Source organism: Lathamus discolor, chromosome 2 (genome assembly GCF_037157495.1).
Source record: "Lathamus discolor isolate bLatDis1 chromosome 2, bLatDis1.hap1, whole genome shotgun sequence".
NCBI classification, from domain to species: domain Eukaryota; kingdom Metazoa; phylum Chordata; class Aves; order Psittaciformes; family Psittacidae; genus Lathamus; species Lathamus discolor.
The window spans coordinates 22,684,452-22,972,809 of record NC_088885.1 but is presented as its reverse complement, the minus strand read 5'-3'; the positions used below and the strand labels follow the sequence as shown (position 1 = coordinate 22,972,809).

Sequence of the window (288,358 nt, the reverse complement as noted above, 5' to 3'; positions counted from 1 at the left end):
GCAGCATTTTCTCCAGCTGCTCACATCTGCATTTCAGGACAGTTCCAGGAAGCCCAGCTTTCCCCTTGGCCTTGGGTGGGCAGGCCATGGGTCCACTATGGGGCTGCCAGCAGCTGAACTGAAGGAAAAGTAATTTCATCTTAATGCTGTGGGTCTTCTTGAGTCTGGGGACAGGCATTTTTAATCTGGAGGGCTTATGGGGTGGGCAGGGGGGTACGATTTGCTTTCAAGCTGTGGCGGTTAACTTCTGAGGCTTTTCTTCCCCTGAGCCAGCCGAAGTGAGCTCAGGGACTGCTGCCGCCTATCCCTTAGCTGGTATCTGTGGGGAGAAGGAGGACGACATGGGAGATGGAGCCCAGGGATGCTTCCTCCCCGTTTGCCTGTGCAGAGGAGCCTCCCCAACACACCTGTGAGGGTGAGGAGGAGGCCAAAGGGCAGCTGATTCTGTTTGTTGGATTTCTGGCAGAGCATCTGCTTGGGAATGGAGGAGCATTTTGCTCTTGGATTCCTGCCCTGCTGCAGGGCAAGGATAAGCTGGGGGAAGCTGCAGGCAAAAGGCAGGCAGAGGGAAACAGGCTGGTACCACCTACTGACACTTTTGGTTTTGAGGATTTCACAGCCATAGCCTGTGCGCAGGCAGCTCATATGCTCTCACACAGGCTCAGACCTGATGGCCAGGGTAAAGAGGGCAGGCAGAGTGCCTGTTCTCACAAGGACATCTACACAGCAATACAGCCCGGGCCCTGGGTGATGCTTTCCTCTGCCCTGGTTATGGATGCCGTGGTCATTCTGGGAGGTTTCTTCTTTGGGTTTTGCTTTTCTCCTCAGCCCTGAGGCATCCATGCCTTTGTACCCTCCCTGCCCTCCTGCCTCACGAGGAGATTTGAGTAATGAGCAACTGGAGCAGCCACCATGCTCCCCCACGGGATGGAGTGCCCCAGAGACAGGAAGTGAAGCTGCTGAAAGATGCCAGTGCCTGGCCTCTCAGGGGACTGGCCAAAAAAAGGGAAAAGGTAAGAGTTAGGTCATACCTATGGCAAAGATAAGGACTTGACAAAGCTGCAGAAAACACATTTATCGGTTATACGTGGCCTGCCTACAAAGATACCAATCTCTCCCGGGGCTCTGAAGTCTGAATGTGAAAAAAACTTGACAAAGTAATTTCAGAGCTGGCTGTGGTTTTCCTAGTCAGGCACTACCATGGTCAGCCACCCAAGCCATCGCTCTGCAAACATGGTAGATTCCCAGAAGCATTTATTCTAAAAAGAAAAACGTAATTTCAAGCCTCCAATTTAAATATACAGGACTCCAGATGGGAGAAGTGTTAATTTGAATTTGCACATACAATATCACAGCCTGTAGCGGCTAAGAAGAAGGTAGGAAAATAAAACTTGGGGTTTTTTTCCTTGCAAGTCAATTGCATGATCAAGTTTAAAAAAATAAATGCTGCAGTCTAGCTACCATCACTGGAACCGCTTCTGAAAAACATCTGTAGCTGTAAATGGAATGTTTAGTAAGATCTATCCCTGTTTCATTGATAAGAAGGTATATTTGGTAGCCAAGCCAGGTTAAGTTAGCCAGACTTGACTTAAGACTATTTCTGTGCTTGTTCACTGGGATGTAACATAATCATTTTGTAATATTATGCATACTCAATTCCAGAGTGTCAGCACTGGTGGTATACCCCTCCTGACATTGCCAGTGCAAGAAGAGACACAGTAATAGCAGCTAAAGGACAGATACGTAGGTGCTCAGGTTTGGCACAGTAGCAGACTTTGGCCAGGCTGTGCTTTCTGAAGATGTCAGAGGCGAGTTGCTCCTGGCCCAGGCACCATCTGCTTTGCTTTTTCCTCCAGTGGAAGTTTAAAGTGTTGAGACTGTAAAAAGCTGTTGTATACCCTGTACTCCAGTACTGGCTGCAGGAAACCACTGTTAGATAAACCAGCACCCAGTAGCTCCCTGGATATGGAGTACTGAGAGCATAATGGGGCAGTTCTTGGGTACCAGTATCTGTGGGGTGATGTTAGGATCTGTTTCAGCATGCAGCCACCCTGGCTGTCCCTGTGCAGTGGGGACACGTGTAAGGTGCAGCTCATGGTGCAGCAGGATGCGTATCCAGAGCACTCCTAGGAAAGTGGGAAGTGGGTTTGAGACTGAGTAATGGGAAGGACCAATGCTGATGCAAGACTGCTCAAGTCAATAGCGAGGATGCCTTTACAACAGACTTGCCCACACTGAAAAATAAGAAACAGGAAAGGTGTAGCTGGGACACTGGGAGAGATGATCCCGAAGGCTGTGGAGGGACAGAGGCATTGTGAAGGGGCTTTGTGAGGAAACACGGGATCTAAACTTATGGGAAATATTTCAGCCCCAGTGAATCTCTGCCTACTTCATGGAAGTCACCACCAGGGAAGAGCTGTTCTCATTGCTATTGAGAAATATGATGGGGGAAACCTTGACATAATTTTTTGGTTTAGTCACTGGTTTATTTTCCTGTGAATGGCAGTAATTGTCCAGCCTGCAAAGTTGATGTAATTGTGAAACTTTTCTTGAGCTGTCACAGTTCAAATGCCTCTCTGTGTGCTTTAAAGCAGATTGCCTCAACAGCAGCTCGTCTACGACTAATACTTTTGCATAATCTTTTTTATAACAGCATTGCTTTAAGGATTTTTTTAGCGATTCTTGTTGCAAACATCACTTCCACCTCTCATTCTTTTATAACTGTTCCCAAGCCCTATAAAATCAGAATTTCTAAAACTGACAGGCTATGGTAAGTCAAGTATTGAATCAGAATTTAATAGACATTGCTGTGCCCCTCTCCTTAGGAGACTGTTCACCTCCGCCTTTCAGGGGTTCTCTATAGCCGGAGGTGGCCACATTTTCTAATTCACCTTTAAATATTTTCTATGGAAACTGCAACCTTTAAAAAAGAGTAACTGCTACTGGAGCTCCTGCAGTTTTATAGAAGATACTTCCTAGTTAAGTGCACCTTTCATCGTTGAGTTTTGGGGGTGTGTTACATGTATTAGTTGAAAACTACTGATGGTTTTTAAGATAGGCTTAGCATTAAGTCTTTCACATAGACCTGTCACTAAATGAATCAATAGACTGAGGCAAATTTCAGCTGAGTGGCACTATTTAGGGTCCACATCTCTGCAGAGAAATAAGAAGTCTCTGGCAGAGTCTCCTACTTATTTGGAAGGAGAGGAGGTGTAATCACAGAATCACAGAATCCCAAGGGTTGGAAGGGACCTAAAAAGATCATCTAGTCCAACCCCCCTGCAAGAGCAGGGTAACCTACAGTACATCACACAGGAACTTGTCCAGGCGGGCCTTGAATATCTGCAGTGTAGGAGACTCCACAACCCCCCTGGGCAACCTGTTCCAGTGCTCTGTCACTCTTACAGTAAAGAAGTTCTTCCTGATGTTAACGTGGAACCTCCTATGCTCCAGTTTACACCCATTGCCCCTTGTCCTATCACTGGATATCACTGAAAAAAGCCTAGCTCCATCATCCTGACACTTACCCTTTACATATTTGTAAACATTGATGAGGTTAAAAGACAACCTTGAGCCTTTGCTCACAGTCCGGCTACTGAAGTTTCAAGGCTGTGGTTTCAGTTAGGTGTGCTTTAGCAGTCATACGGGTTTGTGGAGTCACCTCCTTTCCCATGGGTTCTGTCCCATGTAGAACAGTGTATAACCCCTAAGACAGCCACGTGGGAATCTGGGCTACAGGTGTCGATTTTAAGAGCTGATTTAGGTTTCCGGCTGACAAGGAGATTCCACCAGTGGTTGGACCAGCCTAGCTGAACTGGTCACAGCTGGGATTAGGAGTGATGGAGAGGGTATGCCCCAAAGCAAAACCCTGTAAACCTGCAGTGGCCTGAACTGCTTTATGTTAACCAGCCATAGTAAATCATTAGCCTAAGTCTTAGCCATATCAGATACACCAGATTACACTTCGGCAAGAGAGACAGAAAGTGCAGTTAGACTTGGTCTGCCACTGCCTGTGACAGTTCTGAACTGGCAGACTGCATTTTATGCAAGTCAGTATGGAGGAAGGCAGGCAGCTGAGAGTTGGGTCAGGGAGGTGTAACTGCCTCTGTCCTGGGTGTTTATGATCAAATCTGTAGAGAAAACCAGTGCTGGCTGCTTTAACTCTTTAATAGCTGCTCTGCTTAGGGATGGGAGGGCTGATGGTGTTACTGTCCCTGCCCCTGCTGTATGCACTGTTGTGTTGTGGTCAGACCAGATGCCACACTGCCAGAGCTGAGAGTGCAGCACTTTCACAAAAATCATTGATGTCTGTATGCCTTAAAGTGCCACAGCTGGTCAGGAGCTGAAAGCGCATCAGGCCAAGGTCCAACGCATCTGGTTTTCAGATTTAGTACCAAACCAGAAGCGCTGTGGCCACAGGCCTCAGATTGCTGCTCAGTACTCCCACACCGAGCTCAGAAGTCTTCAAAACACAGAAACAGGTTGGCTGTGCAACAGCAGCCCTGGCTGGGTACTGGGTGCTGGGTACATCTCTGCTGGGTGTGTGGACCAGTTTGACAGAAATGTGACCACATGTCTGAGCCTAAACTGGGTCAGATGAGCACTGCTGGGTGCTCCAGCAGTGCATGTGCCCCAGCCCTGGGTGCTGCAGGCAGGCAAATAGCAAGCAGCACCCTGTCCAACCTGCCCTGGGGAGGGTTCAGCAGGGTGCCTGTGAAACCAGCGGAGGAAGTTTCTACCCCACAGCTCTGGTTTTGTTCTAGTAACGCTGCCTGTGGCCTCCATTGTGCTGAGGAAGCTGTTGGTAAGACCGCACACTGAACCTGTTCACTCAGTAAGCAGGGTTAAAAACACACTCTTTTGGGAGGGGGCAATTATCCATTAGAACTACCCCCAAGGTTGATTTACAGCTCAGTCTTCCAAATGTTCATACAGACTGACCTGAGCAGCAAAGACCTGAGCCGTAGGAGGGGGCAAGCAACCACCAGGGAACGGGAGGCTCCATGGTCTGGTTTTGTCGATAAAGACAGGCCCTTTCACCTCTTCTTGCAATAGTTGTTCTATACTTGGCAAGCTGCACTTGGGCCACGGGCCTTTCATGTGATGCAGGACCTTGCTTTTGTATGTACTTAGTCTTCTATGTCTGAGCTACATGCACCACTTTGACTCCTTCCTCCCATGGGTGAGGATTGTATCTGTTTTGCATATTGCATTCTCTCTGACACAGATTTCTCGCATGCAGGTGAAGAAGTTGAGAGGAAGACAAGGTAATGAATATGCTAAGCATGAAAAAGAGGTATATTGTTATGGTTACCTTACAGTGCATTTAAAGCAGACAACAATCAAATACGAATATTGCAGGACCAAAACACATCAGTTCTGCATCAAAATACATGAGAACAAGGATGTGCTGTTGTAGGATTTAAAGTTCTACTGAAAATACATGATTGTGGCTTAAAATCTTTACTGAAAATAAGTGGCTATGATCTGTAAATTGTTTAGGAAAAGAAGAAATTGTTTTCCATATTTTGAACATTTCTGCCTCATTGAGATTCCTTCTCTAGGATGCTGAGAAAGGTGTTACATGGTCAGATGAAAAGGCACAGGGAGGTGGAAATTTCAACATAAAACTGCAGGAAAGCTTAGACAAAGGTAGTGTTTAACGATTCTGTCAAGTCAGTAAGTAGAGGCATAGTCATAGGGGTTCATCCATTTGGTCAGCACGAGATTTTGCATTTATCGCTGCCCAGCCTTGAACATCAAATATGTGATTCTGTCCCCTTTTTTATTCATAGCTGCACCCCTGGGTTACAGTTCAGCTGGAATATTTTCCCAGTTCCAAGGGAAATGGTGGTAGAGGTTTATCTCAGTATGTACCCTTACAAATAATGAGAAGGCCACAACCAGAGGTACACTTGTTATTGTGCCCTTGTTCTGGCTCAAGGTTTTCCTGCTTCACCAAGACACAGGAGCAAGTGGCAGTGGAGCTCGGCTGCAAAGCAACCTTGGTGATGCAAAACAACCTGGGGGAGGTAAGGAAGAGTCAGGCTTGTAACTGGGCTGCTGTGGGAGATGGGCCGCAACCTGCAAAGCCAATGCAGCTTGGTACACTAATGCAGGCAAACAGGGCTAAGGAAAATGGCTGTGGAGTTAGGCGGAGGATGAGGACTGCTTCTGTTCACCTCAGAGCCTAAACTCCTTCACACAGCCACAAGCTTGCTGATTTGCTGTAGCTCTGGATGTCATCACTTTTTCTTTCATCTTTTCCCTAGTGTGCTGCATTTTCTGTTCTCTCAGCCTTTCAGGATTTGTGAAGGAAAAGAAAAGAAAGGCTGCTAAAAATAACCCCAAAGTGCAGCTTCCATTTTGAGCTTTCTTTGGTATCAGCGGCAGAGTGGTTCTCTTGTACAGCACAACGTGTCTCGCCAAGAAACCCAATTCCCCCTTGTAATGTGATTGATACATGTTTTAGAAATACTTTTCAATTCATTAAAATGAATTAATGCAATCTTTAAAATCACTTAAAAAGCAATTAAATCAAATGGAGACTACAAAATGTAGCAGCTTGGCCCTCTCTTCCTTTCAGCCTTTCAGAGGAGGGTAAGACACAGATTATTGCTTTCTGTTTTCTTTTTAATCTTTCCCCCAACACACTCCTGGTCTGTGAAGCCAAGTTTCTTCATGCATTTCATGACCAAATTCATTGTTTTTCTCCTAGATGATTCCTATCACATAAAAACTGATGGTAAAACTGCAGTTTAGCTGGAATTTTGCCTGAGTAGAAACTTAAAAAGAGTTTTGGCCACCCTGTGTTAGGAGAGAGCGTGTGGTTTTTGTATGGTGTCCACATGTACGTCATGCACATACATATATGTATTTGTATATATGAAAATCTGTGAAAGTGCATAATTTCTTGGCTCTCATGCTAACCTTTGTGCAAATGGGTGCTGGGATCTGGGTATTCAGTGTACTGAGCAGCACTTTTTAATGAAGAGGTGTTTTCTCCCTTGGAGCTGTCATTCTCTGCCACATCACCGACTCCTTCAGACAGAAAAATAATTGGCCGCTTTCTCCGAGCACAGAATCAGAGAGCCCCAGGGACAGGAGGAGTACTCAGTGAGCCAGGCCAGCACTCACAGTGGTGCCCACTAGTGTTCCCCAGACCTGTCCTGACCTCTGGGGCGTCACCCACCCCAAGGCATTTGAATCAGGTGTGGTAGATGGTGCCATGAAATGTGACAGGCAAGACCAAAACCCCAGAAGGAGAAAAGTGAAACAAATGGACAGTTATTTCCAGAGCTGTCCTGCTACCAGATGGAAATGAAAGCTTGCTTTGCTTGCTTTTTTTTTTTTTCCTGAAACCTGTGTAATTGCTGCCTGGAGGGATGGTTTTCCACATTTGCAGTAGGCTTTTTTATTGTTTTGCTTCAAAGGTGGACTTTTAGCAGCATTTATTCTACTCAGGATCTCCTAACATCCACCTGTCATCAAGTACTCCCCAGAGTATTGCTCTCATTCAGAAATAGGCAACGCAGTACAAATTCGTTCGTTAGGACCTCCCACCTACTACACCACATGTAGAAAAGTGAAATAAATGGTCAAGGCAGTCCTCAGTGGACACTGAGAGCCCTTGCCTGGCAGGAGCATGCCATTATCGTCTGCCAACCAAGTGTTCAAATGCAAATACCGCATCACTTACCCTCTTTTGCAAAGTGACTTACTCTGGGTTCAGCTCTGCCACTTGCAAATCACAGCCCACTGCCCTGACCACTCTTCTTATAATAGTGCAGGCCTATAATAATACAATCAGGCACATGATCCTGCAATGCCATGAACCTGCGATGTCCTCCTCCTTTTCCCAAGGGCTGGTGACTGAAGGAAGCACGACTCATGCCCTGCTCAGGCAGATGGCAACCAGGTGCTGGTTGCCATCTGCCCCATGCATGGAAGGTTCTTGCTCTCATAACTGCCTCAACCAAAAGAAAACCGTGTCCTTCACCTTGCTGTGACACCTCACTGGCTGGCCACCTATCTCCCACTCACTCTCAAGTGTCATTTAGGAGAAAAGGCTGGACAGTGAACTGGAGCAGCAGCAGCAGGAATTCCTCCCAGGAGTTAAGAAGGGGAATCCTGCAGGTCCCAGGCTGTCCCCTGCAACCAGACTGCTCCCAGGGGGCAAGGGTTTAGGAAGATGCCCATGGCATGAAGTGGCACAGCCCCAGGATCTCTATCATCATGCTGGGGCTCTGTATTTTACCTGCTCCATTCCACATCTGTCAAACCTTACCCCTTAGGATGTATATAAGGGAAATTGGAAGGTGGGATAGGGGCTGAATAAGGTGTAAACTAGGCAGAAACGTTGCCACAATAGTATTATGTTTACCAAGGCCTCACCACGTGTGGACATCAGGGTCTGACTGCCCACCCCAAGCCCCTTGCTACTTTTAATGGCTCATACTAAAGGCTGTTGTATTTTAATTTAGATCAACACCTAAAACAAAAGATCAGAAGACTTTTTTTTTTTTTTTCCACATCGTTTTCATATTCATTACATCCATTCCTTTCCTGCCCTGAAGTCCATAGCTGTGGACAACAGGCAAACCAGTAACTGCCTGAAATGCCAATGGGGGAGAAAGGAAAGAACACAGTCCAAAACCAGACGGAATATGCATTTGTGAGATGGCTTAAAGTTGTCTGTGACGTTGCTCATTTGTCTGTTCTCATCTATAAAACTCAAACTCTTCAAGCTAAAAGTTATCCCTCACTAATGTTCTAAGAATCAACACAACCACCTGTGCTGTTAAAAAACGGTGCTCATACTTCACTCACTGAAGTTAACTGGAGAAAAGTGGTGCACGGATCCTTTCACCTTGTCCTTGTGTCACAGAGAAGCAAATTGTGGCTGCAAAACAGCTATCGAGAAAACAATCGAGACGGGCAGGTCTGCAGGGCTGGTAGTAACGGGACAACTTCTTGCCCGAAGTGAGGGGCACCTCACCGGGGTGTCCACGGCTGTTTCCTCCTCAGCCAACGTTTTTCTCCTGGAAAGGGATTTTGATGGGGTTTGGGGTTTCTTTTTATGCCCCCTCCCGGGCTCTGCAGGTGCGGGCACCTTTGAAAGGGCCGCTCCTGCAAACGGGTTTCCGAGCCGGGATTCACGTGATAAGGTGAGTCCCCATCGCTCCGATTATTTTCTAACGACTCTGCTCGCCTTCGCCTTTGGTCTTGCTGCTGCCCAGATGGGTAATTTTGGAGCTATTTGCGTGCATAAACTTGTTTTGAAGGCGCGGAGGTCTGCGAGCTCGGGTACTTAAAATCGGTTAGTGGGGATTAACAACTGAATGGGAAGCCCTAAGCACCTCGACACGGGATCCCATGCGACACGGGGACTTCAAAGCGCCCGTCGTTAATCCGGCTGGATTGCCCGTCCCCGCCTCGCTCTGGGGCTGGAACTGGAATGGGGATGGAATTAAGGATGGAGCTGGGGATGGAGATGGAGCTAGGAATGGGATGCCCTCCAGCCCCCTGTCCCCGGCTGGGCACAGCGCAGCCAGCTGCTGGCAGCGCTGCTTCCAGCATGGATTTACTCGGAGGTCGGCGGTTTCTGCTGGCCGTCCCCGCGGCTGATGCGGAGGACGAGGGATGCCAAGCCTTTGGAAGATTTAACAGCGATGCTCGGAAAACGATTCAAAAAGCGGGGTCTGAGGCAGGGGCCGGTATCTCCCCCACCCGCAGCCTGCAACCGCCTGAGAGTTGGTGAGGCGCTGCTCGGGACACTGCTCCGCACCACCGACAGCTCCGTCCCGGCCCCGCAGCTGGAGAGGGGCCACGGGGAGCGGTGCGAGGCTGGATCTGGCCCCGCCGTAGGCCTCCTGGTCCCCCGCGGCTCCCTCTCAGCTGGGCTTTCTCCCGCCTGGTCCTTGCCCCAGCATAACCCTCCTTCCCCGGCTGGAAGGAAAGGTGCCGGCTCCATCCCGCCTCTGGGAAGCGGGGCGAGCAGACAGCAAACCCGAGCACTCCGAGAGAGGGGAAGCCTACAGCTGTGTTCTCACCTTCCCGGGGAGTACATATGTTGTCCCCGTTCTCCTTTCTGCTTATTTATACAGCAGACACGCCCGTCAGGGCATTTATTTAATATGTGTTTCCCTGTTAGGCCTTGCAGTTTGATTGCTGTCACAAATGGTATCAGGTGAAATTCCTCATCGTTTCTGCAATTTCACGGTAGCCCACTGCTAACTTCCAGCCCTTTGAGGTTTTTTCCCCTTTTCCCGCTGCAAGCCTTATACTGCACACACATAGAGCAGACAAAACCCCAGACCCTCCAAAAGCACTATTTCTCAGCTATTATGTTATCAGCAGGAACAGTTTCATAGCTCTGATATCATAAGCCCTAAGCAGCATGAAGTTTATCAGGGCCTTCGCATGATGAAATTGTACTTTTTAAAGTGTTAGAACAAAAAAAGCAGAACATCATTTTATGGGATTCAAGCTGCTAATTTTAATTGCTGTGATTTAAACAGTGCAGTTGAATCCAGGCTCTCTTGACAGTCATGTCCAATACAAAGCAGGGCAAGCAAGCCAAAATTATCTGTTTAAAACTGACAGATTTGTAACTACAAATAGGATCAAACTGACTGGATCTGTGGCCATCACACCCAAGTCATGGATCCTGTTATGTTCTCACATCTCTGTCAAATGACTGTCAGGCTGTCAATGAGCACGAAACTATAAGCAAGTAAGCGATATTGCCATAAAACCAGGAAAATAGTGCTAGGTGTCCCTCATTAAACTTAATCACAGGGTGAAAAAGCAAGCATATAAAAAGAGTTGTTTGGAGATCACTATGCATGAATAATCATAGAACCATAGAATCATTTGGTTGGAAAAGGCCTTTAAGATCATCAAGTCCAACTATTGACCTAACACTCTCAAGTCCACCACTAAAACATGTCCCTAAGTGCCACATCTACATACCTTTTTAATACCTCAGGGGATGGTGCCTCCAGCACTTCCCTAGGCAGCCTGGACAACCCTTTTGGTGAAGAAATGTTTCCTAATATCCAACCTAAACCTCCCCTGGTGCAACTTGAGGCCATTTCCTCTTGTCCTATCGCCTGTTACTTGGGAAAAGAGACCAGCCACCTCCTCTCTCCATCCTCCTTTCAGGCAGTTGTAGAGAGCAATAAGGTCTCCCCTGAGCTTTTTCTTCTCCAGGCTAAACCCGCCTGAGGTCCCTCAGCCGTTCCTCATCACACTTGTGCTCCAGGCCCTGCACCAGCTTCATTGTTCTCCTCTGGACCTGATCCAGCACCTCAATGTCTCTCTTGTAGTGAGGAGCCCAGAACTGAACACAGGATTCAAGGTGCTGCCTCACCAGTGCCCAATACAGGGGGATGATCCTTGCCCTGGTTCTGCTGGACGCACTATTGCTGATACAGACCATTGGCCTTCTTGGCTGCCTGGGCACAAGCTTGCTCATGTTCAGCTCTGTCAATAAGTACCCCCAGGTCTTTTTCCACATAGCAGCTTTCCAGCCACTCTTCCCCAAGCCTGGAGCATTGCATGGGGTTGTTGTGGCCAAAGTGCAGGACTTGGCTCTTTGCCCTGTTGAACTTCACACCATTGGCCACAGCCCATCCATTCAGCCTGCTCAGATCACTCTGCAGAGCCTCCTTATCCTTCAGCAGACCAGAACTTTTTCCCAACTTGGTGTTGAGGGTGCATTGGATCCCCTTGTCCAGATCACTGATGAAGGTATTAAACAGAACTGGTGCCGATACTGAGCCCTGGGGAACACCAGTTGTAACTGGACATCAACTGGGTTTAACTCCATCCACCACCACTCTTTGGTCACAGCCATCCAGCTAGCTTTACCCATGAAAGAGTACACCCATCCAAGCCATGAGCCATATTTCAAAATACGAAATGTTATTTATATTACATATATGTGTGAGTACTTATATACACATATGGTTGGGTTTGTGATCCTAATTCCAGTATCTTAATTTCCTTAAGTTTTGGACGTATGGAGGAAGGAAAGTTACCTGGAAGCTAAAGTCAACAATTTTCCCATCTTCCTTCTTTAAGTTTCCCAAATATTTGTCAAAATAACAAAGCTTCCACTTTACAAAACCTTACACTTTCTCAAACACACCTTTTCTCCTTTCTTTAGCCAATAGGGTACCATAGGCTCATTGACAAAAAGTCGTTGTGTGGTCTTACCTAGCAAAATTACCCATTGCCAAAAATTCATTCCTAGCACTGAATATGTTCATCCTTGTTTGTGCTTGTACTACTGTATTTTACTGATTAGGATCAGACCTTGAGTAGTTTTCAGTAACTGCTGCATTTCCTTTCAATTTAAAATCACAGCTAAAGGTAAAGATTTTGTAGGTGTTATTTTTCTTCCAAGGAGGAGAAAGGAAGAGCCCAATAATGGCTGCTTTGAATGCCACTTTAGTGTTAAATATTGGGTTTCTTCCAGCTCTTGATTGGCTGACTTGTGTCTGTCCTTTTTGTTTCATATACCTCAGCTAGAAAAGGTTATTCTTTACTTTCTTATTTTTGTAAATTGCAGCTATACTAACTACGGGGCTTCTACATACTTACATCCATTTTTTAATGTATATGGCTGTATGCTGCCTTCTTTAATTGGTTTTGCAAGCTAAGAAAGTGTTAGCTAGATTGAATTCATTACCAAATGGTAAAATTGCAGTTAATGTGGCACCTCCCCAGTTAATACTAAATATGATAGTTATTTGGTTCTGTAGGGCTGTTGACTTCTTCTATTTAAGTCCATATATACCTGCTTCAACAACAGCTGTCTCTATTTTTTTAACCCTTTTGGGTTAGAATTTGTACAACCTCAAAGTAGATTTTAAGCTGTACTTGTATCCAGGAGTGTATACATCTGCACCCTGAAACCCCACCTGGCGTAAACTGAAATGGACTGACAGTCTTTCCAGCTTTAGCAGACCTCCCTTTCATCAGAAAATAAAGAGCATTTTAAATTAATTCAGTCTCCTGACATCCCCACAGACTGTTGTCTGTGTTTGCCAGATGAAGCAACCTGAGCATTGGAAGAGTGTAGCTGGCTTCTTGGTAAAAACAACCCCTGAAGTTAAACAACAAGCTGAAACGCCAAGCCATGAACAGGCATATTAATACCTCCCTGATATTTCTGAGCATCAACAGCCATGAAAAGAAAGCGCTCACTATGATCGGCCTTATCTGAAACATCTCTGCTTTAGTGAATTAAAAAGTAACATTTATAAACTGGTGGAAGAGTGGAAGTCCCATGAATGCCAGGAAAAGTATCCTCCTTCATTTGCTGAGCCAGATACTCGGTGTGTAGTTGGGGGGGGGGGGGGGAAGGTTGGTGGGAGGAAGCCAGCCTGAACGACTGGAGAAATAGAAAACGTGCAAAATCCCAGCCCAAACTTGGCATAGAAGTGAAAGTCCCGGAGCCCTGTGGGAACCAGATGCTGGCAAAATGGAAGGGACATTCCGAAACTGGCAACTCGGTTTTAACCAAAACCAGACAAATGAAAAAATCACCTCACAGAAACTGAACATTACACTCAGAAATACCTGTCAATGCCGCCGTGGGGACAGCAGGACTTCAGGAGAAGGATACAGTGACAGAACAGCGTGGCAGATGATTCTGATAACCAAAAATGTTAAGGTGCCCATATAGAGCCAGTGGTGTGTGTTTAAATATCCATATTTACAATTCTATGATTCTATGATAAAGGACACGTATGACTATAAATGGTGATACATGTGATACATATGATTTCCATATACGTGTAGGTACAGGTCTACAACAGAATAGATTTTAGAGTTCCCAATTCCTTTTCCCCTCTCAGGCCGTAGTGAGCAGGGTACTTTAGTTGAGCAGGTTCAATCCCACAAGTCCAAGCTATCTGTCGAAGCAGGGGGGCTGTTTTCCAATATGCTGACTTCCGATGAAAGAGGAAAGGGCTGAATCCCAGCCCAAACGCAAAGGATGAAATACCTCAGTGCAGTGTGTCTCCACTGTAACTTGGGCTGCAGAAAATTAGCTCGTCTGGAGCAGCTTTCTTAGGGTCAGAGACGCTCCTAATTTAAATAAACCCCAGGAGAACATCTGAATAAAGCCCAACAAAACACGATAATCCGTAACCCTTCAAAGACCTACATTTTCTTTCAACATTCTTTCTGTGGTTTGGAGGTTACTTTAGGAGATTAATGAACCTAACGTGTTCCTTTCTGTTTCACCAGTCTCTGCTGTTTCTGCAGTGTTCTCTCTAAGAGAACATCTAAAGGGTTGTGGGACCCATATAGAAAGCTTCGGTCCCACACAGCCCTGAGACACCCCGCAGCTAGCTACGGCGAGGTTCCCTGGCCAGACCCAAGGAGGTCCAGGACAAGGAGCAAGGATGGAGCCAGCTTGCAGGAGGCAGGGGGAAGCAATCCCACCGTTGCCTCCCCGACCCTAAGGGAGGGGAGATTTGCTGGCTGCGGGAATGACAAGTATTGGGTCCCAAGAATTTGGCTGGTGGCTGCGGTGGTAACTTTAATTTGCGGGATTACAGCTCTTCCCGCACACACAGAGTCAATGAACAAGCTCCTGGGTTACACGCAGCTCTCCCAAGCCGTTGCACGGCCGCAGAAGCGCTGGAGGTCTTCGGAAAGCCTTTGGCCGACGGGACTCCCGACCGGGCAGTCCCGGCCTCCCCTTCCACCGCCGCCGGGGCCCGGGAGCAGCGGGGTGCAGGACAGGGACCGAGGCCAGGCGGCTGCTCGCCCGAGCCGAGTTGGAAATGACCCCGAACCGGGAGGGAGCTGGATGAATCATTCATTCGTTAGGGAGACCCTTAATTCAGCCTTTATTTCGAATCCGGAAGGAAAGTGCTCCCTTTTCCAGAGAGGCCACAGTTTCCCTGCTCCCCACCCAGAGACCCTTCAATCCGCAGGAAAACTAAGTGACAGCAAAAGCTTTTCTGCTTGTTAAACGCTAGGTTAGCAGAGTTTAGGGGGAAAATACCCCGCAGTAGCTTTGACCTAAGCGGCACCTGTCCTGCAGGAGTGTTTTAAATCATGGGACCCTTCCAGTGTATAAAATATCGTAAAATTAATTCTCTTAAACCCTACGCAGTACCTTTGTTATCTATCTATCTCTGCCGTAGCACAGGAAAGGCGAGCCCAAGGGAGCGAGCTGCCGGAGCGGGAGGGGGCGCGGATGGCAGGATGCTTCTCGTTTGGTTTTGCCCTGAAAGCAGGGCAGCCCGGCCGGGCTCCGCTGCCCTCCTTGCCCCTCGGTGAGTGGCAAACCCCTTGCCGAGAGCAGTCAGTGGAAAGAGCAGCAGCGCGCAGCGGCGGCTTCGCTTCGTGCCGGAGCGCCTGGCTTCTCCGACACATTTTGGTTGCCTTCCTTGGTCGGTCGAGATCAGCTCAAACACTGGGCCAAATGTTACCCCGAAGAGAATGGGTGTTTATGGCGGGCGGTGGTATTTCGATGCAGGCTGTGATCAGGTTCCCTCACGTGTGGCCGCATCCGGAGGTGGCCAGAGCGGGAGCCGGTTCCTCTGTCTCTCGGCTTCTATCGGGGGTAGGAACTGAGCCCCCCCAGACCCCTGAGCCGCCGGTGCCTGTCCCTTGCCTCTGCAGACACCCACCGCCACCGTGCCAGCACCCAACGTGCGCAAGAGCCGCGTCCCGCCCCGCTCCTCCTGAGCCGCGGCGCTGGCGGCCGCCGTCAAGTGTCGATTTCTGTCAGTTGCCCCGATGCGGCGGGAGCAAGCGGGGCCGGCAGCGGAGCTGCTCCAGCCCGCCCGGGCCGGGCTCGAGATTTAGCTGTGAGGAGGAGGCAGGTTTTTGCCGCGGTCTCTGCGAGAGGGGCCAGCGGCAAGCAGAGGCGAGGGGCTGCATCTGCAGCCGCAAATCATTCGGGAAGGCTCTGTCCCCTCCGCAAAATCGCACGGGCACCTACACCTTATCGAGCTCTGTCCCCTTACCCTCTGGGGCAAAAGGCTCCAGGTTACATTGCGCTGAGAGAAAGCGCCAAACAGATCTGGCCCTGAATTACAAATCTGCCTCCCTGGTGCGAGATGCCGAAAGGAAACGCGGGTTGTGAGAAACCGCCTGCCGAGTTCCTGAAAACCGAAAACGCGAACCCAGCCCGCAGCTTCCCACAAAAGTGTCCCCGATAAGGTGCAACGTGAACCCCCCACCATAACGATGATGCCCGGAAAGCGGAGAGAGGGGAATGCAGCTGTTGAGCGCAGCTAAGCCACAAGCCGAATCGTTTGAACGGCGAGGGGTGGCAGGAGCTAGTGCCACTCGCTCTGTCCCGGCACACCGCCGCCCTCCCTCCCTGTCGTATGCCGGTGCTGGCATCAGCTCTGCTCTCCATTTTCCCTTTCGCTCCCGTCCCTCTCTCCCAGTCTCGATCCTCCTTCCCCTCCGTGCCCCTCCGAGCGGCTGCGCGCCGGAGAGGACAGTGCCACCCCGGAGAGATGTCTTTTTTCGGGGGAAGGGATTTCGGTCCCTCCGCTGCGGCCACGGCGGGGTGTGCGGGCTGCTCCCCTCCCTCCGAGCTGCGCGGGGCAGGCCGGAGCCCCTCCGGTAGCCGGCCGCGGGTAGAGGGGCCGCAGAGGGAGGGCACACACAGAGTCACAGGTGACTTGTTCCAATTAGTAGCTGTCTAATTAAATTAGTGTCACGCAGCCCAGCCAATGGGCCGGCAGGGGTGGAGGGTGGCAAGGAGACAGCGCGGCGCAAGCCCCTCCCCGACGGCCCGAGAAGCCCGGCGTGCCGGTATAAATTGCCTCGGCGGAGCCCCGCCACGGTGTTGCGCGGCCGCGGGTCGGGGTTAGGGTTGGCGTCGGCACCGGACAATAGAGGGCTCTTTACAGGACTGCCCACTGAGGATGCAGCTGGGCGAGCCGCTGCTGGCGGCGGCAGCGGCGACCCTGCCGGGAGCTCCCTTCTACCCGCTGGAGGGCAGCGGGCGCGGCGGTGGGACCGGAGCCGGGACTGGGGCAGGCGGTGCGTCCCGCGGGCCTCCCCGGCCGGGCTCGCCACAACGGCTCGACATGGACAAGACGCCCAAGAAGTTCGGAGCTGCCCCCACCATGCTGGGTGAGGCGGATGCGGGCGAGCCGCCCTTCGCCGTTCCGAAGCCGGACGGCCGTAAGGCCACCCCCTGCGGGGAGGAGGAGCTGCCCCCTGCCGCCGCCGGCCCCCGCTATTCCATGGACAGTCTCAGCCCCGAGCGCTACTACCTGCAGTCTCCCGGGCCTGCCGGGGCCGAGCTAGGGGGGCCCTGCGCCCTCTTCCCCTACCCGCCTGCGGCGCAGCACGGCGCCGTTTACCAGCCGCCCGGAGGACCGCGCTACCCCTACGGCTCGGTATTGTCTCCGGGCGGTTTCGCAGGCACCGTCTGTCCTCCCGGTGGCCGGGCGCAATTCGGCGGTGGCAGCGGGTACCAGTACGGGCAGCCGGCGGCTGGCACACCGCTGTACGGGCCTTACCCCGCAGCGTCGGGGTCCTGCGGCGGCCTTGGGGCGCTGGGGGTGCCGGCCGCCGGCCCCGGACTGCGGGCGCAGGTTTTTCTCTGCAACCGCCCCCTTTGGCTCAAGTTCCACCGGCACCAGACGGAGATGATCATCACCAAGCAGGGCCGGTAAGTGCTCAGCGGATGGGTCGAAACGGGGGGGGATGGCTGGGGGTCTGTGATGGGGAGCGCTTGCCCGCTCCCCTGGGGAGAAGATGCCTACGGCCCGAGGATGCCCGGGGGTCGGTTGGGCTTTGTGCTGATCTCCTAGGTGCCGGTACGGCCGGGCACTCCGCCGCCGCCTGAAGCTGCACTCAAAGCTTGCGCCCCTTCCCCGGCCCACCTCACATGCTGTGTGCTTTTCCTTTCCAGGAGAATGTTTCCTTTCCTGAGCTTTAATATCACCGGCCTCAACCCCACGGCCCACTACAATGTCTTTGTTGAGGTGGTGTTGGCGGACCCCAACCACTGGCGTTTCCAGGGGGGCAAGTGGGTTACCTGCGGCAAAGCCGACAACAACATGCAAGGTAGGCGCTGTTTCCCCACGGGTGAGATTCACCAAAAGGGTTCCCGTTTCGCCCCCTTCTGTAGGGTCTTCCCCATCCCGATATTCTGCTGCGGGAAGAGTTGTGCTTTTCAAGGCTCCTTGCAGCGCCGTTTCCGTGCCGCTGTGGGTGCGGCTGTGCGGGAGAAGGGGCGTTGGGGGAACCGAGGTTCTACCGTCCAAGCGCTCAGAACAGCGGCTGTGCCCGGCCGGAGCTTTACGGGCTTGGCTTGTTTTCCCCAGGCAACAAGGTGTACGTGCACCCCGAGTCGCCCAACACCGGGGCTCACTGGATGAGACAGGAGATTTCTTTCGGGAAGCTGAAGCTAACGAACAACAAAGGTGCTAACAACAACAACGCACAGGTATATGGGCTGCAGGGGGAGACTGGCTGGAGGGGATCTTGGCAGCTCTTGGGGATCCCTGCCTTTCGGGGGTTTCACAGTATTTAATCGGGCTGCTAGATCGCTGCTCTTGTGACTTGTACCCTTCTGGAAATGGATTCTACATCTTGCTTTTTCTGCTTCTTAGGACAATTAGAATTATCAGAAATAGATGTGTGAATCTCTTTGGTTTTAGCCAATACATCTATCTCTGGAATTGCTCAAAAAGTGGGAGTGTTCTTGATGGTTCTTGATTGCCCTCATTCACAGATTTTAGCATATTAGTAACCTAGTTAAATGGGGCTAAAAGCTGTGAATAATCTCTTCCTGGTAACAGTTAAAATTACTCAATTACCAATTCAGAAGTTGTAGGAAGAAAATGTTAGCCTGTAAAATCTTAGACCTACTTTGTCTAAAGACCGTGTGTCTTCCGTGGTTCCTTTTAGATGATAGTACTGCAATCTCTACACAAGTACCAGCCTCGGCTTCACATTGTGGAAGTGACTGAAGATGGTGTTGAAGATGTGAATGATTCCTCAAAGACTCAAACATTTATTTTTCCTGAAACACAGTTCATAGCAGTTACAGCGTATCAAAACACTGATGTAAGCATGGATATATAAAATGACAATTAAGAATACATTTGTCTTGAATTCAACATCTTGTCTTACCTATATTCTGCTTTCACTTTTAGATTACCCAGCTCAAAATCGACCATAACCCCTTTGCAAAAGGCTTCAGAGACAACTATGACTCGTAAGTATATTTCTGTCTTCTCTTGCAGTTGCCTCTGCCTATAAGGCATGGTTCTGGCCCAAAATGCATGAGGAAGAGTTTTTCTTTAGATGCTACTAGAGTTAGGAGTAATAATACTACTTCGGGCAGCTTTGCTAGTTTATCTGTTCTTTTCAAAGACGTTAAATGTCTAAACCAATAGCCTGTTTGAATAGTTTCTATATTGTCCTGATGACCTGTCTTCTGGCAGGCTTCTGAATTTTGCAAGGAAACTTGGCCTGCAGATTGGCAGTAGTGTACTGTGTATCTTCATAGCTTTTCCAAATTGTTGGTAGTGGACTTGCCTGATGCTCACTTCCTAGCATCAAATGGCCTTTGGAAATCTGGTTCTGTACATCTACAAGTACTGTTTCTGGGAAGAAGCTGCTGCACCTCATTTAAAATGTGCTGGCTGGTGTATGCTTGTAGCAGTAATACTAGAAATCTTATATTGTCTAGGAAAACCAAACAACTCCTAAATTGGATAGCCAGTTTTTCATAAAAGGAACAGTCATCCAGATAAATGTAGTTGTAATAATTAACTTCCTTCTTGTGCTTGTTTTGCTGTCATACTGGAATCGTAAAGAACAATGCTCAGTGTTTCTCTTTTATGTTGTAGCATGTACACAGCTTCAGAAAATGACAGATTAACTCCATCTCCCACGGATTCTCCTAGATCCCACCAGATTGTCCCTGGTGCCCGATACAGTGTGCAACCATTCTTCCAAGAACAGTTTGTCAACAACCTGCCCCCAGCCAGGTTTTACAATGGTGAGAGAACGGTCCCTCAGGCAAATGGCTTGCTCTCCCCGCAGCAGAATGAAGAGGTGGCCAGCCCTCAGCGGTGGTTTGTTACACCCGTACAGCAGCCCAGTGCCAACAAGTTGGACATGAACTCCTATGAGACAGAGTATTCTTCTAGCAGCTTGCTCCCTTACAGCATTAAATCCCTTCCCCTTCAGACATCCCATGCTTTGGGATACTACCCTGACCCGACATTTCCATCCATGGCAGGCTGGGGGAGCAGGGGATCTTACCAGCGAAAAATGACAACAGGATTATCCTGGACCTCCAGAACAAGTCCTCCAGGCTTCTCTGAAGACCAGCTTTCCAAGGAGAAGGTAAAAGAAGAACTTGGCTCATCTTGGGTAGAGACTCCACCTTCCATAAAATCTCTAGATTCAAATGATTCTGGAGTCTACACTGGTGCTTGTAAGAGAAGACGACTCTCCCCTAGCACTTCCAGCAATGAAAATTCCCCGACTATGAAATGTGAGGACATTAATGCTGAGGACTATAACAAAGACACTTCAAAAGGCATGGGCTACTACACATTCTATACTAGTTCTTAAGGCATCCTTTTATTCCAGTTGGCCAAGTTATTCTGGGTTTTTTTTTTTTTTTTTGGGTTTTTTTAGTTGGGTTTTTTTTTCAGGGTGGCATTGGGTTTGTTTTTCTTTTGCATTACAATGGCAGAAAAGACTCTTGCCTTCCACCTTGAATTGTGTGCAATTCTAAAGAAGGTGCCAAAGCTTTTTGATTTATTGCAGGTAACAAAGTAGGGAAAGAGTTGACCTATGGTAGAATTCTTCCCCTGTTTTAGGAGAAATCACACGCAAAAGCTGTAAGCAGAGCCTAGATTTTCACAATGTGGTTTATTTATTGGAGACACTAAAGTGTACTGTTTGGCTCAGCTCAGAGGCCTGATCAAATCTACGCACTCCTGAGTGAGGAAATAGGGGGGTAGTGTTTCACATTTAATTTTCTTCCTTGCCTGTCCCTCTCATAAAAGGGGGCTGGATGGAGGGAACTGCACAAATGCTGTGTTCTGCTTTAGACTGAGCTGGCTTCTTTAATCCCTGTCTGCAGCACAGTTGGCTGAGCTGGAACTTAACTCAGCAAAGGCTTGCTTTGGCAGAAGGTGACCAAAATAAGGCTTGCTTGCCAGGCAGGATTTTAACTTGAAGGTCTTGTTGCTAATGATGGGGTTACAATGAAAGAATCTGACTTTTTCCTTAGTTTAGAACTTGCATTAGGAAAAAAGTCTCCATTTCCAAAGCCTAACCTTTATTGAGGTGGCCAAAAATAGTGTACAGTTGTTTTGTCTAGGTACACTGTAGAATATTGTGGAATAATGTATAAATAGTTGATCCATAGCTGTTTAGTCAGAAGAGCCTCCAGTGGTGCTTTGAAGTTCAAAATGCATTTTTTGGTTAATCAAACCTAGCTATGAAGTGTTGCAAAGAACATGGAGACTTCTATTTATGTGTCTGTAAAGTGACTTTTTCAGCTGCCTTGTACAAAACTGGAAGTGATGTAACTTAATCTACTCTTCATGCATATAATTTCAGCTGGTTTAAACTGATCCACTCTAGAGCACTGGCACACAAACTTCCCTCAACAAAGCGTCCTCGTGTTTTCCTTTTCTACGTATATAGTAGTAATTTTTAATAAATGTGGTTGGTGCCAGGGATAGCAGTGAGGGTGGCTGCCTGCCTCTTCTTTGCTTCTACTGGGTGTCCCAGCTGGGGGAAGGTGGGAGCATAGTGCCTGATTTGTCTAGAATCTAGCCATTCCTTGCAATGTTCCTCTTATTGGGGTCCGATCTAGTTCTGCTGTGTATACCCCTTAAGCTTTGAACTCCCAGGTTCATTTGAATTCCAACCGTGCCTCTTTTCCCTTGTCACCCCCGCTGCCCTGCTAGGCTGTGGGTGAGGTGTGAGCTCAACCCTCGCCCTAGGGAGCACCCTGTGAACTCTGCTCGCCTGCCGCAGCCGCAGCGGGGCCGGCCCCACCGTTTCCCGGAACCGGGTCAGAAATACCCTTGCCCGCTTATCTTGGGAGAAAGCCCCTCCCGGCAGCGCGATTCAATGCGGGCTCCCGCGGCAGCGGTACCTTTCGGGAGGATATGCAGGCAGTAATGGGATTAAACTGTTAGCGATACGCGGCTGCAAACAAAATAAACCAGGGGCTCAGACCGGGGCCCTCACGGGAGGAGATAACGCGATCAGGAGGTGCTGGAGCGGCCCCGGGAGGCTCTTCCCCCTCTCCGGGGCAGAGAGCCGTGGATTTCCGAGGAGCTTTAGATTCCTTCTTCACTTCTGGCTACGAGACTCGGGCTCTGCAAAGCGACACGAGCCTGTGTCCCGGCAGCTTTCCCACTGGCCCGAGAGTCACATCGATCGGCAGGCAGAAAGGGGTTCGCGATGATTTTTAAGTGACTATAGGGACGGGATATTTGTTTCCTATAATAGGATATCCCCTCCCTTTACAGCCCCCTGGCAAGGCAGGTGTCCTCTGTTTCCAGCCGCGGGCTGCGGTGGCATGCCGGCAGCAAACACTGATTACACAGCGCCTGGGAGCACAATTCCGCTGCGGTGTGTTATTAAAAGCTGTATATTTTTGCACCGCGCTGTTTAAAAAGGAACTTAATACTTGTGAAAAGTCCTCACACTGTTTAATAGAAACGTAAGTGCCTGGCTGGCCCCAATTAACACCTTGTGATTATAATGCATTCCTAAAATGGGGTGTCAGACGCCAAATTGTGAATCGAGGTATCTAATTAATCTTCGTAGGATGACACTGATAAACAACTCTATATTTAAATAAAGATCAAGGATCTGAATGCTTCTTTGTTTACATTAACGGAAGATAAAGTTAACTACCCTCGCACTTCGCTTCGTAATGCGATTTACCGACGCAAACAGCAGGCTCTGGGTGGAGAACCCCGCCTCCCCTCGGCGGGCTTTTTATCGCGGGTTTGGAGGGATAGGAGACCCAAAGGTGACTGTCCCTTCCTCCACAGCCCCGGCACCCTCTGGCGAGTGCCGGGAAACTGTGAGGCAACGCGCCCGCAGGCTTCATCCTGCCCTTTCAGTAGCTCTCGTAAGATGTGTGAGGCTTTGCCCAACAGCTGGACGGGGACGGCGGAAAAAAGGGGTCTACGAGAGAAAACACATACACAAACAAATAAAAATCGTTATTTACACCATTGTGGTGCTGTGCAGCGAGAGGTGAACTGTAAACGCGCCCGGTGAGGCTGCATAAACCAACTTTAAGGAAAATCCGGACCCCGCTTCGGCTTCACTCCGTGCGGGCAGAGGTGCTGCCGGGTCTGCCCACCCCGGGGCCTCCACTCCTCCCTTGCCCCACAGCGGGGCCCGTGAAACAGGGTGACACTGGTGTAAGGCTCCGAGGCCGTTCCGCGACTTAGCAGTTCTCGGGAGTATTTCCCCATTGAGCCGAGAAGCGGTTCGGTGCTCTGCGTGGAGAGCTCGTTTGGTTTTAATAATTGGGCGCCCGGCAGGGCAATGAAGGCAGCGGAGACGTGGGATTGAGACCATTCCTCACCAAAGACTAGGGGTCTGGGGCTGTTTTTCGTTAAAGAAGACGTGGCACCTCACCGCTTCTGCCGCCTGTCCTCTTTGCAGCGGCAAGTAGGGAGCAACCGTCTGAGAGGTTTCTTTTTCCCCCAACGAAACTTCGTCCCTCGCTGCTCGCCTCAGACTGTATCACCGGTGCTTCACACCTGGGCGGGAAAACGAAACGACCCCGAAACGCTGCTTCTTCCGACAGCATCACCCCAACCCCCGCAGGAGAAAGGGCTCCTTCCCCGGCGCGGCGGCCTCAGCGCTCCGGGGAGGAAGGAGCAGGTATTTTCCGAGTGTGTTTTCGAGTAACACTGACGGGGTTTTACTTTCGGTCCTAATTTTCTGCTACCACCTTCCTCAACGCCACCTTCTCGCTTGTTTCCACCTCCCATTTAGGGGAGCGCGGCGTTAACGGGGAGGACGGACGGGGGATGTTCCCTGTGAATGGTGATTTTTACAGCCCCCTTCAGCTACCACCCTACCCTCGGGGTCTCCTTGGTGCGGAACAGGCTCCCGATAGCTCCTGCGATACCGCTACACCTCAGAAATGCCTCTTCCCGCCGGGATTATTGGCTATGGGGCTGTGGGGCACTGCCTCTGGGAAGAAAATGGAGTGAGGGGGTTGAGACGAGGGAGATGAGGCGCTTCGGCACTTCCCTCACGCCCGTCCACCCCGTAGAATTGGGGTTTGCTGCCACCGGTGCATTATTTTTGTTGTTATTATTCTTCTTACTATTATTCGCACACTTTTTTGTACATACAAGCCCAATTCCCCATCCTCTTGAGGCATCCACAGCCCACTCCTCCCCTTCTAAAAATCTCCATATCCCTGTTCATAATAATCTGAGTATGGCTAATATAAATATTAATCTACTCCTTATTAGAAGGGTTTTAATGCTTGCTGGGTATCACAAATAAGTAATCCAAGGGAGAATGGCATTAGGCTGAAAGTGCAGAGTACAAAATATGATTTGAATAAAATGATAAGGTGGCATCTTATATTTCCTTTAGGGAGTACTATACTCCGAGCTGTCACAACCAATTGTGTAAATAGACGAGACTGAGGGATGTGATCCTAATCATATTGATGAAACATTCATATGAAAGACCGAACGCAACCAGAAGGGACTCACTAGGAATACAATTAAATCCTAATCTGGGGAGGAAGAATCCTCTGCAGGTTTTCCTCTAACCTGCCATCCTCTCCCCCATTTTCATTTGGAAGTCCTATAAAATGCAGGAGGGGAGGAAGAAATAAACGAGTGATGGAGTACTGGGTGGTTTGCCTGCTTGAAGAATGACATTAACACCGGGAGTGCTGGGTGAGAAGGAGGTAAATCTGCTTCCTGACCTTGCAGATAATAAAAAAGGGAGGCCTAACTTTGCTCACAGGAGTAACTACTTGCCTGCAGAGGGTTTCCACCTGTGGGTGGTGTTGATTAGGTACAGGAGACTTTGACCCTCAGCTCAGTTCCAGGCTTGTGAGCAAAATTTAGTCTTCTGTCTTCTGCGTGTCATTCAGTTTACATCTGCAACAGGGAGATGATTTCTTGCTGAGAATATTTATTAGCAAAGGGCTTCTTTTTCACCACCCCACTCCCCTAGCTACTGCTGGCTACTGTAGCTACTGCTACAATGAGACTGAACTTTTTTGACCATTGTCCCTCAAAAGATAGTCTGAGAAGACAGAGAGGACAAGGCACACATTGTGGTTCATATAACAGTACTAAAACCAGGCTGACTGCTTTCATTGCTTCTTGTTTTTGGGGAAGGCATCAAACAGGTGCATTTTCCTAATATGCCACCTTTTTGGCTTATACAATGACTAAAATGAATTCTAGCTAGGAATACTTGAATGAACATAATGATGTTTAAAGCTTGAAAGCAGCCTGTCTTTTTCATCCTGCCCCTGTTAAAAATTAGTCTTCCTTGCAGTGTTTAAGACCCAATAGCTTTTCCAAAGTAGCCAGTCATTTATCAGCAAGCTCAGGCAAGGAGCAATGTTAGTTCCTTCTGCCTGGAGTGTTTTCCATTGAAAGAAAGGTCCCAAAGACCTTTCAGTTCTCTTCAGTTCAGTTCTCTTTTAGTGGGGCATGATTCCTGTAAATGAGGAAAGGATGCATGGAGTGGGATCTGTACAGGAGCTCCATATAAGTCCATATTTTCCTCCACTGAAGTATGAGCTCTGCAGTTTTATGGTTTACAGAATGATTCTTATGGTTGAGGTAGGCACTATCAAAGTGGCAGCATCATTTTAGCTGTTTTGGGGATGAAAATTCATGTTAAGGTTCTTCTGTCATTGCAGTTCTGTTAATGATCCCTGGTTTGCTTACAGCATGGTTAGGTTTTCGTAGTGTAGACAGGGCACTAACTGTTAAACTTCATGCAACAGTTATAATCCTATTTGTCCATAAAGCAAGACAGTCTTCATAAATTGCTTGGTGTAGCTGCAAATTTCCTTGGAGGAAGAAAATGATTTTTCTTTGGGAACTAGCTGGTTTGTAATATATTAGCCCTTGCTTGCTCTTAGTGATAAATTCTCAATAGCAGCAACATTACTACTTTCTTCTCCTTACTTCCTATGCCAAGTAAGCACATAAGAACATGATATTCCTGCCCTAATGAAAGAATAATTTGGGCAAGGAGAGCTCTTAAACTGATGTTTCCGAGGACATGTTGACACAAAGACTTTTTCAGGAGCCATTCACAATTGCAGATAAATTTTATCCTCTTTCTTAATACAGGACAAAGCCTCACCTGCGTAGCCTAGTCTCCACTGATGCATCAAGTAGCTTATTTTCCAGTAGCTTTATGGTTTATGTCTCAAGATTATTGTTAATCCAGCTCTTTGTTACTTCTTTCAGCAAAGGCAGGATTCTGCTCTGCTGCCTTTGCATTGCAACTCATTTGCAGGATCATTTGAGGGGTAAGATTAGATTAATTTCTTGGGTTTGGGTGGAAATGCCTTTGATCCAGAAGTAAAAAATGGCAAAATCTGTGACATTTGATGGTTTTGATTTTAGTCACAGAGAGAGTTCATAAAGTTTATGCCAGCAATGATGTGAATAGCAGGTAAATCTGCGTTGTAAAGCTGTTTCAAACATGTGGTACATTTCTCTACCTGATCTGCTTAAATTATATGCAGTGCATAATAAACTTCTGGAAATGCCTGATGTCAGGATGTGCCAGTGAGTAAGGGTAGTGGTTTGGAAGTGGAAGATCAGATTATTTTTCAGTCGGATCAACTCACTAATTCAGTTCACTGTGCAGCAGCAGAAATGCTTGTGCTGGCACTGAGCTGAAAGAACAGAGCAGACTGTAGGAATGAAAGACTTGCATATTCTTGCCAAGGGTGATGGTGATTTCCTTCACGAATTTAAGCAGTAGTACTGGGTTCTCTGTCCCCCCTCAATAACTGTACATGACAGCTAATGCCTGGATGGTGAAGCTGGTACTCAAAGCTATGGCCAATTTAGTTACCGGTCTTCCAGAGCATTTAAGGAGTTTGGTATAAACGCTCTGGTGAGGGACTTTCTGATCTGGTAGAGAGACCACAGTATTTAGGTAGCTGTGGAAGTACAGTGAAGTGTAGATTTATAGCACTTCTCATACCCCACCACAGCTGTCCATGGGCATACTCTTGCTCCATAGTTTGTAGCTCCCTGCCTATGGTTAGGTCTAGTGCTTTCCTGATTTCAACCACGGGAATAGAAAGCCATTCCCATAGGTATTGGAAAACACAAGATCGCTGTTTTTGCCCTGCTACAAAAGGCTTAATTATTGCATAGTATAACAGAGCACATGTAATAGCCTGAATGTGGTTTCTGCTCCCAAAAATTGTGATTGTGATGTAAGTTCAGTTCTTATTTCTGACATTCCCATTACATGAGACTCCTTAGGGAGATGCAGTTCCCCTGGAAATGGCTTGAAATACTAGGAGTACCAAAGCACTTGCTTTGGTCATCAACTGCAGGAAGGATGCACATTTAGAGTCATTTAAAGGAACAAGGGATGTGTTTGACTTTAGTACAAGGCATAAGAAAGAAAGAAACAAAAAATATTGGGGTATTTCACAGGAGAGTTTAAAAAACAACCACCACAAACACTGATGGGATTGCTCTGAACTGTGAGGTGATGATTGATTTCTGTGGGTGCTTTCGATAAGTAGCTAAGGTAGCTGCCCATGTCTCTCCCTACTCTGAGTTGCACTGAGTCTCTGTAGGGACCCATGGAGAACACGAGAGGCAACGCTCTTTCGGTGTTTTCTCAACCTACCCAGGGACTGGAAATTTAAAAGAAAACACGGATCCCTTTTCCTGTTCGCTGGGTATTCTTCAAACCAGGAGTCACAACAGCAAACAAGGCAAATTGTGTTCCTCCACCCTGTTCACTTCAATCAGATTTGATTTGCATAATTTCCCACGCTGGTATTAATATTGTTATGCTGAGAAGTGCTAATGGCCGCCCATAATGTTTAAAGGTCACCGAAGCCTAGAGTGAAAACACTCTATAGAAAGACTTAAAGATTGGCCATAACCACACCTAAAAAAAATCCTGATGGAGGCTTAAATGGATTAACTGATTCTTTTGTCTTTAGCTGAAAACAGCTAACGTTTTCAATATCCTCTATTATAACAGCTGCAGACGTTAATAGCTAAGCCAAAGCATCTCAAGTCTTCTGGTATATCTTTATTGAAGAGGAAAGGTGAAGCTACCGGAGAGGGGGTTGATTTAGGGGTTCAGTACTGCTGAGAAAAGAGAAAGGTTCTTATCTATTCCACCTTAGTCTTTCGTTTTAACACTTGACTTGTGAGTTCAGTTCTTACCTTGTACCACTTGACTTGTGAATTCAGTTCTTACCTTGTACCATCTGTGGGGCTCACCAAACCCCTCTGTGAGATGGTTTCTTTCACAGACTTGGCAGAAAACGCATCCAGGAGAAAAGGATAGTTGCATTCTGCTGGGTTCACTAGTTCAGTCGGCTCAACTTAACACGCAACAGGAGTCGGAAACACAGTGCAAAAGAGAGGGCAGATTTACTTGCTCAGGATTGGTGGAGAAGGGAGTTGCAAACAACCCCTCAGGGACTGTAGGAAGAGAGGGCACGATTTGGCTTTTGGTGTAACCTTATGATGACTCAATTTGTGACATCGTGAATTGTGAAATTGCAGGTTTATCAAAGAGATAAAACTCTGTCCTTCAGATTAAACAGTGTTTCCCCAGGCTGGCTGGGATAAATGCTTCATCACTGCCTTTTTGTTCCCTTATGAGTGTCCAGAAAGGCCAAGGAAAGAGTCGCAAAGTCACTCACTGTGTCATGGCTTTAGGCAATGTGGGGTGATCAGGTAGGAAGAGGTGACTGAGAACACAGTAATGCAGATACCACTGGGGGTGTGTAACCTTTCTTGTGCAGACTGGTGATCTTGTCATATTCATTTATATTGTTCAGTAATTAACAAAGTATCAGCCTTTATTTGTGATATTAGAAGTGGTGTTATTGTTTAATCTCTGTTCTTGTTCACAATGTGAGAGGAGATCAGTATTCAAAAGTAAGAATGTAATCCACACTCACAGAATCACAGAATCACAGAATCCCAAGGGTTGGAAGGGACCTAAAAAGATCATCTAGTTAATCCTGCAATGAATAACGTGCCTTTTGGGGTAGGTTTGCTGGGGCTAATTTGGGAACAAGGAGATGATGCACATTAACACTTTCTGGCTCAGGTTCTGGAAGACTATTCCTTTTCAGTGAAGTAAGCTTGCTCAAGGAATCCACAGGAATGGGTTGTAATTGTGTCATTTGCTCAGGAAAGTGTAGAGTTGGGTATATTTCACTGACAGTAAATTACATTCAGTAAAGAACTTCGATGCCTCTGCTTTCTCCTCCAAATAAGAAGTAAACATTCATTCAATCAAAATATACCTTGTGAGAAAACCGCTCTTTTATCAATGGGAGGAAGCTACATTTGGAGAAGGCTAGAATTCAGTGTGTGAGCAACAGGTTGTGCTATGAAGAGTCATTTGAGAAACTAGAAGGTGACTATTATTGACTGGCTGATTGTAGCCAGTTTAAGTGGCTTGCAAAAATCTTCCTCTCCTTTTGAAAAGATGATCCTTGGGTTCAGGAAGTGACACACGGCTGCGGCTGTATCTGGATAGGTTTACAGCGACCTCTCACTATAGGTGTATCAGTAGCTACATGAGTATTCTACAAACATAGGTGAAAGTTGTATCTGTGTTACATTTCTGATGCATGCTCTGAAGATCTGTATGGATCAGGACAGACAGCAGTCAAGAAAAATGTTGCTCCTAAGAGTTTATAACCTCTTACAAAATTCAGCACTGAAACTGGGGCCAGAAACTCAGCTAAACCAGGCTAAACACGGAAGTTTCCAATGAGAACTTCAGTAAGACAATCACGAGCTAGAGGCAAAATTATACCATGTTTAAGTTCATTAGAGCCAGCAGAAGAGTTCTTGGAGAAAAGGGAAGGAAGCGCGCTGTCTTCATTGTAGTGCTTGCAGAAATGAGCAAAGCTTCAAAGTGTCTCATATATCTGAAGACAGGAGCTGAGACTAAGAGACTAAGCCCCCTTCTGTATATCTTTGATACACTTCCTTGCTATATTCGAACTTAGGAGTAAGGAGCTTACAGTTCATCCATGCTGGCCTTCAATCACGCTTGCTAGACTTCCTCCATGCAAGAATGGGCTGTCTTGTGCTTTAAAGAGGTTGTCCTTGAAGATCAGCTGGTTCTCACAGGCTTTCACTTTGCCTTCCACAGCAGTCTTCCATGACATTCTACCAAGAATATCCCTGAACAAGTAGAAGTCTGTTCTCCTGATGTGCCAGCTTGCAACTGTGCTGTTTGTCTTTCTCATTTCTCTCAGAATTTTAATCTCTATAGTCTTACGGCTACCCTTCACATCCCATACTTCTCCTTTGCAGGAAGCCCAGAATACTTGTCAGTCACGTGTATAAAGAACTTATCATCAAGAAGGACTAGAAATTTGGATTGCCTGTGCCCTCTCTGCACGTATCAGGGTGGTTCTTGTCCCCAATGAATACCAGCGGGAACTAGAGCTGGAGCTCCAGCTCATGGAGCTTCCTCTGGCTTTAAAACGAAGGCTTCTATTTCCCTGTCTTGATCAGGCGGTCAATAGCAGGCATTCAGCACAAAGTCACCCATGTTGGATTGTTCTCTGATGCTTACTCACAAGGTCTTGGCTGCCCCATCACTTGTTCCAAGCAAAGCAGTGTGTGTTGCAGCATAGATTAGATTTGCATAGATTGAAACCTCCCATATTCCTCACCTCCCCAGTCTGTTGTTTCTCAAGAGCCTGTATCCATCCATTGCAGCAATCCAGTCATCTGTGCTATCCCACTTTGATTTCTTAACCCCTCTGAGATGCCACCAAGCGATCCCTTTTTCCATGGTTGTTTTCAGACCCCACTTAATTTCTTTAGGTTCTTCTGGTATCTAGGGAGCTGCTTGTTGGAGCTGCTGCCTTCTCATTCTTCTTTTCCCCTCTCTGAGTGCCAACTCTTCTTTCAGCAGTATGTTTCTTGTTCCCATCTCCTTCATCTTCTCTCAGTGAGAGACTAAATGCACTTTAGAATCTCACTGCACTAATTGTGTTGTAGTTTAGGAGCTGGATACTCTAGCAGCCCTTGTGTCTATTAAACTATTCAGCTTTGTGCCTTCAGGGAAGCCTGCCTGAGGTGCCAGCCCTGAGCACCACACCACTTCAAGTTCCCATGCCGTGATGCTTGCTTTCTGAAGGCAGTGACAGATGGAACTGGTCTTCATATTGCTTGGAAGTGGGGTCTTGCATAGATAACCTCTAACCTGGGGTGCTGGTATTCCCAAGGATGCTTTTGCAGTCATGGTTGACTGGTGTGGGGGCTTAGTTGCGTCTGCTCAACAGCAGCCTGCACGAGGATTCATGCTGAATTGACAGGTTTGAAGTTGATGGGACACATCTAGCCGAAAAAGGAAGACCTGGCTCTGGTGGATGTACAAGAGAAAACTTGGAGGCCCGGACCAGTTTTGGATGGCACATGCATTATGAAGTACTCGGAGCAGAAAAGGGGTAGGAAGGTACAGTGTAAAGGCCTGAGCTGACTGAGGAAGGTCAGTTGCAGAGCAGCGTGAAGATGTGATCCCCTCAAACAAAGCCTGTGATAGCAGAAGTTTCACTGAAGCGCATCTATAGGAGCTGACTCAGTGGTTCCTCTGCTTTCCACTGTGTTTTCTATGTAATATTCTGATACTTTTGAACATTTCCAACCAAAATAAACAATGCTCTGTTCCTTTCTGGTGCAATCCTGAAAGTCCGTTGTGGTTTTCTGTGGATCAGACAAAATCATTGAGCTGCTGAGCTCTGAAGGTGGTCCATGCTTCTCTCATATCTGGTTCTGGTCATGTAGCTTCCCTGCCTGGGCTCCTGATGAAAATGTTTAACTTAAATCCCTAAAGCAGACTCTGGGTCTGAAAAAAAGAACTGACTGCAGCACAAATCAAGTGGTCAGCACTTCCCAGGGAAAAGCCCCTGAGCCATTTAAATGCCAAATCAGAGCTTTTCTGTTGTTTTTTCCACAAAACGAGGTTCAATTTTTGCAGCATGAAGCCCAGCACAGTCACGTCAGCGTGAAGGAGCTGCATATGGATTGTCTTTGTTAATGCAGGGTCTTGGTCCCTGTTACATATCATTTGTGTATGTTTGGTCAGAATTTGACTTCCCTTCAGTGTTTCAGCTGAAAGCTTCCAGACCCATCAAGAGCCACTTCGTCTGTACATGGTGTTTCTCACTGCTGAATAGGTTCTAGCTTGCTTCATGTTAAATTCTACTCTGTGACATGTTGATAATAAATTGTGCAGCTGTAGCTATTCCTGACTTGTAAGAATTATCATGTTGCTTAAAACAGGACATCCCTACGAGGAAGCTCTCCCCAGAGTGGCGGAAGGTTTCAGGTCACACACTAGGGAGATGTCTGGCATTTTTAAGCTTTAGCCTCAGTTTCCAGCTTCAATGCAAGAACTCCAACAGGATTTACAGACCTGTTTTCTGGACTTGTGACTCCAGTACTTCTGATTGCAAATGTAACACTTAAAACAAGCCACATTGGTTGCAGTAATGGTTATGGGCCATCTACCATATTCCTAAACGTGCAAAGGGTGTATAGCACCATCCCTGGAAGTGTTCAAAAGCCATGTAGATGAGGCCCTCAGTTATATGGTTTAGCGGTGGTCTTGGCAGTCCTGGGGTAATGGTTAGCCTTGATGATCTTAAGGGTCTTTTCAACCTAGCTGATTCTATGATTCTATATACATGAAGCATGATGACTTAGCATACAATCTTTCAGATGCAATCATCTGGTAAAGGCAAATGAAGGGGTGTGGGTAGGAGAAAGACACAGATACTCTGGAGACACAAGTAGGAAAATGTTTCCTGTAGAAGTAGGATACTGGCTGGAATTGGAGACTTTTTGAAGACTGGGTGCCTTCCAGATAGATAGAAGAGACACTGTCACAAAAGCCCAGGTATGGCAGTCTGTGCACTGAGTAGGACCTGCCACTATAAGGAGTCTCACTGAATCCTATTTATTCATGCATCCCTATTGAAGTTAATATGAGTAGAATATGTTGAATTTGGCCCTAGGTTAGTAACAAAATTGAGGTTCTTTAAAATGGATCTGAAGAGAGAGGTATGGTCCAATGCTGCACTGGCTTTGAGAGCTTGTTATTTTGAGGGGATTTAGTATTTTCTGTTTTGGCAGTTTGTTATTTTGTTTTAGGTGTGTGGGATGGTTGGGGGAAGAGCAACATGATTATTTTCCTTACAAATTTAATAAGAAAAGAATTAGCCTTGAAGAGGGGAAGAACAATCTGCTCCCTTAGATTTAAGATGCTACCTTATTTATCTAAAATATAGAGCTTTCATGTGTTATATTACATAGCAGCCCCCAAAAAAGATGCCTCTCTTTTGCCTGGGGTTAGCAGCTCCTGAGATTTCTGAAGTCGGGCTAGTACATTAACACCTTAGATTTAGGTAGTGCACGGCTACAAGCAAATGTCTTTGGATGATAGAAGCAAATCAGACACTGCTTTTGTATGTCACAAGGGATTATTCTATTTTAGTGCTATGCCCTTTGGCTTTACAAATGCACCTGTAGTGCTCCTGTGGTTAGTGCAAAGAATCGTGGTAGAATTAATTTACTATAGTTGTTTTGGCTCTTTAAATAGCAAATGTTAGAACTGGCTATACTCAAACAGGTTTTCAAACTTTACGTGTATTACTTGCAGCAGTTCATAGACAGGGAAGGCTTCTGTTCTTTAATGCTAACACTGAGTTCAGCAACGTACTTTTCCATTCACAAAAGGTGATTTTTGTGGAAACAGGAGGAATTCATGGCTGTGTCTGGGCATAGGAAGTTGGGAGATAAATTCATGTAAATCTAAAGATGAATCACCAGACACATGTTTCAGCTGTGCCTTTGTGAATCTGAACGAGTCTCATTTGATTTAATGTCATCTGCTGAGTTATTTTCATATTGAAATAACTGTCTCTGAGAGCTCATGGTGTTTATGTGGCACTGTCATCATATAGTAGCAAGCTATTAACTGACATTTTGGGAACAGAGAGACTGGTCTACTAAATACTGTGGCAAATAATTGTCACTTTGACTCTTTGGAGGAGATGGGGGCACTCAATGTCTGTAACATCAAGAGGATTTCTTAAAAAAAAAATTGTACCTATTTTTGAAAGTTTTGTGGTTGGGTTTTTTGATTGTTTGATTTTGACATGACATCAGGATGGTATAATGTGTCCTGATGTTGGGTGAAGTGTGCTGGAACACTCACTGTGCTTTTTGTAGTCCAACAGAAGACAAAAATACCCCATGAAAGTGAAGAGAACAGGAAAGAGAGAGGCTGTGACTTGTAGTAAGACTTGGTGGCTTTCTAATAATCTTGTCATTATAGAAAAGAAAGTTCAGCATATGAATATATTAGATGTTCTGAGACTTGGCAAATTTTAACCAATATCAGTTACTTAAGGTTTTTAGCTGCCTTTTTCATCTCAGTCTTCTAGGAGAAGTCTGCATAAAATAGCTTTACCTAAGCTAGGCTGTTGGGTTTGTGGTTTGGGTTTTGGGGTTTTTTATTGGTATAGGGCTTGGAAAGAGTGTGTCAGAAAGAAAAAGTGATATGAGATGTTAAAAGCAGGAAAATACTTGGAAGTTTGTGTTTCAGATATGTTAGCATTTAGATGAAGGTGGTAGGCAGGTAGGCTAGAGGCCTAGACTGGTTTGTTGGATCATCTCTCAGGATCAGTATGGTATAGTTCCTGTGTGCCAAGGTGAATCGTAGGAACATAGTGTTTATATGGCAAAAGTCCATCTGTCCAGTGTGTTGTCTCGAGAGCAGGCAGTAGCAGAATATAAGAATGTGTTACCAATTGAGAGCTTCTAGCAATCATCTTTAAGGATTTCCTGAGCTACTTCTGGACTGCCATGTTAAACACTTCCTTTATGTTGTTTAATCGTTCAAGTGAAACTCATTCTGCCTAGGAATCCCTTAAATTCTGTAGTTTGAAGTTGCAATGGTTTGATTGTAGATTTCCCCACTGGAAATCTCCACCTATGTTGTTGAGATTTATTGTTTTTACATCACTTCTATTCATCATCAGTGCCAAATTAAAAGCACTGCAAAAGTACAAGTAGGATTTGCTTATGCTCTTATTAGGGGTACCAAGAATAACCCCATCTGAGACTGATCTTAAATTTGACTTTCATCTTCAAATGATGAAGAAATAAATTTCTTTTTGCTAAATAGCCTTCATGTCCACCTAGTACTTGAATCAGAACATAAATATAATTGTACATGTCAGACTTCTCTTACTTTGTTTCTAGAGCTTCAAACTCAGGTACTTTGGGGTACTAAGCTAAAACACGAGTATTTCATCTTTTTGCTGTTTGTTATTCCTTAGTGTAATTGAAAATATTAAGTGGGAAGCCTAAAGTTAGGTAACTGACAGGTATCTTGTGTTGGGGTAGCCTGATATTTTTGACTATATTGTGCTTATTACTCATAACTGAATTAGTGGGAATTGTGAAAGCTCTGATCCTGAAGACAGGACATTCGTTTGGAAGCATAAACATGCTTGAAGATTTACAAGTGGACAGACACATTAAGAAGGTTTTATTAATACCTTTCCTCTCAAACTGCTATTACGTCCTTTCCAGTTGTCCTGTGAATATCCAGGAGGTTTGTTTGCCAGTATAATCTAAATATTTTTATTTTTACAAGCACAGGTTTTTACTTTCAACAGCATGAACTGGGATTTAGGTTTCCTAGAAGTTTATGGTTGTTTTCCTGGGCATGCAGGTAACCATACCTATAAAATCTTGTTCACGTTTGGAACGGGGATAAACTCTGCAAGGTATATTTTACCCCAGAGCAACCGCCTCTGTAAAGTGTATCAGTGCAACAAGCCAGCACATACTGCAGTGTTTGCTGCCGGCGTGCTTAAGAAAATAAGGACTCTTAACTTGTCGTTAAAAAGCTGTTTGTGTAGATGGAGAGGTTGCTGGGCTGGAGCACTCTACCGGGATGTGTGTGGCTACAGTGCCCTCTTGTGCGAGTGAGCGCTGGTGAACAGCGGCTGATGCAAAAGGTCTCTCCAAAAACTCATGACTGCCAGAGAAGGAAGGAAACTGAAGACAGACAAAAACCTCTTTCTGCTACGGCCTTTTGCAGTGTGTCTTACTCACCAGCAGTTGGTTGTTTCTGTGATATGATGCGAATGTAAGGACAGCCTTTAGGCTTTTACCATGTAAAATGTGCTTTGTATTCTGCTCGTATTTTGGCATTAGCTGGGAAATGAACTCTTACTGCTGCTGTTATGGTGATGCCTACAGGACCTGTCATGGAGAGGAGCTCCTGCTTCTGCTAGGTGCTGTCTCCACACTCAGAGGTAGCCTTTGCTGTGCTGTGAAACTTAAACTAAGTAACCAAACCTGATTATTCCTGCAAGACAAATAAAGACAGAAGTTTCCTCCTCTCCGCACTCCAAACTTGTCATCTGCACTTCATCTGCCTCTGAAATTAGAGATTGAATTAATGTGTCTTGATTGGAAAGAAGAAGAAAACTTCAAGTGAAGAAAGGGCACAGTGATCAAAACTAAGCGAGCAGGACAGACCCAGGAGGGTTTTGACACATTATCATTTGAAAATGGCAAAGCAAAAATCTGCTGTGACCACAGTGTTTCAAGATTACTGTAAGAAAAACACCTGCCGATGCAAATAAGTCTAACCATGGCACAGAAAATTCAGGGGATGTGTCCCACTCATTTGACCAAATGCTTTTTGATAATTCTAAAATTACAGCTACCCTTTTGAGGGTATAATTCATGACAAATCTGTAGGGAGTGTAAGTGACAGCAAAGTAAGAAAATTGTCCTTGTATTACCAAGACTTAAAGTATGTAAGCAGGAATGTCATTGCACTAAAAAAGGAAAAATCCAAACCTAGTTCCTCAATACAGGCCATTGAACTGTTATCCTGGGTTCAGCAGTAGCAGTCATTTTTCTCCTTCTTAGTAGCTGGTGCAGTGCTGTGTTTTGACTTTCAGCCTGGGAACAGCACTGATAACACCGATGTCTGTAGTCGCTTCTCAGTAATATTACTCTGACCAAGGACTTTCTGAGCCTCATGCTCTGCCAGGGAGGAGGGGAAGCCAGGAGGAAGCAGAGACAGGACACCTGACCCAAACTGACCAAAGAGGTATTCCATACCACAGCACATCATGCCCACTATATAAACTGGGGCAGTTACCCAGAAGGGCTAGATCACTGCTTGTTTGGGCTAGGTATCGGTCGGCGGGTGGTGAGCGGCTATATTCTCTTCCCTTGTTATTTCTCTTATCATTATTATCATTGGTGGTAGCAGCAGTGATTTGTGTTATACCTTAGTTACTGGGCTGTTCTTATCTCAACCCGTGGGAGTTACATTCTTCTGATTCTCCTCCCCATCCCTCCGGGAGCAGGGGGGAGAAAGGGGCTGGGAGTGAGCAAGCGGCTGCGTGGCTGAGTTGCTGACTGGGCTTAAACTATGACAACTGTATAAACCTAAAAAAAAGAAGGACTTTGCACAGCTTCTTCAAAGTGTAAGGTACTTTGACTTCAGTTGAAGTCAAAGGGTAGAAGGAGCACGCAGTATCTCTGCAGTCAGTGAAGAAGGAGATGTGCGGGGGTCTTTTTGTGCTGTTTTTTGGGGTTTGGGTGGATTTTGTTGTGGTTTGGTTTTGTTGGGTATTTTTGTTTGTTTGTTTGGTGTTTTTTTTTTTTTTTCTGTGCTGTTCTCTGCTCAACGTGTAAATTCAGAAACCCATTTTGGTCTCATTTTAGTCATTCTACTCTAAACATTTGCTTTTGTTGTAATGAACTGAGAATTCCACCCTAACTTGATTTGCTTGAGGATTCACAGAGGAGAAGACGGAGAGAGAAACAAAAATGAAGGGAGAGGTGGAATGATCAAACAAACAGAACTGAGCCAAACAGAAAAGAGCAGAGAAACAGGGAAGGAGGGGAAGGATGGTATGCTGACTGGAAAAGAGATGCAGTGTGCCAGAGGACCTGTATGAAAGTAAGTGGGAGCAGAATTTAGCTATTAAAATGCTGTCATCCTGCACCTGCCTTCCATGTCCCATCGCATATTGGCATGTCCCATCGCATTCTTCAGTCTGTCCTTACTGCTTCTTACTGGTCCTTATTTACCAGGCACTAGCCTTGCACCTGCACATACCATCACCAGCCCCTAAGCTAGGGCAATGTGAGATTCAGCTGGAGTTGTGGAAACACTGGATCTTCTCACATACTGAAGTAGACAATTCTTATGGGTTAGAGGTCTGTGGAAGAGAGGAAGTTAGTGTGCCAGAGAACTAGTTCATTCACTGATCTACTTTGGTTAAATAAAGATAGGCTTTGTTTACTGGCCAATCATTTACACAATTAACAATTACTTTAAATATCACAAGTTTGTCTTAAGTGAGCCTTTTTTTTTAAATCCAGGGATCATATTAATTAAACACCAGTGCTGCTGAGCAACACGAAAATGTAAAAACGTATTTATTAAGTTCCATACTTACTGAATTATATTTCTTCCACCTTAAGTATACTGCTTATAGAAACACTAGATACTGACCAAGCCTCTGCCTGCTGAGGGCTGTCCTGAAGACCAGGCTTACTTATTTGAGCAGTAGAAATGTGTAAGGTATGATGACTTAGCTCTGACACTCCTGGGATAGTGCTTAGACTGCAACACCTTCCCACAGAGTGCATCAGCAGGAGGTTTAACACTGCAATATATACTTTCATCTTTTTGCAGATGAATCAGGCACTTCCACATATTTCTTGCTGCAGGCCTTTCTTCCAGGCATGTGGTTGTAAATTTACTTATAAGGCTTTTTCAGACATGTAATCATTTCTGAGGTATTTGCCACTCAGCAGGTGAGCTTTTATATGCCTGAGAAGTTTTCAGATTTCAATATAAAATTGATGATCCTATATATATATAAAATGAACCTATATATAAAACTGATGAAAATAGATAAAGTACAGGTTCACCAGGGCCTACATAGACACAAGGATTCTCAGCTGCTGCTGAAATCAGGGCACAATAGAGTGCAGCAGCTGGAAGCCTTTGCTCTTCACAAAAGTAAAATCATCAGCCAGGTTGTCCATTTTGCTTCTCATGATGGATGCTGGCTCCAGTTGGAACGGGAATGAGCTCAGCAGGATCATGGAGCTCCTGCCCCACACAGAAGGAAAACACAGAGAATCTGTTGCTCCCAGAAAGTCAAAGGTTCCGTACTTTTACGTAGCTGCCAGGGATGCCTTGGACTAAGCTATCACCCAGATCACCTTGCAGCTCTGTGAGAATACAGCTTGTAAAGCAGTCAGCTCCAGAGGAGCCCTAGCAGGGAGTCAGTGGACACCTTTGCCTACAAAGAAGGCTCATTCCAGCTGATATAAAAACATGACTGAATAATGGCACAGCTGCAGGTACTGCTCAGGGGGGAGAACTAACAATCAATCCCCAGAAAGATGCAGAGTGAATATATGCACCCTGTGAAGCCTGCTAAAAGCATGTTCGATTGCCTTAGATCAATTGATGTTTCAAGTCCCACCTACCCCACTGGAGTACCATGTTGAGGCATCACATTTACGTGAAAGTTGTCTGAAAACATGGTTGAACACAGTTTTGAAGGTTCTGGGACACATGCAGTGATTGTGCCTACAGTCTTTCAATGAACCCTGTCTCTGCACCTGGCTACAATTATTTACTGGCATGAAGTCCACAAAGAAAGCAAAAGCTGTAACGTAAGTGGGCCTGGAGTTAGTAGCTTGGTACAAACATTTTTTTATATCATGCTGTTGATTTCTGTTGGCAACATGCCCAGATTACCCAAGGATAGTATCCAGAGAATTTTAGAATGAGCCACAAGTTAGCTCTAAACTGAGAGTGGGCGGCTGCTGGAAGAAGTAGGACTTTTCTTTTGCAATAAATGAATGGTACCTACAGACTTTACAAAATACTCAACATCTGCAGCTTTGCTTTATTTCGGTAGGTCAGGGAGCAAACACTGGTTGCTGTCATGTATTTGTACTAGATGGTCCTTTATTTGCAAGGAGACTGAGTTTTAATAAGATTAAACAAGGTTTAACAAGAGCCTATCTAACATATGTTGATCTTGGTGTATGTGAATACAGGATGAATACTGGAGCTGTTCAAATAGGTTTTGTTTTAAAGGCAAAAAATAAGTGAGAATAAGCAGAAGTGGAAGAACAAGGCAGCAATGGTCGATGTGACTTTCACAGGTTATGGAAGATGAAAATATTAGAGGAAGATGAATATTCCCAGAGGTGTGGTGCACATGTGCAGTTAGTAGGGAATTTCATGAGGAAAGAAAGATACAGACGTTTTTATCAGGTCAGTGCTTCCGGCAGGCTTTTGACTGCACCAGCATTTACCTTCTTGCATAGACTTGAGTCTATGCAGGACCAATAATGTTCTGTTGGTAGATGAGGTATTTGGACATTGTTCTGTAGCTCTATTCGGAGTTTGATAAATAAGCTCATTGGCATTCAAAGAAAGAGAACATGTAATGTAAAGAAGCACTGTTTGTGTACAAAATATACCGAAGGTATCTCTTGAAAAATTACACTGGGACTGTTTATTTACAATTTCTAGTACTTCCAGCAGAGGGCAGTTTTGTGTCACAAAACCCATTCTATTTGCTCCTTTTGTGAGAATCCGATGTGAAGTTCACCAGTTGTATTCAGTCCTACTCAGAAAAAAGTCTTCTTCTGTAGTAGTTTTCCTTGGAAATTACGTTACTCGTGTTTTTTTTGGTTTTTTTTTTTTTTTAACAAAATAAAAAAAACATGGGTGGAATCCTATTGGTAACCTTGAAGCTCCCTAAAAATCTAACCTCCAAACCCATTCCTCTTGTTTTCTACAGTTGCTGTGAAATTGTCGTTGGTTCATTTCTCCCAGTGCATTTCTTTCCTGTTTCTTTCATATTGGAATATCTAAGATGTTTTCAGCATTGGCTTCATGTGAAGGCATCCAAGTGATGCACTAACCGTTGCAGAGACATGAAAAGGTAGTAGGGTTCTTTTAAAACTGGGTAGCATGAAATACTGTTGTACCAGCAAAATGCAAATATAATTAAGGCCTGGAGGCTAAAAATGGTAAAAAATTTATAATCCTGGCATGCAAAACACTGAGGAAAAAAATCAGGTGGTTACATCATAGTAACAAGCCCCAGCAGGGTTAACCACATGCCCTGTTTGCGTAATTCTTCTCAATGCCATTTTGGTTTCAAAGTGACATGTTGTGGCAGTGCCAGAACAGGACGTTCTGAAGCAAAAGAGGCAAATGCTTTTCTAATTCATGTGTCATGCCCAGGAATCCTGTTCTCTCTGCTGCATGTGGTTCACCTTGTGTTGCTTCTGTGCGAATCAACAGAAGTTTGAACCCACCAGTGGATGCACCGCCTTTTGCTTCTGCTTCCTTAGTGTCCCATCACTGCTTATTTTGTTTTCCATATGGTTTTGAGCCTTGGATTTTACTTTTTTTTCAGCTGTCACTTTTCATCCTGTGCCCCTAAATGACATTGTGATGAAAACACACATACTTTGCAGGCATTTATACCCATTACCAGTGTTGATGTTCACTTTACTATCTGCTATTTAAATACACATTGATGCTCTTAAAAAAATTGCGTTGCTTTTCATGCACTACGCTTCAGATTTGTGCAATATTAAAAAGTATGGACTAACACAGTAGTACTGTACCCGTCATTACAATCTAATGTTCTGACAATCACTGTATGATATCACAAGTATAGTCTACTGCCAAAAAGCTGTGCACGGCTGCGTTACAAGCTTATATTCAAGTGTTATTCAGGATAGTGCCTCTTCCTCACCTTCAGGCTGGTTTTGTAGTTTCACATTGTCTGTTCTTAAGGGGATGGCAGGCAGCATTTTCCTTTGCATTTGGAAATGAGTTCTCACTCCCCTCAGTCTAAACATTATTACTAAGTTTACTGTCTGGATGATTTGGTAGTATCTAAAGAGAGACTGAACTTCATGAAGTCAGGAAGCATAGCCTCTCAGTTAACTGATGAAATGTTAACAGGACTCTTAACAGCCTCCAGCGTATAACTGGCGTGGCCAATATTGAACCCAGGTCTCCAGAGGTGGAAGAGTAGAAAAACTGGCCCTGGGGGCAGATACCTCTTCTAACTCCCATCACATTTCTAATAGTTACTAGGGCAGAATAATGTTTCCTGACCTTTGGGTTGTCCCATTACCACAACATAATCTAGTTGTGCAAGCTTTGTAAAGGTCACTGTAAAGATAAAAATATATCCTGCTGTGATCCGTACCCTCAATCTCAAAGGAAAAGAAATAACTTAATAAATGTAGTGACATTTGCACTATAGGGCACATTGCAAAGATCATGAACCATTATTCTACACTAGCAATAATGTCACCATTTGATTCTTGCCCAGTGGTTTCTATATGACATTTGTGCTCACAGGGAAATTCCTGTGAATATCAGTAACTTAAAATATATTGCCTCAAGGTCCTATCCCTCTCCCACTGAAGTCAATGGAAGCTTTGTCATTTGCTTACCAGTAACTGGGAATGGGACTGACCTAGCATTGCTCATTATTAATATTGAAATAGTTTATAGTGGGTTTGGTGTTGTGGTTTAGTGGTTGTTTTTTCCATTAAAAAGTATTTGTTCATTGCTCCCCTGATAAAACATGATTCTTAAAAGATTCTAACATGTCATGTTATGATATGCATGAGAATTGCCACAACTGTATTTGTAGAAGGCAGATTACATGACGTGTCTTTTTTTTTGGAGGGGGGAAGTAAATGCTAATACTCCTTGGTACTTGTGCAATGGTTTATGACTTGTGAGATAGATGTTACCTACTATTTCTTCATGACATTCTTGTGTGACAGGTAAATAGCTGTTTCCTTTATTTCTCAAAGAAATGGATTCATTCAGTATATTCTGACAGAGGTGACTGGAGTTGTATAACTGATTCTACAGAATTCTTAATAATAATGAAGGCCTGAGTTTCGCTGGGGTGGAAGTTCTGGGTTTGTCTGATAGACCCTGGTTCTTATGCTAGTTATTTGCAAATGCCATGGAGCTGATTATTTTTTGAGGTAAAGCATATCAGCTTTGATCAACGTCTATGACCTTATGACTGAACTTTTGAGAGGAGGAGCTGGAGGGTTTGTATACAACTGCAATCCATGCTTGCATTGGCCCTGCCTAGAAACGCAATTTAGCAATCGATGTTTAATGTACCTCTGATAATATTTGCAAGTCTGAGAAGGACTCCACCCCTCCTCGTGTGTTAAGGAGAAACTTGTCTGATGAAAAAGAAGCATGTGAAAGCTCAGGCAATGGCAGGATCACTTTATTCATTGTTTTGGAGAAGATGGTGCCTGCCTCCAGTCTGGCTCCACTGTGGAGGAGAAAAATGTTTTCTTCCTCAGTTGTATTTGGTATGTGGCTGTACCAGAGCAAACACCAGTTCTGAGGGAAGTGCATAAAGCTTCTATTTCTTAAGAGCTGTGGTGACTAAAATTGTCCCCAGCTGCAGGGGATCATTCATGTTTACAATCTGAGGGAGAAGGAAGCAGGTATCAGCCAGTGTGCCGCCTCCTGCTTTGTTCTGTACACGTGTGCTACCGTCACGTTTGTGATGGGGGAAGGTTCCCAGTGTAGTGGGTTGTGAAGGAAGAAGGGAGGCCCGTGTTGATCAGGTGCATCATAGGACTTTGTTGAATGTGGAAACTCAGTAGGTGGCACCTAGTGGCAAAAGAGCTGTAGCCCCCTTTGAGACTGTGATCTACTAAGCTCACTTCTGCTGTCATGCCAGCCTGGGTCTCTGTCTTGAACATGAAGTTTAACCCTGGCTTCAGACAACTATGAATGGGAATCACTCATGTGAGCCAATGTACCTGGTGCATGAGACTGAGAAAATTCATTTCTAAAGGAATAACATTTAAGGTGTGCTCCACAGAGCTGGGGGGAAAGACAGGGTCTGCTTCTAAGAGAGCTAGCAACTAAGCAGCTAGGTCTGATGCTATCCTTATTTTCCTTGCTCCTTGTCTGAGCCAGGAGAATAGATAGGCTTGCAAAGTCTGTGAGCAGATGAGTACAATTTTTCCTGTGGGTGGTAGTATTTAGAAAGTGTCCCGCCTTGCTGCTTTCAGATTGCTATCACCCTCCCCTGATGGGATTAGGAGCCTGGCTTCACAGGCATTGTCTGATCCAGCTGGCTTCCATAGGGATGAGGTGGGTAGTGGTGAGAAAACAGGATGGATGATGACTTTGTAGCTGTGCAAATAATCTTTGCTTGGGGGAGGGGAATAAGGGGAAGACATGGGGACAGAGTAAAAAGTTGTAATTCTTGCCCATAGCAAGAATTCCTTTAAACGCTTGAAGGAAACGATCAGGGAGCAGACATCAGTCATGCTGTTGTGACTCACGGTTATGCTTTCAGACATCATACCCCTCTAACCTCCTGCTGCCTGTAGCACTGCTGTCCCAGTTTATTTCTGTAGAAAGTTATCACAAGAATTTTCCTCTTAAAAAACACAATTAAATAATTAGTGTTGCAATACATGAAGTTTTGAAATGTGTTGGAATCACTGAGACAATTAACTCTGCTTTTTTAGGAAAATAAAAGGCAACAACACTAAAGTTATTACGACCTGGATGATTTGAAGTGCTCTCATGGGCCCTTTAGTTCTTTAAAGAGAGTCTGCCCTTGCCCCTACATGATCTTACACAGGATTCCTTCAAAGGGAGATAAAGTACAGTCTGATGGTACAATGAATGGTTAAGTGGTTTGCTCTTCTTTCTAGCTTTGGAAGAAAGACCTGCAGAGGAGAAACTGAGCATCAGTGGGATCCACCAAAGAGTAGGAATAGATGGAAGAGTGGTCTGTGAGGTACCAAGCTGTGTGTGTTTTCTTCTGAATCTGCTTGCTAACTTTGATGCTAGCATGCTGTTTGGGAGTACTGAGGGACAGGCAGCTGCTCCTTTCCAAGCTTCTTTTATACAGCAGAGCCTGGAGGTGAAAGGCTGGTATAACTTTGCAGTATCCTCATGAAAGTTGCTGTGGAGACTAATTCTGCTACAGGTACTTTAGAAAGCTTGACTTAGCATGTCTTCAGCAGCAGCCACAAATACTTTCAGTTCTGGATCCAGAGTTTTAAGGATCAGCTTAGTCAGCAAGAGAAACTCTGTCTTCTCATTTGATAGCCTTTAATTAGACATGCATACATATATAAATGCATAGATTATCTACTACCTCCTACTGCAAATGTCTCACTGAAATTAATGAGGTATTCAAAGAGTAAACTATGAGTAATAATGAATAAGGTTAATACTCAGCATGACTAATAGTGGTAAGAGGGAAGAGTCTTAATGACTTAGGCAAGGAGGGTCTGCTGGGAGCCAGCATCTGATTTGCACGAACAATTCCTTTTCAGAGCGGTGAAGCTGTTTCTCACTTAGTGCTAATCATCAAATTACAGTCCCCATTTTATCAAAGACTCATGATCTTTGTCTTCATGCCTTTCTTTTAGATGTGTAGCAGAAAATGAGTCATGCCCAGGCAGCTGGTCTTCTGATCCTTTTTCTGTTTGATTTTAGTGTAGTTTTTCAACAACTTTTTATTTAGAGATCATGTTTCAAAAAGCCTGTGACAAAGCTCTTCACAAGAGCCTTTTTTTGGTTTTTTTCATTTTAAATGGGAGAGAGTGTGAGATGAGGAACTGGTCAAGCAACAAGAAAAAAGCAGAGTGAGATCATGTTTAGAAACAGTTAACGGTTCCTGGTGCAGTGCCTTGGAGTCTATCTGAGGCTGAGCCATATTGTTATATATTGGTGTGTATGAAGGGTCTGGAAGAGTGGAAAAATGGATTTAAAATTAACAGAGAAAAGCAGCATTCATGAAAGTTATTAGAAGAACAAACTGAAATTGTGATATGGGGTGTTAGATGTCCAGCTCTCCATAGATGTTACTGAATTTTTGAAGTCACTAAACAATCTGGTGCATGTGTATTACTGTAGAGACACACAGTAGAATAAAATCTGCTGCCATTCTATCACTTCTTGCTATAATTGCAAGCTTCTGAGGGCAGACATGCAGTGTAAGCTACGTTGGGATGGGGAATGAGCAAATTAATATTCCTCTTCAAATAAAAAAATCATCTGAACTCCTTCAGAATGAATACTGAGGGGTGAATCTTTTTTGTCAGTCCCAAAACTCAAGCCAGTTCCTCTCTAGTTCTTATTTCCAGTTCTTGCCACTACCTTGCCATCTGTGGTAGCCTCTACTTTTCTCCCAACAGATTTTTCAGTAGTTTCATACTTCTAATACAAAAATCTGTGAAATGTTAACACCTTAATTTAGAGAGATCCTTGGTCAGGGTGGATTTAGGAAAATGAGGACAAGAGGTTTGGAAAAGAGGCGAGGCAAGGCTATACAATTCCAGAGTTCGTCCTAATGTATAATTTAGATTCTGCTATGCTACCCAGTTTAACAAGCTCCATGACTAGAATAATAAGTTCAACCAAATAGGTGTATCAGATCATTGAAAACCAGGTAGCTTCAAGCTGCCTTAATTGAAAATGTTGTCTCAGCAACTTGTGATGCAGGTCTGGACCAGAGTAATATGTAATAATCTAATGTATTAAATATCTTCTGTTGGCTAAGAAAAAATATATGGGTTAAGGTGTGAAAGGATTAGTTCCATCAGAGAATCTCTTTCAGATGCTATTAATGTGTAATTAAACCTCAGATCAGAGTAGTCTGTTATGGCCACATCAAAAGCTAGAGTCAACTTTCTCTCAGAAGTTGTTTTGCAATGTGAATAAATGCTCACCAGAGACTTATCTTGAAGTCACTCAATCAATTTTAATACTACTTTTATATCCTACCTGACTCCAAGTTTTCAGATGCTGTAGGCTAGTGTAAAATAAAATCTATGCTGCCTATCCTAGAGGAGAGTATTACTGTATATGTTCTTGAGAAGCTGGATCATAAGCAGCATCTAAGGAATGTAATTCTTAAAATAATACTTGTTTGTACTCTTCTCTTTACAGTGTTGGTCTAAAGACAATCAGGCCAAATCTCTTCAAATGCAGTTGTCAGCTGCCTGCTAGTCTGGTCACTGCAATATTGCCTGTTGTGGGCCAGAAGGTAAGAGTTTTAAGGTGATGTGGATACTGGGGTTCAGTTAGTTGTCACAGCATGCCTTTTGCATGAATTTGACCACCACAACTGCTCCTTTTCTGTTTGATGGATTAGATGAATAGGCTACTAAGATGTGTCCTTCACAGAGGAAGACTCAATAGGCTGCTTGTTGCATGATGCAATGAAGGTTAGGTGGAGGGGCATTGCAACACTGATGGATGGTTTTGGCTGATGGAACTTCTATTCCTGAGCATGCAAGAATGGAAACCCTTTTTCTAAGAGCTTACAGAAGGCATGCCAGAATAACAAGAATGTTCCTGTTATTTATGTGCAGATGGTATTGGGTCTCTGGTGTTGATTAAATAAGTAACATCTCACAAAGCCAGCAGTTCTATCAAGTGTTTGCAAATGTGAGCAAGATCAAGAGCTTTCAACAATGCATCAAAACTGAATCCAGATCTCTGGAATATAAACTTGATATAGAGTGTGAATTTTTATGTATCACACAGATTCACTATGAACACTCCAATCTCACTATTGGTATGGTGAATGCACTGTGACTTTGAAGAAGAGTATAGTTTACTTGTGGTAAGATGCAGTTTGGTGTTTCTTCTGGAATCTTCTCTGAGTTTTAAATCAAACCCTTAAACTGGGGAAAGCCTGTGTAAGTGGTTATTTATATACCATCTGCATGTCAGTCGGCAGCAAACTAAATTATCTTTTAAATGTTTGAATAAATTATGGGGGGAGTTGTTTGCTTTTTATCTTGTTTTGTTTACCTTGTTTTATCTTGATAAACTATTGAAATGGATTCAGGAATCTCCATTGCAAAAGAATAATGTGCAATTAACTTTTATATGTGACAGCTGTTAATTGCATCCTTCCCCCTCACAAAGGAGATCATTCTGTGTGGTGTAGCTTTGTTGGTATCTCCTAAGCTAGCTCTGTGTTGTATCCTCTAAATGAAGCAGAAGAGAGCAATACCTCAAAGAGAAGAGGTTCTCAATACCTTTGGAATTACTTATCCACTGTGTTGGAAACTATGAAGAAATCTTTCTTATTGTGTATCCTTCTTTGGCTATTATTTTGAAAGAAATAAGTTGCCACCAGCCAGTGAGAATCACCACTGAACTCTTCAATAAACAGCTGCTAGGAGTCTGACGTAGGAGTGACACAAAGACAAGAAGATGAAAAAATCCCCTCAAAGCGGGTGGGAAGAAAAGAGAGCTTTTAGGAAGTAGAATTTCTGGTTTTGCTTTTTGCAAGTACTTTATTGAAAAATTGACTTCATTTTTCCAGGAGGGAAGCTCTGCTAGAGAAGCGGTTATGGTGGACCATCCTGTCAAGGTATCTTGTTAGGGCCTGGACATGTGTTTCAGATTTGCTCTCATGTTATATTGGTGCTGATTATTATGCCAGTGGAGTTTTGCTGTTGACTTAATTGTGAACAAGCAATGTTCTAACTCCTTAATGCTTTACAAAACTCTATGTGATAGGTAAGATTTTCCAGTTGCTCTCTAGAGAATGTGCTTATCGTAAAAGACTGCCCATTGAATCCTGAGGCATTTATTTTCATTTTTATTTCACCAATAGAGTTAAATTAATGTTTTGCAGATTCAGTATTCTGTAATTCCAGTAGTCCACACAAGCATATAGAGTCTTAACAACTGGATAAATACATTCTGGACCATGTTTACCCACAACGGTTTTCTCATCATTACAGTGCTTGCACAACATTGTTACATGGCTTTCTTGCACTGACTGTCATCACAATCTTCAAACTAGAAAGAAAAATAAATCACTGCAAATAAATTTGAACAGTTGGCAGTGAAGAAGCTGGAATGTGCAAAATAACTCAAGCGAAGACTATTGAAGTGTTTGCTGACTGCCAGTTGTTCTTTGAAAATGGGCAGATTGGTTCAGGCAAACACATCAACCAGGATTAAAACTAGATGAGAACTGGAAATGAACCCACTTTAATTTGAGGCTCAACCATGTTTGGTGTTTGTCCATTTTCTTTTAAATTTTTCATTCACTTTCTTGCTTGCTGTCCATTTCTCTGTGTATTCTTATCAGTTTCTGAGTTCTTGTTTGAGACAAGCAGTGGAACTACCAAAATAATGTGGCAAGATGTAGTATTTCAAACATGAATTAGTTCAACCTAATCAGTTCACAGTATTCATCCCCACCTAACATGGTTATACGGGGATGGATCTGTGTGCTTGAGAGAGATGATGCGAGGGTGGCTACCTAACTATTAGTGCAAGAGAGAAAAAAGTCTTCAAAATGTGGCATAATAAGGTTAGGCTTTATGGATTTATTCTAAGCAGGGATTGATGGAGGACAGGCTCAGAGTTCAGGAGGTCAGATGTGTTAAGTCTTTGTTTGAGAATGTTTTTAAACAAACTGCTTGCCAAGTTACTTGCTTTGGCAATGGGGATGGCTTAAGTAGCTCCTGTTTTCAGTCTCTGTTCCTGTATTGGTTCCTTTTCCCACCCTACCCATGTGCCCTTACAAGTTGTGCTGCTACGGCTATGTGTGGGGCAGAGTTATGGGGAGGATCAGAAGACTGATCTGTCTGAAAAATTACCTGGCTGAAAATAGTTATGTGTCATTTGGTTCAGGTCCTGGTGTGTTTCACTGTGTTGCCCTGATGCAATTGTCCCAGCATTGGTAAGGGGTGGTGAAGGATCAGTGATAAGCAGACAATGACCATGTGGAAGTAAACTGCTGCTACCAAATTTCTGTGTTATAATAATCAGAAGGATGTGACCCCAAGGGAGGTGGTTGGCAGAAGTATATTGCAATAGGCTCCCTGTGTACAGTATGTGAATATTGTGAAGAAATGGGATTGTGTGTGTTTGCTAGACAGCTACCTATATGACGGGCATCTTGTCTCCTTGGCTCTGATTTCACTTCACAGGAGGAGGGAGGTCTGGAAGGGCCTCAAACTGGCATCCACTTGGCAAGGATAAAGGTATTACATGAGTGTTTGCTTTTGTGTTGTTCTTATCTTGGACCATTTGGAGCAGGAATGACTGCATTTGAATTCTGAATGGGCATGTGCTGAGATAAATACATGCAACACTGGCTGATAACTAAGCAGCAGATCTCTGGAGCAGAGACTTAAGATAGTTCCTGTGGTCTTTTTAAGGTAACATCTTTCTGGACATTGTGACTAAGAGAAATGCAAACAGTCATTAATTGTGGCTTGAGGGAAATACCTGTCTGAACTGCTCAGAATCATTCCATCGTTTACATTTTGATTTTAGGTAGAACTTTAAACTTCCAGAACACTTCTTTCACTAGGATTAGACTATTTTCCATATTTTGCTCTTCCCCCCTTCCCTCCCCCATAAGTCTCAAAAGGAAAACAAGCATATCTTCTTGTTTTCCTTTGGCCTTCCCTTCTTCATTAACATCTTCCTCTTCCCCTCTTTATTTCCCCCACATATTTCAAGAATGGGGATAGTTTAAACGGGGAATTTTAAGAACCTGGATGTATTTTCCAGGTGTGGTAACTTTGTGGTGTTCTGCTGGTGCACACATGTCATCCAGAACCACTATCTGCATTACAAATACATTTGTAGTCATTATGCCTCTGCAGGCCAGATGAGCCATAACCTTTTTGTTGTAGCATAAAACTGTTTCTGAAATCTTTGTACCAAAGTAATTAATAAAAGAGAGGGAAGAGATCACAGGGGGTGAAATTTTTTATTCCACTAAATTAACACCTGGATATATAGCAAGTTGGAGAAAGCTGCTCTTTCGTTCTGACTTCGTTGGTGCTGTAGGTACAGCATGAAAACTGTGCAACTGACTAATGGCTTTACTTGGGTGATTAATGCCTATTATCCACTTTACTTCAGAGTTTGATACTTGCTAAACTGATTTTAATACCTTGAAATATGCTGAAATCACCTCAATTTCTTGCAAAATTACTTCTTGTGAATAGGATGGTGCTTAAGGCAGGTTGGTACATGCAGTAGGTGATAGCATTAGGGAATGGGCCTATAAAGAAAACAAAACAAACCTTAAATCTATTGTACATTGAAGGCATAGCATGATTTTGGAGCTAGCAGCTTCCAGATACAGTGAAGTTGTGTCTTTTTTTCCCCCCTATACCTTGCATTGTCTGTTGGACAAAAACACTGTTCCAGTCAGTGGCCTTACCTGTAATTCATTATGGGCTCATGGGACATGCATGCAAGTGGAAAGCTATCAAATCCTAGTTAGATGCATAGCTCCTCTTCAAGCAAATAAGGAAGGAGATGCCTAAATGTATTGCGAATTAGTGTGTGCACATGGCCTGATGCTATCATGTATCAAGATTTGTGATGCTGTAGGGGTTTTGCAATTCCAAATGTGTTATATTGATGGTTATTTTATATCAATGTTAACGTTTGGCTGTTATGTTGTGCTCCTTCTGTAATACCGTACTTCTTCTTTCCCTGTCCCATCTGCCATGTTTCTCTTCTCAACCATGGTCTGTTACTTGCACAGCCTCTGTTCTCCAAGGAGGCCACATTCTTCTTCTCACTTGCCCTCTGCTCAACTTCATATGGCAACAGTTTCCTCTTTCTCTAGAGAAGCCTCAGAACAGAGTTGCTGTGCTCCCAGTGAGAGAAAGCGAGTTAGCTTTTGCCGGAGGGATCATTCCGCAAGAGATGTGAGGAGCGTTAGCATTACCTTTGCCTTATGATCCTCTGCTGGGAACATTTGCCAGCTTCTTACTCCTCTCAAGGGTCTTGAGGTTAGTGGTAGAAAGCAAAAGATCCCTGGCTGGTGTCCTATAGGACAGATCCTGCTTCTTAGCAGAGCTAACTGTCCCAGGGTACTGTTAATGTGACTATATTCCACTCTCTAAATTAATCTCAGAGCTAGCTCAGATTCAAAGTCCTTCTCAGTCATGCTGTGTATCTGTAACCCTAGAGCCTAGCTTTGCAGACCAGTAAAAGGTGCCTTTTGGAGAAAAGCTGCACTGTTTCCCTGTTACACATTGGTTGTTGAGGCACACAGACTGCCTTGTTCTGTCTCACTAGGGAAATCGATTGCTGAGCTGTGAATTGAACTAAATCTGAGCCTCAGCCTCTGCAAGAGTATCCTTCCTGACCTTGCAAAAGGGTCAGGAAGCATATAAGCAATAGGGACTTCATATAAGCAACAGGGACTTTGCTTCAGGTGTCTGACAGGCTCTTCTTTCAAGACTTGGCATGGGTGGCTTAAACACGTTAATTTACAAGTAAAGTTGAGGATAGGCACTGCTGGGAAAAGTCAAGTGGTGTGGGCAGCCTGTCCAGACAGTGCTGTGCAATCTCTCATTGCCCCTGGGGCTACAGGCTTGGGTTTCATTCTTTTTCCCATGCCTCTTCAGCCCCAGTACGTTGCCAACATGCGCTTGGTAACCTGGAGAACTACACTTTTTCCTCTCAGCAGAGGAAGGCAAAACCGCAGGCTAGGCTGCTCTGCTCTGGAGGCTTGTAACAGTGAAATGAATGATGTGAGTGTAATGGCTGCTGCTTGTCAGGAGCATGAGGGAGAAGTACAGGGAGGAATGCATGTGGCAAAGTGCCGTGTATGGCAGTGCTTCAGATGTGGACTGAATCAGCTATGTGTGTGCTCAGGTGCTTAACAACTGTATGAATGTGATGACCTTGAGTCCTGTGGTCTCTGCTAGTAGTCTGAAAGCCAAATACGGTTCAAGCAACTTGAGGAATATGTCTCTGCAAATTCTGGCATGTCTTGACCTTTCTTCTTGTGCCAAGCTGAGGCTCCAATCATCTACGTGATGCTCCCAGCACAAATTCACCCTTTTAACCTCTTAACACACCTTGTATATGTGCGTGCACATCCTCACGCTCTAAGGTGAAAGGGAGCCAGGGATGGCAAGCACTTTTGGAGACGATAAGTAGGTACAAGTTGGATGAATCTCTGCGTCTGAAGTTCAAGCAGGCAAATTGAGTAATTGCAGAAGGACGAATACTTTAATACTCCAGGGCGAGCTATGCAGGAAACTTCCTATAACCTGCAGGATAGAAGGTAAAATCAGCTCACGAAACTTTAGCAGGTTTCTAAATTTGTAACCAGGTAATTTATATGTCTTGGCCTTATTTCCAAGAGAGGGGGAATGGGAAGAAAAAAACTTGGGATAGCCCTAAAAATCTTAGTTTTGATTCTGACGTTAACTTGCTATAGTGTCAGCAAGCTTTTAGCTCTTTGGGTCACTCCCCACCTTCCTTTTCTCCTCCCCCCCCCCCCCCCCCCCCCTTTACTCTTCTGTTTCCCCCAATGAAAACTTGAGCCTGGCCCAGGCCTCTTGCAAGGATTATGGTTAGAATAACCCATACTGCCTCAAGTATTTTTGACCAAGGCTGTCTTGTTGAGAATCTAATCCATGTGGATGGAATGGTAACGTGAAATCCATTACTGGCTGTTTAAACCTGTGGGACATGAGGTTAGGCATGTTCTGTGAGAGCTCCACACCTTTAACCACCAGGTAACTGAGTCACGTCCTCATCTAATATGTAAGGACATTTTCATCTGTTTCTTGCAGTCCTGGATCAGGGCTAAAGCCTATGGTCTCTTGTCCCTGTTCCCACAGCCAACCCTGGCCCACAGCTCATGACTTGCTAGTCAGCTATTCACAGCATGGTCAATACCTAAAGGTTTGGTTGGCATAGGCATGTTGCTTTTTTCTCTTTTTAGCTGCATTACTCAGCTCACAAAAATATTACCTCAGTTGCAGTTACACCACAGAAACAGAGTCTAGGTGTCATTCTCTGCCCTCCCAGCCATACATTAAGTGTGTGTGTTTGTGGTAAGTAGCAGAGCAAAAAAGACATCATCTGAGTATCAAAACACCTGTGTTGGGAGGGCCGTTGAAGCGATGCTTATATCCCAGCGCTGTGTTCCTAATAACAAGTTTAGGTCATTTTGTAGTCTGAAGTCTTCCCTAGCTGGAAGACAAGTCAGAAGAGTTTCTAGCAGAGAACAAAGGAGTGTAGTATTGTACTAATAATCATAGCCTTGTGATGAATGTGAGCTCTGTGACTTGGACAGCTGTAGCTTACAGAAGCTGCCTGGGTGTTTGGAGTTGGCAAAGTGCTGTTCTTACATTTACTCATGAAAGAGTAAAAGCAATGAAGTTCTCTCTCAAGCCTGCCTGCTGCTGGCTGTGATAATTGCTGTCCCTTGAGTAGCAAAGGAGATGTAAAACAATTGGCCACAAATAATTTTTAAAAAGGCGACTTAGAACTAGATAATTTCCTTAGAAAATGTCCTTCTTATCTTATGGCTTTAGGAGTTCTATCAAATGGGCTATACAATGAAAAGCTTCCTAAAGACTTCCACAAAGGAGGCATTAGCCCAGTCCTGTTCATAAAACTATATGTCTGCTGAAAAGGTAGCAGAAGTCCATTCTGCAGTGAGCTCTCCCACAACAGGCAGGAGTTACTAAGCCTTTCAAAGGCAATAATGCTTTCAGGCTTTGGGCACCTCCTATCCCCACAAATGGCCCTATAGTTTGCTAGGGTACTTAGAAGAAAGTGTTTCAAATGGCCCATTTTCCTGAGCTAGCAGAGTGCTAACGGTTTCCCTGACAATTTGGCTGTAGTCATTTCTCCTGCCTTTTTTTTTTTTTCCATGAGAGTTTCCCAAGAATTGTTAATTTCAGCTAATTCCCTCCTGGGAATGTGGGAGTGAGACACTATGTTTGTTTTCCTGTGCTGAATTCTGCATGAATGGTTTTGCCCTGAACGCTTGATGCAGGGAAGGGAAATGTAGAAACAACCTATTAAACAAAGGAAGAAGGGAAATAAAAGGGAAGGAGAGGTGAATTAAAAGAGCTTTTAAAAGGTGGAGAACAATGAAAAGGATACCATTCACTTGCTATGAATAACTAACATTTTTCAATTATTTACCTTATTTACAATTGTGTGAATTATGATAGAAAATAGTACTTTAATTATTTGTTGAACTTGGCAGCAGGAAAAATATTAATGTCTTAGCATACAAATCAAGAACTTCTGAATCTATAGTGTAGGCCACATTTCAGGATGGTTGTTGTGAAGTGAATTCTCCATTTTTAATGGAAGGGATAAACTTTGCTGTATTTCTTGTCCACAGGAAATCCAGATGACCAACTCTGATAGCAGCTTACAAAAGAGCAGGTTAACTTTAGAATGTTTTTATGTCAGCTTAATGCATTTAGTGTTGGGATATATGGGAATTGTACCTTCCCAGCTGTATCCTTAAGGCTTTGTGCCTTACTACAACCAGTAGTTCTCCAGAGAGCGTGTCATGTAGTGCTGGAAAATGAACAAGAGTGCAGGCGCTATGTGTCATGAAATTGTCCTGACAAAAGTATGCCAGCTTTGCCTTGCCACCCAGAGGATATTTGTAAGCTAAGATGAAAGGTTCTGTAAAGCAACTGTCCATTTCAATTCTGGGTTCCCAAGAACAGCCTTATTGCACTTGCTGAGCATCACTTAGTTTTCAAAGTATTTCACTGAGGACTTTAGCATCAAGAAAGAGTTTCAGGTGAACTAAGCCCAGTTCATCATGGCCTTATTCATCACACAAACTCTGTCTGCTTTAGGGTTAAAGGAAGAGATTACAAATGTGCACAAGAAGAAGAGGATGGGAGGTAACCTAATCTCGGGATTCTTACTCCAGAGAAAACCTTCCGGTTTAGGAGCTAACTCTTCGTGCGGTTTTAGCCAGTAGAGGGAGATGTTACACATGCGTAAACCACATGCTCTGCATCACGTAGCTCTGCCCTCCTTAAAGGGGGCACCAGGGCCAGCCCAGCACACCTAAATGGAGGGATTCCTATTTCCCTCCTGTATCCCATAGCTGTTTTAGTATGTTTTCCAAAGCTGTTTTCTTCTAGAAGAAGCTGAAAGCTTGGCGCAGAAAATTATGTAAAATGAAATTGTTCTAAGCATACACTGAAAGAAGCAAGAGTTTATTCATTTATCCAAGCAAATAAGTGCTCAGGCATACTAGGTACTAGTGTATATACCATTTACAATGGCATATGAATGTTTTCAGGTGCCTGTTATATTGCTCTTAAGAGCTGTTCTGATAACACTGGAATTGGTATTATGAAGTAATGTTCAACAGTGGTAGCAATGAGCTGCAGGGAGTGCATGGAACAGGTAGCAAGTGTTATAATATTAGTGTTATACAATAGTGTCAGAGCTAGGCTTGTGATACTCTAGCAGTCTGCTTCTCCACACACACCCACTATCAGGGCACTTAGGATCGTAAAAGTTTTATTATCGTTTATTATGGGTTTTTTTTAATTGCAAGTAAATGCCATTAGCTGTTGCAATAGGAAAAAGGGAAGTGAGAACAGTGGAAAAACATTTTGGACCTAATAGTTCTCGGTTTTATAGTGGGATTGAGCTGAGGCAACATGGAAGGGGAGTTGGCATGGATGGTGGCTGCTTTCCGCTCAGATGCCTGTGTATATGGGGACACAAGGGTGTTGCTTAACATACACTGTTTGTGGAAGAAGGAGCTGCTCTCCATCATGACACTTCTTGGGAAATCTTGTATTTCTCCTTGGGTTGAGCAATGGGGTTCCGGGTCAGAGGGATGAGTTGGGTATTTGAGCTGATACAGTCACAGATTACACCTCTCTTCATGCTAAACAAGATTTCTTGGGAGGCAGGTGGGCAGGGCTGCTTCAGTGCATGTTACCTGTATTAGTTCACTTTTCGACAAGTTTGACAGGCCATCAAACCTCCATGGGAGCTGTGTTCGCTTCAAGCATGGCTGATGTAATGGCTGACTAGTTGAACTTCCTTTTCTTTGTTTATTGCAAGATTAGATTACTTTTATATTAAGAGACTGTAGACCCAAATGTCTTGTCTCTTTTATGACTACTTACAGAGTTCCTTTGGGATCATACTTTGAAACATAGATACTATTCAGTTGCAAACGTGTGTTTGATTTTGGCATGTTCCATTCATGCACAGCATCTCATAACCATCTTATCCAAAGGGGAAAAAAAAAAACCCTAAAAGGTCAGATACTGCCTCAGGCTTTACTTTAACAACGCCCTGCTATTGATGTGCCTGAATAAAGGCTGCAGGATATGACCTTGATATCTTCTACTTCAAATGTCTGTATTGAATGTATGAAGTGTTCTTTGTGTATAATTTATTCCTCTTTGCTATTTTAGAGCCTATGCTTTTGTTCTTTAGATTACTTTTGATTCAGATTTCATACTGTAACATTCTCATGGCAGGAAATGTCTGTATATGGAAATCTTGCAGCTAGATTTCAGTAATTCCCACACAGACTGTCAGTCCTATGCAGTCACTATGTATACTCTGTCCTCATGTTGGCAAGAGAATTCAATTGTGTTCCTACAATGGGATAGGATTTAAAGCTTTGAGTTGCTTTTGTTTCTGGTGGAAACGATGGCTTCTGGCCATTCGAGTGGAGAGTGACATGGCCTCTTACACAGGACTTTTACCCATGTTAGGGAACTGATCAAGCTTGATTTTTAAACAAAAGTTCCTACCTGATACAAAAGAGGCTTTAGGTCCTGATCTTTCCCCCTTCCTTCCCCCTCAGCAGCTCAAACTCTAATTTACACTTTTAAAGGACTTGCTGAACACTGAGAAAAATTTCAGGGCCACCGGAGAGATTCAATTGCTTTCTAACTATCTCCCTGCCTCTGTGGCAGACAACAACCAAACACTGATGCAAGCCAACCAACCTCTTACTATCATGATAGCACAGTTCCAATGGGGATTATTGCTTCTAGTATATATTATAAAATTCCAGGTCAGTAAGAGGTGAAGGTATTTGAGACAACTGGACTTTAGACCTTTCCAAAAGGGTCAATACTGTCTCACATCAGCCATGTTTAAAAGGAAAGCTATAAAGTTAGGTGAATTATCATCTTTTTGGCTGTGACATATTAGACTCCCTGCAATCAGTTCACTACTTTTTTCATGAAGTTCAAGATTATCATGACATTGTTATATTTCCAGCCCAATCTGCCCTTTTTCTTTATATCCTTTATCCACTGCTTACTGTTTACAGGCTTCTTTGGTCATATTTGCCCTGTGGAGTCACTGGAAAACTGGTCTAGACACTTTCAATTGTTTTTGCTCATGCTCTATGTCTGTGAAGAATAATCTAGTCTCATGTCCAAGTAGCACTTCTGTATTTTTTTCAAGTTTCACTTGAAAATTACTTCAAAGTCATAGGTTTTCATTCGGCAAAGCTGCCTGTAATCATCTCATCAGCTACAGATACCAGCAATGCCTCAAGAACTTTATTTATTTGCTTTTATTGTTTCTGATAGTTAGATATGTTTGTTTATGAGATTCTTGGAACAGTGATGACATCTGTTCTTATGACCCATGTAAAATTTGTGATAATCTATAAACAATGTATGAGAAAAAAACAACTCTGAAGTCAGCAGAGCAGAGATTTTCTCTGTTTACTACTTAAGGTCCAAGATAACCGCAGTCATTATGTGGAAGGACATAATGTGCTAAATTGTGGAGTTATCCAATTTAAACCAAAACAATCTATCATGTACTTTGACTACCTTGCCTGTATTTTCACCTTTAATGTTTCTTTGTTAGGGGTACTGCTTGCACAGATCCAGTTTTAGATACACTTGTTGTACTGACCCTTACCAGGGATGTCTAGATATGATAAACTATTCTACGTAATCCTAAAATATTATAAATGCATTGAGTTCTCTTTTTCCCAGAATTGTATTGTTTGGACTCTTGGCAACTAATGGAGACTGGATATAAATTAGCTAGAAAGTAGCCTAGTATATAGCATGTGCTAACAAACAAAACAACCCTCTCAACCTCAATTCTCAATGTTTCCAAAATGGTTTTACACAAAATAATCCCATTTCTTCTGGCCATGGCTAATGTCTATTGCTTACAGCTGTGGAGTATTTCATTGCCTCCCATTGTAAAATGGTAAAAGTGGGGACAAGTGACTTACCCTCTGCAGGTTATTAGCAGGACCAGGAGCAGAACTTGGGTGTGTCTGCTTTTCCCACTCTGATGCTTCCTTTAGACACAGATATTATTCCTAAAAGTTGCCGAATATTTATGTTTTAGAGTAATTTGGGAGACTGCATTTGACTTGGTCATAGAAAAACTATTTAGCAAGCGGGAATAATTGTCACTGTTTTTCATTAGTTGTCAGGGCACAGAGAGCACTAATAGCCATGCCCAACCTCCCCAAGGGGCTTCTCCCCACCCTGCCCAGCACCACATTACAGCCCAGCCTGGGGCTGCTCTAGTGATGCTGCAGCAGGTTCAGCCTCCAGCTTCCCATAGCCCTCCCCTGCCCAGCAATGAGCCTTATGGCACCTTGACACAAGTCATGGGGGGTCGATGCATTTTCAGGTCTGCTTCAGCATGACAATTCCTCTTCTCCAGCAGTGGTCAGTATGGGATGCTCTAGGGGAAGGCACAGTGTGCCTTTAATTAGTATGTGTAAGATAATAAAGGAGCCGCCTCTTTGTTGCAATGCAATCTCGAAATACTAAGCCTCAGAGCACATAGTTAGTTGTCCTTCCCCTTTGAAAATGTGGTTACTATAACTCTGCTTTATAAACCGGTAAACCCTAATTTGTAGCTTCAGTTACACTGACTATTAGGTTTGGCTGGAATGCTTATATTCTGTATAGCAGCTTCCTTATCAGCTCCAAATTTATCTTGCAGTTTGCTTCAGTGTTTTCTTGGCTCTTTAGTTATGAGGTAATGGAAGTTTCCACTTTACCTATTTAATTTTTTTATAAACCAACCAACATATTACCTACTTGAGTCACCTTGCCCCATTCGCCTTTCTCAGAAATCAACTTTAACAAGGGAGCCAAGATCCTGTCTAACCCAGATCTGTGAGACAAGGCAGTAAGATGTGAAAACATAGATCTAGCAAGGCAGGTGCCCAGTTCCCCTGTGTCAGTGGAATTACATGCTGAAATATCTCATATGAAGCGTGGCATTGAGCAAGCCGTTTCAATGTCTTCGGTCTTTAAAATCAGGCATAATACTCAGTGCTCCTGATGCTGTGCCACAGCTGGAAGCCTGTCTCCATCAGTCTGGGTTGCACTCTCACCTGGGATCTCTTGATAGAGAGCGGCTGCTTTGCTGCAGCTGAACTAGTTGTCAGCTCTTGGTTGAGCTGCAGTAACTGACCATGTCATGCAACTGCCTCATTTCAAAGAAATCGTGTTGGCTTAGACATGTGACAAACAGATTTTAGCAGTGTAATGCCCCATCTTTGCTTTCTTAAAGAAGAGTGTAAAGGCCCTAGGGTTAACATTTCCTAGCTTTTGTTTTAGTGCATTTAAAAGCAGTGAGCTTGACTTTTCTTTCTATGCACATTGCGGAATCATGTACATGCTGTTCAAGGATGTGGAATATGGCAAAATGCTGATCTACTGGGTGCTAGCAAAGGGAGCTTAAGAGCGTGAATGAAGATGATTCTTCAGGTAAAAGTGGGGCCTGGTAAAGTTAAACATTCCCACTGGTGATTTCAGGTGTGCTGTTACACACAAGCGCTAATAATGCCTTCTACTGAATTGCTCTGGTTCCCCTCTATTATTGTATACAAAAGTAAACGAGAATTAAATACCACACCTTCCTATTCTGGCAGATGGAGCTATTCTTCTGTTGTCTTTGATGTTAGCTCACTTTTCTGTTCTTTATATGGTTGTTTTCCAGTCTCCCTTTTCAGTCCTCCTTGCTTGTTTTTTAATTTGTCCTTTTTTATTTGTGTTTCCATGGGCCAGACACTCCAAGAGCTCAAGATAAACATTTGAGAGGATTGCTATATGGGCAAGGCAAACCTTCTGTGGCCAGGAAAAACATTTTAGTTGTATGGAACTATTGTGGCTGAAACCATAGAACTAGCAGTGATATTGTAGTGAAGGAATCACAAGGATAATACCCACTATTAGACATATTAATACAAGGAAATGTAAATGAGCTATCTTTGTTGGAAGGTTAACTCAGGTTCTTGCTAATGTGACACCTCTGCTCTGCACTGATGGACTACAGAGACTTTTTAACAGCTCGAGCACTTTGGACTGCCTTGTGTGGTCATTCTGGAGTTCCTGTATGTTATCCTAAGCTTTCTTGGCAATGCAGTCCCTGCTATTCTGTACTTGATATCCGTTTCAAAGTTGTTAGCTCAGGGGTGTTTTACACCTATCAAAGCCCTGCAGCTGCCTCTGCTTAGTAGAGCACTCAGTCTCATTCGCAGGGTCACAAGCCACTGCCATTAAAAACTGCTGTGTTGGGTAGCCTCTACCTCCTCCTCTCTCCTGCGCTGAGGGTTGCATTGATCTCAGCAGCTGAAACAAGTCTCCTTTCTGAGTTGGACCCATGCCTTGACACTGACTGAAAGTAAGCCACAGCCAGAAATCAAATATGTGCCATGCTGGAAATAGTTAATTCCAGCGAACTTGTGGTCTATGACAACCTTTACTTGTGTTCAGGCAAGCTCTCCAACAGTTGTTTTCAGATAAATTCAGCTCACTGCCGCTATATCAAGAATTGCAGGATGTAACCCACTTCCCTGCTGTTGGGTAGGGCATAGATGTGGCTGCTTCCACTTGCCTTGAGGCAGACTCTGTGATCTGTGGAGGAAAAACAAAGGAACTGCTTTTATATGCTTATCTCTATTCTTATGAAAAGACCAAATTCTGTTATCTGTGCATCTCAGTATTATTCCATGACTCCTATCTGCCCACTTGCTTAAATAGGCCCTTCAGTATCTTCTCTCTAATAAGCTCCCATCCATGAAAAAGTTAAAAGTCCAAATTGCTATAACACGGTCTTTGTTCAAAAGAAGCCTGCAATACAAATATGTCTGTTGTCCTATTACAGTATAATCTTAGCAAACAGTGCACTGACAGTATATAATAAGGATGTGTATAGGACTCTTCTTACTGGCTTTTTTGTTATATAAGAAGAGTGATGAATATTAAACCCAATTTTTAGTTCAGAATCACCCCTTGAACAAGTATTTACTGATCATCCTTTCTTAAAAGATATTTTTCTTTTCCAGACAACTTTGAAATAAAACACAGTGAGGACTTTCTAGCATTATTTTCATCAAAGTAAAAATCCAAACATGTTGAAGGCATCAGGAATTACTACTGGTAAAATCACTGGTGAGAATAATTCACCAGGTCTATGCTAACACCTCTGAATTTCTTCAGGTGGAAAAAGCAGAAGGAAAGGACCACCACATAGCTTAACGATAGCTTGTCCACACACAGGTCCTGTCTCTTTGGTGGAGGTGCTACCAATTTTACTGTGCCATTAAGGTTCAGAATGGTTGGCCCTTGTGGCCACAGCTTCTGACAGCAAAGCTGTATTTCAGCTTGTACAGCTCCTTCTAGCCCACCTGAGCAAAACAAGCTCTAAATGCAAAACTGAACTTCTTCTGCTGACGTCTGAGCAGAGTACGGCTACGCCAGGAGGGATTAATTGTAGTTACACATCATCTTGGATCGTTCCACCTTTGTGCCATTGCTTTGCAATCAGTTCTGCATCGGTGCACTGCTACTTCCAAAGGAGGAGACAGTGGCTGTGATGCACCTGAAACGCTGCGGTCGTCATCTCAGCCATGCCTGTCGTGTCCTGATGCCTTGCTGTACAGGATGGATAGTGAACCTGAGAAGAGCTTTTTGCCTCATGCTTTGTGCTCTGCTGTGCCCCCACCTTTTAGAACTGGTGTGGTAGAGGAGTACTGTGAGGGCTGCACATACCACTTCCTCTTATACAATGCAGAAGTATTAACCTAAAAGTAGTTGTTGGTATTATTTTCCCATGCCAAAGCCAAAGGTATTCTGCTGTAAAGCACTTTCCTGGTGGGGCTATTTCAGTTCCAATTGTTCCATAACAGTAAAACCTTTAGGTTGACTCTACAGGGGCTGGTATGTGAACAAGAATTTTGGAGCAAGGAAACTCCAGAGAGGAAAATGTACAAAATAACATATGGAGTCAAGAACACTTTCCTGTCATGTTTTCGTTAATGAATTAAGCCTTAGGATGTGAATTTCAGACCCACTTTACAACTTGATCCCTATGATTTCTAAACTTCTCTTTTTTATTTTCCCTCACTTTCTTTGAAAATGTCAGTTACGGGGTAGGCAGTGTGTGGAATGTTTAAAAGGAAATCTGCTAGGTTTCCAGAATGCAGAGTGTAGGTCTTTAAGTATCAGACTTGAAGTCTCTGGTTGGATATAGATATTGTGAATCACTGATGGAAACTCAGGCACAGAATTTGAATAATGTGCCTGGAATCACCGACCATATTTGTATCGGTCAGTGATAAATGACATAGAATCACAGAATCAGCTAGGTCGGAAAAGGCCCTCAAGATCAAGACCAGCTGTTCCCCCAGCACTGCTAAGTGTCACATCTCTTAAGTGTTAATCCTGTACTTTGGCCATGGAATCATCCAGTCTCCGTTCTAGTGATTAAACCCTAAAACAGTACAGCATACAGAATCCAGGCTTATTTTAAATCCTCTATAGACAATTTCTCTTTTGTGGTGTGGCTTAGGTACATTTTAGGATCCAGTGAATTGCATCATTCCCTAAAAAAAAAGTTTAAAACCATTAAGCAAACCAAAATCAGATCTGAATGACTTCTAACAGAGACAGAGAAGCGGAGAGGCATCGCATATGGGGCTGGCCTTCAAAGACTGTGGGCATATGCATTCATTTGGCTGGGAGTTTGGAAAATACCAGTGTGGTGTAAAAGCCCGTAAAAGCTTGTGGTTTTTTTCATTATTCTTGCCTTGTATGTTTTCACTGTCAATGAAAATACCGTTTCTGTGATTCAGTTTCTCTGAACTAAGTGAAAAGGCCACAAGTGCCAAATTTGAGGGTGCCTTTTATTGCCACCTTATATCCAGAAGCAGTATGAAGACTGTGTAGGTACTAGGGTAGGAACAGCAGTGCTTCTGACACAAGGGAGCATCTGCTTGCTAGGAAGACTTCACAGTGGGTGTTCACAGAAAGGAAAGTTTCAGGCTTGGGCAAATGGGACTGAGCAGACCTGATGGACTGAAACTTCTCTGTAGCACAGGAGACTTCTGGTTTCATCCTCTTTTTTTCTTATGCTCTGTGCTAAACCCCAAATCTGTGAGTGCTGATGCACATACTTAACTTTACTACTGTAAATAATTCCATTCAACTCAATAGGGTTATTCATAGTCAAGCTGAGCATGTGTGTTCAATGTCTGCAGGATCAGACACCACACAAGCTGGCTGCTGCACCATTTAGGGCTGGTAATTCCATCCCTCAGGCCCTGGTGTCCTTGTATGGAATGATTTCATTTTATACAGACTTTGCTTCGTTTTCCATGTGTCAGCCCTCAGTACATGTGCCATTAATACATACCAGTGCTGAATACTCTTGCCTTAGGTATTCCATGAAAAGAATGTAACTTGAAAGTGAATGCAAATTTAAAGTCAGTTCCTGCCCAGTCGGCTGTCCTGTTCAAAAGCATTCAGAATACTTTAATACTGAAAACAACAATTATGATTTATGGCAAAGAAAAGGCCTGCCTGCTTTATGTTCAGTTCTTTTCTTCCCTTTCCCTTTTCCCCTTTTCCCTGTTTCTTTTCACTGATTTGTAACATGTAAACTGCCAGAAACCACAGCAAAGGTTTGGGATGTGCAAATACGGTGAAAAGCAGCCCGCCTCCCAAGGAACTTGCAGTCAAGTAGCAAGTTGTGACAGCCTGAGAGAAGGCACATATTTGTCTGGATTTGGCCAAAAGGAATTGAATGAAAACACAACATGGAGAAGGGGAAGCTTTAGTAAGTGTCAGGTTAGGGGATTAAAGCTTGTGCTTTGCGTACGGGTTAGACATGAAGAAAAAATAGAGTGATAGAAAATGGGGTTGGAAGGGACCTGGGGCAGTTACTCATTGCTGTTCCAGTTGCTTTCAGCTGCAATCTTTGAGGGCTCACAGCTACCTCCAGTTTTGTCATTGCTTGCAGATGTAGTAAGTCTCTACCAGCTTCCAAATTACAGGTGCATATACTGACCAGCTGGGGCCTTAGAGCAGTGTTCTGCATAACACAGGTTGATACGGTTGGAAAATTTCTTATTGACAACTCATCATTCCGAATACATTTTTTTCATGTTGTTTTGCATCTGTCTTGTGATGTTGGCGTGACTTGCCATTGAGATTGTTGAATGAAACAGCATCAAAACCTTAACATAACATTAATGCCTCGTAAATGCGCTGGGTTTTAGGCTTGCCTTAAAGGACCTTGAACTGAAGTGACTAGTTACTAGCAAATCCGTGCTGATGAGTCCTTATCTTTGAGGTGCTTACTTAACAGTTGAAAGATTTGTTCTGTTGTCTTTCCAAAAACTGAAGTGTTAGGCTAAGTGCTCTGTCATTTCTAGGATCCTCTGTTCTCTGTTTTTACAGATAAACACTATACTCACCCTCTGCTGTTTATCAAAAGCCTCATCCTTACTTCACAACTTCTGAAAGATAATTGTGCAAGGTTCTGAAATAGCTGCAGGCAGATCCTAAAAATATTCTGGGGCAAACTTCACCAGGCGCAAGTCAAACCCGTAGTCTGTTCTCTTTCTTTCCTTGCTCAAATTACGTCTGCTTTGTTGGCTATATTCTGCCTAATCCCAAATGATTAAATGTGTCTGCTAAACAGATTAGTGGCCTGTAGTGTCACTGTAAAGGGCTTATCTTCCTGCTGAGTGTAGGTAGTAAATCAGTCAACAATATGCTGAACTGATAGACCAAGAAATTGTAGGAGATCTTAGAAGTCAAAACAAGTGGAGAATACCGAGTAGAGAAGAAGTAATAGTGGAAGAGTTTAAAGGTGGGGGATGTCATGAAGGAAGTGTTTTGCCAAGGTTATTCTGCCAGTGGAGCAAATCTACAGCTCTGAAGACCACAGAATGAATGATTACAGCATCTGTTGTAGCACATGGTTACACATTGATGTCTTTGAGCGCAGTGGTGTCTTACAGAGTTTATTTGCTCTGGAAAAAAAGATGGACACTTCAGTGTATCCTGGATGCAAGCATCTGTAGAGAAGGCTGTGTCACTAATACCTGTTATTGGCTTGAGAAACTGGGGCCAGTTCACAAGTGACAGACTGACTTCCATCTGTGCTTCTGACCAGCTCACGTATTTTGAAAGCAGTTAAGTTCTAGTTGTGTGACTTTTTAATATATCTTTGTGGAAATGTACTGGCTGTCACTTGGTCACTATGAAAGAGAATAAAACATGACAGTGTATATAATTACATATTGAATTGGTCTTATTCCATCTTCTTATTCTCTGATTTCCATGGAGGGAAGCATAAAACTCAGTGCTATAGGTCTTCTCCACAAATATTCTTACCTGAGTGAGAACCATTGAGAGACAAGATTTTGAAGGATCAGGTCTCCAACTCAAGACCGCTTATTTTTGAACATTTTGCTTAATTATACGAAGCCTTATTTATTCTTTTTTTCTCTTTGTCAAGATGAAGTACACAAAGTACTGTCTTTCTTTGCTCTTTGTCTCACTACAGAGGTTTAGTTACAGCTTAATTAAAATGTCTGTGTCTAACCCACTACCAAGAATATTTAAGCTGTTTTCTATGGTCAGTTCTTGTGAAAGAGGCTTGGAAAGCTAACACTTTTGAACAAAAACCTACTTTGACATCACCCTCTAGTTTCAGCTAACATGGATTATTTACAGTCTAGCTTTCTAGCAGTTAATTACAGTGCATGATCTTGTTACCAAGGATGATGAAACCGATTCATCTGCTAAACAAAGAGCTTTGTGGTATTTTTTCACTTGCTTTGTTCCAGCATTGCTTTATTCTGTCAGTGTGTAATTTGTTCTGATTTATTCCGTTATTAATTGCCTATGCAGGCTGCATTGTAATGGACACTTTAAATGATGGAGATCTAAAGTATTCTACACTGCACTTCTTCCCAAAGGATACCAAAGCTTAAGCATCACAGGTACTAAGTAATTTGCAAAGCAGATACAGCTTTGTTTTAACAATTGAAAAATCAGAAATGACTTTTTGACTGGAGTCATAAAGTTAATTAATGACTGGAGTAATTTTCTTGTCTATGCACACTTCCTGAACAGATGTAATTTCCATCCAACTGTAACGGTTTAGCAGTTGTTGGGTAGGGAGAGAGCATGTGGGTGAACTATCTAATCAAAACACTGACAAACACCAGATACTGGAAAAATTGAACAATGTATTTGTGACAAAGCAGGGGAAATAATATTTCTTAATTTTGCTACTAGTTGAACTATCTTGACTATATCCATTGTGGTTAAGTGGTGGACTTGGCAGTCTTGGGGGAACGGTTGGACTTGATGATCTTAAAGGTCTTTTCCAACCTGCTTGATTTGATTTGATTACTCTATGTCATTGTCAGCAGATGAAAGGGTAGTTGATCAAAACCAACATATTCTTCTCATGTATTATACAAAAAGCTTACAGTACTTAGGTGGTTGGTGTAGTCAGGTTTGCTGCAGAATTTGAGTTTAATAAAAGTTCTGTGCAGTTATTTTCATAGCACACTGAAATAACACATTTCTGTCGTAAACGAAATTAATGCATTTACCAATGAAGAGACAAAATTCCTGTTTGCAAGTGGTGTATTCATAAAGATTTTTCAAATCCATGACAATTAAATGCATTTTTAAAAGATAGAGTTCTTCAGACATACAAGAAAGTCGTCAGTATGGCAATCAGTCAAATGCTGTGCCATGTTCCTTCTGGTAACTTCGAAACTACTTTAAGGAAAGAACTAATAGGGTGAGCTGGATAAGGATAAGCTAACCTTATACATGTGAGTGTTGTGGAAAGTACTGCCCATATTCTTCAACCCTAACTGTTTTGGTACTGGCAAGAACTAGTAAGCAGTTTTCTGAGCCACTCTGCAGCTGATAGGCATGCAGGTGAAAGTCCACTGGGAGGCTAGAATCTGAGTGGATATGTTTGCTGCATGTATTCAAATGAGCTGTCTTGGCACAGCTCTAAGCAGAGCGTGTTTTCACCTGCTCTCACTTATTTTTAAAGCATCACTGGACTCAGCTCTTTATTTAGTTTTATTTTCCTGTGGGATCATAAATACATGATGTGGTGAAAGCATGATAAGTCTGCAGTGTGTGCTCCCAGCGCAGCTGTCTGCATAGGGGTTCTGCTTCAGTTATGCCAACCTGAGGCAGCTCTGTTTATGCCAATGATGACATTGTAGTAGGATTTTAATACAGAATTACATATTTTTTTTCTTTTGTAAAGGCAAGAAGGCATTTTAAGTGGGATGTAAAAACACTGGGCACTACCTGTGTGTGTGTTGGAGGGAGGAAGGGGTTTTGTAAGGCTTTTCAAATATGTTTAAAGGGAAAGACCAAACAATTCTTTCTGTAAGTAGGACTTAAATGTGAGAAAACTTTGCTGAGCATGGGTCGCAGTTCTGACTTTGTGCTCGTAAAAATCTGCACTGAAGGCGTTGGAGCTGCGCCGAAATAAGCAATTGCAGAATTTACATCAAATAATCCCCAGAGCCGTTTGTGCTGCTGTAAGCAGTTACAATTCATAACAGTAAATGAGCTAATATGTGTATGGGACATTCTTTTTGGGTAGTGTGAGATACGAAGACTGTCAGTCTAAGTCTCATTAATGGAACTTTCTACAGCAACACTGAAAAAAGTCTCATTTCCTCTTAGTGGAACTTAGGAAACTTACAGATAAGGAAATTCACTTATAGCTAAATAAAACATTTTGTTCTGGGTATCTGGATGATATTCTTGCAATTTCTTTACAGGCCTCAATCAAGGCACAAAGCTGACAATATTTGAAGGAATTTCTGTCATCCAAAATAGACCTGATAAGGCACCCTGCTACTGCAAAACTAGCCTTTTCTTGTTCTGGTCCAAGGAGCAGGAACAAGATTTTATTTGGATTGTCCTATCTCTAGTGAAATAATAACTTGCACACATGCCTTTTGAACTAATTAGGGATTTGATGCAACTTTTTGTAAACAGTGCTCCACGCAAAGATTACTGTATCTAATGTGAGATGTGATGTGTTTGATCAGAGAGTTTTCCTTCGGCAACACCTAACCACAAAGCTCACGGAAATGAAAGCAAGAATCAAAGCCTTTTATGGAAAGCCATCAGTCTTTCTCCTTTGCATCCTCTTTCCTTTTCTCTGAGTAATAGATTCTGTTCATTTATCATTGTAGTGACTCTTCATTCACTGATTCTTCAGCTGAAGACAGCATCACCACATAGCTTTTTTTCTAGAAATGTGTATTTGTCAATTGCTGCAAGTCCAAGCTTGCTATTAATCTTTTATTCTCCTTCATCAGAATAGTGTCATGTCCAACACTGAGTCTTCAGGAGGGTTAAGCTCATAAAAAGTGTTGTAGTTGTTTGCACTTACGAGATCCAAAATGTCTACTTAGCATATCCACCATGCATAGCACTTAGCGTCTGAAGTTACCTTACAAATCATACAATGTATTAAAAACAATGATACTGACAGTTAACCATGAGATAGGAGGAGGTATATCCAGGTACAAACATAACTACTTTCCAACTTAGCCAGTAGATAAACTTGAGTGACTACTTACAGGAAAAGAAATTCCACGGAAATGCTTTCATGGGCATAGAAATAAACAAAAAGAACTCCCTGGCTGGTTAGATTAATTTTTCACAAATAATATCCTTTGCAGAACAGCAGAAAGATAAAAACCCGGCTTGAAGTTTTGATAAGGAGTTATTAAATTACTTCTATTTCTACAAAGCTGTTCCAATAAGATAACATAAGAAGCAAACATCATATGCACCATAGTCAGTAAACAGAAGGTTGATTTCAACCTAGCAGCAGTGCTTTGTGTGACACAGGCTCAGGCTCTCAGCATGAAGCCATGTACTTTGGTACGACATTGAACAGTGAATGCAAATCAATCTCTGTTAGCAGAAGCAAAAAGAGAGGCTGTAGTGCTTAGGCTAATTCCAAAGAGATGAACTCAGGCCAACTGTTCGATTTCTTTATGCCTTTCATCAGTCTTAGGCAACAGGACTAAAACTAGGTCTGACACTAAAAGCTAGAGCAGTTAATGGCCTTGCCTGCTTGTTATGATTGTGCTCAGTCTTTGTGATATGTCATTGTTACAAGAGACTACAAACACAAAATATACAAGGTTCTGTGAAGAGCATCTTACCAGCATTCAAAACGCTCTTCTGTGGGACCCTTTTGCTGTGCTCCAGGTCTTACAGATGCTGTACTCAAGTTCAAGCTGCTATGTTTTTAATTGTAATAGTATTTTTTTAATTCCATCAGTTTACTAGCATTTAAAACCAGTGTGTCATTGCTCCTCAACTTTGCTACCTTTCTGTTAAAATGGAAATGGTGCAGCCTGAATTGTGTGTTTTTCTCACTTCTCAGTCAGGCTCTTGCTGTACTTTTGCCTAGTGTGTTTCTCACCAGAGCCCACTTTTGCTTTCCAATCTGCACATATAAACATGTCCTGCAGTGGGATCTAAGATGCAATAGAAGCCCACAGGCCTAAGGGATGAAGAATCCTTTTCCAGGCAGCAATACAGTTTTGAGCTGGAGATTTTGTGTGGCAAGGTGGGCTAAGAAATGGGCTTTGCAGAAAAGCGACAGCTCTGGTGTCCGGGTTCCTGGGTGGTAGAGCTCTAATGAGTGACTGAAGTTGCTGTTACCTGGAGACCAAAGTCACTGTGGGATAGTTGCCGGAGGGTTGTTCTTATCATGACCAGTCAGGTAGCAGCTGGCAATCCACTATCAAAGTATGTCCAAAGAGTAGTTAGTTTCTGCTGTCTTATTTTAGTAACACAGTCTAGACTTTGTTACCACAGCTCATGTTTGGGCCTGTTAACAAAGGTAATTTGGTTTGACCAAGATTTATAGTATGCATCTTGCTTGAGGATTGTAGGAAGAATAGAAGGAATGGCCTTTGATATGTCCTTACCTTATTAACTGAAAAAAACATGCTGAGTTGCCTCCTTTTCATCCTGCGAGCTTGGTGTTCTTGAGGAATGTCTGTATTTGAAATAGCATGCGAGTCAGTGAGACATCCTGTGTCAGCAGCATGCAGATGACATGCAGGGTTCTTCCATCAAAGCCAAAAAGTGTGGACTTTATTTGCTAGAACTGAGATGAAATTGGGCTCAAGGTCAGAGATGTGTCTGAAGACAGAGTGGAAATCCAGTGTCTGTGGGGTTTAGACAGTTAGGAAAAGCACAGTACCTCCTCTCTTTTATAGTAAAGCCTACTGGCTTGGGTCACTGATGCTCCTGAAGACACACCTGCAGCTGGAGTGGCTTTTCATTACAGAACCATATTTCCCTCTGCTGAGCCTCACAGTAGTCCATATATTTTCCTCTTTCAGACCAGACTATGGAAGTGCAGGCACAGTGAGCATGCATAATGGCTAGTTTATTTAGTAGTGTCCAACCCAGCAGAAACACAAATGCTCCTTACCTCTCAACTCTTTTTTTTTTTTTGCTACATGTCAGTAATGGCAATAGCAACATTGGAAATATTGCTACTGATACATTCATCACACAGTCTGGGAATGGCTGCTCTACTGGATCTAGGATATGTAATTTTTATCACCTTATGTCTTTAGATGAAATTTTTGTTCTGTATTTGTACAGTATCTAGCACAGACAGTCAGTACTTCAAAGAATACAGTCACATAAATAAGTCTCGCACATAGGCAAGGTAAGTAAACAAGAGGGATACTTTTGATATATGTTTATAGAAAGTTGTCACTGCAGGTCAGGGGAGCTTCAGCTAATTGTGAGAAGCTGCAAGAGGAAAGCACAAGGCTCTGATTTGAAAATCAGAGGGGACAGAAGAGACTGATGTGGTGGGTAAATTGGAGATGAGGATAAAGGTGTAGTATTGCAGCAACTATAGCTGAACTACTGGGGGCTGCTGTCATCCTCTCTCCTTCAACAGCTAAGGCAGCCAAAATTTAATCCCTTTTTGTAGGACTGGTTTTCAGCTGGCTCACCTCCCTGACAATTGCAGAAGCAACAGTGCTAGTACAAGAGAGGTAAATGGTAGTGTGCAGAGAACAGGACTGTAGCAGCCCAGATTCAGATTAAATCATACAGCTATGTTAGCCTTCTGACATGGGGTGAGAAATAATAGGTACAAGGGAAGGAGTCTTACTAGTTCTGAGTTGACTTCTCCCTACTGCCATGAGTTCTGCAAACAGCTAAAATAAGCTCCCTCTTGGGAACTAGGTTTGAACAGAGCATTTCAGGGGTAGGAGTAAGTTATGGAACATACATCCTTGTATGGAACAACGTGTAAAACTCAAAACGTGGTAGTAGCAATAAGCACTGGGATTGTAATTAGTCTCTGGCTAATGAAAGGGCAGTGAAATAATAATACACTTGAGGTATTTTGGGTGTAGTTTCTTGCAGGGGAAAATCATTTCCCTCTGTAGCCAGAGGGAATGTATGGTAGCCAGAAATGTCCAATTACTGTTGCTCCTGCTCTGAGACGTAATGGAATTTATCGTCTCTGTCACAAAGCTGTCATCTTTTAGTGAAACCATTTTTATTCACTCTGGGTCTTGTACAAAAATACTATTGGCTAAAGAATTCTATTTTAACTAAAAACTGATAAGAGGTAAAGCCAGATGAGCTCTTGAAAGCTAATAATCTGGCTCTAGAAGGAATTGTTTTCTAAATAACGTAAACCCTTGCAGCCTGTTCTTACTAGTACCGGAGTTCTTTGGGGAGTTATTATAAACTCTATTATAAACTCTAGTTGTCAGCAAAGTAAGCTTTCCTGCAGCCAACTATTAGAGTTAACCTCCAAGCTTTATTTTTATCCACAGTTTTCTTGGCAAATTATGAAGCTAATGTTTGGCATTTTATTTCCCTTTACAATCTTCTATCTTTGGTTTGTATTACACTTTGCAGAGCTTAGAGTTTATACAGGGTTTTGGGTTGGTGATTGTCCTGGATTCAGGACAAATTCTAATCAGTTTCTATATAACCTAGTTTAAAAACTTGAACAAAGAAAGCCATATCCTGAATTAGAAGATTTGTGCAGGGCTTTACTGAACTGATGTTAATGTTGAATGATCAGCTATTTTCAGTAGTGTTTTGGTTTTCTTTCAAATTAAACTGTAATGGAGAAGAAGGTGGAGAGCAAATCTCTTACTGAAATGCAGTAACAGTAACAAATATCTTGGAAGATCTGAGATTAGAGGCCAAACTAGGGGTCTAACATTGTCATTATTATGTATATTTTCTTTGAGAAATCAAATCTCAGAAACTTCATTTTTACAGACAATTTTGATATGCTAGATTTCTGGAATGTGCTTCTCTGTACCTACCATAGTAATCTTGTATTACATAGAGCAAAAAGTGTGTATACGGACTGCAAAACTGTATAACCTTATTGTACCTTGCAATTAGGGAACAAAAAGTATATAATAACTATGGGTTGTTATAAGTCGGAACTGAATGTGTAAACCTGGTTTCTGTACCTGCTGGTGCAAGTGGGTGTTTTAGTCACAGCTTAAGCAGGACTGATTAAAAAGGAAAATGCCAAGAGTGCTCCAAACCACACCATACAGCTGAAGATAAAAAGAATTGTCTCTGTATGTTTTTACTTTGACAGAACAATATAAATACAAGCTTAAGACAAATGCTGATGGGAAGATAAGGTGGAATTGACAGTGACTGTTGCCTTTAAAGTTCTGCAGGGTGGTGGCAGTTTTAAACCGGGAAGTCTCATATGGGTTTATTAAACAGACATCTAGTACTGGTTTAGATCCAGAAACTGGGAAGGAATGAAATAAGAACTATTTCTTGGCTACAAATGGCAGCTCCCATGAAAGGAAAAGGGGAGTCATGAAATGTCAGCAAATGTCTGAGGGTATGTCTAGATGGGACTATTTCTCACCAGAGTGATTAGCCCCAGCGGAATGCCATGCTAATGTGCCAACTTAGCTCTCAGTTCAGAATGGTTTCATGTTTGGTCAGCTTTTCTTCCTCTGTTTCTCCTTGCACACTTTTGAGATGATATACTGCTATCGCTTAGGCTGTACATGGACTGCTTGACATGGGTCCAGTCAAGCCAGGGCAGACAGAATTATTTACATAGGCTGCAAATCTTTATTAAGAAGGAGTTTTGCTCAGACTGTATCTTGTCCAGGGAAAAATGAAACAGCAGAGACTGTATTTGGCTTTTTCTAGCCCTTCTACATAGAGGACATGTTTTTCTGTTAGACATATTTAGTATGGGTCTTTTTATTCAAATTGTGTTGGGAAGAATGAAACAGCAGAGGGCATATTTGGCTTTTTCTACCCCTTCTACATCCAGATTTATGAATAAAGGAAAAAGAAAAAGTTCTAAACTCAAATAAAACAGAGAAACAGGCTGCAGGAGAGTTAAGTGCTGTACATGGGATCTTGAAAATGGTTTATGTTAGTTCTAACTGCGTCTTGCATTTAGATCACTGGTGGAAATCATCAAAGTCAACAAAGTCAAAATCAGCTTAATACCGCTTGCAGCAGTAGTATTGCTGTTGTCCTGTGATGCTTTATACTTGTGGCAACATTCTTCCTTTGGTGCCATAGGAATTTCCATTGTCCTGGAGATGGTAAAAATGTCTGTTTCAAAATCTTTCTGTATCCATTGATAAAATGCCTAAACCAGGATAGTGAACATTATATTTTTTTATTTTTATATTTTTTAAAGAAAAAATCTGAAAATTTATATCAAAACTAAAGGTGAACAGAAATTCTTTGCTACTCTTCACAAAGTACTAATGAGCCTGCTGATGCATCTCAGAGCTACTGCTTTTAATTAATACTACTACTAGGGAAATAATGCTCATACCACTTTGGATAGTCCTGTGGAAAAGTGAGCTCAATGTTCAGTGGTGGGCAAACTAACCAGCAGAATGTTAGAAATTATTAAGAAAGGACTAGTAAATAAAAAGGAGATACTGTCAGTGTACTGTCAGTACAGTTTCAATACTGTAGACAGCTGTGCCTCAGAGTACAGCAGAGCTGGAGACTGAGATAGGGGTTCAGTGATACAAGCTGACTTTTACACAAAGGAGGGACCATAGTGACCTGGTCTCTTTGGTCACCCCTGTCCTCAGGAAAAGACAGGCCCTTCCTCAGAGACATAAAATGACAGAGGTTTACAAAATCACATGTGACATGGGGGGAAATCAGCAAGAAACAGATACTGGCCATTTCTTGTAACTTAACTGGGAACTCTAACTCCTTCAGTTACAAGGTGGTTTAAATGCAAAAGGCAGTTGTTTGCTCAGTAAAAGTGTAAATTAATTCAAATGTATGTTGAGAAAGTCATGGCCAATTTGCCTATTGGCAGCTCTTGAACATGGTACTCTGGAGACAGCCTTCAGACTATGAGATCTTGTGCTGAGAACTGGGAGAATGTACTAGGGGAAAGATCATACTAAAACTGTTTTATTTATTTTTCTTTTATTGCTAAGCCTCTGCTGCAGGCCAGTGTCAGAAGCAGAATATGGAACATAAAGAACTATGCTTTGATGCAGTGCAGCAGTTTTTACCATTTTACATTTCTTCTAACAGGTACCCTGAACAACGAGCCCAAATGAGGTGGGTGTCCTTCATGACACCATCCCTAAGGGAGTAACACAGGGAGCCTTGCTCTGATTTGGTCTTTAGACTGGGAATACTTTAACAGATGCAACAGTCACCAAAGTAACTAAGAGTTCTATAACTGGGAGCTTGCTTGAAGTAAGAGTCATGAGTTAGGTTCAAGGTTTATGCCTATTTTCCTGATTTTTTACAGGTTTTACTATTTGAAATTTAAATTGTTACATGTGCATTAATAAAGAACCCACATTTTCTCAAATTTTCGAGTAGCCACTGTAACTCATGTGGCACACTTGCCAATCTAGTCAGTAATACACACATCTCCTTACAGATATAAAACATTCCAGGTTAGGTAGCCCAGTTTAAAACATGTCAGCAATTTTTTGTGTCTTGCAAGTACCTTTCACAAATGATCTATTCCCATATTCTGTTTCCATGTAATTTCTCTTTCCTTATTATTTAAGCTTAATTTTTCTAGATACTGATTCTACTTTAAGTTTTTAAAAAGCAAAAATATAACATATTGAACTACATTAACAGACGGAACGTTGCCAGAAAAAAATAGTTGGTAAATAGTATTAAATAAATAGCAATTGCAAATATTTCATAAATAATCTAATATCTGTTTTTACTAAAGTCACTTTGGATGAATTCCTGAGCAAATCTTTTGTTTTAAACTTTTTGCTACGGTAGGTGAGCTGCATGATCACAAAGAGAAAAATTTTATCTTTCAAGAAATCTAAATTCTATTATCAGACAGGAATTTGAGACTCTTAAACTATCTTGCACCTTTCAAGTAAACCATAGTAAAGACGTAGCATTGTGAAGAGTATAAAGAGCATTTTAGAAGCACAAATATAATGTGATCTATCCCACGGACTTGTAAAGCTGTGCAGAACAACGTTTTTGCAATAAGAAATAAACAAGAAATGAAAACTCATAGTACAATGGAATTTTGAAGGCATCTGCGTGAAAGCTGAATGTGTCAGTACAGCCAGATGATTTTTGAAGATGGGGAGACAAGATAAAATCTTACTTTTGCAAATTTTGCAGAGAAAGAAAATCCAATAATCTCTTTATCTTTTCTGTCTAAATTTTGATGCAGATAGGCTCCAACAATGTGTGTGTCTATATATATATACACATATATAAAAAAAGGACACTTCTGAGATAAAAAATTTTACTAAAACTGAAAATTGATGTGATCTGGCTACAGACATTTTAATCCTTTGCTGGACAAATGCAAGGGCATTACCAAACTTTTGCTGAACTTGTATATTTTTTTTTTTCCAGGTTGGCCTGTAACTTGACAGGCAAACTGTTTTGCAATAGCTGCTGAATTAAGGTGAACCTCTTACATGCAACTTCTCCATAACTGGAAATTCACTGCTTGTCTTATTCAGGGGACATAGCTATTTGTATCTTGCCAAAAACAACTTGGTGGCTCTCAATCACAAGGGAAAACTTAGCTTCCCAGCTGGCTGATGCGGTGTAACCTGGCCCTTCATCAAGTTACCAGAGAGCTGCAGAAACATGTGTTCCATTTGTTGACAGAACAATGGTCCTGGAGAGCATTTACTTACAATTCTGTACTTTCAAAAATATTGTAAGAACATAGGTCATATAGCACAGAAAGTGCAGGTAGCAGTTTCCATTTTCACTGTGATGGCCTAGGGCCATAACATCTAAATATACTGCCAGCTCACTCAGTAAATCCTCTAGGCTGGAGTACAGGCAATTCAGGAATTGAGACAGATCATGCTGTACCTTGCTTTCCTTACTTGGCCATTCTTATTTCTGGCTGCTTTCTTCTTACTCTAACCCTCATAGCTTCTTTGCCCAAAATTGCCTAACGGGTGGGATTTGTACCACTGTGATCTCCACATTGGAAATAGAGTAAGTCATCAGCAGAGAAAGCATGTGAGTGGAAAAGACCTGAATGACAAGAAGAAGAGTGTGCCTTCACAGTGGCTTAGGAAAATATCCAAAGGTGATCTGATTTTGGTTTTAGACTTTGAGATTTGTGACAAGTTGTCTTTGTTAAGAAAAATATTCAGAGGGAAAGTGATCTCTGGAATTGTGCTGTAACCGCTTTATCTCCTGAACAACGCAGATAAATTTGCCATCGATTCTTTTTCCTTTCAGTTAAGAATCTTAACGCAGTACATTGTTACAGTATTTATTTTTTAGAAGTCTCAGACAGGAGATCTGAACTTTCTAGAAGTCACATTTACATAAGGAACTTTGCCAACAGTCCCTCATGAGGAGGTTATAATGTCAGTAATTCTTAATCTGATTTTTGAGAACACATACAGCTCATTAGCTGTTGTCTTAAAGTTAATTACAACATAACAAAATGTGGGACATTAATTTTACTTGCAAATAGATGTTCCTTACATTCACGCTCCTTTATCAGTGACAGAAAACCAGAGATAGTGGGGATGATGATCTATGCAGTATTTCTCTTTAAGTGAGGGAGGAAGCAAAGTAGGCCACCCACTTCCTCTCTCAAAATATCATGAAGTTGTACCTAGTGAGACATGTAACCTCATTTGCATCAGCCCTTCGTCAACAAACGCATTTTCACTATCCTTCCCATGATCTGTTAGAACAACATTTAAATCTGTTCTCTCTCAGGAGGCCAGGCGTGAAAGAGTTGCCTCCTTGTCTTATTGGTGTACTCTTGACAACTCCAATCTTCTTGTTTAGTTCCCCCCTTTAAAGTAAAGGTTTCCTAACTCTTATGGAGAAAAAGGAAATACATGCTTGAACATGAAAATTGGAAAAGGCAATGTTTAAGAAATTTGTTAATATTTAATAAAACACTTAAGTTGCAATCTGTAATTAGATAATATTTTATTATAATTTGATTTATTACAGTGATTTATTTAAATATTAAATAAAAGGGCTACGACTCTGTTATGTCACTGTTTTCTGTCCCTAAGTACCTCACTTCTCAAGAGGTGAAACTTCTCAAGTATAGAAAATAAGTATCTGAAGTTAGATGTGCTTTTTGGCCATGTTGTTGGTCAGAAAGCAAAGACCGTCACAACAAATTGAAAACATAGTCCGTAGTAAAGATACCTCATTTGGAAAGCTAGTGATTGCACTAAATATAGTGTTTATTTCTGTGTGGGTGTGTTTGTTTGTTTTAGCTCAGATAGAATTAAGTAAATAAAAATTAAGCTACTGACAGCATGCTGAGTAAAGAATGGTCCTACTGATATGAAGTTAAACCACCCCTTTTATGTTTAAACTGATGATTGAAAGAAAGGAAAATTATGTTAATGCAGAAGATACTGCTCTGTTTTTAAAGGTATATTCACCAGATCCTGAACCTTGTGGTATGACATTGTGAAATAGAAATGCTAACTCTGAAGGCATTTTATATGTAGATAATTGGCATGCAGTTAATTGGGCGTTTTGGAACTGAGTCCAGAGGGTGTCCAAACTCATTTAGAAGTTAGCTGGCTTTTCATCATAACAGGTATGATTAAACTCCCTGAGGTGATGGAAGAGAAAATGTGTGGGAAGAATTATGATTATCTAAAGAGCCTTATGGGAAAAAAGATTTGGTGTCCAATATTGCACAATTTACCTCAGGTACCTGGAACCCAGGATATATGAATATCTTTGGTGTTTGTTATCTTCCTTCTGTGCATGTGAGAAATTTTACAGATGTTGACTAACCTTTAATAGTCCTTGGCTGTGGAACAGGTTAATGGTTAAACTCAGGACTTTAGGCTAAGTAGTGCTATAATAAAGGCTGCTAATTTTTTTAATTATGTAAAGGCCTGCATGGGTGAGGTTAAACATTGCACTGAGAGCCTATATGGTTAACAAGGAACAAGTGCAGCTGTGAAATGTGTGACCACAGGATTTGAAAGAACTTCTGTGAAGCTTCTCTTGGAACAGTCTTCTCCTACTGCAGGCATTTACACGCTAAAATCCTTAATGACTACTTCAAGGTCTATCTTAAACTAAGTAGTTTCTTGCTTTCTCAAGTTTGCCCTAGTCCTGTCTTAAAAGGGTTCCCTAGACCTTTATTCTTCTGGTGTTAAGAAACTTCTACCAGACTAAGTTGTGCCAGTGTTGTCTTTTAAGTTAAACAACTGTTCCTTTTTTTTCATCCTAGGGAAAAAAGTAAATATCATGTCTACCACGCAGCAGAAAATGTGAAGGCAGAATGTAAGGAAGGCCTCTTCTTGCAGTAAGCTGGCAATGGTGATGTTGAATTGGCACCCTGACCCAGTGAGCATTAAGCCATAGGCTTCACTCTGAGGATGGATTTCACTGCTTTTCTATACAGGGGGCTGAAATTTCTTGTGTTTTAGATATTGCACACAAGCTGGATGGGAGAAGAAGTACAAATTTGTGTAAAAAATCAGCTGCATATATGTATAGAAATTCAACTGAAAATTGTCTTTGAAGTCTGCTGCTGCTACTGTTGATTGCCCAGTTCCTTGTTCGTGGTACTGTATTTGGACAAGGTAGGTACTGTGTATAAGTAAAGCTGATACTAAAGGGGGATAAATAGCTATAGAGGGACACACTATTTTTGGTACATTTGGTAGTTTGTTAGAAACCTTTCATACTATCTGACCATGCTTACTAACATGGCCAGGTTCTGTACACTGAAGCTTGTAAATCTTTTCCTTCTGTCAGAGGTCTGTACTAATTTCACTATTGTGACATACCAGAAAATGAGTGACAGATTTTTCTGTTTTGTTTTTTTTTTTTTAAAGACAATGTAAACCACATTTCCTTAGACTAAAAACTCTTTCTGAACAGTGTAACAGCTGAAATACATACCTGTTTCAAAGGTGTATTTTTCTTTCTCTGAGCTAAAAAGGAACATAAAGACAATCAATATTCTAAAAGACAGAACTTAGGAGAGAATGAAGCAGAAATTATTTTATTTCCTAAGTAAACTGTCTTGACTTGCTATATTCCTTTCAAATTTACTTTACTCATCTGAACCTGTACTTATACAAGCTAGTGACTGTAGTGATCGTGACATCACTGTTTTGTTTACTCTGAAATCTCTTTTGAGGGCAATCACAACAGAGGTGGGTTTAGGAGAGGTATTGATTATGCCTCAACTTTGGAATCTGGTAATTTTGGTATGCCTGAAACATGCTGCACTTGTCCTCCAGTCTCCTTTTTTTCTTAGCTTCATATTATGAACTCCTGAGGCCTGTTATTATTTCTTCATAAGCATTTAAAAACCACTTAGAACAATAAATCTTCTGGAAAGAAACAAGAATAACTTTGACCTCTTACTGTATTCATATACAATAAAAATTTAGTCACAATTTTGTATTTAATACTACACCCACACATGTGGAGATGAGCAGTCAACACTTGCAAATTTTGGTCTAGGATGTGACAAAATTCAGGTTGCTATTGGTTTTGATTCGCCCTTGTTGTTCATGTGCTTCATGATATGGTCTCCATTAACGTAGTTGCTTCATTTAGGTTTGGTTTTGTTTTGTGCCTTTTTTTTTTTTTTTTTTTTAATGAGACCATTTTTACATTACAAAATGTGACAGCATTTCCTTAATGAACAGCTTCTCTGTGTTTTATCTTAGCTGTGCTGACTTAGGATGCATTTATTACTTTATTATTTACTCATCTGGGGGGAAATTATTATTTTTCTTTTCTGCTTTTTATTAGTATTAGGCTTTATATGTCCAGTTGTTTTATAAGCACTGACTTCCATGACACCTTTCACAAGTTTGTGAAGGGGTATTTATTCTTTTGCAGATGGCTAGCCAAACAGCATCAAGAGCTTCAACCAATCTTCAACCAATGGTATCTGATTCGGATACCTGCAACTGGCAATTTTTTTAAAGTGTTAAGTATTATATGACATTCATCTTCAAAATGCAACATCTTCTGGCGTTATTTGCTTTATTTTATGTCTTTGGTTTTTCTGTGGTCTGAACTTGGCAAACTGGTACTCAGAATGTAAAGAATACATGATGTAGTTGACCATGTAAGACAGAGGTTCATTTTTTGAACTGTGATGTAGAAAGTATGTTGGCAGGCATCCTGAGATTCTTTTAGTTGTTCTGCTATACTCTGACTCCTAGAAGAGGAATCTTCCCTTCCTAGACCCTTTTCTTTGTCTTTAAGAGCATTAGGCCAGAATACCTCTTTCTCCTTTTGCAGCTCTAGTTTGTGTGTTTCTTCCCCAACCCCTTCTTCCTCTGACCTCCCTTATAACATCCAGTACCTTTCTAATCCCCAAGAGATCAGCATCTTTCTCCCCAAATTTATTCCACTTCTTTGCTTGGTGCCAGTCTTCCCACCCTCCCAAGGTGTTTCTCTTGCCTTCTATACCTCTGATTGTTTGCACTAGCATTTGCGTCTCTTTCCCCTTACCCTTTAGTTTTTTTTACTCCTATCTAAATGCTATTTGTCCTACTGCAGCTATAGGAACTGGTTGCTTGCATATTGCACCCCTTTCCTTCTCACTCAGCTATTTAATTTCTTGAATTACTGTTTGCTTCTGCCAGCATCAGATGCTCTAATGAGAAAGAAGGGCCAGTCCCCTTATCTTCTTTCCCCCTCAGGTCCCCTCTCCTGCTCACTTTCAATTGATGCCTACTCAGCTTGAGTCTGTCCTAGCCATGGAAATGATATCTGCTTTCTCTGGGGAGAAAAGGTGACAAGGACTGTGGAATACTGACTCCTCGCATTTTCTTCTGTCACCATTCTCAGGGCTCTTCTTAGGGGCTCTACTGTTGCTCTCAAAATGATCTCCCCTTGTGAGTACATGCACCAGGTAAAGTTGTCTATGTTTTCATTAATGATGTTACGTTAGCCTGTAAGAACAGCCAGTATTAACAGACAAAAGGCTTGAGAAAGAGTCTACTTTGGTAGAGCTAATGCTTGTTGCAGTTATCCCATCAAACACCATCTTTTCATCCTGTTTGGGAGGTCTATGGTAACTTCCTGACAGAGGTCAATACTTGCCAGAGCAGCTGATGACTGAAGTGTGTTGGATGGAAGGCGCTTTCTCTCCCTTTGAGCTTCCTCCCTTTGAGCCCTGTAAAGTGCCTGATAGTTGGCAAGAAATTAAACAGCAGGTCAGTAAAGTGCAAAGCTGACACTGATTGCTCTGCCTTAATGAGACAGGCCATTTCCTAATCAGAGGTCTGTCTTATCTACCAATTTCTGCTTCTTCCATCCATGTCCAAGAATGTGGGAAGGGGTAGGGGGAGGAAAGGAAGGAAGAGGAGTGGAGGAAAAGCACCATAAAGCTTTTGTGGTACATTATCTTCTTAAAAATTGATGATTCACTTTTTCAGTGCCACATGAGCCCTATTCATCTCCTTTCATTTGTCATCTTGTGTGTCAGTGACAGTTGCACTTATGCTCCTATGCACGAAGCTGGCCTGCTTTCATGTCAGTAATGGCTTTCTGGAAAAGGTAGGTTTTGAACATTATGAAGTTCTGGTCAACTTGATGTGAACAGATGCATCACTTTCTTTTCACTCAGACAGCATGGCACGGGGAAGCTAACATGGCCTTTTCTGCTATACCTATACATACGGTGACCAGATGGAATGCAGTGAGCAAACAAGTTTTTCAGCTCGGCAAATGCCTGGGTGTTCACCTGCAGATATTGTTCTCAATACAGTGTGCCAAAGGAAGTATGATGAATGAACGCAGGGCCTACTGTGCCTTGATTTGTCTGTTAGGTATTATCTGGTGCCAGAGAAAAAAAGAGTGCTAGCGCATCTCATCAAGAGACCCCTCTTCAGAGATCAAGAGGATGATGCAGAAGGAACATCCTTTAAACCTGACTGACATTCACAGTCTGACAGTAGGTTCCTTTTTAATGGACTAAACATTCTTCTCACTCTGGCTGAGTTTTTAGAAACACTTTGCTGTCCTCTGAGTAATCTCACCAAATACTGTAGTTTACTGCACATTATGGGAAGTCCTTAGTTTAGATATTACTGTTTTCTGGGCTGAGTCTGCAGAGAATGAAGAAATTCTGTGCTTGTGAAGATGGATTGTGTTCAGGGTAGTATCAAAGGAGGACCTCTGTGATCTGCCATGCAAGACACCTACTTAGCATTAACTCTGTGGGAGCTGAAGTTACAATCCACTCCCATTATACCCATGCTGTCTAGTGCAAGATCATTTTCAGTGGTTTATCTGAGTTGAAACTCTGCCAGTGCTGTTCCTGGAACACGAAGGGACAGAACAGGTCACAGTTATACTACAGGGTGTACCAAGGTACTTTGTATCAAGGTAATTATTTTTGTGCAGGTGTAGCTTACATTACTAACATGCTCCTCAAAGCACAAGTTATAGTGACCTGCTGTAGCCCCATGCCAAGTCATTCATTTGAAAGCTTCCTCCAAGTTGTATGGGTCAGGAGTCCTGGCCTTGGGGACAGGATTGCATCTGTGCCCAGTGCCATCCGACAATGCACGCACCTGATGTTCTCTCCAGGACACTCTGCTCAGAGAAACAGTGAACTGTTTCCACCTGCAGATTGATCTGTCTCTCCAATAACTTTCCTGAAAGCAAGCATGGAGAAGAGGACCACTGGTCAACAACGAGCTCTCCTTGCCCTTGCTCAAAGGTTCAGAGCCTTTTGCTATCCTGTGGCCAGCCTCCAAAGCAAGGGGTTTTCTAACACCATGTAAGCCTCCTGCTGGCAGGCAGCAGGAAAGGCCTGGTTTGCCTCTGCAGCCAGGTTTACATTTTTTGTCTGCAGGCTCTGCAAAGCCTCCTTTTATAGTGTTCTTAGTCCAGCATAGTGTCTGCTGATGCACACATTCCTTTCATGTACTGCTTCTAAAGCTACTGATAGGAAAAGCAGCTCTCTTATCGCCATGTGAGCGGGCTTGCTTGAGAACCAGTCCAGTTCTTCTCCTCTTCCTCAATCTGTCTTGAGCGTGTTACATCTGTATCAGTCAGCCTGCTGTCCCTCTTGCACTGCACCTCCTGTATCCCAGTCTGATCCTGAAAGCTCTGCTCCTCTCAACTGACCTATCCAGAATTTGTGGCTTTCAGAAGACAAGCTGGGACTGGGCCTGCAGTGTAATAACTGCTATTTCTGACTTCCAAGCTATTCAGTGTTCCCATGCTGTACCTACCAAATAAGCACTAAGCTCAAAGCATTCCAAAAGTGGTCCACACTACTGGCTGTTGTGGAGCTATGTGGCATCTCTCTCTCACTGGTGCACGTCAGCTTGTTGAATTTATGGCGGTAGAACTTTGTTGACAACTCATCCAGAAGTCCTGCGCTGCCTTCAGGGGTGAAAAAAGGGTCCACAGCATACACCTTCCCCCCAGTCTGCAGCGGGTCTAGTTAGGGGGAGAAGCGCTGAGGTCCGGTATTAAGCATCTTACGCACGGGGAACCTGAAGAGACCATTCATCTGCTGTGCCCGTGGGTGCTCAGTCCCATCAGCACAAGGTGTTTTACAGCTGAATGTGTCTCAGGATGGTGTAATCTTCACAGAGGCAAACAAGGCAGATGTTATCTCCACTAGGCAAGTGGAAACAGCTGTTTCTGTCTAAAGAACTTCTACTGGAGTCAAGCTTTGCAGAGGCAGCCAGAAGCACAACCTTGACCCTACTCCTCCCCCCCCCCCCCCCCGCCTTTTGAATAAAGGATTGTTGGACTATTTACACAAGGGCAAATAATATTATTTTTGGAAATGACTGAATTATTCTTTACTTTTTTAAACTCTAAAACAAAATCAGCCCCAGGGAGGCACCTGGCATGGAAAATTTCAGCGTGCGTAGTCACAGCCTGGCACGGGAGAAAGCGGCGCTGTGCGAGGCGAGCGGCAAGCTGCCGTCCCCACCGGCAGCGCTACCGCTCCCCGCCTGGCAGCTCGCTGCTGTCCCGCACGGACGCCACCGGGCCCGGAGCCGCTCCGTGAGGGGAACTCTCGGAGCCCAGCCGGCGCGGCGCGGCGCGGCCCGTCACACGGCAGACGCGAGGCCACGCAGCCCGCCACGCGGCTCCGCGTGGGACAGCGCACCCCGCCGGACCGCGCCAGCGCCCCCCCTCCGCACCAGGGGTGGGCCGCGCCGGGAACTGTCTCTGCCATCTATTGGCTGGCGGCGCTGCCCATCGCGCACGGGGGGCGGGGGGGAGGCAGCCGGCGCGCCGAGTCGGTCTGGGCTCAGCCCCCCCGCCCCCCGGCGCTGAGGTAGAAGTCGTGGCCGCCCCGTCCTGAGGGAACCGGCGCCTCCCGCCTCCGCCAGCTGAGTACGGCTCCCGGCGCGCCGTCCGCCTCCCGTTCCGCGCCTCCCTCCCGGCCGATCTCGGCGGGGCCGCGATGGAAGAGGAGCGGGCGGGCGAGCAGATGAGACCGTTGCTCACCACGGTAACGCCGCGGGTGGGGAGCGCTGTGGTGTCTGGTAGCGGGGCGCACAAAAACCCGCCGCGGGGCAGCGCCGCTGGCGCCGTGCTTGGGGCCGCTCCGCTTCCCCTTTGTCGGGGTGCGGCGAGACCCTCCTCGGGCTCCCCGCCCGGCGGCGGCGGTGGCAGGACGCGGAAGCGCCGCTTGTACCTGAGCGCCGGGGGCTCCGTCGCCCCTCGCGCAGGTGTGCCCGCCTGCCGGGCTTGTGAGCTTGGCCGTGTACCCCCATACCCTCGTGGGGCGGTGGCGCGGATGGAGCCGGAGCCTTTGTTCCAGCGCTGGCTGCGGGCGCCGCGGGCTCGGCGACTGCGCCTACCCCGGCCCCCCCTTCCTTTGTGATGTCCCCGCTGGGCTTGTGCCGGCGGCGGTGGGCGGTGAGGCCGCTCCTGGCCTCGCCTTTCTCCCTGCCCCCGGCCCCGCTCGCTGACGAGTTCCTGGGCGAGGGAGAAGTGCGCACACATGGCAAGCGGCGAGCTTCCCCTCGGCCTCGTGGTCCGCGACCACGCAGCCCGGCCCGGTGGCGGATGCGGTTCCCCGGCGGGTTTCTAGCCTTGGTGGGGGGACATGGACAGAAGTACAGAGTTTGGGTTCATTTCCTTCTCTGGCCGGTGGCTCAGTAAAGCAGACATGTGTTGCCTTACTTCCTGTGCTACTGAAAAATACATGTGGCTCCACAGTTGTAATTTCCCCTCCCTTCAGATGACTCAAGGTCTGGATTTTGTTAATGAGCCTCTGAGCCTTTGCTCTGATATTCGCCCTCAGGGCCTTTTCCAGGAAGGTGTCATACAGCGACTTGTTTTCAGTGCCTGAAGAGGAGGGATGTGTGGTTTGTGACACAAAGAGTACTGTGATAGACAAATAACGCTGAAAACAAGTGAGTTTTCATCATCTTTCTGCTACTTTTCAAGGAGAGACTTGAGTCACAGTTGATAAAATTGGCAGTGTAATGAAGTGTTGGCTTCCTGTGACATCAGTGTGTTTAATGTGACTTTAGTGTGACTTTCCTTTGTTATAACAGGAGTGTTTGAACATAGGGGTTCATGAATTTTGCAGATTCCTTGGATTAGTACAATCCTTGTATGTTTGCTTTGAAAATTAACATATATGCTCGCCTCTGAAAGTTTTGTAGGTCTGTTCTAGGCTGATTCTTCACCTTCTTGTCCCTTTCCAGAGAAGCACATTCCCAGCTCGTGTTGGCTTTTTCAAGATTAGTTACTGGTAAGGGCAGACCGATAGGTTTAAGTCATGTTAAATCTACCCTGCCTCTCTGTAGGAGGTATCTCTTAGCAGGCAGGACAATACTTATATCTAGTAAGTATATCTAGGCTGTATGGGGCAAGTTGTAAAAGCTTTGAGCTTCAAGTGTGTGTGGTTGAAGTGAAAGATGCTGATGGTTACCCTGAGGTTAATCCGAATGACTTCATGAAGGTTAATGTCCCCTGAGCACATTAGCCAGGCCTGGCAGGAGTCATTTAGGTTCTTTTGTAACAGAAATTAACTAGTGGCTTTTGGGACAGATGCATGAGCTGCTATACTACTAAACAGTCATTTCTAGCCTAGGTGTTTTGAACAGAGGTGCTCAGTGGAGTGGTCCAATTTGGCTTCCTTGCAACAGTAACACCTAGTCACCTTGGTGGCAGTGTTTTCAGGAGGTAACTGCAGCCAAAACAAAGCTGAGATGGTTAGAAAAGTGAGAGAGCAGAAGGATTGGTAGGAACTAGAAAAAAGGAGTTTCTAGGGAAAACTCGAAGTAAATGGCTTGAAGAAAGGACAGAACATGCTGATTACATAGTATATAAAAGCTTAAAGAAAGGACAGGCAATTACATATATAGCAGTGCGGGATTTGTTGTGGTTTCTGTGTGCAAGAGGTATAATTTTATATACATGAGATACTTAATTCAAAATATTAGTATTTTTGACAATGCAGTTTAACTTAATTTTTTAATCCTGTGCTTCTTGTAGTACAAGCCATCTTCCTGCTAGCAGGGCTTGCTGGAACTGCTTACTTGTGCATGTTTTTTTCAGAAATAAAAATCTCAGTAAGATGGAAGAACTTTGTAGGAAGTGTATATTAAATCTGAAAAGTGCCGTGGTTTAAAAATACTGAAGTGTGATCAAACGAAGAACCCCATAACATTTCCTTTTCTTCCTTCCTCCAATATTGGTATATCGGGTGCTTCCGTGTTTATGTATTACTATATGTAGTATATTAGATATATGTAATAAGCAACCTCTGGTGCTTCTTTTGTGGAAGAGCACCTCTGTCAGTCAATTTCTCCCCCTCCTCCCCCGGTTTATTTAATCGAAAGTATAAACTTGCTTATTTTGTATTTTAGGTCTGGTCTTAAAGAAGAGAATCATCACGTGTTTAGGACATTGCTATTTTGAGGAGATTACTTGGTGGCAATGTATACATCAGAGTTGGAAGGGGGATGTGAAACAAACGGCTGATAAAGTTATTACAACCAGAGAGCAACCAATGATCAGAACACTTGGGATGAGCAGAAAACATAATACGAAAAAAGATACAACTGCATAAATCCATGTTTCTTTTATACCTTATATACTGTGAGCTGTTCTACACCTCAGCTTAGAAAAGATACCTTATTACTATTATTATTATTATTGGAAAAGGTTCACTGAAGGGCAACAAGATATGAATTAGTTCTTAGATGAGAAATAACTGAACAGGCTAGGACTTGTCAGTCTCGTAGAGATGATGGGACAGTGGTATAGTAAGGGTTTATAAAGCTCCTGTGGAGAGAGCAAGTGAAGATGGATAAGGAGACACATGGTCAAATCAGTTGGGCTCTAGGTTCAGAATGAAAGGGGGTGGTTCTTCACTTGGTGTATGGAATTCATACGTATACTTGCTGTACAATGTGTACACAAGTTTTTTGTTGATTGAAGGGGAGGTTGAACAAGCATTGGAGGATAGATACACTGAAGTTAGTAAATTATGAGCAGCAGCCTCAGTAAGTCTGAGTTGAAAATAGCTGGAGGTTGTGACTGAAGGAGGAGTTGTTTGCTTGTCTTTTTTTCCTTTTCCCTCAACAGCTACTTTCGGTCTTTCCTCTTTGCTTTAATATTAATGGAACATATTGGTATGTTGCTTTCTATACAGTGGTGAGTTTCACAGGTACAATGAAGGTATTAAAATGCTTGATACTGTGATACCAGTGATCTTGGTTCTAGCTTCTTGCTTTTGTTATTATGGTATTCACTACTGGATAGTTTTGTGGGTTTCTTTGCAACACCTGTAAGTAGCATTTAAGGGAATGTATATTGCAGTTCTGTCTCCAGATATTTTACAGGTAATATTTTCAAAATACTTTGTAATCCTAAAAAAAAAAAGGTAGATGAAAACTTTTTTCTTTAGTATTTGGTACTACTTCATGTATATTGTAAGATTCACAAGGCTGTAGACCATGCAGTATGGCTGACTATTGGATTTATGTTTCTTTGTGTATTCTTTTTCTTTCAATGAAATAAATCTAGGTTTATCACTAATCTATTGCAGATGATGACAGAACTGAAAGTAGCTTTTGTTCATGAAGGGCGTATTTCCAGGCTTCTGCTTCTGGCTTTCCTAATCAAAGCACTGAAGTGATGTAGTCTGCCACATCTCACTGAAGAAGGCATTAGTGTCCCTGTGCTTTTTCTGAAGTGGCTATGTGGTTGACTGCCACTTCTGTTTTTACAACAGCTGTGCAGGCACTTTATCAGATGGGTTTTATATTTCCCTGTTCAATAGTGGTTGTGTTTCAATGACAGCTTTGGGCTTCATTTGAAGACTCTTTCAGGTTCAGCCCATGTTACCAACACATTGTTGCCTCAATGTCTTCTGCCCGTTCCTTTATACTGATGCATCTTTTTATGCAACAGTGTAGTGTCTGGTACTCCAGCTTCGCAAATAGATAACAAGACCCGTGAAGGCTTGTAGGAGTATAAGGTAGCAAAAGTCAGAGCCACTTGAATTACAAAAATATAAAGAAATTGACGGGAAATATCCAAGTTATCAGAAGCTGCTGGTATTTACAACTTCAGTGGTTTAATAATCAGAACTACAAAGTGCTTTTTCTTTTTAAGAAAGTCTGACAGGCGTTTGGTGGCAGCTAGACTGTTACACATGGTTTCTGAATTAAGCTTTGGTCCAGTTACTGCATTTCAAATAGCTTAGTAACTTTGTCTAGCTAACTCTTAGGTGGTTATTGAAACAATTCCATTTAGAATAGGTTGTAAGTCTTGGTTTACCTTGGTGACACTTCATATATAAGAATGTAAGTAGCATCAGTACAAAGTTTTACAGAACTGACTGTTCATATCTTTCCACATATCTTGGATGATTTACTGTTTTGGAAATTAAATCGTGGAAAGTTTTCTTTTGTGTGGTTACTGGCCGTCTTACTTGACATGTAGCTTTTGTGATGGTAAGTCAGATGACAGGTCTCCGAGGAATATTATGCTGGTACATGTAAATTTTTCATATTAACATAGTAAGCTCGAACAGGTGTTTTCACTTTATGTCTGGACAAGGGTAGCTGAGGATATGTTTGTACTGCAAATTGAGGACTCTGCAGGAAACTGTCCTCCCCCACAAGAGCGTGGCATCTGGCTGAGCACATGCTCTCCACAATTTAAAGCGATATGGTTACACTGGTGACACTGCCCTAGCTAAATAGCCCTGATGAGAGAGACTTTTACTAGCTTGGCAGCCTTGCAGACTTGAGTCTATGACTTCTGAGAGACAAGCTGCTTTTCTGTATTGTGTTGTTTGGGTAGGGTGCGCACCTTCTACAACTTGCACCATGCAGTGGGCTGTGAGCAGTGTGGTCACCTCTTGGTTGAAGTACTATAAGCTGCTATTGAGTGTATATGCTGGCAGTCTTCTTGAGTTCTTAAAAACTTACCACGGCTGTCAAAAACTTGTGTTACCTGAGAACTTTTTATTAGTCTTCATTGCAGTAGTTTTATTTGCTGTCCAAAATAAGCAGTAGGGTATACTAAGTTGAATAGTCATTGCCTTGTATCCATGTGACTGATCTGCTTCTGTAGGGGAGGCATGGTGAAATATCACTGTGATTGTTGTTGGCTTTTGAATATTGATAACCTTTACACAAGGATATCTGTTACACAACATTTTTAGTGTACTAAGTAAATAGAACTGCTCTGTAAATAGTGATTGATAAAATAGAGTATAACTGCAATATACTTGAACTTAGCTAGAGAAGATCTCCAAAGAATACTGCTGTGCTTTTTGGTTGGCATATTCTGGAATAATAAAGTTTAGGGACATGTCAAATTTTTGGCTGAAATTCAGATAGCTGTCTAGTTAATGTTTTGAAATAGTGATACAAATAGTGAGATTCAGATGAGGTGTTTGTAAGTAAGCAGGTGGGGAAGAGCTCCATAAGCTGCTTAACCCTGTATATCTCTAAATGTCCAAATGCAAAAATGAGACTGATTCTTCTACTGATGATCTTGCAATGTTCTTAAATATGTATTTCTAAATTTACATTTTCACAGTTGGCAGTAAGTGAAAATACTACATTTTTTTTTAATTTGACTTTAGAAAGTCCTGGCATCTTGGAAGCTCCTTTTTGTGTTACTGAGAATAAACATCAGTTATGCAAGTATCTCAAATCTACCTTGCCAGCATATCTCAATGGTTGTTAGAAGGGATTATCCGTAAGAGTCTGTCTTAGTTTGTGCTTTGCACCCTCTGAGTTCCTTGTTTCAGTGGGAGTTAACTTTGCTGCAGCAGTGTGTCATGGCAAAGGAAAAGGTGTATTTTAACCAGTAGATGGAGCCGTTTTAGTTCCATAGCAGCACGCCTATTTACATAAGTTTTCAAAACTTTGTTCCTCGGAGTTTTTCAGTCATTTTGTCTTTAGAGTATGGCTAAGAGTTACAGTTTCTTTATCTGCAGGGAAGACTAAATGTTTTATTCTTCAACTAGCAGTGCCAGGATTGAACAGCGGGAAGGCTATTCCATTTCCACAAATGTGCAAAAAAGAGTGAATCCTTGTGCTTTAGGGGAATTGCAGTTATTCCTGTAAATTGTCCAATGTCAGGTGAGTCTGTACACCATGCGTTGCCTGACGTAACGTTTTGGAATCTGTAGTGTTGTATATGACAGTCTGGATGCTCCTGTGACTTCTGCCTGGGAAAGGCTCTAACTCAGATACTGGTTTTCCTCCTCCAGGGCCTTAAACTAAATTGACACAAAGCTATGTAATGGAATAGTTGTCCTATTTGGGTATACTTGCACAAGTTGTCTCATTTCAGCAATGCTAGAATGTTTCATAACCTTGAAACACCTCTGGCTTGTTAATTCTAGCAAGTCCTATTTTAGCAGAAGTATTTGCAATGTTGTACTTGTATCATCTTGTATCCTGCTTCAGCATCCACTTTTCTAAAAGGTAGATTTATGTTTTTCTTACAGTTTGACTGTTCCCCCCTGCGTTTATAGTTAGTAACATTCCTGATAGATCTTCCCTTTCCCCCACACTCTTTCAAGTTTTCGTCACTGAAAATTATTCTTGGTGAACGTTTCAACTTGAAGAGTAGGACCTTATTCAGATTTTTATTTTGAACTCTTTCAGTAGATGGTACTTTTTGAGGCATAGGTGTGCTGCCTTCTTTCCCAGATTGCTGCTGTGAGAGTCTATTGAAGTTTCTTGTGACTCATTTTTTACTGAGATATATCTATATGTATATGTGGATATATATATATTATTCTATTTTTATTTTGTGTCTACTTAATCTCTTTGGAAGTTTAAATTTCTACAAATGATATAGAATTGAGTACTAATGCTTTTCATAGACATAGTTTTGCTGGAAGGCATTTAGATTGTTTTGTTGGCAGTAAGGCCAAGTCAGTGTCCTGAAATACTAAAATATTTTTAAACTTAAAAACAGACTTGAAGTTGTTGTTTGTTTTTTTTTTTTTTTTTTTTTCAACTAAAAGAGAGTCTCCGGTATAAGTTTCCAGATCAGGCACCTGTTGTCAAACTGTTGCCTCTTTTTAACAGCTTCTGGAGTCTGTCTCCAAACAAAGTGGAGCTTCCTGTGAATGAGGGATGTGGGCGGAGGCTGCAGAGAGGAATTATAGGGCAGTGTCCTCCATTGTCCCACCACCTTATGTATGTTGGAATTCTGCCATTTGAACACCTACTCTAGTGTAGCCTTCTGCTACTGTTCTTTCTACAGTACAGCTATGCAACTGAGGATCTGTTAGCTGAGGGCTGCTTTTAGCTGGGGAGAACTGAGGATTCACATGAAGATTTGACTTCCGCACCTCCCACACCCCCCCGTAGTTATTATCTTCCACTATGGGAGAGTGTGTGTATTAAGAGTGTATATGTGGACAGCACATCTTGGAAAAGTTATGCTTTTATAAAATCAAAAATTAAGATATTTTAATTTATACCCCCTGCTCATAGTTGCACTAGGCTGATTCCTCTGCATTTTCCATGACTAGTGTCTAATAAATATATGCTGGCTGTGTCTTGCCTGGGATCTATTACAGGATGAAGAAAAAGACAGCAGAGTGATTGTAAATGCATAGGTTATGGCAAGGGTGATGGTATCTCTTATTCTTTGCTAGGAAAAGCTAAGAATTTGCTTCAACAGGAAGTGCCACTTCTGAACCCCATGACTGTTTCACTAGCAAAGTATAATCAGAACACTAGATAATCTCTAATCAGGCTGTCCTGTTTGTATGTATTTGTTACCAAAGAGCAGAAAGAGGTTAAAGCATACCTGTGTTCATAGAGGTGTTGTAACAGAATCTCATTTAGTGTCCATTTCTGGAAGTGATTGCTTCTCGGGGCAAAAATTCTGTTGCCATGTCAAGAGATTCAGGCTGCTGTGTTCTGGATCTCAGAAGTCATGCCAAGCAGAAGCATGCATGATTTCTTTTAGACAGCGTTATGAGTAAGCTAGTACAACCGGTAAGGTAAAATCATATTTATTACTAACTGATCAGACTTCAAGTTCACATTTAGAAGCTCTGATTCTTCAGATTTTACTTTTACATTTGTAAGAAAAGTGTGTGTACCAGATGCTAATGTACACAACGCCCTTTTGTACAAAGATCTATTTTCTATTTCTGTTGTATAACTTCAGTTTTGGAGGAAAAAAATAAAATATTTTCTTCTCTTTGTACTGCCCTCCACATCCATTGTTTGTTTCAACTACAGTGGAACTTTGGCTTATCTAAGTCCGCCCCTGCATGATTAGATAATGTCGGTATATTCCTCCCACTCCTGCTTCCACATTCCATGTACTCTATTTTGCATTTGAGCTCAGTCGCAGGTTCCCTTTTCTTTCATGCTGGTCTATTACCAGGCCTGCTTGAATTCCTGCATGCAGGAATAGTCCCTCTTGTGCTTTGAGGAGGCTGTACTTGAAGATCAGCCAGCTTTCACAAGCTTTTTCCTTCACCTCCATGGTCTTCCAGGAGATTCTACCAAGAAGATTCCTAAAAAAGCTGAAATCTGCTCTCCTGAAGTGCCGTGTCTTAGCTGTATGTACTTTGTCTTGCACTGTACACTGTACTATTTGTCTTTCTCACTTCTTTCTGGACTCTATACTCCATGATGTCATGGTTGCTGTGGTCAAGGCTGGTCTTGACTTCCACATCTCTGTCTGGGTCTTCCTTGTTTATGAGCAATAGGTTCAGCAGAGCATATGTTCCAAGCAGAGCAATATTGTAAACCAGTCCTTTGCACAGATTGAAACCCACACTCCTTAACTTTCCAGTCTGGCTTTTCTCAGGAGCTTGTACCCATCTTTTGCAGCACTCCAACCATGGGAGTTGTCTTGCTGTTACTCTGCAACTCCTGTGAGGCTGTAGCTCTGCAGCAGTGCATGGACTAAGTCCTCCTGTTGTGCTTGTGTGCAAGAGCTTGAGATGGGCCCCAGCCATGCCTCTTTCACAAGGGAAGTGCGGGAGCCTTCTGTCACATGTTCCCCATGTCTGAAGTGTGACAACCCTTCTCCACCATGCCTAGTTTAAAGTCTTTTAAGAAGTTTAATGTGCTCAGTGACAAAAGATACTCTTGCCATGCTTTGTTAGGTGGATCCTTGTTCCTGAAAGAGATTCCCATGGTCATAGCAATAAAGTCTCTGCTAATAACCACATATTTACCCTCTGGATGCATCTACCCTCAGCCTTTTGCTTCTAACTGGAGAGATGGAAATGCCACCTGGGCCTCTTTACCCTTGTTCATAGTGCTCAGTAGTCACTCTTGATTTGCTCAGTCATTGCTTTTTAGAAGTGTCACTGGTGTCCACGTGATTAAGCAAGAAAGTGGAATAGTTTGAGGACTTTATGAGCCTCAGTCTTCCCAAAACATTATTCAGAAAGCAGCAGACCTCCCAGGACCTTCTGTTTATCTTTCCTATTGTGCAGTGTGTTCATCCCCTCCTCACCTGGACACTCAGCCCTTCAGAGAAGGCCACTGTCAGTGGCACCAGGAAGGAGCTGCAGGTGCTTCTTGCAGCCCAGCCCCTGGATAGTGACATCGTACCTGTGCAGTTCTTGGACTTGAGATCTTTGATGTGTGAGGGACTGTTGTTTTGGCTGGTGTTGGAGACTTCACTCTGTAACATATAGCATAAGTTTGAACTGTGTTTTGGGGCCATTTGTAGCTTTGTTGTGTGAACAGTTGTGAGATCTGTTAGCTGCCCCTTTGGCTGAGCCCTGGGAGATGAGCAGTGCCCATTTATTTTTGTGTTGTTAAACTGTTAAACCTTACCACCTAGTTCTGTTTGCAGCACAGATTTAAAGCACACCGGTTGATGTGAACATTTTGTTCTGCTTGCGGTTGTTTCTGATAGACACATCATGTCAATATTATTTTAGCAACTCTGGTATTGTAAACTTGCTTGTAATGACTACTATTTCTGCAAGGCAGCTATTAGTTAATAAGAATTATTAATGTTTTTAGTTGGCTGATGCTGTTGTGTTGGCTGATGATGTTCCATAATTTCCTATCTTCTCAGCTAGGAGGGACCAAATGCAACAAATAGTGACGTTCATGTTTTACCAGATCATGTACATGTAACAATATACATCTCCTTCCCTTAGCTTGAAATACATAATGAGATATTAAACGTTGTTATGTAGGGGGGAGACAGTTCTGCTGTACTGGAGATGCTTCAGTTGAAAAGCCTGAATTTTCATCTTTTTCTCTCTGATATCTCTAAACGTAATTTTTTGCAGGTGGAAACACTGCTGCTTCAGTCTGTGTTGTAGAAATTACTTTCTTCACTTCTGTATCTTTTATAGAGGGGTTTTAACTGAAAAATGACACTGGTGCTTACTAGTGCTAGATAAAACTCAAGTATCTTCTTTTCTAGTTGCTTCCCAGAAAGAACACTTAACAGAAGGAATCCTTCTGTAGGTTCTCTGACTAAGTTGTGAAGTCAAAGGACTGACTGCAAATTCTTTAATTAGCATTCTAGTCAATAAGGTAAGATTGTTTAGACCACTGCTACATTTATTGCTTCTTTGTTTCTATTAAAAAAAACCCAAACAAAACAAGCAAGCTATTGAAAAGATTGTATTTAAACTGCAGTTTGTTTTGGGCTAGTGATTATTATTTTTTTTTCCCTTTGGGTGGTACAGCACTATTGTGAGGATATACTATTATGTAAGCACATGCATTTCTTTAACATGTCAAACATATTTCCAGGCAGACTCTGTGTACAAAAAAGGAAATAAGGAACTTCTTATTCAATAGCCACAGTTGGTGTTACTGTTGGAGTTAAATTCTTCATTTTGTATGGCTAGACCCTACCAGCCATGCATTTTAAAACTGTTTATATAAAAACAAAGAGCATCTGATAATTATTACAGCTTATTTGGGGAAGTGATAAAACCAAAGAGCAGCAGAGATCCTTTACTTTTTCAGCTTAGTTTTTATTAATATTGTTGTGCTTGCCTGCCATTGACAGATCTCAAAAAGGAAATTAAGGAGGCATACACTTGTGTAAGATTTGGTTGAATTTCACATAGATAATGATAGGATGGAGAGACATGGTCCAGCTTACAAATTAACTGTACAAACCCAGTTACTGGACAGTTAAAATTTTAGACTTTGAATACCAGGACATTTATTAAAGCTTTTCTGACTGATTTTTGTGGAAATCTTGGGGTTTTGAAAACTACTGATATACGCCAATCAGAAAAGGAATAACATCAACCAGGTGTTTTTTGTTTTTTGCATCAGTGTTGCCATCTGTTACCTGCCTTAACTGCTGATGCTGTATAAAATGCTTACAGTTACTTCAGAAACATAATTTTTAGAAACATAATAAGAACTTATTTTCAATGTGTTTTGTAATGTACTTAGCTACATTGATTTTGTTTGCTTTTACTGTAATGTGTGATTGTATGTGATTCTGTGTATGGTAAGGATATATAATCTTGGGTCTTGTTTTATACCCAGATGGTCTAGGAAGAGCTTCAGCTGAGAAAGTTTAGTTTATTGAGAAGTTGAGAATATTTTTCTTTAAAGTCAATAGAATGAACATTTCTTTTTAAACTAAGTAAAATCATAGCTTCAAGCCTTCAGAACAGTGGACGCAAAAAATGATTAAATATCTGATTCCCTAAGAAAGAACAAATAGGGGTAGGATGCTAGGTGGTTGTTTTTGTTGTTTTTTTATATTTTAATGGCACAGCTGTTCACAAATGATTTTGTTTGACGTGATTAAATGTACTTAAATTATGGTCTGTTTATAGACAAATTCCACTTGTTTAACTTGTATAGTGCAGATATACTTGGTACATAGCTAGCTCATGTATAGTTAAGGAAGAAGATGGCTATATTCTACTGAGTGAAGACATATAGTGTTAATCTGAGGCTTTTAATTCTTGAGCATGAGTAAGTTGCCTTTGCTGTAAAGACACAAATGAAGGGCAAAATATAAATAGAGAACTGGAGAAATTTGATATGCTAAAGGCCAAAGAATATACCTGCTACTTGCATTCTGTGCTTTGAGTGGATAGAACCTTTTGAAAAGACAGGCTAAGAAGAGCACTTAGTGCACTTTTCTCATTGGTGATGGGGCTGACTTAGTGTAACCGATTGGGTATTTGGGATTTTAGCCAATCCTAATACAGCAAATAACTTGGAAAATGCTGCTTTTTTAAGTAAGGTGACTAATTTCTCTGTGACATTCAGTGGTTTCTTGTATGACTGTATATTTACTCTGTTTGCATTTATGGTAGCCAAGGCTGTCTGTCTGACGATTATTAACTTCTGGATTCTGGAGGCAATGTAAAAGTGAGAATTTGCATGTTAAAACAGTAGTTCTCAAACCATGTGTACTTTTCCAGATCAGATTCCGTATGCTTCAATGTGTACAAGGGATGTGCGCTTAACTGCTAGAGAACATACATCAACTCTGTTGCCATGTTTCTTTAGGGAAGGGATAGGGGAGTAGGTCTACGCTTTAAAAACTGTATTGTGGATTAATGCATTCACAAATAATTAACTTCAGTTTCTTGACAAAAGGTTTGTTTTCTTTTGGCTATCTTTAGAAGAAATCTGTAGGGCTTGATGACCACTAGTTGGGTAATTGAGTTTCAAGCAGCTAAGGCTGTAGTCTTGTCTGTTGCTGTAAGTGGTAGCAGTATCTCCAAACAGAGGTTTCAGTTTGTTTTAGAGTCTGCAGAGGTGGCAAAAGGTGAGGAGAGACCTGGAGAGTGGCAGTGTAGGTACCAGGGGTGGGAATAATGCTGTGGAAGCTGTTACGAGTCTGAGGGGATTGCAGCTGGGCAAGGCAATGGAGCTGAGTACTTGTGGAAATGACAGGGTATCTGTATGCAAGCTTGTTTCTGGAAATGGAAGTGTACAACATGCTTGAGTTTCTACTTTAGTAAAGAATACATACCTTCAAGATGGCATATTGGCTTCTGTGTTGTGACTCGCATTACTGCTATTTCTTGCCAAGCTCACAGGATCAATTCTAAGTTTGTGGTGACACATGACACGACTGTAAACAGTTTAATGTATTATGGCGACATGATATGAAAAAGCTGTTTCTTGCTTCAGTTGCCTGATAGTATAAAACGGGCTCCTGGGCAAAGAAAGAAAATTTCCCTTCCTGTCTCTGAGAGTTACTGAAAAATAAATGCAAATGCCATGAATGGGTACAATATGCTGTACAATTTAATGATACCTTAATGGCTCTTTATTGGTTCATGGATTGTTCATTGGTATGTGTGTATTTATCTTTAAGATGTACTAAATTTTAATGGAAATAGGTATGGTCACAGAAAAGTAAAGAATAGGCACAATCTCAATTTTGAGAACTGGTCTCCTTTAAAGCTCTGTATCAAAATAATTTTGTGTTGTGCAAGTCAAATATTCCACTAACGGATCATTGATAAACATATTTTAATTCTTCCAGTTTTCCTGAAGTGAAGAATAGTATGGGAAAGAGGAGAATAATCTGTGAACTACTTTGAACTTCCTAATGCTTATATGAGAATCATTGGTAAGCTAATCAAGAAATTGGCTTGTGAGGAGTATTGCAAGGCAAAGGTGGTGTCCTGTAAACTCTGTTGCCAAGGTAATTCTTGAGAATACCATGGGAAATTCATGTGTTACAGCAAGCAACAGAAGTGAGTTTTACGTATGCCTTGGGAAGGCGGCTGTTCTCCCCCTTCCCCACCTTTTTTGTCTGTTTCCAACTTTGTCATAAAGGTATCCAGTGCTTTTCTTTTATCCTTAACAGGATAGCAGATGGTCTTGAAGGCATTGGGTTGTCATTGGGTGCCCTGTCCTATGTGGGCAGTGAGTCTATATTCCTGTGATGGTGAAGGATTCTCGTGGGAAGTCTCCTATAAAAAAAAATGTTTTGTGACTCTGAGAAATTGGCATGCTTTCTCCACATATCTGCAGAGATTTATAGCGGCTTGTGCTGTTGCATTGGAGAGAAGTTTCTTTCCATGGCTGTAGACAAGTGCCTTTCTGTTAAAGTGAGAAAGAGAGCATTTGCAACTCTACAATACTGCTGTGTTTCATATACTGCTTCGTATATAACTAAGCACCAAATTCCTTCCAAGTAGGATAATGTCACCTTTCCTTACGTTACTGTGCTAGTATCTCTTTGGCATGAATGGCTAAGGTCCAGGTAAAGCACATTCCTTGTTCCTTCTGATGAGTGCAATTTCAAATCATGGCTTCTCTTTAACAACTAGTCTAAGACCCACAACACCTTTTCCGGTGTACTAATTCTAGGCAGATAGTAATGAAAACTGAACCGTAAATGATGACCTGGATGTGACTGGTGTTTCTGAAGTCTGATTCTCCCTGCCTTGTGCTATAGAAAGGGCTGCTAAACCCATGAGGCCCCAAGAAACCAGCTTTATTAAAGTACCAGAAATCGAAGAATTTACAAAAATAATCCTGTTTTCTCTTTGATATACCTAGTGATTGTGTTTTGAGACAGTCCGCAGTAGCGATGTCGTCATTTTTCATCACCTGTGGACAAAAGTGTCAAAACAAGTTATATGCTTTGTATTCTATCTGATAATAAGGTCACTAATCCTATATCAATACAAGTCATAGAAAATCCAAACCAGAAAACTAACTCTATGTTGGAACTGAAACAAAAAGTGCAAATAAGTTCACACAGTGTTAAGGGAGCAAACCTCTTGCAGATGATGATGAAACTCTTTGTAGATGAGATAGCTGGTCTTTAAATGTTCTCAGCTGGTTGCTTTTGTTAACGTGTTAAACTTGCAAGCAAGCAGTTTGCCAGAAGTCTTACTAATGGGAATAATGGTTTACATCAAAGTTGTTCAGAGTCTAGATGTAATGAAACAGCCAGAATTACTTGCTTTAAACTGAATAATTGATGTGGTCCTGTCATGGTATTCTAAGATCCCACTTGAGCACAAGCAAGTCTTTTTGTCATAGAAAGTGCCACCCAGCCTACAGCTACAGCACAACAGACAAGTCTAGGATTGAGCACAGGGCAATTTGTCTTCTCTTGGAGCTGGGGCCTCAGTGAGGTTTCTGGTTTTAAATACTTTCTGTTTTTTTTTTTCTTTGAGTCTCTGTTACTACAGTAGGAAGCACCTGGAATGCAAGGCCTGCTCATGATGTGTTTGTAAAGATGTGGTTCCTTACTGTCAGGGTGGTATAGTTTGGGAGAGTTATGTTCATGGCTTCTTAGATCATATATTGTCCTGTTACGTATAGCAGCTTCTTCAGTGGCTTCTTAATTTAGAATAGGTAGAATTTTCCTCTGTAATGTCATGAATTTCCAATAAAAGCAACTTGAGCTGAAGTTTTTTGTGTGTTGTGTCTTTATTGCTTTTTGTTCATAAAATCATCATGAAGAGGGTAGTGTTTGCAAAATTTTGAGTCAATACTTCAGGATTAATGATAAATGTTAAGGATATTCCAACTCGGCAGTGCTGGCACTGATGTGGCTACATGAGAATCACAGTCATAGAATCATTCAGTTTGGAAAAGACCTTGAAGACTGAGTCCAACCATAAATGGTTTTGCTTTCTACTAATATGCATTATTAGATTGTGGTATTGGTAACATTAGTAAAAAAGATTTAAGTCAAGTTAGTTTGCCACACCTGGAAAATACATAGTTATCTATCTGAAAGATTTGGGGTTTTTTTTGGGGGGGGGGGGGGGGGGAGGAGAGTGAGGGAGGGGAGAGGAGAAAGCTTAGCTGTGGAATGTAATACTGCTTTAAAGTGTCAATAGGTACACAGAGCTATTAAGAAAAATATTGTTTAAAGAAAAGGGGTGAGTTTCAGGAAACCACTGAAATCTGTCTTCCACCACCCTCTTCCTTCATCTGTCTTCTTACAAAGAGATGGGCTTTCAATGCTACTAATGACATCTTTCAAACCTGCATGCCTGTCTTTGTCTCCTCATGCTACTTAATTCTTCTAGAGTTTTTACAAATGTGGGATTACCTTGCAAATTCAAAGCAAGACCCAGAGCAGAAGTGGATCCTGGTGACACAGTGGTTCCAGAAACTTGAGTTGTGGTATAACTGTGCAATGTGTTAATGATGACACTGTGAATGTGTGTAAGTAAGTGATGCATGTTTGGGAATGTAAGTTGCTGATAATGTTACATTGTTACCAAAACCACAGTTACATTATGGAATTAGTCAAAAGTGGAAACAAGCTTCAAATACATGGAATAAACTTCTCTTCAGGCTGCTTTCATTGTCGCATTTCCTAAACAGAAAGTGTATATGCATTGCAATCTTTTCAGCAACTTTTTGTTTAACATACTTCTGCAGCAGCTTGCTACTTGAGTATGCAGCTTTATAATTTTCTTCAGTAGAAAAGACTGAAAGAACCATAAGAATATAGAGAATGATGGTAGTACTCTGTAGTATTGTACAATAACCTCCTTTCTGAGGTCATCAAAATTTCATGTTTTTTTCCTGTTGTGGTGCGTGTAAGACTAAATTTAATGTGTTTAAGCATCATGAACTCAGTGGTCTGAAGAAAGTTATCTTCCCCTCATTATATCTGATTAACTTATCCATGGGTGCAAACTTGGGGTTAATAACAGCATCAGCAAATACAAGTGGTTTCTGAAGTGGATGGTTTTCAGGTTCCCCCTAGTATCCTGGTATGAATGCTGTAAGTCTAAACTGAGCAGTTCAGTCTCCCTTTAAAGGGAGAGCTTCCTTTTGGCACAGTTCCTCTGTCCCTGTGACAAAAGGATGTGTTACCCTTTCTTTGAGCCCCTCTCAATGCACAGGGGCCTCAGACAACAAAAATAGCTTTCAGTAGACAGTTGACCTGGTTATAAATATTTTAAAATGGCCATTTATCTCATTATGCCTGAATGATTTTGCTTTATATGTTTTTTCTTAAAGTAATGAGTCTGCTAGTGTTGATTTGATAACAATGGAAACTGATTTAAATTTTGAAGACAGATCTTTTGGAAACCTTGGTTTTTGGGAAATCTCTAAAAGGTTGTTAAAATCAGATACGTAATTATTGTTTCTAGTTAATTACATTTCAGTCAAAAGCTCTGAAACTGACATTAAGTTGGCCGAAAGCTATGATGTCATATTCCCCTAAATAGAATACTTCAGTAAAATTTCAACAAAAAAGTATAATTTTTTTTTACCGAAGTTGAGGGCCTTATCATATTTCAGATACAGTCTTGTTGGATAGTGTTAGCATGTAGTATAAGCCAGTTTGACTCTATTCTGTATTTAGGATGTTTTAACAGGGTGCTGTTTGACACTTTTCAAGCCTGGTTTACAGGTTGATTTATTTATTTTTTTTTTCTGTAGAGTCAGAAATGTGAGAATAACAGCAAATAATTTGGTGGACAGGTTAATTTCTTTGTGTGTGCCCTGACTTAATTGAAGTAACATTGGGGAAAAAGGGATGGATATGCTTAAAATATACATATGATCTAGGCAAATGAAAGTTTTAACATTAGAAACATGGGGAGTTTCCTAGAGGGACAAGTGCATTCAGGTTTCTCCTGTTTGAATATTTCTTTACATTTTGTTTTTATCTGTAGGTGGAAAAGTTTCAATATTACAGTTCTTGACTGTTGTGTCTGACGTATTTCATTTTTTCAAATTCTCTCTTGTATCAGCTTGAGGAAGAAAACAGTCTTTTGGGATCATGGACTGAGGAGAGCTTGGTTTGCTTGCTGAAAGCCTTCTAGTGAAAATGTTTTCCCCTCAGAAATAAAACAGTCAAGACTTTTAAATTTCCATTAATACATATGTAATTAAGATATCTCATTGCAGATATAATAACACATCCCCAGGGCTGTAAGCTGTAGTTGTTCCTATTTTATATGTCACAGTAAAAGCAAATATTGAATTCTGTGTAAATGGCTGTGTAACATTTGTTAGCATTAGAAAGACCTACTTACTCTGGAGACTCTGTTTCTAAATCACTGGAAATGTCATGCAGTTTTCTTCCCCTTACTGTCTACTTTCACTTGTCTGTTTGTAGAACACTCAATTGGCTGCCAGATGCAGTTGCCATTGATTAGATCAACTCCTGCATTTTTTTTTTCCCAGTATTTAAAGGTTCCCTACTAGTTAGAAAATCCTGAATTACAAATGATAACATGAAATTCTTGTAGCCATTGGATGTAGTATATTGAATTCATATTGCTGGAAGGTCTTCTGCTTAGGTCTCCAGTCTAGGTGATGTATTTTATATGTTTGTCTTAATGTTTAGTTTGCTGTGTATTTGAGTTAGTATTTTAGTTTTCTGTCTGTTAATGGGATCAGTTGTGTTAGTGAGGGCATCTCAAAGCTTTTGAATCTCCTTTCAAGTTCAGGCAGAGAATGCAGGAGTAGAGTTTTTATCTAGGGGCATGACTTGATGCTTTGAAGCCAGCTGGTGAAAATTGCTATACTTGCATCTCAAGGAGCATAGATCTGGTGTAATCTTACTCTGCAAGTTCAAATTTGCCTTACAAGGAAGTCATGGCAGCAGAATTTTTATGCAAGGCTAGATAGTTTTCTGTCTTCCAGAAGTCAATGTGAAAGGCAAAAGCCTGTCTAAATTCCTAGTTGTGCGTGCTCTAATTTCACTTAAAATCAGTCTTTCCTTGAGCTTGTACTTGTGCTGCTGGAAGGCAGTGTACAGCTTAAGCTGTGTGGAACTGTGATCTGACTGTGACTCTGTCCCTTCAGTGAGCCATCTGAAGGATCTTGGGCCGGCTCTTGGAAGTTTGAAGTTGACAGTTTTTTGTCTAGCAACATCTTCTCTCATAAAGGCTATTTCAGCCTTTAAAGATACTCTGTTTTGCTTCAGAATGGAAGAATTTCAGCAAGTAAGTACATGTCTTAAGATATGGCTTCACGCTGAGGCTGAGCTGGATTGAGTAGTTCCTGGTCTCTGAAGGGGCTGTGTCATTCTTCCTTTGTCTTGTCTCGTTTCCCATAAACTGATTCAACTTGTGAAGCTGGCAAAAAAAACCAACAAAGAAACCCCAAACAAACATCACAAAAACACCTGGTGAACCAAAACAAAACAATCATTTCAGAAAAGCAACCCTGAAAACTGAATTAAATGTTTATGATCAGCGAAACCTCAGATCTAATGTAAGGCAGGGATGTTATAATGTCTAGTCAAAGTATTGTGAGAAGAAAGGAAAGTGGCATGAGCATGGTAAGTCTCCATTCTCCAACCAGTTATACTCAAGCTGAGATTCAAATTGCAGTGGTTATGAGCATACTTGGAGTTTTACTTCCTTTTCTCTTTGCTTCCTGAGGATCTGCTGTCAGGGAAAGCAAGCTTTTCCTCCACTCGTACTTCAAATAATGTCATGACATACGAGATAAAATTATCTGCCCCGTATTATGCTGCTTCATATCTGGACTCATCAGCTGTTCACTTCTGTGCCATGTATTATTCTAGGAGATGAATGTTTAATATTTCTACAAGTGATTGTAGAGCATTTAAGTATGACCTTAGTTAGGTGGCCATAATAGTCTCGAAACAGCGTTGGTTTATAGTTCTTCTGAACGTGCAAGGTGATTTATCCTACTTTTGTAGGATAAAAAATTAGAATATCTCTCAAAAATGGTGCCAAAATGCCTAGAGATGAATTTGGGTAAAGGCAAGCAATAGAAATCTGTTGTAGAGCAGCTTTGAATTTAGAGAGCATCCTCGTTCTTTTGCCAAAAAACCTACCTCAAAACCCAACAGCAAAAAAACCTCCCCGCAAGTCCCCTAGCCTAGCTCAGTGCCTAGCTCAGTGCCATTTGCATGGTGACCTCATGTTTATGTGTGTTACAGTAAAATTCTTGGTAGTGTTCTGTTTGAATGCAGTGAATTTCTTCCATCTGTCTCTACTGAGGAATGTTTTTGAGTCCAGAAATAAGTACTCTAAAAATTTCACTTGGTCGATATGTCCAGATCGGGCATGCAGGGTAATTAATGAAGTAGCCTGTACAATAGAGTACATAGTAATCTTGCTGTTGATGACAAGTCAGATTATAAATGTCATTGGTATCCTCTCTGGAGGGTAAGTATGCAGCTCAGAATGATGTATAATTGTGTAACATCAGGAGGGCTCAAAGTAGAGATCTGCCTCATGCTTGCTGGCAGCGTCCCGGTGGCTTGTGACAGCTGTCCTGCGATGTGCTGAGAAACTTTGCTTACTTCTGGGGCAATACACCCAAAATTATTTGCACAGAACACATCTGTCTTTTGGGTTTTTTTTTTTTTCATCTTCCTCTTCCCCCTCCCTCTTGTTCTTCTTTTTTTTTTTTTTTTTTTTTTTTTTTCCTGGAAACACTCAGCTCCAATTGTATGTGCCGATACAAAGTGAGGCAAGCTGAAGTAGCCCATGCAGATGTACCTCTTGGGAACTAGCTGTTATGTGGAGATTGTATCTGTAAAACACTTGTAGGCAGTCAAACTCTTGATTTTTATGGATGCGTTTAATTCATTAAATGATGAACCACTGCCTATGTTGGTTTCTGTGTTCTTTCGCTAAGGGAATAACATCTGGCCACATCTGGAGTACTGTGTCCAGTTCTAGGCTCTTCACTACAAGAAAGACAAGGAGCTACTGGAGAGGGTCCAGCAGACAAGGATAATCACGGGTCTGAAGCATCTCTCTTATGAGGAGAGACTGCAGGAGCTGGGCCTGTTTGGTCTGGAGAAGAGCAGACTGAGAGGGGATCTCGTTAATGCATGTAAATATCTCAAAAGTGCGTGCCAGACTCTTCAGTGGTGCCCAGTGACAGGATGAGGAGCAATGGCCATAAACTAAAACAGAACAAGTTTCATCTCACCATGAGGAAGAAATTCTCTGCACTGATGGTGGTAGAGTACTGGAACAGACTGCCCAGGGAGACTGGGGAGTCTCCTTCTCTGGAGACATTCAACACCCACCTGGACACGTTCCTGTGTAACCTGCTCTGGGTGTCCCTGCCTTGGTAGAGGGGTTGGACTAAATGATCTCCAGCGTTCCCTTCTAAGCTTAATGATTCTGTGATCTCCTTAGAGGACTGGCTCATATTTGTGTGTAATAGAACACTTGTAGGAAGTGGCTCTTAATATGAGTTAGTAGGTTCCCATTTAAAAAGCTGAACAAAACCATCTGTAGTGGTATCTGTCATACTAACAGACAGCTTGTGATACAACTTGCTCTGGCATGCTCCCCTATAATATTGCTTCCCCTACTGACTCTCCTGTGACCTGGCTCCCTCCTCCCCTCTCCAAAATAAAGCCTCATTTAGCAGTGTTGTGTTACTATCTCATGGGTATTTCTTGGGTTTTATACTCTTTTCTGAAGTGAGGTGCTTCAAGTTTGATGGATGCTGTGCTTTCAGATACATGATGAAACATGGTAGTGAGTTGGATTGGATTTTTTTTTTCAGCTATAGTGTTAGAAAAGATCATCATGTTCATTTCGTATAATTTGTTCATATAAGGAAGGGTTAAGTTTAGATTATGGATGTTGCTCAAACACCCTCCTAACCCATCTCCCAGGATTTTAATTATCAGTACAAATCTCATGCTGGATCTACCAATTTACAGGGCTAAATGTGAGGTAATGTCAGTATGGCCTCTTTACAAGCAAACGAGTGCTCAGTTTCCTTCTGCTGTCTGGCTAGGTTTGATAGCTCTGGTCTTAAGCTCATGGTAAATCCTGTTGAGAGCATGGTTCTGCTCACTGCAGCCACTTAAGGAGAAATGTACTTGTGTTCTGCCATCTCAGAACAGCAGATTAAGCACAGCTCTGCCTGCTGGAGACTCTGCAGACCCTGCAGTAAGGCAGTTTACTGCCACTTCATGATGGACCTGGATTGTAATAGCACTCTCATTTGTGGCTTTAAAAATGTGTGCAGCTTGTTGGTGTCTTAAGGCTGGTGTTGCTGTAAGATGTGATGGGGGATATTTTCACAGATTGATCCAGAAACTAGTCATAACAAGTGCTGTGAAAACTACTCTTCTGATCTATTGTTAACATTTCTGAATTCCTCCCCATGGTTAACAGAGGTTTTGGTATTAGTTCAATTTAGTTGTTTTTGAGGGAATTTTTAATGGAAGCCTGTATTGCATACAAGGAAATCATGGACTCCATATTGCTTGTGTGAAAAAATTAAAAGTTCTGCGAAGAGCAAACAGCTCAGATGAAATCCTTCTTTTCTGTCTGGAGAATATATACATATATTTTGGACCTGTCTTTTGAACAAAGTGCTTTTATAACCAGAGGTAAGCTCAGAAAAGTGGAAGTGGAAGAGGTATAAAGGTGAAAATTAAGAAGGAACTATTGATGGAAAAAGTATATGTTTCATGAGAACTACTTATGTTTCTGTTTCTTCTTAACCCCCCCCCCCCCCCAAAATCCCTTATATGGTTGAAATACTGCTGCAGTACAAATAGTTTTGCTCTGAGTTCTCAGTGTTGTCACTGAACATGTTCAAGAATGTGATAATTTTGAATATATTTGCCTACAGTTTGTTTTAGAATAGTTGTGTAGCTAAGCATGTTGAGGCAGTTACGGTTTGAAGTTGTTGTGGTGTTCTCCATCTAATGCAAAGCTTTTGCCTGGTATTTATTCTTTAATTCTTGGGTAAGAGCAGGCACTTATCCACAAAGTATTTTGGTGTGGGACTTAAAAGACAAAAGCTTCCATCTGTTTGAAAAGCAACTTGTTTAGATTTTAGAATATCGGGTTTTATAGCTTGGCTTTACATGGGCGTGTTCTTTGCTTTCTAGCTTTTTTTCTTCAATGAATAAAGCTTCCATGCTTACGATGAAAAACCTGTGGGTTTTTTATTTGGTTAACTACAGACTAGAAAGAGGTTTCAGTAAACCGCTTCAGAGCGGTTTATTAAGTTTCTAAACCAAGTAAATATTCTTTCCAAAATGCACCAAAATAAAACAAGCAAGGGTGTGATTCTCAGCTTCCCCCTCCCACCCCCCATCCCCTCCAATACCAAAGGAATAGACAGCCCTTCTTCCCTTTAGAAGACTGGTGTGGCACCAGTCCAGCTTTGTTACTAGAGTCCTCGTCATCCAAGAAGTAGGAATGAAAGAATGAAAAAGATCAAGGAAGGCAGTGTCATGTCATGAAGGTTAAGTTATGCATAATGCCTTAAAGAGACAGCTTCTCTATGTGTTATTTGATGGGACAAGGAGATTAGGGTAAGTCAGTGATGAAGAGGGGAAGAGTGAAATGAAGCTCCAAATGTGATCTGCTAGAGCAGATGTTGTGTTGCATTTTTGTAAGGCTGGCTTAAGGAAAGAAAAAGTATAGCTACTCGTATCGTGCCTGAAACAGGGAGCCATCATACTCTGGAAGGAGACATGAAATGAATTTTAGCTAACAGCATGCCATTTTTTATCTCAACAGCAGGGGGGAAAGAGGATTTTTTAGGAAGCTCTGGTTTATTTTGCTAAACAAGAAGATATGGAAAACAATTGCTTTGGAATGAGTGTTCAGTGAAAGGTCAATAATACAGCTGTAAACCAACTTAGCAGATGTTTGACTTCTGGGTTGTTCTGTTCTGGGACCCAAAGTGCAAATGTGCTTTCATTTTGTAGTGCTAATGAAGTCTTGGATCAGAGCAAAAATTATAACCTTGGAGCTCTTCTTAGCTGCTGTTGATGCAGAAAGTGTGTGGAGCTCTGTTTCAGTCCTTTTTTGGTATTGTCAGAGCTGTAATTGAAAGCTTGCTGTCTTGCCCATTCTGCTTTTGCATGACCCTGAGGTAGCTGCAGTCTGTGCCCTGGGAGATGAGACTCACAAGGGAGCGATTGGCTGTGGGGCTGGGGAGCAGTTTCCTGGAGTACATCTGTGTCAAGCAGAGCGAGCTAAAGCAGTCATGTATGCGCAGTCTCTGATCTCCTGGGAGTTTCATTACAGAGTCTTGTACAAGGACATTCTCTGCTTCTGCACATCAGCATGGAAGAAGCTCATCCAGGGAAGAAAATGCAACCTGTACGTAAACAGCAGCTATATAACTTGATAATGGTTCGAATGTGCTTTTCTGCAAGTGGTATGTAGGAGCTGTGTCTCAGAATGGTGTGCTACCTTAGACTCACGGATTGTGAGAAGAAATCTTTGAAAGATTTGGGGGTAGAAATAATACTTGAAGTAGAGATTTCTGTATTAGGGAAGATATTTTCTGTGTTGCAAGAATTGCTTAATCATAGTAACTGGCTTAATTCAGAAAGGAAGTGTGCTTTTACAATTATGAGAGTATAATACTAGATTTGCAGCATGTTTCAATGTTTGCTGCTGTTATTGTGCTGCTGTTGTAGTTCGTTTGTTCTTTTCCTCTGATGTGTGTGTGGTTTTTTGTTGTCTGCCCTGCTTCCCCCCATTTTGAGTCATCTTGTCTTAATTTAAAGGTTATTAAATGTGGCTTTCAGTAATTCTGTGCAGGTATAGCAGGGAATTTTCTAGTAAAGATTCTTGAAATAGCATATTCATTGTTCCTTCTGACAAAAACGAAATTAACTTAATGAGCTATGTAACTGAGGTAAAATGATCACAGAGGTGGTGTTTTCTTCAAACGTCAGTGGCATAGCTACAAAACTATGGGGATTTCTATAGTGAAGGAGTGAACTCTGATGTCAGCATTACAAGCTATTGTTTAGCTCTTGTACGGAGTAGTCTTTATCACTGCTGTTTAACTGCAATGCAGTGTGTAAGACGGATTACTACTTTAGAGTTCCTTGGAAACTAAAATCTGTCGGATGGAATTTTCCTAAGCTGTAAAGCTCTGAAGACCTCTGGATTGGATTATATGAATTTTATAAGATGACCATTTAATTTTTCTATTATCTTGTGTGAACGTAAGAAGTAAGAGTTTCATTTAGACATGTTAAAATACATGTGAATGCAGTAGTCTTGCTTGTTAGAGTCTCTGTAATACAGTGATCACTTTTTGATTCTCATTGTGCTGTAGACACAGAACCCATTGGGCATGCCTAGAAGACTAGGCAAAAGTCCGAGATGACTAGTTATAAAGATTCCTCTACTGCTTTTTCTATCTGTAATTCTAGAAATCAAAGTGAATGGAGCTATGAATTTGTTGAATGAAATTTAGTCTGTGAGGCAGTGATAAAATGCAACTTTGTAAAATGACTACTATAATGTTAGATACGGAACTTGATCTCATGTTTCAGATTGGTGAGATTATTTGCTAAATTTATGGAGGTGGTAGATTTTCTGGCTTGCCAAACACTCAGATTGAATTCAAATAGGCTTCTAATTTTAAGCAAATATTCTCTTGCATTTTAGTAATGCCTTAATATAAATCAAGGTATCCCTTTTTCTCGTGACTGTTTTAATTCATTGTTTTTGGACAGATTTCTATAGTGTGCTATAGTTGACAGCCAGTCACTGTTGTGACCACTCTGTTGTTACTGTTTGTTTCCTCCTCCTGACTCTTTCTCCCAATTTAATTTTGTGTTCTGATTGACATAAGCACTTTGTGTTTACTGACCCAAGACTAGTGTCTGAGCTGTCTGGAACATGGGTTAACTTGCAGGTTATGGTGCTCACTGAGACAGTGGCCTGCTAGAACCACTGAAATAAAGTTATTTATAAATATTAGATATTCAACTGTGCAGTAAACAAAATGTGAATGTGTTTAGAACTGCTTTTTTCCCCAAACTCTGGTGTGGTGTTTTTTGTGTGTGTTTGTGTTTTTTCTTTCTTTTATTTTTAAAGTAGCACACATACATGTCTGTCTTCACTGTCCTCCACATACAATTTTGGAAAAGTAAAAGTAAAATAGAACTTCTGGACAGTCCAGTGGGAGTCTGTGTTGTCTGTTGGACATACTTGTCCAAACAAGGTTTGTATAGCATAGCTCTTCTGTTTTGTTTTTTTTTTTTGGGGGGGGGGGGGTTTAAGTCTTCTAGTCTTCTAGAAGCAGATTGGTCAGATGTATTTAGTAGGGTAAGTTGAGCAGTTAATTAGGGGATTATTAGGCTAGAAAAACTTCTGTAAGTATTCCAAGCCTCTTTGATTACAACTATGGTGTTGCTGAAGTCTAAGCATCAAACCTTCCTGTGAGGATCCGAGTATTGCTTTGATTAGGAGGAGTCTTCATTTACATGTGAGGATAGTTGTATAAATTAGTAATTGTATAACCACAGGAAGGGGGGGTTGTGGTATAGGGGGTTGTGGTATAGGGGGTGGTGACACCAAAACCTGTGAGCTGTACTACAGTGTGCTGCAGTGTGTGACCAATACCCACTACTATAATAGCAGGGGAAAAAGCTGCTGTTCCTGTGCAAATGACACCGTAGTAAATACAACCAAAGGGGAGCCCATCAGTATAGTATGCTTCCTATTTTAAACCTGGCAAGTGTTCTGGTTGTGAATTATTAATAATTTTCATCCATATATATATAGAGGCAAAGCTATCTAAAAATTGTATGCTGACAAAATGAGATGGGGCCCATTTATATTTGGTACATTTTCCCTTGGCTGTTAGGTTGATTGCTTGATTTAGAACTGATAGTGTTTCATCACTTTGGCAACTTACGAAGATACAGTATTGCTGTATAGACCAGTACTGTGCTCGAAGAATTTACTTCAAATGCATTTGTAGGATTGCTTGTGCAGTTCAGCTGAAGACTGTTCAATACCCTGAATAATCATAGAATCATAGAATGGTTTGTATTGGGAGGGACGTTGAAGATTGTGTAGTTCCAATACCATCACTTATTACTATTTGGAAAGAGCTGTGATTTTTTTTTTTTTTTTTTTTTTTTTTTTTTTTTTTTTTTTTTTTTGTATCCTGGCTGTCCTTCAAGGAGGCAGCTACTTGAGATGCCTGCCCTCTTGCCCACCATAGGCTCATCTTACCTCTGGTTTAAAAGCAGAATCAGTCTGACAGAGAGGTAAAACAGTATATTTAGAACTCACCAAGTGCTGCTGTTGGCCATTCCTGCAGGTGAACCACGTGAAAAAGCGTTTCCCAGTTTACTCACTCTTAACTAAGGGCACTGAGTGCTCTGTATGGATAGCAGTGGGGGACGTAGAGTGTAGACTTAGTGCTGAAAATTGCCAGAGGTAGAATGATAACCGTTGAACTCTGTATACAGTGTCACAGATGGCATTAATAAATACATTCATTTTCTGGTTTCTTATGACTTCCAGGGCTGCTGTGTCACTGGTAGACTTGCAGTCTTACAAACTTAGGGGATAACTCTGGTCTTGCCTGATTTTTAAAATATTTTTATTTTTTCCTTAGAGTATTGGTGCCTATTAGCTTGCAGTACTGAGAGATTGGAGAAGAGGCTGTGTGTGCATTCTGTAAATCAGGGATATATTGTTTCCTGCTACATGGGGTATTGTGTGTGCTTGGAATAGAAATGCAGGTTTCTGAAATAAACCTCTTGGGAAATGCTGTTGTGAAAATGAATCATGAATGATGCTACTGGTTCTTAATTAATCTGAACAATGTATTTCAGTAGCTGTGTGAGAATACAAATGGGTTTGTATCTCTTTATAAAAAAAGATTAGTTTTAAAATATTTGTAGATAAATATAAAACACTACCCCCTGTCCCCTTGTTTGGGTTTGGTTGGTTGTGGGTTTCTTTCTCCTCTCGCTTCCCCCCCCATCTACTTGAATAAATGCTGCAGTGGAGGTTCTTTGTAGCATGAAAGTAGTAATGTAATGTGGGTTTTTTGGGGGGATGGTGTTTTTTTGTTTGTTTGTGTGCTCTTCTGTGCTCTGCTTGTTTACTCCCATGAACACTAGGGCTATCTCTTCTGGTGCTGCAGGTAGTGCCCAACTCTGTTGGGGATGAATTTGGGACTGAGGGGATATAAATGTGGCATAGAAACACTGACTTAGCTAAATAATGGCTTTAAACGTTGAGTTCAGATTATTCTCAACATAATTACTGTATTCTACTCAGATTTCAGAGGTTTATGGTTCACTATATCAGGCATTTGTATGATCACTGTCTATCATTAGAATGAATTGATTGAGTTGCATTTCAAGTACCTTAAACATTTCTTGCTTTCAAGTTGTATCTCTTGGAAGTGTTTTTTCAGTAATGCATTTTGGCAGTGTGCCCATGTGAAGTCTGTCGTGTATGTGACTGCATAAGATTAGTTGGGTTGCATGGTGAGAAGAGCTTGTACAGATGACAGTGGAAAGTTCCCTTTAAATTTAATCTTCTCTGCGTCATATTTGTGCCAGTCCACTAGACGGTAACTAAGACATGGTGCTGAAGGTGTTCTTGCAAACTTGAATGCTTTCCTTAATGATGCATGCAATTTAGGATTGACCTTTTTCCTAACTACTACTTTAAAAAAACATACAACCATAATAGTGTCCCTGCCCATGGCGGGGGGGATTGGAACTAGATGATCTTAAGGTCCTTTCCAACCCTAACTATTCTATGATTCTAATATTTTAGGTACAGAAACTGTATTATGCTAAGTGAAGACAAATACTCAAAGGTAAATAAAGCATAAACAATTTCTGAATACTTATTTGTTTGCAATAAAAAGGGCATTACTCTTTTTCTCCTGGACTAAGACATTTGAAAATGGGAGGTAGCAAGAGCAAACTCTGATGGGATTCTGCTAGAGCAAAGAGTATTTGAAAGTCTTGTCTGGTCTGCAACAGTTGAAAATATGTTTCATTTTCATGCGGGGCAAAGTCAGAAGGCTGATAAGACATGCTGTAGTATATGTTGGTATCTCTGGCTGAATAGGAGGGTTTTACTGGAAGGTTGTTTCTACACTATGTTTGTTGAGTATCCACAATTATGGTGTTAGGAAAAAGTATACTTGGTGTATTTTAATGCAGTGTTCTAGGATGATGTTTTTATTTATTTATTTATTTTTTTATTTCCTTGAAGTACTCTGGATTTATTTTTATAAATTACTATCTCCTTGTGGAAAAGCAAACCAAAGTGAAGGTTTAATCTCTCCCTGGGGCACCTTGGTACCTGCTTGTGTTGTTTTTTTCCCTACTCCATTGTTCTGTCTCTTGACTGAAAAGTTACATGCATTCCAAGTTAATAATTTTAATTTGCCTCATCTTCTTCTGCTGCTTTTTGGGCATCTGTGGGATTATTGTACATCTAGTTTCACATGAAATGGATAGTAATCTGCAGAGGAGTGTTTGCTCTAGGATGAATTCATTCTCTCTGCCTACAAAAGGAAAGTTGATGAGTTTTAAACAATCCCATCTCTTTGTGTATGTAAAGATTCAGAAAGTAGAAGAGATAACTAGAGTGGGAGTGTGTTTTGATTCAGCAGCTTTGAATTCGACAGTGTTTTTTCTCTCACTTCTGTTCCTTAAAGTGGCATGGTAGTTCTGTAATTACTGGAAACCTATGCCCTACAGACTTTATTTTTAGCAAGGAAAAGGTTGTAGCTTGGAATTAGTTTTATAGAGCATTTGAAAATCTTAGTTTTTTGTGGGTTTTTTGTTGTTGTTGTTTTTTTGGTGGTATTTTTTTCTTTTTTTGGGGGGGGGGGTATGTCTAACTGGAGCCAGAAGTATCTTATGGTGGTATTAGCTATTGGCCTCACAAACAGCTGTGTTAAAATGATGCTTTGTACTTTTCTAAACAAAGGCTGAAAGGCTTTTCTTCATGTATGATATTTGTGGTTGCTAATGGTTTATTCTTGGAGAAGTCTTTGCATACATTGAGTACTTTGAGATAGTGATAGAACAGTTTGCAAGGGCATGCATACCTTTCTGTAATCTAATCTCAAAAGACATGTTACATTCACATGATGTGGGTTTGAAGGCTGCTTCTATATGTGTAAGGTTGGCAAAGTACCTCTGTTACTGAAGCAAAGGGTGATAAATATTAATAACATGGTATAAGGCATACAACAAGGAACAGTTTCAAGATGTAATTGAGAGATAAAAGTCTTTTCTTGCATGTGAACCCAGGACATGTGTGTGTCATTTTCTACCAGTATGTGGTAGTTTGTATAATCTGGGAAGAAACTTTGTTATTGCTTGAAGCCTGTGTTTGGAAAGCTTCCAGGTGTCCTAACAGGAGGTTGGGGAAGGTAAGTGCAGGATATTTCATCAGTCTGGCTGTAACATGTTTGTGGAAGAGGTTTTGATAGCAGTTTTTGTAATATTAAGAGGGTTTTATCCCTCATAAGACATTTAAAATGAAGATTTGTAATACTTCACCTATTTTCATTCCTTTTTTTTGAGTTTTCTGGGAACATGCAGGATCTGTGCGTATATCTCTTTCTGTGAACTGGAGTGTAGCACGGTCACATAACTTTCCACCTCATCTCAGTGTCACAGAAATAGAAAGTAGGTGAGTCCTCCTTGGTAGTGTTACGGCCTCACCAGCACAGTTAAATGTTTTGGTGAACTTATTTGGTGCTTCAGAAGATTGTTATCTGAGGCTTTTTAATAGTGCTCCTTGGAGACCTCTTTTAGTTTTTGCATTTATGCATGTAAAAAATATGTTCCCCAAGCTGTGCTGGAAAATCCATCTTCAGTAAAGATAAGAGCTAAGACTTACTTTGCAACTGTTTTTGATAATCATGCCAAAGATAGGGAAAGAAAGAGAGGATAGAGGCCAGATACATTATGAAGGCATCTTCTAGAGGGCTTTTTGGGGTGTAGGAGCCAGGAATGTACCCCCCTGCCCCCACCTTCCATCTTATTACTGTGACACTTCGAGAATTTCTGCCACTTCTTCATTAACAGATCAGTCATTTGTATTCATTGTATTCACCAATTTTGTTGTTCTTCAAATGGATTCATTAATTGTAACATTTTGGCAGATTTGCCCATCAGGTGTGGCTTTGGTTTAATCACCTGAATTATTTGATTGAAGCTGTCTGGAGTGTGCAGGAGTTCTAATTTTTCTAACATTCATGCAAGACTCCACTTCTGCTGTGTAACACCTTTCTTGAAAACACCATTCTTAGGGACACAGCTCAGAATCATCTTTTATTTAGAGGCTTATTTGGCTGTCTGCCACTGTTGTATCTTGCCTATTTACATAGTGCCGCTGCTTTTATTTTTTTTTTATGAGGTCTAACTGCTTTTATCTTTTTATTTTTTTTAAACTAATATTTTTTTCTTATGTGCCATTTTTCATCTTCATATTCTTTAGTAAACTTTCTTCAGTATTCAAACAAAGATAAGGATTTTCTTTGTATGTGCATGCAATACAGTATAATAAATGCCTACTTTACTAAGACCAATTTTTTTAACTTGTAGCTGTTACACACATGTTGTTTCTCATCCTTGTCACTTCCCTATGAGATGACCAACTTGTTCTATATATAAAGCATTGCACTATTGAATAATTCAAAGATCAAAGTTTAGGTGAATGTCAACACTGTTGGGGTTCCCAGTCCCTATAAGACTCCTGATTTAGGCTTTTCTTTTTAACTCACAAAAACCACTGTCACAGATCCTGTGTTGATCAATGTAAATGTACCAGTGGACTGCTGCCAGAAGTGGTGATCAAACAGGTTTATTTGTGGTGGATCCTAGCTGTCATGTGGCCACAAGAAAAGTCACTTTGGTGAACTGAGCTAATGGAAAACTGATTCATGCAGAAAGCAGGGACAGTATTCTTCAGCAGTGAGCCTGCCCTTAGACACAGTTAGATGTAAAGCATTACCTGTAGTGTAGGCAGTAGTTCTTTTGGAGAACCTCCAGCCTTCTGTCAGGAGGCTGTAATTTGTGAGCTGTTACAAGTGGACTGTATTCTAAAGAATGCAGACATTTGAAGAAAGGCAACTTCAATGCAGTTTCAATGTCAATTCTGAGATGAATTTATGAGATTACTATTGCTCAGTTATTTTAAGGTATATGTTTTTCAAGATTGAGCAAAAGACAGTGTTTAAAGGTCTGCTTTAGCAATGTGCTAAGTGTGATTAGAGGACTGTGCTTTTGTGTTATGAGTGGTATGGTTTCAGTAGTAATGGAATCGGAACAAATTATCTTGCAATTGCTGTTTTCTAACTTTGTGCATCAAAAATACAGTTTAATAGGTGTGTGGTTAACAGGTGTCTGTTGAAACCTGAGTGAAACAAATATTTTGATCTTCTTAAAACTCTTGGTGTAGGGGAGGCCCCCAAGTTAAGTTACACAACTCTTTTTTGCCACCCCTTTGTATAACCTTTGGTTTACCAAAGCTGCTTATTTGTGCTGGAAAATCTCACACCCTAATTGTCCCCTTGTTAACTTATGGAACTTTTAATTTGCTGGTTATTTTATTGGAGTAGATTCACTGCTGCTGAACATAAACCTAAAAGAATCACATTCTTGAAATGTATGTTCTGATCCATGATACAATATCATTAGCATTGCAAAAGGTAATTGCATGGTATCTATTGATTATTCTATTTTTCCTTCAATTCAGGGTAATGTTTTTTTCTGGAATTGCAGTAGCAATTTCTTTCTCAATTTCTAAGAGGTGAAAGCGTGTTGTTTTAGGAAACTTTTTGACAAACAGCTTCAGGACTGCAGAATATGTTTAGGTATTAAGAAAAAATTAGTTCTGTTTAGTTTTAACTTAAACTTGCATTTGTTTCTTCAGGGTCACGATGAAGAAGCTGTTGTGGATATGGGCAAAATCAGCTCTACTATCAATACAAACTTCGAGAAAGAAGAGCTAGAGAGTAAGTTTGTGACCGTTTTCTGTTTATTTTCCTTACCACTAAAAGGAATTGGAATTTTACAGCCAAGATGAGATTCTAGGAATAAATCACTGATGGGTCCTGTTTACAATATGCCCTGTTTCCCTGTTTTTGTCTCTGTGCATGTTAATAAATACTCACTGCTATTCAAATCTCACAAAAAAAAAAAAAAACCCAACAAAAAAACAACCACCAACCCCAAAACCCCTAAACTATTAAAAATGGATGAAACTTTCCAAGGAAAGCTTGCTTCTGAGATTGTAGGTTTGAAAAAATGATTGCTGTCAGTGAGTGATTTCCCAGCATGAACAATGTCAAGTTCTGCAGAATCAAAACTCAGGAAATTGGGGTCATAAGGGAGATGTTTATTTTGTTTTCTGCTAGTTAAGTATCATTGTGAGTGTGGTCACGCACTTTAAATACTAAGTGTCTGAGCCGCTAACAGTGCTTCTAGTTCTGTGGTAAACTATGCAGTCTGCAGTCAGCTAAAGCATTATGGAACCCTGTTAATCTTTGTTATCTTGACTCGGGATCCTGCATTTAGCAACAAAAATAGCATTAAGCTAGTTTCATATCACAAAATCCAAAATTAGATACTTCATGTAGGATACTGACTTGAAAAGGAAATAGATTGGGGTGAAGATTCATGGATGCCAGAGGAAAAAGCTACGGAGATCCGATATTAAAAATCTTGTTTATTCACCTTTCACATAGCATGTTCCGAAGCTTAATTAACATTTGCAAAATGCTAGGCAATTATCAGTAGATTCAGTATTTCCTGACACCCTACCACTTCCAAACACCGGAGGGCCATCATAGCACCAGTTTCTAGCTGAGAAAAGTTGATTTAGGTTGCTGTCACGTTTTCTTATTACAGCTTGTCGTGATTAAAGTTGTTTGTTGCTGTTGCAGTCATATTTTTGAATTGTTCCTTCAGCCTGTTACTGTTTTCTGTCTTTTACTGATACTTTTGTTTGTCTGACCATATGTACCATAAGCCTGGTTAAGTATCTTAAGCCAGCAGGTAATGTAACAGTCCTGACACAGGAAAATAATAAGAAAGATCTCAGCAGCTGAGCACCCCAAACCTATTTGCTACACAGATGGATGTGTACCAGTGCTGAGCAGAGGAAGGAAGTGTGAATATGAGCCTCAGCGGTACACTGGTGGAGCCTGCAGCAATACCAATTTAGATAGGGTTGAGCTGTGGTGAAACCACCGCTGTGTCTGTTTCTGCAGTTAAATCTTCAGTGCTTATTTAAGCTGTCTTCCTCCTTCATTTCCTTCTCTTGCTTTTGTCTGAGAGAGGATCCAGAAAAAGAATGTGTGTGGTATGCAGGGAGGCAGGGGTTAAGGGGAAGCATGCATTCAGCTTCAGTAGTGTGCCATGCAGCAGCATGAACAGCTGTAATACCTCAAATACCAAGAATGACATGGGAACTTGCAGCCAGATTGCTTCCCCAGGCTCTTCTGTAGCACGTTTGCAGGAGTGCTTCAGCTGGTACAACGCTGTACTTGCATGAGATCCTGGATAGGAAGGCAGAGGGTTCAGGCTGCTAGGGGCAGTTTAAACGTTTGTATTGCTGACTATGGCAAATACCTATCTTAAGGTGAAACTGAGACTAATGTTTCATGAACAATTGAATCAACAGCTGTTGAAAGGAGGAGATGAGGAGATCTTGCTGTCTTTACCTTGTTCTTAGCCATGCGGCCTTATGTTTCCTCTGGCCACCTCTCTTTGATGTGACCCAAACAGGGCTTATACAGAGGTTAAATAATTAATAAGTTATCTAACAAGAAAAATGTATTCCAGTAGGTTTATTGCATATCAGCTTCAGATAGGCACATATTTTTACACATAAGTGTGAATTATTTTTGATGATGACATATTTTTTTAGTATCTTATATATTTGTAAGAAGATTGTTCCTTTTTTTTTTTTTTTCCTCAATGGTAGAAAGGGGAAGGGAGGGACAGATGTATTTTGACCTTTTCAGTGGAAACTGTTCCAATGTAAGAACGAGAGGTCTTTCCTGTGCAGAAGAGAAAAGTATGTAAGTAGTTCTTTTTGACTCTTGGTTATCTTCACTGAGTTTCACCAGAAGAGGCTCTTTAGATTCAGGTTGTTCTAGAGGATAAATTCATGTGAATTTACAGCTGTTTGTTGATGAGATCATTATTTATAAGCTAATATGTTTAAAGTACATATGTGGGATTTGGGGGTTTTGTTTTAAATGCTGGTATTAAAGTCTTACAAGGGGACAACTGGAATTGTTGTCTGCAAGCAGTAAGAAACCTCCGGATAGTGTTAGTTTTCATTAGTAACTCGTGCATATTGTCTTGTAAGCTTAGGAGGACCCAGAGTTAAGCATTAGGTATTGTAAGTATGTTAAGACCCGAAGCTGTTTCAGTCCAGTCTTCCAGCTAGTTTTTCTCATGACTTGAGTTCGAGGAATTTGGAACCTTTCCAGAAGTGTGTGTTGCTTTATTTTCAAGGAGAGGCAGCTCAGTTATGATGAGAGGCATCCCTACCCATGGCAGGGGATTGGAACTAGATGATTTTAAGGTCCTGTCCAGCCCTAACCATTCTGTGATTCTGTGGGAAGCACCAAACCTTTAAGAACCGGAATGGACAGATGATACTTAACTGCTTTAAAGCCTGTACAAACTAATGTTAATTGGTTTGATGCTGTAGAAGGCATAATTTTGCTACTAATACTGTCGCAATTTTTTCTTGGTGTTGTTAGTATTTGGCTGTTTTCTGGATATTTTGTGATGAAATATTAATGGAAAGAGGGCCAGATGCTAAAGGGGAAAATGGGTTTTGGAGCCAGGGCGTCTCAAGTTCTGCATTCTATTTATGGTGGCTGGGAAAGTGTGATGCAGATTGGGAGCAACAGTGTTTTGGTTTGAAAGGTTAGGCGCAGGCTACTTATTTTGTAACTCTCTTCCTCTAAGAGAGACGGATGGAGATGGTAATCTGCAGCTGTGGGCAGACTGCCTGTATACTAAAGAAAGGTACTGCTCTTTACTGAAGCTCTAAGACCTTACTTTGAAATAACAAATGTCGGTTTACAGAAGGGCTAGAGAAGGCAATAACATCTTAAAATAACATTTTTAAGAGTACCTAATGTTCTTAACTTGATGCCAGACTCTGAGCTGCAATGAATGAGATTAATAACAAAGGCAGGAGTTGGAAGTAAGGCAAGAATATTAATGGCAGAAGTGTTTCATGCCATCTTATAAAGGGCATTTAGTGTTAAGAACCACGTTTGTGGAAAGCTTTCTTAAATCGGAGTTGATGTTTGGCTTTGTATTGCCATATTACCAGGATCTATTGTTTTAAATATGTAGCTAGTTTTCCACCTTGATTTGAGGATATGTTTACTAGATGCAGTTAAAAGTAAAAAGGTTATATTTTGTTACTCTTAGCAGACCAGTTACAGACATAGCAGAGATAAGGATTTTACACTTAACAAAAGTCTTGTTCCAGGAACAATCTGAGGTCAGTTTTCTGTGGCATAAATCCAAGAACCAGTTTTCAAGAACTAAGAGGATTTAATAGTAGCTACTTGACTCTCACACTATCCTGTTGCAGGTGTAAGTAGTGTTTACATTTCAAGTGACCCTATGATACCTTGATGGTTAGAGCCTTATATTTTCTTTAAGAAAACAGCAGTGCATTTCAATTAATCTTAGCTGATAAGGACAGGTAATTAATCTTGCATTTTTTTTTAACCTCTAAAAGTAGAAATTGTCTAAGTGGAAAACCTACTTTGCAAGTGTTCTGCAATCTAATGTGTTATGAGTAGTATGAAATTGTTTCAGTACTATGAAAGAGCTTTGGAGAACTAAGAAAACTTACATGTTGACTTCTGGTAGAATGTACTGCTAAGACTTTTGGTTTTGAGGTGTCAGATTTACTATTCTACCCTTTAAATGCATCTAAATTGCAACTGTTCAAAACCTCATGAATAGTTCCTGTAAATCTTGTAAGAAAACTGTGCAGGAGCAGGTGAACACAAGTAATGCAACAGGACACTGTAGCTGCTGGCACTTGAAGACTGCTTAGTGTTTATGTTTTTATGTTCTGTCATAGACTACTAATTTAGACAGGCAGTACAGAACAGGTTTCTTATTGTTATCAGACTATAGAATGAATATTTGAACCTCTAAGAAACCCCCTTAATGGTCTAGAAAAGAGCCATGTTTAGCAGAAAAAAGAGTATTGAAATGCTATTTCTTGCTAAGTTGTATTTTTTTTATGTGGTCAGAAAGTTGAAAAATATGATGTGCAGCTACTTCTGAAAGCAAAGATAATTTGGGGTGGTCATTAATGATTCTTGCAGACCACCTTTATCCAGTGAGTTGGAAAGATCATCTTGCCTGCTCCTTAGTTTGACTTGAACTGAGAGCAAGCAAAACCATATCTGTTAAGATACAGTAGTTAGGTATATGTTCACTTGCACTGATTGTGCTGGTAGCTGGTGCAGGATAAATTGTTTAGTCCTTATCATTCAGAAATAAATGCTACCTGTGGTCAGCCCTTCTCTAGAAGCCTCAAAAATAGAGGATGTTTTCCTTGTATGATTTGTAATGCAGTCTCGATTCAGTGTTTGGAATTAGGCTTGCACTGCTGCACCTTCATCACGTGTTGAAAATTTAGTTGTTTTTTGCTATGGGAATCCTGCATTAGACAGTTCACAGATGATTCCTTAGGACTTTGTATCCTATTAATTTAACACAGTTTTCACCAAATCATTAGGGTTGGAAGGGTCTTTTGGAGATCATCTAGTCCAACCCCCCAAACTCAATAGGGCATCCAGTGTCTAGACACAATTTTCAGTGTTGATGTGTTAAATGTTTTGGAGGCAGGGGGTTATTTCTGATTTCTAGAGCATTCTCTTTGGAAGTTGCTTCTGATTTTGCCCAACACAGTGCTTCGAAATTACTATAATTTTTGAAATTCTTATTTGCATGTTAAATTGCTTGCAAATCACTGGAAGGACATACTGTAAGCTCCTGTCAAGTGCAGCTTAATAGAAGTTACTTGAGGTAAGAGACTTTATAACATTTTTACATTATGAGACTTTCTGATGGTAGCCTACCAATAGCCGAGTATAAAAAGCATAGACTAGTGCACCCTGAAATTTGTATTCTTTAGCTAGATAAGAATTGTATAAGCTTTAAAATATTAGCAGTTTTGATACTACAGTTCTCCTCATCTTTGAGGGAAATTACTCCTTATTATTGAAACAGATCTTAATGAGTGTCCTTGAGACACTTGATTATTTCTTATTTGTGGAATAGTCCCAGCAGCTAAGAAGCCCTTCTGCATACCCCAGTTGATGAATGGCTGTTGACAGGAAGTTTTAGCATGCTAAAGAAGATGATAGCCAACTTCACAATCTTTATGACTGAGTTGGGACTGAGTAGTAGTATTCATACTGAAACTAAGTCAACATTTCTGTATCTATTGTAACTAATTATTTAGAATAACAATAGTATTACTACTTTTATTTTTGCTTTAAAGACATAGTGTATGTATGTTACATAAATCATTGTGGTGTGGTTTTCTGTTCTGCTCTAAGGAAAATATTCTCGGAGAAGAAAGCTTTTTTCCTAGCTTTTTTACCCCCTTTATTATTTTGAAATGTAATGTTTCTGTTCTGACATCGTCAGGAATCTTATAAAAAGATAGCTAACTGCAGTTTTATAACCTGAAACATACATAAAATTGTTAGTCAGGTAGTATGGTCATAAAACTGAATTTTTAATTGGAAGACCAAGATTATGTTAAAATAGCTTATATTCACTTTTACGACATTCATTTCTTAGAAAATAATTTTACTGTTTCCTAGATATTTTGTGTGAGAGAAGTTCATAAAATAAGCTGTTTATTTTGAAACACTTGATTTGTCTCGCACAAAGAGCTTTTGTATGAATATTAAATTGTACATTTGATTACAGTTGAATTGTGCTAATAAATTGCATTGAGATTATTTTTGTGTGTGCAAGTATTTTCTGTAATGTAATGGAAACTAATCCCAAGGCATGACATGATGAGAGATTTCAAACGCTTCCTACTAGGGTAACGTATCTGGGGATGTGAGTTAGAAGATATTTGGATAGCTGCTTCCAACCCCCCCCCCCCCCCCGCCATGGTCTTCAGGAACAGATTAGGATCTTCACAGATAATCAATTTATTTTTTTTTCCATGCTGGAATGAGATAGATAATGACATCAAATAAATAAAAACTTTATTATAAAATAAGTGATTTATCTTCAGGTTATTATTTGAAGATTTTTGAAAAAGTGGTAGTTATTGCCACTATGTTTTTGTCTTCAGCAGACTATTTGTAGCTTATGGAGAAGATGGAATTGGACTCTTTTTGGAGGTGCACAGTGAAAAGGCAAAAGGGCACCACACACAAAATAGAATATTAGAAGTGCTGCTTGGATATTAAGATATTTGTTTCATGTACTGTGTTGTTATATGTTGAAATAGGCTGCTCAGAGAGGCTAAAGAGTATCTGTCCTTACAGATACTTGGAGCTTCGCTGGTTGTCATCCTGAACCTGATCAAAAAGATGGCTTCAGCTTTGAAGTTGGCTATACTTTGAGCAAGATCAGGCCAGAAAGCCCACCTTCAGATGTCCCTTACAACTGTAGTTAATATATGATCTCTGCATTTCAAATTTCTAAGAAATAGGATTTGAGAATTCATGTACATATTGATTCTCTTTGCGCTCTTTTGTTAACATGGGAAAAATGGCCTTCTATGAAGCTTAAAAGGTGTCCAGCTAATAAAATGGTGGTTGGAAAAAAGAAAGTTGGGTGTGGAATTGTATTTAGAGAGTTGCCACATCACAGCAGTTTTCAGATACATGGTTTTGATCTCTCTCAGACTTTAAAAGTCTTCTATTACTGTTTTCTTAGGGGCCTTGGGGATAAATCAGGGATCTTAGAACATTTTCTATTCTGCCTTTTTTATAGGACTTGATATAAACCAACTTTTGGAGTAAGACCAACCATGTGATAGAGCATGCTCCTAGCATTAAAATTTGTTTCATACTGGTAAGGCCCTTAAGTAGTAAATACTCTTGGTGGATTTGAACAGCTAAGCTTGGATAAAGTCATGTTAGATTAAAATGAACAACTATCTTTTGAGATTTGTATTACTAAATTTAGTATCAGGCTGTTTACGAATTCTGTTGGTTATTGGTTTAAAGTAATTCTGTAACAAGCTTTGCTAGACAGTGGTATTGTGGTACAGATGTTCATGTGAATAAAGCTTTGAAGGTCATATAATTTCAAGCTTTTAGAAACTACATTCAAGTGAGAGGTTGTATTCTTTTTCAGAACACTGATGCTAGTAATATGAATTGCGGGCTTTTCAGAGTTAACTTTTTCTCCATTGCTTTTGTATTACTTGCCTTTCTGGCTTTCTGTGGCCAGGGTGAAGGGCTGTAAGGTGTAAGTTTTCTTGCCAAGCTCATTGGGAATGAGAGGGTGGGGAAAAAAAATCCTTGATTTTTTTGTTTCATTTTGATTTTTCCTTGTAAATTGTGTTTGTAAGTAAACATTATCTGTGCATCTGTGAACATTAATAAATGCCCTGTCTGAAAGATGAAACTTACGGGAACACAACGCCTACTCGATACAGCTGTCTTTATTCTTAGAGGGCTTTTCAGTACTTTGCTTTGTGTAATTAGAATTAAGGTTAAGCTTGTCCCAATTTTTATTATGCGGTTTTGCCCTGCCTTTCTTAGTTGCATATATCTGTAACATGTTTGTGGGTAATCGTGGTAGTATACTGAACAGCAGTAAGTTTGGATTTCATATGTAGTAGTGGAGATATGTGTTTATGCATGTCCATGGTGCCGAAAAAGAGGTCTTTTTCTTAGGGAACAGCTGATACCCTCATAAGCTGTTTGCAATAGCCAAACTTTTCTTGGTTAGTCTTGTGTACTGACACCCCCCATGCTTGCTCTGAGAAAGAAAACAAAAATAATAATTCAGTGGTTCTTTTTCATCATCAAGTTGTTTTCTTGAAGTTATTCTGATATTATTACATTGGATTGTGATGCATTTTACTTAATAACAGCTGAAAATCATCTTGTTTGTCAGCACTTTACATTAGACCTAAAATACAGTTGCAGGTGTAGCAGTCTGGTCACTTTGCATATACAGAAGTGATTGGGGGAAGGTATTCTTGGTTCACATTTGCTTGCAAGACAGTGTCTACCTGAGAAAATGGCTATTCACACATTCACTTCTGAGCAGCATGGGCACAGAAGGGTAGGATAACTTGTCTTTGTTCTGGGGTAGTGAGAAGGCGCTTACTTTCAAGTTTCCTTCTAGAGCTGAAAGTAATACCGAATGTTATGGACTGGCTGCCCAGGCTAAGTTGGAAGAGCCCACTGAGTTAAGTGTGCCTTGGAGTAGCTGGGAGACATCTGGGCGTAGTAATAGCTAGAGGCCAGTGCATTTTGGGTAGGAAAGCAATTTGCTATGGTCACAGGTTGTCTGAAAGCATATTTGTTCTGTTGCTTATTTCAGCTCTGGTTTCCGTACCTTTTTTCCTGTCCGTTTGCAACATACCTGTTCCTCTCAAAACTTTTCTACTTAAAATAATGTTCAGTCAGACTGCTGTTTTGCTAAAGGACATAAACTCCTTGTTTCCTTGTTCCACCTCTCTTCCATGCGGCATCATGGTTTTTGACTATGAAGATAATTACACAATTACAAGGGCTGATTTTTGCAATAACAGGATGAATTGCTTAAGGTGGAGGCCCTTGAGAAAAAGATTATATGGGATTTTTGTTTGTTCTGCAGTACAGAAAGCAATGTGGGATTTTCGTCTTAATTTATGGGAACAGCAAGAGACCAAAATATGGAAGTCCATCTAATTTTTCAGGATGTAAAGCCTTGAACAATTTCAGAAACTCCTGAAATTTTCTAGAAAGTAATTGCCTGCAGGTTTTTTGTGTGATGATCAAAACATATGCCTAAAACAGTCTTAGTAAGAATATTTTAAGGAATCTGATAATATAAAATTCTCTATTACTAGAAATACATACGAGTTTCTCTTGGGAAAAAAGAGTTCCTGCAAAAAGATCAAACACTTTGACAAATAAAACTGTGTATGTATAACTATATATACAAGTTTAATACTTGCTAATTCAGTACGTAAAAGAAAACAAGAATCCTAACATGGATGATAACATTTGCAGTGAGCAATGCGTCACTCGGTTGCACCAGCAGCTTTGAGTGGGATGTGGTGAGTAATGCATTGAATTTTTTAACCTAGTGCTTTTGCTTTCCCTGTATATGAGATTATTTTATCATGATGGCATCAGTAATGTGACCATTGTTGATGGTGCCAGCTAGTCATATTATGTATCAAGTGCACTGATTTATGTTTAGATGTCACTTTTTGTGCTGCTTTTCTGGGAATTGCATTGTGCATAGTAATTGTGGAAGGTGGAGGTCAGGCTGCCTTGGCAGGGGCTGCGTTGTCTTGTCAGAAGAATCTCACAAAAGAAAAGTCTCTGTCTATAAAAAGTACTGGTGGATGCTTCAGCAAATTGATATCTTTTCCACTCTTACATGTAAACAGATAGCTTTTAAATTACTTAATTTCATATTTGGTCATAGTGCCAATCATCTCTAATTAAAAACTAGTGTTGGAAGTCTGTCAAGAATCAGCTGTTTGTAATTTGAAAAAGAACCTTGACCAAATTGATGAAATGTTGAACTTACTCATGCATTATGATGGTCCAGAGGAGGGCCACGAAATTGATCAGAGGGGTGGAGAGCTGTTCTCTCCATCTCTTTCCAGTGAGAGAGCTGTTCTCCAGGTTGTTCAGCCTGGAGAAGACTCCAGGGACACCCTATTGCTGCCTTCTGGTATTTAAGGGGCCTATAAGAATGATGGGGAAAGACTTTTTTGCAGGGCCTGTTGTGACAGGACAAGGGGTGATGGTATTGGACTAAAAGAGGGGAGATGCAGGCTGGATGTGGGGAAAAAATTCTTTGCAGTGAGGATGATAAAATACTGGAACGGGTTGCCTAAAGAGGTGGTAAGAGGTGGTGGATGTGTCATCCCTTGAGACATTCAAGGCCAGGCTGGATGTGGTTCTGGGCCACCTGGTCTAGTTGGAGATGTCCGTGCTCATTGCGGGGGGGTTGGACTAGGTGACCTTTGATGGTCTCTTCCAGCCCGAACTATTCTGCGATTCTGCGATTATTACTGAATTTTCCTTCATGAAAATTTTGTGTCTTGGGCTTTAGAGATTGTTTTACTGGAAAAAAGTTTATCTGACAGACTTTTATGATAACAGACATATTACCACCCCTTTTTTTCTTTAAGGCTCTGTAATCGCCCCCTTTTTTCAGTATCCTTAATCTAGTGTATGTGCGTGCATTTATGTGGTGTGCAGTCACAAGTTCTGGAGCCCCAGGACTTGTCTTCTATAAATCTGCTGAATTTGCATCTCTCTAAGAGCTGGAAACCCACTTCCTTTTCCTCTTTTTAATGTCAGTTTTCTGTGATAACTCTTCTACAGTATGAAACAAAGTATTTAGTGTTAACTCCAGGCTTATAGTTAATATGTCTCTTCCTGAGATTGTTCGTTTAAAAAGGAGTTGAAAAGGTTATTGTATATGCTAACTCCATTACAGGAAACATGGTAGTAACATGTCCATAACAGTCTGCTGATGGATTTCTTTTACTAAGTTGTTGATGCATTGCCTTAATGTGAAAGGTCAAAGAAAACCCAAGATGTTCAAAGTATACATTTTAAATAGTAGTATGTATTAATCTGAGAATGTGCTCCCTAAATTTATTAAAAAATTCTAGAATAGAAACCCCCTGCCCCCCACACCTGACTTTCTCTATAAGTTATCTGATATTTTGGCATATGTTTCCAAGTGCAAGTTCCTTTTAAGCTCCTAAACTAATACTAAATAGTTTAGTTGAACATCAGGTTCACCTAGGTGTGTCCTATGCTACTTCAAGAAACACTGGCACTTCATTCAAGCAGAGAGAACTCCTTGCAGACTCTAAATAGTGGGTAATTTCTTAATGAACTTCATAAACCGAATGAGGAGATTACATTTTGCCATTATAAGGGCTATCCTGGTATGAATCCCTTCAAACAGGAGGGGTATTATGTGATTTCTCTGCATTGCCCTGGTGTTTACCAGGTAGTTTCTTTCGGTGTTACAGGTCAAGCTCATGTTTCTGTATTACCAGTTTCACAACTAAATTCTTAAATTGTGCCATGTTTTTATTCAGTTTACTGGGGATGAGTATAGCACCAGTTCCTTGGCACTGGGGAAAGACAGAAAGGAAATGATAATATTGGTCCACTAAAGGTAATTTTGCCAAGTGCTTTTGGGTTTCTTTTTTGGCAAACTCCTTGTCTTTTTGACTAAGACACTGAATTTTGGCAGGAGGTGGTTTTTTGTTTAATTATTTCCTTTTAACCTTTCTTGAAAAGGCCACAGAGCTGTGTATATTGGAGTTCACGTTCCATTTGGAAAGCAGGGCCGTCGACGGCACAGACATCGTGGGCACAGGCATCACAAAAGAAAAAAAGAAAAAGAAACTGACAGAGAGGATGGCAGAGAATCTCCATCATATGGTAAAAAAACTTGTGTCAGTTCTTTGTGTCATTCGAAAATGATGTTGTAGTAACTACTCTGTGCTTAAATGGTGTCTGTTTTGTGCTGTTTCTTTTATTCTCACTAAAGTTAATGTCCTTCTGTTTACAATCAGGCAAGGATTTTATGGTTGTGTTTTGTCTAATTCATAAGTTGTTGGACTTGTTCCAGCTGTCTGCATAAATATACGACAGCCTGTACTGATTAGGTTAGACTAGAGCTTCATAATACTCGTCTGTAGCATAAAAATGTGTTTAAATTAGACACCTTTATTCAGATTATGTAGTCTTGTATTATTCTTCCTCTGTCACTCAAGATTTTTGAATGTATGAATATAGCTGCAAAGCAGCATTTGCCATAGTAATTTGATCAATGAGCTATTAAAATATTTCAGTCTTCTTATTGTTCTGTCTGCTAAGTTTTAGTTCTAGACACCACCCCCCAGCCCACCCCTAATCCTCAAGAGATGACAATTTTATCGTATCATTCTCGGAAATCAAATTATTTGGCAGTACTCGTAATAGTTTTTCTTCAGGACCTCAAATCGTCTTTGAATCCTAGAGTGAAGAGTGGGAAAGTTATAATGCAATGTTCCATCAAATGTGGAGCTTCAAATGCAGACACCATGCTGTTTGCTGTCACTTTTCTATGATTAGAGCCATGTTCTTCATAGAATAGTTAGGAGTTGGAAAGGACCTTAAGATCATCTAGTTCCAATCCCCCTGCCATGGGCAGGGACACCTCACACTAAAACATCTCATCCAAGGCTCTGTCCAACCCTTGAACACCACCAGGGATGGAGCATTCACAGCTTCCCTGGGCAACCCATTTCAGTGCCTCACCACCCTTGCAGTAAAGAGCTTCCTTCTTATATCCAACCTAAACTTCCCCTGTTTTAAGTTTTAACCTGTTATCCCTTGTTGTTTCACTACAGTCCCTGATGAAGAGTCCCTTCCCAGCATCCCTATAGGCCCCCTTCAGATACTGGAAAGCTGCTTTGAGGTCTCCATGCAGCCTTCTCTTCTCCAGGCTGAACAGCCCCAACTTTCTCAGCCTGCCTTCATACGGGAGGTGCTCCAGTCCCCTGATCATCCTTGTGGACCTTCTCTGGACTTGTTCCAACAGTTCCATGTCCTTTTTATGTTGAGGACAACAGAACCGTACACAATACTCTAAGTGAGGTCTCATGAGAGCAAAGGGCAGGATCACTTCCTTCGACCTGCTGGTCACGCTCCTTTTGATGCAACCCAGGATAGGGTTGGCTTTCTGGTCTGCAAGCGCACACTGCTGGCTCATGTTCATTTTCTCATTGACCAATGTCCCTAAGTCCTTCTCCGCAGGGCATGGAGTCAGTTGGCCTGAAACTAAGGAGTTTTCAAATCTGAATGCTTTGACAAGTCTGCTTTCACCATTCTCCTGCAGTTCTTAGTTTTTTGTCCATCTTCAAAACTTCCCCTCCCAAATACAAATTGTTATTGTTTGATCTCATGTTTGTAGAAACAATCAGCTGTAGATTTTAATTGATAATGAGTGTTGTTTGTGTTGAAGAACTCATTTCAGAATTGAGTCTCCGCTCTTGAATTAGAGTCTACAACACAGTGGTATCATTTATTCTGTTCTCAAAGTGAAAACAAGGTTCCTAACACTTCAGTATATTAATTTTTCACTTTTAACCAATTTTGCTGTTGATGTTTATTTTCATATTGTTAATCTATAGAAGGTGTAAAAGTACTTATGTTACATAAACATAATTTTGCAGATGTTTTCAGAAACAATGAAAAATTTTAAAAGGGCCTCCTTTTAAAGAGATGTTCACATTTCTTTTGTTCCTCTTCCATCTTGAAGACAATATCACACTACATATTTCTAACTGAGAGCAGGAGATTTAACTGTTAAATGGTGTTTCTTGCATAATAGAAGTATGACTTCATTTAATTGTTCAGTTTCTCCTTTTCTTCAAGACACACCATCCCAACGAGTGCAGTTCATCTTGGGTACTGAAGATGATGATGAACACATTCCCCATGATCTCTTCACTGAAATGGATGAACTTTGCTTCAGGGATGGAGAAGAATATGAATGGAAAGAAACGGCTAGGTATGCTAGATGTAGATTGTTTCAAAGTATATCTGTCTTTGCCTGGTTCTTATTTAAAGAGCTGCAAACCAGGTCTAGGTTAGAACTATAAGAGTTGTTCTCTCGATTCATGCTTAACAAAACAAAACTATCATTCTTGTTCTCCAACTCTGGAAGGAGTATGGTTTCAGTATGGTTTCTCAAGAGACCCTCAGTCTTATGTGGGCTGTGTTGACTTTCCTGAAACTGATCATGCCAAGCACTGTGAAAGGTACAATTGTGTTTAGGTATAAATACAGGTATTTGGCCATGGAGCACAGTATCTGCAATCTCGGAAAGCTATTTGCTCTATTATTGCCGATATATTAGAATTGGGTATTTCCGTACGTTCTTGGGTAGTATTTGATTAATTTTTTGTATGAACATTACTGCCACAATTATTTTTTGCTTCTATTGGTCAAGTAGCTTCCTTCTACATACACGTTTTAGTAAGTTCTTCTGCATTCAGTACTTCTTATTACTGTACTGCATGCTGACCTTTGCAGAAGTTCAATTTATATAATGCCTGTGAGTCAGGATCAGTACCAATTTACAGTTACACACGTATTAGTATTACCTAGCTCTTCAATGCCTGACATAGCACCCTTGGAGGGTTAAACATGGTATTGTGTTGTTTCAGACAGCTTTCCTAAAATACCAAAGAAATTGAGGTATGGAAATCAAGTAATAAGGCACAAGCCCACAGTGTTCACAGGAACTTGTGAATAAACAGGTATTGTTCAAACCAAAAGAAACAAAATGGGCAAAATCTGAAACAGAGTGTAGTTAAAAATCTTGATAAGATACTGTGACTGTCAGTCATTTGGGATGTCTTAAAAAATGCAAGCTGGTAGGAGCTAATGGGGTTTTCTGTTCCTTGTCATATGGAGCCACAGGGAAGAATGGGATTGATTGCCAAATTGTGTGTCTTCCAGGAGAAATACAAATATGTGTATGTGTTTCAGGTGGCTGAAATTTGAAGAGGATGTTGAAGATGGTGGTGATCGATGGAGCAAACCTTATGTAGCAACTCTGTCTCTGCACAGTCTCTTTGAACTGCGAAGCTGTATTCTTAATGGGACGGTCATGTTGGACATGAGAGCAAGCACATTAGATGAGATAGCAGGTTAAAGCAACACTTTTTACAACTTCTTTTATTCCTAAATTTTAATCTATAGCTTGAGATGGTTTTACAGTGTCTTTTGTATGTTCTTGAAAATCCTATATTGAAGAAACAGGTATGTGTATGCTTACTGCAGTTTTCTTCATCTAGTCCTACAAATTTTACTCACAAGGAACTACACTGCATGAGTAGGACCTCATTTATTATGTATTTTGGGATGAGGCCCAGAATTTCTCTATATGTTCTACTTCCTGAATGTGTTTTTGTCTTTGTTTCTACAGATGAAATGTAAATATCTGCTAGAGTATTTTAGGACTTATTTGAGTACTTTAGTACCATAATTATTGATCATAATTTGGGTGATGTTAACTTGATGCCATTAGTGCAGTTCACTGTTGCACATCTGGGTTTTGTTTGGTTTTCCACCTTTTTAAGAGGTGAGCAGAAATAACTTTTGTATGTGTTGTTTGACCTACTGTGTTGGGTGTCCTCACTAATCATCACATGGTCATTTTGGATATTATGAAATCAGCTTTGAAGACTTTTTAATACAAATAAAAATATGTAAAAATATGTAAATATAAAATTTATATGTAAATATAAAATTGACACAGATACAAATATAATCTGCTTAGCCTGCGGGTGTTTAAACTAGTTTTTCATAATTTTCATGGTATCTTTTGCTGCAGGTACCACACAGTGGAATGCCTTCTTGGGAATCCCACTAGGCTTAGGGCTGACCAACATGTATGTGAAGGACAGGGTGTTTTGGCATTAAAAACTCTGGCAGTGCTTGAAATGTTTTCTTGTTTTATCTTGAAGTCTTTGAAATTCACCCGGGATATTTATATTCCCTTCCTGTTTTCCTGACTTTAGAGAGCAAGAGTGTTCAATACGTGCTTTTTAAAAGTAATGTTTTGGTTTATAATTTACTTCTAATTAATTTCTTAAATTACTAAAAATGACAACAAAAAAGGCAGCTGTAAAGTCACACCATATATTTTTCCAAACATGCGGGCTTTCTTTGCTAGTGTGAGCATGTTACTTTCCCTTCTGAAACCTGATGTTGTTTGACAGCTGAGTTGTTAGATGATGTTAGTAGCTTTTGTTTCACACTACTTCTAAAGCATGTGAATCCCATGATATTTGGTAGAGAGCTTCAAGAACTTAATGCATCTAAGATGATGGAGGAGTTAGGCAGTTCATCTCATTCTTTAATAACTTTCACTTTTCTATAGTTGTATACGTCCAAAATAGGGAACACCAGGTTAGGACTGTCTGAAGTATGTTCTTCATTGTGTTTCTGTCTCTGTATTCATTTTCTAGGGAAGGGTTGTTTAATACATAGATGTGTTTTTTGGAAAACGAGTCACTGTTGAAAGCTGGAGTAAATGACAGTGGACTATAAAATAAGTAACTTATTTCTTAAAATGATGCTACTAGCAAATTTTATCTTGGATCTGCATGTTGTGCTTTCCTTAACCTCACATTTGCTGCTTGTTTAGTGAAATCTTTGAAAATTTCCTGTGGATTCTTGAAGATGACTTTGCTAAAAAAAAAAAAAATACTTTTGAAATAGATTGCTTTTTTTTTTTTTGTTTTAATTATTATTTGATGCAACTGCACTGCTTGAATGTAGTGGAGAAGTGATTTGATAGCAATGTATATAATTTTTGTTGTTATTATGCAGATATGGTTTTGGACAACATGATTGCCTCTGGCCAGCTGGATGAATCCATAAGGGAAAACGTGAGACAGGCACTTCTGAAGAGGCACCATCATCAGAACGAGAAAAAGTTCAGCAATCGGATTCCCCTGGTTCGGTCTTTTGCAGATATAGGCAAGAAACATTCTGACCCTCACTTGCTTGAAAGAAATGGTGAGAGAAGTTGTAGCATCCAGTTTGTTCTAACGTGTTAAATAATGTTCTCAATGGGAGATGAAGGAAAACTCAGCTGGTAATAGCAGATAAGTGTTTCCTTCTTGATAAGCAAAGAACTAATGATAACAGTGTGTGCTATATGTAGCTGTGCTTGATGTTTCCATATATTTTTGACTTTACTCAAACACTGTACTCCTGCATGTATACATAGCATGCATTAGTGTTTTGAAGTCTAGAAATAGACCTACATTGGTTCTAACATTTTTTAGGATATGCTCGAATAAAATATGTAATGTTTGAGCTATTTCAGCATCGTGGCATAGCTTTATGTTTATCAGATGGATCCTACTTGCTTATTCAGTCTTTATACTAGGGATTTGTTGTTGTGTCATGAGTTCAGTGATGCTGACAGTTACTGTGTTTTAATCCACTGTTAGTATGACTAGAAAAAGTTCACTGTGCTAATTGTGGAGAAACTACTTTTAGCTGGAACACTGTTTTTTACCTTATATTCTAGAGAGGGTTTAATGGGGAAGGAAGGAATCCAAAACCTAGGAAGCTACTAGCAACATTTTTCTGTAGCCTGTACCATTCTTTTATTCAACCGGTTCCTGAAAATATGCTGGAATATAAAAATATTTACTCTAGATATCCAGTTGTAAAGTCCAAGTAGCAATATATACTGCAGAAAAACATACTTTATTCCTGTATTTCTTATGGCCGCTATTTCCATTTCTGTCCTTTGTTTTCTTTTTGCTGTGCATTGACATGCATACTATTTCAATGGAAATTTTTTAGTCTAGTGAAAACTTAGTACAGATTTCATGGATCACTCCTTGAAGTGAGATTCCTTTTCTGTCTTGAAAGATGCCTAACTGCTTGCATGTTCCATTTAGTTACGTGCTTGTTGGGAGGGACTTCTCAGTTTGGTACCTAGTTGGAGTATGCTGCAGCAAAAGTCCCAGCTTGTTGATACTTTGTTAGCTAGTGCATGTATGATGCATGCATAAATATTTCCAGGATAGTTTTAGAATTATTTTTTCTAGAATGGAAATACAACTAATTTATATAAGAACATAGTTCCTTCTATAACTTCTGACTTCCCTGTTTTCTTCAGCAAACATGAAAATTTCACATAGAAACTTGGTTTGACCTATCATTGAATACCTGTATCCCCAATTGTAATGCTCAGAATTTTGTATTCAAGGTCTGTTGCTTGTCAGTTCCTTTTCATGTGTCACTTCCATATTCAGTGTATTTTATTCCTAATACTGTTCCCACAACAGAATATGGGATAGATGCTCAAATAAGAAACCAGTATAACATGATTAATTCTTTGCCAGCATGTACCAGTTTACTTTTTCTTTATAATCCTACGGTTACCCTCTAATAAACTGGTAAACCAAACCAGTTTGGTTTGCATATGTGCATAATACCTTTTAGGGCCCTTATTACACCTCTGTGTTCAGATATCTCATTTTCATGATTCATCACAGATAACACTGGCAGAAGTCTAGTTATTAATGTAGTGATTAATGTGGATAAAATCAGCCAGTTTGCTCTGTTGGTCCTCTTGTCTTTACTGTGCTGCAGTTTCAGTAGTTGATCTTTGAGGTTTTTGGTTTTAATTTAAATGAAGTTTGTATCTGTAGGATCCACTCTTCTATTGTTGGGAAGCGGGGGGGAATGTATGTGACTTTTACCTAGGCATACTTTCCAAGCCTCTTCCTTCTAAATTATTGTAGGATTGTTCAACGTATCGGTCTCCATAGTGCCTAGTATAAATGTGAGGCTACATGTGTCTAGTTTGCTGTTCCCTTGCTTGATGGTATGGTATGTGCAAACAGCATGTTTTTGATTTCAGGGATTGTAGGAGAAGTAATGAGTACTCTTCTTGAGGAGACTGCCATCCCAGGAAAACTATTTGTGGTTTTGTGAGAGGAATGGTATCACTAAACCTTCTAATGGAAGTACTGATATGAGGATAAATATTCTTTTCCTGTTTAATGAAGAACTGAAATCCATTACAAACTTAAATCTGAGGGCAACATGACAAGACTATGTTCTCTTTATATGAAATTAGTGGGACAGTGAAAGTGGATAGGGCCAGAAAAGTAACAGTGAATTTTGGATCTTGATTTTATGCAGTTTGGGAACTTTGGTAAGTCACAGCAGGAAGAAATGCAGAAGGGATAATGCATTTCCTCATGCCCTCTTCAAAAATATTTATTGAGACTACAGCTGACTAGAAAACTCCCTATTAAACCCAGACTTTTCTTGAAAGACAGTCGCATTTAACATGATTAGATATGTTTGATCATGTTCATTTTGAAATATTTCAGTTTTAAAAATAAGTCTTTATATATAATGGGTACAGTTAACTGAAGTCTTGTAATGTTTTGGCTGCTAATGATTTTTTTTTTTTAATGTAGTTTTTGGATGGCATTAACGGTAGCTGCTGTGCAATGTGGCATAAGAAATCCCTCCAGGAAAATTTAAGAGTCAGTTTTAAGAGATACAGTTTTCTTTTTTTTTCTGGTTATATTAACAAATAATACTGACTTTAAGATAATATCTTCTCCCACATATCTTTGCCATTCTAATTGGTACTTATTGGTAATTCCTGACTTTCTGGTTGTGTGAAATCAGATTTGCTTTTTTCTCTTGTCTTACTTGCATGAGTGGCACTTTTTGCCCTTAAACCCTGCAATTTACTATGTAAATTGTTAATGCATATTTGTGTCTGTGTTGTTTTCTAGTGTAGCCCTGTTCTAAGCCTCACGGTGTTTCATTTGTTTTATCTTGGGGGAAGGCCTTTCAGCCTCCCGCCACTCTTTGCGAACAGGTCTCTCTGCCTCAAATATTTCCCTGAGAGGAGAAAACCGTTTGTCAGTTCTTCTCAATTACCTTCTTCCTTCTTCGAGAGCTGGAACCCCGTCAGCCTCAAGGTGTACAACCCCTATAACTACCCCTCAAAACACACCACCCTCCAGTCCTACCTGCAGCCACCTGCCAACCACAAGTGCCCAGCCAAGTCAACTGCAGGGCAAGGAATTGCTGGTGTCACCTGCCAGTGATGATATTCCTTCAGTAATAATCCACCCACCTGAGGAGGACTTAGAAGTGCAGGAAAGCCATGAAAAGAAGACAAAGGAAAATACTGACAAAACACCAGGCAACTATTATAATTTAAGCTGTCCGTGTGTGATGCTGTCTGCATCTGGATCACTTGCATTGTGATGTTTTTGGCACATAATTTTGGCACAAAGGAATATGTGATAACTGTTACTTTTGCCTGCATGTTTTATTTATTCTCGGTTGTGACTATTTCCTTGTTTGGCATTTTTAACTTTTTAGCTTTTAACAAAAGCCAGCAAAAAAAGAACAATGTTTAATTAACCTTCATTTGTCTAATTTAAAAAGGAATAATGTTTTTAAAATGTAACATATAAGCGAAATGTCAAAAATGGTGGCCTTTTCCTTTCACTCACCTATAGTCTGTGTCAGGTTTTGCTTTGCTGTTTTGTTTTTTGTCTGTGGTTGAGTTAGTATTTTAAACCAGTGTTTGATATCCTGAGATAGCTACAGCCAAAGATGTAGTGAAGTATTGGAGATGAATATGAAAAGAATTAGGGAAGATAAATTTATCAGTGATGTAGCTTACTTGTATCATGAAGTCTTCAAGCAGTTTTCTTTTTGCTTTTGTTCTTTTAAAAACAAGGGCCATTAAAAACAGTGGCAGTTTATGATGAAACTTGCAGGTTCAGTTCATCTAAAACTGTTTTCAGATAGCTATACGTTAGTGCTCTGCTTCATTATCTGGCACTTGATCATTATTTTGTTGTGTTAGATATGCAGAATAGGGTAAGGTAGGTAAGAGTTTATAATTGTAGCTCTGTAGATCAGAGCTCAGCAATTTGTTAATTTTTTGCCTTGCAAAGCTACTGTTCTTTGCATGTTAAAAGGTATGTGGACATATAGGTAAGTTGAAAGAAAGGATGGATAGTTCTGACAGCTTCTTTAGTAGTTTTTAGTGAATATTTAATAACTTGTGCATTCTGCATGTATACTGCTATGCTTGCTTTACTTTCGCAAAATTATCACCTATTTGGAGACTTCAGGATTCTTCTAGATAGATAATGGTTTTAAGATCGTTTCTTTTAGCCTTTAAGCTCCTCCTGGGGATGGGGAGGCTTGGGGTGTGGGGTGTTTTTCTTGGTTTCCTTCCTTACTTGTTTAACAATTAAGAGCACACTTACATCTAGCAGTGAAAATACACCGACAGAGAAAAGGTTGTGGTTATCTCTCTTCATATTTTGCAACTGAATCACTGAAAAGGAAAGAGCAAGCTAAGTTGTAGGCTGTCATATTGAGTTGGAGTAGGGGTCTATCTTTACTTAAATTCAGAAAAGCAAACAGAAGGCTCTTTCTCTCACTTCTTTATGGGAACATACAAGAATTAAGATTATTCTCTCTCATGAGTGATCTTTCAAAGGTAATAAAAACCCAGAACTAATCCAGCTGTAATCAGTCATCCAGTTCTTACTTTTCTACTCATCTGACAGGAATTACAGCACGCCAGACCCAGGGTCTTTAGAGCCCAAGCGAAGGCAAACAAATGAAGATCAGATACTTGATGCCCTAACATACCACTAATAGAGCTTTTTGATACCACTAATATCCCACCAATAGAGCTTATTGCTACCACTAATAGAGCTTTCCACCAGAATCTCCAAGTCATATTCAAATTGCTTTTGGCCTTTATGTTTCTCATAAAGAAGGACTCTGAAGGGATGATTTCCCAGTTAATCCAGAAATTAAAGTCTTCCCAGGGTAGGATGAACACCAGTAATGATGGAAGACGTTTTTGTTTTCTGGGGGGTTTTCTCCCCTTTTTTAATTCAAGAAGTCATCTGAACACAGAAACACATTTTCTGTAGACTTGCTTTTGAAGACATTCTCAGACTATGACTTTGGGGCTGCAATTGGACTAATCTCTTGATTATTACTTCCTGGCCCTGCTGGCCACACTATTTCTGATACAGACCAGGATGCTGTTGGCGTTCCTGGCTGCGTGGACACAAGCTGGCTCATGTTCAGCCAGCCTTCAGTAAGCACACCCAGGTCCTTTTCTGCTAGGCAGCTTTCCAGCCACTCTTCCCCAAGCCATTGGTCCATTCCACTATAAGTTACGGTTTGTATTCCCTCTCTAGTAATTCAGAATATTGCAATCTGAATACTTTTTCCATGCCTGTATAATTGAGTTTGCCTCCTGTGAGCATTAGGAACCGTGTTCATTTTCTAATTGGTGGTTTTCTTCTGTGTCGCTTTCATCTATCTTTGACCTTGTGCTATTGAAACTTTATTTTTGGTCTTTATAAATAGATGGAAGGTTACTGAACTTAATGTGAATTACTGTAAAAGGAAGGAAGAGGGGGGATACTTTCAGTCTACCACTTTTCATCAACCAGTCGTCAGTTCATAACAGGTCCATCAGGCAAAGGGTTCTCTTAACAATATTGTTCTCCTTTTGTCATCAGTTGAAGAACAGCTTTTGTTTTCCCATCTTTGAAACTGTTGATAATGAATTCCATAGGTAGAGCTAGGAAGAGAGAGAGCTGTGTCACAGCTAAAGGTGAACACTCTTAATTCACGATTATCATTCAGCTTTCTTAATGTCTGTGAACAATGGCAAAGTGTCCTGTTTTAACAAGTTTTTTGGTTCATTGATGAATGTATTTTAAAACTGAGTAAGATAATATTTAGAACAGCTTTGCTTGTACAGTAATAACATACTGAAAATAGTAACGTAGAAAGATGGACATATTTGCCTTCTAAGAGCAATTTTAATATTTTCCCATTAAGGCTCATTGGAATTTAGTTTTAAAAATTGATTTTTATTTCCTTAAATACAAATATAGTGTGAGTTTGTATTTGCAAGTTTTGTGTTTCATAAACTTTGCTTATATAAACACAATTATGTTGGAATAATCCTGCTTAGGTGTTGAACTGCTCTTATTTCTTCAACGTATTTATTTTTATGTGAAGTAGAGATGTGAGGTAAATGTCTGTATTATTCTTGCTTTCTTTTTCCAGTAGATAATGTCCATTAGATTTTTATGATCACAGTAGTAAACTAAGTGTAGTTGGTTAAAGAAATGCATATGACCTTTAGTGAAGGTGTAGTTTTCAGTACTTCAACTTGAGTGATCATAGGGTGTTTTAATCCAAGCTTATTCAAGACTTGATCAACTGTTGTCTTTCTAAGGAGACAGGTGGTATGTCTGCCCAACTAACAATGTCAAGAAGAGAACTGTGTATTTTTAAAGATCCCATTGGTGGCTTTGGGAAAACGAGATGAATTCCTCTGTCTTTGGTCTAGATAAATTACTAGGTAGACTTCCTTTTAGCAGTAGCCTTTGAGTTTGTATCTACTGAACTGAAAAGGAGAAGGAAAGAAGTTGTTCTATTAGTGAGAGATTTCAGTAAAAGTATTTTACAATTAGAGGTGATAATATCAGACTGATTGATATACATAATAGAACAGTATCATATGGAAATGCTTGATCAGGTCTGAAAACTTAGTAGTCTTCTCATGTGAGCAGAGGAGTCTGTCCAACTGCACGACTGGCAGAGGGAAAGCTATTTACACGTGGTTTAGAATCAGACAGATGTTCCTGTATTGGTGCCAAAACTTGTTAATCTTGACAGTAACTGGTCGGACAAATTTTGAAGGCAAACTTTTTAGAAGAATTGGTATCACTGAAATATATTAGTTTATGCTAATGGATAGAATCCTTATTTTCTATTCTCCTCTTTGGTTGTTTCTCCACATTTTGTTCTAGTCTCTGCTTGCTCTTGCTCACAGAGCATATTTGTGTAAAGGCCAAAATGATGCATTATTGTTCATCTTTCATCAGTTACCTTTATTGTATGGGGGGGGGGTGGGGTGGAATATGAAAAAAGTTGTGTGCATCCACTTTCATATTATGCTCTTCTGCAACAACTGCTTAATATTTCTGTTTTATTTCTGGTCCTACAAATACATTTTAACATCAACTCTTATGCACTTAAAAGACTGAACAGCTGATTTTGCAGGTGGTTGATTGCTGTTAGTTATTCCTGTGAATAACGCACACATCTTGGAGCAGAAGGGTAGAATTGTGACTGCTTTGTTTTGTTTTCCCTAGCTTACCTAATGTTGTATTTCTAGCGTTAGCTAATTCCTTGTGCATGTTAGGATTCACAAAGGAAATTACAGCTTACTAACTTCATTTGGTTTTTGCTTCAGGAAAAGCTACCCACACCACTTACATCCCTATGAACTGTAAGAATGAAAATTAATGGTAAAGGCTTGGGCCTGCATGTTTCTTTGATATGATGGCTCTTTGAATGAGGGTGTTTTTGGGGGTTTTTTGGTTGGTTTTTTGTTTTTTTTTAAACGAAATTTGGGGGTCAAATAAAGTTAATTCGGTTATCATTTGAAATGCTAAAAAAGTCAAATTACTAAATTATAAACACAGATGGATGCAATTAGTTATGCAGTAGTACTTAAGATAGAACAATAGCCAACAGGTAGCCAAGTGAGGACTTCAGTTTTATCTTGACTTGAGTGATGCTTGGCCTAAAAACAAGCTTTCTGCATGTAATACAATGTTGAGACTTTTACTCTTTGTCCAGTGTGGTTTCGAAAGCATGTTAAAGCATGATTTTATCACCATACCTGAAAGGTCTAGTGTAGACAAGCAAGGCCAAATGCACTTTTAGTGCATGTTAAACTGAACAAGCAAAAGCTTTGTAGTGCAAAAGATGGGATTTCGGCTTGGTTATGCATGCCTAGACCAGCTTTTAAATGGTAGTTGGGAAGGGATAGCCATGGGACAATATGGTATTCAGGTGTACAAACACCTGGGTTACTTGCCTTTTGCACCCTTAATGAACCAGGAATTCACTGTTGCTAATAGCATGGCAAGCTACATGAAACAGTTTTGTCTTGAAGCAAGTGTCAAAAGGAAGTTGTATGTTTAATAGCTTCATTGCACGTGCCTCTTCAGCTGATGTGTTAAGAGACAGCATATCATATAGTATCGTCTGGTCAAGTCAATACTTGGAGACTTGGTCTGTTGATGGGAATCGTGGTTCTGTCTCTCCTTCGTGTAGTACACAATTTATTTGTGCAAGTTAGTTAACTGCTAGGGTATTGTTCCTTGTAGTTGTAGTCTGTGGCTTGCCAAGGCTTTTACATTTGAAATAACTACTATAGAGAAGACTAGGGAGCACAGGTGTTGCTTTTTGTGTTTGAGGACTTCTAAATATAGCAAAGATGCTGTCTGCTACTTACTAGAGCAGTTACGATTAAAATGTCAAAAGTTGTTATTTTTTCTGCACTTAAAGTGGCTCTTATTTACTGGTGACTGTTCTGCAAATGGCCATCATTTGGGCAATACTTACGTTTTTTAATGATGTCATTATTTTGACAACACAGTGACTTGTTAGTGTTGCATTTATGATACTAATGTAGGGCACCCTTACCGAATAACTTGCACATTTGCTTTAAGCAAGCTGCCACATTGAGTGTTGGTAGTGTCACATACTTGATTCACTTTGTACACCATTTTGAACTTACCTCTTTTGTTTTAATTTAGGGCTGTTAGCATCTCCACAATCAGCACCTGGAAATTTAGACACTGGGAAAACTGGAGAGGTTAAAGGTACTGGGGCAGGAGGAAGCAGAGAAAATAGCACAGTTGATTTTAGTAAGGTAAGTAACCTTAATGTTTAGCAGAAAATAACTATGTGACAAAAAATGTGGTTGTAGCTTCCCTCTTATTTATAACTAAGAAACATATTAAGTACACGTGTAGGAGTGTACACAAAACATATGTATTTAGCTGTAACTTGTATGTACAAGTGCCACAATATGGTGTAGGCTAAATGCAACAAATGTATTTGAAAGCCCTCCCTGTGGGACTGAACTTTGTTTCCTTTGATCTTTTCATTATTATGGTAACTTCAAGAGTTCAGTTGCTGTACTTTCTCATGCAGAGGGAGGTATTTTCAGATTTGCTATAACGACTCTTATAAAAACAATATTATAGATAGTGTTGTAACATTTTCCCTAGGACAGACTTTCTGGGATTTTTTTGTAAAGAGGGCTTTGAAAGGAAATTTGTTTTGTATGTTTTATGAGTTTGCTGTAGAAAAGTTATTATTGTTCATCTTAATCATTAGGAGCATACAGTACCACTTTCTGAAGGAAATCTCATGTCATACTGTAAATCCTTTGTATTTCTTTTGTAATTTAAATTTTCTGGACAAGTTCCATCTGTGAAACACTAAGAAAATTGGTCAATTATGCTTAAGGAAAGCTACCTTACACTGTAGTTCAGATCTAATCATGCCAGGGGCCATACATTCCTGTCACAGTTTTTGTTTTTGCTTGACGTGTCCTTCTGTACACCTGCCTTGTCTCCTGTTGGGCAGGAGTCAGCCTCCTGGCACTGTAGTTGTGGCACACTTGGTGTGGGACTCAAGAGGCCACCCGTAAGTTCTCTAGATAGCCATGTAATTGGTGCTTGTGTTTATGTGAACAGAGTTCATGTGCTGTACCATTTTATAATGCTTTTCTATAATTACAGAAACGAATGTCAGTATTTTTAGCCATCATATTTTTCATGGATTAAGGCAAACATACAAATTATATTTCAAAATTATGAACTATTTGAAATATATAGCTGTGAAACAACTACTTGCATTCTAGAAACTATGTGTAATTACATGAACTCTCATTGTTTCCTTTCGTGCGTAGATTTTATTATGTCCTATCACAGAATGTTTGTTATGATAAGCAATATTAGAAAGATGGTTTTGCAGTTTGGAGTCTTCTAGAATATGGTAGGTAGTAGTAGTTCTAACTTCTAGAAAATAGTTTATTAGTTGGCTGACTGTTTTCTGTATATGTTTGTCTTTTCTGTACTGTGGGATATATAATTTGCCTTTGTAGCATAGATGTCTAGTAAATACTGATAAACTTACGTAAGGGAATAAACACTTGTTTCATCTTTGTATGAATAGGTTGATATGAACTTCATGAGGAAAATACCTGCAGGAGCAGAAGCGTCAAATGTATTAGTGGGAGAAGTAGACTTTTTAGAAAGACCTATTATTGCTTTTGTGAGGCTCTCCCCAGCTGTGCTTCTCTCAGGTCTCACAGAAGTTCCGGTTCCTACACGGTAAATAACTGCTTAGAAAGTCTGGCTTTACTTACACAGGATGATAATATTTATACATACTGTATTAAGCTCAAGAAATGTAAACTTTTGTTTAACACGATGTCAGTCATTTGGTGCCAAATTTAAAGGAATAAGATCCACTATAAAGTCTCTGAGTGCTTTAAATGTATATAATGATGCTGTCTTAAACAAGTGCAGAAGCTGAAACTGATAGTTGACCTGGAGTAAAAGCAGTGAATTTTCCAAGCTTGTGTTGCCATTTTAAGTGTCAGCATGAAGATTGCTATACATCACTTCAGCATGGCACAAAGTGGCAGTGGGAAAGAGTCCACAAAGTCTGAAAGTCTGTCTAATTTGAAACTATGCTCATTGTATAGAAATATTCTGTGTATGAATAACCTCAGTGGTGGAAAAGCTTAGTTTTTTTAGTTACATGTGCTATATGTGGCTGACACTGGAGTAACCAATCTTCAGCTAATACATTGAATTGGTTTTCAGTCTGCAATATGCTATCCTCCCGGTGCACCCACCCTCATCCCCCTGATATCATGGGTCTCGCAGTATGCTGTGTGTAATTTACCACAGATCATCAAACATCAAAATGCAGGTCCCATGATAAAGATGGCAGGTTGTTTTGTCAGTCATCATAGAGGGCACTTTGTTTTCTGTGCACATTGATGTATTGGTCTGTTCTGTGGTGTTTGGCATAAATTTGTCCATTTATGTGTTTTGGTGATTTTCTTTTTAGTATTTTAAAATTATCAAAGTGCTTGCTTGGTAATTTTCAATTTATACACTCCTACTGAAAGGCAAAAATAATCTTAGCAATGTTCTATAAATAGGGGAATATTCAGGGACTAGTTGCTCATAATGTTTCTTGGGGAGTTCCAGAATTTCTGCATACGGATTATCGTATTAATGTAGCTAAAATTATCCTGTCCTAAATTTTTCAGAATGGTTTAGAATTGCAGATTTGGAATAGCATACTTGCTTCTAAAGATGCAGTTTCAGTTTCATTAGGACAGTCACCTTGCAAAGGAAAGATAACATTGAGCTTTTTGTACTGTATGGGGAAAGAAGGCACTACTTTCTTAAAGTATGTGTACTTAGAAATTTTATTTTCATGGAGTATAAGAAGGTGGTCATGAAAACAATTATGGAAGTTTGGTGCTTTGTATCTGTTTGAATTTATAAGATACTAATCCTGTTTGGTGGTGTAATAACTGTTACTATGATTGGAAATGGAGACTGTTAACATATGGTGTGACCCACACCCAGACTGAATTCCCTTCCCAAAAATGTCACTTATACCTTCTTAGGAATTCAAAATACAGACTCTTTTCCACTGACACAGGACCAGGATATGTCTATATGAGTATGCCCAGTGCCTTCCTTGAAATGTATCAATGTATCTGTTGTGTGAAGAGCCCAGTCACAGCAAGTAGGAGGGATTTAACACCATGAAAGAGATGACCGATCATAGAATCATAGAATAGTTAGGGTTGGAAAGGAACTTAAGATCATCTAGTTCCAACCCCCCTGCCATGGGCAGGGGCACCTCACACTAAAGCATGTCACCCAAGGCTTCATCCAACCTGGCCTTGAACACTGCCAGGGATGGAGCATTCACAGCTTCCTTGGGCGACCCATTCCAGTGCCTCACCACCCTAACAGGAAAGAATTTCCTCCTTATATCCAATCTAAACTTCCCCTGTTTAAGTTTTAACCCGTTACCCCTTGTCCTGTCACTACAGTCCCTGATGAAGAGTCCCTCCCCAGCATCCCTATAGGCCCCCTTCAGGTACTGGAAGGCTGCTATGAGGTCTCCATGCAGCCTTCTCTTCTCCAGGCTGAACAGCCCCAACTTTCTCAGCCTGTCTTCATACGGGAGGTGCTCCAGTCCCCTGAGCATCCTCGTGGCCCTCCTCTGGACTTGTTCCAGCAGTTCCATGTCCTTTTTATGTTGAGGACACCAGAACTGCAAACAATACTCCAGGTGAGGTCTCACAAGAGCAGAGTAGAGGGGCAGGATCACCTCCTTCGACCTGCTGGTCACGCTCCTTTTGATGCAGCCCAGGATGCGGTTGGACTTGTGTGCGTTCAGGTTTTTAAGATGGTCTCGAACCAGATCCTCTCTTACAGTGGGCCCAAGGTCTTCATTCTCACAGTACCTGCAATCTGCCTTCCAGGACTTGGGTGATGCAGTCAGAGCCTTTGCCAGTGAAGACCGAGGCAAAGAAGTCATTCAGAACCTCAGCCTTCTCCAAATCCTGTGTAGCAAGTTCTCCCGATAATCGCTTCTGGAGGGGGCCTATGTTGTCCCTAGTCTGTTTTTTATTCCCTACGTACCTATAGAATCCCTTCCTGTTATCCTTAACATCCCTGGCCAAGTTTAATTCTGACTGGGCCTTAGCTTTCCTAACCTGGTCCCTAGCTTCCCGGACAACATCCTTGTTTTCATCCCAGGCCGCCTGTCCTTGCTTCCACCTTTTGTAAGCATCTTTTTTCCTTTGAATTTTCCTCAGCAGCTCCTTATCCATCCAAGGAGGTCTCCTGGCCCTCCTGCTGCACTTCCTTCTAGTTGGGATGCAACAGCCATGAGCTTGTAGCAGGTGATCCTTGAATATCAATCAACAGTCTTGGGCCCCCTGCCCTCTAGGGCTATATCACATGGAACCTTACTAAGCAGGCTCCTGAAGAGGCCAAAGTCTGCTTTCTTGAAGTCCAGAGCAGTGAGTTTGCTGCATGTTTTTCTCACTGTCCTGAGGATCTCAAATTCGACCATCTTGTGATCGCTGCATCCAAGGCTGCCCTGGAGCATCACATTTCGAACGAGCCCTTCCCTGTTGGTGAGCATGAGGTCAAACATGGCACCTCTCCTTGTTGGCTCCTCTATTACTTGCAGAAGGAAGTTGTCTTCCACACAATCGAGGAACCTCCTGGATTGCTTGTGCCGGGCCGGGCCGTCACTCCAACAGATATCGGGATGGTTGAATCCCCCATGAGAACAAGGGCCAGTGACTTTTCCTATCTGTCTGTAGAGTGCTTCATCCGCAGGTTCCTCTTGATCAGGCGGCCTGTGGCAGATCCCCACAGTAATGTCTCCCATGGCTGTTTTCCCTTTAACCTTGACCCACAAACTCTCTGTAAACTGCTCATCTGTCCCCAGACAGAGTTCCATACTCTCCAGCCTATCGCTAACATAAAGGGCAGCTCCCCTCTCCACCTGCCAGGTCTGTCGTTTCTAAAAAGCCTGTAACCTTCCATTCCAACACTCCAGTCATAGGAGCCATCCCACCATGCTTCTGTGATGCCTATTATATCATACCCCCGTAGACATGCACACATCTCCAATTCCTCTTGTTTGTTCCCCATGCTATGGGCGTTTGTATAGAGGCATATGAGCCGAGCTCCAAATGAAGCCGGCTCATTGGCTGGAGCAGCTGGAATATATCTACATTGCTCCGAGCATTTATTATAGGTGCTGGCAACTGAGTGGGTGTGTTGGGATGGAATGATGCCTCCCTCCCCCAACACATCTAGTTTAAAGCATTCTTGACAAGTCTGGCAAGCCTCCTACCAAAACCACTCTTCCCCTTACAGCTCCACCAGCCCCCAGTAGACCTGGCCTACAAACTTGGATCCCGTGTTCAAGACATCCAAACCCCTGACTATGACACCACCCTTTTAACCATTCATTAACCTGTCCAATCCTCCTAGCTTTTTTAAGGTCCTCCCCTGTATCCTGGAGAATTGACAAAAAGACAATCATCAGAGAGGCTAGAGCAGGTCATAAAGCTCCTGAGCCCTCACTAAAAAAAGTCTTTGCTGGTGGGACTGTCAGAAATCCTTATAACTTGGAGGAAATATCCATTGAGCTCTAGCCTGTGCATTTCTACTACATATCAGGAATTATAAGAACTTGAAAAATTAGGCTTAATTAGGAAGCTTTTAGAGTAATTTTGGTTCAGGATTCAAGTTCCTTCCATTAATGATTTTGAGGCCAACCTTTTCTTAATCTTGCAGCAGTCTTTAAGATCTGAAATGGTGAAGAGGATTTTTACTTCACTGCTAAATTTTCTTCAAGCATTAGTTTGAAAAACCCCTCTAAGTATATTCAATTGAGTCAGCTGTATTCTTGATTGCTCTCTCCACAGGTTTTTGTTTTTGTTGCTGGGACCAGCAGGAAAAGCTCCACAGTACCATGAAATTGGAAGATCAATAGCAACACTTATGACAGATGATGTGAGTGATGTATTTTAAACACTTGTGGTTAAAGAAGTTTATAATAATGTGCTTACTAACTGTTTTTAATTAGAATATTCTGGAGTGCAGCGTTAAAAACACCCCACTCCCACAAACTTGTTACATAAGTTTAAATTTTTCCATTTATTTCTTGTGTTAGTGAAGTAGATAATGGTAAATTAATTTTTTCTCTTATTGAAGAAATCCAAAATGTATTTCTGAAAAAAAATCGTAGCTTTGGTGTATAGATTTCCTGTGTATCTTAAATTAGGAAATTGAGCCATTAAATGGAACTGAGCCTGATATGAATCTCTTGTGTTTCAAAAAGGACACAACAAGCTGCTCAAGTGTTCTGGACAGTAAGTTTGAAAATGTGATTGACTCATCAGAGATCTTATTTGAATCAAAGTGATGTCAAATAATTAGGCTTTTACTGAGTATCTGAAGTTATATGCTTAGCTTAGCCCTGGTGAATGGTTTTGAAGAGCCCCGGGGCAGTTTGGACTTTCAATGACTAACGTTATCTTACTAAGCAAAATTAGAATGTTTTAGTTCTGACTTCCCATTGAGCACCACCTATGGAGTTGCTGATAATTATTAGGGCTATCAAGCACAAATTCTAAGGTTTCTTTACTCTAGAACACTTTAAAGTTGGAAATGTAAACCAGAAATTGGTCATTTTATAATTGGCTTCTAGTCTCTTAATACGGTACTTGTACAGTGTGAGAACTGAATATTAAAAGCTTTAGTTGCTGCTTCTAATTTTTAAGGTAGCTCTTAATTCAAAAGTATGCAACTAAAGTAAAAACCTAATTTTTGAGGACCTTTAAAAAATATTCCATGCCTTTTAAAAAGTGTTCCTTGTAATCACATCCTCTTTCAAAAAATCAAACCACCACCACTGTTTTGTGATTTCTTCTTGTAGGTTTTCCATGATGTTGCCTATAAAGCAAAAGACCGAAATGATTTGTTGTCAGGAATTGATGAATTTTTAGACCAAGTGACAGTCCTGCCTCCAGGAGAATGGGATCCATCTATACGAATTGAGCCACCGAAAAGTGTTCCTTCCCAGGTAATATTACAAAAACCTGCACGTAAATTGTATACTGAATGTATACTTCAGCAGAGCATCAGGAGAGTCCCCACATTTGGGAAGAAAAAGTGGAATGTCAATTTAAGTAAAAAACAAAACAATCAGAGAAACAAAAGAAGTGTTAACCCATTTCCTTCTGTACTTTTAAGTAAGTTGTATTTAATATATTTGCTTTCATAATACTGAAATGAGTTTCTGTGAGATCTAGGAGAATTGGTCAGAAATTGTACCTTAGTGCATACTACAAATTTTATTAATCAAAGAATGATCAGCAAGAATATTGTAATTCTTCTAAAAACTTTTATTTGCATACAGCATTTATTGAAATGTTGTAATGTGTATTGGCTAGCATATGATGTTCACAGAATGTTTATGAATTAGATTAAAAACTGTATCATATCGCTCAGTTGTGGCACAGGCATAGAATTAGAGCCAGGGCAAAGCTGGACCTTAGGGGGACTCTGATTCCTTCCCTTTCTTCTTCTTCACAACTGAGGGGAATTGCTGCTGCCAGGATCAAAAGTGCTCTTGATTCAAAAGGTTGACATTGGTGTTGAATCCGGTTGTGGTTTAGGGGTGTGGGTGGAATGGAACGGAATGGGTGACAAGAGCAGTCTGTTCATGAATAGCCTGAAGGTACCACTTAACTTGTTTCCAAAATAAGCAGGGCTCAGAGCTTTTTGCAGGGCAAGCTGGGCTGAGAAATTTATGAGGAGCTTGTGAGCAGCTTGCTCAATAGGGGAATGACTTCTCATTTATACTGGAATGACTTCTTACTTGCACTTCAGCTGAACACTGTGTGTGTCAAAAAGTGAGGTCAGTTTCTGTTGGAAGCTAGAGGCCTCTGCTCTGGAAATCATTGAGGTTGGGGGAAAAGAAACCTAAAATATCTAGGCAGTCATGGTTGAGCCTCTGCTGTGTTTTGAAAAGGTAGCCTTTTTTTCGTCATGTTTTAGGGACATATTTCTTGTAGAAAGAGGGAAGATAAGGTTGTGCAAGGTACTACTCGTAAGAGCTTTTGGGGAGTTTTGTACAGTTCTAGTTGTCTGTACTCAAGATGACTTTGTCAAATGGAGGACTGCTGATGAGCTGGGAACATGATAAAGGTTTGGGATGTGTGGAGTCTCTGCCTGCTGTCATTGAATTATACTTCTTAGTGTAAAGGCACTCTGAAAGTATGATATTTTTCTTTTCTTTTTCCCCCACCTTTACCACCCCCAGGAGAAAAGGAAGGCACCTAAATTTCCAAATGGATCTACTCTTACAGGAGAGACTCTCAAAGAAGAAGGCCATCATGCTGGACCCGAACTTGAGAGAACTGGAAGGTGTGTTCACTTTCCTAAATACTAGCTACCATAAAGAAATAAAAAAGTAATAAACCTTCACAGTTTTTAATGGTGACATTTGAACATAAAAAAAATAATGGTATAAGTGCATATAAAAGCGCATCCTTTTTCAAGTGTTGAATTCTTGCCTATAAATGCCAATCCACTTAAAGCATTTTCAAGCCTGTGGCAATGTTTCTCAACACATTTGCGAAGGATTTCATATAAGATGCTGCCTAGTTTAACTAACTGACTTTAAGAGTTTGATTTTATGTTTTAATTGTCAAGAGTATGCAATTATCATAATTGTAGCAGCAATATACAATTTTCAGTATTGGGCTAGGTACTAAAAATTTCAATGTAAATCTGTTTCCTTAAACATATATGAAATGGAACATCCAGGGATATAAAGGGGAAAAAAATACTTTGGTATTGGTTATGTTTTGGATTTGGTCAGGTTTCTTTTAGATCTAACCTAAAATTGAAGGAATTTCTTTCAGTTGACTTGCACTGTTATTCCCAGTTAGTTCTGAAATACTTGCAAAAAAGTCCAACATTGGAAATACCTGGTTAAGATTAAACCTTAATATCTCATGTATGAGAGAGTATGGATTAAATCAACTGAGAAATTTTGAAAAATATGTACAATGATGTTATCCCCAAAATAATGAACTTCCAAATGAAAATGCATCTTTCTCATACCTTTGCAAGAAGGACTTTATAACATTTGTGTTGATTTTTACTATTTTGGCCTTGTTACACTTACCTTTTGCTGTTTTGCAGACAGTATGTGGAGCTGAGAGATTAATTTCTGCCCACAATTATAGTTAGATGATACTCTTATTTTTCTTAGGATTGGGATATTAATTTTTTTTTTTCATAATTCAAAATAAAATCTTTTTTTTTGTAGGTGCAAATTAAACCTAATATTTTGGAGTCTTGTAAATTTTTTGGAAACTGACAAAAGCTTTTTAATTTCTTGCGAGTAATTTACTCATTTGAACTGACATGTTTGATTTTTGTATTTCCCTTTTAGCATATCTCTGTACTCCAGGTGAAAACACTGTTAAGAATAGTAGACGTAAATTTATTTATGGATCTAACCATATGCATGTAGAGAATTTGATTCAGCTTCCTGGAGCAGTAATATTGAAATGTGTCAATGCAGTGGTCTTCGTTGAGGCTTAGCACATTTCTTCTGTTCCTTCTTTTGAATGTTGCAAGACAGATTTGACTTAAAGCATTATTTAGGTAAAAGCACTTGCAAAGATATTTTTTTCAGTATCTAGCCCATATACAAAAATAACTAGCCAGCATTTAAAAATGTGGATAACCTGCTTGATTATATTTAGAATACTACTGAAATGGAATAGATAAGATTCTCATTTACATTTTAAACTGTTATGATTTAATCTGGATTATGAAATAGCTAATTTGTGCTGGCACTAGGCACTGGCAGTCATGTGTAGCCCATAGTTTTGAACTAGCTAGAATCCTCTAGTGTACAGTTTGACGAGTTTCATCTCACCTATTTAGGCTTTTTGGTGGTTTGATACTTGACATCCAAAGGAAAGCACCTTTTTTCTTGAGTGACTTCAAGGATGCATTAAGCCTGCAGTGCCTGGCCTCGATTCTTTTCCTATACTGTGCCTGTATGTCTCCTGTAATCACTTTTGGAGGGCTCCTGGGAGAAGCTACACAAAGCAGAATAGTGAGTACAAAGAATGGTAGTGGCCAGGCTTTTAGACCTTCAGAGGCAAGTCACTGTGTGCATTTGTCTCATTTATTTATACTTGTATTTGAAGAATTTACCCACAGCACTTGATTAGCCTGCCCCAAAGCAGATCTTCCCCAAAAGGTAATTGCTGTGGAAAATGTGGGGAACCCATGTGAACAGGAGAAGATGCACAGTGGAGGTAAAAAAATGTTTATCCTGCCTTATTGGATGAATGGCTTTCATGAATTGAGAAAAGGCTTGCATTGCCTTCTTTTTGGCTACGTAAAATAATGAATAGCAGTAAAGGTGCACCATCCCACTAGGCCTACTTTAGGCAAAGTCAGAAGCTCAAGGTGGATAGTCAAGAACATGTACTGGCCTTGAGTAGTAGGCCTATGAGGATGATAATGCCTGCAGCGTATGGGTAGCAGTCAATTGTGTATTTAAGTAATGGACAGGATACGCATATGCTTTCACTAATGGTATGTTGTTAACTATAAAGTGGCTAAGGTTTATGAGCAGAAAATACTCTTCATTGTAAAGGACTTGAACATAAACCATACACGTACAAAAATTTGTTAGTGTTAATGTTGGGCAGTAGATAACTTTGGGTTTGGGGGCGTGGAAAGAATACTTAAAATCACCAGTGTTAATAACTTCGTATTTTTGTTGATTGGCTTGTGAGTTAACTAGTCTGAAGTGTATTTTCTGTTTGTAAATCTGTCATGAAGAAACAAGGCTCTGTCCTCTTGGGGGAAGTAAAGATGTATTTAGACATGTCCTTTACAAATTTTAAGGTTCTGGTAAAGCTTATGGTGCTATAAAAATCATTTTAATACTTAGATCAAGTTCTTTAAGCTTGTGTTATATTAAAATTTAGTGAACTGTTATGTCTCTTTCAAGTAGTGGTGTTGACTTAGATTTTTTTTTTATCGATGTAGCACTTCAAGCTCATAGCAAACGCCAAAATAAATTATATCGTTCTGTGTGCTGTTTTTGCCACTGTAAATGCAGGAATGGTTATCAAAATGTTGATGTAACTTTCAAGTATGCGTTATGTATAATTATGAATATATGCTTCTTTTAAAGCTTGATTCTTAAACACCTTCTTTCTTTTAGCTATCTGGAGTTGTTTGCGGGTTTGTTGCTGCCTTCAGATACTTGGTGTGCATCATTGAATATAAAATTTAGTTACTGCACACACATGTTCAAGCACAGTAGCTGACACTGTAAGGTACACAGTTTGTCTTTGAAACCTTCCCTCACATTCTCAGAGGTCATCACCTCCACAGTACTCCTGTCCCTGCCACCCTGATTGAGAACCCCGAGGTTAATGCATTGACTGACCAAAAGCACTAATTCACAGGTAGTAAAACAAGAGACTGTAATTATATATATTTTTTTTCCTAATGTAATTAACAAAGGACTTATATTTTCAATAGCCCCAGTACAGCAAGCCATTTTGCCTAGTTTTAGATCTTTCCTGATTCGGAGCTTAACTTTGCATAAATACTGTTTTCTTAAGCTTGTGTAATTGTAAAATAGCAAACACTTAAATTCCACCAGGAGCCCTTTATTCTTTGATCCATGACTTCTTATAATTATAAATAATGTATTTAACTATTTTCAAGCAATTTTCATATCAGTTTAGATCTAAAGAGTTCTGCCCCTCTCTTTTGAGGTGCAGCGTAACTTCTTTTTAGCAGAAAAGTGTTAAAACAGCTAAATCGTGAGCTGAAGTAGGTATCTTACTTCAGTGAAAAGAAATGCATTACCAGGAGGGACATTGTTTTACTGCTCATCTATTTTCGGTGTCATGTATGCGTAAACTAGTATTGTTATGTAGCTTCCCCTGCACCTCCACCTGTCAAGTTTCTTTCTTTTATAGTGCTTGGTTGACTGATACAGTTTTTAGTAAGGTATGTTGCAATATATTTGTCTGTTTTCTTTTCAGAGACAGATTATTCTTTCTGTAAACTACATGTTGAGTAACTTTTATTTTCTTAATTTGTGGTAATTGTTGGTATGTTTTTCCTCCATAGCTGGCAGGACTAGTAACTTGTTCTCATGGTTTTGGATGGCTTTATGTTTCTCAGGGACTGAAGTTTGCAAAATCTGTTTTCCATGGTATTGTAACCGCAAAACTGTGTTGTTATTTTTGTCTCAAACATTAATATTAATTGCAATGTTTTTACACCTTGTTTCTAAGTTAATGCATCTTAAAACTGTGTTTATGCAGATGTGATGCTAAATGCTAACTTGAAAGGCAGCATAGTTACAGCAGTTTCTTTTCCCCCAAACAGAGTGCAATAGAGTCTCTCTTTGGAGCCTCATTAACTGGGATTGCCTATTCTCTCTTTGCTGGGCAACCTCTTACTATTTTGGGGAGCACCGGACCAGTTCTAGTATTTGAAAAAATATTATTTAAATTTTGCAGGTAAGTGATATTTGTATTTTCTTGATGTACTCTCTAACTTGCTAGCCTGTTGCAGTAGCTTTAATTGAAAACAGATGTGTGCTAAAAGTGTACGTCCATGAAGACATGAATGCAGTGTCAAGAGACTGAGAGATGGATGGGGTTTGGCCAAGCTGTGAGGCACTGGTGAGCCTTGATGAGAAAATCAGTGATAAGTAGTGGCTAGGACTTGAATAAAGGTTATGTTCTGATTGTGTTGAGATGCTGGCTTTGGTTCTGCAGGGGTAAACAGGGGTTGATCTGCCTTCTAGGAGAAAACATCTAAGTAATTCTAGAAAGATCATTCCCATGATGCTTCCCAAGCTAGCTAGTTGCACCCTCAATCCTAGAAACACGCTGCAATGTTGCTTTGATTTGGTGGAAGAGGAGACAGAAAAGTTTCTGCTTCCTTCAGATCTAATGTTAAGGATGTGAGGAAAGTAGTGACTACCTCTTGAGCTTGGCCTCAGTATCTGTTTTCAAATAGAATATGAGTGATTTTTGGCTCAGTTAATACTTCTATTTCTGTCTTCACACAGGGATTATGATCTTTCCTACCTCTCCCTGCGAACTAGCATTGGTCTGTGGACTGCATTTTTATGCATAGTGCTTGTAGCCACAGATGCCAGCAGCCTTGTGTGTTACATCACTCGATTTACTGAGGAGGCTTTTGCAGCACTTATATGCATCATATTTATTTATGAGGCGTTGGAAAAGCTTTTTCATTTGGGAGAACTGTATGCCTTCAATATGCACAATGACTTGAGTAAACTGACTTTATATTCGTAAGTACCAAGTTTCTGTCTGTTAGTAAAATACATAATGAAAATGTTTGTAGCGCAGAGACATACCATTTACTAAACTGCAATGTGTGCCTCTCCTGGGAAGGGTAGGAGGAATGCTGGGGGTGGTATGGGCATGAGAAACCTCAGAAAAATTCTATTCAGGATGCTGCGGATTGAATTTTCTGTGTTAGCTCTGGATGGTTGGAAGGAGTAAGGGGCTGTGACACTGCCTGCTTTAATTGTACCTTTATTGAAGGTCAGTCTGGAGATTAGATCAAAACAGGAGTTCTGCCTTTCCACTTCTAGAGATCATGTTAGTTTACCTGATCTGGGTGAGGATTAATTCCAGATAGCTGAGGCATGGAGAGCTTCTGCGACTTTCACATTCTGTACACAAGCTGTATAAGTTACTCTGTTTGCAGCTACCTCATAGGAATTACTGCTTTCCAATCTTCTCCTATTTCTTTTTGCTGTTACTTTAGGATTCAGTTAGGAAGGAAAGTGTATTTGTAGAATTATAGAGTGTGGGCTTGAAGGCGCCTTAAAGATAATTTAGTTCCAAACCTCCCTGTGAACATTTAGTGCTTTTTCCTTCTTTATCTTCACACCATCAGGATGCAAGCTTGCCCTTCTATGGTTCTTTGTTTTTTCGGTATCTTGACAAATCTCATAGAAAGAGGAGACTTACTTCTTGCTTACTCTCTGTTTCTCTTCTACATAAATGTTTATGTGTTAAGCTTACGGTTTGGTGTATTTAAATAGCTTTGACTTAATTACATGTTTTCAAATAATCTTCAGTATGTTACATGGTTTTGGTTGGTTTATTTGGTTGGGTTTTTAAGTGATGCATACGTCTGTCAACCTGTCTGACAGAAAGGACCTGCAGTCCAAATTTGCAAACCACTGCAGTTGGGAGGGGCACTTTTAGTTGTACAAAAACTTACTGAAAAACGCATGTATGTAGTTGCTTTAAATCTGAACTGTTTATGCATTTCTATCTTCAGTTAGCCCACTACATACTCAAGAAGGGTGTTTTACTTCATGGTGACCAGTTTTGTCATGTGTAGAACAGAAAGCATGCCAAATGCAAGATAAACGGCTAACTACCGACATTTTAGAAAAGAATCAGAAACTTCTAGTACCTAATGACGTCTGGTTTGAAAAGGGGTTGCTGAAACTGAGTCATCTGCACCAATTTCTAAAATGAAATGGATTTTTAACTTGCATTCACAATATGTAGAAGTCTGCATATATTATCTATTTAATTTTATTATCGGGTGTTATTCTATATAGAAACTGGCAGAACAGCCAAATAATTACATCACTGTCTTGCCTGCTTCTAAATCTTTAAAACACATAGTTTGAGGTTTTTGTCCAATCTGTTAAACCCTCCTGAGCAGTTGCCTCTTTGATTCTTCTTTTCCCACACACCCTCAATAATCCCAATTCATGTCACATAAGGAGGAGCCTTATACTCTGCTGCTTTCTTAAAGCTTGGGGTAAACTGTGGTTTAAACTTTTCAGGATATTTGAAACTACTGCGCATCACTGCCCTTTGGCACATACAGCTTAAAAGCATACACATTAATTTTGAATTCCCTTCAGATGTGTGTGTGCTGCTCCTGAGAATCCCAGCAATGAAACTTTGCGGGTATGGAGGAATATGAATAAGTCTGTGGAAAGTATAGTGTGGAGTAATCTTACAGTTCCTGTGAGTATCTAAAAGGTATATGTGTGTGTGTGTGTATGTATGTATAAAACTAAATACACAGTACCACTCTTGATTTTTTTATTTTTTATTTTTCCATCTTTCATCAAGAAATATTTGCACCTGGGCTGTTGTCTTTAAACCTGTGTTTTTGAAATCTTTTGCTCCTCCCATAACATTTTTAAGCAGTCGTCGTAGTTGCTTGGATCAGTGAGTGCATGGCAGTAAATGCTAAATAGCATAATACGGAGTAATATCATAAAATGTCTGATCGAGGTAACCACTTGAATTCTAAGAGGCAGAACAGTCTTTGTGAATGTTGATGAGATGAATAAATAAGAAATTGCTTCCCTCAGTTTCCTGGAAAGAGTGAACAAATACTTTTAAGAAGAACTGAAGATGGAATCTGCAGTTAAAATGTGGTAGCAAGCACTTTTCATTTGCTAAACATTGGTATGAAACTACAATAGAATCAAATAAACTACGTAAATAATGATTGGAAGAAAATAATTACCTGGGAATTGGGAAGTTAAAAGAAAACAGATGAAGTGTTTCAAGGCATAGACTTGAAAGCATTTTGTGTTGTGTTTCATAACTCTGGGTGCCTAATTTGGCCATCTTAGGATATCTAAAATGGCAGTAGATAGCCATGTATGTGCTCTCCTTGTGTCTGAGCCTAGACATTCACACTGGAAGTAGGCATTTTGCACAGCAAAAACACTGTGAAAAATGTCAGTGCATTACTTGAGGCGTAGCTGCAGTGTTTTCTATGTACAACCAATGGCTCCTGCTTTACCATAATCACATAGGATGGCAGTTTTGAACTTAGTTTTTATATTTTTCTTATATTTATTACTTATTTTATATACCTTTTCATTCTTTTAAACATCTTTAATCTTCCCAGAGATACAGAACTCATCCAAGATTTGGTCATGCTTATAATTGAAGTACATTGTTAAAAGGATGAATTTTTGTCTTCAGTTAAATTTTCAATAAATTAACCTGTTCTATAGACCAGGTTGTGGCAGTGCTGCTTACTGAATTTATTGTTGTTTCCTCATTGTCTGTGTGTCTACTTTAATTCTTTACTTTGCATTTCAGTAAGCCTTTTCGATAGCCTTTTGCTTTCATTTTTATTTGTATTACTTATGATGCTTTTCTACTTTTTCTTCTTACAGTTGGATAAAGCTCATCTTATAAGAGTGGTTTTTTTCCTTAACTGTATTGGGGCAGAACAAAATCAAGAATAAAGATGGGAGAAACTGAGGAGATCTTTTTTTTTATGTTCACTGCCTTGAAAGTTGATGTTAATAGTCTGCTTTTCTCAGGCTTAGTCCTCAGTCTTTATTTATACATCCAGTTATGTCATGCTTTGAGAAATAGAAATGAGGGTGCATATAAAGAAGCCATTTCCTTTCTGGTATCTTCCAGCATATTTTGTCATCCTGAAATAATCAGTGATAATCAGTGTGGCTCTTCTGCAACAGACAGCACACATTTTTGGCATTTCAGGCGGGTGAAGGAAAGAACTCCCCTGTTTGTGATTGTAGAAATTCTCAAATGTGTTTTATATGAAAAACTGCAAGTTAGCTTGAATGTACTAAATGAATAAAATACAGGAATTTAAGAAATTTTTCTCTTTGCAGGAATGTTTAGAATTGCATGGTGTGTTTCATGGATCAGCTTGTGGGCGTCACGGACCATATATTCCAGATGTTCTCTTCTGGTCTGTCATATTATTCTTTACAACATTTTTCCTCTCCTCTTTCCTTAAGCAATTCAAGACCAAACGCTATTTCCCAACTAAGGTAATTCTGATTAGACTATTTTTATCTTGTGATAAAAAATTAGTATAACTTAGAGGAGTTGAATTTTCTATTTTCCTTCAGAAATTTGTATTGCAAGATTTCTTTTAGAAAAAAACCCAAACCAACCCAAAACAAACAATCCAAACTTGTAAACAAGAAAGTTAACTGATTGTTCCAAAAATGAAGACATTAGAGGAAAGAAATTGGCCACAGGTGATTTGGCGTTTATTCTCGAAAAGTTATAAACATTAGAAGATCTAAAGCAGTCTGTTTCTCTGTATTGTTGGGTACTGCCCAGGTGCTATTTGGAGAGATAATACTGCTTCTCTTTTCCTTATCTAGCTGTACAGAACAACTTATTGCTTTCCCCAAACTGTTGAAGTATGAAGGGTTCTGAGTAGTTCCTCAGGTGATTGCTGTTTCTAATAGAGGCTAAGATAATGATTATCCCTGGAGTGATTTACACAGCTTATTTCTGCTAGCCAGAATAAAGTGGTTAGATACTTCGTAAACTTCAGCCCATTCCTACAATGTGTTCCTAATGTTTAGTAAAGTCACCTCTGATAACCTGAATCTGTTGCAAATTATCCGTCTCCTGTCATCAAATGTATGAATATTGATTTGGAACAATTCAGTGCTGTGACTGAATCAAGCTACAAGACACTAGCTGTGATGGCCCAGCATCCTAGTAGGGTTGAGGGGACAGGAAGATGAGGAAGGAATTATTTTAAGTAATTCACTTCTTGCAGTAGGTCACTTTTAAATGAGGTAGTGGGATGAACAGTTGTACAGAATACTTGCCTTCTGCAGCTTCATGCTGTTCTGGCAGGCAGCTTAAATTTTAAAATAAAAAGAGAAAGTATATTTAATGTTCAGTGGTGTAGTATAATATAAATAGACTTCACTTGTCACAGGAGAGAAAATTGTCATTCTGTACATGCAAATTACAATGATAAAAAAGCAAGAGTTAACACAAGTCGTTTCTTTATAGGTGCGTTCTACCATCAGTGACTTTGCAGTATTTCTGACCATCGTAATAATGGTTTTGATTGACTATCTCGTAGGAATACCTTCTCCTAAGCTTCACGTTCCAGAGAAATTTGAAGTAAGAAATACAATCTTTTAAAAAACTTAACTTTTTAAATGCTTGAGGTTTCGAGAACAGTAGAATTGTGTAGGAATAGAAATTTATCTTCTTTACTTACAAATTAGTTCGTGAAGTAACTTCTCTTTTCTGTTTTGGATGCATGTCTCATCTGACAGAATGGACTATGCTTTATATTATCACTAAAACGGAAGCATTCTTTTGTGTGAACATGCAAAAATGAAGGAGTGGAATGGGATTCCATTCCATATAGATTTAATATTCACACATAACAGCTAAATCAGTCTTTTGGTCAAAGATATTGGAAAAAAAATCTAAACTCATATTTAAAAGACTGTTGATTTGTTCATTTGTTGATTTGCAGCTGTTTGCAGCAATAAAATACGCATTTTATTTTAGTAATTTCTTGTTGTGGATCTTTATTTTTTCAGCCCACCCTAAAAGACCGAGGATGGTTCATGGATCCTCTTGGAAGCAATCCTTGGTGGACACTTCTGATAGCTGCTGTTCCTGCATTACTCTGTACTATTCTCATTTTCATGGATCAGCAAATAACAGCTGTTATTATAAACAGGAAAGAGCATAAGCTGAAGGTAAAAGTGATTTTCACAAAGCTCGAGTGTTGTGTAAGTCAAGTTTATTTTAAATCAGATTCACTCTGCAAATCTGTGAAATGTTGCCAACAGCTACTACATAAACGGATATATTGACTAACAAAGAACAAATACTATTTTGTGGACACTCTCAAAGTATTTAACTTTTTTAGTAATCATTTGTTTACCAGCTGAGTTGTAAATATTGTATCATAAATAGAAAGTTTATAAAATTATTTGTTTGCTTAATTTCACAGAAAGGCTGTGGCTATCATCTTGATCTGCTCATGGTCGGTGTTATGTTGGGGGTGTGTTCTATCATGGGCTTACCGTGGTTTGTTGCTGCAACTGTCCTGTCTATAAGTCATGTTAACAGCCTGAAAGTTGAATCTGAATGCTCAGCACCAGGAGAGCAACCGAAGTTTTTGGGAATCCGGGAGCAGCGAGTGACAGGATTGATGATCTTTGTCCTGATGGGGTTGTCAGTGTTCATGACCTCGGTGTTAAAGGTAAAAGACAGCTGTCCCAAAACATTTTCTTTGTGCTTTTGATTTTGATATTTAGCATTTCATAATGTTACAAAGTTTTATTATGTTAATTAAAGCATACCTGGACTCATTCTCAATTCGCTTTTTTAACAATAGATGTTAATTGAATAAAAACAGTGGGCGATCATGTAAGAAAATGAAAGCTGAGCAAGCTAGAAATGTAGTGAGTAGTGAAGAAAGCTACCTTCTTCCATATTACCTGATTTTCTTGCCAGCTATTCTTTAGTTTCTTTAGCTCCTTTCTTAAAATAGTTATTCTGTAGTTTTCATGTAAGTACATAAATGGAGAGAGAGAGAGAGAGGAGTCTAATAAGAATACAAAGTTACTTGAGCAGAAGTGATATATAGCATAAGAAACAAACCCGTCTAGTTTAAAAAGTGATCAGCAGAAATTACACTGTTCACTTCTCATTCTTCAGGTTATTAAACTTCCTTTGATGTTTGAAGTGTCGAGATTATCTTATTCATTGTCACGGTGTAATGGATTTTTCAGGTTGTATTGTGACCTCAGTTTACACTTTTAATTTATATCTACAGTGCCCTTCCAAAGACTTCATTGGAACAAAAGCAGTCAGTTCAATTGGCCTTTTGGTCAGATTTGAGTAAAATCCATTCAACTTCTCTTTAGCTCTTTCAAAGCCAGTAGTTAAAAGGAGAAATGGAAAAAGCCCACACCTTTTTGTTGCCAAAATAGTAGCTATTGCATAACTGCTTATACCTTTAAAGAATTTTGTAAAAATCTGTTCAAAGACAGATCACAAGTCATTCACAAAAAGGTAGCTTCTAATGACTGTTTAAGTTTAGGTAATGGGAAGATGGAGACACAACTAGAGTTTAATAATTAGAGCTACATATAAATTCTGAATAGTCGACCATTTGTATTTTTTAAAGGTCTGAAAACAATAGGGCATAGCAGTTATAAGCTGCTCAATGATGCATATGTTTTTTTTTTCTATGAAGAAAGTCTTAGCTTTTACAGAATTCACTTACTTAAAATACAAAGTCAGAAGTAACTTGGTCAATGTCTTTCACTAATATGGACTGCTGTGTTATGCCATGTTAATTCCACAAGTAACTGTGGGTGTTTTTTTCCTTCCCAGTTTATTCCAATGCCAGTTTTGTATGGTGTCTTTCTTTACATGGGAGTATCTTCATTAAAAGGCATTCAGGTAAAGTCTGATTTTTTAATGAGTGATTTGCTTTTATTTAGCAGTAAATGACACATTGCTTTATGTGAACAATCAAGTCAGCCCATATTGTCTGAATAACGTTTAGGATAATTTACTGTCATGTTCAGCTGTTAGTTCCTACAATGTTGTTCCTTCACTTCTCACTTCTTTTGCGTTTATTCTTTCAGTAGTGTACCTGAGCAACAAATTTTCTGAAATAACGTGAAATTTTATAGTGGTAATGGCAGGGAAAGTAACCCAACAAAACACAATGGCACTGATACCCACCCATTTGAATGAGTATTTTATCTGGGATTAATTTACATTTCTAGGGTCCCTAAACATGTTTATTTCCTTCTGGAGGGGAAGAAAATAATTAACTGAAGAATGCTTTTATTCTTCAATGCAGTTTTTTGACCGTATAAAACTGTTTGGAATGCCTGCCAAACATCAGCCTGACCTGATTTATCTGCGTTATGTGCCACTCTGGAAAGTCCATATCTTTACAGTTGTTCAGCTCACTTGTCTAGTTCTGTTGTGGGTGATTAAAGCCTCTGCAGCTGCTGTTGTTTTCCCTATGATGGTAAGTTTTCTGTTTTATAAGTTAATTGTTTTCCAAGAGTGTGTGCATCATCCAGGATCTCTTCAAAATGTATTTGTTACTTTGAGAAAGAAGGGAGTGGGAAGGAAACAAAAGAACCTGTAATACAAGTTTTGTTCACTTTTGAAACACAAGGACTTTTCATTTCCTGATAATAAACAATGCAGTTGTGAATAGCTATTGAAGGTGGAAATTATTTAACTTTGTGGTAAGATAAAAGTAGCCCAATGAAAAAGGGCTTCAGTTAAAAATTCTGAATGTACTGAAAGTGTGTATGCATTTTTGTTCACTTAAATAGCATAATATAAATGATTCCATTATGGTTCCCTTAAGGTTCTAGCTTTAGTGTTCGTTCGCAAGCTCATGGATTTATGTTTCACCAAAAGAGAGCTTAGCTGGCTTGATGATCTTATGCCAGAAAGTAAAAAGAAGAAAGAAGATGACAAAAAGAAAAAGGAGAAAGAAGTAAGTATGAAAATGATCAAACCTAAGCATGTATAATTTGCTAGGAAATACTCAGTGAGACTTAAGAACTTTAAGTGGCCTGAGCATATGACCTTATATACCAAATACATGCTTTGAAACTTTTTACTAATGAGATTTAATGCTTGAGGAACTATTACTGGCAATTAAGTTGAACAGTCAGTTTCAATGATGCTATTATGAACTATGACTCTTATTTGTGATTTAAATTAGCAAGCGAAGGCAAAAGAAGCAGTTTTTAGCACAAAATGTTGTTTACTTTGTCTTTCATCAGGTTAAAAGGAGAGAAAAGGGAGAGGGAAAGAAAAACAGTGGATTACGGATCTTTGCTTACATTAATCACAGAACTCTTCATCATATTAGGGATATCTTGCTCATGTACGTTTGCAGAGCTGTAGTAAAAATCAACTGCTAGTTATGAATACTATAGTAATATAGCTTGTATAACTTTTCCATAGAAGTCTCACTTAACTGTACACCATCTAATTGAATTTCTCACAAAACTCGTAACACCCTTCTTCCCCACTTCCCATCTGGAATAAAACTACCTGGATAAAACATTTCTAAGAAAAAAAGCCTTAAACTATATCTTCTGCATTCAACTTCAGGACCTATGGGGAAATGGCTTTTACCCCTATGGAAATGAGCTGTCAGTATGAGATACTACTTTGATTTCTGCTTCTTAAGCAATTTTATAAATTTTTTTACTTGGAATTTACAGGAAGCAGAGAGAATGCTTCAGACAGGGGACAATGAAAGTGTACACCTTGCATATGGAGAAGCGAATTTGGATTTTCCTGTTAAAAAACTAAAATACAGGTATAATAAAAATGTTGGTCTTTTAAGAGTTTTGTATCATGCTGTAATCGCTTTATAGTAAGTTGATTGCGTATGAGTTGGATATTTTTTTTTCCCAAGCTTCTAACTCAGCCATGATTAGGAAGTATAAAGGTTTATCTCATGGTGCAGTAGTAGCATTTTTGTATTGCATTGTTCTTTCAAACTGCATCTTAATTGTAAATTTACATGACCATCTTGAACAGATCAGATGACTCAATTTCGACCAGCTGTACTCAAGTCGAAGAAGCTTCCTTGGTCAGTTTTTGTGGAATACTTGTGTGTTGCTGTGCATGAAATACTGAGTATTAAGCAACTAATAGCATCAGTTGAGCCATGTGTTTACCAGCCACTAGGATTTTTCAGAAAAAGTCTGAAGTGTGCAGTTCTTCGATGGTTTATTTAAGTGAGGGCTCAAGTCTATAATTTCTGTGATATAAAAAGCCCTACCTTTACAGGCAGCTGTTTTTAGTTAAAGAGGTCATTTTCTGAAAGTAAATGTGAGGAGAGGGTTACTGGTTTGCTTCCAGAAATAGAAGTGCTGGAATTTCATTGATGGCAAGTTCCTGCAGCACTCAGATGTATGTACCTACCTTACTGCTTTATCCTAGTCGGGTGGTCTGTAACAGACACCTACCAGGATATCTGCTTAGTTGGCCTTCCCCCTGATCTTCACCCACATTCAACCTTCTCACTTAGCAACATTGAGTTTCAGGTAGTTGATGCACTCCCTGACTTACATTGCACCCCCACAACCTCTCTTTCCTTGCCTGTCCCTTTTGAAGAGCCTGTAGCCATCCATTGCAGCACTCCACTCATGTGAATCAGCTTAGTCGTCACATATTCTACAGCAGTTCAGCACACCCAGAAGATGTGACAGATAGTTTGCCAGCTTTTTTTACCTAATACTAAGGGTTCCTAGGTTGAAAACAACTCTCCTACAAATCTAGAGTAGATCAGTTCTACCTTGATCCAAGTTGGGAACAAACAGATTTTTTGATTTACATATGCATTCCTGCCAAGTGCTATTGTCTGCTCTAGGAGTAGGCTTGATCAGACTTTAGCAACTCAAGTGAAAATGATAAATTATAAAGCTTTTTCAAGAGACATTTGAGCTGCTAATTGCTCTCTCTGTAGTGTGTGTATTTGCTATATATTCCACTGTCTTGCATCTTGTGGGAATTCCTGAGGAAAAAATGGCTTTGAAAGATTTCTGCGCAGTTTCAAGAACTCTTACAGATACCCTTGTATACATTCTGACGTTTAGATATGGAACAAACGAGAAAACATATCCACAGACAACATCTAAATTTACTGTACATATAAATGTGTGGAGGGAAAAGGGAGAAAGAGGTTTTGAAAGCTTGCCATATGTGAAGGTCAACTTCTGCAGGGCTTGGGGGTTAGTGGCAAAAAACCATGAAAAATAGTAAGGCAGTGCAGGGAAAAAAGAAAACCAACTTGAAATCTGTCTAGATAATTGGGGTTAGTTTTTATTAGTTTTAAATCTCAACTGAGTCACGAGTTTCAAAATGTTGTTAACGTCTGCTGCTTTGCCCTTGGTTATTTTCTGAGAGCAATTTAAAATGATTCTGATTTATAAAAGCAGAATAGTGTGCTTAATTTCTTTTTTTCTGAGCATGTTAACTAATTTTCTGAAGTTACTTCATTTCTAAATCATCTGTGCCTCTCAAGTACTCTCAATATCTTAGTGATACCTATGTGAAAAACTGTTTCAAGATACTCTGTGATTAAGGCAGTGCTAGTGAGTTAAATTTTCACATTTTTCTTCAAATGCATTTGTAAGACATGAACTCAACTTGTGGCTGTGTAAATATTGAAAGAAGGCACAATTGATGTAAATGATGAGTGCCAGTAAGTATAATGCTGTTGCAAGGTATGGAATACTAACCAGAAAGTATGTTTGTTCTTTAGCACTGATCCCTCAATTGTAAACATATCAGATGAAATGGCCAAAACTGCACAGTGGAAGGCTCTTGCCATGAGTACTGAGAATGCCAAAGTAACCAGAGCTAACCTGAGGTAGCTATAATTACTCACGGATTTTCTAACTGTGGTCTTCTGTTTAGCAGCTAATAGCTGTACTTGTATTTCTTGAAATGTATCTCCAAAAAAATGAGCATTTGTGGTTTGTAAATCTGCATTGACTTGTTACTTTTGAGGAACTTGAATTTGTTTTTTGCTCTTTACTCTGAAGTGAAACAATTTCTATAACAAATTCCAAGTATTAAATGTATTATTACAATTTTAAAGTTACTCTATGTGCTTAATACAACTGTATGCTACTCTAAAGGGCATAGGGTTTCTAAAAGTTTTACTAGAGTGTACCTGAGCATGGGAATTGTTTGATCCCGAACATAAAAATACCAGTGGGAATAAAAGGTAAGTCCAGAACTTCCAATGTTGCTTTATGCTACCTGTTTTTTGTGAGTGGGTTGGTTGTTTGGCTCTTTTTTCTGCAGTCCCTGTCTGGCTGATCTGTCAAGGGGAATAGAGCAAATCCTGAATATTTGTGGAATATCTGCAGCTTCCTCAAAGGCTTGTAGTTTATAGGGACTAGTGTCTGTGGACTGTTTCATCACAGTGCATCTATTGCTTAGTAGTTTTTATGTAGGAAAAAGGGGAGAATGGGCCCACTTGACTCTGAAAAATAAGCTTATGCAATCCTTTCATGCATCTTTTCTTGGTTGATCCCTTTTAGCGAAGTCTGTCAAAGGAAGACAGGTTTCAGAGACATGAAATTGGCAAGTTTTGTGGAAAAATACATCTCGGTGGGAGAGTTGATTTTAAGGGAGTGTTCATACGTAATTGAGCTATCGGGTACCATTGAGCTTGCGTCATGGAAACAGCAGTAGTGACCGGTCACTTAGCCACTTGTATACCATCTGTTTATTCATCACATGCATTGCTCCAAACTAGGGATGGAAATACACTTAATTTTGCCCAACAGCAGGTCAACCAAAGGTAAAAAAGGAAACAAGGAGAGAGCTTGAAGGTATTGTAATAGGAAAAGCTGAGGAGACTCAGTGCAGACACCATTTTCAGTGACTCTTCAGCTTGTATGGTTTAAACATTTAAAATGTTTAAATACATGCCTTAAGCATTTTGAAAACCAGAGTACTACAGAAAATAGACTGTCAGGAAGAGAGGTAGCAGAAGCATTAGATAACAGGATGTGTGTCAGTATACCTGTTTTTTTAAGAAACCCTTGACTCTTGTTCCTGAGTAGGTTAAGTACAGAATTATATGCAGCACTAGCGAATTGGGCTTCTGACCTGTCTGCTGTTGCTTCCCTGCCCAGTAATTAAGCAATATTAATAAGAATGCCTGTTATGTATTTTTTATTATTTTTAACTAGATGGTTTTGTTTGATTTGTTTTATTTTTAAGAAGTTTTGCAAAACACTTTCAAATCACTAGAATTGGTCAAAGCAGTGGGACTGGAAATGGATATGTAGATGACATATTGGTGTTTTCTCTCTTTAAGCTTGTACTGTTCTGTGAATAGTATTTAACAATTACTAGAATGCAATAGAAATGCATTGTCATCAAAATATCCTTACATAAATACTTTTCAATGTTCATTGTGAAGTATAAAATATTTGAAAGTTAACCTTTACTGGTGAACCAAACCTTACCTTTTCCTCTTCGCTTTCAAACAGCCCTGAAAAAACAGAAAGTGTGAAAATAAATGTGGAAGATTCACCTGTTGTGAAATACGTGGATGCCGAAACATCTTTATAGAAGTGAACCAAGGGGAATTGCTTGTATTTGTGTGTGTATATATATATAGCTGTAGGATATTATACCGTGGAAGTGTGATTTCCAGTTTAAGGAGCGTCATATATTTAATTCTGCCACTGTTTAGGGCACTGTAAGATATGCTTGCATAATGAGAAGATTTTTCCTACAAATGAGTGGTAATCACACTTCAGCTATTTATTTTATTGGAAATTTTATTTTCATTTTTAAATAGGAAGATTGTAATGAATGCGTATTTTTTTCAATAATCAATATGTGCGTAGAAGTTAAATCAGCTTTTGCTGATGATTACTGGTCCACATTGCTTAAAATTTTGCAATACCTCTGTTTATAATGTGTGCTACAGAAGTTTGTTCTCCATGCAGGCAGTTACTTCTTTTTTTGCAGGGTATACTTTTTTTGTGATTTCATAGAACAAATATTAATGTGCTGTTGACAAGAACTACTGTGTTTTATGTCTCCACTACATGCTAGTGTTTTCTGGATTCTGTCTCTCCTGTTTTACAGAAGTGACCTAGAGCCCTAAGTCAGGTTAGTTAAGCCTTAAGATATATATATATATAAATACATTCTTCCACTACTTTTTTTCTTCCTTTTAAATTCACTCTTGATTTCTCATTATTATCCAGTAGCGGAATGAGTGCGCTAATTGTAGTTACGGTCCCAAGTCAGTATTTATCATTCTGGACACTCCATGTTTACATGATACAGACGGCAATTTGGTTTCTAGGAAGTTACACAGGCTTACCACGGTAGTTCTCTTCGAGTCCTTTGTTCCTGTTGGTACTTATTTTTTCCATCAGAGTTTGATTTACTCAGCTCTAAGACTGAAACTTGGAGTATTTCATGTCCTCGTCAAATAGATTTCTTAATTTTTAATTTTATTGTGTGTTTTACTAAATTACCTGTAGTTTAATTCTGTAATAAGTTTATGATCAGTATTATTTTATGGATTAGAAATTGCTTGTGGTATTTGTGTGTACAGTTCTGATCTTCTCCATTGTAAAGGGCATATATGATAGCACACCAACTTATTTTTTAAACATTTTATTTATTTTAATTAGTATAAACTTTTATCATGTAAGATGGAAAAATAAATATTCATTTATTAAAATAAATGGGATTGAGGGCTTACTGATAAAGATGCAGTTGTACTTGCATTTTCAGTTTCTAGTGTTCAGCATTATGATATTTGAAATAATGAGAATTTTATGTATAAACAAAAATCTTGATCAATTAACTGTGCAGTTTTCATTATTAATAGTTTTTTGCCTTACACTTTAGGGTTTTTGCTTTAATTTTTGAAATTATTTCTTTTACATTCTGAATTGCCTTAGCTTGAGTATGTGTGCTTTCAGAAAACACCCGTGTTTTCCCTCTGTTCAGACTGAGATTCAGTGAAACTAGCAGATGGTTTCCCAAAACTTTCTGCATATTATTTAAAAACAAACCAAAAACCAACCAAAACAAAACCCAAACCCAAACAAACAAAACTCAAAACAAACAAATATCCCAAAACCCAGCAAAACAAAAAGGCAACAAAACAAACAAACCACATCTGCAGGTCAGTTGTTGACTATTGAGTAGCTTTTGCTGAATCAAAGAGGGAAGATGCTTCAGGCAGTTTATGTAGTGCTGTCCACAGCACATTACTTTTGTTCTAGTCCTTCCAGTACTGTTTTATACTTCATGTGCACAGTCCTGTAACAATTTCTAAATACCCCAAAAATGACTGTAAGCCTCTTTGATTTTGAACTTTAATGTCTGGAATCAGGGTTCCCTGGTGCTGCACACATTTTATCTGGCTTCTGCTTCAGAAGGGTTAAGTGCTGGTCAATATTACAGAAAGTAGATATTTTTCTATGGATGCTGAATAGAAAAAAAAAAACAACCACAAAACGCAAAAAAAAACAAGTCAAAGCCCTACAAGTCTAATCACAGTATTTATTTAATTTTAATTATGTAGATATTTTTTTTTATCAGTGCCAGAAATACCATGACTTACAAAGCAGTTTACAGTGACCTTTAGTTCTGCTGTTCTTGGTCAGTAGCATGTTACAGTTGCACTTTTCCCCCTGTATAAATAGGAGAAGATCTGGTATGAAGTGCATAAAACCCCACTGATAGTTTATGATTGACTCGCTGCTCATTTTATACCTTCTCTGCTTTAAAATCACACATAGTATTAAACAGGTAAGGATGTAGTTTACAGTAAGTAGATGTTCGTTTTGCCTTAATGGATGCAAAAGAGCAGTGATAATTGCTGTGCACTGATTGTTTTTTCATAGGGGTTAAGCCCTGTATAAACTATGCCAATATATTTCCACTCCAACTGTTAGAGGAAAATAAACAGCCCTGCACTTTCTTTAGATGCCTTGATTTCTCGGAATGGAGCATAGTGCTACTGTGTGTCTGGCTGCACAGCCACCTCAGGAAGTCCCTCTTTTTCTCTCTCCTTTGTTTTTTTCTTTTCCTTTTCCTAATTTATTTATAAATATGAATGTTTACATAAAGTGTAGGTCTTAACCTTGACCACTCCATTTAAATTATCATCTAAAATATTTCACTTAAAATGCAGTCTCGTGTTTAAATTATATTCTACAGAACTCATTTGTAGTATTTTCATATGTGTTACAGTGACACACTTTTCATTCTGTTTACATATGCCCAAGTTAATTACACTTTCTCCTAGATTAATTTCGCAGCTACAACACAATATCTTCTATGATTGTTCAGTGAAGTGTTCCAAATTGCCAAGTTTGTCATCATAAAACCTGTTAGGGTAGAGTTTGGTGCCCCACTGAAGGTTTTTCTTTGTCTTGGCTATTTTTTGCTACATTTAATGTTAAGTTTTCCTGTAAGTTGTTGCTTCTTCTCCCTGTTTACATGGTCACTTCCTAATCTGTGCCCTTTGCAAAGGCAGGTTCGAAAGGCTGTAAATTGGGTCTGTAACAAATAGGTGTGGTGTCGCGGACCCTGCACCATTCTGAAGGGTTCTCTTGTACATACATTCTCTGCAGTGTGAGATGAGCGGTTCATGACTTTCAGTTCACCAATGTAGTCTGTTAGATGAGCACCACCGTGACCTTAGTTTTCCTTTCGCTTTGTATGATTAGTAATGCTTTAATTGCCCATCTAGGTCAAATAATCATCAAGTACAGTACTGGTGTGTGAAATAACTTAGTTTATATCAACAGTAATTTATTGTACAGCAAATTTTAAGACTAGAGGCACAAGGCTTTGAGTCAGCATAAAAGTAGTGCTATAAATAAAGCAAATTGTTTAATGATTTTGAGTTGATTTTATTTTGTATCATTTAGTGAAAACTCATTGGACTTTGTAGTTTGCATTGAAGTTAATCTAAAGACACTTTCATATTGAATTTAGTAACTGTTGACATTTATTTGGAATAATGAGTTCAAAAATCAGTACTTTTCTAAATGATTTTATTGGTAAGACACATCATTGATACTATTTTTCTTTCTACTGTTGCTGATTCTCCTGAGCAAAGGTGTCTTCCAGGGTTCGGCATCTGTAGCTGAACTACATCTTTGATTTTAATACTGATTATTTGAAATGTGATTACATACTGTACGGTTCGAAGTTTTTATGACTGCTTTTCTAATTACGATGATGTTTTCTTACTTCACAACAAAACCCAAAGCAGACGAAAACATCACTCCAAAAGCAAAATCGACATTCAGTTTATATAGGAAAAATGCAACTCTCAGACTTGTCTTCAATGTGAAAGATCCAGCCTTTGTTGTTTTAATTACTGCTAGAATAAAATTATCTTTTGTAATGTTTCGCAAAGTCGGTAAAAGCAATAAAAATCTACTGAACGACATGAAGGCTGTGTCTGGTTTTGTTTCAGGCAGGTTATATTCCAGGTGGGTGCTGTGGGGAGCAGTATGGGAGGCGGCCCCGGCGAGTGGAGCTGCGGCTGCTCTAGTTCGTTCTTATGGCAACGGCTGCCGCTATCGCTAGGATACGGCGTCGCTGTAGAACACGGCGGCATGCGATTGGCCGACGAGGCCGTCTCTTTGAAGAACACGGGCTACCATTGGCCCGTGGGGCGCGGTTTAGCTCCGGCTGTCGGGGCTGTGCTGCAGCCAGGCGCGGAGCAGAGCGAGCCGAGTGAGTGGGACGGGCGAGGGGTCGGGGGCTCTGGGGGGGCGCGCCGCGCCTCGCTGCCCCCTCGGCAGGTAAACCTACCGCGGGAGGGGAAGGCAGGGCCTAGGAGGTGGCAAGGTCAGGCTGCTGTCTTTTCATCGTGTCACTGCTTAGTCGCGGCGTTACCGGATAGTCACGTACTCCAGCCGTGGTAAGGTTTCAGAGTTGGTGTTAAAGAAGTCAAAGCATAACGTTAGCGTTTAGGAAGGTACGTAAGCGCGCACGTTGGTATAAAACATTTCGTGGAACCCAAGTGCTGAATCAGGCCTGCTTAGTCATGGATAAGGCGTGATAACTCCAGGAGATCTCTGTGCTTCTAAATGATGCCCTGTTGGTACAGTGTGCCACTTGCCACCCCAGCCTGCATCTCTGCCCGAATCTCACCCAGCAAACTGGGAGTAGTGCCTCTAAAATAAGGGTTGCTTTTTCCCCATCTCTCCCCCACATCTAGTGACATCTTACCAGCCCTGCGCCTTTACCAGCTCTGAGCCTTCAGTTTTAAACAGCCCCTTTCGGTTTCCAGAGGCTCTAAGCCATAGTGGTACAACTCCCTAGAAAGGTCTGCCTGGTGGCAGGGGCAGACGAAATGGATTTCACAGAGCTATGTATAAGGCTTAAGTTGCTACAGAGCAGCTCAGTAGACCTTAGAAATCGTTTTTTTTTTTTTTTCCTCCTCTTCCCCACATCTGTGAGCTGCAGGTTAACAGGGTGAATTTGGGCAGATTAAAAGTTGTTTAGGCAGATAAAAGTTATGGTCTGGAAAACAGCCTAGAGACTCATATTGCATGGCTCGAGGAACCTGGGGTGGGCCTGGCCATTTGTGGCTCCACAGGAGCTGGGGTGGTGCAGAGGGAAAACAAAACAAAATAAGCCCCAAGCCAACAGTTACTTGTTAGGAAAACAGGAATCTTCTGTTGGACGCTGGTTAATCCTGAGAGAATATTCAAGGAAGTTATCTCTAATTTTCTTCAATAAATTTGTGCATGTGGAAGATTTCAGTTGTAGAAAACACATAGATTTCCATATTGATTCAATAAAATGGGTAAGAAATATTCTTCAAACATCATATGGATCCTTCAGTAGAATTTCCTAGACATGGGTTGTCACCAGCTATGGCTGATGTGCTGTCTGGGAGCAAGAGGGGAAGTTGTCCAGGGTTCCCTTTGCTTTCATGAGGCTGGAGAAGGAAAAATACCTTTTGGGAACTTTTCATCATCTCTGATGCTTCTTTTGCCATCATTTTGAGAGTATTTGAAATGCATTTCTATTTTGATGATATTATACTGATAATATAATGGAGTGAATTTTCATCTGACTTCACTCCCAGCTTATGGTATTAGATACATTCCTTTCTAGCAACAGCATCAAAAGTCTGATTAAAGCCAAGATCTAGCATATCTACTGCTTCTTTATCCACTTTAAGCCTGTTAACCTTCTATGTATAATTATGTAGTGGAACTCAGGCACTGGAGGGATTAAGAAAGGAATTCAAGGGTAAAACAAGCAACTAGTTGGCTTACACATGTCCATATCCAGTAGTTACTGCTAATAAAGATTATAAAGGCTGTTAAGACATCTTTTTGTTTACGTGAATTTCAGACCATTACACTAGAGTTTGTGGTGGTAGATTTACCCTCCAACATATCTTTCTGCTTTCATTTATTTTGTGGTTTTTGTTTTCCACTTCTGAAGCTTTATGTGCTTGTGTCATCTGAGACAGACACTAGACTGGGCCACAGATCAAGTCTGTGGTGCTAATTCCTTTGTCTCCTGTTTCTCATCATATGAATTCTTTCATTTCTGACAGGGTTCTTGGAGCATTTCTTGTCCTGTCCTGCATACCAGCACTATCAGAATGCATCTTTCTTCCAATGTAATTGAATTAACATAACTAATTAGATGAAATTATCCCCAGTTAAGATGAATTAGTTAATATTACTCTCATTTCATTGTTTTAAATGGAATTGAATAAGAGTTTATGATGTAAAGACATTTTCCTTTCAGTGTGTTTCTTTTCTTTTAAAGATTTGTCTAATCTCAATATTTTTCTGGCACAACCTAAGTGAAATGTGAGTGTTGTTTGGTTTGTTTCTTATACATTACTCATGGCTGGCTTAATAGCTGGGGGAGAGTTATGAGGATATTTAATAGCCTGGCTCCGTGGAAATTTCTGCTGGCACAAGTAAAGAAGAAACACAGGGCTGGGAACTTATTCAGTGATTTCAAGTAAGTCAAATAACTGTGGGATAGGTAAGGAAATATTTAATGTCTGGTTTCTCTCAGGTTTATGGCTGATACAGGGAAAACAGAGGTTGTTTCCTTTTGTCTGCCACCTCACTGGGGTGTGGTGCTAATACATGTACCTGATTTAATGACTGGCTACTGATGAAAGGGTTTTCTGCCCTTCTTCCTCTTATTTACAGCGGTGCATTCCTGCTCCTTGCCTTGTCAGCAGAGATATGCATCAGGCCACACTAAAGTGATCCTAATTGGTAGAAAACTGACTCTACAAAGGGAGGCATGTTGTTTTCTGCCTAAGTTGGCTCAGGTTTGGGTCAAATCAGCTGAAGAAGCAGCAGGTAGTGCCTGAGGATGGTAAGGGAAAGGAAAGGGGAAAGGATTTGTTGTTTTCACCCTGTTATTGTGGATGCATGGAGAAGAGAGGAGGAATTTCTTGGGAATCATTCTCTGTGGAGGGACTGCTGGTAAAATAAAGGGTAATTCAGTAGAATAGAAATGGATAAACAAGGCTTACAGGCCACTTAACCAGAGTGAGTCAATGCTGTGCATGAGTTCATACTGTTAACAGTTTCATTCTGGGTAGTCCTGTGTCTGAGATAAGAGCCTATAATTGGGAAAATAACTCTTGATTTTCAGTTCGGAAGCAGCAGCTTCTGGTACTTTACCATGCTTTTGTTTTCTGACAGATTTTGTTCTTTTTAGCCTCTATGAAGAAAAGGGATAAAAATCACTAGCAGAGGAATTCCACACGGCACAGAGAGAAAAGGAAGCTATTGTATTTCATATAGAAAATCCTATTAAAGTCACACCAAAGGGAACATTCATATGGTCCATGTTTATCCAATAGTAAGATGGCTAGAAAGGATCTGCCAGTGGTATTTTATCACAAAATAATCACAAATTACATCTAATTTTTTAAATTGGATGTGCTCTACCAGTATGCTGCAGCTGTATGCAGTTCTCTGGGAGAATTCTTCAGCCTCGGACTGCTCCTTACCATCCTTTTTTTGCTCAGAGCAGGATCTACATCAGTACACTTGCTTTTGTGGAAGCAAGAGATTTCTCTTGACTATCCTCGTTCTATGTCTTTGTTTCTTTCTAGGGCTTTATAAGATTTTCAGTGAACAAATGTTTTATACTATGCAAACAACCATCTGTGGCCTTTGGTGGGAAGTCAGACCTACAATTAAATGTTTGCAGTAGACCTGATATGCAATAATGATCCTTATGAGGCTGAGCCATACAGCTCTGCTCATATGTGGAAATAAGCCGCGTGTCCCACTGCAGGAATAGCTGTGCACTGTTGGTATAAGGCATTCACCTGAAAGTCAGAAGACCCAGATTCCAAATGACTGAAAATTTATGTGGTTCTTTGATAGACCTCATGATGTATTAATCTCTTTTGGTTTTACCCTTCATCTGTCTCATTTATTTAGATGATAAAACTATTCTCTGTTGTCTGGACAGCAGCATGTATGACACAACATTGATGTCAGCCTGTAAACACTGCTGTATCATAAATAGCCAATCTACAGTGAGAAATATAATATAATAATATAATATAGAATCATAGAATAGTTAGGGTTGGAAAGGACCTCCAGATCATATAGTTCCAACCCCCCTGCCATGGGCAGGGACACCTCACACTAAACCATCCCACCCAAGGCTTCATCCAACCTGGCCTTGAACACCGCCAGGGATGGAGCACGCACAACCTCCCTGGGCAACCGATGCCAGTGTCTCACCACCCTAACAGGAAAGAATTTCCTCCTTATATCCAATCTAAACTTCCCCTGTTTAAGTTTTAACCCGTTACCCCTTGTCCTGTCACTACAGTCCCTGATGAAGAGTCCCTCCCCAGCATCCCTATAGGCCCCCTTCGGGTACTGGAAGGCTGCTATTAGGTCCCCATGCAGCCTTCTCTTCTCCAGGCTGAACAGCCCCAACTTTCTCAGCCTGTCTTCATATGGGAGGTGCTCCAGTCCCCTGATCATCCTCGTGGCCCTCCTCTGGACTTGTTCCAGCAGTTCCATGTCCTTTTTATGTTGAGGACACCAGAACTGCACACAATACTCCAGGTGAGGTCTCACAAGAGCAGAGTAGAGGGGCAGGATCACCTCCTTCGACCTGCTGGTCACACTCCTTTTGATGCAGCCCAGGATACGGTTGGCTTTCTGGGCTGCGAGCGCACACTGAAGCCGGCTCATGTTCATTTTCTGATCGGCCAGCACCCCAAGTCCTTCTCTGCAGGGCCGCTCTGAATCTCTTCTTTGCCCAATCTGTAGCTGTGCCTGGGATTGCTCCGACCCAGGTGTAGGACCTTGCACTTGTCGTGGTTGAACTTCATGAGGTTGGCATCAGCTCACCTCACAAGCATGTCAAGGTCCCTCTGGATGGCATCCCTTCCCTCCAGCATATCAACCGGACCACACAGCCTGGTGTCATCGGCAAACTTGCTGAGGGCGCACTCAGTCCCACTGTCCATGTCAGCGACAAGACCGGTCGCAACACCAATCCCTGAGGGACACCACTCGTTACTGGTCTCCAGCTGGACATAGAGCCATTGACCACAACTCTTTGTGTGCGGCCATCCAGCCAGTTCTTTATCCACCGAGTGGTCCATCCATCGAATTGATATCTCTCCAGCTTAGAGAGAAGGATGTTGTTTGGGACAGTGTCGGACGCTTGGCACAAGTCCAGGTAGATGATATCAACTGCTTTACCCTTGTCCATCAGTTCTGTAGCCCCATCATAGAAGGCCACCAAATTGGTCAGGCAGGATTTCCCCTTAGTGAAGCCATGCTGGCTGTCATCAAGCACCTTGTTGTTTTTCATGTGCCTTAGCGTGCCTTAGCATGCCTTCCAGGAGAATTTGCTCCAAGATTTTGCCAGGCACAGAGGTGAGACTGACTGGTCTGTAATTCCCCGGGTCTTCCATTTTCCCTTTCCTGAAAATGGGGGTTATATTTCCTTTTTTCCAGTCCTCGGGAACTTCACCTGACTGCCATGATTTTTCAAATGTGTGGCTTAGCAACTTCATTTGCCAGCTCTTTCAGGACCCGCGGATGGATTTCATCAGGTCTCACGGACTTGTGTGCGTTCAGATTTTTAAGATGGTCTCGAACCAGATCCTCTCCCACAGTGGGCCCAAGGTCTTCATTCTCACAGTCCCTGCATCTACCTTCTAAGACCTGGGTGGTGCAGTCAGAGCCTTTGCCAGTGAAGACCGAGGCAAGGAAGTCATTCAGAACCTCAGCCTTCTCCAAATCCTGCGTATCCAGTTCTCCCGAGAGCTTCCTCAGGGGGCCTGTGTTGTCCCTAGTCTGTTTTTTGTTTGCTACGTACCTATAGAATCCCTTCCTGTTATCCTTAACATCCCTAGCCAAGTTTAATTCTGACTGGGCATTAGCCTTCCTAACCTGGTCCCTAGCTTCCCGGACAACATCCTTGTTTTCATCCCAGGCCGCCTGTCCTTGCTTCCACTTTTTATAAGCCTCTTTTTTCCTTTGAATTTTTCTCAGCAGCTCCTTATCCATCCAAGGAGGTCTCCTGGCCCTCCTGCTGAATTTCCTTCTAGTTGGGATGCAGCACTCCTGAGCTTGTAGCAGGTGATCCTTGAATATCAACCAACAGTCTTGGGCCCCCCTGCCCTCTAGGGCTATATCCCATGGAACCTTACTAAGCAGGCTCCTGAAGAGGCCAAAGTCTGCTCTTTTGAAGCCCAGGGCAGTGAGCTTGCTGCACGCTCTTCTCACTGTCCTGAGGATGCCAAATTCGACCATCTTGTGATCGCTGCACCCAAGGCTGCTCTGGAGCGTCACATTCTCAACAAGCCCTTCCCTGTTGGTGAGCACAAGGTCAAACATGGCACCTCTCCTTGTTGGCTCCTCTATTACTTGCAGAAGGAAGTTGTCTTACACACAATCAAGGAACCTCCTGGATTGCTTGTGCCGTGCAGTGCCATCATTCCAACAGATGTCAGGGTGGTTGAAGTCTCCCATGAGAACAAGGGCCTGCGAGCGTGAGGCTTTTCCTATCTGTCTGTAGAGTGCTTCATCCACAGGTTCCTCTTGATCAGGCGGCCTGTGGCAGATCCCCACAGTAATGTTTCCCATGGCTGTTTTCCCTTTAACTTTGACCCACAAACTCTCTGTAAACTGCTTATCTGTCCCCAGACAGAGTTCCATACTCTCCAGCCTATCCCTAACATAAAGGGCAACTCCCCCTCCCCGCCTGCCAGGCCTGTCTTTTCTAAAGAGCCTGTAACCTTCCATTCCAACACTCCAGTCATAGGAGCCATCCCACCATGTTTATAATGTAATATAATAAGATGGAAGAAGAGGAAGCATCCTTATAAAGAATACATACAGTGAAAAGAAAGCCAGTATTATCTACTTATTTTTGGGGAAACCAAGGTTTCTGTTTGATAGCTTAATTACTTTCTTGTAAATATCTGGATTCTAAAGGATATCCTCATATAATGCCCAAGGGTTCATGTTAAGAAAATTATAAAGCTGTTTTTTTCTTAAAGTTATATCAGTCGGTCCTGTAAGTAAAACGTGTTGCTTTTGCTGCAATGGTACAATTCTCTCTCCTTTTTTTTTTTTTTTCCAGGAAATGAGTTCTTAGCCACGTGATGGTAATAGTGATACACAATGCCTGATCAGGACAAAAAGCTGAAGACCACAGAAAAAGCAGCAGACAAAAAACCTCATGGGATCTCTGTGAGGTATAGTATCTGACATCTTACTTTGAACTTCAGCAGGACCCAAGTGGAATTCGCACTAGCTGCCAAAGCAGAATGCTTAATTTGAAATGCAGTATAAACATGACAACTGTTACTCTGGTCACAAAGTTTATTTACACATTTGTTGATTTAACGCATTCTGGAGAAGCTCTAAATTCTTCTGTATGCAAAACGGGGCCACTAGGCAACACCAGAAAACTTTCTTTTCTGTCAGTAGCATTGCTGCTCATTAACTTTCTTTACTCTTACAGAAGTACTTTTATGTGACTATTAACACATGTATTTATGCTATTGTATTTCTAGGGATTATTCTGATCTTAAAAGACTTCAGTCTCTCTTAAATGTGCAGTTAAGGAACCAGCAGGTATTTTCTAATAACTATTATTAAATGCTGTAGAATTATATAACTAAAAGTAATGATTTGTGGCAGATCCATAAGATACTATTATTGTGTTCTATTAAGATTAAACATATTGACAAAATCTTGCGAGTGGATGTCTTTTTTTTTTTTTTTTGCAAAGTTATTGCTTCTCTGTGGGACAAATCCCATTTAAAAAGTGTGAAAGAAAGAAACTGACCTGCAGCCCATCCTACTCTGCTATAATTTTTATTTTAACAGAAAAAAATTGCTTTGTTTTTAATCTTGAGCAGGTTTTATCCAGCTGTTGTTACATATAGTCAAGTAGCCTAACAGATTAGTTTTCTTCCATGCCCTTCCACAATGTCATGAGAAGGTAGGCTGAGATGTGTTAGTTAGAACGTAATGAAGAGTGGTAAAGAATGTAAAATAAGATCAACATTTTAACAATAAACAGTTTGTCTTTGGAGAAAAACACTCCAGCTAAAAACCTTTGGCATAAATATCAATGCATGAAACTTGTAGGACACAGTAAAGTCTCCTTCACCTCAGCTCACGTAGTGAATCTTGTATTTGCCATTTGAAGTAGAGAAAACCAATGCATGATGATGGGTGAGAGTCTTTGGTATACCAGAACATTTTCTCCCTTTCTAATCTGTAAAAGGTATGACAAGATGACTTAGGAGTTCAGCCATGTGAGACAGGAATTAAGCACTCCCTTCTTGGATAGAGGCATAGAATTGCTTCTTAGCAGAAAGCTGAAATGCTTGAGTTCTACAGCCTAAAAAGAATACGAAGGCTGTGCAATTGTAGAAGTAGGATAGGTAAGGAACACAGATAATGAGTGTGTGTTGCAGATTCTATTGAGTTTTACTATTATAATTTTAAAAGACACTTGTTCATATGTTATGTATCTCCATGTTCTTGTTTTCAAGCCTTGCTCATCAGTTTTCTACCACATGAATTTTATTTTGCAGAGGGTGGTGGGATGTATTTTATAATGTCAAGTAATAGGTCCAAAATTCAAGTCAGAACTTGAGAAAAGGTACTTTTGCTTGATAACATTCTTATAAAACTTGAAAAGCAGTGTTTGCCTTATGAGCAGTATCCCTTTCCTCCTTAGCTTCCAGCTATACATTTTGAAAACAGTCGAACCAGTGTGACAAGAGCTTGGCAAAATGTCAAGATCAGTGAACAAACCCCCCATGGTCAATGGCAAGAATCAACAGAAGCTGTTGAGCTTGAAAAGTTTAGGTAAAAAAAATAAAAAGCTAATATGATGGCACTTGTATTTCTGAATATCTTCATGTGTCTAAAGCTTGTTGCAGTGTTGAAGGCCTTTATACTTAGGTATGTTACTTCTACTTTCATGTTAACCCACTATCTGAGGTATGAATTGCATATTTTTAACTTCTTAAAGCTAACTGTGGTTGTTCCTGCCTTTGTCAGCCTCGGACACATGCTCCTGCTCGGCAGAGTGTACTGTTGAGAGCTAATATAGTAAATTTTAAAAAAGCAATAGTTTCCTTATTTGGAAAGCTCGTATTATACCATTATAATAGTCCCAAATTATGCACGAGATAGACTATTCTTCCATACTGTTAATGTCTTGAAATCTGAAATGGTTTATTCCTTAGGAACTTCTGATATAACTTTCCTAACATTGCTAATGTCAAGTTTTGGCAATCTATAATCATCTTGTGGCAAGATAATCAGCAATTCAGCATTTTTTCCTCTTTTAAATTCTCATTAGTGTGACCTACAAGAATGAGAGGAATTTTAGCAAACATCCCAGCTATAAGTTGTTTCAAGAGATCTTTACATCTTTGGTTAAGAACCGACTTATCTGCAGGTCAGTATATTGAAAACATTGTTATGCAAGGAGAGTCACTCTTTCTTGCCGAGATGCACAGATAATGTTCCATATTGTTTCAACAATATATGTGGCATATATGTTTCAACACTAGACCTCTGTATGGAAACTACCAGCTTCACATTTCTGCATAATCTCAGTTTTAAACAGTCACTTTTGTATTGGCTTAGAAGACCAAATGCTCAGTCTTTGGAAGAAGAGAAGAAGGAAGGAAGGACTGGCTATATGGTGAAACTTGGATGACTGAAATTCTAACAGCTGCTATGTTTCCTTGATAATTCGTCTATATCTGGTACCTGTAGTCTATGGCTTGCTTTTCTAATTTAATTTTTATTTTACTGATTTTATTTGTATTTTAGGGACTGCTTTATATAGACTGTCTTTATATAGAAAGGTCAGTGGCTCTCAAAATTTAGATAAGTTTATGCTACTGTTAATTTTTGTGTTTATGTGTATAACAGGATTAGAAAGGGAAAACCCTTTCTTAGCTACTCTCATTTGAGCAAGAAAAAACTGAAGACCTTAAAAAAATAGTGGGGACAGAAAAAGGTATTTTCTGTGAAAAAATCCCCAAAACCAACAAACCCAGAATTTCTTTTCCAACACACCAGTGTGTTGTATTTTTCCTTTTTAAGCCCAAGCACACCTAAAAAAAATCCCAAGTGGTACAGAAGCTTAAAGAAGCAATCCTGGAACATTTAAAGGTATTAAAGTGTAACTGCCAGAATTTATAGAACCACTTAAAAAAAAAAAAAATTGCATAGTTTGCTTGAACCGTTTTTCAGAACTAACTAGGGAACTACAGATCTCATCTTTGATTATCTAAATAACAGTGAGTTTAAGTGACTTGTAAATCTTTTTTTTTGCAACTGAACTTTATCATCTCAGTACCCACTAATGGGATGTCCGTGGCTCAGCTTAATTTGCAAAAAGACTAAGAATTCACATTGTGTTCTCTCAAGTTCTATTTATACATGGTGGCATACCTAGCTCATATGTTGGTTTTTATTTTCTTTGGCACTTGCTGTTGATGATGGTGGTACAGCAAAACCAGCCTCTTGTATTACAAATCAAAGCACTTGGGTAAGATCAGTGAAACAAATACATATTAGTAGGCACGTAAAACCCATAACGTAAGTGTAGTTACTAAGGTGATTTACTTGCCCTTTCTAAATACTTTATTGCGATGATGTCCTTTCTTTGGAGATACTGCCATTGCATTGTGTCAGAGCCTTTGAAACTGTCACCTTGATTTGCTGACATACTTCTGCTGGCATAACTGATGTTGGTTGGGGTGCAAGAAAATCACACCTACTTACTGGCATTGCTGTGTCAGCAGAAGTCCTGATTGGAGGTAAGAAAGCTGTGATCAGCTTAGTTTAAGTAGTCTGGATAAGTAATATAACTAAGCAGGCAGAAAAAATCCTGCTGGCATATGCTTTACATACACTGGGGTATCTAGTAATGTGTACTGTAAATGTATCTGTAGCAGAAGAGACTCGCAAATAACCATGCTCAGAGAATTACTGTCCCTGCTTGGAAATGTGACAGATGCGTTGCTCTGTTAAAGAAACTAACTTCTGTCAAGAGTCAAAGCTTTTTGAAAGAATAAATCTGTAGAACCACTGTGGTAATGATCTTCAGGCCACTTTAAAATCTGACCTGCAAATTTTCCATGCAGGTTGCTGTTTTATATCCGTGCAAGTTTTGTGCCATTCTAAAGTGGCCAAGTAAGGAACCATACAAAAATGAAAAAACATAGTATTATTTTGGGCAGCATATTGGCATAGAAGGGCTGATATTTTTTTAGCATGTATTTGTAAAACATTTATTTTTATCAAAATATTTTTAGCTATTGGCATTGTTCCCAATTGCAAATGATAAAAATGGAAGAGAACTGCCACATCCCATAGACTTCTTCCAATCCTTGGAAGCTTGCCCAGATACTACAGATTCTGTCCTCTCAGTTAAAACAACAACAGAAATAGCACCACCAAGATGTCCAATTTTATGTTTATTTTAAATAGGAAAATGGGGTTATACACCTTCAAGAGACAACGGAAATAGTGATTTCTTTACTGATATTTTATGCAGGTTTACTGCCCCTGGATGCTTTGTGCAAATCTGAGTTGTGTTTTCTGCCAAGGCTTGTGCTGAGGAATTGTATGGAGAAATATAAAGGAGGAAGTTTTATTTGGAAGCATAATACCATACCAAGGGCATTTGAACTAAATAAATTATTCCAAAGACTAATAGTAGTAGTTTTTAATTGCCCAGGATAGATTACAATAATTAAACAAAATATTTCAAATCTAGCTATTTTTATTTCTGTAGCACCCATATTTTTATGTATGTGTATTTTGCGCACTGAAGTTTGATGTGTGGTTTCTTGGTGATTTTGCTTTTTCGTCCAAAAACTTAAAGTAAGTTTATATCGAAGCATGATCAGTTTGTGCATGTATTTTCCTGCATCAGGTCAATGATAATAAATGATGGCCTGGCAATGGTCATAAGTTTATTTAAAGCTGTTACTATGTTTGAATAGAAGTGGCATTAAAAGTTCTATAGTATAGTATGTTGTACTATACTATAGTACAGCTGTTGTAGCTCACTTATCTTCTAGTCAATTCCTGAAATCAGAGTGGTTTTTTGACATGTTTTAACACTTAAAATGTGTTTGGTTTATGCGTGGAATATTTCGTTTACAGGGAATGGGTTAATCAAGCTTCGTCCATCCATTTTCTTAGAGTATTAATCTGTCTGAGATTATTAATAAGGGATCCATGCTATCAGGTCAGTATACCAAAATACTGTTTCTTGCTTGGATAAAAGAATGCACATAAGCATCATGCATCTGACTTGTGTTGTTGCATGTGTATAAAAATGTATGTTCTTATATGTACATACCTATATTTCTATATGTGAGGATGTGGTTTGCAAACAGATTACAAGAGTGAATTTACACTGTTACTGAATAACTTGCTCAAGTTCTTATATTCCTTATGTAGGATCTGTTGTTGCTAACCTTAACAAAGAACCTGTAAATCTCTATAACAGATGGCTTGGTCGTTGCTCTGAGCCTTAAACCCTATGCTTGACTTCACCATGTAGATATGTAAAATTCCCAAAATGTTATGAAAACTGAACATAACATTAATAACAAGGTTAAGAAAACTGAAAGCTGCCTATTCCTCCTAGCTGCCCGATGTTCTTAACTAAAACCAGATAGGATTCAATTTTATTCTAGCCATTATAGTCACTATTCATAGGACTAAGCCTAAAACATCTGTTAAGATATTTTTGTATTTTTTTCCATATGTTCCAAAGCTTATACTGTTTTTCCAGTTTGAAAACCTTTAAAACTTCACTTCTGTGTTTTTATTTATCTGCTTACTCTGAAATATTCTGAATTCTGAAGGTGCTACGTATCTGCAGAATTCATTGACTTCAACCACTGGAATTAAGGTTTCTCAACATTCATGACAAACATATCATTTACGTTCTAGTGTTCTCTCATTCTAGTGTTTTCTTTATTTTTGCCCCTGTTTTTTTTTTTTTTTTTTTTTTAATTTTTCAAAATGTTTCTTTCTTTTTTATTAGGAAATGCTCCACAGCTTGGGTGCTATTGAAAATCTAGCTCAGGTAGAGTTCCTCATAGAACTTCTGTCCAATATGTTGCATGTCAGATCATTACAGTGTACATAAATTCTTGGTTTATGGAAAGAAGTGAGTCCATTCCTCTGCACATAATCAGTTGATGTGGGGGCTTATTTTTCACTAGCGTACAAAGAAACTGTCCTTATAATATAGCAGTATTAACCCAGGTCTTTTAGTTAGGAGGCTTAAATCCTGAAGGCCACTCCTGAAGTGGGAGGATAATTAGAAAAATCAGCACAATTATTTCAATCGGAAGAAAAGAAAGATGAGTAGTCACCTTGAACTGTAGCAAATGACTTTTCAAAAGTAAAAGTGTAGTAATATAATGTCGAAACAGGTTTAAATTTGGGGACTACAGCACTTTTGCATTATGAATCATGATTGTTAATGCTCTGTGTTAATACTGCTTTACTTCTTTACTTCTTGGTTTCTAATACTTATCAGTGCCAAGTTAGCAGTGAGATATCATGAATATCTTTGAAATTATTTGGAGTTTTCTTTCTAGAAAAAAAAACTATTTGTTATAATCTTTATAACAAATGTGTCACTCTAGAATGTAGTCATTATTCATTAATATTTATGAAGCCACCTGTATTTCAGAGAACCCATAGTGCATTTTCAGCCCGTTGATCAGATAGTCACCTGTTTGAAACATCCCTAAAGTTGCGGGAGTTAAAGGTTACCAGTTTGTAATGGATAGGGTTCCCACAGGAGCTGCTTGGCATTTCCAATGTTGCATGTCATTAATGGTTAGCCATACTTTTTGAGGAGCTTGCAGACTGCAAAATGCAACGGCCTGCTGAGACATTGGCAACATCTGCAAGTGTCATCCCCAGCAGCAGGAACCCAAATTGTGTAATTTATAATCGTTTTTACTGTGCATGTGTTGCTGGCATAGAGGATTTAAAAAGTCATGAGGTGCAATTTTTATGATTTCTGATCTTCCAGGGAACTTAATCTGTTCTATGCAGCATTAAAACTTTTTTTTTTTTTTTTTTTTTTTTTTACCTTTTTGGGCAGTTTCAGATAAAAAAAGCTGCTTTCATTTTAAATTGTTTAGGGATGTTTTAGTAGAAAACACTGGTTATTACTACCAATATTACTTTGCATAGTAGTATCCAGCTCCTGAGTTTTCTTTCTAAATTATGTGCTGCTGCTATAGCTCTTGCCTCTCTGTACCATTTACTTGAAACTGTGGTAGTTTCCCCAGTGTTCTGGAAATTTCAAAATGCCACCATATGTAAGACCAATATATAAGTGATGCTGAGAATTACATAATGATTTTGTGCACCAACAAACATTACATGCTTGTGGTAATTCTCATTTCCTGGAAAATATGTTTGACCAGGAAGTTCTTAGGGTTATTAAAAAAGATTGACCACCATTTCCCACCAGTTAGCTATGTTCGAAATAGCTGTTAGCTGTTCCAAACAGTGCCCAACAGTAGATGCTAAGGGAAAAGTTTGAGAGCAGAAACAGGAAGTGATAATTTGCCAGAAAACTCTTACCAACCTCTAGCAGCTTGCAAAGAAGGGAATATGGCCCTAGAAGTACGGTCATTGTATTCGATAGTCTTCAGTAGATCTCCCTCTTGTGGAATTTTACACTTGCTGTTTGAATTCTCATGCTTCCGTGATCTCTACTGTTCCCTGACAAATTTTACAGCAGAAGTATGCAGGATGTTTCAGGTTTACCTTTCATTTTGTGAGACTGATGCACCACCTACAGGCTATTTCCGTGAATTACTTTCTAGGTTTATGAATTGAAACTTTGCTTTTCCCCCCCCATTTGTAGTATATGGAAACAGTAGCAAATGGCTATCTTGATTACGGAGAAGAGCAGCATAATGTCGACAAGCTGGTCAACATGACATGTAAGTGTTAAATTATAAGGACACTTGAAACTTTTTGTGTGAGGCTTAAAAGGTTTAAAATACTTGAGATGGTCACTACATAGGATGTTATTAGATTTACTGTAGACATCATCAAATGAGTGAAAAATGAAATTGCTGTGGAAAAGCGCATTTTTTTTTTTTTTGGTACATAAATAGTATTTCTTTAAGAAATTACTGCCTTTTTATGCACTGAAATAACAGAGTAAAATGAGCTGGTCATGGTTCAAAGAACTTATCCAGTGTTTTACTTTATTATCTGATTAGTAAAATGAAAAATATTAAGTGGTAAAATTTCAATTGATTTGACTTTCTTTGTTCCATAGACATTTTCCAAAAGCTTGCTGCTGTTAACAGTCAAAGAGAATGGGTTATAGCAAGCAGAGCACATAAAGTAAGTGTTTTATAAAATTCTAATTATAACAAATTAACTACGTAACTGAATGACTAATGCTTTTCAGACGTGATCTAGGTGAGAGTAAGTTTCTTACCTTGTTAAGCTTTCAAAGTAAGATAATCTCAGTTCTGTGTTTTACAGAAATATGAGTAGTAATCGTTTCTTGTATGTAAGCTAATTGGTTGTTTGAGTTAAATATAAATGTTTGGACTAAACTTCATATAAAAATTAGTACTCATATTTACACTGTTCTGAGCTACATGTTACTATGATACAAATAGTTTTATATGTTTTAAAAATATAAACACATTTTTATTTTTATTTTTACATAGATTTCTGCTATGATTTTTCAATTATGAAGTGTTCTATGTCCAAATGGAATAGTGACAACCTAGACGCCCCTACACATTACTGTCAGTCTAAGGATCTATACTTAACCATTGCTGATTTGTGGCCAAACTAAGAAACAATAGAGATGAAGATCAGCTAACTAGTGCTTTGTGATTCCATTATTCTGCAGTAAAACATTGGCAGTTGTGATCAGATAGTATCACAGAACATATTTTTAGAGAATCTAAACAAATATGAAGTTTACTTTGATATAAACCATTGACAGAATATAATGCAGAACCTTAAATAACATACAATATTGTTTACATATAAGCTAAAAAATTAACTTTTTGTTTCAGGAGGCCTTAATTTAGAGTTGCATAGTGTTTTACACAGGAAGAAATTTTTACAATGGTGTATTAAGTTGGACAGATGCTTTAGCGGTCAAGAGAGATACTAATTGCATTTGAGAAGAAATATCCTTGCTTGTCCTAAGACTGGGTACATTCCAAGAGTTTAAATGTATATTAAAGTGTACTTTATATGTTCCTAAGACTTTTAGTATATTGTGCAACAGTTTGGTATCTTAATTTGACTTTCCAATAAATAATTTTATGTGTGCTTGAGTCGTAAAAGAAAAGAATGTAATTTATATTTATTTGTCTTGTTTCATGTTTCATTTTCCAGACCTTGGTAAATTTGTTATCTGCCAGAGACAGCAATGTGCTTTTAGGTGCCCTCCTTGCTCTGACTAGTCTAGCAGAAAGGTAGGTTCAACTTAATGTGCTGTAGTTCACAATAAGCATTTTGATGTTATCTCTTGAACAATACTAAAACTGCTGTTTCTGAGGAAGATTTCTTTCTTTTTTTTCCAAAATGTGGCCTTGTTCTGTGGAGATCTGTGACAAGTGCTTAATTTTGTACTAATGTAATAGAAACTAAAGAGAACTCCTTGCAGCAAATTTCTTGCTCATGTGGAGGACTTTTAAAAGGCTGTAGTCATAGAATCTCAGTTTTCAATCCCTATGCAGGATTCTGGAATTCTTACTGACTTCCTGAATATAAAAATCTTTTATGCTGACCTTAATACAACAGTGCCTCAGAATAACCAGCAAGTATATTGTTCAGTATAGTAAATAATGAATGCATACACTCAAATCTGTGTATATGTATCCTCTCTTCACTAATGGTTGTTTTTAAATAAAGAGTAGGACTTTTTTTTTTTTTCCTGGTCTGGAGGGGAAAAAAGTAAAAGGAAAATCATAGAATCATAGAATCACAGAATAGTTAGGGTTGGAAAGGACCTCCAGATCATATAGTTCCAACCCCCCTGCCATGGGCAGGGACACCTCACACTAAACCATCCCACCCAAGGCTTCATCCAACCTGGCCTTGAACACCGCCAGGGATGGAGCACTCACAGCCTCCCTGGGCAACCCATTCCAGTGCCTCACCACCCTAACAGGAAAGAATTTCCTCCATGTATCCAATTTAAACTTCCCCTGTTTAAGTTTTAACCCGTTACCCCTTGTCCTGTCACTACAGTCCCTGATGAAGAGTCCCTCCCCAGCATCCCTATAGGCCCCCTTCAGGTACTGGAAGGCTGCTATGAGGTCTCCATGCAGCCTTCTTTTCTCCAGGCTGAACAGCCCCAACTTCCTCAGCCTATCTTCATACAGGAGGTGCTCCAGTCCCCTGATCATCCTCGTGGCCCTCCTCTGGACTTGTTCCAGCAGTTCCATGTCCTTTTTATGTTGAGGACACCAGAAATGCACACAATGCTCCAAGTGAGGTCTCACGAGAGCAGAGCAGAGGGGCAGGATCACCTCCTTCGACCTGCTGGTCACGCTCCTTTTGATTCAGCCCAGGATGCAGTTGGCTTTCTGGGCTGCGAGCCCAGACTGCCGGTTCATGTTCATTTTCTGATCGGCCAGCACCCCAAGTCCTTCTCCGCAGGGCCGCTCTGAATCTCTTCTTTGCCCAATCTGTAGCTGTGCCTGGGATTGCTTCGACCCAGGTGTAGGACCTTGCACTTGTCATGGTTGAACTTCATGAGGTTGGCATCAGCTCACCTCACAAGCGTGTCAAGGTCCCTCTGGATGGCATCCCTTCCCTCCAGCATATCAACCGAACCACACAGCTTGGTGTCATCGGCAAACTTGCTGAGGGCGCACTCAATCTCACTGTCCATGTCAGCGATGAAGATGTTAAACAAGACTGGTCCCAACACCGATCCCTGAGGGACACCACTCGTGTGGTGGAAAATACAGCATCTTTCATCCTTAACATTTTTATAGCAGAAAAGTTACTGCTTCTGCATTATTGTGCTGCTGACGTACAGATTTCTACAATTTTATCTTTTAAATGAAAAATTACAAAATTGAAGAGCGTGCATACAATCCCTTGAGATCAGTAGGAATTTATTTATGAGATTTCACTGGATTTCCTAATTTCCTAAATTTCTTTCATTCTACTAGAGTTCATTTTTTTTAAAATATGAGTTTCATTTAAATGATGCTATATATTAATTTTTAACTTTCATTTAACTTTCTTCACAGAATTAAATGCGTTATATCTGAACTGGGCAGGAAAGTGTTTAGGGAATATTCTAAATATTTATGTAAATTTGGTTGATTTAAAAAATTTCTAGTAAGAAGCAAATGAAATGAACATTTGTGTCTTTAGCTTTATGCATTCACACTTTTTTGTACTGGGAAAATTGGATATTGTTTCATTGTCACTCTTGACACAGCATATGTTTATGCCTTTAAATATTTGTGTGCACAATATGATACTATTACTTAAGACTTGAGAAAAAAATAACTGATCGAATGTATAAGGAGTGATGCTAAAAAGCAATGTGTTTTTTTTAATACAATTTAATTTCATATAAATGCCAGGAATAACCAATTTGTAGTCCAGAATGTAGGGAGAAGATAAGTGAGCTCAGCATTGTTGAGAACTTGCTGGTGATATTGCGTGAATACGATTTGCTTTCTAAAAGGTGAGACTTCACTTGTGGATTAACTGTTTTAAATTTATTTTGAGTTTTTCATTTAGGGACATGTTTATTTAGAGGAATTATTTAATATGCCACTTTAATATACTCAAAGTTCTGACGTGTATTTTGAATCAGATGCTGACACAGCAAAATCTTTTTTAGTAGTTTTCTTACAAGCTGTGTCCCCTCTCTTCACTGATGTTCTACAGTGCAGTGCAAGTAACTTGTGTTACCATAAAGTGATTGCAGGTGCTTTGGAGTGGTAGCATCTCCTTTTTGCTCCTGGTAGACCTGAGTGATTAGGTGGAAAGCAGACTGAATTCTGACAGCTCCTGGGAAGCCCAATATAAACTAGTAAAAAAATTGCAAGACAAATAGCTGTTGCAGTTTATGGCAGAGGCTGGGTCAGACCGCACATCCCTTTAGTCAGAAAATCATACAGGTTCCTTCAGTTCTTTAGCTACGACTGCAAGCTGAGCATAGTGTATCTGCATTTCAGTAAGAAACCAAAAGACCCTCAAAATTGATAATACGTCACTTACTTATCACATTTAAAACTATTTTTTAAATTTCATGCTTAATTATTTCACTCATGTAAATTATTTTACATATGACTAAAGATAAAGGAATTGAACATAGTGAAAGATTTTAGTTTCTGAGTTTGAAATTCTTTAGATTATATGTAAAATAAAAGTTTGTTATAAAATTGGAATTTGAATGTAGACAAGAAATGGATGAAGTTCAATGCTACTTAAGAATCATTTTAAAATTAATATGTGAATCTGAGTTATGTTTCGCTAAGCATACGTGCAGCTTTATTTGCTTCAACTGGAAGTGGGACTCTCTAACCCTATTTCTATGCAAAGTTCACCTTAATTGGGGTGAAGTTAATGAAAATCTTGTACAAACTTTTGAAATTATATATTCAATCCCCTTTCTAAACCTAGTATTCAAAACATACTAGAGAAGAATCACAATTATTTGTGAAATTATTCCAATTCCATAGATAGGCTTTACAAGTCAATGCCATCAGCGCTCCCGGTAGCATTAATGCCATTAAGAAGGTGGTACCTCATATAAACTGCAGTCCACCTGTCCACCTCCCATCCTGACTGTGCATGCTTGGCTGCCTATGCTGATAGCCAATCTCAGTGTAAATATAATTTTATCCCTTCTGAAAGCTGAGCTTCTTTTTTTTTTTTTTTTTTTTTTACAGTGTTTGTACAGTTTACAGTGACTTTTAGCGATTTTCCTTAACTCCTTTGCTTTTTATTCTTATTATTATGGGAGGCCTCTGTTCTTTCTTAAACATTCGCTGTCAGGTTTTTTCCCCTTTGCTAACTGACAATATGAAGTAATGATGGAGTTATTGTTAAAAGTGCTTGATGATTTCTCTTTTTTAGGCTCACAGCAGAGCTGTTACGTCTCCTCTGTGCAGAGTCACAGGTCAAAGAGCAAATAAGAATGTATGAAGGTGTTCCAGTCTTGCTCAGCTTACTCCATTCTGATCATATCAAACTTCTATGGAGTATAGTTTGGATTCTGGTACAGGTTTGTGAGGATCCTGAGACTAGTGTGGAAATCCGGATTTGGGGTGGAATCAAACAGCTCCTTCATATTTTACAGGGGTAGGTTTTCAGTCCTCAGCATTGTGGCGATTATATGAGACTGTTTCATATTTTTGGATATATTTGACCAAGTGCTGTTTTATCAAGTAGCATCTTTGTGTTCAACTGTATGTGATGTCTGCAGAAATTATGACGCTATTTAGAACATAATGAATAATTAGTGGTTTTTTTCAGCTATGCATATTTCATTGTTATCTAAAATGGTTTTAATATTTTCACTGTATAAAGTAAACAATGAATAATGATAAATGTCATTACTACCTAATTAGATTTCCTATTAATCAGACACCTATTTCATGAGCTAGAATAGCGAATATGATTGATGAATGTGGTAAAGGAATTTTATGTTTAAAGGCTTATTTGTTTTTTCAAAGTGTATTAGCTATTTTAGTGGAAAACCTCTAAATCTTTAAAACTTCAGAAATAGTTAACAAAGATATGTTAAGCCTTTTTTTTTTTTTACACTGCAATTTTTGTTTTTTTTTTCTTTCAGGGACAGAAATCTTGTTTCTGATCGCTCTTCAGTTGGAAGTCTATCCAGTGCGAATGCAGCAGGGAGGATCCAATATTTTCATTTGTCAAATGATTTGAGTCTTGATGAGATGCAAGAAAATACTTTCTCCCTTCAAGCTGGTGAGTTTATGTGGCCTAATCCTCTTTCATGTGTGTACTTACACTTGCACAAAGGGATTATAAATATTTCAAATTTGAAATTGTAAGATTTGATGCCTGCTTTAGGGAGCAGGAACACCAAGTCAGCTGGGTTTATTTCCAAATGCGCAATGCCAGAACATGTTTTCAAAAAGGACACTTTTTCTAGAAAGAAGTAAAAGATAAAGTACTAAGTACATAAAGATTTCTTTCACCTGTAAAAATATCTCAAACATATATATATATTTCCAATTGTGTAGCCTGAGATGATTTTTATTTCATCATAACATAGTAAATTTAAATAGAGGCAAAAATATGAGTTACCAGCTGGTTTTGAACTCAGCACCATGAAGCTGCTAACTCAGACCCTCCTTCCACCTCCCTGGGCGGGATAAAGAGAATCAAAAGAATATAAAACCCAGCCCGACCTGAGTAATGATCTGCCCTTCTGGGTGACTCCGCCCAGTTTATATACTGGGCATGACATGCTGTGGTATAGAATACCCCTTTGGCTAGTTTGGGTCAGCTGTCCTGTCTTTGCTTCCTCCTGGCTTCTTGTGCCCCTCATCACTGGCAGAGCATGAGAGACTGAAAAGTCCTTGATTGGAGTAAGTGCTACAGAGCAACAACTAAAACATTGGTGTGTTAAGGAGGGGGGGAGTGAATGTGCAGCTGGATGGGCATCTGGCCCTTAGCTAATGTTAACCCACCACACTATCTGAATGTCTGTTTGAATCTGGCCCTAAATGTTACATCTGAATTTTTATTCTAGCCTGTTGTGCAGCAATTACTGAACTGGTGCTCAATGAGACTAACTCTTACCAGGTTGTACAGGTAAGAAGACTTTATTCAATTAAGTAAAGCATTAGAGCTTATAATTTGACTTAATTGTTTTAATTTGTCACCATAATTTAATTAACAAAATGAATTTGAAAGGTATTGGAAAATATGACTTTCTATAACTTTAGTATCTCTGTTTCTTTATACATTTTCACACAGAGACATAGGCAGAAGATACCAACATATGTATCTAGTTGTCTGGAAGAATAAACAGCCTTATTCAGGCAAAGTTAATTTTGGCATCTCTTGCCATGCTCTTGCCATATTCAAAATAGGATAGTAAATAAGAGTAATAATGGAATTAACTGAGAAATAAACATTCTGAATTTCATGAAGTTTACTAAAACAAAGTCTGTGGAGCTTATATTGGCACATTGCTGTTTCACAATTTGTCTTTTCCTCAGAGTATTTATTTCTGGCATAACTTCTGCACTCTATCCCCAGGGCTGTGTTTCTAAACCTCATTGAAAATGTAATATTTAAATCAGCTAGAACCTATGGTTCTGCAAACTGTTCTGAAAATCTTTGGTGTGTATTCCAGACATAGTCAAAGACACAAATATACAGGACATTAATACCAGCTGATAGCTGTAGCCAGCTCTCGTACTTTAAATGTAAAGTCGGTGATCAAAGCCTTCAAGTTAGCTTATAACCCAATTAGAGGTATTCCTAGGGGAACTGAGAGAACAAAAAGCCTTATATATGACCAGGAAAGAAGTTCCTATATATCAAAACTGTTGTTTCAGAGGAAAGGAATGGACGTAAGTCTAGGGAAAAAAAAAGGAAGTATTTTCTGCATATCTTTAGCACCACAATTGCCAATAACCATACTCATTTAGACTTATTTAAACTGGGTAAGTTTTGAAAACAATATAACTCCTGGAGGACTTGGGAAGTAAAAGGCTGGTTTTAATGCAGTTTTTCTGCATTCCTGTAGCAGTGCATGACAATGGTGGTGTCAGTAAATGTCTTACAAATTGATGTAACAATGTGCAGGCTGGAAAAATGTGTTCGAAGCTCAACTTCTTCCACTTATCCTGTTAAGAGACAATGATTTCCCCATTTGTTGAAACACCAGCTAGTGTGCTCCTTTCAGGTCAGGATGTAGCTTCAAGCATCTTAATTTCAACTGGAGTTCCACCCTACAACAGTCTCTTTAATTTTAATCCTACTTGTTTCTCTGTGATAATGAAACTTTGAGAGTTACGTGATGACTGAGATGAAGGAACTCAGGTTAAAAACAGATAGACGAAGAAGATTTGCACCTCTTTCAGTTATGTGCTGAAAAATTAAACCAGTATGACCTCTAAAGGTTTATCTCATACAGTGGCAAAGTTAGCTTCTGCTGTGTCTGCCCTCTACCTGTTCATCCTATGTTCTTTTTTCAACTTACAACTTCAGTAGTAGTCTGCAGCAATTCTGGTATCAGGGCAGAATGTGTTTATGACTCAATGGCTGTACTGCACAGCCTGAAACCTTAGCTTAACTCTGTCTTCGTGGGTTGTTTAAGAAAGCATGTCAGGAGACATGCAGCAGAGCCTCTGCAGAGCTGCCACGTTGTGCTGGTTCCCTTCAACTCTGCTAGAGAGGAGAGTAGTCTTCAACAGGGAGCTTGTCAAGCAACTGGGAGCGATACTATAAGTCTACCACTGCCCATCTATCAAGCCAATACAGTGGATGCATTGATGGGGAAGACACATGGTTACATGAAAATGGAAGCTGAAATACAGTGTGGTTTTCACAAAATCCTACTGAAGGTACAGACATACTCCTCAGGCTATCAATTCTGGTGTTTCTCCAGTTTCTGTTTATTGAGACTGGATTTTTGGTCTCTGTCAATTCAAAATATCCACATGGTGATGGCAGATCTATCTATTGCTGCAATTCCTTCACCTCTAGAGGCACAACTATTTCTTCATGATCTGTTTGCAAGCTGTCTTTCCAGTATCAGTTTGAACGTAATGATGACTTAATTCTTATATATGTTTAAATCCTTTGAGCTTATAATTTAGGTGTGCTATAGGATGTTGAGAACTTGTCAGTTGGTATTAGCTTCTGATTTATCTGAAGTAACACTTCAGTGTTATTTGTGTGCTTCAGTTTTTTATTTGTGTGCTATGTATACATATTGACCTTTTTCTGTTTACAGGCAAATGGGATATATACAATAGCAAAGCTGATTTTACCAAAGAAAGTAAAAAATGCCGAAACCGCCAATTTATTACAGGTAGCTCCCTGTATCCAATTATCATTGCATATTGAAAGCCCCAAATAGTCCCTGAGATTTTGTTTATTAGTCTAAATTTATTTTAAAATGCAGTAAAAAAAAAATCTTACTTAAAGGGTGGAAAAAATCCCAGCAAAACAAAACCTGGAATAACAAATGGCCCAGGTTAAACAGTGACTCAGTTTCTGGTGCTGTATTCTGATCTACTTTGTTTCTGGGACTTCATAAAGTGTAAAGGAAAATGAGTATTTTTCTTATGATAACATTCCCACCCCTTTTTCAGGCTGTCCAGCACCAGAATTTCTTTTTAGTGTCTTGGTCTTCATTGAAAATCACTGTAGATTTGACAATATACTAATATCTATTTCTTTCTGAAGAATCTTGCTGTTGCTGTTAAATAAAATATATGAAAACATCACATGAAGTAGAGCAAATTCAAACGTAGGATAAATACAGAGCTAATAAGTACGAGAATGGTTTTTGGGTTTGCATATCAATACCTCCATAAATGTACTGGTTTATGTCAACTTAGGCTAAAAGTTATCAGTGGTAATTAATTATCTTATAGCTCTTTTCCACCGCCTGTGAAATTATGTTGGTGTCTCTAAGCTATAGGAAAGTAGTGGTCTAGGGTTCAAGGATGAACACAACTGCTGCTCTCCAGTTGACCTTCTCTGGGCAAGTGTTGAGGTCCTTAGCACAGGTGAATGTAGTCAAGTTCCTGTTTCTCACCTGCTCTTTGTTCAGGTGTAGCCCTACACTAGCAGGGCTAAATAGCTACTCACCTATTTTATCAGGTAGACATACCTGGATTGCAAGGAAAGGCATTTCCACAAACAGGAAAATAACTCATTGTAGTGACATCTTTCTCTTTCCAGTTCTAGATTAGGGTTGGAGTGCAGATTCAGTGCAGTACCTTTCTTCTGCAGTGAGGTTTGTTAGTGCGTTTCAGTTAAATCAGCTTAAGGATGAGATGAATAAAAATCTCCTTGGAGACTAAGTGAAACTAACATGGAGTCTAATAAACTGGAGCATATGCTCATTACAGTTGCCTCATACAACTCTAAGAAGCTTAATTGTGCCTGCCATGGTTTAGATTCCATCAGGATGTGTTGGAATTAAATCACAAAAGATAATAAGCAACTGTAGTTGTGTTAGACATTAAGCTGTGTGAATTAATAGTCTACTCGATCACATATGAAAACAAAATCTGTTTCAGGCACACAGTAAGAAATGTATTTTTTCACAAAAGCTTGTTCAGATTCTCACCCTGTTTTCTGTATTGCCTTAATCATTATTACTGCTGTGCAGTACAGCTGCAGCTATTGGAATACTTTTTTTTGAATTTCATAGGTATTTTTCTTAGAATTCTTGCAGTGCCAGTGTGGTTTCTTTACTGCTCCATTGTTTGTGTTTTCAATGATTAAATTTTCAGCTTCTTTCTGCCATAATTTCTTAGTGATCTTACTTCACTACTTTAAGGGTAACTGTGATATCAGTCATTTATTCTGCATATATACCATATATAAAAATCATTATGCCTTAACTGAAGCAAATTAACAAATATTAATTATAAATCTAGTGCACACACACTACTAGAATGTTAACACCATATACAGAATGTTAATTATAAATCACACAGTACTAGTGTGAGAAAGATGAATATTAATCACTGTTTAAAATATCAATTTAATTATTAATTTGTTATCATTTCCCTTCACTGATGGACTTTTTACAATAAGATCTATGTGTAGTCTCTAAAATGAAAGACTTTCAGGGTAGCAGCTATGGCCCAGATAGTCTGGTTTATTTTGTACAGCTAAGTTGTGTCTGTGATGCTCAGTGGAATGTTAGACATCATAACATCCCAGTCTTCCCTTGTGATGGGGAGTATACGTTGGATTAAAAAGAAACATTGCCTGTAAAAGAGACAGCTTCATAGCAGCATTAACATACATTCATTTTCTGTAAAAATTTAGGTATCCTGCTTCCTTCATCAGTAGCATTTGGCCTTTATTTCCTTCATCTAATGCATTTTTTATATATTGAAAGATTTTTTTTTAACATGGGGATTAATTCTGCAGTTAGCACTAAGGCACAATTACCATTGCCTGAATAGGGGTTATCACACTGGACTATAGCAGTGTTTTAGTCACTGATGCAATAAAGTAATTCTAAATTATACTAGAGCCTTTTACTATTTGCATTGTTTCAGGTATCAATATCTTATTTCACTTTGGCTCACTTTATACCATCATCTTTGTTTGGTCAGCCATACATGTGCCATACTATTGACTCTTGGTAAACGTGGTTAAAGATGAATTGCATAAAAGCATACTTACTTTACAAATAAAAAGAGATGATTAAGGCTTAAATGTTCCTCAGCATGTTCTATAGCTTTAGTCACCCACTTTTTTTCTCCCCTTCCCCCCCCCCCACTTTTTTTTTTCCTGCTAAATGGCTCTGCCTGCTTTTAAATTACAGGAAAAACTTAATACATTTTTACTGTCTTCATAATCAGGTTGGTATCATAATCTGTCTAGTCCTTTAAATACAAAGTTTACCACCATGTGAAGTCAAGGGGAATCCTTGACGTTTATCTGTGGCTTTTCCAATTATGTATAAATTTCTCATTAATTGAAGTATTTTCATGCTGTAGTGTTACGCTTTCAGAGCCCTGAGATTTCTCTTCAGTATGGAAAGAAATCGACATATCTTTAAAAGGTATGTTAACAAAATGTTCTGTGAAGCTCCTTTTAAGATAGTTGTTCAAAAGTTGTCAATCCAATCAGAAAGACAAGTTTTTTAAATGTTATTTGTTTTCAACAAGAAGAAATAGTAGAAATAGGGCAAATTCTGTCCTGCCCAGAGTTTCAATTCACCATTCCTGCCTTGCATCAGTGAGAGCTACAAGATACAGATGCTCAGTGAGGGGGCTTCTATTGCACACATGCCCGAGAACCTAGCTCTTTAGGGGTTCCTGTGCATTACAAGAAGGAACTAAGATAAACTGACAGCAAGTATAATATAATATACTAGAAGAAAAAAAAAAACAAACCCAAACAAAAATTACTGGAAACCTGGGAGGTGGATTGACTTTAGAGAGGCTTCCATTTGTTTGGACAACTAGCATATAAATACCCAAATAATGGAGGCTGACATCTGACTTTTGAAAGGTCCTTTAACTTCTGTGTACGTAATCATAGAATCACAAAATATTTTGGGTTGGAAGGGCAGAGACACCTTCCACTGGACCTGGTTGCTCTGCGTAGGTAAGTATAGCCTTCAAATATTTTTTTCCTTAGAATATACCATCATTCCTATGTAATGTTAGAGGACTAATATCTGAATAGATCAGTAAAAATTAAGTGCATTATTTAGCACGTTCTAAAGTAAGTTGAAATAATAAACACTGAAAAGTCTATGCTATATATTAATAGCCACTATACACTGTTTCCAAAGTAAATTAAAATGTAAACTTTTGTAGACTTTTCCCTACTGACTTGTTTGAAATCTTCATTGATATTGGACATTATGTGCGTGATATCAGTGCTTATGAAGAGTTGGTATCAAAGCTAAATTTATTAAAGGTAAGTAAAAACCTTCATAGCTGTAAAAAGCTATACTCTTTGCACTTTCTTAGCACAAGAAAGGCATGACATTCTTCTATTTATTTACTTGTAATTTAATTTATAACCAGGAAGATGAATTCAAGCAAATTGCTGAAAGTATTGAGAACATGAATCAGAATAAGGCACCTACAAAACATATAGGCAATTATGCAATTTTAGAGCACCTTGGCCGTGGAGCTTTTGGAAGCGTATATAAGGTAAACTTATTTTTTGGTATTAATTTACAGGTTTGGGGGGAGGAGTGGGTCTAATACTTCTTTTAGGCAGTACTGTTGTCCTGGTTTCAGCTGGGATAGAGTTAATTTTCTTTCCAGAAGCTGCTGCAGTGTTGTGTTTTGGCTTTAGTCTGGGAACAATGCTGATAACACACCGATGTTTTAGTTGTTGCACTTACCCCAATCAAGGACTCTTCAGTCTCTCATGCTCTGAGAGTGAGGAGGGGCACAAGAAGCTAGGAGGAAGTAGAGACAGTACACTTGACCCAAACTAGCCAAAGGGGTATTCCATACCACAGCACGTCATGCACAATATATAAACTGGGGGGAGTTACCCGAAAGGAGCCAACCACTTCTCGGGTCGGGTTGGGTATCGGTCAGCAGGTGGTGAGCAGTTGTTTCGTGCATCACTGCTGTTTACTTCTTTTTTCTTCTCCCTTCCCCTCTTAGTTTTATGTTCTCTCTCCTTGTTATTTCACTTATCATTATTATTAGTAATAGTAATTAGTTACTGGACTGTTCTTATCTCAACCCGTGGGGTTTACACTCTTTCGATTCTCCTCCCCATCCTGGCTGGAGGGGAGAAGTGGGGGGTGAGCAAATGGCTGCGTGGTGCTTTGTTACTGGCTGGGCTTAAGCCATCCTCTGAATTTTGGTAGGGGAGTGCAGACGGGAAGATGCCTTTGGGGATCTGCTGTTAGTATTTGCTGTACTTTTGTTTGATCCCTCTTGTATTTGTAAGATTGACCAATGTATCTCTTAGGTTTCTTACTTTCACTTTCTTTTAATCCCTTTCTACAAACAGCATTTCTGTCTATTGCAGAGGCTAAATAATCTGTGTAAAATTATAGAAACTCAAGCATGTTTTATCTGAAAGGCAATACTGGCCACAGATAATGTTACCTCAAACACAGAGTGTACTGCTTACCTGTACTGTAGGACTCAGTTCATATGGCTAATCACATCATGTACAGAAAAAGCTAGGATTGTAACTTTTGTGAGTCAGGTTTGGACTCTAATAATTGATCTGGTAGCCATAATAATATCATTCTATCCCTGCCCTCTATTAACTTTACAAGGGTTTTGATTTTTTCACAGGTTAGAAAGCATAATGGACAAAATCTCCTGGCAATGAAAGAAGTCAATTTACACAATCCAGCATTTGGAAAGGACAAAAAAACCAGAGACAGCAGTGTAAAGAACATTGTCTCTGAATTAACCATCATCAAAGAGCAGGTATGTCTCATGAACTCTAGTTTCATGTGTGAGCATTCTGTTGTTAGCATTATTAACTGTGAATTCTTATATGAAAAGCTGCCTGGCAGAAAAGGCCCTGGGGGTGTTGTCTGACCGTTGGCTGACCCAGCTTGTGCCCAGGCAGCCAAGGCAGCCAACAGCATCCTGGTCTGTATCAGCAATAGTGTGGCAGCAGGGCCAGGGCAGTGATCATTCGCCTGTACTGGTCACTGGTGAGGCCGCACCTCGAATCCTGTGTTCAGTTCTGGGCCTCTCACTGCAAGAAAGACATTGAGGTGCTGGAGTGGGTCTGGAGAAGGGTAATAAAGCTGGTGAAGGGTCTGGAGCATAAGTTTGATGAGGAACAGCTGAGGGAACTACGGGTGTCAAGTCTGAAGAAAGGAAGGTTCAGGGGAGATCGTTTCACTCCCTACAACTGCCTGAAAGGAGATTGTAGTGACATGGGCTCTTCTCCCGAGTAAGAAGTGAAAGGACAAGAGGTAACAGCCTCAAGTTGTGCCAGGAAGGGCTCAGGTTGGGTATTAGGAAATATTTCTTCACCAAAAGGGTTGTCAAGCACTTGAACAGGCTGCCCAAGAAAGCTGAGTCAACATCCCTAGAGGTATTTTAAAGACCTGTAGATGTGATGCTCAGGGATATGTTTTCGTGGGACTTGGCAGTACTAGGTTAATGGTTGGACTTGATGATCTTAAAAGGTTCTTTTCCAACCTAGTTGATTCTGTGATTCTGTATTGCATTGCTTCCAGCTGCTGTTACTATTTTTGTCTGACCAGTACAATATTGGCCTGTTTTACCTGAATGCTGTCAATTTGAAAACCTTCTTACTGTAACATTAGCAGCAGAGCAGATGCATGTTAGTAAAGATTCTTACTTCCTGTGTTGGTGGTATTTGAACTTTTCAGGGATTCTTTAAATTAAGATTGTGATAGAAAACTGATGAGTCTTTGTTCCATTTAGTGAATTCTGGGTCTTAAAATACAAGGAGAAGATGGTATTTTTTGTAATTGAAATTTAAAATCCCAGAGTGATCATTAGTGTTCTTAGGCTAAGAAAACCAATACTTTGATGCAGGTGTAATTGCAAACTCAAACTTCATTTACTCTTTCAATTATTAAGGGAAGAGTGGATAGGAATCATGCTGTATTTTCCTCCTGGTTGTTCTTGTAATGTGCAACACTTCTCTGTTTGGAATAATAATGAAGGTCTACTGCACTGCAGTTCATAAAAACGTTTCTGGAATCCTTCTTCCAGTATGCAGCTAACCATTATGAATACTGTACCATCAGTTTAACTATTCTAAACATCTACATTTCTTTCCTCATTGTAGCTTTATCATCCGAATGTTGTACGATACTATAGAACATTCTTGGAAAGTAAGTATAAATGCAGAGAATTACCACAGTATACATAATGAAGAAATAGAAATATAAAATGAAAACACAACTTGAAAGGAATGTGTCAAATTTCAGCAATAAATGCTAAGACTTTCTTCAAGAACTGCTACAGTTCAGACAGGCTTATATTCCTTTAAAACTGAAAAAGTTATGAGAGATTACATTTGTTTATCAGTAAAACTAGATGCAATATAGACATGTAGAAAGCATAATTCTCATCCAATAAAGATCCAAAATTTACAACTGGAATGCTGTGTAGGGAGAAAAGCTATAGTGACTAGTTGAATGATAGAGATTGCTCAGCCATATTGTTTAAATTTTCTTTTGTATAAAGAGTTAGCTACATACATGTTCCCACTGAGTGATTTCCATGGAGTGAATTCCTTATAGTTGCTGTGATATAAACTGAGGAAAAAAAAAGAATAACAAGGAATAGAACTATGATTAAATATATTTGCACAAGTGTTTTTTTCAAAGTAAAAACAGCTTTAAAAATATATTTAAACCTCAAATATTCTATTGCCAAATGCCTTCTCTATAAATGTAATCTATTAATTCATTTTCTTTTATGTAGATGACAGGTTGTACATAGTCATGGAGCTCATAGAGGGAGTGCCATTGGGAGAGCATTTTCACTCTTTGAAAGAAAAGCAACAACACTTTACAGAGGAAAGAATATGGCATATATTTATCCAAGTAAGGGCCTCCATTCTTTTCGTTATCAGGACTTTCTTGCATGAAATTAGTAGCACCATTATATTTGTTAGGCTAATAACTGACAAAATAGTGTTTATTATATCAGGTACTAATATCAGATTTTAATTTAATTTAATGTGCCTTTATCTAGGTTGTAGTTAAGAATATTAATGAGACCCTTTCTGTTTGTTTTTAAGCTTTGTCTAGCTCTTCGTTATTTGCATAAAGAGAAAAGGATTGTTCATCGAGATCTCACTCCAAACAATGTCATGCTGGGGGATGAAGACAAAGTTACAATTAGTAAGTAGACCTATTTACTTAAAGAGAATTTCCTGTGATGGATGTGAGTAGAATTTCTTTACTGAAACTTTCAGAGATTTTCAGATTTCCAGGCACTGGAAATTTACTTGGAAGCCAGTAAATTATTGCATTATTATACTGTTATATAATTGCTAATGAAAATTTTGTGTTCCTTGTCACCAGGTGTCTTCAGCCACAACTATATTTATTACAGACTTGTGTGTCAAATATGACAGAGATGATTTAGCCCTAAAAAAAATAGACTATAGTTATGCTTCAAGGCCTGTTTTTATTTAAATCAGAAAGAATATTGAGATAATCAACTTCAGACAACAAGTGCTAGTGAGCATACTAAAATATAACAACCATCTGCTCTATTCCAGTTGTACCGTGAAATTGTTTAATATCCCTCAGTTCCCAGTGATCAGCTGCAATGAGGTGCTATTTGTCTAAGCCTGTGGTAGTAAATATTCTTGATGTATGCTTCTAGAATCTCCACAGTGTGGAGGAAGGACCCTAGGCAGGTCTCAGGATAGGATTTGAAAGCAGTATATGTGTGAACAGTACAAAATATGATAAAGTTTTACTCTTTGAGTGAAATAATGCAACCTGGTACACACAGCAAGCCTTACGGGCAATTCATATACTGTACTTTTTAAAGTTCTCAAAGCACTACTGCATGCTTTCTTACTGCTCATGACACAGAACTAAATAAACAATTTGAATACTGCTGAATTGTTGTGAGAAGTCTTTACGCAGAAATCAGTCTCTATTCTTTAAAAATAACAGGGAAGTATAGTCATACTCACACACCCAACCAAAAAGCCACTTGGTTAAAATAGGCAAATATATTTAACATCTGTTGTTTTATTGTATTTATAGCTGATGATACATATACTTAAATTCGTTATTAAATCCTATGTGCTAAACCCCTCTGATTCTTAGTAATGACACAGTTTTGAAAGAAGGTCGTTTAATAGAGCACTTGTCCCTGAGTAATATTCAGGTTATTATTTTAAAGGAAAATATCATATTTTGTATTTTGTATGAACAAACTGCCACTGAGGGGCACTCTTGTACTTATTTAACACCTTAGCATTGGCTCTGGTCCGGTCTGTGTGTAAAGATGTGTAAATGTACTTTCAAATGTAAGCTAAAAAATAGCCAATGAAAAGCATTTATATTTCTGTCAAAGATTTACAGAAGTTGGGAAAACTGGAAGAACTGAAGCTTATTTTGATAATTTTGACAGTGATAGATTTAAAACTTTTGCAATATTTAAACAAACATTTTATTTAGTACTTTAGTACCAGCATACATAGAATTTTCAGTGGGAGGTTAAGACCTTTTATCTATTACTTCCGAATTTTATAGAACCTTGTTGCTTTACAACTTTAATGAAATTAAGAATAGTTTACTTTCTTTCCAATGATAGTAAATATATATGGTATTGGTGCATGCTGTGATAGTATGCCTAACTCATGTATGACAGCGTCTAGAATATTTGCAATCTTGATAATTATATTCCACAGTATTTGAGAATTTCAGATGGTTCTAGATAAAAGTTAATATAAAATCTCAGATAAAGCTGGAAATGTATGCTCAAATATTGAGAAATCTTAAGTCTGCCTCTGCATTGAGTTTATCCTGTCAGCTTTTATAAAAGGAGAAGGTCTGCTCTAAAATATACTCAGAACTGTAGGTCTGTGTTTGCAAGCTGCATAGTCATTCTAAAGAGAGACCAACTTCAATTTTCTGGTCTTTCAATTTCAGTACTGTCCAAAACTTGTCTTGATCTAATTAGAGTAATAGGACTATCTATGAAATAGTGTTGTGCGACTATGTAATTAAAATATGGCCTCTGATAGTCCGAATTATTTTGCTTTATAACAGAAGCTTGTATATCTTATAATACTGCTCTTTGTCCTTTCCTCAAGCAGTGCTTCTGGAAAAGGTAACTCTTGTTAATCTTTTGCTATGAAAATCTGTAGGCTGAACAATATAACAAAGGCACCTTATTGCTCTGTAACAAACATTCTTCAGATGTTTTATTTAGAGAGGTGCCTTAGTTTTAGACTGTCATTGTAGATTGTGATTAAAAAAATAAAGTGAGCAATAGACTGGAGCAAAGTGCTTCCATAGGTTAAGACTCATTCCGTTCTGTGTATGGCTTTGCAGCGGCCCCAAAAATCAGCTACTTCAAGAAATTTCTGGGACTCACAGGTAAGCATTTCTCACTGTGTATGTAAGAACTGGGCCACTCATATTCAAAATCCCATGAAGACCTCGTACATTTTCTGAGTTTATATTGGTTGAAAAGGAAAGGAGTGCACAGTGTAGGAGACATTCCCACCTTGCTGTCAGCACAGAAAAAAATAAACCTGCTGAAGGATTACGCTTGTTTGTTCTGAATTCATGGAGAGATGTTCTACACTGGCTTTTGTAGAACAATTCCAGCAGAACTTGGTAGGCAGGGATCTATGGTGAAGGGTAGCTGAAAACTAGAATCCATACAGGCAAAAAACTCTGCAACTGGCCTGGCACAATGTAAGATTAAGCTATGAGGAGCCTTTTCTAGTGGTGGTCTCTGATATCATCTTTATAGGTTTGACTGAAGAAAGAATATATGAGGTAATAGTGGGAAGAATTTTTGTATCTGTATAGTCACACTGTTATTTTCTTTTTCTTATGTATCGTGTGTGATCAGACACTATCCTTATCCAGGTTTTTGATTATGGTTTTGTTTTTAAAGGTAGGCAAGACACAAGTGAAAGTCCTAAGCCCAGTAGATACTTCGTTCTACTGTGAAGATTGTGTAACTTCCTTTGCATTTCCCATGACATCTTTTAAACGTGCCAATTACATCTGAATTATCCCAGTCTTTTTCAGGCTCTTTTAAGCTGTGTGTTGTTGCAAATGGAAACAGACATTTACAGTCTGATCCTAGCCAGGCCAGTGGTGATACAAGATCTCTTTCTAACTGCAGAGAACTTTAAGCATGCTGTTGTTATGTGTTCTCTGGAACCCTACTCATCTGTTCTGTTTCATCACAACAACCATCTCTTATGTTGGTACAGCATTTAATCATAATTGATAGAGATACAAAAGCTGGGAAAATATAAATATTAAATCACCTAACCTGCAATTTTGTAAAATCTGTCATTCTAAATTGGTAGAAACGTGTTACAAAACTGTACATCTCTGGTCAGGCTGAATGTCTGATTTATCATTTCTGACACACACACACACACACACACACACACACACACATAAAATAGTATTTTAGCCTGAAGAAAGTTGTTTTGTTTAGGGTTTCAGAGATTCATTGAATCCATACTATCTGTGGCTGTCAGTTTAATCTGACCAGCCTTTTCATAGTAGACATTGAGAAGTTACAGTTTTCTGAACTGGAAATGCACATGTACTTTCATCATAGCTATATTTTACTGCAGCTGAATTTTGTTTCTAGTGCAGCATATTTCTGTCTAGAGCTCCATAGCTGCATCTTTTTGTTGGACAGAACAGAAGAGTGTAGATAACCACTTTTCCTCAGTGTCATCTAGCTGCAGCAAAGTTTAGATCTTTGGGGCCGTGTGGAATCACTCTGACAACTTTCAGCTCTGATATCAAGGAGAATTGTGAAGAGTTCCATATTCTCTTTTGGGTGGCTTGCTCTGTTTAATATTTATAATTGTAATGTTACAACAGTAGCAAAGAGGATACGTATGGAACTGGAACCTGGGATTGTGTAGAAGTGAAATAATAGTTTTGAGAAAACTCAGCTCTCTGATATTCTTCTAATCATAGCTGGCAGGCATGAAGTGTCAGAATGGTGAAGTGAATGAGACTTGGACAGTTCAAACAGTTGCTGGGTGCTTGAAAAAAGCTACCTGTTAACTTTGTAATTGAGAATACTTGTTTGCTGGGTGCACTTTTTAAAAGACCTGCTGGCGCTTGATTCTGTGCCATGCCCAAAGAAGCAGTGACCGTGAGGTAAAGTTTAACTAGTGTCGATTGTGTGTTAGTCACTAATTTTCTGAGTCACTTGGATCAGTGTTATTTATTTTTTTTTTTTACAGATTATATGGCTCATCTAACTGTTCTTCATTATGAGAATTGCTATCCTTTATGCTAAGATTCAAGGAAATGCTTGTAGTACTTAATTTTCAAAGCTTCCATAATAGGCCCAGTAGAATTTTCCATTTGTTTACATTCACAATCAAACATTCTGGACCATATTGGTGGGTTAATAGCACAATTGCATCTCTACAAATCTCAGTTCTAGATGTGGATCTAGTTCAGAAGTTGCTAGCTCTTAGTGCAGAAGTTACAAGCTTCACAAAACTGACAGATAGTAGACTGAGTTTACAAAGCGCTGCTACTAGCACACAGAAAGGAAAATGGTAGAATAGTTAGATGGTGCATTTGTGAATGATAAGAAATTAATTCTGTTCCCATTCTATTAATGGAAAAGAATAGGATAAGTATGTCCTACTGTTGATTAAATTGTAAATTATCTTGATCTTACGATATGCTTTTATAGAAAAAAAGATTAAAGTTCTATTTTAATCTTTCAGATCACTGTAACTTAGTAAGTTGCTGATAAACTCTCTTGATTACGGTTGCAAACTTGTGGAAGAGAAGCAAAATGATTTTGTCTTAGACTGAGCCTTTCAGGGTGAAAGGAGAATCTGTTCAGTTGGGACACCAAAAATCTGATCTGAGTAGGTCTGAAGTTCATGTGTGTGGTGAATCTGATATTCTACTCAGCCTCCTTTATTGCTTTGATTTTGGTGTTCATGTGCGTATGTGATGTTAGGAATAAATAATGGCATTTTCAAACAGGGTTAAAATATAAATTGAGGGAATGAATGTGCAAATACGAGATCAGTGCTGTTAAGATGTAGTATCTGGAAAATCTTTCTCTTGTTTTTACTGTGGAAGATCAACCTACTAGGTGAAATCTTTGGGAAATAAAATGGCAAATGAAAAAACAGATTGTGTCAAAAAAGAGAAAAAAACCATTGCAGGTACCTAAAATATTCATTTTAAGAGACTGCAAAGATTTAGAAGGTTTTTGTGATTCAGAGATGAAAGTTGAAAAGATCGTTCTGTAGCAGGTTAGGATACTAATCAATTCAGCCTACATTTTTTTCATACTTCTTTCTTCCCTTCATGCTCTCTCCCCTGGCATGTAATGTTTTCTGAAATAATTGTACTTCATTATCACTTACCCTAAACAAGTTGTATGTAAGTGTGAAAATGAGTGAAGAAGGATGTTTCAGAATCTAGAGGATTATAACTCCATCATTTAGTGTTATTCCTATTTGAGAATCATCTTGCAGGATTGTTTGACTATTTTTTGATGAATTAAAAAAAACCCAACCAAGCAAAAAAAAAAAAAAAACAACAACAAAACCCAATCCAAACCCCCAAATGTTTGGTTTTCTAGGTTCCTGATATACACAGGAAAAAACCCTCAAGGCTTAATGTTTACAATCACAGTACAAAATCTAGTCAAATATAATAATGCTGTAGGAAATATGACTATTAGTAATGAATTGCTGTCAAAATTGCATGTCTAGTCATAGGTTATAAAGATCCCTGTATTGATGAAAGTTTGTTAGTTTTTGTTGTCTTTGAGCAGACTTAAAAATGGTAGATAACATCTTTCCATTGATGCCATTAAGTGTCAAGACCGCTTCCTCATGGAAATGTGTCATCCATTAGCATTTTGGTTTTATTTTAGCTGTGCTACAAAGTAAGCGTTGTTTGGTTTTTTGTGATTTTTACTTTTCAGGAAGGTGGGACAATCTAACAGTCAAAATGGGGGCGTTTTTTATTTTGGGGGGATGAGGGAGTTGCCTTCTTAACGCCAGTTTTTGTCCTGCATTGAAAGAATAGAGAGGGTGACAAGTGGTAGACAATTCAATGATTTTAGTACAGCAGTATCTGGTCTTGGACTAGATAAAAGCAGTGTGAAGCTAGCCTAGAAAAAGGGCTGAGCTAAACTCATCAAGACACAAGTGCCAGATGAGCTGGTTTCCAAAGACAGTGCAAGAGAGGGGTAGGACTCATCTTTTTTACGGCAGACGGTTACTAGCACATCTTTCTCATAGGATCTTGTTCTGGATCACTAGAATGTGTTTATAATTTCCTCTTTGAATGAACTGATTCAGCATGTATTTCTACATCCTGATGTTGGCAGCAGCTGGGTGGCTCTCCCTACTGTTTTGTGTTATCTCTTTGCTTTACTCTTACCAGCCTTTCTTTTGGTTCATCTCATTTACTGGTTTACAAAGCTTTTACTGGCCTTCTGAGTATGATTCTCTAAGGGCTTTTCCATTTTTCTCTGGCCACCTTAATTCTACTGATATTAATCATGATTTGTCAGCATTGATATAGTTCCTTCCAGTAAGTGCTCACAACAGTTCTGTTATTTGGTAGATTGCTTTTTTGTCTGTGCAACTGGAAGCAACAGGAAAATATTTGGAAGCTGTAAGTTTTGTATTTCATTCTGAAATTGATGAAATTCGTGTCCGGATGCATCTGTATTCACACAGATGTGTAAATTGGGAAGGTCTAGTTTCTGAAGAAGGGCCCTCTCCTGTACTTAAGAGCTATGCCTTAATGCAAGATGTACCACTGGATGAATTAACTAGTAAATTGAGATGGTTCAGGAAGAATATTTTCTTTAACAAGTAGGATTTTGAATTTCAGAAGTGACCAATCAGGTCATAACGTAAGAATCACTAGATAAGCTCCAAGGTTTATGTAGGTCTCTGTGCTAAAAGCTGACACTTGGGTAAAGTTCACAAAAAGCTGAGCAAGTATCGAGTTTTCTCTCTCTCACAATTCAATTCCAGCTTCTGAAAAACATAGTGGTATGGTGTGAAACTATTTCAGGAAATTGCCTAATATGAATTGTCACAGTGGGTCCTCATTAATCAAGCTTCAGTTCACAACTGAAACAGTGCATACCAGTTAATAGGGGTCATCTTTATATTTGGTTATATTTTCATTTAATAATATGGAATGCAGGTCTCTTGCAGTTCTTAGAAATTATTTCTTTTATTTGTTAGCTATTGTAGCCTTTTCTGGCATCAAATACCAAATAAAGATTCCTGGAGTATTAAAAGTTGTAGACCAATTTATAAGATGCAGACAGATGCCTAAATAAATTTAAAAAAGAAATTTCACTAGTAAGATATATTTCCTTTTCATTCACTTCTGTATTATGGGCTTGAAAAGGCTAAGGAAAAATCATTTATGTTTATAGAATCATAGAATGTTAATGGTTGGAAAGGACCTTAAGATCATCTAGTTCCAACCCTCCTGCTGTAGGCAGGGACATCTCCTGCTAGACCATATTGCTCAAGGTCCTGTCCAATCTGGCCTTGAACAAAGGCCTTTTTGCTAAAGAAATGTATCTCAGAGGTGTAATTTGTCTAAACTTGCATACCTTTTCATTATGGGACAAACTCTGACTTATAAATATGCAGGGTTTAAAGACTATGCTGTGGAACACAACCGGCCCAACAGCATGTAGAAGGGATTTTAACTGAGAACGAAGCCAAAACAAGACACTGGGATCAGTAGTTTGATGTAAAGCTGATTGTTCTATGCTTTATATTCGTTAGCTCTGGCAGTGTCAGTTTTATGTAGGAGCTTCTTGCTGGTGTCAAGATGGCTTAGCAGAATTTGGAAAAAAAGTTATTGCCTGTGAAATGTTTTTTTCCTCTCCATTTCTGAGAATCTGAGCCTAAAAGACAGAAAATATATTTAGCCCGTTTGGCTGATCTTGCCCTTGCTTTCTTTTTTTCCAGATAATCATTAATGTTGTATTAAAATAGACTACTTCCAGAACCAAGATGTCCAGCTTTCCTCTTTCGTTTTCTAAATCTTTCAAGTACCAGGAACTTAATTTATTGATTGATGTAATGTCTTAATACCCTTTCTTCATAGGCTATTATGTGAAGGATTACAAAAAAGGGAATGTAGAATGATTCACCTCTATGAACTCAAGGAAGTATCAACATTGTAAAAACCTCTGGTCCTTTTGGGCTTAACTCAAGGACAACAGGGAGGCTTCTCAGTGATCCTGTTAATTTAGCATTCTTTCTACTTACATTTTCCAGGCACTGCAGAGCTAGTTCTTCTTTGAACATTTTGTTAAAAAAAAAATGACCTGCAGCCTGGGTGCCTACATTTGGCTTTCTTATCAAAGTCCCTTTCTGAATAAAGAGATCTTCTCCTCTTCAGACCCTGAGGCTTGCACCGAGCAAAAGCCAACAGAAACTGTTTTTTTCTTGCCTGTGTTTCCTCTGATCTGCAGCTTTTTTTGATGAGTAGAAACATTCTGAACTTAAAGTTTTGTGAACTGTCTCACTGCAAGAACAATTGGAATGAGGATGGGCTATGGCCTCTGTCCAAGTAGAACAGGACCCTTAAAATATTTTAAACAATATTATTTATCACACAAATCTTCCTACTTCTGAAGTAGTATTACAATGCAAGATTTATTAACAGACTTTAACAAGAACAATGATTTCCTCTTGCTCTCTGTGCTTGGATTTAATAAAGGGCAATGTATCTCAGCTGCATTGTCGTGTTGAGGCAGCAGTAGAGTACTGAATTGAAAAAAATTAACTGTTTGCATGGAATTTAGATTAAAAATATAATCTCTGAAGACTGTGTGTGGCAGTTTTGTGAAAGACTACCTGCTAATTACACAAAAGGTCCTTATATTAACGTAATTACATAATCTTCTAAATCTACAGCTTTTGTCACAAAGTAAGGCTACGATTCACCATTATTTCTTACCAGAAGCAATCTTTGAGCATGAATTGTTCAGGTATTAGACCTTTGCCATACTCCTTTGGAAGTCTGTCCTTCCTAGCTATTGTAATTTGAAAGAAAGCAAAATAGTTACTAACTTAATTAGATAATTTTTTCCATTAACTTGGTCTTTAGATCACTTCTTATCAGATACTTAAAATTTTTGTGCTGTTTATTGGAATATATCAATGGAAACCTGAAACTGGTCATGTAGTTTGAATTACAATGGATCAGAGGTGTGTTTATAATATCTTTAAAGCTTGTAGACCTGATTCAAACAGAAGTTGTTGATTAATATTTAGATAGGAAAATAGTATGGTGCAGTGCTGCAAATTGTAAAAGATAAAAAAAACCCAAACCTCCCTTCCACCCTTTCCCAACTTTTCAGGTGTTGTGGATGAGAACCAATTGTCATGCAGAGAGGGTGGTTATTGACATCTGAATCTTTTTATTTATTGTAGCTGACTTTGGTCTTGCAAAACAAAAGCAAGAAAATGGCAAACTTGCATCCGTAGTGGGAACCATTCTGTACTCATGGTAAGTACACCTGCAAACAACATCCAGTCCAGTGACATCCATCTTAATGGTTACTTTTTTTTGAGCAGGCAGACAAATTTCAGTTGAGTAAGTAACAAGGTGCAAGTTGCACACCCACAGCTACTGTGCAGTAGTTGGGTGCCTACCTATTTTTCTGTTGCCTATCATGGTTACTGTGGGTTAACTTGGTGCAAAGTAACTGTGGTTGTGTAGTAACTTATTCATCTATCTTTACACTTAAAGAAGTGTGTTTTCAAGTTCTAAAAAGATATATGTAAACAATCAAAATTAATTTTAAAGGCTTTTAATGTAATTGTGGCTTCAGTGTTCAGCTACATTTTATGCGTAGACAGTTTAGATTCTGAACTATTTGTTAATGGATTTGTTTTGTATCAGTAGGCATTTGGTTTTAGTAATTGAACTGAAAAAATATTTTCTGCAGTTTGAAATTTTCAATGGTGGAAAAGCATGACACACATAGTTTGCAATTTGAGTTTAGTAAATACATAAATGACTGCTCTAAACCTTTGCCTTAGACAATACATTATTCAGTCTGCTGAATGAGCTGCAGTTTCTTTTGGCATCCCATTTGCAAACCAGCCAAAGTGAGGAACCATGTTGTGTTAAATTGCTGTACCAATATAGCTACCTAAGTTCCTAGATTACTACTGGCTTGTGTTTTGTTTTCTCAAGAGCATGGAATAGAAAGCATTTCCTATCCAAAGTTCCCCTCAATATGTAAACAGTTTATATAATTGAGAGTATTATATGCATGTCAGATTCTCTCAAAAGTAATTGTGGTCAGGTCAGAGTATGGATTTTTGTGTTGCATGATGGATAAATAACAAACATGTCTGTTAATTGAGGTTATGGTATTGTGAACAAAAGGGAGCAAATGTAATCTGGGTAAAAATCCAAATTGTGGCAAGCGCAAGCTCAGTATTCAAGTAATAGAGGTTGATGTGTTCTGGCCCTGCCATTTGAGCTGAAAATTTCTGTTAATTGAAATGTTAACATCAGAAATCAATTAAGGAGTTGCTAATCTGGATCTCTCCATTTGCAAAATTATTGGTTAAACTTTGCCAACCCTAACTAGTGCTTTATTACGGAAATATGTTTGCAATATGTTCAGCTGAAGCTTTGCAGATCCAAATATTCCTTGTTCCTGCACGGGTTTCCTCCAGATTCTTTTAACGCCTTTTTATGTACAGCTGCTGTTCCCTCTCTTCAGGGTCAGTCTGTTGCTTCTACTCAGTGTTGAGCTTGCTTAAGGTTAGAAGTTGGTTTCCTTCTTTTAGTGACTTTCTGGTTCTCTTGTTCCCACTACTATAAATTGCCACTTCTAGCTCCTGTAAATAAAGTGAAATTTATTTGGCATAGGGAATAGGAAAAGAAAACTACAACGAATGACACACAAACAAACCAAGAATGTTGCACATCATGGAGTCTATAATATTGTTTCCTGTTTTCATCAGAATTTTTAATTTACAGAATACAAGCTAATAAGCAGAAAAACCTGTTAGAATGTTATATCCTAAGTAAAAACTGGAAGTGCTTTCATCCTAAATTTCTTATAAGACCACTGTACTGGCTGAGGCACTAACTATATTTCTCGGAAGCTTACAGGCATTTTTGATGTCAGTCTTCTTCAATCTTCTTTTCTGCTGTGGTGACCACATGTGATGGCCACATACCTTCAATATTGCTTGGCCTGTGTGGCTGTAAAAAGTAGTTAAAAGTTCCAGCCTACTGGGGGAGCTACTGGTAGCTCCTCTGAATTAAGAGGGAGGGTCAAGAACTTAGGTATTCGGCAGTTGAATGTAATTCATGTTGCCACTTTTGAGATTGCTACTTGTGATTTCCTAGTGGCAGAATGATAATGTCTGACAATCCCTAGAAATCATGAAATCCTAAAATGGCTTCAAGAGTGAGTCCTTGTAATGTGTATTACACCTTGAAGACTAATGCTTATGCTGCTTCTTAGTGAGAAAAAGTAAGTTGCTTGGGAGGCTGCCTCAATTGGGAGGATGCAGTCAAAATACTCCTGAAGCACAGCACAGTGATATGTTTGAAGCATATCATGGTGCGTATCAGCAGATTGCACTGCTGATCACTATGCTATCAGCAGAGTGATAGTTTGGGTGGTTAAGTGTAGTAAACTTTGGTGTAGCTAGTTATGTGCTATGGTTTTCAGCTCCTCTGAAATAATTGATTTGTTTTGTGTAGTCACAATTAGGCAGAGAAGCTGTTGGCAGGAAGTTATTGTGCTCCTTTGAACAACAGTTATGGGTGAACTGTCTACAAATTAGATTAGTCTTTAGAAGTGTCAATTTCCAAACCTGCCGCTGATGTCTTTGGGTCTTCTCACATTTTATAGGAAATTATTAGATAGTAATGTTCTGTAGATGGAAATACTCTTTTAATTATTATTTCCTTGGTTTTATCTTTGTTCATAACACATTTATTATCATTTATACCCTGTCTTTGTGTACTGAAGTTCATATCAGACCTGAGACTTGGCACTTCTTTTTCTACCTCTTTGTCCAATTATTTGAACGCAAGCATGAGGAGAAAATACCACTTGCATGTTTTAGTCTCTCAGTAAGTGGCCTTTTGGGACACTACTTGTCAGTTCTGTTCCACAAGCAAAATCATGGAAGCAGTGATCCTTGCCTGTCTGCAGTCAGAAAAGAGAACAAGAGTGCTTCACTGATGTTTTTGTATTTAAAATGTATGCTTGAGTAATATCTAAAATGACAGGCTAAAGCACTGAAGTTTCCAATGTCATAATAATTTAAGAATGTTAAAAAGGCTTTGCAAGCTGCTGAATTCACTGGATCCCATCCTTCAGGGTACTTGGCTAGTACTGTGTGTGACAGTGGGCTTTTTGATATGGAAACCTGCTCACAGAGTGAGGTGAACTGATTGGGAATTTTAACACAAAGTCATGAAGGATATAGACAAGTCAGAGGCTATAGACTTGATCAGTGCTTGTACTGATTGATTTAAGTGACTGGATGATTTAAGTGAAGGGCTGTAAAATAATCAAAATATTGGTAATGCATGTCTACCAAGAGCAGCAATATTAGTTCCTGCATTAAAAAAAAGGGGGAAGAGAAAGAGCTGTGTCATTTTAGAGTGGCAGAAATAGCTTTCTTCTGAATAGACAGATCAATAGTTCTGGGTAGTTTGAGAAGGAACCCACCCTTCCTGGAGCAGACAATGTAGTCTATACATATCACTGTATGTACCAAACATGTTTGTATTTGGGGTTGACAGAATAAATTTGCTAATGCAATTTTTTTAAAACTGTGTCACCATAAAATACTATCAGACACTGTTTTGTGTTTAGAGAGGGGCTTACATTAGTATGCTTTGTAATTGTGATGGTTTTTAATTCTACTTCATACTCGATTTCATCCTACTATCATACTAATTAAATTCTTTTCAATCGGTTATGTTATTAAATTACAAAAACCAGCAATGTGTATGTTTAGAATACCAAATGTATTAAATGGATGCATTTACACTTAATACATTAAAAATTGAAGAAAAGACTGCTTTAGGGAATTGGTAATGAATTCTGAAGTCTTTTTCTAGCTAATAAGTCACCAGAAACAATCTGCTCCAAGTCACTGGTGACAGTCTTTATTATCCTGCTGTCTCAAAGGCCTTCCCAGAAGAAACACTGCAAATTGTACATGGTTATAGAGAATTATGTTTCCTTTCACATATATCTGCCATTTATTTGTTTCACAAAAGGGATTATAACTTATGAAGGGGACATTCTGTCTACAGATCAAGAGATTGTTCAGCCTGGAGAAGAGAGGCTCTGGGGAGACCTTACTGCAGCCTTTCAGTCCTTAAAAAGGGCTTATAAGTAAGTCAGGGAGAGATTTTTTTATCAGGGCCTGTTACAATAGGATGAGGGATGATGGTTTTAATATAAAAGAGGGCAGATTCAGGCTGGATGTGAGGAGAACATTATTTACAATGAGGGTGGTAAAATACTGGCACAGGTTTCCCAGAGAGGTGGTGGATGCGCCATCCCTGGAGACATTTAAGGCCAAGGTGGATGTGGTTCTGGGCAACCTGATCTAGTTGATCTAATTGAAGATGTCCCCCACCTCATTGCAGTTGAGGGGGTGGACGAGATGACCTTTAAAGTCCCTTCCAGCTCAAACTATTCTATGATTCTATGACATAAATGAAAGTTAGCTGAGTAATGGTTACAATAACTGCCTCAGGTATCACTAAGAAGTAGGTGAGAATGTTCCACATTTGTGAACTAACTTGATCTTTCTGAAACACAGTTGTTCTAAAATGTCAGAAAACTGATACATGGAAGAAGTTTGTGTAACGTTTGGCTTTTTGTGCTGAAGTTGAAGTGTTTTTTCTTCATGGTGTTTTGAGGAAATTCTCATTAGAGTGGAAAATGTGGGGACTTCTATCATTGCTATTGAATTTTTTTTTTTTTTCACACAGATAAATACAGATCTCTTCCTGCTTTCTTTCTGTTTCACATAATTTCCAGTTTTACTCCCACGTATAATACCATGTAATAATGGATGTGGTATTAAGTAAATTGTTTTTTTTCACAGTTTTTGCACAGAACAATGATTTTTGTTGTTACAATAACTTAATGATAGAATAAGAGAAAACATGTGCCACTGTAACACAATACAGTTCTTGGACTATATGGAGACATTATTAAAATAAGCACCAGAGCAATAAGTGGCCATGTCTTATTAGAGAAACATTAATACTGATTTTTAAGGGTCTGCTCTCCTCTTTTTACCTTTTTCTATTTTGTGAAGTAGTAGATTCACTATCTGCTTTAAGGAATGGCAGGCCAGTTGTGGCTTAAGAATTACTGGAGGCAGCATGAGTTGTGTTTAGGCACCTAACTGAAAGAACACCCATGTCAAGAACTGACTAACAAGGAGGAGGCCAAACGTTCATAATATTCTTCTAGAATAATTGAAATCAAGAAACTAATTAGAATAAAATATAGGATAGACATCTGGTTAAATGCTATGAAGGGGCATTGATGTCTTCTAGATGAACAAGAAGTTCATCTGCAAGCAGAGCAGCCTGTAGTCTTTTCTTCCATTTCCTCTCTTACCATAAGCAACCATATTTCCTGCTTGAGATGCATCCCCAGCCTTATCAGGGTCTTATCTAAAATAAACATCATGGAAGAGTCTGTTACGAATGAAAGAGAGGAGAGGTAAAAATAAATAATTTGCTGATACTTGAATAGCTTTTGTGGGTTTAATAATTTGGAGTTAACCTGCCTTTAATTATGTTGCTCACATTGGCAACTGACATTTTCCACACCTAGAGTCCTCCAACTTCTTTTTTATGGCTGGTTATTGCTTACAGGAATCTCATAAGGAAGTTGAATTGAAATGCCCCATGATTTCAGAGAAATGTGTGTATCTGCTTTAGCTACCTATTCTGCTGAAGAAAGCTCTTTTTCTGAGCTACTGCTCAATGTCTGGGCTCTCCATAATTTCAGCTGAACAAGTAAGGGTCAATGATTTTATGACAAGAGGTAGTACAGTATTATACTGGAATGCATCAGTGAATTAGCTGTATAATATCAACTGGAGATGAGTAGTCTGTCTATTTTTACAAAAATAAAGGTGCCCTAAACTGGGAGATGCAGGAGTGTGCTGCAAATGTAATTTGTTGGTAGGTTTAGTCGATTGCTATTTACAAATCAACACGTACAGTATTATCTTCCTACTTCCTGTCTCAAGGGGAGTTAATAAAAGCCTAAATTTATTCCTGAAAGGAATTCTAGAGGGAGCTTAGAGAAGAATACCATGGAATGAAATATTTTTCTCATCCCAGTATCATGTGATAATTCAGTTTAGGTCACTTGTCCTATTTTGCTTCTGGCCTGTTTCTCGGTGGAGCCTGTTACTGCGGCTAGGGAGTGAGCTGAATAGAATGAGGCGGTACTTCAAACCTCTTCCTTCCTTCTCTTTAGTTTGCTCAGTTTCCCATCTAGCCTTACTTTTTCAGCTGATATGTGTAAGTGAGCCATCAAGCAATCGATCCTTTGTTTAATATTAAAATATATAGCAAGTTATGCCTAGATTATTATGTTATGACCCTGTGTGCGTTTTTCATCTGCTGACTTTCATGAAGGCTTTTACAGGCTTTATTTAGATTTGGGAATTTAGAATTCTATGTAAAAGAGGACAATGAAATCACCATCTCATTCAGGTAAAATTTTCCAGCAAAATCAAATGCTTAAAAAGTCATCTAATTCATACCTTATTGTGAGAAACAAGTCTCTAGGTGGCTGGTATGCATTTTGCTTATATGTAGTCATACAAAAACTAGGAATCTAATTCAAGTTAAGCAGCAAGATGATGACTGAAAGCAAGGGAAAAAATAGGCAGTTCAGTGATGAATTTCATCTTCTTAAACAGCTATTTTAGAATGAGATGAATCAACAGCTTGATGTGCCTGTCTCTCTTCATTTGCTACAGAGGGATCTAGAGCACTAGCTTAGCATAAATCTAACTTATAGGAGTTTGAAGTTGGGTGAAATTAACACCTTACAGGAAATCAGTTATTAACGATTTAGTTTTATTTTAGAGTTGTAGAATGGGATTTGTTACTGCTTGCAGTCATCTTTTTGCAGATAGATACTCATTTTTCTATGTCTCCCTTTCAGTTTTAAATATTCATGTGATTTGATAAGCCTAGTTATTTGGATAAAGGCACTGGTCAAAGTTCATTTTGAAAGGCATATAGCTCAGTAAGCAAAATCCTTTACCATATTCTAAATGTTCAGATTTTTTGTTCCATAGGTAAGAAGGAAAAACCTTTTTATTTTCTTGAGTTGTTTGTACAGCTACAGACTTAGGTATCTTCTAGGAAATTGAAGTTATAATTCACTGGAAATTATCCCTGGTTTGAAGGAATCAATACTTAGAAGCATCTGTCAGAGGTATGAGTAGCTTTTTGAGTATTAGTGTTTCAGTTTTTATGTATATGGATAGCACTTTGCCACAACTTGCAGATAGAATTTATCTACAGTGTTTCTGTAGAAAGTCACAACCTGACAATCTGCTAGATATTTTCTTAAGAATAAGAACATCAGATGTGCGGACCATGTGATGCTTCCTTTTAATCATATAAATCAAAAATCACATTGAAGGGAAGTTTCATTTTTTAAGTTTCAGAATCTGGCTTATACTTCCTCTGGTTGTTTTACACTTCATTCCAGGATGTGCTTGAAGGATTAAAAGTGTAAATTAGAACTTTAATGTTTTCTTCTGTTAAAGCTTCCCAGAAGCTCTTTATGTAATATTGGAACACTAAAGTGCATATTTATGTTACTTTGGTTTGTCCTTATCATTTACTCAGAGAAGTGTATGATAATCTTGAAAATTCAGAAGCATAAAAAGTTGAAACACTATGCACATTTTGAGCTTAATTAGATAATTATATTTTCATTGCAGTGTGAAAGGTGGCACTTCATGACATTCTTCAGTAATAATAAGACAACTGAAGGAAGAAGCAGCTTGCTATAAATGTCACCTTTTTTAATAGAACTCGCAAGGCTTTTAACATTATCCTTGGAACAAGTTTTTTAAAAAGTGAAGGCCTAGAAACATGTAGTAGTTTTACACACTGACTCCTAGCAAGTTTTTTTCCAGATCAACAGATATAGTGTATAGACAAGAAGGCCAAATTCAAACTGGATTGTATATTTATGAGACATTTCCCAATGCGCCTACGCACTGTATCCTTGATGAGAAGAAAAAACATTACAAATAGAAGCTTAACTTTAAAGTTCATAGAAACCCATCAGTTGGGAGTAAATGCACATAAAACCCCATTATCCTCCAACAGTTGCGGTTTGCCTGTAAAGAATACTCCAATATTGATAACCTTGGCCCTTGAATTATGTTGAGAGTTCTCCCAATTTTTGTTGCCAATATAAGTCAAGAGTACTGTACACTGTAAGTGCTCCTGAATTGCTGTATTTCTGGAGTGATGTATTCACAGAATATCCTACTGGCTGCAAACTTCTAGAGACACAAAATGTGTGAATGGTACTGTGGAATTGTTTATACACACATACATAAAAATAGATACACACAGACATGCACACACACATATATGTAAAAATCAGTGAGAATGTTCATACTTGTAGAGATATTAATTCAGTTTAGATACCATAAAATAGTTATTTTCAAGCTTTTTTTTTTTTAGTTTAATATTTCTACATTGTCAAATTAAGCATAGATTCATTTATCCAACTAGCAACACTGTTTGTGGCATAACTATATTTGAACATATTGTCACATTGATATCTTCCACTCTTTCAAGTATATACAGCCCTCTATGTTATGAGAACTTCTGGCAGCTTTTTTATTTTACCTGCTGCCAGTGATAGTTGAGTAGAAGACTTGAAATTGCTCAGCTGTGTCCCAGAAAGTACACAGCTGCCATAGTTATGCAGAGGTGCCTTTTTGCTACTGCTTTCTGAGATTCAGAAAAAACTTATTTTCACTGGTGCTGAAGGTTCACATGTGTAAAAGCTGTGAAAATATAAGGCTGTCATAAAAAAAAAACACAAATAAACCAAATAAAAATACCCCTTCAACAAGCAACCAATGAAGAAAAAAAAACAACCAATGAAAAAAAAAACCCAACAAACCAAAAGAAGCATTATAGAATAAATACATGAATCTTTTCTAACTGCCAGAGTTGTACACCCTTGCAGAAAATGTAGACAGTTCAAAGACGAGAGAACACATAGTAGTTGAATGTACCTTACTGGTTGTCATCTTCTGAATATGAACACAGAATTCCTTACGGTAAAAGTCTCCTGCTTTTTTCAGCAGTTTTTAATGTAATTTTTATGCTTAGAAAAAAGAACCAAAAAGATATATGCTGAAACTTTTTATTTATTTTCTCAGCGCAGCTTGATTTTGAAAAATGCAACTAAGTTTTTCTCACTTAGAAAAGGTAAAGGAAAAGGTTTCTTGAGCATTATGAACTAAGAGTAAAGCTGAAAGTTGTGTTTCTTTGGAAGCTGGTTTTATATTTATAAAGCTGTCCTCTTGCCAGTTGTACTTAGTATCTCTCTTCCCTAGAAAAAGCCTCCCAGATTTTTGCCAGTACCAGCTGTTTTTAGGGCTGTGATAGAAACCCTGTCAATGAAATTTTTCAAGGGAAAAAAATCCTAAAAGTGAAAAGTCTCCCAAAACAGCCAGACCACTCCTGAGACAACAGAAGCATTTTCATAAGCATATGATGATGAACGAGATTAGAGATCTGACTGGGCTGAAAAATAACAGGCTGTTTCTCAGATACATCAGGTCTTTGATCTGGCTCATAATGCAGCTGTAGAAGTACTTGAGCTGGCACAGCAGAGCATACAGTAATGTATGACTGGGAGAAACAGGACCAAAACAACATCTTGACTTACAATAGTTTTCAAATATACAGCCTGAACTGCTTGCCACATGCGAGCTACTTTTTGGCCTTCACAGTTTTGTGTGTGTCCTGAGTCCTGAGGAAAAGAAGTAGGTATGAGTGACTCTTTGCACTTAGGGATTAAGAGGATGACTTTGTGCTCTGAACATGCTTATGCTTTGGATATTTAATCATTTAGCGATGAAGGTTTTTGCTTGTTTTTATTTAACAGAACAATACAAGTAAAAAACCAACAGAGTAAACGTTTTAAAAAATGTCATTTGCTTTGTATTAGTATGTGACATGGGTGAATTATAAATTAATTACTGTCAGTTTTTCATGTGTTCATGAAGAGAGGTGTTCTGGTACTCTTTTGTTACACTGCTAAAGGCCACAAATTAGTTTTCAAAGTTAATACACTTGACATCTCTAAGCAATAATATATAATGTTAGCACACATAAAAGCTTAAAGCTTTGTAAATTGAAATACAAATTAGTTGTTGAATGTTAACTGGATGCCCGTATCTTTATTTTCAAAACTCCAGAATGTGGAGTGTGACATGTCTGCTTCTACTTTAGACAGAGAGATGCTGAATATGTGCTGAAAGCAAGCAGGAAGTCAGGGAGTTCTCTAAGCTGTTGATCCACAGCAGTGTAGCTGAGAGCTACACTGGTTTATTACTGGGATATTGTTTTTACACGTTTCTAAGTGCTCATTGATATTTCAGATTGAGATAGACTACACAGCTTTACTACTATTTGCATTGAAGTGTCCTTCCACATCAACCCAGGCTTGTTCTTTTAATAAAGATTTTAATAAAAACATAAGGAAAGTATTGTAATACAGTGTGCCACATCCTACAGTTATTAATAGCCTGTCACTGACCTCAGATTGGTTTTGCCTCTCTGTAGACTAAACTATATGAACACAGAGGAACTTCCTGGGCAAAGACAGGCAATGCTTGGACTAGAAAATGAAAATGTTGAGATTTCACTGATGAGAAAGCAATTATACACATGAAATTTACCTCTTCTAGCTGTCTTCACCCATTTTAAAATTACATTCCCATCCGCTGGCAAGAGGATTTATTGCACCAAAAGATTGTAAACTGAATGTAGTAAATGTCTTCCCTACCCTCATGTATTTTAAAAAATGGGGAATGATTAATTTTGCTCTGTGTCAGCAGAGGTTTAGGATGCCTGAAAGGTGTTTTCTGTAGAAAAGGAATCATATATACATGATTTATATATATATATATACATATAAAATATTTCAGAAAAATATTTAGCATAGTTTGTAATGAGAAAAATTTATGCAACATAGAAGACAATGTAATAATTAATTATAGAATTACTTGGCAATACATTTCAAAATAGAAAACCATGAAGGCAAAATTTTTAACTACTGATTGAAAAATCGTGTTCTACATTCATCATTCAAAGGACAGACAGAATATCCCCAAAGGCTTGTGTTGAATTCTTCTTGTAGGTGAGAAATGCAAATAGTTTCAGCAATTTTCACAGAAGCTCTTTAATCAAACTGTCAGTTTTGTGCCTCCTGTTTCTTCTTCCATTGCTTGTTGTAGTAATTATGAAGCTGAAATATTGAATGTGTATCTGTAGCTTACAGCAAACTCTCCAGAAGAGAAGAATTGTGACAAGCAGCAACTGTTTCTTTTTTCTTTTTCACTGTTTTTACTCCTTTGGAATGATGCTAATGGTGAGCATCTTCTGTTATTTTATCCTCCCTTTCCCCCTCCCTTATTTCACCCTCTTCCTTCTGTGATTCAGAGAACTGACTATGGAGTAGATCTGTGTATTATCATACTGGTATCCAAACACTCACAAATTATCCTGCAATAGTTTTTCTAAAATGAAAATGGGCCACCTGGTTCACAGAAACGTAGAAATGGTGCCCAAATGCAAGCATACCCTTGATTTTTTCATTCTTTGAACCGAAATTGGTGGTCTTGGCACTTTTCTGAGAAAATAGACTTTCATCGAGACAGGAGAGATCCTAACTTGATGTAAGGCAGGTTTTTTTTCACCATTATAACAGTCAAATTTAGAACAGGCTGCCTAGAGAGGTTGTGTAGACTTTGTCTGTGAAGGTTTTCAAGACACTACTGTATAAATTTCTAGTTATCCTGGCCCAGAGAATGGCAGTCTCATTTTCATAGTGAATGGGGCAGTTGCAGGTACAAAGATTATGTAAATCTCTTCCTTGACATTGCTTTGATGAGTTCTGCCAGCAACTAAAAAGGTTATTAGAAGCAAGTATTATTTTATAGATATCTTAACAAAGATAAAGAAGAGCTGGTAGACAAATCTGAAGAGCTGCAGGGACTCTTATAGTATTTGGGACCAAAAAAAAAAAACCACCAAAAAACCCAACCAAACAAAAATTTTATTAATATTTGGCAAACTTGTCTGCCATCTCTCCCTACTGTCTTGTCTCCGACAGTGGCAGGGAAGGAAGAATGCGATAAGCATATTTGATACTTTGTTAGCCTCTATTTTCAGCTTGGGTTGCTTCCTGATCTACACATGGTTTCTAGGCATGAGTGTTTGTACAACCACCACCAACTGCAGGAATCTCCATCAAACTTTAAATAACTAATTGGAGGAATGATAAAGACTAAAAGCAGTAACTCTGTCATTGTTGAAATCTTCTGTAGTGGTTTATGCTGCTTAGTTATTCACTCTTTCATTACAGCCATTGCCTCTTCTGGGAATTAGTCTTGAAGAAAAACTCATAATTAATCCATAACAGTCTAGTTGAAATCATATCCTGTTTGGAAATACTCCTCATTACTGCAGGTATGAGGAGAAGCTGGTACACTGACATATACTATCTTGTTCTTTCACCCTCCAGAAGCATTTGGTTTAACAGTGAACACTCTACCAAGACAACTCTGAATGGCTTCTTGAAGTTCTGTGCAGCTTGGGAAATCTTCACTGATTTTGTCCCATGTAAAGTCAGCCAGATAGTACTGACACTTTTTTAGAAGCTTTAGAAGCTCTAGGAAATTGGTGCTTAAACCATGACACATTTGAGAGAAATATATTTTGGCCGATGAGAAAATGAACATGAGCCAGCAGTGTGAGCTCGTAGCCCAGAAAGCCAACCGTATCCTGGGCTGCATCGTGACCAGCAGGTTGAAGGAGGTGATCCTGCCCATCTACTCTGCTCTTGTGAGACCTCACTTGGAGTATTGTGTGCAGTTCTGGTGTCCTCAACATAAAAAGGACATGGAACTGCTGGAACAAGTCCAGAGGAGGGCCACGAGGATGATCAGGGAACTGGAGCACCTCCTGTATGAAGATAGGCTGAGAAAGTTGGGACTGTTTAGCCTGGGGAAGAGAGAGCTGCATGGAGACCTCATAGCAGCCTTCCAGTATCTGAAGGGGGGCTATAAGGATGGTGGGGAGGGACTATTCATTAGGGACTGTAGTGATACGACAAGGGGTAACGGGTTCAAACTTAAATGGGGGAAGTTTAGATTGGATATAATGGAGAAATTCTTTACTGTAAGGGTGGTGAGACACTGGAATGGGTTGCCCAGGGAGGTTGTGAATGCTGCATCCCTGGCGGTGTTCAAGGCCAGGTTGGACAAAGCCTTGGGTAAGATGGTTTAGTGTGAGGTGTCCCTGCCCATGGCAGGGGAGTTAGAACTAGATGATCTTAAGGTCCTTTCCAACCCTAACTATTCTGTGGTTCTATGATTCTATATGAGAGAAATATAGTCTTGCTTTTTCTATGGGCATGTTTTTAGCAAGGGACTCTCCTACAGTTAACATAATGCTGCTGAAGTAAGCTTTTTCCACTTGAATATCTAATTTGGAAATGAGCAGTGATTTGTAAACATAGAGGAAAACTGTAGTGATTATCTTGAATATATTAGCTGCAAAAATTGACTAATTACATAAGTATCTGTTTCCTCTTTTAATATTCAAGACTGTGAATATAATAGAGTACGTATCTCCAGAGTATATACTGCAGCTTCATGGCAGTACGATCAGCCCTTGGAACAATGGAAATGAAATTCTTTATCAGCTCTGAGTGTTTCTCCCTTTATGTATCTTATTTTGACACACTGCATTTTATGATGTGGACATCTGTTTGCTAAAAATTTAATTAGTGTCACTGTCCTATTTCAAACAATTGAGATCTTTTCATCTAAGAATTAAAAGAAGAATCCTGACTTTACAAATAAACCAAAAAAATGTCATACCAATGCTAACCCTTGAATTAATTTTCAATTAATTGTGGCTGAAACCAATTTGATAGGGTTTTTATGGAATAAAATTTGGAGACTGGTTCTACTCATTCTTTCTGGTCTTGACCAAACAGTGACAGTTTATACACAGTTGTCAACTGAATTAGGTAAACCGTATGTACTCCCACCACCGTCCTATTTGTGGGTGGCAGTGAATAGGAACAGAACTGGGTACTTTCTCTGCTTGGCATTCCTCAACAGTGTGGATCCAAAAGATGCAACTCAACTGCAGAACCGTTTTACTAGTCAACAAGTACTGTACGCCTCCCACACTTCTATCTAGCATATGGTGAGGCAAGCCTGTAGAACATGGTGAGGGATTTCACTACATCTCTTGAAAGTAAATAAATAATATTTGAAAATTCTGCTTAATTCTATTTAAATTCTATTTATTAATTCTATTTAAAAAATCTAAATTACAGAATTAATTATCCATGAAAGCATATCTCTATAAAACTTTCATGGTCACCTTAGACAAATATTACTTCAGTAATTTAAAGTACTTCTTAAACATGAGGCAGTATTCATTTAAGTTGTGGGTCATCCTAATGCTCTAAATGTCAGACTTCTGACTAAACACAGTATCAAGTAGTGCTCTACTGCAAGTCCTTTTGATTTTTTTTAAAGGATTAGATAGGCATTTAGAACAAGAAGTCTTTCAGCATGAATAAGCAGTCCAAACAACTTAATTAACTTGCAGCTATTATGCTTTTGTGTGAAACCATACTAAAACTACAACCATCAGTGCAGTGGAGTCTGCTTTGTACTGAGTCACAACTGAAATTAGTGCTACCTTCCATTTATTTTAAATGGATCTTTCCAATGGATTTTTTTATCATCATTCAGCTGGCTGTTGAGTGTCCATGTGGCATCCTCACAGGGAATGCATTGCAGTAGTTTTCAGAGGATGCAAATGATATGAGTAAAATTTGTTTACTCATATTATTAGCAAAATTATATTAACATTCTATATTACAGAATCACAGAATCCCAAGGGTTGGAAGGGACCTAAAAAGATCATCTAGTCCAACCCCCCTGCAAGAGCAGGGTAACCTACAGTACATCACACAGGAACTTGTCCAGGCGGGCCTTGAATATCTCCAGTGTAGGAGACTCCACAACCCCCCTGGGCAGCCTGTTCCAGTGCTCTGTCACTCTTACAGTAAAGAAGTTCTTCCTGATGTTAACGTGGAACTTCCTATGCTCCAGTTTACACCCATTGCCCCTTGTCCTATCACTGGATATCACTGAAAAAAGCCTAGCTCCATCATCCTGACACCTACCCTTCACATATTTGTAAACATTGATGAGGTCACCCCTCAGTCTCCTCTTTTGCAAGCTAAAGAGACCCAGCTCCCTCAGCCTCTCCTCATAAGGGAGATGTTCCACTCCCTTAATCATCTTTGTGGCTCTGCGCTGGACTCCTTCAAGCAATTCCCTGTCCTTCTTGAACAGAGGGGCCCAGAACTGGACGCAATATTCCAGATGCGGCCTCACCAAGGCTGAGTAGAGGGGGAGGAGAACCTCTCTTGACCTACTAACCACTCCCTTTCTAATGCACCCTAAGATGCCATTTGCCTTCTTGGCCACAAGAGCACATTGCTGGCTCATGGTCATCCTCCTATCCACCAGGACCCCCAGGTCCCTTTCCCCTTCACTACTTTCCAGCAGGTCAACCCCCAACCTGTACTGGTACATGGGGTTGTTCTTCCCCAGATGCAAGACTCTACACTTGCCCTTGTTAAATTTCATCCAGTTTCTCCCCGCCCAACTCTCCAGCCTGTCCAGGTCTCGCTGAATGGCAGCACAGTCCTCTGGTGTGTCAGCCACTCCTCCCAGTTTTGTGTCATCAGCAAACTTGCTGAGGGTGCACTCAGTTCCCTCATCCAGGTCATTGATGAAAATATTAAACAGCACCGGTCCCAGCACCGACCCCTGAGGGACTCCACTAGTCACAGACCTCCAGCTAGATTCTGTGCCATTGACCACAACTCTCTGCCTTCTTCCTTTCAACCAGTTCTCGATCCACCTCACTACTTGATCGTCAAGCCCACACTTCCTCAGCTTATCTATGAGGATGCTGTGGGAGACAGTATCAAATGCCTTACTGAAATCAAGAAAAACCACATCTACCGCTCTACCATCATCCCTCCACCTAGTCACTTCCTCATAGAAGGCTATAAGGTTGGTCATACATGACTTCCCCCTCATAAAACCATGTTGGCTGTTCTTAATGACCCCCTCATCCTTGATATGCCTAGTGATGGAGTCAAGAATAAGTTGTTCCATCATCTTTCCAGGGATGGAGGTAAGGCTGACCGGTCTATAATTACCCGGGTCCTCCTTCTTGCCCTTCTTATAGATTGGTGTGACCTTTGCCATCCGCCAATCCTCAGGCACCTCGCCCATTTCCCACGACTTACCAAAGATGATGGAAAGTGGCCTAGCAATGACCTCCGCCAGCTCCCTCAGCACCCGTGGGTGCATTCCATCCGGACCCATCGATTTACAGATGTCCAGTTTGCATAGCTGATCCCTAACCCAATCCTCATCTACCAAAGCAAACTCCTCCTTTGTCCTGACTCCTTCTGGGGCTATAGAAATCCGGGGCCCTCGGGGAGAGTCTGCAGGAGTAAAGACAGAGGCAAAGAAGGCATTCAGCACCTCTGCCTTCTTTATATCCTCTGTCTCCAGGGTACCCACTTCGTTCAGCAGTGGGCCTATATTGCCTCTTGTTTTAGTTTTATTTGCTATGTATTTGAAGAAGCCCTTTCTATTGTCTTTAACCCGACTAGCAAGATTGAGTTCCAAGGAGGCCTTAGCTGTCCTAATTGCCTCCCTACATCCTCTAACAACTGTCCTATATTCCTCCCAAGCGGCCAGCCCCTCCTTCCATAATCCATAGATTCTCCTTTTCCACTTGAGTTTGCCCAGCAGCTCCTTGTTTAACCACGCCGGTCTCCTAGATCCTTTACTTGACTTCCTACTCATTGGGACGCTCCGATCCTGAGCTTGGAAGAAGCGGTCCTTGAATGCTAACCAACTATCTTGAGCCCCTTTACCGCCTAGTACACTTTCCCATGAGACTTCCCTTAGCAGTTGACTGAAGAGGCCAAAGTTGGCCCTTCGGAAATCCAGAACTGTGGCTTTGCTAGGATATTTATAGGAATCTTATTCTAATTTTTTGATATATTTATATATATATATAAATATTCCTATATTTATAGGAATCTATTCAAACCTGAATTGCATGAGGATCTAATCCATTTTATTGGACTACGTCATTGTAAGCAAGGTCTGAATGCTGCAGTTTATTTGATTCCATGAAGTCCAAAGGCATTAGAACATGAAATGAAAGGACAAGTAAACAAAATATAAACCACTAGTATTTGTGGGAACAACTGTGTTAGAAGTGGAAAAGCTATTAATGCTACTTCTACTTAAAGAATTTGTTTGGTAAAGTAAAAAATGTATCCTCTTGAATGTAATTGTGTGTGCTCTGAAAATATGTTGTAGTGACTAAATATTGGGTAGGGTGGTTTTGGTTTTTTGTTTTTAAATAAGCCTACTTCTAGGTGAATCGATTAAACATTTGTGTGCTGCACTGCTTTTGACTTAGCCCTGAAGTTGTAAAGAGTGAGCTGTATGGAGAGAAGGCTGATGTCTGGGCTGCAGGATGCATCCTTTATCAGATGGCAACTCTGAACCCCCCATTTTACAGCACCAATATGCTCTCCTTGGCAACTAAGGTATTCAGATTTGGCAGATCATCCTACCAGTTATTTTTGCATGTGTTCACTAGATCCGTGAGAATTTATGTTTGAAGTTACGTATGCATAAACTGCTCTCTGGTCTGATGTGTGAATGAGCACAAGCATTTATCATTGTATGAATTGCTATTTTGCGATTCTAATTGCAAGAATTACTTGGAAATATTAATATATTATTATCTCTTAGACTATCATACTTTTGTCATTGTACTTGGTGATAGGAGCTTTAGATACATAAAATTTATCGATGTGCTGTAATATTGGATTTTCTAAGGCATTGTCCATTACACCTTAGGATGTGATCATAAATAAAATTAGTGTTTGTTTTAATGTTTCCCTTATTCACATATTCTAGCCCTTTATTCTACAGTTATTGTGTACGTTAATGTGGATACCTGATTAGAAGTCACATTCTGCATTAGAAGATGTGTTCTAAGCCGTTTTGCAAGTTAGAGCTGATGATGTAATGCGTTGTTTCAAGGAACAATACTTATGGGATCTTCAAATAAACAGTGGAATATTTTTCTTCAACTAACTGTAGATTATTTATCTTGCAGATAGTAGGAGCTGTGTATGAACCTGTACCAGAAGGACTGTACTCAGAAAAAGTGTCATTTATCATAAAGAGGTAATTACTCATCTAGTTTTAATTCGACATCCTGCCGAAAAGGTGTTTTGTTCTGTATGTTTCCACTGGTGGTAATGTGTCAGTTTTCTGATTTCAGCAACTGCCTGTATTTGTTTCTGAATATTAAATATCTTCTGATTTAAAAGAAAAATTGAAGTATCTCTTTACCCTGCTAATACACTATGTGATACTATTGCATACATGCAGCTGGAAAAATCATGCCAGTATAGTCAACATATTTATCCAGCCAGCAAAGATTTTATACTTGGTACTGAAGTTTCGCCATACCAGTGCTGTAGTTAATTCCCTACACATAAATCTCTGAAAAACTCAGTATTTTGAGTCATTTTCAAGTGCGCTTTACAGTCAAGGCAGTAATCCTGTGTCCAACAAGAGCCTGTTGCAATAAATTATTTATAGATCATTGTATGACCACAATGATAGTTTTGTGTGTTTATTTGACTGGTGGAAATACGTTTCCCAGTACTTTATAATCTTACTAGCATGATAGCAGAGATAAGAAAGCACAAGATAATGCAGTAATGGAGGAAAAGATGAGCCTGTATTTATTCTACTCATCACATATTTCTCTTAGCTATGATTGCATCTTCCTGGTGATAATATGATGTGTAAGCCAAAGTATAGAGAGTGAATTGATGCACTTCTGAAATTTAGCTCCCTTGATTTTTCCATTTTAGGAAAACTCCACTTAACACAAAAATGCTTTTTCTTTCTCATGCTGATATTGAATTCCATCTCTAAAAAGTACTTTACTGTACAAGACTGTAAAGTTTTTATACTGTGTTTAATTGTACAAAAAGGCTTCTATTATTGAAAGGTCTTGAGGATGAAGGTCAACAATAGAGAGGGTACGTGCTAATAGAACTAACATTTGTGTTTAAGAGGTCCTGTAATGAATTTTAATATTTTAAATATTTACAGATACTTGTAGTTAGAATTTATCAGGCTAGTCAGGCAGGACTGCTGTTTGGGAAATCCATCCCGACTCTTCTGAGCCGCCTTCTTGTTCTTTGGGTGCTTGGAAATTACTTCCAGGGGAATTTGCTCTATTATTTCCCAGGGACTGAGGTGAAGCTGACTGGCTAGGATCTGCCTGGGTAATCCTTCTTGCTCTTCTTGGATATGCATGTGATATTAAACTTTTTCCAGTCTACAGGAGCCTTCCTCTGAATCTTTCAGACATGATAGGTAGTGGCATTGACCAGTTGCATCAGTTCCCTCATGCTCATCTCATGTGATCCCATGGGCTTCTGTATGTTCAACTGGCTTAAATGCTTTCTCACTATATTTTCCATTGCGTGGTAATGCTTTGTGCTCATGGACTCTGTGATTAAGTAGGCTCAGAGATCTGGGAACACTTAAGGCCAAAGTTTTCTATTAGAAATGGAAGCAAATAAAGGATCGAGTGTCCCAGTCTTTTTCATGTCCTTTTTCACTAGCTTGCATCGTGGGTCCCCATTTTCCTTAGCCTTTCTTTTCTTGTCAGTGTAATTACAGAAGGCTTTTCTTCTGCCTTCCACATTCATTGCTAGTTTCAATTGCAACTGAGCTTTGGCTTTCTTAACTCCACGTCTCAGGTAATATCTGCTTATTTTTCCTGTGTAGATCGTCCCTGTTTCCTACACACAGGATTGGGCTGTTCTGGTGCTTTGAGATATCCTGGAAGATTAGCTCTCCCAAGCTTTCACTTTACTTTCCAAAGCAGTCTTCAGTGACGTTCTACAATGAAGATCCATGAACAGGCTGAATTCTGCTCTCCTGAAGTCCTGCAGCATAGCCATACAATCTGTTTTTCTCACTTATCCCAGGATTTTGAACTCCAGTTCAAACCAGTTTGATGGCTGCTGTAGCTGAGGCTGTCCTGCCTGGTTCTTCCTTGCTTGTGAGCACCAAGTCTGCCAGAGTGCCTTTGCTAGCTAGCTTCTGAATCTGCTGCACCAAGAAATTGTCATTGACAGATTCCAGAAGTGTCCTGGTTACTGCACTCAGCCATTTTATATCAGGGTAGTTAATAGGCCCCAATGAATATAAGTGCCTGCATGAAGTTTTCTCTGCCTGTCCAGCAAAGGATTCATTGACTTCGTCTTCTTTGGATGATTCTACATCATCCAAACAATCTACTACAATGTCACCACAATGTTTCTCTGGTCCTCTTGTCCTTACCCAGAAGATCTTGACTCTAATCAGCCAGTCTCTGGCTGCAAGTTGCATCCACCCTGACTTGAGCCTTTGCCCCTGCCTGGAAGAATCAAGAAGAGCTCCAGCTCAGTCCTTCTGCCCTTCATTCTTGACCACAGCACTCTGTAGTAATGAATTCTCCCATAAATCTTCCTGACAGCACACTCATCTCCTTCTCAGCTGCTTTGTCCAGTGGTACGGTGCCTTGATCAGAGCACAGTCCCCACAAAGGAGGCCTCTTCCCCCCAGCCTGGGAAGAGGCACCACCCACACCCTCGTGTGCCTGTGAGTGCACAGCAGCAGCCCCTCAGCAGTTCTGTCTGGGTTGGTGATAATTGTCCCAGCTGATGCCAGATGCTGTACTCCGTGGTGTATCAACACCAAGGCTGCACAGTGTTGAACTGTCCCTTGCTGGCTTGAGCAGAGTGCTAGCCAGTATGGTTTGGTAAATACCAGTGGAGGAATGCAGTGGTAGTAAGCAGGTTTTTAGGAAAAAGTAATTAGCTTTCTTTAAAGAATGTTCTTTCATCCATAGATGCTTGACTCCGGATGCAGAGGCACGTCCAGACATAGTGGAAGTTAGCTCACTGCTGTCCGATGTGATGATGAAGTACCTGGATGTTTTATCCACCTCTCACCTGATGTTAGAGAAGAAACTGGATCGGGAGAGGAGACGAACTCAGAGGTACTTCATGGAGGCTAATCGAAATGCAGTAACCTTTCACCATCAGCTTTCCATTTTAGCACAAGTAAGTACACATACTAGGGTTTATTTTTTTCTTATCATTGTTTACCATATCTGAGAAAATAAGGTACAACAAACCAGAAAATAGATCAAAATTAAAAGACTCATCCTTTTAGAATATTTTTCCATGCAGGCTCTTTGATTTATTTTGACAAGGCATCATTCATTTTTTGTGGACATGCTTATGAAGCAAAAATAACTGTATCTTGAAAACCAATATAATTCCATGTTGGAAAATGGCATTGTTATGGGGGTATTTGCAGTTTTGATAGTATCTCATAACATTTAATTATTACTGCACACTTGTGAATGGATTCTGAATAGGAGAAGATGCACTTGGCCGAGGTGGAACAAATGGATAATCTTGTGTATGATTCACAAACAATGACCCCTAGGAAAATAGATCTTGCACAAATAAAATTTTTAATTACAGACTGCTAAATAAAGAACAGTGATGCTGTAAGTTTTTTGCTCAATGCTTTCTTACTGTCTGATACAGTTCTGCAGAGATAGATACTTAAAATTCTTCTGTTTTCTTCAGGCTGTGTTTTAAGCACTCTTCATGAAGGACATCAGCATTTTACATAATGAATTAAAAAAATAAATGAGCAATGTTTTTGAGTAGTAAAAGCTCACTGTGGAAATTATTGTTATGGTAATTGTGAAGCAGATTTGCACAGCTGCTGTTGTCTGTTCAGCTATTGTATCTCTCTTGAATTCCTTTCATCAGGGCTCAGAAGTTTGCGCTGAAGGACCTTTGTGTAGGAAAAAGGTTTTCAGTAACACCTGATTCAAAACTTGTGGATTTGTTTTTTTTTTAATGTGTTCTTTGTCTTCACGTTCCTGGACAAGAATAAGACTTGTAGAAAATGTTAATGTTTTTTTTTTCAGTAGTTTTTTGACCTTTCAGCTCAAGATCAGTATTTGTATTATGCCATTTTTTCCAATTAAAGCTATGCTAAAATCTTCCAGGGAAACCTTAACAAGCCATTATCATTTGAAATGCAAGAGGTACTGAGATGAAAGAAAAAAGCAGAACAGGGTCTCGAGGGCAAGACTTATGAGGAGTGGCAGAGGTCACTTGGGTTGTTCAGGTTGGAGAAGACAAGGCTGAGGGGTGACCTTATCAGAGTCTACACCTTCCTATACAGGGGAAGGTGCTGATCTCCTCTCTCCAGTGACTTGCAATAGGACATGAAGGAATGAAATGGAGCTGAACCAGGGAAAGTTCAGATGGGACATTAGGAAAAGGCTCTTCACTGAGAGGGTCAGTGGAACAGGCTCCCCAGGGAAGTGGTTTTGTCACCAAGCCTGTCGCAGTTCAAGGAGCATCTGGAGCATGCTCTTTTAGATATTTTTATATCTAAATATAAAAATAGTTTCTATATTCTAATTCTAATTTCTATATTTCTATATATATATAAATATAAAAATAGCAGTTTTAGATAGTCCTGCAAGGGGCAAGGAGCGGAGAGCTGGACTTGATGATCCTTATGAGTCCCTTCCAACTTGACATATCCTACAGTTTATAACTTAAAAGAGTATAAGCAATTATTTTCCATGGGTTTTTGAGTTCTTTTACCCTACACATTTGGAGGATTGTTGTATGACATTATTTTTTCACATATTGATATAGTAATTCTCTTGCTGTGATGAAATTTGAAAAAAAGAACCAAAAAACAACTGCGGATGGAAAGCTGCTTGATTTGGGATTTCAATGCAGTTATTCTGTCTTTAAGGGAAGAGTGCCCTATCCGTGCACTTGTAAGGTATAACAGAGCTAACAGTTTTACATTGAAGTTAGAGTGCTAGTGTGGGACTGAGTGTGCTGTCAGCAAGTTTGCAGATGACATGAAGCTGAGTGGTGCTATTGGCACACCCGAGGGCCATCCAGGGGCACTTGGACAGGCTCGAGGAGTGAGCCCATGTGAATCTCATAAGGTTCAACAATACAGGCTGGGGGATGAAGGGATTGAGAGCAGCTCTGAAGAGAAAGACTTGGGGATATTGGTGGATGAAAGATTGGACATGAGCTGGCAACGTGGGCTTGCAGCCCAGAAGGTCAGGTTTATCTTGGGCTGCATGCAGAGAAGCGCAGCCAGCAAGTTAAGGGAAGTGATCCTTGCCCCCCTCTACACTGCTGTGGTGAGACTGTGCCTGGAGTCCTCAGTACAGGACCTGTTGCAGAGAGTCCAGAGGAGGGCCACAAAAATTATCAGAGGGATGGAACACCTTTCCTACAAGGAAAGACTGAGAGAGTTGGGGTCATTCAGCCTGGAGAAGACTCTGGGGAGACCTTATTGTGGCCTTTCAGTTCTTGAAAGGGGCCTATAAGAAAGATGGGGAGAGACCTTTTAGCAGGGTCTGTTGCGATAGGATGAGGGGTCATGGTTTTAAACTAAAAGAGGGGAGATTCAGGCTGAATGTGAAGAAAAAATTCTTTACAATGAGGGTGGTAATATACTGGAATAGGTACCCAGAGAGGTGGTGGATGTGCCATTCCTTGGAGACATCCAAGGCCAGGCTTGGTGTAGTTCTGGGCACTTAGATGAAGATGTTTAGTTGAAGATGTCCCTGCTTATTGCAGGGGGGATGGACTAGATGACCTTTGAAGGTCCCTTCCAACCCAAACTATTCTATGGTTCTTCTTCTGTTCTGTATGAATGCTTGGAAAATACACCCATCTACAAAATGAGAAAGAACTGCATGTGTATCTTGGGGGATAATGGCTAATCTCAAGGAAGGAATACTGTAAATCTAGTTCCACTTCAATGAACCTGATTCTGCGTCTGACAAAGATTCAAAACACTGTAGAAGCTGAGGGGAGTATAGCTTGGTAATGAGAAATGGCAAAACTTATCATGTGTCCTTGCTGTAAATAAAACAGAATAAATCAGTCTAGGATCTTTTGAATTTCAGAGGAGTGCTACAGGGCTTAGAAACAGAAGGAGCCTTGTTGTTTTTCTGTCCCTGATATTGTAGGAAAATTTTATGAAGTTGGAGGACTTCTACACAGAGAGTAATATTCCTGAAAAGTTAGACTTTCAAAATAATAAAGATGAAAATAAAAGAAACAATAAGAAAGTATTCTGAATAAAAGTACTAGGAAGAATTTCAAGCAGTTGGTCCTGAAATGAAAGCCTTGTGAGGTATGGACAATCTAATTCATCTTAGTCAAGGCCCCAGCTATTCCACAGCCAAGTAATTTGTCATTTTTCCATGGTGTCGTCGAATACAGTGTTTCAGTCAGATAGTTCAGTATTTTGTTGAAGCCAGCTACCATATACTTTGTTTTCTCTCTACTAAAATGTACTTATGGCCTCCTTTTTCATCCCAGTTGTGTCATATTGTGAATGTTCCTGAAATAAAAAGTGTACTCTCTGTCCTGGTTTATGGATCTAAGCAACAACAATCTTTCGGAGCCAGAATTCAATCTGTTTTATAAGTAGTCTAAGGCCAGTATGGAAGCTGGTAAGTAGGCAGTTGAAAGGCAGGTCAGTAGATAATGCTGGAGAAAGTTAGTTACCTTGGCTGGCGAGTACAGCATAAAAAGTTCAGTTTTTGTGTTACAAGCCAAATCTGGATCTCGAAACAGCAGTTGATGTAACTAATAATGAAAGTATCTTTCTGATCTTTTCTTTTCAATAGATGAGAGGGTAGCCAAATAATTTGATTGCTTTTTTGCAGTATATAGGTTTGAAAAATTTAGGCATTATTTTGGCTGTTTGCAAAGAGCTGAAAGCCAGTCACTTTTATTACTTTGGAAATATGTGTTTGATTACAGGCATCGTCCATTATTGTTTCATTTACTGCATATATCCTGAGGTAGTTTTAATTTAGGAATAATGCTTAGAAGCCCTTCATAAGCCATTGTGCTCACTGTTTGACATATAGATTGAATAATTTCTTTCTCATTGCCAGATTTTTTAATGTAAAATATCAGTATGCCTAAAACAATATAGTATGAGGAATATTGAGATCTGTCTTATATTTTGAATATGGGAGAGAAAACTGCAAGCTCCATAATTGGAATCTGTCAGCTAAAATATATAATAAAATATGAGCCATTTGTACCTCCCTCTACTCTGAGAATATATTAAAATTAGACAGACATGATAGACTACCTGGCCGATCAGAGTAGATTCCCTTTCTCAATTTCTGAAGTTTCGATCTGTGCGTATGGCACCTGTTTCATCACTTTCTCTCTCTATACCAGTTTTTGCAGTAGTGTTCTTTAGAAATCCAAGCTTATTTTAATTTTTATTAATAATGTCACTAGCATACACATTTTATTTTTAAATGCATACATTCAAATGAAATTCAAAATTATGCAGAGTAATAGGAGACACCTAGATAACAGAAAAGCGGGTATAACTTTTGTTTCCGAGTGTAATGTGATTTATGGAATGGCTCCATGTTCAGTGTTTGTCAGGGCTAATAGGGTGTCAGAAGTCACTAACAGTGTTTGGTCTGAGCTTGTCCGTTTAGGTCACCATTAACTGAGTGCTTTGCCCTAATCTTCAGATGCACAAGAATGCTTATTAGCAAGATTCCGAATTTTTCTGTTTTCACACTTGAACTGGTAAGTCTTCCCTTAACCCAGCACACAGAAGAGCATGGCATATAGACCCAAGGTGAGTGATCTTCCACCTAGATAGGACTTTAAGCCGCAGGCCAACACTCATCCTCCCAGACCTAGATCTGCAGGCAGCAAGGTATTTTGTTTCTGGTGGACTAGGGTGCTACTGCTTGAAGATAGACTGATAATTTCTTTCAGGCAGCTTGGTTACAGCCTATGCTAACAAGCCTGCCTGGCTCTTTCTTACAGAAGCAGTTCAACTATTTATTGGCTGGAAATAATGAAAGAAACAGTATAGATGTTTTCAGACAGGACTACATCTGAGGTTTAGCCTGGAGAAAAGAAGGCTCAGGGGAGACCTTATTGGTCTCTTACAACTACCTGAGCTAAACAAGAGACCAGTATCTTTATTTCCAGAGACACTTCTACTCAGTCATAAGGAAAGATGAATTCTGGAAAAAAAATTTACGTGGTTCATAGTTTGAACATCTTTTCCACAGGAACCCTTTTCCCCTCAGGTTTCCTTTTGAACTGTGTTTTTTTAATGCTAGAAGGCAGAGTTTATTTCACAAAGCTGGCAAAAACCCTGACACATGGGGAAACAGAGGCATTAATCATTGTGAAAATGTGAACATAAACTGGATCAACTGATGAAGCCTCCAGGAAGATTTGTAGAATACTGGACTCTAGAATCAGGTGTAGGTATGAGCACAGTTCAAATGGATATGTATCAACCTAAGTCATGTTTCAATGTTTGTGATGTTTTGAACATTCCACTGCTTCACAGATTTCTTCAAAACATAAGTATCTGTCTTTCTACTTATCTGAAAGATGTCTCTCTGAGACTTTGAGACATATGGAAATGGTTGTTTCAGTATGTTGGAGAATGCTTTCTCCATGCTTTTCTCACAAAATTATGGTTTTAAATGGCTATGTAGGTTATGGTCCCACTGCAACGCTGAGCAGAAGTGGCATTGAACTTGCATCCCAGTCTCCTCCAAACAGGATACTTTTGCTCTTCTAAATCAGTCAAATGTCCCGCGAAACAACAGTATATAATCTCGCTTTTGCAAATTATTAGCTGTTGTCAAGGCAGGGCAAAATATATCACAGTAAATATATCAGAGTACTCTCAGATAAGTAATGAAATACTATAGTTCTTTGTGTTCAGATAATATGTAAAAGGACTAAATTTTATGTATAGACAGGTTATAGCTTTACAGTTTATATAACTGCTTTAAGACTGCAGGGTACGTTGCACTGATCTCTGAACAGCTTCTATAACAAGTCTGATGAATATTTTTATCATGATGTCTACAGAATTTAGTTCATGCATTTCAAACTGGCTTTCTTTCTTCATGTGGCAGCTTGCTGCTGACACCAACTGGTAACAGCAGTCTTTTTGATCTTCCCCCCACTCCTTAGCTTCACCTGATTTACAAGTTGTCAAAAATTGATCTTTTCATGCAAGGTTCAGTATTGGCAATGTTGAAAGGGGATTTCAGTTTGAAATGTCCATGCAGTTTGACCCTTCTCTCTCTTTACTTTGTTTTCTTTGCTATAGAGCAGGTGAATTGGTTCTCTTCACTAATTGTGCATCGACTGTTGAGGGTACAACTAGTGTGCTCACATGCCATACTAAACTGCTTTCTGTAAGTGAGCTTGAGAGTCATAGTGGTTGCCATGCTGTGCTATACTGCAGTCACTGGTATTGTCACATCTTGAACATAAGCTTGGTTCAGTACTTAAGTATGAAATAATCCTTTCCCACCTGAATTTAAAGAGAAAAGCTTACAAGCCACCTCTTACAAGTTAAGTTATCGTTCTGGGAACAGAACAAAAGATGGGGAAGCAATTTAAGCAGACCATTAAGCAGACACTGATACAGTCAGTGCTCAGGAGTGCAACTAGGTTTCTGAAGGAGGAAGGATTTCTAATGTGTCCCAGTAAAGTCAAAACACTTCATAGGAAAAACTTTGGAAGTACATTGTCTTAGATACAGGACAAATTGCCTTTGACACACTTGTTAAGGATAGAAGTATTTAGGAATGTATTATTTCCTGAAATTACTTCAGCATTAAGCATACTAATTTGTCTAATCTATTTATGTAATTTAGCTCTTGTTCTCCTTCACTGCATTTTGCTCTGACAAGACTAAAAAGAAACATGAATTTATTTATGCACAACAGAAATAATATAAGAAGACTTAGAACAATATGTAAAGAGACCATAAAGACAGTCTGCCTTCAAAATATGTTGCATTAAAATTGACGCAATAATAGGGAAGAAGAATTTCTATTTTTTCCAGAAAAGCTATAAATATTGACAGCAGCAGAGGCAGAATTTTATACTCGGTAATGAACCCGTGCTACAGATAAGATTCAGCACTTAAATATTACAGACAATTTATATTCCATGTTTTGATTTTCTTAGCTCTGCTTTGGTAATGCCAGTCCACATTAGGTCAGTTCAGAGTTGGGGGGTCTTCTTGGCATCATGTCATATCAAGTCCACTTCATATTTTATTACCATCTTGATATTTGTGCAGGTTTTGCGCTTTCAAGAACTGGTCTACTGTTTATTATCTAAGCCAGAAGAGAGTAAATCTCCATTGATTGTATCTGGGAACCTACTATCTTTGTCCAGACTTTTATTTTTCTTGTGTTGTTCAGTATTTCTTTCTGGTCTGGCATTTGTTTCGTATTTTTTTCTACTTTCAGTGATTGTTATGAGAAAACCGCCATCAAGAACAAATATGCCTTTTATGTAAAGGCTAGAATGAATTTGTTTAGATTAAGACTTTGAAAGTTTTGCTTTAAATTTAGAATTGGTGGCTGAATCAGATAACATGTAGTCCTGGACTAGCAGCTGAGTGGGAACAAAAAGTGCAGTTATACAAACGAAACTTTCATTTGCAGGGTTTCTAATAAGTGCTGGATAAGGACAGTCCGTAACATTATTTCCTTCTTCTTCTTTGTCAGAAAAATTATGAGAAGTTGAGTCTTCATAGCAGCAGAAATGGAGCCACTCACTGCAGCAAAAGTGAATTTTCAGGAAACACTGATCTCCCAGTTGAAAGATGTCAGTCTGCACATGGAAAAGATGAGGAAAGAACATATGAAGAAATCCTGGTAGAGGATCATAGCACTTCAGAGAACTCAGAGAAAGGTAGTCAGTAGCAAAAGGAACATCACAAGTACTATTATCCTGGTTGGAGCTGGGTCAAAAGATTCTTTGCTTTCATTTTTATGTGCAGATATGTTCACTAAATTAGATGATGAGATGGACATATTGAACAACTTAAGCAGCTCCAGTTCAAGTCATGTGAAAGATTCCTTAAGAATGAAGCATTCACTACTTTCTAACAACAAAGCTGTTGTTTATTCCAAAATATTAGGATATTTCGTTATTCAGTACAAGGTCACTATCTTTTGTCAGTCCTAAGGAAAGAAAATTAAAATAACTGTGGTTGCCTCTGTGGCAACCATTTTGATTATAATACGTTTTGCATCACATGGTCTTTGCGTAGCTTATCTCCATATTTTGCAGTAATGGCTGTGAAAACTGGAATATCATCTGGCAGCTTGACAAAGAAGGTGTTTTTAAATATGAAGTGTAAGATAACTAGTGTTGATAAGAAACAGAAGAGTATGAAAACTTTTGTCTCTAACAATAATGCTATGCATATGGATAAATGGATTGTGCTATAAGAGGCTGTAAAAAAGAAAATTGAAAGAGGCAAGTTTTAGCTGTCTAGATGAATTGACTGAATGGAATTGAAGGAGTGCTTAATGGTTAGATTCAAATTAAGAGGGGATTATGTGACAAAACACATTGTTAATTCTGCATGTAGTTGTTTATGATAATCAGATAGGAAGCACTAGCTGTCTTTGGTGTTATATTAAGTGAAAAAGATTTTGGATTTTATTATAAATATACATATATATATATATAAAAGAGATCTAAACCATCTGTAATTATCAAATCATTTATTTGCTCTGCACTAATGCCTATAGATTTCAATTAAAGCCAGTTATTTTAAGTAAAAGGATTTTTGATTTTATTATAGACATATATTTATACCTAAAAAGGAGATCTGAAAAAGATCGATAAAAGAGCTGAGCAAAATTTGAGCTTTCCATTCATCCCATGAAGTGCTGGCAGAAAATCTGTGAGTGATTTAAACTGTACTTTTAAAAGGGGAAATGTAATCAGTTGTCTGAAGATTAAAAAATGTCGTTGCAAGGACCTAGGCTACAAAAAAATTAGGATAACATTACTTTATCTGTTTGTAATCTATTTGGTAGCTGAATTTCCTTTAGATTTGGCACAGGTACTGGCCAAATATAATTGGTTTTATTTGAAATGTCTAGACATTAGTGCAGGGAAAATAAATGATGATTATTCTACCGAAATCCTTTAATATGATTTGTCTGCCAAGCTAAAGACCAGAGGACCTGTGGCAACCAGCCCTGAGTTTATTGTCAAAGTTTTCTTTAAAAAATAAGTGCCTTTTCGTTGTTACTTTCTTGTGCTAAGAGAGTAACAAGAGATGGTTACATGGTACAGGGAAGCCTAGTCTGACTGCGGGAGGGGGCTGCATAGAAGGAACCCCTTGAGGAAAAGCAGCCTGTGGAGGCAATGTTCTATTTTGGTGTTTATACTGAAGAATAACATATTGTGCATCTCCTGGAAACATAATTTTTGTGGGCTAGTTCAACATTGTACACAGACATTTGAAATCTTTGTGTAGTTTGTAGCTTGCTGCACCCAAAGTGTTATTGTTAATGATTTCTTTGTTGTGACTTTTTTTTGGTTAAGATTTGGACATTAACAAAACATCAACTTTTTCTAATATTTAAATATTTTTGGACCATGTTTCCATTGATTTAATGAAATATTTTAAGTGAAAGATCCTGTCAACTCCTATTAATCCCAGTAACTTTAACCAGCATTTCTATAAATCCTTTTCTATCTTCCTTCCAGCATAAATTGTTATATAGATAGTTCAGGAATGCTTTTTCAGAAAAATAATTCTTTAGTTATACATTCTGAGATCACCTGTATTTTCTACTTAATGTTGAAGTGTTGTAGATCAGTTGTGATTAATGCTGGCAGATTTTTCTTCTTTTCAGATAAAAAGAAAAAATAGCTTTAAAAAAATATTCAGGATACTTGGGTATTGCTTGGGCTATGCTCCATTCATTCCTAAAAAGTGGCTGTTTGAATTACCAGCCATGGTTTTATCAAGCATGTCAGCATTACAGGGGAAAATGAGACTAACTTTGATCTAGCTAACTTGGAAACTGCTGACATGAAAATGTGAGTTTGAATTTTGGGTTTATTGATCAGGGTCTTCAAAGTGTTTGTCTAATTATGCTACCACCACATCACTTACAGAGAAAATATGATCTGCAAATGTAGAAAAATGTCACTCTAATTAAAAGTGGGGTGATATTTTGTAAAAAGGTGTGATACGCTGAGTTCTTCAGTGGTGCAGAAGCTGATATGCATGCCAGTGACACTGTAATAGTGGTTAGCTATTTTCATATTCCACTAATTGTCATAATATTTTTAGTAATTTTACATACCCTGTGTTTTTCAATTTTGTTTTAAGAAAAGGTTTATTGTTCTTATTCTAGACAATGTAGTTCTGCAAGATCAGCTTCTTTAACAATTCTAAAGAATGCTAAATGCAGAGTATGTAGGTTCTGGGATAGTTGTTCATGGCACTTATTCTGCACGTTTCAGACATGTAGAGGCAGTAGTGAGAGATGCGGGCTTTTTTTTCCCCTGAAGTCCTTGTAATTTGAAACGATAAAGATCAATGGAGGATAGGGACATATTGACTCAAACAGTAATGGGACTATAACAGTTTATTGGTTGCATTTTGGGTTTTTTCCTCATTTTGAAATTTAGAAGGTTCCCAATTTTACTTTAGCTTTGTCAAATTTGAGAGATTTTTGTTTGGTTTTGATTTACAACTGTACCTGCATTTCTGCTGGTAAAACCAAATAGAAGGAAAATATGTGGTATTTTTAAATGTATAACAGTCCAGTATGTCAATTGAATGTGAGAGAATTTAAAAGTTTGCTCTGTGTCTGGGAACACTTTTTGGAGAATATTTTTGCTTTCCTTGAATTATTTACACTGCACTCAGGACAATGCTGGAAATATATTAAAAGACTAGTTGTGTGTAAAAAATGCTATTATCCCTAGGGTTTTATATACTGCCCCTCTCACCTTCCTCATAATAAGGACCATTCAGAACTGCTCAGCTACTAGCTTGTTATGAGGCTAAGAAATCTCAATACACAGTCCTATAGCTGTGCTGTATCTCACTTTTTCTGTTACTTCATAATTTAATATACATTTCCAGTATTTGGAGGAATTTCAGAACTTCAGGGGAAGTTTAGATTCGATATGAGGAAGAAATTCTTTACTGCAAGGGTGGTGAGGCGCTGGGATGGGTTACCCAGGGAAGTTGTGAATGTTCCATCCCTGGTGGTGTTCAAGGCCAGGTTGGACAGAGCCTTGGGTGACATGGTTCAGTGGAAGGTGTCACTGCCCATGGCAGGGGGGCTGGAACTAGATGATCTTGAGCTCCTTTCCAACCCTAATTGTTCTATGATTCTATCTAACTTTTAACCAGTAAGCAAAGATGTCGAGATTCAAGACTCGATTCTTTGCAGAAATTTCTGCAATGCAGTAGTATTTAGACTTTACCATGTAAGAAAGAGAGCACATGTAAGAGACCTGTCAGAAGAATATTCTAGTGATGTGTCTCCAGAAGAGTCTCCCACATCTCTATAAGCTTTTAAAAAAATGACTTGTTTATATAAGTGCCAGGACTTGAATTTTGTGTAATCTCAAAGCAGTCAAAAGTATCCAGCTGAATAACTGGGATTTCTGCAATGAGGATATTCTCAATAATTTGGCTCTGAGTTCAGGTCATCACTTAGCTCCAAATTTAACTATTTTTGAGGATAACAACATTTCCTACATTTGAGGATACTATGGTAGGAAATAAATACCCATTCAATAATGTCACTTGCTGACTGGAGCTGGTAATTTCATTCAAATCTTGGACTTAATTGCAGGCAGTTACTTTGTATCGCAAGTTCTATGACCACACAGCCTTAATTCAGAAGAGTTGTATTTTTTGACAGATTTTACGATTTGAGAAGATATTTCTTCTTTACATTAGACATTTAGATAGATTGGTAAGACATAGAATCATAGGATAGTTAGGGTTGGAAAGAACTTCAATATTATCTAATTCCAACCCTCAACTTAGAGGTGTTAGAGGGAAGTCTTAGAGGTAAGATTGTCTCACATCTGCTATATATATGTCATAGTTTAACTCCAACTGGCAACTAAGTGCTGCACAACCACTTGCTTAGTGCACCTTCCCCCTACCCCGTGGATAGAGGAGGAGAACCGGAAAAAGGTAAAGTTAGAGAACAGGTATAGTTAAGAACAGTTTAACAATTGAAATTAAATAAAATATAGTTATAGTAGTAATAGTGATGAAAAAGAAAATAACAGAGAGAGAGGAATAAAACTCAAGAAAAAAACCTGATGGCACTATAGTTGCTCATCACTCAGTGACTGATACCCCACCTGACCTGAGCAGTGATTGATTCCTCCTGGCCAGATCCACACAGTTTTTATATTAAGCGTGATCTTCTATGTTATGAAATACCTGTTTGGGTTGTTTGGGTCAGGTGTCCTGTCCCTGCTTCCTCCTTGCTTATTGTGCTCCTCCTCACTGCCAGAGCATGAGACTGAAAAGTCCTTGATCAGGTTAACTGCTATTTTGTGACAACTAAAACATCCGTGTATTATCAACATTATTCCCATACTAAGTCCAAAACATAGCACTGTAATAGCTATTAGGAAGAAAATTAACTTAATCCTGGCCAAGACCATGACAACATGGTTCTTTAGGTTATGAGGGGAAAGCTTAGGATATTTGTTGAAAATAATCATTGCATCAAGAAACCTCTAATTTGTGCAGTGGGCTGTCTGTGAAGAATTTTGAAGATCTTACAGTGCTTTGTAGGCTTATTTTTCCCAATTTGATTTTGTCTAAGATTGATATTTCTCTTGAGACCTCAGGCTAATGGCACTCACCTTTGAGATATATGCAATAATGAGATCCCCCCTCAGTCTTCTCTTTTCTAGACTTAACAGACCCAGCTCCCACAATCCTCATAAGAGAGACGCTCCAGACCCCTAATCATCTTTGTATTTTCCGAACTTAAGCATGTGAATTAGAATATACTGCATCTCTGCCATGTATATGAATGATGAAATAGATTCTTTGGTGTGAAATATCATGCACTTGTAAATACACTATGAGATGGCAGATTAGCAAGTCAAATGTGGTGAGTCATCAAACTCATCAAGAAAATTTAGATACGGCCCCTTGACTGACAGAGAGACCATGTATTTGAAACAGCCAAAGGTACAGTATTTCAAAACCAAGTTTGTATAAGAATACTTGGAAAGGGAAGTTGTTTTTTAAATACTAGCAAACAGCGGTATTCAGACTTGACTTTCTGGCCAAGTGTCTTCTCTTTCAGATTTTCTCGCATATATTCCCACAATATTTGATAGTCTTTTTTATAGCAGAATGTCTGAGGTTGGAACTCAAAATCCTTACCCCAAGCAATGTTATTCAGGTTCAGTGAGAGCTTCTACTTTTGCATTTGTATTATTGTGCATCCTAAGCACATAAAATATCTGTTCGTTAAACAGGCACAATCATATTTTTTCATTTCCAAACGCCTTCCAGTATTAAAGTTATTTGAAGTGTCCTTGCTTCTACAGGGGCCTAGTTTATTTGCTATTATCTAAATCAACCACTCTTACCAAAACTTCTTCTTTGGGGCTAACTGCTACAGAGTTTTTAAATCTCTTTTGCTAAGCAAAGCATTAGCACAGAATAAAATACTGCTTCTTTTTCTTTCATTCTGTCTCTCTGTGTGCCTTCTTTTCAGGGAGACAGATTTGATCTAGAGATGCATCATTTCTTTTGGTTTTAAAGTGAATCTTGTGTGACAGATGCAAGCCTCCTTCAGGATTTTTCAGGATCTGAAAGAGGTAGAAAAAAATAGAGGGGCAATATTGCAGAACGTGGCAGAAAGTATGTTTGAATACACAAGAAAGAAGAGATTTAAGATTCTCAGAGATGTGTCTGCTCTCTGAAAGTCCTCTGCTGTTGGTCTAGAACTAATATAAGTGCTGTAACAAGACCAACAATGGGAAAACTAGTGTAAGTTAAATTTAGCATAAAATCTTTTTTTTTTCTTAGCTAGTGTTTGAGTGATTAGATGCCTCTGTTCTTGTTTAGTAATGCTTGTGATGTTAGTAGCGTGGAAAAAAGCCATCTCAGGTAGACAAAGGTGCAGGCATTACATTAAAATGCATTATTTGTATGGGAAAACTGTTGTAGAATTTTCTAATTTAGTACACAGACCTACAGTTACCTGAAATATCTTTTGATTTAAACATACACTTATATTTCTGTTAAAATGAGATACCATTTGTAGGAGAGAGTGTTTTTACATGTCAAAATTTTCATCAAAGGAATGGTTTTACAGGAATGTTTTAAGATGCTTGAGACAAATAGTTGCTTTAAGACAATGCTTTTGAGGTGAATAAATAGCAAATATCATCAAACGTTACCCCTCCCTCTTTACATTTCTTGGCACTATGCAATAAATGACAAAGTTGTTTGGGTTCAGTTTTGTTGCTGATTAGATATTTGACCAATAACTGATCAAACCCTTGTCTTCAAGGTTTTGAAATCAGCAGGATTATTTAAGAAGTAAGATATTTCATTTCTAGTAGTTTGAATAGTTAACTAACAGAATGGTGGCAATAAAACTCTGGTACAACAAGGTTTAGACATCCCACCAAAGTCTTCTGAGAAAATGAGTAAATATTCTAGCTTTTTATCCAGACTACAGGCAATATTGTGGCTGTACAGTGGTAGCAGTATCTGTAGCAGTTTAATGCAAATCCAGATACATCTTCTGTGGATATCTAGCCAGAGTGTGTTAGTTTCTGTGAAATTCTGAAAGTATTTGTTAAAATACTATGTGGGGCTGAGATTTTAGTTATGATGCAAGCAAATCTTTGATACATCAAAGAGCAATTCCATACTCAAATGAGGGCTTGGAGTTTGCTTAGCACTGCATTTTTAAAGTAATTTTGACACCATGTCTGGGGAATAGAATATATTAACATGTATATATATATTTCTTTTAAGGCAGAGATAATATTTACGCATTTATTTCAGGTATAATGAAACAAAGTTTTAGTGTTTCGGAAAGACAACCTCAGATTAGGTAGGTACAATTTATGATTTTAATATAGATTATATGGTTTATCATTGTTATGATCAGTTCCAGTCAGTCATTTCACAGTGAAATAGTTGTGTGATTGAATTTGTGAAATATTTCCTTATTATCATTACGATTTCATTTTACCTCAGCCTATGACACTCAATCTACTTCAGAACAGTGTTACAGTTACTCACAGAAGCTTTATGTGAGTAATTTAAGGGCTGGCATTAAACTGATAAATAGTTTTTAAAATGGACCTTGCTACATCAGCTTAAACTGATATTAGTTGGTTAGCTATATTCTGGGTTTGCATTTTTAAGCAGTTGGGTTTTCTTATAGAAAAATGTATTTGTACATTGGATAGCATAGAGTAATATCTTGTCACTTTGAACTCCTCTAGATCTTCTGTGTAAATGTAGGTAACCATTGTTTGAATTCTGGGGTTCTAATTTCTTTCAAAAAGGAAAGAAACTGAAGCAGAGTATGGCATGGCCATCCCCATTCTCCTTCTGGAGGCCCTTCCTTTTTCATCTGTTATTCAGAAATGAATCAAATGCATGTTTGACCAACCATCATTTTTTTCTGATCTCTTTGGCACCACTCTTATTCAGAGACTCTGTTCTTTGTTTCTTTATTTCTGCTTTTCTGAAATGAAAAAAAAACCAAACCAAAGTCACTCTTTCCTCCTGAACGTTTTTTTCCTTTTACCTTTAAGTTAACTAGGTTAAAGTATTCATAATAACAGCATTGATTCCTCTCCCCTGTTTTTCCACAAACCCTTTCTAATCCAACTTTCATTTAAGGAATATTACTGTAGCAACTCTCACTAAGCTGTACTAAGCTGTTTAATGACCTCTTCCAAGTTATAGTTCCTTTATTTTTTTGATCTGCTGTTTAGCACTGGTGGTATTTTTATCTTCTTAAAATCATGCTTTTCTGACTTTTCTGAGTCTAACTTTTCCATTTCTCCCACAGTCTTTTGAAACTATTTTTAAGGACCATTCAGAAGGACACTAGTTTATCTGTTCATCTGATTTCCTCTGAATGTTACATGTGGATCTATCACTGATTCTTTTGTCTTTTCTGGTGCATGTTGTCTTTGTGTGTACAAATGTGTCTACATAGTCATCTACCTGCAAAACCATGTTCAAATAATGAGCTTAGGTGTATACACCAGATGTATTTCTTTCTGTCTATACAAAATTTTTGCTCATCTCTGTAAGATCTCTTCATGGCCTTGTGGCCATGCAGTTGATTATATAACTAAAAGGAATGTCATAATTGCCTGTACCTGAACTCTTACCCATTAGCTCTGGTTTTGATCATTCCTGAAAACAACATCTAGCCTCTTCAAGTTCTCACATTCAGAATAAATCTCACTGTTCTGCCTGGCACATTCACGATACAACCTTTCCTACAAATATACACTGCTAAAAATCTTGCTTGGGTTCATAAGGCCATAATTCAAACATCTTTCCTGGTTTTGATACACACATTCTAGTCACTCAAATGTCCATTTAGAACACTGATGCAAGGAACATTTTTGCAGCCTTGCCTTCAGCCCTACTATCTTCTCTGTGTGTCCTTTTACTGGTTGTGCTTTTCCTATTACTTCAAGTGCCATACTTTATTTTTGCCTTCAGAGTTTTTCTTAGCATAGCACCAACCAGTTTGTTGCTTATCACTCACTAGCTTTTCAGCTTTAGTCCTGCTGCAGTCAATAATGGTGATCTCTTGACGCTTCAGGGTTGAAGCAAGCACATTTTATTTTTATTCCATCTCTGCCCCTCACGTGAACATCAGCAAAACTATTTCCTTATCTTTCTTCATAACTGTTCCTTGAAACTAGTTTCCCGTACTGCCTAAAAATACATACAAATTCTTGACATGCTGGGGCTATTGAGGCTACCATCCATCAGGACACGATACTGGTTCTTTCAGTTCTATCTGTCTATACCCACATCCCAGCTGTTGAAATCTGGAACAATGTTTGTGTAGAATATAGAGCAGAAGCTAATATTAAAACATCTGGACCTATATTTCAGACACTGAGGTATTGCTGCCCTGATGATGTAATATTATTCCCCCCCCACCCCCCCGCACTGTATTAGTACTGCATGTATTATTGCTCCTGTTTTTATCTACTAAACAATAATTACCTTTTTTTATGTTTTCCAGCCATAAAATAGTTTAACTTAAATGTCCTTAAATGTGTACAAATGCAAATTAATTTAATTTTAATTTTCAGGATTATTGAGTTGTAAATATTAAAATCCTGTCCACTGTTTTTGTACTTTGCAGCTAAAAACTGAGCAGGAAAAGGAATGGGGTAACTTTTATTTAGTAGAAGTCATGCTATTTTGGACACATAGAGTAGGCTAGTCTTTATGAGTCTTAAAAACACACAGTAAAAAACTAATGAATTTGGACAGATTTCCTTTAGAGGAAACATGAGGAGGAGTCAGGGAATAATGGTATTTCCTCTGCAGTCATTGATGCCAAACACAATTAAAACTACTTTTCTTTTATTATTTTTTAAATTTTTTAAATAATACTAGAGATGATACTGAAGGTCTGGGATCAAGACTGCGACCAGGTAATTTTGTGCTTGCAACAAAATCAAACTTTAACTTAAACCTATCGGTTTCCATGTTTTCAACCTTAATCTCCTGTTGTCTATAGAGTGTCTCCTCTTTTATTTCTTCAACTATACTGTCTATTGATCTGCTCTTGTGTGTGCCTTTGCTCACGTGCAGGAGTCCCGCTAATAGAGGATTTGTTCATGACAGGGTAGCAGTCCCATGGTCTTCCAGTTGTAGTTCTTTACAATATGAAAAATTATATTTGAAAATGCTGGAAAAGGATATAATTATATTTTGTATACAAATATGTTATCTGAAATATCCTTAAGGATTTTTTGAAAAGTGTGAACTCCGATAGTAAATCAGTAAGACCACATTTTATTGGTCAGTATCCTGGCTAAACTTCTGTGGAATGCAATGGGAATTTATCTTATGAAAGGAATATTTCATAATACAGAGAAATCCCCATGTATTTATACATGATTACTAATGAAACAAATTTTCCATTTGAGATACTTCTCTTTCTTGTGAAGTTTCACATGCTGTAAACTGCTAAACTGTGATTTCAAAATGCATATTGTCTGGATTAAATAATATGTAAAAGAAAAAATATTTCAAGCAGTTGAAGTATTGATCTTCATAAAGTACTTTTTTCTATGCTAACTTCCATTTTATATCCTTTTGATATAGAAATTATCATATGAATTTTAATTATGCACTACAAATCAATATTTGCTGTCCACTTTCACCTGGTTTTAGTGCCATTTAATGAAGAGTGCCATTATAATAGTAATACACTGTTTAAATCCACTATCCAGCTTTAAAATATCAGAGCTGTAATAATCTGCAGACAAACATCTTAGCCTTTGTTAATTTTTTTAGTCATGTGGGTAATCTGATCAAATCTGGTACCTTTTGTCAGTAATGGGTAAAACTGTTAAAAGTTTTCATAGAATCATAGAATAGTTAGGGTTGGAAAGGACCTCAAGATCATCTAGTTCCAACCCCCCTGCCATGGGCAGGGACACCTTACACTAAACCATCCCACCCAAGGCTTTGTCCAGCCTGGCCTTGAACACTGCCAGGGATGGAGCACTCACAACCTCCCAGCCTCCTCACCAGCCTATTCACACACACATGCCCTCATTCCCCAAATAATTCTATACTTTTGTATTTAAGAAAATATATAATTATTGAGTGATCTGGAGTATTATGATCTTTATGGGAACTCCTAAGTTCCTAGATGAACATTCGGTCAATAGCTGTCTGAAGCACATAGACACTACAAGTAGACATTACATCTGGACCTCCCAGACTGGTAAGTCCAATTGTTGCTATCATATTAGAAAAGAGAGAAAGCTTATACAGTGAATAACAGTGAAATCCATATTATGTTCTAGTCTGTCCTTTTGTTTGCTGATATAATTCTAAGCATATTTTTATTCAGAAAAAAAGAAAGAAAAAGGCACTCGTTTATTCACATTTATTTTGTAATACAAGCTATTGACAGCAAAATAGAGGTCAAATACCATAGAACAGGGAGCAGTAAAAAAGGTAATATGCCAAGGAAGTAAAGTTTTCATCAGTGTCCTAACAAAAACTGAAGGTTCCTAGGTTGTAGCAGCAACACCATAGTATTTATTTTGGGATTAAATATAGCAGTGTTGAAACAGTTGGTGGAGAGGTGAAAATTAGGCTAAAGCTAAATCAAAATAGTTCTTCCTGTGGCATATAATATCTGAGATTATCGCAGCATGGCTTCCACTGTTGTCATGAGCAGAAAGACCAACGGAAATTCTTCCTTAAGTGGTTCAGAGTAAATGCAAGACTTCTTTTACTGATTATTGAGAGGAAACTCAGAAATAGCAATAATGTTATCATCTTCCTGATTCAACCACAAATCTGCGTCTGTGAGATAAAGGATGGGATGTTCTATATCTATTTTCTGTGAGAGCGCAGCTTAGGTCTGGTTGGTCCCTAGACACTTCAGTTTGTTACTGTCCCTCTTCTTGTTAAAATAGCCAGCACAGAAATTCAACAGGAAAAAAAAATGATAATAGTTCAGTTGTGGGCTAATTAATTTTGGTATTTGGATTTCACCTCTCTCGCAGTAGAATTTTCATTCAGGAAAAAAAGTTTATGTGTGTGTAAATACATATATAAGACTCATAATACCTCAAGGTATTTCTGTGTGAGAAAATTTTAGAATGCGGATCTAAATTAGCCTCTGAAGTGTAGTTTAGAGGTAACTCTGTTTAAGACAGATACAGGTATGCTGGCTGAAATGCCAATACTTGGACCTAAGTTCTTTGCATAGTTGCCAGATCTAATACTCAACTTGGAAAAACAATTTTATTTACTTATGTTCTTTACTGATGAACTGGGTGTTTTATAGTGGCAGTCTGCTGCTAAGCTTTTATTGAATCTCTGAGTCTAACAGTGTGTATGACTTAAATGCACAAGATTAAAAATCATAAATAACGATGGATTTACCACATAAAAATTCAAAAATCTGAGTTAGTTTTGGCTCTACACTCTTTCTCAGCAGGCAAAGCACGATTGAGGAACACTAGGTAAATAATAATCAATCTGGTCTGCTTGTTTTAATTGTTATATTTAAAATCTGCATGATATTTTGCAAATCTACACAGTTTGTAAAATATGTAACATTAACTTCTGTATCTGAATTCTATTAAATTGCCTAAAGCCTTACCAGCAGTATTTGTCTATTTGTTCTCATGTCTGGAATTAAAATTATTCCGTGGAACACAAATTGTTTTGGTGGGGTTTTTTTTTGGGTTTTTTTTTTTTTTTTTTTTAGTTCAATAAGTTAGTTCATAATGTTCTTTATTTAACAAAATATAGTCAACCTTTTGGGTATAATATCCACAAATTAGTACTGAGTTTATTGTGCTTTGTAAGTGTTAAGCAATGCTCACTCATTCAGGTTGTCAAGTGAATTAGATTTTGCTTTTTATCAAGCTGCCTTTGGCTAGTATTTTTCAAATGTCTCATTGCATATGGCTGGAAACAAATCACATGGAATTTGATATTATTAGCTTGTATATTAGGGCAGTTCCACTTCAGAGAAAGAAGACAGTCTGTTAATCACAAATCTACTTGTACTACAAGAAAAAATGTACCTACAACAGGAGAGTATATCTGTCTCAATATCTGGACAACCAAGACCATACCTGATTTAATGTCAGTTTGTAATAAGTCCCAGACAATAGTTCAGTTTGGGCAATAAACTTTCTCTTTCAGCTTTTTTTTTTTTTTTTCAATTCTTGATCCCAAGAGCCAAATATTTTTACATAGTTGATTGATAGATTTTTTAATCTGATTTTAACACAAAAAAGTAAATGAAAAAGTTAAAATTCTTATATTAAATTTATTTTGCTAGAGGAAAAGCATAGTTTCTATTCATGCATAATTTCTTTGCAGTGCTTTTGTACATGAAAAGTATAAATTATGTACATGGATTTACTCGACAGAGGTTAGTCTAGCTTTACAGGAAGTGCAGCTTTACAGGAGCAGGTTTACACCTACTCACTATTTTTAGTTCAGCATTCTTGCTCCTTGCCATGATAATTAGCTTACACTTATCTAAATAAATTATCAACAATTATCTAATAAAAATTACATGAGGAAGCCTAAATGTCTGAAGTACTGCCATATTCTTAATTCTAAAGTAATATTTCTCATTTTAATTCCAAACTGACTCTGTTCTTTACTTCAGAGTTTGTATTACAAAAGGTATTGTCTTTGCCATTGGGTATAATGGATGCTTTTTAGCAAAGATCACATTTGGATACCCAATTATATAGTCAAGCACTAAAATAAAAGCCTGTGTGTGCACTGTGAATTTGTGTATATGTATCTATTATGTGTGTTGTTAGGTAATAGCTAAAGGAATTATTCAAATACAATGTGATAAAATAGGCTTTTTGAGAATCTGTTTAAGAAGAAAATGTTAGAAGCAACTTCTAGCAGAATTATTTTCTCAAACCATCAATTCTTTTTTAGTGTGGATCTCCATAATCATTTCTTAGTGATTAGTCAATGAATAGTTCATCTTCTGGTCTGTCTAGTGTACAAGTCTCCTTAAAATGTTAATGCTTATAGAAATAATGTGGAGATATATTCAGAAGCACAGTGGTTTTTGATATAACAAAATATTTAATTTCTAAATTTGTTTAGTCTTTTTTTGTTTTTTTCAGACAGAGGCAGACCAACTTTATATCCCATATAATATGATGGAGGGGGGAGAGGGGAGTGGGGTAAGGTTTTCATTCTGTACAGTGTTTATGTGCATAGCTCATAATTACATGCTTATGTACATGGGAATTTCATCTCTGTTTATATTTTCTGATTTGCATAACCCCCTTTTGTGGTGTGCTTAACATCCTGCATTTTTATACCAATACCTAACTAGCTTTGCGTTTAAAAGTTTTAAAGTGCTACTTTTCTTTTGTATTTACAGGTCAACAGTACTATTTATAGAGCAAGTAGTGCTAGGACAAGGGTTAATAGCTTTGAACTGAAAGACGGTAGATTTAGTTTAGATATTAGAAAATATTTTTCCCTCTGAGGGTGGTAAGGCCCTGGTACAGGTTGTCCAGAGAAGCTGTGGCTGTCCCATACCTGGCAGTGTTTGAGGCCAAGTTGGATGGGCTTTGAGAAACCTTGTTTAGTGGGAGGTGTCCCTGCCCATGGCAGAGTGTTGGAACTGGATGATCTTTACTGTCCCTTCCAGCCCAAACCATTCCATCATTCTATGATTTTTATGGAATTTACAGGAAAAATGATACGCAGTCTGTAATAGAGGGCAACTGTCTATTCTATTCCTTCATAGGAAGAGGAATTTTGACACTATTATTCTTTGCTTAGCAAAGATATTCGTCTATTCTAAACATGAAAAATTTCATTAAAAGTTTTATGATGGTGTCATTTTGATCATGGAGTAATCTGCAACACGGAAACAAATGATTTTCTGGTGTAAAGAAGACCCAAGAGATTCATAGGTTCTTGCATATTTTCTTAAGGCTTCTTTCAACAATATGCTCTGGCTAGATGTTGGAAACAAAAACTAGGTTTGATAAAGCAGCACATATCACTATATGGCAACATGAAAATACATTTTTTCTAAATTTTTCTCGAAATGGTCCACGTTAGACATTTTTTTGTAATTCTTGGGGTAAAATTAAAATAAATTTCATAATATCAAAATATAGAAAAAATAAATATGATGTGGTTTAGTCTGTGTAAAAAGAAGCCCCAGTTAAAATAAGAAAATTGTTTATCATATGTTTATTTTTTTTTTATAAATATGTGAAAACTTTTGTGATTAGTGATGTACACTAGTACTTCTTTTCTCTTAGAGTAACTTAGAAATGAGTCAGGGAAAGGGATTTTCTTTTGAAACACATTATCAATTACATTATCCAATCTTTCAAGTTTTTAGATAATCCTTTTCTTTGTTCCCAACACTATCGGATAAACCAGTCATGCATTTAAAGTTATTATTTACATCTACAGGTTTTAAGCAGTGTACTCTATTAACATATTAAGGCAATTAAATGAGCTGTCCTCCTGCTTTTACTGTTGTCATCTACAGCATCAGCAAGAATTGCTGTATCACAAAGGAAGGTGCGTCAGATCAGTGACCCTGTTCAGCAGATTCTTATTCAGCTGCACAAAATCATCTTCATCACTCAAGTATGCATTACTATTGTTTCTGACATTCTATACTTTTTACTAATCTGTTGTTGTCAAAATAATGGTTCTGCAAAGTGCTGCTAATTTAGTCACTGTTCTGTAAAAACAACAGAACTTGACATTTTTGCAGATGGCAGGATGCTTTAAAAATATATCATTTAAATAAAGGCTAACCTTGAATATTAGTAAGTGGAGGATGGCAATAATCGAGTCATATGAAAATCATTGGCTCACCTCAGAAAAATGGATTGTACAGTAAATTATTTTTACAACATTCTGTCATGCCAACAATATGAATATTTTAAGTGACTTAGCACCGTATACTGACATGGAGAATACATAAAATGCTTTCCTCTATAGCAATAATTTCTAAATAGCTTCCAAGTCATATTTTTATTATCAATGAATAGTGGTAATTTCTTGGGATTTCTAGTGCAATAGTTCAAATCCTGAATATACTACTTGCAAAATTTGCTATCATTAAATAAGCATCTTTCTGTTTTTCAAAATTAAGTGTTTCTATTCAGAAAGTGATGTTTCACACAGGGGAAAAAACCCTCAGGGGGGTTCAAACTGCTGAGCCAAATTTGGTTTTGTTTAGAACAGGATAGCATAAACAGAACTCAGAACAGAATAGCATAAACAGAACTTGGGAGTGGTTTACATGTCTTTTATTTTTACCTGACAAGCTTGTCAAAACAGATAATATGGGAATAGAGAAAACAATCGCTATTTAAAATAACTGGAAATTATCTCCTTCCCCTGCTAACAGAACTTAGACAATTCTGTCTTTACATGCTATGTTAGGGGTGTGTTCAAAATGCTCATTTAGTGAACCTATCCTGTCTGTTGAGGAAGGTTTTCTCAAGTGGCCTGCTAGTTAATGCAAATTATCGTAATGTGGATGAGAATAACTGAATGAACAGCAACTCAAAGACTCACTCAGAATTGACCACTGAAGCAGTAGCAACAACTTTGATGCTTTTGGTGTCAGATGCAGTTGGTTTTGGAATGGGAAGGCAGAGGAGCCAGAATCCATACTGTACTTGTTCACTGTGTGCTATGTGCTTCTCTTGTTTATGTTCTAAGCTAGAATATTTTTTATAATACATAGCTGTTTTCTAAAGCTCTGTTACATAATTCAGCTGACAATTCTAAACTGAAGTTTACAAAGGAGAGTTCTTGCCTGTTCTTGCCTAATTCTTGGCTGACAGCAGCCTTCCCAATTCAGTTTCCATGGGAACAAGAGTCAGAGTGATCTCTGGAAAACAATGTAAGAGAAAGCTTTTAAAAAAGCAAAAAAGCATTACGTAAATCCTTGGCTTTTTAAAAATTTTTTTATTTTTATTTTTATTTTAACTAATCTGGCATCTGATTTCATTAAAACAAAAGCTGAAATTGAACACTAGTGCCTGAGGCAACTCTTGGGTTTCTCAAGCAGTGGACTTGTTCTTTACCACTTTTGCTTCAGTATACCTCAGTTTGCCCATGGTACATCAATTGCACACAGTCCATTGCAGTGGCTTGTAGTCTACAGAGTATCTCACAGGCCTTTTCTAAGGCATCATTTTTGTCACTCATTTATAGGCTAAGGAACATTCATCATTTGATTTAATACATATGCGTAAGGCCTTATATGTGTGAAAAGAGAGGAGTGTATATCTGTAACAAAACCTTGTGTGCAACCAGCTGTCTGATTACGTCTTTTATGCTTAGGATGTAACCTTAATCTCTGATTCGTCAGAGCAAATCGAGACTCCTGTGGGGCCAATATAGCTGTTCTAGATTTGTAACTGGCCAACAGCAGTAATTTGTTCCAGTGGGAAAAAAATCTTTATAATATCTTCTGTGATAGTGTTTGAATGTGAATCCTTAGTGGTCAAACCTTTCCTTAGTAATTGAAAAGCTTCCTGAATTCAGTGGAGTGGCACTTTCTGAATTTGCATCACTGATGTGGTTATAAAGTGTATACTAAATGATCGAAAAATCTACAAACACTGTCTGCAGCTATAAACAACTATACATAAACAGCATAGCAGAGCCTTCCAAAAGGGTAGTACATGCCATAGAGTTGTTATCAGACTGAGTTGATGTCACTGTAGTGACCAGCAGTTGAAGCTTTACATTTACTGTTGGAGCATAAATACGGTTTTAAAAGAGGAAAGGAAGAGATCTCCTTTGAATTCTCTATTGAAGACTCTAAAATACGAAGCCTGATTTGTGCTTTTCTTTTGTAAAAAATATGGAAAGTTGTGTACTTTTTCAACCAAAAAAACCCCACCCAAAAAACCCACAGGAGAAAAAAATATACGAAATCAATTTTGCTTTATAAACAAGTGAAATGTAAATTGCCTCCTACGGGAAGCTTCTAGCAAAAGAGACTTCTAAATTGTGTTAATATGTACATAAGGACCTTAAAAGAGCTTGTTAAAGCTGTTCTGCACACGTTGAATGAAGATCTGAGCTGCTTGGAGTTCCATTAATTTCAGCTGGAGTCACTCATTATAGTCAATATGAAATCTGACCTAATGTTTCATGACCTTCATCTGTAAGAAAATGTCTCAGATACTAGCACTTTGCTCAGGGAGACAAATGTAGTAGTACCTCTCTTCAGCTTGTTATAATGTTTTTTACCTCCAAAGCTAGAGGGGACTGAGTTACAGGGTATGCCAAACCTAACAGAATGGACAAAATAAGGAGTGTTATTATAATATACCTGTAAATCAAGTCTTGTACTGTTGTTTATCACCATGCTATTAAATATCAATGTTTCTTTTTGTGGTGTAGCTACTCTTATTTTCCAGTAATGGTCTTGCTGATTATATCATCTTTATGTCAGGTATAACTAAACGGTGAAAACATGGGTTTCTTTGTTTCATACAGCTTCCTCCAGCTTTGCAATACAACTTGAAAAGAAGAATCATTGAAAGATTCAAGAAGTCCCTCTTCAGTCAGCAGAGCAATCCTGGTAATCTGAAATCAGAAATGAAAAAGGTGTAGTACACCAATTACTACTTGTGGTCGACTTTGTCTCTTCTTCTGTTTGAATTAAGCAATTGATATTAATGTCACAACATGAGATTCCATTTTTAAAAGGAAATATTTGGAATATTCCCTATCTATCCTTTATTTGGAAAATATGGGACCTTAAGTAAAAAGTTTCTACAGATTGGTTTAAAGTTTGTGTCTTATCATTAGAACATTTTTTGTAAATGGAAAGGACCTACTAGGTGCTAATATGCAAAAACTAGACTTCATCTCATGGGAGCTTAAAAAGAGAAGAGGAAAGAAAATGGTTTTGTGGCAAAGGCCAAAAGAGATTATGTAAATTCTTCATAATTTCTTATTAGTTTCTGTTTTGGAATGTATTCCTACTCAAACTATGAATTTTAAGAAAGCAGTGTCCCAGAGTGTCTTGAATATAGCATACCTTGTCCTCTTGTTGCATAGTGTGTCAGCAACAGTTTAGTGTCATCCGTTTGAAAGTAGTGCAGATTTGCAAGAATGGCATGACTGAAGAACCATGCCTGAATGTTTTCCAGTGAAATGCTGGATGCTTTCAGCAGAGAAAGAGCTAGCAAAAATATTATAATTTCCAAATGTTCCTTCAAAATCTCCTGAGAAGACTGTAGTCAGCAGAGGATATGAAAATGACACCCTTGGCATCTGTATCCTGTGAAGCTAAGATACTTCGGTTTTGAATTGATGACAAAACAGTTATTAGATATGTTACTGTACCTAAAATATGATGATGATAAGATGATTTCTTATCACTGACATAATGCCCCTGTGTAATCTGATTGTCACCCACTTACTTACACTGAATTGTGGAATTGTCATTGTTTGCAACACAACAGACTGACCCCAGATGCTAAATCCTCCCTGTACTTTTATAATTAATCTGAGGTGCTTAAGCTTCATGGAAGGTGGCTATTTAGTGTTTACATTGGTTTACATTGGTGGTACATTGGTGGAAAGATTGTTAAAGATGCCTCTCTCTGAGCCACTGGTTTCATGCCAGTTTGCTGTCCTGTAAATTAAGCTGGGATTTGCATTAAACAATTTCTGTATTTCAGCCATAACATTAAATCTCAGGAAATCTTTGGTAATTGTGTGTTAAATTGATGTTTTCAGGAAAGGATGCCCAAAAATTTGGTAAGAAACAGGAAGTGTTTATTATAAAATTAACGTATTTTTCAAATACCCAGAAATGTATTTATATATGCCCTATTTATTTATAAATGTTATTAACTGTAAAATTGCATTGCCTTCAAAACCATTGAAGTTAAACCTGAAGGAAAGGGAAGAAATAGGTTGTTTAAAAAGTAAATGGTAGTAAACTGAAGGTGTTTGAAATGCTGAATGCAATTCTGGGCATTTTTGCCTTGAAGGAAATAGTTATAGAAACTATTAATAGAAAGCAGCAACAAAAAGTGCAGTAAGAAAGATGGAGAATTGATAAGCATCAGTGAATAAGTGGTATATATTTTACCAAAATCATCACCATAAATGCGTTTGGTAACACTGATACCATTGGGAGGTAATAGGAAGAATCTAAATAGAGAAATGAATTAGGTAGAACTATTCTGGGAGGTGTTGTTGTGAGGTTGTGTAATTTCTGCAAATAAAATTTTAAAGTGATGGGTTTTTAACTTTGCTGAATTAGAAAACTTAACTAGAATAACAGACAAAAAGATTCCTCCGCTGATTGGTGGTGGGGTAAAGGTCTTCCAACAACAGATACTCTTCTGTTTCTGTAACTGTAAAAGTGTTAACATGCTGCAGGAATGCAAAACTAGAATTTCTCTCCTGCCCACAAAGATATTTTCATGTCAGAGTTGTTACCAGTGGATATTTTCAAAACTAGATGTTTTTAAGTTTAATGTCAGATGTCTTGTTTACATAATCCAGTAGCTGAACTGAATTTTGGGTTTCAAAAGTGCGGGATGATACATAAAAAGTGGGCATGATACCATGTGAATATGTACTGTGTTCAATTTCACTTGAAGCCCCAGTTTTGAAAACCGGAGTCATCAGCTGTTTCTCTCATAAGTTCAGTGGAATACACTTACTTGTTAATCTTCATGCAAATGCGTAGTTGATGACATTTTATTCAGATAAAGAAGTCAGTGCTTTACATTAGGTGCAGATTGGCAGTTTGCAATGTTAAGCCAGTGTTTCTGGGGAGAAGATAGGACATTCATAATTGTGTTCACCACTGTTTCATTAATCAGAAAGTATTGAAATCTCGTTTGACTTCCGATTGCATTGGAAAGTGTGAATTGCCTCATAAAAGTCTGATTTTTTTGGCAAACAGGAAGGGCGGAGGTTTCAGGTGTCCTTTAATTTTTTTCTTTAATAATTATCATTAATTATTATTTTTTTAACCTTTCCCCAGCTGCTACAAGGTTCTCCTGAACTCATTGAGCCTAACTTCTTCACAGCAGATTGGCACATGCTAGTACTTCCCTCTTCAGGTGGAAATGCGTTGCTTCCAGATGATAGAAAAGGTAAAGAAAGCATCAAAACCCCTATAGTGGCATATATATGTCTAATAAAGTGTATGCTATCAAAGCAGAAGGAATTGCTACTCTAAGATCTGTCTTTCTGTCTTTGAAGACAGTAAAGTTATGTTAACTATCCTGATTTTTAGTCTTGGAGGTTTTTGGTCGGTTGGTTTTTGTGTTGTTTAATTCCTGGTAAGTTATGTAGTTTACAACTGATGGAACATTCTCCCAATATGAAAGAGTATACTTTGGAATTACAAAGACATATTGAAGATGAAATAAGACATGGTTCATCCATGAAAATCAGTAGAAATGTTTCTAAGTGAAAATGTTGTACTTAGAATTTACATGATTTTTAAACAAACTCTTTTTAAAACCTATGTTGTCCTTCTGTCATGTTTGCAATCAAGCCCTGAAGTCTAGAGGAGGGAAATGATACATGCTATACCACATCTATATAATGGAAAATGTGTATATTTATACTTTAGAAAATAAATAGTATCAAATATTCTTTGGACTAATGATACTTAGTGTGACAAATCATGAACTCCATCTTGAATTAAACATACCATCACTGGCATCATCCATGATGGGGAATCACAATTCCTAGTTCAGAGGTTTTTATATTTATATTTATGTTTAATCATATACTTCTTTGTACAATGGACATAAGGGAAATGTGCAGCCAGTGTTTTGGTATTTGTGCCATTTCCATTCTTATAAACACAGGAAAAGCTAGGTCACAATCTACAGACTAGAGGACATTTGTAACATTACAAACAGTGGTGCCAAAAAGAAGGGTGAGAAACTTGCATTTTGCTGGTCTTTGAGTTGAAACTAGCATATCAGTTCCACAGCTTATTACAAAACTCAGAAATAATACTAGGTGTCTAGGGTGATACTTGAGTAGGAAATGAGTCCCTAACAATCACTTAAAATACGAGTTTCATTTTATTTCCAGAGACAACAATGCAATGTGTTCAGGTGCTCAGTGTCTATAATTTTTGAATCTCTTAACCTACAAAGAATACTTTTATCCTCACAAATTGCTGCTGGTTCTGTGCCATTTCAATTATAAATGGTAAGTGTAGAAGAATAAGAAACTTGCATTGCTGTGTTCTGCTTCATTAAGTATGTAAAATATTTTCCACCAGTCAGAACTCTTTCAGAATGTGATAGTATTGTGTGCCTCAAATGTTCACATCATGCCATAAGATGCAGGGGTCATTGTGGTCAGTGGAATAAGCTGCTGATGATCAAACATCTCGCTTGTCATGATCATTATAGTGGAATTGCTAAGAAACTGATAAAGGAGCATAAGCCCCCAGTTCAGCAGTATGGCATTAATTGGCTCTTATTTTTAGGTATTGGTGTTTCTGATGTAGCAGAAGGGATGACATACGAACAGTTGCAGGTAAGCTGTAGATATAGCTGTGTGTATTAATTTATTACTTTTAATAAAGATAACTTACTGAAATTAATTTCTTTTATCTTGTAGACTCTAATTGAAGAGGTTCTTGAGGAAAGTGGTTATTACAATTTCTCTAACAGGTGAGTCTGTTCAATTTACAAATATAATGTTAATTATGATGTGCTAAAACCAAAGGTGTCATCTACCTGTTTGCATGATTGGAATTTCACCTTAAACTTAGTGCAATACACGGTTTGTTGTAATACATAGGTGTATGGATATATTAGCTAATCTAGGCATGGGGGTTTTGTCACATCTGTTTTCTTCTCTCAGATGATAGCGGTACAAGTTTGGGAGCAATTTTTTCACCTTTCCCATAAACCATCTAGGAGATGGTATATCTTTATTGCAGGAAACCTTTGAGGAACACAAGAAAATGTACATCCACAACAGTAGCTTAGGATTTCTCATTCTTTTTACCTGATAGTATTTATTGTCTCAGATATTCTTTAGAGCAAAAGAGTTCACTACTTCCATTAAGTAAGTCTGTTCCTTGTCTTTGCAGTAATCAACATTTTAAAGCCTGGGAGAGTGCAATTAGGTTTTCTAAAAGAAATAAACAAACATCCACCACCCTCCAATACCCCCACTACAGATGTTAAGAAGTTTTAAGAATTTATAGTTCCTGGTGCCTTAGTGGCATTTTTTGGTTATTTTTTCTCTTTGCAAACTTTTTGGTATGGATTGAGTGTAGCTTTATTAGTTTCAAATATTAGCCTGAATATTTTTATTTATTTTATTAGCCTGAATATTTTTATTATGCATAATATTTTTATTCCTTCTCAAAATTAGAATTCCAGCTTACAAGTGTCTTGCTGCCAGCTGAAAGTACTGAAAAATCATTATTAACCACTCCCACAATAAAATAATAATTCACTCTTTAAACCTTCAGGGTATACTTGAATCATGTTTACAAATCACTTTTGCGGCCATGAGATCTAACACATTTGTTTATATGTGTTTTCAAGTATTTTAAATTTTCATCCTAATTAGAAGCTCCTAAGATTTGGTGCTGTAGAAGAAATATCACACTATTTATGAGAAAAAAAGGAAGAAAAAGCTCTCACTTTTAACACCAAGATCTAGCAAGTCTTATTATAAGTGTATAAATGTATTGTAGTTGTATAGGCATTTATCTCACAGGCTGGCAAAAAGCATCTTCCTGCAATTAACTGTAATGAATCAGGTGTATGCTGAATATCGACTTCAGTATTTTATACAAACTACTATGAAAATAAGATTTTTGTTAATGAAAATCATAGAATCAGAGTATCTCAAGTTGAAGCGACCCAATAAAGACCATCAAGTCTAACTCCCTGCTCCTCGCAGAGGTACCTAAAACTAAACCATGTGACTACGACTGTCATCTAGATGCTCCTTGAACTCTGACAAGCTTGGTGGCATGATTACTCCCCTGCAAAGCCTGTTCCAGTGACTGACCACCCTCTCAGGAGGTGGTCTTCAGAACTTTTTCCTAATGTCCAATCTGAACTTCCCCTAGTTCAGCTTCATTCCATTTCCACCTGTCTTATTGCTGTAAATGTAATTGCTGAAATATAAAGAATGCTCAAAGGCTGCAGACAAATATGCTAGTACTTTAACATGTAGCATAGGAATGCCACAGAAATGCACGAGACCAACAGCAGTAAAATAACTAACATTCTGCTTTCCTGATTTATTCAGGACTACTTATTTTTCTGCTGTGCTGAAATTCCCTGCAGAGTAGTTGTTCTGTAGAGCCTTAAGTTATTTTCCTGCATTTTTTAAAATTTATTTTATAGGAGATGTAAGAGAATGCTCTGTAATAGCTATAAGGGATGACAGTGTGTTCTTCTGTGATAAGGTATTCTTCTCTATGCTGTGTTTGTCCTGCAGAAGGGAATGGAAGAAAGCAGCAAGCAGTACATTTCCACTCATACATAAAGTCTGGAGAAAGCCAGTGGATAGTTAGCATCCTTCTTCATAATGGTGGATGTGCTACGTATTTGATTTTCCCAGGAGCATAGGAACATTGAAATTCACATTGTGTTTCCCAAGTCATGCAACTTCTTCAGCAGTGCTGTTATCCAGTCAGTGCTGATTTGTGCTTTATTCATGAGCCTTGTAGCAAAGTGTCCTGGGTTCAGCAGTAGCAGTCGTTTTTCTCCTGTGTTCCAGTGCTGTGGTTCTGACTTTCAGCTTGGGAACAGCGCTGATAACACCAATGTTTTTAATTGTTGCTAAGTAATGTTTACGCTGGCCAAGGACTTTCTGAGTCTCATGCTCTGCCAGGGAGGAGGGGAAGCCAGAAGGAAGCAGAGACAGGACACCTGACCCAAACTAGCCAAAGAGGTATTCCATACCACAGCACGTCATGCACAGTATATAAACTGCAGGCAGTTATTCGGAAGGGCTAGATTACTGCTCAGGTTGGGCTGGGTATCGGTCAGCAGGTGGTGAGCAGCTGTATTCTCTTCCCTTGTTATTTCCCTTATCATTATTGTTATTGGAGGTAGCAGTAGTGATTTGTGTTATACCTTAGTTACTGGACTGTTCTCATCTCAACCTGTGGGAGTTACATTCTTTCAATTCTCCTCCCCATCCCTCCAGGAGCTAGGGGAGGAAAAAGTGGGTGGGGGGAGTGAGTGAGCAGCTGCGTGGTTCTGAGTTACCGGCTGGGCTTAAACCACGACAAAGACAAAACTGATTTTAGAGTGGGTGAAAGGAATGGAATGAAATCTCCTTATAGGTATGAATCTCCTTAGAAGTTTGAAAGTATGTTGACTAGATTTGATTTTTTTTTTCTTCTTGCTCAGAATTGTTAATGTATGCACATAACAGCTCTTGCTGTAGACTTTCACCCACTCTACTGCACGCGTGTCACTACTCTAGCATGTTCTGGCTTTGGGTGGCAGATACAAAGCAGCCATACTGCAACCCAGTTGTTGGTCTGTCAGCAGCAACTTGATTTTTCACTATACTTCGAATCCTATTACCTGCATAACTATCTGTGGTTCCTCTGTCACTATTACATTGCTTCTATTCTAGACAAGGACCGACTCCCAAATAACTTACTATTTTCCCTTTTCTTCCAGACCATGCTTTGGCCTTGGCTGTCAAAAACATGTCTGTTTCCAGAGGACTTGCCATTTTTGCTATGATATCCTTTGCTTAAGGCCATTCAGAGCTTTCAGAACTTAAGTAATTTTACTCCTTTTTTTTTTTTTTTTTCATTTCTCACTCTCTCCAAATAGCTAAACGGTTCAGTTTTGACAGCTATCCAGTACTGAATGATTCATTTGGCTGGCAGACATGCTTCATTAGGTTTTGCTTCAAACTATCCAAACAGCTTAAGCAAACTAGAAGGGCAAATAACTCTCAAGCTGCACTGCAAGTCACTTATCAGTGTCTACCATTTTCTGATTTTATTCCACCAAACAGAATTTGGTTTGCAGCCCTCAGAGCAACATTCTATCATTCATTCTTGCCTAAAACTCTTTTGAGCCTTGCTCTGCTTCCTCTCCTTTATACACAGTGAAGCATTTCAGAAGCAACTGCAAATTTTCCAGCAGAAACTCTGTATCCTGTAGTTTTCCTGGCATCCTGTTATAAATGTGTTGAGAGAAAAGCTTTAGAAAAAAGTATCAGGAGCAGTGAATGGTCGTATGTTGTTTGCTTTAGCAACATAGAGGGCAATAACATATTTTTAAACTTTCTTATTTTAAAAAGCTTTTAGTTTAGATTGAGTTTTTTTTCAGTTTCAAAGATGGGAAATTGTAATGATGAGGCATGCGTGAGTCTTTTACAGTGGAATCAGAATGATGGTGTTTCTGGCAGGAAACAAGTTGCCTTCCTGTCTATGCATAGTAAGTTTCTAGCTGTTCTAATAGAACTATGAAAAAAAAAAGCAACCTGAGTCTTCAAAGGCTCAAAAGTCCTGAGAACACACAAACTTAATTTGTGAAGTTGCAAGTTTTTAAAGGTGTTTCTTCATTTTAGTACCACATTGTTCATAATTTCTGATGAAGTTGACATAAGAGTACCAGTTCCATATGTTCTAAGGCTACAGGATGAATCTGTTTTGCAGAAAGAATTCCATAGCTGCTAAGCAATGATGTATGCTATTGCTAAAAGCACTGTTAAATGCAGCATAAACAGCTAGATAATGTATAGCATAATAATGCAATCTGCTACCTCTTTGTGTAGCACACTTCATAGAGAAAACATTCCGAAAACCTTTTTTTTCCATTTTCTATTTTGGGGAATTTGTGTGCATTGTCTTTCCTTCCCATTGCTGTTGCCCTTGCTGTGCAAGGAATACAAGATGTTAAACCAAGCCTTGAGTGAGGTGATGACATGAAAATTGTCATAGGATGAATAAATTGTAGAAAGGGTTAAAAATGATTCAAGCAGCTTGTTTGGGTGCTGTAACATGAATTCTTTAGAAACCAAGACAGCTTCATAAGAAAAATGTCATGCTGCTTTTTTTTTCTCCCCCATCTTCATTATAATAGTAATTAATACCTAAATTCCAGTTATTTCATGGGCATGAATGACCAGCTGAGGATAATGACCCTCAGCTTTATCTTGAATAAGCAACTTGTGCCCATTTATCACTAATCTCCTAAAATTATTCAGCAGTCCAATTATATTACTTACTTACTCAGAAATTTGGTAAACATGCATAAAAGTACCTCTGTAATGTTTCAAAATTATTCTGTTCACATCTATTGTGCCACTCTTTCTTTTTTTTTCTCCTTCTGGTTTAATATTACACTGCACAAAAGGCAAGATCCTTGATTTTGAGCCTATTTAGGAAAAGGACAATGGATACTGTTTTCAAACGTTCATCAGGGTTTTATATTGAAGTAGACATGTAATATCAAAATTGATGCAGAAATCTAATTGTAATAAATTGTATTAAGAGACTCTATCCAAGTAGAAACTCAGTTACATCAAAAAACATTAGTTCTAAATAAACAAAAATAGCAATGGTCAGAGACAGGAGTTATATTCAGCTGAGTGCTGTAGCTCTGTCATGGTTTAACCCCAGTAGGCAGCTCAGCACAACACAGCCACTTGCTCACTCCCCTGCAGTGGCATGGGGGAGAGAATCAGAAGGGTAAAAAGTGGCTTGAGATGAAGACAGTTTTATAAGTAAAGCAAAAGCAGAGCAAAACAAGGAATTCATCTGCTATTTCCCATCAGCAAGTAAATCCTTGCCAGTTCCAGGAAAGCAGGGGTCCATCACACTTGTTACTTTGGAAGATAAATGCCATCATTCCGAACATTCCCCTTGCCGCCCTTCCTTCTTCCACCAGCTTTTACTGCTGTCCTACAGTATGGAATATGCCTTCAGTCAGTTGGAGTCAGCTGTCCCCGCTGTGTCCCCTCCCAGCTTCCTGTACACCTCAAGCCTACTCACTGATGGGCAGTGTGAAATGCAAAAAAGGCTTTGATGCTGTATAAGCACTGCTAAGCAATAACTAAAACACTGGTGTGTTATCAACACTGTTTTCATCACTAATCCAAAACATAGCACTATACAAACTACTATGAATAATTTTAACTATCCAAAATGAAAGAAATGGTGGTTCAACTTTAGTTTTGTAGAAAAACAAAATTGTTGCAATGCAAGTAAGAATAGAAGGAAGCAGCCTTCATAATCAAATGCATATATTAACATTTTGACGCATTTTTTTAACTTTGCTCAATGCAGTCTTTTCCACTGTTATCGTGGTTTTAGAATTAAAGAGCAATCATTCATGTAGGTAGAGGTATTTCATGAAGAGGAAAACTGTCAAGTCTGTCTCTAATGATAGCTATATGTTTATAATGTTTCCATGTTTATACTGTGAGGGTGGTGAGGCACTGGCACAGGTTGCCCAAGGAAGTTGTAAATGCTCCATACCTGGCAGTGTTCAAGGCCACTTTGGACAGAGCCTTGGGCAACATGATCCAGTGTGAGACATCCTCGCCCACGGCAGGGGTGGGGTGGAACTACATGATCTTAAGGTCCTTTCCAACCCAAACCGTTCTAAGATTCTATGATTCTATGTTTAACTACTCAAAGAATAGCTTGAGCTATTATTTACAGAAGGATGGTATAGCTCAAGAATGATAGTAAATCCTGAATTTAGACTCTCTGGGGCAACCCTCATTTGTATTGGGTCTATGGTCAATGGGTTCATCATTTGGAAACAGAGATGCATTAATGGAGCATTTTCTATCTGCACAGTCTATGTTATCCATGTATTCTTCACCATTATTTGACCTTTCTAATTGTGTTACATGATTAATGGATTCAAATTTCTATTTAGCTTAGTTATAATGTTTTTTACTGTTGTAGAACATACCAAACTAGACAGTAGATGAAAGTACAAAGCTCCAGTGATCCCGGAATCTTAAGTAGTTTTTTTTTTTTTTTTTTTTTATTTATTTAGTGATATCTAGGTAATTTAATACACTCCTCTACTTTTTATCCCATTCTGGCACCACTTCCTGCTAATGTTAATTGGCATTTTCTGTTGTTTTCTTCTTCCAAATAGTTGTCTATGTTGATTCCTACTTCTTTTATCTCGCACATAGGAAAGAAATTGTTTTGGCCAGCAATATTCATTAGTCATACCAGCATTCTGTTGACTTGTACTTCTCCCCAGGGGGGTAGAAAAGTCTGCAAAGTACTTAATTTTATTTGAATATCCATGGCTGCAAAAGCCTTCAATCTCCTCACCTGCAGTTCTGATGGCTATCAGCTGAGGATCTATGTAGAACTGTAAGAATGCTGCCCTATTCATACAGATCAGCAGTCATTACATCTTTTGTGTTAGCTGTCCTTCCACAAAGAGGCTGTATTGGCCTACCTTTCCCAAGTCTTTTACAGAAAATAGAAAATGGAGAAGCAACATGAACAGACTTCCTGTTAATGGCATAGTGGAGTTCTAGGGAAATAATGACTTAAAACTGGGGAAAATGTATGACTTGGATACTAAGGTATTAGCCGCTGTGCATGTCAAAATCAGATGGCCAGGTGTGAAAAACTTACGGCTAACTGATTTTAAGAGACTTGCAGGAATGTTCTGGTCACTTCAGGGATGGCCAGTAATCTCATGACACAGAAAAAGGATGTGCATTTTCCTGATCTTACAATTCCATGAGAAAACTTTTCCCACTTTGGTTAGTAAGTCAGTCTTTTCTCTTTTCTTCTTAGGCATTTTTTCCTGTGAATCAGAATGATAGGGACTGTAGCTAAAACTGTTTGTCCCTCTAGCAGTTAGTCAGCATCAAGATGACTAGATTTGGCTAGCATCAGGCCTGCTAGGTATTAGGACTTAGATTTAGAACCTGGCTGTACTTCATGACATTACCTTGTGCAGAACAGAGGAGTGATCCAGAGATCCATCTGGTGCAAGTACCAAAATAATCCATGATAGGACTGTCATTGATGCAGATCCTCTCCCCTCACTCAGCTGAAGATTCTCTTTAGCAATGAGGTATGTGGAAAGGTGCATTTCACCTCTTATTGGAAAAAATGAAGGAGCATCTGGCCTGAATGTTGGCTTACTGGTAGGTATCGAGTCGCTGGCACAGTTCAGCGATGAATATAGAAAATTAAGTGGTCTGCTGACAGTGGAAGTAGTGAAGTCCACACTGTCTGTAGAAAAAGTGCATGTTTATGAAGCTGTCTGTCAGCATTTGGACTGTGAGAATGACTGTTTTCAACACCAGGCAGATGGCTCTGATCCCTTGCAGAGATCGCATGCCCTGATCTCAGACATTCTTATATGAGCTTCACATCTTTGAGTATAAGCATCTGTCGTCACAGACTTGTTTGGCTGAGATAAGATGGGTTTCCTCTTGCAGTTCTGATGCATTTCTTCCTACCAGTTTGAGGTAAAGGTTTACTTTGAGACTGACTTCTGCATGTCTGAGATGTCTGCTTGACAGAGTTTTTGTATAGGACATAGGTGAAGTCTGTCAAATAATACCAAATAAGAAGGAACCTTCCTACTCACAGTGGTTCAGAAAGCTCACTGTAGTCTGGGATCACTCTTGTGCTGTCAGACCAGTATCTTATACAGCTGCTGTAAACTAAACACTTTGAGTTGAAGTAAAGAGGAATTTTTCTGTATTTCGTTTGAATCTTCAATGGTTTGGTCCAGCTAAGGCAGTTTGACTGAGAAGAATGTAATAGCTTTCTATGTCACAGCAAGATGCTGTTAAAAGGAATTTTGGAAACTCTTAGGCTAAGCGAAAGACAATTTGATAGTTTTTGAAGAAATTGAAGACAAGATTGGCCTCAGTGTTCGGAAATTGGGGCCATACAAAGGTTTCCATGCAGAGAGACATTGACAGGCTTGAGGACTGTATGTTGTGTACTCTGTTGAATATCATGAAGTTCAACAAGCCAAATGTAAGGTCCTGCACCTGCATCAGTGCAATCCCCCCCCTGCAGTCAGTCTATATCACATACACACTGAGGGATAAAGGGATTGAGAGCAGCACTTCCAAAAAAGACTAGGTGACACTGGTGAGTGAAAAATCAGACATGAGCTATCAATGTAGAGGCCAGCACTTGTAGCCTGGGCTGCATCAAAAGAAGTGTGACCAGCAGTTCAAAGGAGGTGATTCTCCCACTTTGCTCTCATGCGATCTCACCTAGAGTACTGCATCATGAGATCTCACTTAGAGTACTGCATCCACATCTGGATTCCCAGAAACTGCAAGAAAGATGTGAACCAATTAGAATGGGTCCAAAGGAAGGCAGCAGAAAATGATCAGAGGGCTGGATCGTATCTGCTGTGAAGAAAGGCTGAGAGAGTTGGACTTGTTCAACCTGGAGAACAGAAGGCTCAAGGGAGATATTATTGCAGCCTTTTAGTACTTAAAGGGGGGTTATAAGAAAGATGGGAGAGATATTTTTTGCCAGGGTACAGAACAAGTGACAGCACAAGGGGCAATGGTTTCAGACTTAAAGTGGTTAGATTTAGATTGGACATAAGGAACAAGTTTTTTACTATGAGAGTGGTAAAATACTGGAACAGGTTTTCCTGAGAAGTTGTAGATGCCCTTTCCTGGCAGTGTTTAAGGCCAGGTTGGATGGGGCTTTGAGCAACCCGGTCTAGTGGAAAGTGTCCTTGCATGTGGCAGGGGGATTGGACTAGATGATGGTTAAAGCTCCTTTTCAACCTAAACCATTCTATGATTCAATCTTTTGCACAGGTACAGTGCCCCATTAAAAATTATGTTGTCGACATATATGGGGCTGAATGATAGTTTGCTGTCAGCCTTCAGCCTATTTTGGTTGATTGATTCCTCATGTGTTGAAGTGTGCATGCAAAACTATAAATTATTTTTCTTATTTTTCCTTTCCTTATTACTGGAATATTTTAATGTGTGTCAGTACTTCAGTAATCAAAATAACACCGTGTTTGCTGAGGGACTATGTGTATAAGGGAAAGTTTGAAAGGGCTTTGGATATCTGGTTTACACATATCGTATACACGTAGCCAGGGAAAATTCTGGAAGAGGTCTGACTCTTGGAGTGGAGACTGTGGAGTTTTGAGACAAAAAGTAAACACCTGTTTTACTTTCTCATAGCACTGATTATGAAAAGAAGTCTTTACATCATATTTTCATAGAATAGTCATAACAATGAAGTATGACTTGATTATGAGAAAATGTTTACAAGCTGACAGAAGCATCTCCATCACTTTCTGTGCTACTTTTCTTGCAGGCTAGAAAGGAATTTGAAAGAACTGATGTTAAATACAGAACTTCGTAGTGCTTCATAGTCTCTGGATATACATCAGCTACATAAGTTAAAGCTGAGCCACAAATACATTATGTTGCATTCAGGCCTCATTGACCAGCTGTGGGAGATCTTTGCTGCTCTAATTCTATTTGTGCACAATGCAGACTAGTCCATAAATCTTGTGCCAGAGAGTCATTAGACAAATTAATTCCCTGTGTGTATCATGAATGATAGAATTTCACCTGGAGATTTCTGCATCAAACTCTGTTGTAAACCCTGATGTAAAACATTTCTTTTGATAGACTTCTGAGTTTCCTTGGCTTCTGCATCATCCTTGTACAACAGATTTCTGCTGATAGCACAAAGATCGATTCCATACCTGGTGACTGTGAATAGCAGGGAATTCTTACTTCCGACACATACTAACTGTGGATTTCTTCCTGTCTCCCCATCTCCACCCTTCCATCCCTACACCCTCCCCCTTGCAGGTATCTCTACTATTCAAGGGAAACAAAGAACTATCCAGCAAAAGAAGAAAACTTGTAATTCTGAACAGAAGGTTCAGAACCGTTCCTAAAAAAATCAACCTGCCTGTACTTCACCTGAGGCTATCTGATTACCAAAGGGACAAGTCTGGCCCATAAAATAGCATCCAGATGGAATGCCAATGCCGGACAGCTTCAAGGGACCTTGAGTGATATTTCAGGATGCTATTAACTTTTTATCTGTTTACAATATAAGCACTTTACAGGGAACATTGGGAAGGTTTATACTGTATTAGAAAAACTCAGTTCCCAACAGTACATATCTTCTACTTTTGTTAATATTTTAAAAGAATTGTTGCATAGTTAGGTTTTCTGGAATGATAGTTGAAAGCCTGTAACCTTATTTATATCCATGTATGTCTTCTGTTGGAAGAAAAAGAGCTTTGTAATATGGCCAGACAGAAAATGTATGTAGGTTCACTGTACCAGAATTAGATTAAAAAACATCTTCACAATTTTAATATTTAGAAGGAATTTCTCTCTTTCTATTTGGATAGTAACAAATTCTAATGCTGGTGTCCCATGTTAATACTTATTATTTATATCCAGCATAGCTTCTAAAATTCTTGTTATTTTAAAACCAGCTAGTTTTATTGCTATTTCAAAATGTCTGTATTATATGTCTATCTTTAGGCATATATTGTGTAGATTGCTGTATATAAAATGTGTCATGTACATTTATATACATCTATAGATACACATTCATTTAGTATTTAACAGACTAAATAAATAAAATACATGCTTTGCTGCTAGTCAAAGCTGTAGTACTTAAAAGTACTTCTGGAATTTCATAATTTATCAAATGTTGATAAAGATGTCTCACTGCAGTAGCAGAGAAGCTATTTTTTTGCCTACAGTTTAGTAAGGAATACTTATTAAGTGCAAAGGATTTTCTCGACAGTTGATACTTTGGCAGTCATAACTGTTGAAAACAACCAGAATGCACTTGGTGATATAGGTCTCCTATGTAGAAAATTATTAACAGTATGTTCATCCATGATTACTCATAAGTAAGTTGATACAGATGTACGTTGTGTGCTCTGGCACACCTCTGGCAAAGGTTTGTTTTGTTTTGTTTTGTTTTGCTTTTCCAGTGGTTTGTTTGTCACTATAAGTAGCTATAAGTAACTGCATTCATTTCCTAAAAATTCAAGTGTATTATTTCAAGATTTCAGGTGTGACTTCAACATTCTGAATTGTGAAGCAGTGAAAAAGAACCCAGTGGGCAGTGTAAAAAACTGAAACTCAAAAATGTATCTTCTTTTCACATATGTGTAATTTAAAAAGTCATCAGGTGCTGTCTCTGCTTCTATACAATGGTAGAGTAGTGACAGCAAAGGTCTGTTAAGGGTCAAGAAATATGATTTCTAAGGTACCACCTGCAGGTAGCTACAGTTTCCACCATGAATCATCATAGATGATGAATTTCCTACAGTGTTACCACTAAAAATCAATTCCTATACTAGTTCAGAGACATTTGCTTTGTTAGAATGGAGAAAGGGAATTCAGTATGGTTAAATCTGTTTGATTATAAAGTAATTCCATGCTGTATATGGCTACCAATGGAACTGATTACACTGATATTTTATTCAAAAAAACTTTATTTAAATTAAACCCTGACATGTTTGTTTTACTCAAATTGCGTATGAATTCTCATAATCATTTTCCATTAAAGTAATGAAAAAACAACCTACATGTGTCGTGGTTTAAACAAAAGTCAGCCATAAATCACACAGTTGCTCTCTCACTCCCCCCCTTCTTGCCCTCCCCCTACTCCCGGAGGGACGGAGAGGAGAGTTGAAAATAATGCAACTCCCACGGGTTTAGATAAGAACAGTTTAGTAACTAAGGTATAACACAAATCACTACTGCTACCACCAATAATAATAATGATAAGGGAAATAAAAAGGGAAGAGAATACAACACCTCAGCACCAGCCAACTCCCCCACCCCACCCCACTGAGCGCCAACCCATACCTCATCCAACCCTGCAGTCCCCAGCCCTTCCAGGGAACTCCCCGTTACCTCCCTGGGCATGACGTGCTGTGGTATGGAATACCTCTTTGGCTAGCTTGGGTCCGGTGTCCTGTCTGTGCTTCCTCCTGGCTTCCCCTGATCCCTGGCAGAGCAGGAGGCTCAGAAAGTCCTTGGTCAGACCAAACATTTGAGTGGTAACTAGAAACACTGGTGTTATCAGTGCTGTTCCCAGGCTGAAAGTCAAAACACAGCACTGCACCAGCTACTAAGAAGGAGAAAAATGACTGCTACTGCTAAACCCAGGACAACATGTAAACTATTTTAATATCTTTTTGCAGAAATGTCTTATAATTCTAAATTGTCAGAGTGTATTAGATGCCTTAGAAATAATTTGGGCCTTATTTCAAGTGTGTTTTGAAGTATCATTTTTTATATTTTTTCTGTATCTGTTTAATGTTCATTTGTACTTGATAGCATTATTTTTGTTGAGAAATAGAGCATGATTAATTATTCTTATTGTGTTTCTCTTGATGTATTTTTAGTGCTGTTAACTTTAAAGCAGTTTTTGTGCTTGAACAACTGTGGAAAGTGGAATACTAGCCAGTGACTGTCACAGGAGGGCATACTTTTCTCCAGTAACTACAAGCTGAGGGGTGGGTGGGTAGCATGTACACCACCAAGGCAAATCAAAGCAGAAAATTAGAGAACTTTTCTGTTTCTTTCCTGGTGTTCTCTAGTATGTTTTTAGTTTTTTTCCTTTCTCTGGCTGCAACTGAACTGACATGTTGACTGTTGTAGGAAAGAGATGACTTACTTTCAATGCAGGGCAATTAGCTGCCTCATAGAATTCATTATCTAAGTTAAGCAATTTATAGCATTAGTACAATGATGTTTTTCACTAAGATCTGCATATATAGTGTTTCACATAGTATGAAAAGGAACATGAGCTAGTTCTGTCATGTATAATGTCTGTATGGCCAAATTCTGTATAGGCACTCTAGAGAATATTTAGGGAAACAGAAACAAAAAATGAGTTGCCCAATATCATTCAGCAAATCATCATCAAACTGGAGAATGAGACCTACATCTCCTGAATTCCAGTCCAGTGCATAAATCATATCCTTTAAGGTGCGTATCTTTTTTTCTTGTATGCGTATCTTTTTTTCTTGTATGCTTGTACTCTTTAATGTAACCTGTGCAAGAATCAGAGAAACAGGCATAGCTGTACCTATTATATAGCCAATTAAAAAGGACTCTGCAAAGTGTGGTACTAACAATGCTGAAACACTGTACTGAACTGCAGCTAACTTTTGATTATTTGCAATTGGAAGTACTTTCTCAGGAGAATGCACCGTGTGTGTATTCTGTAGCCTGATTTACATATGTTTTGCTCCATCTGAATCATTTCCCAGTCTCCTGTCATATCCCTAAATAATCAAATGTTGACATTGGATCAAATATTAGTTTTATTGCATAAGAGAATTCTTATTTACAGCCACATAATAATGTATTTAATGAAAATTACTTTCAGTCATTATAGCTATAGTAGTCTTATTGGCTGATTATTGGTATTTCATATCAAGAAATTTGACAATTAGTTCATGAGCTTACATAATTACATTAGTTAAAAAAGGCCAACAACATTCCCTGCTAAGAATGAAAAAAGCATCAAGCATTAAGTTCCCAAGCTGAATAATATACACAGTTTTAGCATGTATGAATTCTGTCCTGCTTTTAGGGAGAACTGGCAATTCTGATTGTATTTCAGATGTGAAAACAGGAAACCATTTGAAAATGTTTGGGTTTGACTGTATGAATTCACCATGCATTTGAATTTAAAAACTTCTCAACAGAAAGTTTAATTGTTCAATTTGCCTTGTTAGACAACAGCAATTTGAAAGAAAGGTCCTCTAATTTATTTTGTTTCTTGACCTGCAGGAAGCTGAATCATGTCAAAGCTCTCTGTTCAGCTCTGCTCAACAGGATATGGTGAGAACTGTGATAAGAAAACTAGCAATTTTAAAATATTTGACATTTAAGTCCTCAAATTTCCTACCAAACTAAAAACTTACTTCTATTTAGGCTTTCTTGCCATATTTGAGCTAATTGTTCATTGTCATATTTTGACCTACCTGGGTTTATAATTTCCACCAGTCAGGACATGCTCCCTGAATTAAGCTGTAACTGGAGTTCTTCCGTTTTGCTTAAAATTTAGACTTACCAGAGCTTCAGTCTTTTATCTGCCCGTATCTCCGTTGTGCAATGTAAGCAAACATGGATAGTGTTTAGCCATAACAATGGCAGTTAGCCATTAACAATGGCATCACTAGTCTGCCACATTCAAAATCTTGTTTACAGACAAAGAGGAAGCACACATTTTTATATATATATGTGTGTGTGTGTATATCTAAAATAGATATCCATGATTTTTGAAATTAATCTAGTCGAAATCTTAGCAGTCTAATTCAAGAATCATTACTAGTCTAGATCTGTTGCAGAAAAAAAGGTTCCTTCTCTCTTGTATCATTTTTGTATGTTTGCTGATACACTTTACACCTTTGCCATTACTTCATTGGTCTGCAGCTCCATGATACACCTGGATTTATGATGTATGGTGCATTTTACTTGTACTGGACACTGCTCCTTTGCCATTACTTCATTGGTCTGCAGCTCCATGATATACCTGGATTTATGATGTATGGTGCATTTTACTTGTACTGGCTACTGCTCCTTTGTTTTCTTAGCTACCTCTGAACCCAGCTTTGTCTGCATTTTGTTGTTGATCATGGCTGAGTTGTTTCTAGTCACCAGCGCTAAGTCTGTCTCATCTCTATCCTCCCTTACCTGTACCCCTATATACCACATTCTGTGTCTCCACTTCCTAAAGCCTCTACTATACGACCAGGCTGGTACCTCTTCATCCTACATTATGTTAGTCATAAGTACTCATACACAGAGTAACTGCTTTTTACTATTTACATAAAACTATGGTTGCACAAAGATAAACAAAAGCAAAGTAAATTAGAGGTACACAGCAGGTCGGTTAGAGTAATTGCAAACACAGCTACACCAAGTAAAATAAAGATATATTCAGACAGAGCACAGCTGACAAGCCTCAGGCCTAAAGGCTTGCAAATTCAGTGCAAACCTTATGGCCTGTTGTTGGCTATGGTACTGCTGTATCACAGAGCTACATGGTTACAGCTTTCAGAACTTTTAAAAATGCAGACTCTTGCTCTTATAGCCTGTGTGCTGCTCTTAATGCACTCAGAAGGTACAAGTATCAACACAGTGACAATATTCCCATGCGCCTGAAAAGAAGGAAGACCTCGTTACTGAAGTGTGGTCACTATGGTTTGGCTGATGTATGATCAACAGCATTCATTTGAAGAGAGGGAATGTTTTAGAGCTTGCCAAAATGGTTAATTGCCGTTGCTGAGTGCCTGACAACATGGCAGAACAAGTGGTCAGATAGCTGAATTTCAGAGCAGCAAACACTGCCATAGCAGGATAAAAAGGAAAAGATGAAAACTGGAGATCCAGCACAAAAGACAGAAAATGAGTCTCTTTGCCAAAGATGTGGTCTGAATACCAAGGACTCGCTGCCTGTGCATCCGGTGCACATTACTGCAGTGCTGCTGGATGGGAGGAGAGCACCAGGTTTGTGAATGGAGCAGAACATGTTCATAAACTGAGGTGTTCCATCAGTCTTTAAGTATCTTGGGTCCTTGATAGAGGGCCCCATGAAGAGCAATTTGACTATTATATTGATTGAAAGTACTGAAAAGATCATGTTGACTATGAGGGTATACTATTGGAGAATGGTAGGTGAGATAATTTGGTCTGTGAGCCTACTTATTATTTTCTCATCTTTTCTACCTAATCCTTAGACAACATAGGGATGGAGTTCCCCCACAAACTACCTTCCTGAGTTTCTTCCTATGTGTAATATATATACGTTCTACAAATGCATACAGAAATCAATTGAAACAATACAATTACTGAAACAATGTTTGTTAACTTCACTTTGAAGAGTTTTTAAACTATGTTTTAATTAGCAGTATCTGTAATCAAAGGTTTATATTTCTTTAGCTTGATAATAATGATTAACTCTTTACCTTTTCTCAGACAGGTCATAATACAATGGAATTACACAAGATGATAAATGTCGGCAGAACATGTCAGTTTGATGTAGTGGGTCTGATGCTCTGGCCTGCAGCCAGTGACTCAGCATATGCCTGAAGGATTTAGTATTTAATATCTGTTGTGATTCATTTGTAGTCCAAATGCAGCTAATGAAAATAAACTGGAGACAGCAGTGTGCCAAGCAGAAGCAGGACTGACCAATTTTTCACCTCTTAGCAGTGTTAGAATGAATGAGCCTCTTCTGAAGACTGGTAGGAGCCAGCAGCGGCACAGTAAACCCCAGAGACTTTTTTAAAGCTCTACAACGTAATCTGTTAGTTTTAAATTATGTTGTGCTGAATAGATCGTATCTGCAATTAGGTTTGTATTGCAGAGAGAAGGCAAATAAATGAGGGAGGTGTAGCACTCTGTAACTGCAGACAGCTATTTTTAAAGATGTATTCAGTGAGTTTAAATTAATGTTGCCCTATTTATCATCTTCCTTTCTTTGAGACAGACATTTCCCATGCTCCTTTACATATGGTTTGAATACCCTGTCTGAGTAAGAAAGCCTGCAAGTCAATTAGAACTTTGCCTTGAGTGACCTGCCCACTGTCTTTCAGAAAGATTAAATGATGATGCACTAACGGTGATTTTTTAAAATTGAAAAATAATTATAGAATGGATGGAAATAGATGTTCCTGACATGGCGTGATGGACAATGAAAAATGCTGTGTTCGTGTTAATCAACAATGAACTTATTTCTCATAGCCGTGTTCTCAGTAAGAAGTGACTGCTGACACATGTTAGTGGAAATGGGTGAGTACAAACTTTTTTCACCAATAGAAAACTCACTTGTTGTTCAGACTGAACTAGGTGAAACTGAGTCTAATTGACAGAGCAGAACTGTGGGAAACTTATTAAAAATGCCTGAAAATGCAAAGCACAGCAGTCGTAATTAAGTGTTGTTCTGCTGAAATCACTATACATTGTGGGACATTTTGAGTATCTGATCAGGCTTCTCTCTATGGTTTCATTTGTTGGGACATGAGACTTCCCATACACAATAGATCTTCCTGTAAGTATTTCCAAGAATGAGACTCCATTAGTCTCTTTCATAAATTTTCTAAACCCTGAGGCTTTTGCTTCGGTGCATATAGAACTAGGATCAAAGAATTTCTACAAGGGAGGAATTCTTTCAGCTTTTTCTTACCAGTTTAACATAGGAAAACATGTAATATGGCTGCAGTATAGAGTTAGAGCAGTGAGAAAACACCCAGCAAACTGAGACTCTGCTGGTGGGTACTCAGGGGAAATGTACTTTGTTGAGACTATCACTATAAAGGCATTCTGGAAGTTGACAGTGCTCTTTTCCAGGGTGCTTAAAAAGTATGTATAGGTTTCAGTCAGAAGGAGTTTTCTTAGAGTTATTAGTAGTGGGAAAAAATAATCTCCATATGAACCTATGATGCAAGGAATAGTAACTGACTTCTTCAGACTATTTATTGATTGTCTTAACTTAGTATAGGGAACAGATATGTTCTTGTTCTTGCTACTCTTGTGGTTAAACTATAACCCAGAATAGAATAGGTAACCGAAACACATTGTTTAAAATCAGGGACCCTTTTCCCTCAAGAAGATGAATGTATGACAAGAACCTGTCTCAACTAGTCTCTGAAAGACTTGAGGTTGCCAGCTGGGGAAACTGTGCCAAAGGTGAAAAGTGCGCAGCGAGGAAGACTTCTTACTTCATCCAGAAGACCCCAGCCCAAGACCACCAGATGGCAGTGCGCAGGTGTAGAGGGGAGGGGAATGGTATTAATGAGTTCTTGGAACTAATTGTAATAATCTCCTCCTATGTTTGTGAAATCTGATAAATATGTATGTTTGTGTGTAATAAATAGCCAGCTTGTTGAGCTCTCGGTGTGTGAGTTAGGAGGAGCGATCCCCCTCGCACCCGGCGCCGCAATAAATGTACCTGCTTTATAACTCTTTGTGAGTTACGACGTTCTGTTCCGTAAATCACCTAAGCTGTGCCCAACCATTTTGGTATACAAGTTTCACTTCTAATTTTAAATTGACTCTTAACCTAACCTTTTATCACCTTCTGTTTCAAGTGCTTCATGTATTCCTGACTTGTTTTCCTTAGCCTATGAAGAGAAGGTCGCATACTTATGTGTAGAGAATAATGTCCTCAGGCTATTTTCCAAGATTTGTACTTTTGTTTTGTGTGTTTCTCTGTAGCTGCACTGTTCTTTTGTGCAGCTCAGAAAGATCTAAAGGATGCCCTTAGTTCTTCAGCCAAACATACCTGGCAACAAGCTGTATCTTTTGTTTAATGAAGAGGGGTTATGCATCTTTTGTGAATGTGTGCTTGTTTCCCCTCTATGGCCTCATTCCTATTTATGAAGACTGAACATTGCGAATGTTCACTGTTTGCTGCTTCTGAGGCACAAGCCAAATGCATCTCATTTAAATAAACTTCAAAAAATGTTGAAAGGCATACAAAAATGTTTAACCATAATCTGTAAAAGGAAACACAGTGAATTTTGGACTGAATTTCTGTAGTCATTACTGTAGCACATACTGCTTTATTTCCCTAAAGCAAATGACATATTTCCTCTTCACTATAATGTATTAATTGCTTGACAGTAGTTATTCTACATGTTTGATTCATTACTGAGTAAAATAATATTAAGGCTTAAATATCCTTAATGTTAAGGACTAGCATCCTGTAGCTTTGAATCATTTGTAAGTTTGCAAAAAGCCTTCAGATTTGTTGTTATTTCATGCTTGATGAAGTTTTTGCCTTTTTTTTTTTTTTATTCAGTTTTAGGCAGGGTGAAGATTATCACTATGTGTCAATGAGGTGAAGCAGGTGGAGGAAGAGGGAAGAAGACTAGGAATCACAATAAATGTTTTGGAATTTTATGATTACATTTGGGAGTTCCGTTTAGATGAGACAAGAGAACTGTATTTTTGTAACATATGGGAGAATGTAATAGTAATTTGCATTCCTATCCATTTAAGCCTCTGAAGTGCTTCATAAACACTAATGAACTAAATCTCTTAGAACCCAAACAAGGTAAAGATTAACATCCTCATCTAACAGATGCAAAAGCTGTACAAAGAGACAAAGGTGCTAGCAGTAGCCTAGCTCATTTACCCATGGACAAGACCTCTTGTGGAAGTGAAACATATCGTGGATGAAAACAGCAGGTTCTTGAGAATTTGGTGTGGACCTATTTCACTCCAAGCTGTAAGATCAAGGTCTCTTGGTTCTTTGGCTTGTACTTCAGCAATTACATCCTCTTCTCTCAAAATGGTGACCTTGCATCTAAGAATATTTATTTGCTTGTTTGAAAAAAGCTTTCCTATGTGTTTCTGAAGAAGACAAAAAATCTAGTTTCTATGAGCTTGACTCACTTTCTAGTCCTGTTGCTCACACCACGGTTACTCAGAAAATGAAGTGATGTAAAACTGTGTTTTGCCATCATTCCCAGCTGTAGTTGATGCAGCTGTTTGCATGGGTACCCTAGTACTGCCACTAGCAAACTGAAAATAAAAGGACAAAAACTAGAGTTGTGGATAAGGGTGTGCAGACACAGCTTTGCAGAAAAGGAGCTGGGTGTCCTGGTGACACCAAACTGAACATGCGGCAGCAATGTGCCCTTGCCACAAAGAAAGCATTCTGAGCTACATTGTGAGGAGTTTTGACAGGTGGTCAGAGGAGGCGATCCTTCCCATCTGCTCTGCACTGTTGAGGCCACACCTGAAGTATTGTGTGGAGCTGTGGGCTCCCCAGTGCAAGAGAGACATGGACATACTGGATAGAGACCAACAAAGGGCCATGAAGATGATAAAAGGACAGGAACATCTCTCTGATGATGAAAGGCTGATACAGGTGGGACTGTTCAACCTAGAGAAGAGAAGGCTGAGAGGACAACCTTATCAAAGTTTATACTCAAAGGAAGGGTGCAAAGAAGATGGAGCCTGTCTCTTTCCAGTGGTGCCCAGGGGCAGGATAAGAGGTAACAGGCACAAACTGAAATGCAGGATTTTCCCTCTGAACATCAGGAATCACTTTTTTTACTGTGAGGGTGACGTAGCACTGGCACAGGTTGCACAGGGCAGCTGTGGACTCTTCATCCTTGGAGCTACTCAGAAACAGTCTGGACATGGTCAACCAGCTCTAGGTGGCCCTGCTTGAGCAGAGCAGTTGAACAAGACACACTCTAGAGGTCCCATCCAACATAAACCGTTTTGTATTTCTATGAATTTCCTTTATGATCTTATAGCTGCTCTGCAAAACCCAGAAATTTAGAACTGGTCTGCAAAACTCAGTTTTTAATAACTGCTGTGGATGTCAGCATTTCCATTTATAATCACTGTTCTATATACTATAGTCATGAATGAATATGAGCCAACCCTGCAGGCCAATATTTTGACAACTTTTTGATTGTGAAAATGTTAACTGCTCCTCTGTGATAGTCTTCCTAGATGTACTGATTAAACATGGAATTACGTTCTTAGTTATTCAATGGTAGAGGAGAAATGATACAATGCACCACTGAAACAAATAGATAACATTTATATGAATCATGAAATGTGCTATTTAAATAGGACTGCCTTGCAGTAGTCATTAAATTTGGCTTTTGTTTTCTTTAGCTTATTATACCCTAAAAATCTTTCTGCAAAGGCTATTCATATTGTGAGAAAAAAAATATACCAAAAATAAAATTAAGAATTCTGGCACAATTTAGTCTTTTATTGCTGATAATTTATTCTTACAAAACTGACAGTAGCCCACAAATAAAAGAGCATGGAACTGGTAGCATTTCAGAGGGCTGAAAGGTTGCCCGTAACCTGCTAAATCAGTGCTTTTCTTCTACTCAACTTTCTTTATCAGATATGGGAAGTATGGCAAAGTAAGATGTATCTCTATATAGGAGTCAATATTTTCAATGTATTAATAATAGCTGTTGTCTTTATACTGTATTGCTTTCATGACTGCATTGTTTTTCTTTCTTATTACTTATTATTACTGCTTTCTTATTATTTCTTATTTCTTTCTTTCTTAGACTCTCAGAGGTGGTATTAGGGGCATTGGAAACATTCAGCTCTAGTGACCCTGTAGAAATGTGCTCGCCGCAGTGACTGCTGGAATGCTCACAAAGTGCAGGCTTCCTGGCTTCCAGCTGAGCTGCTTGGAAGATATCACCCATTGCTGCAGAGCACTCCCTGACTCTTGATAATTTGGTCAGTCTCCAGGTATACTGGGGATCACAAGTTAGAAAATTAGTATCAGGTATTTTTTCATCCTTATCATTCACTGAAACCCTACATTTTACATGGTGCATGAAACAGGCAAGTAAAATCTGATCTCCGTAGTTTCAG

The 288,358-nt window shown here is 39.3% G+C and overlaps 3 protein-coding genes across 7 annotated transcripts; all 3 read left to right on the top strand.

Annotated features, from left to right (window-relative positions):
• The first annotated feature begins 16,756 nt into the window (after positions 1–16,756).
• On the top strand, positions 16,757–22,205 carry EOMES (eomesodermin). Of its 2 annotated transcripts, XM_065669213.1 has the most exons (7): positions 16,757–17,668; positions 17,912–18,066; positions 18,327–18,448; positions 18,913–19,071; positions 19,161–19,222; positions 19,860–20,011; positions 20,255–22,205. In XM_065669213.1, exons 1-7 carry the CDS (start codon positions 16,914–16,916, stop codon positions 20,590–20,592), a joined length of 1,743 nt encoding a protein of 580 aa, XP_065525285.1. In that variant the 5' UTR covers positions 16,757–16,913; the 3' UTR covers positions 20,593–22,205. The 2 variants fall into 2 exon arrangements, with proteins under 2 accessions (XP_065525285.1, XP_065525284.1); XM_065669212.1 differs by having other exon boundaries at positions 16,758–17,668; positions 19,860–22,205.
• Positions 22,206–86,230: 64,025 nt separating this feature from the next.
• Positions 86,231–174,261, top strand: SLC4A7 (solute carrier family 4 member 7). Of its 4 annotated transcripts, XM_065666130.1 has the most exons (26): positions 110,377–110,460; positions 119,041–119,122; positions 130,646–130,789; positions 132,770–132,905; positions 133,889–134,049; positions 135,737–135,925; positions 138,741–139,103; positions 144,574–144,689; positions 146,003–146,160; positions 150,318–150,405; positions 151,331–151,477; positions 152,720–152,823; positions 154,360–154,534; positions 156,844–156,977; positions 157,535–157,780; positions 159,386–159,491; positions 161,135–161,296; positions 162,288–162,401; positions 162,833–162,994; positions 163,252–163,503; positions 164,643–164,711; positions 165,121–165,294; positions 165,646–165,777; positions 166,517–166,614; positions 168,568–168,675; positions 170,315–174,261. In XM_065666130.1, exons 1-26 carry the CDS (start codon positions 110,425–110,427, stop codon positions 170,394–170,396), a joined length of 3,738 nt encoding a protein of 1,245 aa, XP_065522202.1. In that variant the 5' UTR covers positions 110,377–110,424; the 3' UTR covers positions 170,397–174,261. The 4 variants fall into 4 exon arrangements, with proteins under 4 accessions (XP_065522201.1, XP_065522199.1, XP_065522202.1 ...); XM_065666129.1 differs by lacking the exons at positions 110,377–110,460; positions 138,741–139,103 and adding an exon at positions 86,231–86,463 and having other exon boundaries at positions 135,737–135,886; XM_065666127.1 differs by lacking the exons at positions 110,377–110,460; positions 138,741–139,103 and adding an exon at positions 86,231–86,463.
• Positions 174,262–181,483: 7,222 nt separating this feature from the next.
• NEK10 (NIMA related kinase 10) lies at positions 181,484–277,429 on the top strand. The gene is made up of 35 exons (XM_065669211.1): positions 181,484–181,557; positions 181,879–181,939; positions 183,057–183,187; positions 183,687–183,785; positions 186,515–186,599; positions 187,407–187,448; positions 189,258–189,336; positions 189,681–189,748; positions 190,769–190,848; positions 192,999–193,085; positions 194,486–194,710; positions 195,204–195,343; positions 196,134–196,195; positions 198,351–198,428; positions 201,088–201,152; positions 201,916–202,018; positions 202,129–202,257; positions 203,374–203,511; positions 204,860–204,905; positions 205,501–205,622; positions 205,820–205,922; positions 215,222–215,297; positions 232,647–232,776; positions 233,355–233,425; positions 236,160–236,373; positions 243,930–244,116; positions 244,205–244,291; positions 251,258–251,306; positions 253,862–253,899; positions 259,503–259,603; positions 262,487–262,597; positions 265,002–265,113; positions 266,475–266,524; positions 266,609–266,661; positions 276,803–277,429. The coding sequence occupies exons 1-35, from the start codon at positions 181,484–181,486 to the stop codon at positions 276,858–276,860; spliced, it is 3,354 nt and encodes a 1,117-aa protein (XP_065525283.1). The 3' UTR covers positions 276,861–277,429.
• Positions 277,430–288,358: the final 10,929 nt, after the last annotated feature.

Bases quoted from the DNA above. Each gene is read 5' to 3' on its own strand.
- SLC4A7 (XM_065666130.1), top strand. From the start codon at position 110,425: ATGGAAGAAGCTCATCCAGGGAAGAAAATGCAACCT. The intron at 165,295-165,645 runs GTAAGTTTTCTG...GGTTCCCTTAAG, and splicing joins CTGTTGTTTTCCCTATGATG to GTTCTAGCTTTAGTGTTCGT. The intron at 168,676-170,314 runs GTAGCTATAATT...GCTTTCAAACAG, and splicing joins GTAACCAGAGCTAACCTGAG to CCCTGAAAAAACAGAAAGTG.
- NEK10 (XM_065669211.1), top strand. From the start codon at position 181,484: ATGCCTGATCAGGACAAAAAGCTGAAGACCACAGAAAAAGCAGCAGAC. The intron at 187,449-189,257 runs GTAGAGTTCCTC...CCCCATTTGTAG, and splicing joins CTATTGAAAATCTAGCTCAG to TATATGGAAACAGTAGCAAA. The intron at 266,662-276,802 runs GTGAGTCTGTTC...TCCCCCTTGCAG, and splicing joins TATTACAATTTCTCTAACAG to GTATCTCTACTATTCAAGGG.
- EOMES (XM_065669212.1), top strand. From the start codon at position 16,914: ATGCAGCTGGGCGAGCCGCTGCTGGCGGCGGCAGCGGCGACCCTGCCG. The intron at 18,067-18,326 runs GTAGGCGCTGTT...TGTTTTCCCCAG, and splicing joins AGCCGACAACAACATGCAAG to GCAACAAGGTGTACGTGCAC. The intron at 19,223-19,859 runs GTAAGTATATTT...TTTATGTTGTAG, and splicing joins TTCAGAGACAACTATGACTC to CATGTACACAGCTTCAGAAA.